The sequence below is a fragment of the Mesoplodon bidens genome (assembly GCF_964165515.1).
Source record: "Mesoplodon bidens genome assembly, chromosome: 3".
Taxonomy (NCBI): Eukaryota; Metazoa; Chordata; class Mammalia; order Artiodactyla; family Ziphiidae; genus Mesoplodon; species Mesoplodon bidens.
In genome coordinates this window covers 94,107,533-94,373,591 of record NC_138178.1, presented here as the reverse complement: position 1 = coordinate 94,373,591, position 266,059 = coordinate 94,107,533, and the positions used below count along the sequence as shown (strand labels likewise).

General features: G+C 44.3%; 4 protein-coding genes, 2 long non-coding RNA genes and 1 pseudogene across 9 annotated transcripts; 6 read left to right on the top strand and 1 right to left on the bottom strand.

Moving 5' to 3' along the window:
- The first annotated feature begins 4,498 nt into the window (after positions 1-4,498).
- On the top strand, positions 4,499-13,051 carry VPS18 (VPS18 core subunit of CORVET and HOPS complexes). Its single transcript, XM_081227106.1, has 5 exons — positions 4,499-4,924; positions 5,925-6,066; positions 8,246-8,337; positions 8,473-10,343; positions 11,158-13,051. Exons 1-5 carry the CDS (start codon positions 4,834-4,836, stop codon positions 11,881-11,883), a joined length of 2,922 nt encoding a protein of 973 aa, XP_081083232.1. The 5' UTR covers positions 4,499-4,833; the 3' UTR covers positions 11,884-13,051.
- A 22,539-nt stretch (positions 13,052-35,590) lies between these two features.
- Positions 35,591-44,823, top strand: DLL4 (delta like canonical Notch ligand 4). The gene is made up of 11 exons (XM_081227107.1): positions 35,591-35,958; positions 36,070-36,339; positions 36,836-36,893; positions 37,677-37,940; positions 38,355-38,415; positions 38,503-38,633; positions 40,148-40,317; positions 40,501-40,720; positions 41,875-42,577; positions 43,089-43,197; positions 43,734-44,823. Exons 1-11 carry the CDS (start codon positions 35,893-35,895, stop codon positions 43,737-43,739), a joined length of 2,058 nt encoding a protein of 685 aa, XP_081083233.1. The 5' UTR covers positions 35,591-35,892; the 3' UTR covers positions 43,740-44,823.
- A 13,495-nt stretch (positions 44,824-58,318) lies between these two features.
- On the top strand, positions 58,319-60,619 carry CHAC1 (ChaC glutathione specific gamma-glutamylcyclotransferase 1). The gene is made up of 3 exons (XM_081227110.1): positions 58,319-58,621; positions 59,026-59,061; positions 59,496-60,619. The coding sequence occupies exons 1-3, from the start codon at positions 58,400-58,402 to the stop codon at positions 59,895-59,897; spliced, it is 660 nt and encodes a 219-aa protein (XP_081083236.1). The 5' UTR covers positions 58,319-58,399; the 3' UTR covers positions 59,898-60,619.
- A 6,050-nt stretch (positions 60,620-66,669) lies between these two features.
- On the top strand, positions 66,670-69,891 carry LOC308615012. Its single transcript, XR_014015470.1, has 2 exons — positions 66,670-66,918; positions 69,432-69,891. It is a non-coding gene; the product is annotated as an uncharacterized lncRNA (long non-coding RNA).
- Positions 69,892-78,303: 8,412 nt separating this feature from the next.
- On the bottom strand, positions 78,304-209,948 carry INO80 (INO80 complex ATPase subunit). Of its 3 annotated transcripts, none has more exons than XM_081229914.1 (36): positions 209,864-209,948; positions 181,451-181,636; positions 181,024-181,193; positions 180,865-180,932; positions 178,827-179,009; positions 176,526-176,646; positions 175,225-175,439; positions 165,963-166,016; positions 164,134-164,337; positions 161,030-161,225; positions 160,076-160,143; positions 158,775-158,984; positions 158,209-158,289; positions 157,244-157,339; positions 150,747-150,806; positions 150,163-150,305; positions 148,913-148,997; positions 147,832-147,949; positions 146,826-146,911; positions 143,989-144,156; positions 143,626-143,759; positions 142,548-142,615; positions 141,713-141,806; positions 140,772-140,943; positions 126,910-127,053; positions 120,491-120,716; positions 116,240-116,367; positions 106,187-106,281; positions 100,058-100,130; positions 89,548-89,706; positions 88,805-88,907; positions 87,904-87,992; positions 85,627-85,782; positions 85,163-85,322; positions 83,855-84,070; positions 78,304-81,193 (listed from the first exon to the last, which is right to left on the bottom strand). In XM_081229914.1, the coding sequence occupies exons 2-36, from the start codon at positions 181,591-181,593 to the stop codon at positions 80,976-80,978; spliced, it is 4,704 nt and encodes a 1,567-aa protein (XP_081086040.1). In that variant the 5' UTR covers positions 181,594-181,636; positions 209,864-209,948; the 3' UTR covers positions 78,304-80,975. The 3 variants fall into 3 exon arrangements, with proteins under 3 accessions (XP_081086040.1, XP_081086041.1, XP_081086042.1); XM_081229915.1 differs by having other exon boundaries at positions 85,627-85,779; XM_081229916.1 differs by having other exon boundaries at positions 81,094-82,651.
- Positions 122,605-123,261, top strand: LOC308614494 (small ribosomal subunit protein uS12-like; annotated as a pseudogene). The gene has a single exon. The product of its transcript is annotated as a small ribosomal subunit protein uS12-like (transcript).
- Positions 209,949-210,523: 575 nt separating the features above from the next.
- LOC308614493 lies at positions 210,524-213,128 on the top strand. Its single transcript, XR_014015402.1, has 3 exons — positions 210,524-210,821; positions 211,791-211,854; positions 213,010-213,128. It is a non-coding gene; the product is annotated as an uncharacterized lncRNA (long non-coding RNA).
- Positions 213,129-266,059: the final 52,931 nt, after the last annotated feature.

Below are 266,059 nucleotides of genomic sequence, written 5' to 3'. Positions count from 1 at the left end.
ACTGGGCTTCCCTGGTGGCACAGTGGTTAAGAATCCACCTGCAGATGCAGGGGACACAGGTTCGAGCCCTGGTCCGGGAGGATCTCACATGCCGTGGAGCAACTAAGCCCGTGTGCCACAACTACTGAGGCTGCGCTCTAGAGCCCGTGCTCCACAACAAGAGAAGCCACTGCAATAAGAAGACCACGCACTGCAACAAAGTGTAGTCCCCTATTGCCACAACTAGAGGAAGCCCCCGCACAGCAATGAAGACCCAACGCAGCCAGAAATAAATTAAAAAAAAAAACTACTTTGCAGCAACCTGGATGGACCTAGAGATTATCATACTAAGTGAAGTAAATCAGAGAAAGACAAGTATCATATGATACCAGTTATATGTGGAATCTAAAAAAAATGATACAAATGAACTTACTTACAAAACAGAAACAGACTCACAGGCATAGAAAACAAATTTATGGTTACCAAAGGGGAAATGTAGGGGGGAGGGAAAAATTAGGAATTTGGGATTAACATATACACACTACTATGTATTAAATAGATAAACAACAAGGACCTACTATATAGCACAGGGAACTCTACTCAATACATGGGAAAAGAATCTGAGAAAAAAATATGTATAACTGAATCACTTTGCTGTACACCTGAAACTAACACAACATTGTAAATTGACTATACTTCAAAAAAAAAACAAAACAGATCTACTATCAGCCTAAGGCTTCCTAGTCAGAAACAGTCTCAGATACTCTGAAGTAGAATAAAGAATGTAGACTATTTTGGGGGAATTTCCTGGTGATCCAGTGATTAGGACTCCAGGGGCACGGGTTCAATCCCTGGTCAGGGAACTAAGATCCCACATGCCCCACGGCCAAAAAAAAAAAAAAAAAAAAAAAAAAGAATGTAGACTGTTTTGCAATGAAAAGAAAAAACAAACTAATTACTCTCTTAAGTCAATTAAATCATTTCTTTTGGTCCAAGTCTTCATTCAGTCAACAATTACTACTATAGTTAACTTGTATTGAGCATTTTCTAGCTTTTGGCAGGCACAGAGTGACTTGCATAGTATCCTATAATACAATGCTACAAGGTAGATTTTTCTCCTTTTACAGATTAGAAACTGAAGCATGAGAAAGCTCATTCATGCAGTTGTTTAATAAACAAGTAGTTAGTGAATGCCTCACAGGTGCTGGGTCTCTTGGAGTAAATACCTGCAGGGGCCTCAAGCGCAACCATCCAGACTGAGCTCAAGCATGTGACCTCTGCTCCACCCCCACCCCACCCCCAGCTCCTCCTCCTCCCAAAGTTGTTACTGCACCATCTGCCAGGTGTCTCAAGAGCAGTCCTACACTGGCCTCCTCTCTGGCCTCCCGTCCCCCAGTGTTTAACGTGACACTGAGCTCAGTGACCCTTCCTCAGAAACGTCTCCTCAGAGCTCATCCTCTCTGATGTGGACTCCACCTAAGCCTCCACCCATCTTTCCAGAACCCACATCAGATGGTTTCATCCCCAGTCAAAACCTTCTGATGGCCTCAATAGCTTTCACAATGTGGCTACAACCGGTCCCATTTCTCCCACTGCCCTACTCCCAATGCTCCAGCTCCCCCCACACCCACCTGCAACATCACACTATCTGCAGGTCTTTGCTCTTGGTTTTCTTGAGGCCTGCTTAATGCTTTCCCTTTTTTACCCTTGGAAATCATACACGCACTTCAAGTCTTAACTCAAATTCATCAGCTTTCATACACCAGTCTTCTCCCTCCCTGGCCCAGCAGTCAGCCCTTACCTGTCTCATGGCAACTACCACATGGGTTTTGAGGGGTCAGAGCTGGTGGATCTGTATCTCCAGTTGTGAGTTCCCTAAGGCATCTCTGTATTCTGGTGCTCAGGAATGTTTGAGTTATTCCCCTCAGTCAGCTTCTGTTATGTAAAAGCAAAATGCCCATGCTTCATAATTAGGTGCCAGTAAAGATCGATGCAAGGAAAGCCATAGCAGTTATGAGGGAGAAGTTGTGGTCCAGAGAGGCTTCATGGAGAAGGTGGACTTGAGAGTCCACTGTCAGATTAAAGCCACATTTAGAGTTTACTGAGCACATGCTCTATGCTGGATTGTGCTATCACAAGGAGCTTTCACCTAGATCACCTCATTTACTCTTCAACACAGACCTACTAGGTATGCTTATATCTATTTCCATAGATGAGGAGACCAAAGCTAAGAGCATCAAATGCACACAGTGTCACAGCTACTGAGTGACTGGGCAGGAATAAGAAAGCTGGTCTCTGACTCTTACTCCAAAGTCCAGCCTAACATTAAAGAATAAGTATGTGTGGGGAAACTGCTGTAATCAACTCAACAGAGAGTATGTACTGAATCCGTAGCAAGCAAGGCCCACTTAGGCCCCACCCCATACATCTCAGAGAGCAGTGGAACCAAGAGGGAGACTCTGGGGACAGTGAGGAGGTGGCTGGAAGGATTGTGTGTCCCTGAGACACCCCTCCTATGCTAACCACTCCATGCAGGGGGACACTCTCTCTGCACAGTCCAGACCTGAGGATCCAGTTGTATACCCCTTCCCTCAGCTTGTACTGGCATCATGGAGAGTGTGGTGGTGAACCCTTCGGCATCTGCTTGGATTTGAATATTGCCTCCTGGCTTCCCCACTTCCTGGCCACATGACCTTGGACAAATTGCTCCACCATGTTGAATTTCAGTTCCCGGTTTCATAATGTGGGGAAAAGAGCAGTGCCTATTTCACAGCATTAGTGTGAAGGTAAGATGAAATAACAATGAATATTAGGAACTTACTGTGGCGCTTGGCACATCGTGGGTAACTCAGCAAAGGTATTTCTGGTTATTTGACCTCTGTCTGGACCTATTTGTATTTCCCTAAATGCAGCCGGCAGGTGATCTGGGGTGTAGCCTTAAGCACGAGCAGCTCCCAAGCTGGGATCACTATTCCCAGGGTGGAAACCTTCTCCCTACCTCCCAGCTCGGGCACCCTCCCTCTTGGGACCTAGCCTGCCGCGCAGCGCCCCTGGCGGTACAGCCGCGTCGTGGCCGAAGGTTTCGGGCGGGAGAAGCCAACCCGGGAGCAGCGAGGAGTTATGTTGGACGGCGAACCAGGCCGGGGCCACTGCAGGCCCAGAGAGCCTTCGGTGAGGGCTGGTGAGGGTCCAGCCCTCTGCGCCTATCAGGAAAGTTCGGCAAGAGAAGCATAACCACACAATGTACGGTGCACACCTGGACGCTTTTGAGAATACAGGAGGCGCGCTTAGTCATTACTCTTGGGCTACCCGTTAAAGCCAGGACACCGGTGACCCTGGCCTAGAGCCTTCACTTTAGCAAGGTAGCAAGACCCATGGGCCCCAGAAGGGAACAGACTCCGTCTGGGTCGCCTAGGCCGGTGGAAGAGGGAAACCCAACAGCAGTTGCACCCAAACCCTCACTGTTCCGCCTCTCTGGATTCCCCACCCGCCTCCAACATCTCTTGTCTCTCGTTCCTGCCAGGCTTTTCAGGCATTTCTTACCCGCTCCTGCGTGCTCCCACAGCGCTGTGGCCATGTTCCTGGGTACATGTCACAAGCATGGCTTCCTGCTGGCCAAGCCACCAGCTCTGCCACTTTCTGGAACTGGTGGGCCCCTGGATGTGGGAGAAGAGAGGTCAGTGCCTTGTGAAGGTAGGATTAAGATGGCGATTAGATTGAAGAATGGGAGGTTCTCTTGGGGACCTAGGGCAACGGGCTATTTAAAATTTTTATTTATTTTATTTAAAAAAAATTTTGGCAGCACTGGGTCTTCATTGCTGTGCACGGGCTTTCTCTAGTTGCAGCAAGTGGGGGCTACTCTTCCTTGCAGTGCACAAGCTTCTTATTGTGTTGGCTTCCTTTGTTGCAGAGCACGGGCTCTAGAGCGCAGGCTCAGTAGTTGTGGCGCATGGGCTTAGTTGCTCCGTGGCATGTGGGATCTTGCCGGACCAGGGATCGAACCTGTGTCCCCTGCTTTGGCAGGCAGATTCTTAACCACTGCGCTACCAGGGAAGTCCCCAACAGGCTGTTTTAAAAGGTGGGAGCGGGAGCTGGACAGAGAGGCTGAGCAGTCTTCTGAGGGAGGGAAGTCTGGGCCTGAAAGGTGCTGGGGACCCGCTCCTTGTCTGGGGCTGGATTGTGCTGGGCGGGTGGGGGAAGGGGGTTTGAGAGAGCTGGGATTGCCTCCTGGTGTCAAAGCCTGGAACCGCAGTAGGGTCCAGAAGGGAGGGGCTTGTGTTCAGCGGGGCCCGCCCACTACCCAGCTTGTCTACAGCTAGGACGTGTGCAACGCTCCCCCACCCGACTCCCCTCGAGAGCGGGATAGGCCTTGCCCAGCCCCCCACACCACCACCACCCCGGCCCCGCCCTCCCGCCGCAGTCCTCACCGCACCTCCCAGGGGCCGGCCTCGCGAAGTTCCTGCTGGAGCAAACGTGGGCTTCTGAGAACCCGGAAGTTACGTTATAGGCGCGCGTCCCGGGGGCGGGAGTCAGCTGAGCTGCTCGGGCGAGGTTGGAGTCACCTGAGATCGGCTAGGGTGAGCCGGTGATCTCCTGGGGGCGGGAGTTGGGCGCAGTACTGCGCCAGATTCAAGGGGGAGAGCTCTCCGGTCTTCTCGCTCTATAAGGCGAGAGTGAGAAGATCCTCAGGATTTTAAAGAGAAGGAGTCGGCGGCGGCGGCGGATTGCCAGGATCTGTCAGATCCCTGTCGAGGCTGGGGGGTCGCAGCTTCCAATCCGGGGAGACGGGGATCCCTGGGGGGAGCCCTGTTGTAATCCCTGGGCCCAAGACGGAGGACCCACAGGCCGGGCACCATGGCGTCTATCCTGGATGAATACGAGGACTCCCTCTCCCGCTCGGCCGTCTTGCAGCCCGGCTGCCCCAGCGTCGGCATCCCCCACTCGGGTAAGGGAAGTGAGGGCGCCGCTGCACCTCTTAGCTCTCCTGGCATCTGCAAGAGAGGAGCGGAGGGGGTGGCTCCAGGAGCTCGGGTTCACCTCCTGGACGTGCAGTCTGGGTCTAGGCCCTTGATTCTCCTCAGGCTCTTATGGCCCCCAGCTGGTGGATGGTCGAAGACTGAAAGCAGCAAGAGCAGCCGCGTGATCTAGGCCCTGCCACTAGAGTCCTTCTAAGAGGGAACTGGGACTCAGATAAGGAAGTGTCTTGCTTAGAGGGCCGCAGTTGGGGAAACTGAGAATAGGCTCAGATGAGAATAGGCTCAGATGAGAATAGGCTTCATCTGATTCAGTGTTGTCCCCACCAGGCCCCTTCTGGAGGTGAGAGGAAGAGAGTGGGCAAAGAACTGGTGAAATGGGAGTGTCGTAGGGGCAGGAGGGATGGTCCTAGAGGGAACTTTGTCACTGAACAGGGGAAGATGAAGTACTTTAGGCTTTTGCTAGAGCTGTGTGCAGCTGGGCATTGAGGGGAAATTTTTGCAGCAGTTTGTTAACCAACTGATTGGAAGCATTCCCCAAGGATCCCTCCGCCCTCATTCTTCTGGAGACTCACTGAGAGTATTATTGCATGGGCAAGGAGGAGGGGAGAGAGCGGAACTAGACTACTTTAGTTGAGCTGGGATTGCTTGGCCAAAGATTGATAAGGGAGAACACCCAACCCTTCCCCGCCGACCCCATTACCACTGGGAGCAGGTATATCATGGTGTAACAGCATCCCAGGGGTTCAAAGAATCAACCCCTCACTGCTTTCAGAGATGTGGGAAGAGCCCAGAACCCCTAATGTAGCCTAGGACTAATGTAGAGGTGATTAGCAAACTGCTTGATATATTGGTATTCAAGTGTTGGCTAACCAAGGTCCCGGGGTAGCAATATGTTGGGAAGGTGGAGAGGAATATGTTGCCCTTCCTCCCTCTGTTCCATAGCTAACCTTTCCTTGGCTCCTCACCTAGGATATGTGAATGCCCAGCTAGAGAAGGAAGTGCCCATTTTCACGAGGCAGCGCATTGACTTTACCCCTTCTGAGCGTATCACCAGTCTTGTCGTCTCCTGCAATCAGCTCTGCATGAGCCTGGGCAAGGATACACTACTCCGGTAAGTGAGGACCCAAAAGGTTTAGGAGTAGGGAGTGGATTGGTGGTATTTTGGAACTACTGACTGACCGGGCCGTTTTTCCACTCAGGGCAGGTTAAACAGTGGATTGGGAATTTTCAGGAAATATCCTATCCCTTCCTAAAGAGAACCAGTGTAGCATAGTGGACCTGGACTCTGAGCTCAGCTCTCCCACTTAACAGGGATGGAATCTTGAGCAAGTCACCCAGTCTTTCTGAACACGTCCCTTCATCTGTTAAAGACAGTACCAACCCACAAGTTAGTCATGTAGATAAGCGGAACGGTCTAGAGTCCTGAAATAAATCCACTATAAATGGAAATAAAATATCTCAATAAAACTGGAAATAAATAGTATAAGTAAATGGAACTAATATATGACAAAGGTGTCAGCAAAATTGTTTATCCAGAATAACCATCTGGGATGAAACACAGCTAAATCTCTGTATCATAAAAATGAATTCTAAGTGGAATAATTATTTGAATATAAAAAATAGTGTGAATATTAAAAGAATATTTAATAAATTTCTATGTTCTTGGGCTGAAGAGAGACCTTCTTACTCAAGCTAGAAAATCCAGAATCCACAAGGGAAAAGGTAGATAGATTTGACCACGTAGTGATTGCTGTTATGACAAAATAAAAATAAAAAAGCATATGAAGCAGGTCAGGACAAAAGATGGTGGGAAAATAATGTTTATCCACATGTGACTGAAGATTTACATTCCTGTTCCTTAAAAAGCCCTTAGAAATTAATAAGAAAAAGACAGTCCAGGGAATTCCCTGTGGTCCAGTGGTTAGAACTCGATGCTTTCACTGCTGGGGCCCAGGTTCAGTCCCTGGTTGGGGAACTAAGATCCCACAAGCTGTGAGGTGCAGCCAGAAAAAAAAAAACAAAAACGAAAAAAGACAGTTCAGTAGAAAAGGGAGGGTAAACAAGATAAACAAGCAGTTCACAGAAGAGGAACTCCAAATTTTCCAGTAAACATCTGAAAATAATTTTCAACCTGTGGGAAATGCAAATCAAAATCACAGTAAGATACCATTTTTTTTTAACCTATCAGATTAGCAAAAAGTTTAAACAGTAATATATGATGCTGGTGAAGATACACAGAGATGGACTCTCATACATTGCTGGAAAGAGTATAAATTGCCACCATCTTTTGGAAAAATAATCTGGCAATGTCTGTTAAACACTGAAATATCTATAACTTTGACCTGGCAATCCCACTTTGGGGAATACATACCATAGAAAGAAAAGTACCAGTTTGCAAAGGTATAGATACAAGGATGTTGATTCCAGCAGTATTTGTGGTAGGAAAAACTGGACCCAAGCTGCATATCCATCAATAGGAAAATGATTAAGTTATAGTTCACCCATAAAAGGGAATATTATGCAGTTACTAAAACAATGAGTTAGCTGTATCTGTTGACCCAGTGGGATGTTCATGAAATATCATTAAGTGAGAAAAGCAAATTATAATTAATATGCATACACACACATGTATACAATATGAAAATATTTTTGTAAAAACTGATAAAATAAGCTTGTTTATATTATGAACATGGAGAAAGATGTTAACATCAGTTTTTTTCCATTGGGAATAATAGGAGTTTGGGAAGAAAATCATTAACTTTTTCTTCATACACTGTTGTATTGGTTCTTTAGTTAGAATGAGCATATAATTTGAAAAGACTTTAGTAAGGGAAATACCTTAAATAGGAAATAATCTTAAGGGAGCACCCCTCAAGGTTATTGTGAAGGTTAATTGAGGTCATACTAGCTCAAGCTCTTGGCATGGTGCTTGGTATATAGAAAGTGCTCAGTAACCATTAGCTACTACTTGTTGTTCCCTTTTTACCCCAGCATTCTGGGATACCCCTGCCTATCTTCCTAGATGCACTGGAGGTATGTTGAGCAGAAGGAAAAGACTTCTGCTTAGTGACTTCTCAGAATGAAGTGGGGGTGTTCTCAGAGCTGAGCGTTCTTAAGGAGGACCCCACGTGTGTTTCAGAGTTCCCTTGGGATTGTATTCAGAATTTTGTGTGTCTGTGTAGATTTCAGGGAAGAAAGGCTGTGCCTTTCATCAGATTATAAAGAGGTCTGTGATTCAACAGAGGGATCTGCCCTTCTCTGGAGTGAGGCTGTGACTCTTGTCCCAACAGCATCGACTTAGGCAAAGCAAATGAACCCAACCACATGGAGCTGGGGCGCAAGGATGATGCCAAAGTTCACAAGATGTTCCTGGACCCTACTGGTAAGTGGTGGTAGAGTTCTGAGATGGGCGGGTAGGGGGTGGGGGGTGTTGAGGGTAGGTCACTGCCTGGGTGGGTGGGATCTGAGGGTGGGAATGGCAACATCCTCTAGGGTGCCATGCTCTCCCCCACTCCAGGCTCTCACCTGCTGATCGCTCTGAGCAGCACTGAGGTCCTCTACGTGAACCGTAATGGACAGAAAGTTCGGCCCCTGGCACGCTGGAAGGGGCAGCTGGTGGAGAGTGTGGGCTGGAACAAGGCCCTGGGTACCGAGAGCAGCACAGGCCCCATCCTGGTCGGCACTGCCCAAGGCCAGATCTTTGAAGCAGAGCTCTCAGCCAGCGAGGGTGGGCTTTTCGGCCCTGCCCCGGATCTCTACTTCCGTCCGTTGTATGTGCTAAACGAAGAAGGGGGCCCAGCACCTGTGTGCTCCCTCGAGGCGGAGCGGGGCCCTGAAGGGCGTGGCTTTGTCATCGCCACTACTCGGCAGCGCCTCTTCCAGTTCATAGGCCGAGCAGCCGAGGGAGCTGAGGCCCAGGGCTTCTCGGGGCTCTTTGCTGCCTACACTGACCACCCACCCCCATTCCGGGAGTTCCCCAGCAGTCTGGGCTACAGTGAGTTGGCCTTCTACACCCCCAAGTTGCGCTCTGCGCCCCGGGCCTTCGCCTGGATGATGGGGGATGGTGTGTTGTATGGCTCGTTGGACTGCGGGCGTCCCGACTCCCTGCTGAGCGAGGAGCGGGTCTGGGAGTACCCAGAGGGGGTGGGTCCTGGGGCCAGCCCACCCCTGGCCATCGTCCTGACCCAGTTCCACTTCCTGCTGCTGCTGGCGGACCGGGTGGAGGCGGTGTGCACGCTGACGGGGCAGGTGGTGCTGCGGGACCACTTCCTGGAGAAGTTTGGGCCGCTGAAGCACATGGTGAAGGACTCCTCCACGGGCCACCTGTGGGCCCACACCGAGCGGGCCGTCTTCCGCTACCAGGTACAGCGGGAGGCCCGGGATGTCTGGCGCACCTACCTGGACATGAACCGCTTTGACCTGGCCAAAGAGTATTGTCGAGAGCGGCCTGACTGCCTGGACACGGTCCTGGCCCGGGAGGCCGACTTCTGCTTCCGCCAGCATCGTTACCTGGAGAGTGCCCGCTGCTACGCCCTGACTCAGAGCTACTTTGAGGAGATTGCCCTCAAGTTCTTGGAGGCCCACCAGGAAGAGGCGCTGGCCGAGTTCCTGCAGCGAAAACTGGCCAGTTTGAAGCCTGCCGAGCGCACCCAGGCCACGCTGCTTACTGCCTGGCTGACGGAGCTCTACCTGAGCCGACTCGGGGCCCTGCAGGGTGACCCTGAGGCCCTGAACCTCTACCGGGAAACCCGGGAGCGTTTCCGCGCCTTCCTAAGCAGCCCCCGCCACAAGGAGTGGCTCTTCGCCAGCCGGGCCTCCATCCACGAGCTGCTCGCCAGCCACGGGGACACAGAGCACATGGTATACTTCGCTGTGATCATGCAGGACTACGAGCGCGTGGTGGCATACCACTGCCAGCATGAGGCCTACGAGGAGGCCCTGGCCGTGCTGGCCCGCCACCGCGACCCCCAGCTCTTCTACAAGTTCTCACCCATCCTCATCCGTCACATCCCTCGCCAGCTGGTGGACGCCTGGATTGAGCTGGGCAGCCGGCTGGATGCCCGGCAGCTCATCCCTGCCCTGGTGAACTATAGCCAGGGTGGCGAGGCCCAGCAGGTGAGCCAGGCCATCCGCTACATGGAGTTCTGCGTGAACGTGCTGGGTGAGACTGAGCAGGCCATTCACAATTACCTGCTGTCGCTCTATGCCCGAGGCCAGCCAGCCTCGCTGCTGGCGTACCTCGAGCAGGCTGGGGCCAGCCCGCACCGGGTGCGTTATGACCTCAAGTACGCGCTGCGGCTCTGTGCTGAGCATGGCCACCACCATGCTTGCGTCCACGTCTACAAGGTCCTGGAGCTGTATGAGGAGGCTGTGGACCTGGCCCTGCAGGTGAGCCAATGAGCCTTGACCCTGTCCAGGAGAGGGGCCTGGAGAGCAGTAGCTTCAGGTGCTGAAGGGTCAGAGGGACACTGTGGCTAGGGGGTGCTGGCTTCTCTCCCAGAGAGGAACTGTAGTATAGAGGTTAAGAACACAGACTCAAGTCAGGGTTTGAATTCTGGTTCTGCCTCTTACTAAGCTGTGTGACCTCAGGCTGGTTTCTGAACCTCTCTTTGCCTCAGATTATTCAGACGCAAAATGGGGATGATGTTACAGTACTCCCCTCACAGGTAAGTCCTGCATACCTGCTATAGCCACAATTGCAGAAGGGGAAAGTGCTGAGTTGCATTGCTCAAATCATGAATTGTCACCTGTGTAGGATTGTGTGAAGTGCTATTTAAAATTCGAGGAAATTCCCTGGCGGTCCAGTGGTTAGGACTCTGCACTTTCACTACCAAGGGCGTGGGTTTGATCCCTGGTCGGGGAACTAAGATCCCGCAAGCCACGCAGCGAGGCCAAAAAAAAAATGGAATTCCTGGGTCTGAACCCAGGACTTAACTAAATCAAAATGTCTGTGGGTGGGGCCCAGAAATCTGTATTTTGGATATGCTCCCCAGGTGATTTGTAAATTCACTAAAATTGCAGGCCCACCATCATAAGTAACATTTGCGTAGCTCTGACAGAGGCAGGCCCATTACTGAGACAGGTTCCTTCCCAGCCCCGAGAAGCCCCGTCTCACTTGCTGCCAGGAGTGCTGGGCCTCTGTCTTTCCCACAGACCCTGTCCTGAGTGGGGCCTGACCCTAATGCTCTCAGCCTCCCCACAGGTGGACGTGGACCTGGCCAAGCAGTGTGCTGACCTGCCCGAGGAAGATGAGGAGCTGCGCAAGAAGCTGTGGCTGAAGATTGCTCGGCATGTGGTGCAGGAGGAGGAGGATGTGCAGACGGCCATGGCCTGCCTGGCCAGCTGCCCCCTGCTCAAGATCGAGGACGTGCTGCCTTTCTTCCCTGACTTCGTCACCATCGACCACTTCAAGGAGGCGATCTGCAGCTCGCTGAAGGCTTACAACCACCACATCCAAGAGCTGCAGCGGGAGATGGAAGAGGCCACGGCCAGCGCCCAGCGCATCCGGCGAGACCTGCAGGAGCTGCGGGGCCGCTATGGCACCGTGGAGCCCCAGGACAAATGTGCCACCTGCGACTTCCCCCTGCTCAACCGCCCTTTTTACCTCTTCCTCTGTGGCCACATGTTCCACGCTGACTGCCTGCTGCAGGCCGTGCGGCCCGGCCTGCCGGCCTACAAGCAGGCTCGGCTGGAGGAGCTACAGCGAAAGCTGGGCGCCGCTCCACCCCCTGCCAAGGGCTCTGCCCGGGCTAAGGAGGCCGAGGGGGGCACTGCCACCGGGGGGCCCAGCCGGGAACAGCTCAAGGCTGACCTGGATGAACTGGTGGCCGCTGAGTGCGTGTACTGTGGGGAGCTGATGATCCGCTCTATTGACCGGCCCTTCATCGACCCTCAGCGCTACGAGGAGGAGCATCTCAGTTGGTTGTAGGAATGTGTCAACCCCGATAGGTGGGCAGGCGGTTGGGGGCTGTCCCTTCTTGGGAAGGCCACAGCGTCATCTGTCCTTGGTCTCCTGGAGGCTGCTGGGCTGGGACTGTGGTGGGGGGAGCGGAATTATAGCTGTTGTCCTCGAGGGGTGAGCTATGAGTGCATTCTGCCAGCTGCCTGTGCTGTTCTTCAGGGCTGCCTTAGAGCTGCTGTTTTGCCAGGCCGTCAGCTTGCTTCCCAGCAGAGGGCCTTAGCCTGGAGAAGTCAGAATTCTGACCCCATTACCATCCCCCCTGCGTCTAACAGCTCTTTCTTCCTTTTCCCTCCTCACACACATCATGTTCTCTTTCTGGAGCACTACCTACCATTATTCCTCTTCACTCTGTGGCTCTTCTTCTTCAGAAGCCCTCTCTTCTGTTGGCTTCTAGGTCCCACAGGTGAAAAGACAACCCCTCCAAGTCCTGGGCATGGGGTGGGGGGAAAGGTGGTGCTGATGGTGGGCATGCTCTTGTGCACACTGTCTGGGACTCCAGTGTGAGGGGTACCCTGGGGCAGAGGGCCTCACGGAGGACAGTGGGAGATGGTGATGGCGTGGAGAGCATTAAACTGTCTGCACTGGTGACTGTGGAGTTGATGGCTTTGTGTTGATGCTGGGCAGAGTGGTGTGTCAGTGATCTCCAAGAGGGGCTAAGGTGTCACGGGGAAGCTGCCAGCGCTTGGCCCTTGCTCCTTTTCCTGGAGATGTGACAGGATGATTTTGCCATTTTCTGCTCACTTCTTTGCCTTCCACTGTATCCTTTCTGACTCCAGGCTTCGGTTGGGAATTAGGGCCCACCCTCCGAAGTCTAGGAGCACGGACTGTTCTTCCCTTTGGCCAGCAGGTGGTGTTGCTCCCCACAGAACCCTCCACACTCCGGCAGCAGGGGGCGCTGATTTCTCAAGTCACTTTCTCCACTGGTGCTTCCTTGGTCTATTCCCTCCCTAGTTGTTCCCAGGAGTTTTCTGGTAATCTCCACTGCCTAACCATAAATCTAAGCCCCTCATTCTTCCTCCCTCCACTGGCCCTTACGCATGCTGGATTTTGCTTGCCCCTCTCTTTGCCAGCCTGCATCCCTGCCTTCTCAACTTCTGCCCAGTTTTGATACTGCCCTACCACTGTCTGGCATTAAACCATGATTTTTTTTGGCCAAGCTGTGTGGTATGCGGGATCTTAGTTCCCTGACCAGGAATCAAACCTGTGCCCCCTGCATTGGAAGCGCATAGTCTTAATCACTGGACCACCAGGGAAGTCCCTTAACCATAATGTTGAGGTCCAACATGGAGGCGAGACGACCACTGCCCCCATCCATGGCATTTGGCAGATACGTTTTCTCCCCATCTATCTCCTTTGACCTGCCCATCCCCCCAGCTTACAGTTCTTTAGCTGTGGCTCGAGGCTAAGCCCTAGGGAGTCCTGAAGCAGGGCCTTCCCGTGACATCAGCTGAGCACCCTTTGCTCCATGGACTGGTGTTCACAGTCCACTGCCCAGGTTTATGGGTGTGGTCTATCAGCCGCCCAGACTGAAACAAAATAACAAGTGAGTGTTCCTGGAATCAGGCTGGGGTCAGGTCACCTGGCTAGTGACTGCAGGCCTTTCTCTTGCCCCTGCAGCCTAATCCTCTTCCAAGACTTTTATCTTCTGCAGCCCTGGGAGAATCTTGCCCTGTTTATTCTTCTCCAGGCACTAGAACAACGGGGTCTCTTCATGGCCCCTGCCAAGGGATAGGGCCAGAAGCTGCCCATCCTTTTTTTTTTTGCGGTACGCGGGCCTCTCACTGTTGTGGCCTCTCCCGTTGCGGAGCACAGACTCTGGACGCGCAGGCTCAGCGGCCATGGCTCACCGGCCCAGCCGCTCTGCGGCATGTGGGATCTTCCCGGACCGGGGCACAAACCCGTGTCCCCTGCATCCGCAGGTGGACTCTCAACCACTGCGCCACCAGGGAAGCCCTGTCCATCTTTGATGAGCCTCAGACTCCCCATCTTGCCCCAGAAGCCAGAGTGGAAGCAAATGGGGGTAGCGTCCCACTGGGTGAGTAGAGGGCATCCTAATCCTGTTCCGTTTCCCCCGTTCCAGGAAGATTTGGAGGGCTCCTGCTCCCCATGTGGCCTAAGGCTCCCCTCACACCTAGACATGCCCAGTAGAGGGCTCAGGGTCGTATTCCCCACTGTCAGTGAGTACTAGGTGTAAACCTTGGCCCACCACTGGCATGGTCATTTGCTTACTTAGAACAGCTTGGGGCTTCTGTCTTTGCACATAATGGGTGCCTAATACATGTTAGTTAAACAGACACTGCCCTATTGCTCCCTCCTCCCGGAGGACTTGGCTAAGACAGCTTGGGACACCCCTGCCCCTTCTGTCCTCTCTTAAGCCTGCCCATCTGGTCCTAGGCTGCTTCCTCTTTCCTGGAAAAAGGCCCCAGTCTTCTCTGGCACTGACAGAATGGGGTTCCGTTGAGTCAGGGCAACGGGAAGCCACAGCTCTTAGATCCCTGGAAACCAAGCAAGGCCTGGAGTGGAGGGGAGAGAGACGGCCCTCGGGGCCTTGGCCCTAAGCCTGGGGGAGGGCCAGGAGGGGGTGGGGTGGGGGAGCAGCTACGTGGGTAGGGGCCAAGATGAATGAGCTGCTCCTGGAGCGGTCACTGGAAATAGGAGGAGTGGCCACAGGCAGTGACGCTGGGATCAGGGCAGGAGGCCTGTAAACAAGGAAGCCACCTGGGGGAGATGCAGGGCGGCCACTGGTCCTGGAGAGCAGGTGCTTCCTGAGGCCCGCCCTTGAGAGGGCCCTGGGGGGCCCGCCTGACCGAGTCAGCGGTGGGCACTAGGGGGCGCTGTCTACTGGCTTCCTGAACTCACCGGCTCCTTTCCTCCGCTCCAGGGGGGAGTGGCCCCCGGAGGGTGTGCCCGCCCTACGTCTGAGGCCCGGGTGACCCGCTCGCCGCCCTTCTCCTGTCCCCAGGGCAGACTGGCCAAAGGCACCAACCCTGGCAGGGAGGGCGCGGGGCTCAGAGCCTGGCCAGCCCGGGTGTGAGCTCATTCCCCCAGGACCACCAACTCCCGCAGTTCCTGCGCAGCGCCCCCGTGCCCCGAGCTCGGGTCATAGGCCGGGCACCCCAACCCCACTGGTTGGGAGGGGGCCTCCAGGCTCCAGGCTGCCCTTGGCGCTGGCCCCCCTGGCGCCAGGGAAACAAAAGGTTAGGGGGCCGGGAGGGAGTTATCGGGCCCCGCCACTACCACCGGGGGAGGGAGAAGGGGAGGGGGCCACGAGGGGCGCACCTCCTCCCCATTGCCCCAGCTCTGCAGATTCTTCGAGACACTTTCACAGGCGGAAATTCCCAGAGGTCAGAGGAGGGAAACGGTTAATTCCTTTTATTCAATGGGTCCCCCCTACACGCCTCCCCCCAACTTCCTCCCTCCACTTCCCGCCCCCCCCTGTGTGAACAGGAAGTGGAGAGGAAAAGGCTCTGAGCAGAGCAGCTGGGAGCAGGAGGCAGGGAGTGGGCGGCAGGCTTGGTGCCAGCCCTGCCCCTCACGGTTACTTGCTGGAGGGCCAGACCCACTGTGGCCTGGGAAAGAACCTGCAGTCCCGCTGGCGGGTGGCAGCAGAGCCGGGAAACAGCCTTGTGTCGGAGCCCCCTTCCCTCAGCCTGCTTCCAGGTCAGAGGCTGCTGCACTGAGGGCGCAGAGCATCCTCTGCCCAAGACCCAGCTGCCCTTGCCACTGCAGCCCCACCCCCACTGAAGGCTGGGCATCCCGAGGCTGGCAGGCATCTCTTCAGGCAGCCGCCAGTCCTGGCAGTGGCTCCAGCCACTCAGCCCCTTGGCCCTGCCAGTTCTTTGAAGCTCATGCAGCGCTTCCTGTTTGGGGCAGGCGATGCCAGGGCCCCTCCCCCACCATTGTTCTGTAGAGACCATAGGTCCATCTGTTGCCCCATGGTGGGGCCCCTAGGGAGTGCCACAGGGGAGCAGCCCCACAAAGGACCCTGCTGGCAGCTTTGCTTACGTGGAGCGAGGCTGGGCCCTGCAGCAGGTTGAGGGTGAATGGTGGCCAGAGGCAGGCCCGGGATGGGCAGTAGGACAGAAGGAGGATGCTAGATGGTTCTAGTCCTTGGGCCACCTTCAGCTTTCTCCTCCACCTGGACCATGGAGATGACGATATTCAGGGAGCTATACATGCTGAAGCCACCAGGCGAGGGACACCATTCTTATGCCCAGCTTCCAAAAGGACAAAGTGAGGCAGAGGGACAACCTTGGGCTAGGGATGGGCCATAAAAGGGGCACAAAGTAGGGTTCTTTCAAGGGGATTAGCCCCTGCTCGCTGAATGCCCCTATTGGGTGCTTTCCTCTCCCTGAGCAGCTTTGCCTTTTCTCAGCTTTCACCTTGAAGTAGCCCTTGAGCTGAGCAGTAGGAGCCATGAGGTCACGGGAGGTTAGGGTGGCCCTAGGTTGGTGACCAGCAACCGATGTCCACTGAGAACAAGCCCGGGCAGGCCTGGCAGAAAAGGAGAAAGGGGCATTGGTTTGGCCCCTAGGAAGGTGGGTGCTACTTCTGGTTTCCAGGCTGCCGTGGCCAAAGGTCTATTTGTGTTTCCCAGGTGGGAGGCAGGTGCTGTGTATCTACAGCTCACCTCCTCTGCCAAGGCGTGGTCTCATGGCTCTGACCCTGACCTGCTTCCTCCCCCAGGGTTAGGACCCCAGACATGGTCTACTCCATTTCTCTCACCAGATCCTCTGGCTTCTCTCCCTAGCCCAGGACCTGAAACTGCCTAGATCACAGCTCCCGGAAGGTCAGAGCTGCAGAGACCTCAGATCAAGGCCATAGAGTGCTGTGGGACCTTTATTCAAATAAAAACATCCCTTATGGGGGCTTCCCTGGTGGCGCAGTGGTTGAGAATCTGCCTGTTAATGCAGGGGACATGGGTTCGAGCCCTGGTCTGGGAGGATCCCACATGCCGCGGAGCAACTAGGCCCGTGAGCCACAACTACTGAGCCTGCGCATCTGGAGCCTGTGCTCCGCAACAAGAGAGGCTGCGATAGTGAGAGGCCCGAGCACCGCGATGAAGAGTGTCCCCCACTTGCCACAACTAGAGAAAGCCCTCGCACAGAAACGAAGACCCAACACAGCAAAATAAATAAATAAATAAACTCCTACCCCCAACATCTAAAAAGAAAAAAAAAAATCCCTTATGGATGTCCGTTACCTGAAATTGACATGCTGAGCATCCCTGGTGGGAGCTGGGCTGGCAGAGGGCAGGGATCACCTTACTCACTGTCGTTTCCTCCTCCATCCCAATTTCTATGAGATGCCAGGATGCCCAGGAACCAAGTTTGAAAACCACTGAGCTGCTGATCCCACCTCCTGATTTTACAGATGCTGAAGAGAAATTTGTGGCTGACATGAGGCTCCATCCAGGATCCGGTCCCTTCTCCATGAGATTCAGCATCGGTCAGCAGTGATCCCACGTCCCCTGGGAGCCAGACGCAGTCCTAGACCCTTCACTGTGCTTGCTTTCCATCTCCAGTCAAGTGGGTTGAGCTGAGGGACAGGGAGGTGATCTGGAAAGAGCAGTCTCTGCTCTGTCATTTACCAGCTGTCAGTTTAATCACACCCTCAGAACCTCCATTTCTTCACCTGTAAAATGTGAATAAACACAGCAGACCTTGAGAGGCTCACATGAAGTTTAGGGAGAGCAGTGCAGCACATCTGTGGTTAGCCCGGGGCCTGGCACCCACACGTCCCCAATGGCTTGCTTCTCCTCCACTTTACTCTGTGCCTGTTCCTCTAGGGCTGGGACCCTGTGAGCCCTATCATGGTTCTCTCCTCACAAACCCCTCTGATCTCCTCGTGGGAAATCAGAGTGGAATTGGAAGAAAGAGGCTTACTTGAGAAGGTTTTTCTGGTTTCTCAAAAGATGGTCGTTCTGGGGAAGAGAGGTTCAGGATGAGTATGAGAGAGGAAGCACTCAGGCATATAGAATGTGGCCACTGAGGTGGGACAGGGGTGCTACCTTGGGGGACAGGGTCCTGGTTTCCTGGAGGAGAGAGGGCACTACTCCAGCTCCAGGGGACAGTTAGGAGAGGCTGAGGGGACTGGGCCAGGGGTGGTTCCTCTGCCAGCCTGCCCTTATGGTCCAGCCCAGAGCTTGCACAACAGCCTGGCTGGCTGGCACTCCCCTGAGAGCCTCAGGAAGTCCCCCTTGTCCCCCCCTTGACCTTTGACCCTTTGGGCCTGCTGCAGGCCAGAATTCCAGGCAGCTGTCCTCCCTTTTACCTTCTGTTCCTGGCCATTTCCCTTTAAGGCTGGAACTCAGAGACACCCCAGACCCCCACCTTACAGCTCATCTTTTCACATGCTCTCAGTACAGACCAGCTGGAGCCTCCCCTAGGGCAGCTCCCTCTGTGAGCCAGTGGGGACCCTTGGCCACAAGCCAGCAGGATCCTTGGAGTCTGAAGGGCCCAAGCCTTATAGGAGAGCCCCCCAACAAGTGCTCCTGAACTCCAGACGTCCACCCAGGTGCCGTGCCCAACTTTATCCCTGTCCCAAAGTCCAGGGGGTGAAGCCAGCAACAGCAGACAGAGCCCCTCCTCCTCTGCCGCCATCCTCTGAGCAAAGTTAGAAGAGCCCTTGATACTGTTCCACATTAAACCATGCTGCGCCTCACGGCACTCGGCTGCACAATCAAATAATTCCCTTTGGTTTTTCTAGTGGACTTTTTGCTTTTATGTTTTAGCGTTTCTCGGCCTTTTTTTTTTTAAGCAATCAGTCTAAATTTGTCATCGCACATCCCCCATTTCCGCCCCCAATGGCCTCCTTTTTATCCCCTGGAATCTGGAAACCATATGTGTGGGCAGAAAGCCCCCAGCATCCCCCGCAGCACCCTGGCTCGTCCTGACCTCCTCAGGGGCAGCCTGTTAGCTGCGGGAGAGTCTAGGATCCAGGCTGGGGCTGGGAAGGGAGTTTCTCTTTGGACCTTCCCAGCTCAAGCCATGGAGAAGCCGTGTGGTCTAGTGGTTAGGGCTGAAACACACGGGTTCTGTCCCCAGCAATCTCTTTGACTAACGCTAGAAGCCTGGGAAAGTCCCCTTGGTATCCAGGGGACTCAGTTTCCCCACGAGCTGAGAGGCTCAGACCTTCGCCTGCTAGCTCAGCTCCTCTCGGCCTTGGTAAAACAGTTTTTGATCCAAAAAGTTTGCTCTGTCACTTACAAGCTGTGTGACCTTGACAAATGGCTTAATCTTTCTGAACCTCAATTTCCTATCTATAAATTAGAGATGATTATTCTGCCTATCTCCCGGTTTTAGAGTTAAATAAGAAAACATACTCTCAAGGGCCTAGTGTCAGGCATGTTGTAAATAAAAAGCTCAATAAACAGTAGTTGTTATTGTTAACAATAAGTAGACATACATAATGAGATGGGAATGTGTTCTCAGCAGGCACTGCTCTGAGGCCCAATCTGCCTCTGCCTCTCCTGCTTAGGCTGCCTGTCTGGACCTTCCTCGGGCCTCCTCTGGCTCTAGAAGGGGCAGGGATGCGTTACCAGTAGCTGTGGATCAGGGCCGAGGCCCTGCTGCTCTTCCCTGTCTCCATGACAACCCCAGCCCCTCCCCTCCTTCCTTCCTCGGGAGCTTTCTGTTTACTGTAAACAGCTGCCCCAGCTCTGCCCTAGCTGATCCCGCCCAGGGCCAGCCAGACCCCCTCTGAACTGGGCACTGGTTTGATGTGTGAAGGTCTGGGCACAGCGTCTGGGCTCCACACAGCCTTGAACAGGCTCTGCTTTGCCACCTTGACTGGAGGGGAGGGAGGGAGGGGAAGAGCCTGTCGCCTCAGACTAGGGCAGCCAGAGCTTCAGAGACAAGGAACAGATAAAGCGTAATTGAGGAGGACCATGCTGAGAGAGCCTGGTAGAGAGACCTCTGGCTTGGCCTTGGACTGACCTGGGTTCAAATCCTCGCCTGGACTTGCTCACTGTGTGACTTCAGCCTGGTCATTTAACTTCTCTAAATTTCACTCAATTTATTGATTTGTAAAATGGAGATTGTAACACCTTCCTCAGAGGATTGGTTGCTATGTAGATTGGTGATAATGCATGTACATTATCATGGCATGTTGCTAGCCTGCACTGATGGTGGCTGGATTTATTATTTCACCTCTCAGATGCTCTCATGCTCAGGGACCTTGCGTGAGTCCACTGCCTCACACGCCTCAATCACACTAGCCTGCAAGCATGTGTATGTATACACACAGCAAATGCATACAAACCAGGTAATGAAATGAAACTCACAAGTGTCTGAGGCACAGGAGAATCTTCATGAAAGTGGAGGAAGAGTCTAGCTGTTTCCTAAGCCATTACTTGGGCCTAAGTGAGCCGACACTGGAGCTGGGACATCTGTGTGTACCACCATCACCAGGTCGCCACAACTGTCTAATTCTCTCTCAAACAGCCCCCAGGATCACACCCACCCTCCTTGCCCAGCTGACCACAGTGCAGGAAGACAGGGAATGCTGTTAGGGTATGGCTCCCCTTTCCTGGGGATCAAGCTTTCAGGGCAAGCTGTCTGGGACATGAGGCTCCTGGCTCCCAGCTCCCGAGGGGCTCACATTGGTTCCTTCGACTCTCCAGCACCTTTGGAAGTACCGGCCAGTTAGCGGAGCCTTAAAGGGTGAGATTCAGACCTGCCATTCCCCTTACCACCAGAACCAGGAAAGGCTAGGGTTAGGCAGGGGCATTCATTGATTTGAGTCATTCCCCACAGGCCCATGAGTAAGAGTGACTCTGGATTTCCAGGTTCTACTCCCCACCAAGATGCCTGTCGGGGTCTTCCAAGACTGGGTCCCTGTTGGTCCCAGGTGCAGTCCTGGGGTTCTGCCTTGGGCTTGGCTCCTTCCGGATCAGGGAGTAGTAGCTGGGGAGGCTTGTGGGCTTAGCTGACTCTGCTGCCCTCACACCCCTTTCGCTACAACTGGGCCTAACTCTGGAGTTTCTGTCCTCACCCGGGCATGGGCTGCATGAGAAAGGAGAGGAGCCCCCAGCACTAAGTCAGCCCCGTGGACAGGGCTGGAAATCCCCCACTTCTTACCTTGGCCGGTTGAGGAAACAGCCTCCCGGCAGAGGGCCGCCTCCCGCCAGGGACTTTTCTCCTGGGGGTGACACAGCATACAGGGCAGCTGCAGGGACCCCAGCCGCACTTCAGCCAGCCTGGGGTGAGGGGAGCAGCACACAGGACCACTCTCTCCCTTGTGGGAAACATGGCAGCCAAAGGTCCTAGAACCCAACTGGGACATAGGCAGGCCCGAGAGGGTAGGCAGGGAGAAGGGAGGCCGCAGGGGTAGTGATAGCCCAGAAAGTCCACGCTGCTGGTAACATCTGGGAGTCTGACCGGGCCCAAGTGGTTCTGCATCCAGAGCTCACCAGCCCCTCCTCCATAGCTCCCTTCCCTCGCCCAGCACCCAATCTGAAACAGGCTTCTGATAGGCTATAAAGCCCTCACTGATCTCCTGGGGTGGTGGTCTCCAAACTTTTTTGATTATGAATATTTATGTATAGATTAGACACTATAGTCAAAACACATAATAAATATTATTAAAGTTCAGTTTACTTTTTAGATAAACAATGAATCTAAATTGAAATTCTCCTATTTCCTCCAGCCCCCCAGACAGATGGCCTTGCTCACTCCTGCAGGCAGACCACTGAAGAGCCCACCACACTGAGAGGTGAAGGTAGGACAGTCCTTCTCAGAGCTTACCATCCACTTTGCAGGAGGGTACAGGGTTGGGGGGGGGACTTGTTTTCTTAATACATTTGCAAACCACAGACAATAGAGTAACCCACAGCCGAAGCCCTTCTATTTGCTGCTGTTGTGAACTTTAAAAGAAACTTGGGGACTTACCTGGTGGTCCAGTGGCTAAGACCCTGCGCTCCCAGTGCAGGGGGTCTGGGTTTGATCCCTGTTCAGGGAACTAGATCGATCCCACATGCCATAACTAAGAATTTGCATGCTGCAAGTAGAGATCCTGCCTGCCGCAACTGAAGATCCTGCACGGGGTGACGAAGACCCCATATGTTGCGACTAAGACCCGGTGCAGCTAAATAATAAATAAATAAATAAAAGAAGCAATTGACTGGCTTCAAAAAACTTACAAAAAAGAAAGAAAGAAAGAAAGAAAGAAAGAAAGAAAGAAAACAAACTTGGTCATCTTAGGTAAGACCCTATTGCTGCAGTCGTGGTTATGCTGCAGCTCCCCACCCCAGAGGCCCGTCCCTAGAACCACAGCACCTGATGTAGAAAGTGAGTGTTTATCAAGGAAGAATACAGAGACCCCGGATGTGTGTGTGTGTGTTGTGTGTGCATACACATGCATGCGCGCCTGGGATGTGCCATTCAGACGGAACCTGCCCCCTTGCTTGCGGGGTGGCCTGCCCTTTCTACCCCACTAGAGGGAAGGCAAGCCCAGGACCCTCTCCCTGCTCTTGGATATGTGGCCCAGCCCATGGATCAGCCCTCTTAGCAGGGAGCAGGGGCCCCTCAGGCAGAGGATAGGGGCCTGACTTTTCTGCCAAGGCCAGAGTTGTCACTGGCTCCAACTGGCCTGGCTGGCTCTGGGGCCAGCGCTTCCTCCTTCATTCAAAAGCCCAGCCCTGTAAGGGTGGCAGAGAGGGAGGGTGAAGGGAGGGCTCAACCTCCAACCCCCTCCCCCCTCACTGACAGCTGTAATCTGCTTGGGAAAATCTCTTTTTTTTCCGCACAGGAAAAAATATTAGTTGTCCCGATAACAAGGAAAACAAAATCCAGCGCAGGGCATCAGAGACTTCCTGAGGCGGGAAACAATGTCCAGGGAGCTCAGTGGAGAAGCCCGAGCTGGGAGGCTGAGGGGGAGCTGAGAGAGGACACTGGTCCAGGCCTATCCGGCCGGCGGGGGAGGGGGATGACAGATCGAGGAACTTGGAAAAAAGATTTCCCCCCCAAAACCTTGAAGTCTGGGCTGTTGAGCTATATCCGGGAAATGATTCAGGACCGGTGCACGTCCCTAAATGGGATCAGGCCCCATCAGCTCAGGTGCTCTGAGTCTACCTCTCTTCCCTCCCAGTCCCCAGCCTGTTCTCCTGGGTGCTGTCCCTCCCATCTGGGGGGCTGAGGATGAGGCAGGAGGGTCCCTTCCTGGGCGCCTGGAGAGGCCATGGGCACCCCATGGGTGCGCCTCTCCTAGTATTCTTGCCTTGTCTGCCCACAGCTGCTTCCCTGGGTAACTTTCCATTGCGGGTGGGGGGTTTCAAGAAGGGGAGGACCTGGGCTTTCCTGGTGGCGCAGTGGTTGAGAGTCTGCCTGCCGATGCAGGGGACACGGGTTCGTGCCCCGGTCCGGGAAGATCCCACATGCCGCGGAGCGGCTGGGCCCGTGAGCCATGGCCGCTGAGCCTGCGCGTCCGGAGCCTGTGCTCCGCAACGGGAGAGGCCACAACAGTGAGAGGCCCGCGTACCGCAAAAAAAAAAAAAAAAAAAAAGAAGGGGAGGACTTCTCTAAAGGCCCCATCCCCAGGCCTAGGGGACTCTGTTGCCCATTTCCCTCTCGGCCCAGGGCACCTGCACCATTTGGTCCAGTGGGTGTGGCCTCTGAGCACTATGGGCTCTGGGGAGGGGCATGCTCCCAGAGAGCAGTAGTTCTGACTCTGACTGCACACTGGGTCACTTAGAGGCTTTTGGAAAATACCAGTGCCTCCTAGGCCTCATCCCAGACCAATTATATCAGAATCTCTAGGGAGCTGCTCAGGTGATTCTTTTTTTTTTTTTTTTTTAATATTTATTTATTTATTTTGGCTGCGCCGGGTCTTAGTTGTGGCATGCGGGATCTTCGTCGTGGCATGTGGGATCTTTTTTTAGTTGCGGCATGTGAACCCTTAGTTGTGGCCTGTGGGATCTAGTTCCCTGACCAGAGATCGAACCCGGGCCCCCTGCATTGGGAGCGTGGAGTCTTACCCACTGGATCACCAGGGAAGTCCCTGCTCAAGTGATTCTTGTGTGCTTCATGGAGCGGGGGATTCTTGAACCTGTGACCCTTTGGTCACTTGCTGGCTGGTCCCCTTCACCTCTAGCATCAGCACTGGCCTCTCAGTTTCAGATTAGAGCCCCTCAGAATTTACCACCTAGCCAGTGGCGTCCAGAGGTGCCTGTAGAGTTCCTTGACCAGCTGGAGGCCAGCTGCCCAGCCCAAGAGCAGGTTCTGGGTTACCCCACCCCCTCCCTCTGCTCCTTCTTCTTCCCCCTGGGCAATGACGCTTGGGGCCTTTGTTCTCAGCCAATAAGAGTGTGACCAGAAACCTACCCACAGCTTAATTACAGCTCCATTCACTGGCCCTAGGCTGGCCACGGTCCACACTCAACCTGCCCAGCTCTCCCGCTCAGCATCCCCCACTCCCCACAGCCTGTAGCCCAGGCAAGCCCAGCGCAGCTCCTCCCCACATCCCAGGGTCATCTCCAGCTTTGTTCTCAGCAGGACCCGAGATTCCTTCCCCCACAATGCCCTTAGCCCTTGCTCTGTACAAAACTTAGGGTCCTCAGGGAGATCTAGGCTCTGAGCCTTTGTGGCTTTCCCCAAAGGCTGGGGGCGCCCCGCCAGAGTGCTGCTGCTGTGCCATGCCACATACTGAGCTTACATGGGCTTACTCTGAAGTCAGACTATTCCTGGTTCTTCTTTTTTTTAATTTTCTTGGTTCATTTTTGATTGTTCATAAGCATGTTCCAGTCTCCTACGTGCTGTGTCTACAGGGGGATACGTACACGCAGGAGCCACAGCCCCTCCCCTTAAAGGCCTTCTCAATACAGAGGGAAGGACTGTAATGAGCTATCACAAGGTAGCGCCATTTGAATTCCTTGAAGCCTTCTCAGGAATTCCCCACCAGCACAGTGCATGGAGTATTTTGGACACTCCAGAAATGTTTGTTGAATGAATATTTGTTTCTTAAGTGGAGCACAGTATGTCCCTCCCCTAGCAGTACACATAAAAGGAGATATCTCAGGGGTCAGGGATAAGACGGCATTCCAGTTGCATCAAATGGGGGAGAGTGGAGGGTAGAATGAGCTGGGGCCTGGGGCCTGGCTGAAGAGAACTCACTAGGGTCCTTTTTTGTTCCTGGCCAGGTTTTTACCAACTGAGGGGCTTGCAGGTCCCCAAGGTCTGTTCAGAGGGCCAGTGGCTTACCAGTCCCTCTGCCCAAGTTGTCTTGCCCACCTGGAGAATCACCAGAGATCCTGAGAGGCAGGACCACAGAGCAGGCTTCTTCCTTCTCCTAAGGGGGCCTTCTTGGCCTGGGATTCCCAGGGGTCTCCCCTTTCCCTCTGGAAGAGACCATCCCAGCTCCCAGCCTTCATCACAGCATTTTCCAAACAGGTGGAGGATGCTGTGGACACTTGTCCACCTGGCTACGGGAGAGGGGAAGCCCCATTGCTTGTCCCTGGGGCTTCATCCTCCCCAGGGGGAAACGGTTGGCCGAGAAGCCACTGCCTGCTCCCCAGAAGCTAAGGATCTGACCCCTGGCCTGGGCAGTGGGCAGCAGGCTTCAGGAGCTTGGGGTGAGGGGGCTTAGAAGGGAGGGGCTCCAGTCCCAGCTGCCTCGCTTTGGGTACTAACAGGCCACGCTGGGGGCAGCCGAGACTGGGGGGGAGCACCACCACCTGCTTTTCCTTGTTTTGTTTTCAGGGCACTAATTACTGTGCTGAGCTCCGAGCTGCCTAATGAGGCCGTTTGGATTTCCTGTTGTTCTGGCTTCCCAAGACCCTTAAAGGGCCAGCATCGTTCTAGGAGCGTGCCGGGTGGGACACCAAGCGCTCTGGTGAGGGTGAGCACAGAGGGGCTATCCCTAGGCTTGGCCTGAATGCCAAGGGCAGTGAGAGGGGCTGGTCCAGTACTTCCCGGCTGCCCTCACGCCCTCCAAGAGGACCTGCTCAGAAGTGCCCGCACCGGAAGCAGGAGCTTCAGAACTGTGTAGCCTGGCCAGAGCATGTGATTGGGGGGAGGGGGAGGCAAGGAGGCCAGGGCTGAGGAAGAAAGGCTGGTGATGTCACCAGTGCCCAGACTGTGAGAACCACTGCAGCACCAGGCAGGAGGGAAACGCCGTGACGTCCTGTTCCCCCCTCACCCTGGAAAATAAACACTTGTTGTCTGAGTGGCCAGCGCCACTTCCGAAGGGGCAGGCTGGCCGGGCTAGAGGCTCAGAAACGGGCCTGAGCCCAGCTTTGAGCAAAGGCCTTTGCCCAAGATGCATGCAGAAAGGCCTGTGGGTCAGGCTGCCCCGGAACTCAGCCCCTCTACAGCACACCACCCAAACGGGGCTTACCGGGTGCATTCACCCCCTCTGCACCTTAGGGCTCATCTTTGCACGTGAAGGAGCTGAGAACAGCTAGGGATGCCAGGGAACCCCCTTCCACACTTGCTGGGGGCTGCAGATGGACCGGCAGGGCGGGTGTGGGTGGGGGGCGTCTGCCTCCTGAGTCTCCCTTAGATGTGAGTCACAGCCTAGGCCCTAGGACCTGTCCTAGGTGCCCCTCAGGCTGCCCCGAACTGTGGGTCCCCTGGGGCCCAGGAGGCCTGGCCTGCAGCGCCCTCCCCCACAGACGGGGTGACAACATTGTTGTTCTTATACGGGGCCTTCCGCCTGGAGTTCCGGCTCCGCTAAATGGTGGGAATGAGGGTCCCAGGGACAAAGCCAGCCTGGTTCCCGCAGCCACCTCAGAATGGACGGAATCCCCATTGTGTGCGGGCGCCCTGTGCCCGCCCTCCCCTTGCCCGCGCCGGACATGCCAACAAACAGCTCATTGAGCCCGGGGGAGGGGCGCAGGAGACAACAATGTCCCCCAGCGGGCCAGGGCAGTGAGCTCAGCTGGGGGTGGGGGCTGCCATGGAGGCCGGAGGGCGATGATCTCAGCCTGGGGAGGGCCGGCCTGTGAGACAGGCTGACCCTGGCCTGGCCGCCCTGGTGAGGCTGAGAAGGGCTGACGGGGCCGGCCTCGCCCTTGCTGCCCCACCCCCTGGGCCGAGCTGGGAACTGACCGGCGCTTCTCACGCTTAAACTGCCCCCGCCGAGGGCACCCAACAGGCGCAGCAGGGGGGCCCACAGGACCCAGGAAGCCACCCCAGACCCGAGGGGCTTGTGGACCCTCCCTCTAGCGGTGCCAATTCAGAAGCCCCTCGGCAAGGCCCAAACAGAGCTCTCCCACACCACCAGCCCACACTGGCCACAGCAGGACTTTTAGGTCAAGAAGTGAATGCACTTTCTATACCCAGAACCACCTAAAGAGCAGGCAACAGCCTGAAGAGGGAGGGAGGGTCCTATCTCCGGAGGTATTCAAGCCCTTGGCTATAGAATATGGGGCTGGTCTAGGTGCCCTTGAGAGCTCACCTCACCCTGAGTTTCTAGGTGTAAGGCCCTAGCTCCTTCCCTTGAGACACCTCTGGATTCCCTTTGTGGGTTTCAGGCCCGAGATCGGATGAACCTAGGCCTGATCCAATCCTTTATCCTCTTCCAGCCAGGCTTCCAGCCAGGCTGCCAGGCAGGGCCTCAGGACTCTGAGGGAAAGAGTAGGAAAGTGGCTGGGGGGTGGGGCGGAGGGGGGAGGGGTGTGGAGAGAGGTATGGCCAAAGCAGCCCCCACTCTCAGTATAGGAGCCAGGGAAGCCCTGAGGCTGGTCATGTTTGCAGGGCTCTATCTAGAAAGCCAGGGGTGGAAGAAGAGAGTGGCTCCTGGCAAGGAAAATGTGGGGCCTGTCCCAACAGGTCCTCAGGGGTCTGGCATTCTCAGGGGCCCAGCCATCTCAAGGGCAGGACCCAGGCTTCGGTGTATACCTGGCCACCAGCCACAGATGCAGAAGGCTCCTAGTTGCCTCTGGCCTTTCCTCTGTACCTCCCTGCTCCAGACCACCCTGCACCCCACTGCCAGATGGTGGCTGAACACCCTCCTTGGCTCAAGAACCCACAGGTTCCCTAAAGCCCATCAATCAAGTCCGAATTCATCTGTCTGATGGATCTCCATACCCTACCTGTCTAACCTCACGTCCAACTCTGCACACGCAAAGTCTGCTCCAGCTATACCTACTTCATTTCCACTCTGATCCTTTTCCTCTCTCCATCCCGCCTGGCAGGAATGCCCTCTCTTCTCTTTTTCTAAGTTCTGCTCTTTCTTCCAGGTCCAGTGCCTTCCCCTCACTCCCCACAAAGCCTCCCCCATCCCTCTCTGAACCCCGGTTCTGCAAATCATCACATTCCTTTTCATGACCCTCGATTTTACCCCCATGTCCCATTAGGAGCTGAATCGGATGTTCCTTTTGGCCTCACTGACCTTAGCCCAGTGCTAGGCACATGGTCGACCTCATTCACAACTGGTTGACTAATGGACCAAACTCTGGGTACGCATGTGGCCACACACACAGGCCCTGACCCAGGAAAACTAACTATGGGGGTGCACAGAGCCATGCCCCAAATGGAATGCATCTTTTGACTGCATTCTCTTCTTCTGATGGCAGTTTGATAGACTCACCCCAGGTCTCCCCAGCTTCCTTCTTACCTGGAGAAGGGTTCTGGTAACGGGGGTAAGGGATCAAGCCTCTTAGGAGAGGAGGGGAAGCAAGAGACGGGGGAGTTGGCCACGGCCACAGGGCAACACAGGGATCTCAGTGGCAGAATGACTCCAGCAATGGGAATGTTCATGATGCCCGAATAGCACTCATGAGAGGGGGGTGAATGGGCATAAAACCGGGTTGAAGCCTGTCTGTTTCTAAACTTACAGAGACAGCTGAGGCTGTTGCTGAAGCCCCTGGTGTTGGAAACCCTGAGTATTCATTTTTGCTCTGGAAATTCTCTGTGAGCTCCCAGACCTTAAATTAAGCCTGTCCCTTTGCTGCAAAGTTAGCGTGGCTGGACAGCTCCGCAGGGCTTGTTCTGAGAGCAGCAACCAGAGGGCTGGGGGCAGGAGAGGCAAAGTGACATGGACTCACAGTGGCCTAACACTGCCCAAAAACCCCTCGGGGCTGAGAGGAGGCCCTGGTCCTGGTGCCTCTCAGGCCTCTCTGGATTTCTTCCTTGGGGATGGTCTAGACCTAAGGAGAATCCTCTGGGTTGGAGGTCTTGGCTAATCACAGGCAAGGCAAGTTACTCATTAGCAAGCATCAACATGCAATTCTCATCAACTCCAGGGGAGAGTTCAACTTGGATTAACAACTGAAATACATAGTGTAGACACTGTCACAGGAAGTTCTCCCATATGTCTAACCTAAATCCTTCCTGCCACAACTGAAGCCCATTTCCTCTCATTCTGACTGTGGTGGGAGAAGGAGACAGCCGGTCACCATTCTCTGCTTAAGACCCATCACCTACTTGACCATGGCAGTCAGATTCCTCCTCAGCCTTCCTCAGGGAACAGTAACCTGCCTGCTCAGGCAGCTATTCACAGAGCTGGCACGTGTCCCCGGTTTCTTTCTCTGTGCATGAGAGTATTGAAGCACAGCACTTCCTGGTTCTGCCCTGACCCTTCCTCCCAGGGAGGCTGCAGGGGACCATGGCCCATCTGAGTAATCCCCACTCCCAGGTTCTGGGGCTGCAGAGAGGGAGTAAGTGTGACCCCATCCACTATCTCTTACTTGCTTCAAGTCCTGGGTGGCAGCTGGGATCAGAGATCAGAGGTTGTGTGGAGAAATGAGGACAGGTCAGAGTTTCTTCCAGGAGATGAGCTGTTCAGCGGAGGAAGGTGAAGTGCACGCCAAGGACCCGGAGACACGGAGGGGTCAGGTGCAGTGCTGGGCCTGGATGCTAAAGGGAGGCCAGAGCCAGAAGAGGGGAGTGAAGGCTGAGCAGGCAGGTGGGGCTGGAGAGAGCTTCCCACCTGTCAGAGTTTACAGAGAAGAGAGGTTTCAGGGACAGGTGAGCTGTATGCTGGGGAGGGGACAAGAACAGAGGACAGTGGAGGCTAACACAGTCAGGGCAGAGGATGAGTGGATGAGAAGGAAGAAAATCCTTGGGGTAGAGAAACCAGTCCAAGATGGAGGACTGAGGGGGTGCCTGAACCTTTACTTTCAACTCAGGCTCCGCTCCCCCACCACACCCTGTCCTTCAGTATGGCTGGCAGAAGGTTCTCTTTTGGCCCCATCACTCTCAGCAATGCCTTTGCCCTGTGCCCTCTGTTCTCTAGCCCTGTAAGCCCTCTCAGAGTCCCCTCTGTCCTGAGAGACTGGGGCAGGAGGCAAGGGCAGGCTGGGCAAGGCCTGCAGCCTGAGGGTCTCCGCACAGAGGCCTCCCTGAGCCTTCTCTCCCTTCCCCTGGGCCTCCCTCCTCACTTGCTAGGGTGGGGACAGGAAGGAGCTAGGGAAGGGGAAGCCAGGGGCTCTGGGAAAGTTGCCGTGGAGGCTGCCCTAAACCCCGGACTCCTCTGTGGCTGGAAATACCCGCTGCGTGGCTCCTGGCCCTAGCTTTCCAGGTTTCCCCTGGGTTTGGCAAATGAAGCTGGGGAGGCTGCCGGGTCACCACCAATGAAGGCCCTTGCTTACAGCCAGCAGGTCTCTACCCTGCCCCTCCACTCTCGCCTTCTTTCCTTCTAACCAGCACACAGGAGGCCTACGGAGCACTTCCTTCCTACACAGTTAAAAGAGGCTTCTCAGGTCAGGGGCCCTCAGCTGCTTCTCTCTTGGACCCTTGGTCTCTTCAGGCCAAAGCTGTTCTCACTGAGAAGGAGAGGGCTCAGTCCACAGCAGCTGCCTCAGCCTCAGGCACCATCTGCCCCGGCCTTCTGAGAAGGTAAAGGAGACAGAGTATGGGGCTAGCCTAGGCCCTCAGGCTCCTGGAAGCCTGGCAGAGAGAAGGTGGGAAGCTCTCCTGATCTCATGAGAAGGCAGAGCAGACACTCTGACTCATGTTTAATGGTCTCACCCACTTGGACATCCTTTCCTTGGGACATTTGGGTCATCAGTCATGAACCATAAGCCAGTGGACAGCCCAGCCCAGTCTGTGTGCCCTCTTGGTGACGTGGGGAAGGCTGAGACCCCTGAGCTGCCAGGAGCCTCAATGACCGGGGCAGTTCAGAAGTTGACTTCTCCTCCTACATGCCTCTGCTCTGAAACATCACCGTGAAGGAGGAAGGGTGCCAGCTTGAGACCTACATTTGGCCCTGGCTGGAGGGTCATCTGGCCATGGACAATTGGTTCTTCCAAACCACCTCTTATCCAAACCCATTCTCAAAGCTCCAGTCTTCTCCTTCCAGTTGAGAACCGTGTCACAGCCTCTTCCCACAAAAGGCCCTTCACAGGGCCTTTAACAGTGGAGGTTTTCCAGTGTCCATCTCCTTTCCATGCCCCACCTAGCTTTCCTCTCTTTGTTTCCACCCTCTGCTCCTTTGCCTCATCCTTTATAACTGTTTGCCTTCAGCTCTCCTTTTTCCTTTCTTTCCTCCTGGAACTCATTTGCAAATGCATAATCAGTCACCCTCCCAGGTGGCTATCATTATTATCCCCATTGCACATATGAGAAAACTGAGGTGTAGAGCTATAGTTAAATTACAAGTCCAAGACCCCAGGGTTGGGAAGTGCCAAGAGCCAGGTTTATGTCATGCTTATTCACTCGACTCAAGCAGAGGGTGGGGAGAGGCTCCATTCCATCTCAACCCTCCTGGGCTGCCTCGCGGAGATTCTTCTGAACTCAGCGGCTATCAGCGCCCATGCCCCCCCCAGGTGCTACCCCTTCCTCCTTCTCACAGGGGCTCTCACATCTTATCATCAGCCACTGCATTCTGTTCCCCCTGTGAAGCCCCCAAATGAGTCTTCAAGGCCACCACCAAGTCATCATCTTCCTCTCTCCTCCACCCGCCTCAGGCCTGTCCTATGGGGAACCCACTCTGTCCCGCGGGAAAGACCCAGAGCAGGCAGTTCCTGGTAAGGACTCCAGAGAGAGGTGAACGCGGCCCGGCGGGGCGCCGCCTGCCGAGCGGGAATCCCGGCCCTAACCGCTGGCGCCCCTCGAGGGGAGGGGGGAGGGCGGAGGTGGTTCTGCGGCGGCATCTGTCCCAGGCGGGCGGGAAGCTGCTGCATTAAATTGTAAAATCGATTTATTGACCGGCAGGTGCGAGCAGCGGCAGATGGAGAGTAGCGCTGCTGGGGCGCATCTGCGGGGAGCGACGGCATCGATCCTGGCCCCCCTCCGAAACCCGTCGGTCCCTGGTCCTTTCACGTCGGCTCGCTCCCAACTGCAGGGCCAAGGTCCGCGAAGCTGCGGAGCCCGAGCGGCTAGAGTAGCTCGCTGCGCGCCGCCCCCCTCCCCCGCCCGCCCTCGCCTGGCCTCAGGGCCCGGGCTGCGCCCCCACGGCTGCCAGGCCCTGCCAGCCCCACTGCCCCAGTTGGCATGCGGCGGGCCGGGCTGACGCGTGGCAGCGCCCTGCGGCAGATGAGGCACGCGCCGGCCTCATTTCAATGTGAATGGATCGAATGGAGCAGCCATGTGGCAGCAACAGTTTGCAAATCTCCCCGCCTTCTGTGCAGCTCCCTGGCCGCCGCTCCCTGCACGTGGCCCCTTCCCCGCAGCGACCGCAGCGGCGCCCCTCAAGGCTTAAGCGCCCCGCCCTAGCCTGGCTAGCTCCCCCTCCCCTGGCCTGCCCGGCGGGCGCTGTAGCCCGGCCCCTATCGCGCTCCTACCTGGGTGCAGCTCGTCCCGCGGAGAACGCTGTCCCGGGGGTCGGGGTGCAAAATAGCACTGGAGGCCGGGAAGATGTGCCCTGGGGAGGGCGCGTAGGCTACCAAGTGGGGGAGGGGCCCCGAGGCTCTGCTCGGCCCGAGTCGCACCCTAATCACCAGGGGTCAGCTTGGGTGCAAGGCTGCGAGACAACCTTTGCGCCTCCGGGCCCCAGGTGCGGGTTCTGCCTGCTGGGGGGCTGTATGCAGCGGCCAAAAGGAGAGGACGGCCGAAGCCGAAGGCCCCTGGGGCGGAGGCTGTGGGCCTGCCTGAAGCCAGGCCTCGACCCTGTGGCTCCAGACGCTGGGCAGTGTTGCGGGTGCTCGTGGGGATGAGGATCTGTGGACCATCAGAGGACCCACAGTCAGTCCGGGGAAGCCCAGGTTGGTGGGACCTTGCAATCATGCCCCCTCTCCAGGGCGTGGCCGAGTGTCTGCGGAGGCGCAGGGTCGTCAGACGTCCACGTGGGTCCAACCCCACTGTGATTTGCGGCCTCTGATAGCCTCACAGTCTCATGTTCCTGGGGGCCTCCAGGACACGTGTTGGGTCTTTCCTTCCACAAGTCACGAGTGGGAGAAAAGTGGAGGAGCCCCAGTTGTGGAGCCTTCGCATTTCTATTCCCTGCCTGCAAAGCGACCCTCTCCTGCTCAGCAAATATGGGCAAAGCTGGACCCCAGCAGGTTGGAGCGCTAGTGGGTAGTCAGGGCCAAGGGCGGCGTCCTAGAATCCTAGGGGAGTAAATGAACTTCTGGGACAGCACCGCGTAGCAAATAAGGTGCTTCATGAATGCCTTTTGATGGTGAAGAGAATTTAACCCTTTCCCCCTACAGGTCAGAGGATTTCTATCTCTGGGATCCCTTTCACGAATTCTTGACTCTGAGGGTAATGATGATACTTGTGTTTGGTCCTTGACTGTTTGCAAAGTGCTTTTGGGCACATCAGTCCGGATGTGTGTGAGGGATAGAGAGTGTTCCAGATCTACCAATATTGAGCGAGATGTCTCCTGTGGGACTGGATGTCTCCCTTGAGGGTCAGGCAAGAGCCAGATCCAGAAAAGGAGCGAGTTTTTTATGAACTCGCAGGCCAGGATTTGGGGGTGGAAGCGGACAGAGCTAGGTAGGGCTGGATGCCAGCTCAGAGGAAAGCGAGGGGGCACTCTTTGGCACCCTAGGCAGGACTAAGGGATCCGTAGAGGATGGGCATTGAACCCACTGGTCAGGATCGCTGGGAGGCAAGTCCTGGGCTCCTCCTCCCTCGGGCCTGGGGACTCCGCCTGTCCATAACCTACATTAACTCTGGAGCGCAGCCTGGGCCCATCTGCCGGCCCCCGCCCCACCTCGGTTCCCCACGCCAACCCGTTCGCGCCAGATGGTGGCTGGGAGGGGTGGCCGTGCGTGGGGGACCCCGGAGCCCGTCTCCTCACCTCACCCCTCCCCCAACCCACGCTCCCAACCTCTTGTTTCTCTTGCTTCTCCCTCAATCCTTCACCACCACCAAGTTAAAAAAAAAAAAAAAATCAGACCATGCTCGGCCTAGGCAGCTGTTGGGCTCCGCGCCGTGCCCCCCGCCCCCCGCAAGACTCCCCCGGGCCCGCGCCGCGTCCCTGCTCCCCCCAGCGCCGATCTTATCGCCCGACGACAGCCATCGCTGTGCGGGCGGGCTGACAGCTGAAGCCACAAGGCCCCCGCCGCCCTCAGCGTCGCGGAGAGAGACTGCTCCTCTGCACCCCCGACACTGAGAGAAGCCGGCCCTCCCCGGTCTAAAGCCTCCGGGGATCACGCCGGTTCCGGGAAAGCAGCTGCACTGCCGCCGCTCGGAGAAGTGGGGCCACCCGGGGGAGCCGAGAAGGCGAGACGGGTGAAGCCGCCTGAAACCCATACGAGTCCGCGCGCTTCCAGTTCCACCCTACATTTTGTCCTATGAGGAGAGGACCCGGGTCTGCCCGGCCTCAGCCCCTGGCCTCTCTGGTGGCTCGAGCCAAATCTGCAGTCAGGAGAGTTCCTCCCTGTCCCAACGGAGCGACAGGACGCGGGCCGAGGCTTGAGGCTGTTGCGGGGTGGAGAAGGTGGGCTCTGGAGCTGAGGGTAAACCCAGGTGAGGAGAGGCGCTGAAGGCGGGGCCAGACCCTTATTACCATACAGCTGAGGACGCGCCCCCCTTCTTCTACCTCGGGGACCACGCCCTCCTACCCCCAGCACGGGTACCGCGCGTCTGGGGACTGGCACGCGCTGAGCCCAGGCGGGAGGCAGAAGGGAGGAGGCACGCGCTGGACACGCCCCCCATAACTGGGGAGGGAGATGCCCACCAGGTGGAGGGGCCGAGCCCCCGAGTCTTAGATGCTTGGCCCCTCGCCTAGCACGGAGTGGCCACAGAGAGGTTAATGCGTCCTCTGGCTTCCCTGCTGCGCGCGGCGGGGTCGGGGGGGGTGGACGCTCACAGGTTGGGGGCCGACGACGCCAGGGCTCCCGAAGTTCCGGGAAGGTGAAAGAGACCGGAGTCCTTTAGCACTGGTTTCGCTTTCTGAGCTTAAGCTCTTTTTACCTTCTCGAGGGCTTCAGGTAACTAACTCCGGCCGTGGTCACACCGCCGACGGGGACTCCCCCGTGTCTCCGCCCCCACGACCATCCGGGAACCACTCGCTCACCTCCCGCCCCATTCCCCCTGGCCCTCCCCCTGGCCTCCCACAGCCGGGGTCTCGGCCTGTATCCACGCGATTGCGGAGAACTGGTCACCTCGGCACGCGCTGAGCTGGGGGACCCAGGGGCTGAGAGCGGCACAGAGGGGCGGGGACCTGTGCCTGACTGGCTGGCTGGGAGGGGGGGAGGCGGGGGCGGAGGCCCCCTCCGGGCGGCGCTGGGGCTGTAACAGCAAGAGGCCCGAGGGGAGGGGAGAGTGACCACGAGTCTGAGTGACAGGCGGGTGAAGAGAAGAGCCAATATATATAAGGAAAGCTCCCGAGAGCAGGTTTCAGTAGCGGCGCTGAGCGCAGGCTGGGAACGCGAGGCCAAGAGCTGCAGCTCAAGCCGCCTCAGTGCAGTGTACCCGGACACTAGCCTGCTTACAGCCTCAGGATTAGTCCGAGGACACGTCCTCCGCGCGGCCGCCACCCAGCCGCCCTCACCTGGATTACCTACCGCGGCAGTTGGAGCGGAGCTAGCCAGAAGGAGAGGCGGGAGGAAAAACCCGAGCGGAGCCTGGCTTTTCAGGGACCCCTCCGGCGGTTGGACGCGCGGGAAAGGTTCACGACCGGCGGGTGGAGAGCGCGACGCCCCAGGGAATGGCAGCCGCAACCCGTAGCGCCTCTGGCTGGGCGCTACTGCTGCTGGTGGCACTTTGGCAGGAGGTAACTTCCCGCGCCCCCTCCGCCCCCTCCCACCGTGCCTTGGGCCTGAGCCCCTGGCGTCCACCGAGCTGACCGCTCTCCTTCTTCCTTCCCTCGGTCCCTGTGCAATAGCGTGCGGCCGGCTCGGGAGTCTTCCAGCTGCAGCTGCAGGAGTTTGCCAACGAGCGCGGCGTACTCGCCAGCGGGCGGCCGTGCGAACCCGGCTGCCGGACCTTCTTCCGTGTCTGCCTTAAGCACTTCCAGGCGGTCTTCTCTCCCGGGCCCTGTACCTTCGGCAGCGTCTCCACGCCTGTGCTGGGCACCAACTCCTTCGCCGTCGGCGACGACAGTAGCGGCGGGGGACGCAACCCTCTCCAACTGCCCTTCAATTTCACCTGGCCGGTGAGCACAGCCTGGGCGCCCTGGGAGGTCACGGAAGCCGAGAGAAGGGGTTTCCCTGGGACCAAAGCCTTCTCCCTAGATTGCCTCGCTCCCCTCCAAAAAAAGGGGGGGCACTCTCTTCTGATCCTTCTTTCCGACTCTTTCCTGGGACCTCACCCTCCTGTAGGCTCTCACCAGTCTCTCTCTTCCCAGTTCTACGCTCCATCTTCTCCCAGCGCTAGGGATACGATTTTCATCACCTACAACCCCGGCGCGTGCTCCATCTCAGAAAGACTCCCGTGTACATTCCCTCATCCCTCAACTCTCCTCCTACCCGGGGTTCTCTCGCCTTCCTAGCTCGCGCGCGACGCTGAGTGCAGACCCGTTACATAGACCCGGGCGCAGTAACTGTATCCTGCAATTAGATTAATTAAACCGGCTGCCGAAAGGCACCCCCACCATCCCCTGTTCATCTCGCTCTCTCTGTCTTTCCCCGCCCCCTCCTTTCCGTTCCCAGGGTACCTTCTCACTCATCATTGAAGCTTGGCACGCGCCAGGAGACGACCTGCGGCCAGGTGAGTAGCTCGCTCCGCGGCCACAGGGGGGCGACACGGCGCAGCGCCGAAAGAGTTAATCTGTAATAGGCGGGGGAAGTGCGGGGTGGGGGCGTGGGGGGCAGGACGCTTAGCTAGGCCGGGAGCTGCGCCCCGCGCTGGACGCTCGGATTCCGCCCGCTGCCTGGACTCTGAGCACAATTGCGTTTCCTGCGGGTTATTTTTGGCGTGGGAACGCGGGGAGCACGGCGGTGAGAAAGGCCGAAGCTGCCAGCGCCGCTGACGGGCCCCTTCCTGTATTTTACACCTTTCTCGAATTCCGCTCCTTTGGAAAGGGAATAATGGCTTTGGGATGTTGTTCTGACACAGAGGAAAAGGATATTTCAGCAGCACAACAATTCTCACTTTGCAAAGGAAAAAGAAAAGCATTACCCATCTCTGAGGGCAGAACCCCTGAATGGGCACCAGAGGACCCCTTGCTCCCAGGGTCCTCAAAGGCCTGGAGAGCTTTTCTTTTTCTTTTTTCTCCCCCCCCACCCCATTTTGACCTCTTTTCCTCTTTCCCCTGCCTATCTGCCTCCAGAACATTGGGATATCTTAACATCCTTCTATTGTCCCCTTTTTGAATGGTATCAGGCCCTCTACACATGCACACACAGAGCAGCTAAGCAGTGGGACACTTGGGTTCCTCTGGCCTGCGTTTGCTGGCAGGTGGGGTCATCTGGACAACTGGTTTGATCCAGCAGTTGCTGGCACCCTTGGGGACTGGCTGCCCTTCCTTGACCTGGCCCTCTGCCCCTTCAGAGGCCTTGCCACCAGACGCGCTCATCAGCAAGATCACCATCCAGGGCTCCCTAGCTGTGGGCCAGAACTGGTTACCGGATGAGCAGACCAGCCCTCTCACAAGGCTGCGCTACTCTTACCGGGTCATCTGCAGTGACAACTACTATGGGGACAGCTGCTCACGGCTATGCAAGAAGCGCAATGACCACTTCGGCCACTACGTGTGCCAGCCAGATGGCAGCCTGTCCTGCCTGCCCGGCTGGACTGGGGAGTACTGCGAACAGCGTAAGCAGCCAAGCTCCCACCTGCTTGGAGGGGGGTCCCCGGAACAAACACAGTGGCATCTATTCGGCAGCAGCCTGCCTCCCTTGGAGAGCAGGTCTGGGCTGTCCACTAACTGGGCCTCAGTAACAGCTGGGGATGCTTAGGATGGGCTTGGACTCTGCCCTCCCTCTTCTTAGTGCTCCTCCCCATGGTGCTAAAGCCCACAAAGACCCCATAATTGCATTCCATCCAGCCTGGATTCTCCTTCCCTGTGCCATCATTTCTCTTTAAGACATCAATGGCTCCTCTGGGAAGCCAGGAGTGGGAAGTGAGCCCAGGAGAGCTGGGGGGGCACCCCCAGGGCCAGGAGAGGGAGAGTGGGACTTCAGAGTCGTTGTCATCCCACCCTCACCCAGGGCCACTTTCTCCCCTCAGCTGTCTGTCTTTCGGGCTGTCATGAACAGAATGGCTACTGCAGCAAGCCAGCAGAGTGCATGTGAGTAGTGGACAGGAAGCGGTGACGGGGGGAGCCGTCCCCTGTCCAGGCCCTCACCTCACCCTCAGCTTCTCTTTTGTTCTACAGCTGCCGCCCAGGCTGGCAGGGCCGCCTGTGCAATGAATGCATACCCCACAACGGCTGTCGCCATGGCACCTGCAGCACCCCCTGGCAATGCACTTGTGATGAGGGGTGGGGAGGCCTATTCTGTGACCAAGGTGAGTCAGGGCAAAGAGAGGGGACGGAGAGCTGGGCAGGGCATGGGAACCAGAGTTGTCACCTGGACCCTTCCTACTCGATGACTGCTGAGTCGGCTTTCCCATTATCCTTCAAGGAGCTTGGGATTGTAAGGATCTTAACAACTGGCTTAGAACGAGATGGTGGGTCCTTCTTCCTTAGGTGCTGGGGAGGAAGGGTGGCTGGAGAAGCCAGGAGGGTGACAGGTTGGCAGCCTGAAGGTTGCACTCATAAATTCGAGCAAGTCCAGAGAGAGGGATGCCGGGCTCAGTTCCTCTTTCTACCTTGTAGTTACCTATTAACCCCCTAAGTGTTTGCTTACCTACCAGGGCTGTTTGAGCAGCTCTCCCCTAAACAGCTGTCTGGTGGGGTGTGCCCATTGGCTGCCCTGAGGCTGTGGGTGAGCTGGGCCTCTGGGCGGAGTGACATCTAACCGCCTTCTCGGTGGGGCAGAAACAGCCTCCCTTGTTTCCCCCAGTAGCACTTGCCAGGCAGCTGCCCAAGCCCACAGTCTTCCTGGTGTTCAGGGGGCTGGTCACTCTTCTGGCTGCACTGGGGTCTGCCAGCCCCAATGATGGGGGAGGGGGCCTTTTTTTCCTTCATCCTCAGAGCCAGCTGCAGCACGTGCCTCCCATTTTCAGGGTCAAATGGGGTGGCTGCTGCCATGGAGACACCAGCACAGGCCTGGGTAGGGTGGGCAGGACGCTTGCCAGGATAGAAAGGACTTGCCTGGGCCCTGACTTGCTGGCAACAAGGGGCTTGGAATTCAGCCCCTGTATTCTTCGTATGTGTGTGTGTGTGTCACTTTCTCCCCACTGCAATCCCCCCAAACACACACACACACACACACACACACACACCTGGTTCCTGCCCTCTCTCTTTCCTCTCACCACATTTGCTCCCAGGTGACACAGTCATATACTCATCTTATTCAAACAGAGCCCTTACAGTCCCTGTATTTGCTCTGTCTGGTTTTCCCTCCCTGTCCTTCCCAAATAAGAAAACAAATACTTATATTTCAAAATACCCTCGTAACGCATTTCCCTTTAAAAAACGCCTAGCAACCACTTATCCTGGCTCTCGCCTCCCCTCTACTCTTTCCACCTGTTAAAATTGTAGCCCCTTTCCAGGCTTACCTCAGCTGCCCCTCCTCCACGAAGCCTTTTCTGACTTCCTCCTCAACATGTGGTCTTGCTGTGCCTCCTCTTCTTTACCTTTATTCTCCCCTGGCTGCAGTGCTTGTGAGCTTACCTTTGGGCAGTTAACTGTGTCCAACTGTGTTTTTTCAACTTTGATTGATTGTACTCCTCAGATGTGGTTCTAGGTGCTTCAATATACCCGATTTCACTGGGGAAAGAGGAAGGGTATTTGGGCCCAGAAGACTTTGAGTTGAAGCCTCTGGGCCAAACATGGACAGTGAACTTGCACTTCAAGGAGCCTGGAGGTTGAGACCACTCTTTGGCTCTGCTCAGCCAGTCGGTTCCTGTCTCCGCAGATCTCAACTACTGCACCCATCATTCCCCGTGCAAGAATGGGGCGACGTGCTCCAACAGTGGGCAGCGGAGCTATACCTGCACCTGTCGCCCAGGCTACACTGGCGTGGACTGTGAGCTGGAGCTCAGCGAGTGTGACAGCAACCCCTGTCGCAATGGAGGCAGCTGTAAGGTGAGGCCTAGGCCAACGCAGGAAGGCAGAGTTCTGGCCAGGCGGTGCCCAGGCATCCCCACCCCAGGCGGCCAGTGGATGTGCACCCGTGGGCAGGCATTGTGGGCAGGTGGGGCCTAGCCCCCCGCCAGGAATCCCTGCCCCCAAGGGTCTGACTTTGGCCCCTTTCTGCTCTCTTTCCAGGACCAGGAGGACAGCTACCGCTGCCTGTGTCCCCCGGGCTACTATGGCCTGCACTGCGAACACAGCACCTTGAGTTGTGCTGACTCTCCCTGCTTCAATGGGGGCTCCTGTCGGGAGCGCAACCAGGGGACCAGCTATGCCTGTGAATGTCCCCCCAACTTCACTGGCTCCAACTGCGAGAAGAAAGTGGACAGGTGTACCAGCAATCCGTGTGCCAATGGTGCGTCCTGTTGCCTTGCTAACCTGGTGGACTGGCCCTGGGGCCAAGAGAACTTTCTGGTGAGGGAGGGTCAAGAGAGGAGAGAGGCCTTGTCTGTCACTCTGGGCAGGCTGAGACGGACCCCCATCTGCTCTGGATGGTGAAGAGCTTGCTTGATCACCTGGGTGGCTTTGGAAGAGGAGCAGGTTAGCAGTGGGTGCAGGCCTTTGGAGATGGAGCAGTATGCACCCTGCCTGGCTTCCATTCCTATTCCCATGTCCTGACCTGGCTGGGGTGGCCTCTGACCCTCCCCAGGAAGTCCTGGGCTAGAGAGAGGGACCTTGGAGGCCTCGTGTCCCTCCTTGAAAGAGGCTAGCATGGTGAGGGCCCTGCTCCTGGAGGCCTCACCTCGCCCCACGGCTACAGTGAGCCCGGCACAGCATAAGGCGTCTGGAATGTTCAGCATTTTGGGGGGCACCAAGCATGTTGGTTATCTTTGTCTCCTTGGTCTTCTGGTGACCCTCTGTGAGGCAGGCAGACAGCACCGTGCAGGAGAGAAGCCTTAGGAGTGGCAGAGGGATTGGAAGGGCTGAGATGGAATCTGCTCTCCGGCTAATCACTTAGTTAACTCCCTGGAGCCAGTTTCTTCATCACTGAATGGGAAAATATAGAACCCGTCCTCTGTCTTTCATGTTGTGAAGATTAAACAATAATAGATCTATCTGAGCATTTACTGTACACCAGGCTTGTGCTCCTGCCTTCATGTATCACCTTACCTAACCTTCAGAGATCTCCTATAGAGGAGACAGCATTCTACTCCAGTTTAACAAATGAGGAAATGAGGCTTAGAAATAAAGCAACGGGTGCCAAATCCCCAGCTAGAGAGAGACAGCTGAGATTCAAACCCAAGCATACCTGTTCGATTCTACTGTAAAGCTCTGTAAGGTGCTGGTAGTTCTTATACATGAGCCCACTGAGGCATAGAGGACCAGGCTCACCTTCAACTGCAGGTCTCCTGACTCTTTGTGCAGAGCTCTTTGTACTGGGATCTGTGAATGCTGGCCGAGTTCCTGGACGACCTCGGTTCCCGGGATGGGGCACCCTCTGCACCGGTGGTGGGGGCGTGGGGTGGGGTCCAAGGAGGTGGCTGACTTGTGGCCCACGTGTACCCACAGGGGGCCAGTGCCTGAACCGAGGTCCAAACCGCATGTGCCGCTGCCGTCCTGGATTCACAGGTGCCCACTGTGAAATCCACATCAGCGACTGTGCCCGCAGCCCTTGTGTCCACGGCGGCACTTGCCGCAACCTGGAGAACGGGTTCGCGTGCACCTGCCCTGCTGGCTTCTCTGGCCGGCGCTGCGAGGTGCGGATGCCCACCGACGCTTGTGCCTCGGGACCCTGCTTCAATGGGGCCACCTGCTACGCCAGCCTCCCCCCGGACAACTTCGTCTGCAACTGCCCCTACGGCTTTGTGGGCAGCCACTGCGAGTTCCCCATGAGCATGCCCCCCAGCTTCCCCTGGGTGGCCGTCTCCCTGGGCGTGGGACTGGTGGTGCTGCTGGTGCTACTGTGCATGGTGGCAGTGGCAGTGCGGCAGCTGCGGCTCAGGCGGCCCGACGATGGCAGCAGGGAGGCCATGAACAACCTGTCGGACTTCCAGAAGGACAACCTGATCCCCGCCGCCCAGCTCAAGAACACAAACCAGAAGAAGGAGCTGGAAGTGGACTGTGGCCTGGACAAGTCCAACTGTGGCAAACAACAGAACCACACATTGGACTATAATCTGGCCCCAGGACCCCTGGGGCGGGGGATCCTGCCCGGGAAGTATCCCCACAGTGACAAGAGCTTAGGGGAGAAGGCGCCACTGCGGATACACAGGTGAGCAGCACCCAGAGGCCCAGGGCTCACCAGGGACCCCCTCACGGTACTGCCTGGGCTCCCCCAGGACAGGTGGGAGGCTAGCACCAGGCCCTTGACTGCTGTTAAGCAAACAGGGGCTCTTGCTGCTGACAGGAGGATGCTCCGACAAGATTTCTGCCAGGCTCCCTTTGTCCCTCCTTCCCATTCACTCGTTCATTCATTCACAAATGTCAAGTGTCCACACTGTGTCACTTGTGACCCCCATCTTCCCACGGCATGGCTTGCCTCCAGTGGCAAACTGGCCTTTTCCAGGCCTTAGACCCTCTGGGAAGGTTGGGGTCCTGTGGCTCTCTTAAGGCCTGTAGCTAACTGTCTGCCAGGCTAGCACTGGGCATCCCCAGTCCCCGTGTCTTCTCCCAGAGTCACCTCTGCCAGTTCCCTTTGGCTCTCCAGGGTCCAGGTTAGCGCCCCACCTCCCTCCAGCCCTCTCTTCATCTCTCCCTCACCAGCCTGTCTTGTGTTCCCTCAGTGAAAAGCCAGAGTGTCGGATATCAGCGATATGCTCCCCCAGGGACTCCATGTACCAGTCTGTGTGTTTGATATCAGAAGAGAGGAACGAATGTGTCATTGCCACAGAGGTGAGTGCTAGGCTCTCCTTCCCTTCTAGCATGTTCCCTCCTGCCTTTAGGGGATGAGAAAGTGGTCCGGTTACTCTTGACCTTAGGGGCTGCTCCTGAAGGGTGGGTCGGAACCCCTCCTTGGCAGGCTGGGTTCAGTGGCTCTCGGATCCCTGCTGGCCTCGTTGCCACAGAGGGTGTGAAACAGGAGCCGTGGTGGTGAGCCAGCCCGGTCTCTTCCTGCTGTGTTAGTGCTGGGCTGGGCGGCCATGGCACCCAGCCAGCTCCCAGGCGCTGCTTCCCAGCTGCTGGTGGGTGAGGGTGGTTGCCTTGTGCCCCTCCTGCCCCTGCTCACTGGCTTCCTTCACTGGCCCACCTCATGAGCACAGTCTTCCAGGCATGTGTATGTGTTGGGGGCAGAAGACCGGGAGGGCTTTCCCACCTCCTCTTCACCCCACCTGCCTCACTGGCTTCTCTCAGGGAGGCCCAGGGCAGCCATGGAGGGAGTGCTTGTACCCCAGGGTAACCCACTTTTCTGCTCTCCACATGCTCCCCAGGTATAAGGCAGGAGCCTCCCCAGGACATCCCAGCTTTGCCCCAGCAGCTGGACCTTCCTTCTGCATTGTTTACATTGCATCCTGGATGGGACATTTTTAATATGCAACGTGCTGCTCTCAGGAGGAAGAGGGAATGGCATGAACTGGACAGACTGTGAACTTGCCAAGAGATGCAGTACCCTTCCACATCTTTGGGTGTCTGTCTGGCATCAGATTGGCAGCCACGCCAGCCAGGGGAACAGAGGAGAGGAGAGGTGCCACTTGGACCCGCCCTGCCAGCAGTGGCCTTCAGAGGGCTCCTTTGGGGCTCTGGCCTATTTTCCAGAGAGAGTGGCAGTGGCCCCGTGGGGCCTGGAGCTGCTGTGGCCTCCACTGGCATCTGTGTTTCCAAAAGTGCCTTGGCCCAGGCTCCATGGCGACAGCTGGGTCCAAATCAGAGAGGAGAGAGGAGGCCAGTAAGGGCAGGGCCGTCTGTGGGCCAGGAAACCATCTGGTGCAGCTCTTGGCAGGAGTGTCCCTGCAGGTGAGGTGAGCGCCCTGAGAGGAGCGGGAGAAGCATTTTCTGCCCGTGCCTCCAGCCGCTGCACGTGGGCCTCGCTCCTAACACCATCCCTGCCTCTCCCTGGCCCAGGCTCTCTGGGGAAGGATACTGGTAAGCCTTACCTGGCTTCCATAGCCTCTGGCCCTGGGTGCCTTGGGCTCCTGTGAGCAGACAGGTGGAGGGCCTGCCCCTCTTCCCAGCCAGAGGCAACAGGCCTAACTGGGGAGCTCAGGGCAGTGACGATGGAAATTCCAGTGAGGGAGAAATTGGGTGCTGTCTCCACCTAGGACCTTTCCTTCCTCAAGCCCATTCCTAAGGCCTCGAGCCTGGGCTCCGCCCACACCCACTACTGCCCCCAGACTACCCTTGAAGCCGATCTTCAGAAATCAATAATATGAGTTTTTATTTTGTTTGTTTTTTTTTTTTGTAGTTTATTTTGGAGTCTAGTATTTCGATAATTTAAGAATCAGAAGCACTGACCTTTCTACATTTTATAACATTATTTTGTATATAATGTGTATTTATAATATGGAACAGATGTGTACAGGAGTTTAGTACTTCTTGGGTCCTGTCTTTGTGATGGCAGAGTGGGAATCCTTCTGACTCCCCTTTTCATATTGCTGCCGGCTGCCCCCCACACCCCTGGCACCTGGGAGCACTTGGACTTGGCCTGCTGTGCTCTAGGCCCTTGTCCTCTTCTAGTTCTTGGGGAACCTGGCCTCACCCATTTAGTCCCCAGCCTGGGCCAGCCTCCTCTGTCTTATGTCTTGAGGTTGGCTGCAGCCCCCCTTCCCCCTCATGCTCCCACCATTCCTTGGCGGTTATGCCCCCTGACCTGAATCTATCCCCCTTTTCTCTCTTCAAGCCTGAAAAAGCTTACGGACACCCTAGTCAGCCTGGGGGATACAGGAATTTGGGGGAAGGAGACAAACCTGCCCGTTTTCCTCTTTTCAAAAGGATTCTCTTGTCAGAGAGCGGGGTCTCTGACCATGATGACATCTGGCCTCTTCCTCCTGCTATTGCAGGGTTTTAGATGGACTGGCACCCTGCTCATTTTTAAGCCCCGGCAGGGCACTGGTCTTTGTGCCAGGGGGATCTGCCTCGGGTCTGTCCTCCTTGCAGCTGGGCAAGAGAGCTGGCTCTGGGCGCCTGGTCTGCCCGGAGCTGCTAGAGTTGATTGAAGACTGTAGAGAGGGGAGGAGGAAGAAGAGGGAGGCTTCCCTGAGCCCGGGTTTCTCTGGCTGAGGCACTACTGAGAGAGTTTCCAGTCTCTACTTCATGGCTAGCTTCCTCTAAGGCGTAAGATGGTCCCTAGGGTGCCACAGTCTTCTCTCTACAGCCACAAAAATACCCCATGGAGAGCAAGTGATGAAAAAATGAGCCATCGACAAAAAGCTGAGCAGATGCTCCCAGCTCTCAGCCCATCCAGTAAAGCAAAATAGACCCAGCAGATGCCCCCAGTGGAGTCCAAGTATATGCAGCGCTACTTGCCTCCCTTTTCCTCTCTCCCTGACACATAGAGCATGCCCGCCCCTAATCTGGGTGCTTATGCCAGAGACAAGGGAGCAAGAGACCTAGGCTCATCCACACTCACCCAAGTGCACACGTTCCACGCCTCACCCATTGCTCCCTGTTCCCCTCACTGCACACACAGGGTATCAAACAGGAAAGCATTCAGGGAACCGTTCCCACAGCCTGAGCCGGCAGCAGGGGGAAGAACAACACGACCTCACTCTTCCTGCCCAAAATGAAACAGGAAAGCAGCTCCCGGGCCCTGGGGGGCGGGGGAAACTGGGCTGGGACACGAAGGCGAGATGACGAGGCTCCCATGTGGGGGACAGGTAGGACACCCGCGGGTCTGCACGTCCACACCACCAGGCTGTGCTGGGCTGCACAGGCTGCCAGCTCCTCAGAGAAGAGAGCCCTGGAGGGGAGCTGGCTGGCTAAACCCACTCACCGGCTCTGATACCGCGCCAGCTTTCTGGGAAAAGAGGGGATCCCTTCATGGACTTGGTCTGGGCAGCTCCAACCTGTAGCTTGTGCCAGGTTCCACCTCTAGTGACATGGCAAAAGCTGGGCCAGGCACTTGGGGTGTGAACAGGCCACAGTGGAAGCGCTTCTCTCTCCAGGATTTCCAGGTCACTCCCTGAGGGTCCAGCCCCTTCTCATAGGTAAGGTACCCAAGACTTTCCTGATGGAGTGTGCAGGTGTACAGGAGAGGTCCTAGGCTTGGCAGAAACAAGGCCAGATGATAGCTCTAGACTCACTGTGAAGTGCTCTCCCTGGCTTAGCAAATACCCATATTTAATCTGCACTGGTATTTCATAAGAGAATTCAGAGCATAGCAGTTCCTTAGCCTGGAAGCAGTGCCCTGTCTAAAGGACAAGTCTGACCCCACGGTGACCGCCAGCTCTGAGGACAGCTGCTTTTCCAGAGCCCACTGGCTGGTAACCACCTGGATATCACTGTGGGGCGTGAGGCAGGGAGAAGCTGTGAAGAATGCCTTTATGCTGCTGGCTCAGCTAGGGGTCCCTCTCCTGCCTCAGGGCCAGACTGGTCAGGGGATAGAAAAAGAAGGACAGTGGTTCCTACCTCCCCCCATCCCGGGCTAGATAAGGCCACTAGGTCACTAAACTCAGGTCGCGCGGACGCTCCACCTCTCACGGGGACCCACAGAGCTCTCCCCTCCCTGCCGCTTTCCCCGCCTCTCCCCGCGGGTCCGCAGTTTGGCGACCCAGCCCTCCACCCCACGTGGCCCGCCGCATTCCGGGAAGGGATGGAAGTGATTCACTCAGGGAACTGTGAGTGTCCCTTCCCGGGGAGGGGATGCGCCTGGGAGGTCCGAGGCGGCCGCGCCCTCCCTCGCGCCCAGGGCGCACAGCACGGCCGGATCCCGGCGGGCCTGGAACCCCCAGCGGCAGCGGAAGAGGCAAGTGAGACGCGCTGGCCCGGGTCAGCCCTCCACCTGCCGTCGCCCCGGGCGCCCCGGAGGTCCCGCGGCTCCCCGCGCCCCGCACCTCCACCCCGGGCTCTTTGTTACAGCCCGACTTCCTGTTTGCGGCCTCCCGACCCCGGCTCACTTCCCGGGCCGGGAAGCCACCGAAGGCCGCGAGTTTCTCGGAGACTCCGCGCCCGCTCGGCTCCGCCTCCTGCAACCCCGAATCCCACCCACGGCCTGGGATCCCGCGCCGGGCCGCTGCCGCGGGAAGCCGGCGTAGCTGGCGGGCCTGCGGGCGGGACCGCCCGGGCCCCATTGCCCAGCACCAGGGGGCGCTGCGCGGCCGCGGGGCTGCTCCCGGACCGGGACCGCCGTCACCCCGCAAGGCACGGGGTCAGCCCTTCTTGGCCCTGGGGGCCACCGGGACGATCCGGAGAGGGAGCAGCCGGACGCGAGTTCAGTGATAGTCTTTGTCGCGCAGAGCTCTCTCCGGCCCCCGGGCCCCTAAGCAGAGGGAGTAAACTGGAGAAAGCTCAGAGCGATGCTTTCCCTTAAATATGTTAGAGGGTGTCCAGAGAAGCGGCCCATTACCAAACTCTGAGCTGTCGGTGCAGCCAGCGCCCTCCCCACCCCGCGGTCCTCTGCGCCCTCCCATCCCAGCCCGCACCTTGAATGGAAGGGAACCGGGTTTGAGGTGGGAGGCTGAAGCTCCCTTTTAGCACCACCTCTCATTGCCAGGTGACCTGGGACAAGTCCATCCATTTCTTCCATTCCTTCCGCACTGATTGAACACCTTTTATATGTCAGGCATCGGCGATGAAACATGGTCTCTGCCCAAGGAAGCTGGCCGTCTAGTTAATTATCTTTAACCTCTCAGAGGATCATAATACTTCTTGCACGTTACTATGAGGTTGAAATGAGTTAGTGTATGAAAAACTATTTGTGAGCAACGAGTCCCCCCCCACACACACAGGTTGTTTAATCCTTAAATTTATGCCAGCAAACAACTTTCGGGAGCTTTCACAATCCAGCTCACAGAATGGGGGTGGGCTGGAGAGGAGCCTGGAGTCTGGCTGGATAGTCCCAGCAGTAGCCCTAGGACCAAGAAGGCAGCTGAGATGCCGGCTTGCCTCCACCATTTCTTCTCTTTGTGTCCCTGTCTTTAAGGAGCACCACTAGTCTAGGTCAACCTCCTCTGATGTGGGGATAGTGGAAGGGAGACCCAGGCTGTGGGAAGTGACAGAAGGACCCCAAGTCCTCAAGAGTCCCCATCCCCTTGGAGATCCGCCACAAGTGGCTTTTGGCCCTAGTGGGCTCAGCACGTTCCCTTCATCCCCAAAGACCCTCTCAGGCCATGATGCAGGGTCCAAAAAAAGCCAGCTGTGGCTACGGTCAGACACAGGGTAACTAGCATCTCAGGAGTCTGGATTTAGCAACAGGTCGGCTCTGGGCCCAAGGCTGTCCTGTGTCATGGCACCCCCTGCAGGGCAGAGCCAAAGCCCTGCCAGGCATGGCCAGCTGTCTATCTCCAGTGATCCCTCCTCCTGACTCAGGTTGGAGGCAAAGAAGGCCCTGGGGGTAGGCAGACAGGTGTGTGCCACTGCACCTGTCAGAGGATTGTTTTCCCTTTCCCACAGGGGCAGATGTCTGGGCCAGGCCCGTCCTACTATGCCTGGACTGTTCAGTTTCACCTCCACCAGTGACTCCCTTCACTCAGGGCGTCCTCTTCTAACTCTCTGATAAAAGAGATCCAAAAAGTTCTGGTATCTGCCCATTTGCAGTGGGCCCCTGGGGATGGTGTCCTAGCTGCTGTCATTTAAGGGGCTTTACCTCCTTGGCTCTCAGAGTCTGCCTCCACAGTCAGGCCCATTTTGTGCAGTCATACTTCTCCACATGGGCTGTTTTTCTAGGTTCTCTTATAAAGCCAGGTCCTACCACACTCCAGCATTTCTGTGGGGTCTGATGTTCGACTTTGACTCCATGGGTCTCCCCTCTGTGCAGCCCTGTCACTCCACTGAAGTGCTCCCCACTGCAGTTCTCAGCCCTGAGCCAGCCACTTCCTGCCCCCACAGACTACACCTTTCTTTCTCCCTGGAATTGGGAGAGGGGCCCCACCATCCCAATGCTCTGTTGGAACCCTGGTCCCTCGCCTTCCAGGACCAGGCCTGAGGTCAGCTGTGTCCTCTTCCCTCCTCGGCAACTAGAAATGGGCAAGGAGCCAGATTTTCCCACTATCCCATGCACCCCTCTGCCAGCACATGAGTGAACCCTTACAGTCCCTGCTTTTGTGGGCAGGGGACCAAGTAGTCTTCCCCACCTTGGCTCTGGATTCAATTGGTATAACCAGCAGAGCAGTTGTCTTCTCTTCTCTCCCTCTTCTGAGGTGGACTGTATCAAGGCATTCAGCTACTCCTTCCCATACTTTTGCCAGAGAACTGGTGAGACCTATGTCCCTTTTGCACATGGGCCAAGGACCTCAGTGGTTTGCCGGAGATATAGTCCCTCATAGATGGGGATTGTTTTATTTATTTGTTTATTTTAGCAGCCCCCCAAGCATACAAAGAAAATCCCTCTCTTTGCTCAAGCAACTATTCTATTAATAGTGTGCTTGGATTTCTTTACACTAACAATGAAATATCAGAAAGGGAAGGTTAAAAAAAATCCTCTTTAAAATTGTGTCAAAAAAATACCTAGGAATTGGACTTCCCTGGTGGTGCAGCGGTTAAGAATCCGCCTGCCAATGCAGGGGATACAGGTTCTGGGAAGATCCCACATGCCACGGAACAACTAAGCCCGTGTGCCACAACTACTGAAGCCCACGCACCTAGAGCCTATGTTCCGCAACAAGAGAAGCCATTGCAGTGAGAAGTCCACGCACCGCGACGAAGAGTAGCCCCCGCTCGCTGCAACTAGAGAAAGCCTGTGCACAACAACGAAGACCCAACACAGCCAAAAAATAATAATAATAATAATAATAAGGTACTTAAAAAAATACCTAGGAATCAACTTAACTAAGGAGGTGAAAGACCTATATGCTGAAAACTATAAAACACTGATAAAGGAAATTGAAGATGATTCAAAGAAATGGAAAGATATCCTGTGCTCTTGGATTGGAAGAATTAATATTGTTAAAATGGCCATACTACCCAAAGCAATCTACAGATTTAATGCAGTCCCTATCAAAATAACATTTTTCACAGAACTAGAACAAATAATACTGAAATTTATATGGAATCACAAAAGACCCAGAATTGCCAAAGCAATCCTGAGGAAAAAGAACAAAGCTGGAGGCATAACCCTCCCAGACTTCAAACAATATTACAAAGCTACGGTAATCAAAACAGCGTGGTATTGGCACAAAAACAAACATGTAGATCAGTGGAACAGAAAAGAAGGCCCAGAAATAAACCCACACACCTATGGTCAATTAATGTATGACAAAGGAGGCAAGAATATACACTGGAGAAAAGACAGTCTCTTCAGTGAGTGGTGTTGGGAAGGCTGGACAACTACATATAAATCAATGAAATTAGGGACTTCCCTGGTGGTCCAGTGGTTAAGTATCCATCTTCCAATGCAGGGGATGCAGGTTCAATCTCTGGTTGGGGAACTAAGATCCCACATGCCACGGAGCAACTAAGCCTGCATACTCTAGAGCCCATGCACCACAACTAGAGAGCCCACATGCCACAACTACTGAGCCCGTGTGCTCTGGAGCCTGCGTGCCATGACTAGAGAGAAGCCCATGTGCCGCAATGAAGATCCCACAATTAAGACCTGATGCAGCCAAATAAATAAATATTTTTTTTAAAAATCAATGAAATTAGAATACTCCTTCACATCATATACAAAAATAAACTCAAAATGGTTTAAAGACCTAAATATAAAACATGGCATCATAAAACTAGAAGAGAACATAGGCAAAACATTCTCAGACATAAATGATAGCAATATTTTCTTAGATCAAGTCTCCAAAGGCAAAAGAAATAAAAGCAAACATAAACAAATGGGACCTAATCAAACTTAAAAGCTTTTGCAGGGACTTCCCTGGTGGCGTAGTGGTTAAGAATCTGCCTGCCAGTGCAGGGGACACGGGTTCAATCCCTGGTCTGGGAAGATCCCACATGCCGCAGAGCAACTAAGCCCGTGCTCCACAACTACTGAGCCTGCACTCTAGAGCCCGTGAACCACAACTACTGAAGCCTGCATGCCACAACTACTGAAGCCCATGAGCCTAGAGCCCGTGCTCTGCAACAAGAGAAGCCACCACAATGAGAAGCCCATGCACTGCAAGGAAGAGTAGCCCCTGCTCACCGCAACTAGGGAAAGCCTGCGCACAGCACCGAAGACCCAACACAGCCAAAAAAAAAAAACAAAAAAAAAATTATAAAAAGCTTTTGCACAGCAAAGGAAACCATCAACAAAACAAAAAGACAACCTATGGAATGGGAAGAAATATTTGCAAACAGTGCAACGGACAAAGGGTTAATATCCAAAATATACAAACAGCTCATATAACACGATATCAAGAAACCAAACCACCCAAACAATAAATGGGCAGAAGACCTAAATAGACATTTTTCTAAAGAAGATATACAGATGGCCAACAAGCACATGAAAAGATGCTCAACATCACTAATTATTAGAGAAATGCAAATCAAAACCACAATGAGGTATCACCTCACACTGGTCAGAATGGCCATCATCAAAAAGTCTACAAATAAATGCTGGAGAGGGTGTGGAGCAAAGGAAACCCTCCTACACTGTGGGTGGCAATGTAAATTGGTGCAACCACTATGGAAAGCAGTATGGAAGTTCCTTAAAAAACTAAAAATAGAGCTACCATATGATCCAGCAATCCCACTCCTGGGCATATATCCGGAAAAAACGAAAACTGTAATTCAAAACGATACATGCACTCCAATGTTCATAGCAGCTCTATTTATAATAGCTAAGACATGGAAACAATCCAAGTGCTCATCAACAGACAACTGGTTTAAGAAGATGTGAGATATATACATATATATAATACAATGGCATAATAGCCATAAAGAGAATGAAATATTGCCATTTGCAGCAACATGGATGCACCTAGAGATTATCATACTAAGTAAGTCAGATAGAGAAAGACATATTATATGATATCACTTATATGTGGAATATAAAAAATAATATAAATGAATCTATATACAAAACAGAAACAGACTCACAGACATAGAAAATAAACTTATGGTTACCTAAGGGGAAAGAAGAGAAATTAGGAGTATGAGATTAAAAGATACAAACTACTATACATAAAATAGGTAACCAACAAGGATTTACTGTATAGCACAAGGAACTATATTCAGTATCTTGTAATAACCTATAATGGAAAATAATCTGATATATATATATACATAAATAAAACTGAATCACTGTTGTATGCCTGAAACTAATACAATATTGCAACTTAACTATACTTCAATTTAAAAAATAGTGTGCTTGGGGCATACTATCACCTATTCTGCCTTTTAAAAACTCTCATTTAACATCCTATTTGCTGGTACAATCTGTGAATTGTATGGTAAGAATGGAGGGTGAGAGAGCTGGAGGCTTCCACTACTGAATCAAAAATACTTACCCTGGGGGACTTCCCTGGTGGTCTAGTGGTTAAGAATCTGCCTGCCAATGCAGGGGATGTGAGTTTGATCCCTGGTCCGGGAACTCAGATCCCACATGCTGCCGGGCAACTGAGCCCACATGCAGCAACTACTGAGCACTCAAGCCACAACTAGAGAGAAGCCCACATGCCGCAACGAAAGACCCCGCGTGCTGAGACTAAGACCCAATGCAGCCAAAAATAAATAAATAAATATTAAAAAAAGAAATTGAATAAAATGTTTAATACTAAAAAAAAAAAATACCCTGGTCGCTTTCCTGACCCACTCAGTTCTTCTGAGCTGTGTCAGACTGAGAAGTCAGGCAAAGGAAAACACGCTCTTCTGTGCATCTCCTCCACTCTCAATCCCCTACCAGCACTACTTCATTTCTGACACCAGACCTGGGGGTTTTCCACACCGCAAGCAATTCTGCAACACCAGCTGGGTGTCCTACAATTTAACTCAAGCCTGGCACTATCTGCCTGGAGATAGGATCAGATCCCACAGATCAGTCCCACAAGACTGCCCCCACTTCAGATGCCGATTGCAAGTCCAGGTGTTACCTGTCCTTCCAACCGAATGGCTGTAGATCACAGGTTCCTATGACCCTCTCTTTGGGTTAGATTAATTTGCTAGAGTGGATCACAGAACTCAGGAACACAGTTTACTACTAGATTACCTGCTTATTAAAAATGATATAACAAAACCCAAATATGTACTTATTATAAATCACCATATCACCATAGACCATGGTAATACCCTGGATAGAAAGGAAAGTGAAAAATTTGGAGTAAAAATAATATGGAGCAACATGTATTGAGTGCTCACACATGCCAGGTGCTGGCTAAGGTTTTATTTCCTTCAATCCTCATCAGAACCTACAAAGTAGGTACTGTTATTCCCAATTTGACAGTTAAGAAAACTGAGGACCAGAGACAGGGTGCCTGGGGTCACCCAGATGGTATATGGTGGAACTAGGCTCAAATCTGGACAAGCTGGGCTTAGAGCCCATGTCTGAGGTTTTCATCCCTCTGGAATCAACAGCTTCATGAAGCAACTTCATCATTTAGCTTAATAAATTCGCATGATCGGTCTTCCCTGGTGGCGCAGTGGTTGAGAGTCCGCCTGCCGATGCAGGGGACGTGGGTTCGTGCCTCGGTCCGGGAGGATCCCACATGCCGCGGAGCGGCTGGGCCTGTGAGCCATGGCCGCTGAGCCTGCGCGTCTGGAGCCTGTGCTCCGCAACGGGAGAGGCCACAACAGTGAGAGGCCCGCGTACCGCAAAAAAAAAAAAAAAAAAATTCGCATGATCCCCTGGCTCCTAAAATGCACCCTTCCCTTGTTTCAGACAGTGGTTCCCACTAACACCAGGAGTTGATTACAGTGACTGGAATGAGGAGGAGGAACAGATCATAAGGAAATTAGAAGTGACCACCTGAAGGAACAATAGGAAAGATTAATTTGGGAAAGTTTCACTGAAGGAAGACGCCATGTGTACATCATGTGCAAATCATGTGCAACTCTGCAAGATGGAAATGATTCTCTCTCATCACCTCTTGTAAGCTGGTACCTCTGTGGGCATGACATCTGCAGCCCCTCCCTGAGGGGATTTTAGGAGGAAAGATGGGATGGTTGCTGCTGATGTTGGAGAGGAACTGGCTGAGGTGGGTGGTTTACTGTCTGGGAGTGTCCCACTGGGAGGGAAGGAGATAGATGTTGGCAAGGATAAGCAAGGAATGGGAACGGGTGAGAAGTTCCTGGGAAGGTGGCCAAGACCTCAGGGCCAACTTTTGTGCAGATTCCTATTTTGAGAGGGTCAAGGTTGAGCCCTTGTCTCGCAGGATTCCTCCTCCTCTGAACCCCAGGGTGCCCTGGCCTTTTTCAAGAGCTTTACTTCTTCTACCTATCTTTGCAGAGAACCTTCCATGAGCCAGGACTGTGTTGGTTCCCCTGGGCCTTCAAAGATGAAGTCTGCTCTCTGGGAGCTCTCAACTTTGTGGGAGGTAGGATGTCAAATGCTCATCAACAAGGAGGCTCTGGGGTTGGACTACCTGCCTTGGGCCCCAGGCTATACAACTTGCTGCTGTCACTGTGGCAGGTTACCTAAATTTCCTTTGTTCCAGTCTGCTCATCTGTGAAATGATATTTACCTCACAAAGCAGCGGAGAAGTTTATAATTAGAATGGATGTAAAAGCACTTAGCAAACTGCCTAGCTCATGGTAAGCACTCGATAATAAATGTTTCTGTTATAAGCATGAAGGGGAAGGGACAGAAGTGAGGTAAGGGGTCTGGGAGCACAGAGGAAGGAGTGCCTGACTCTGCCTGGAGCAAGAGCTGGTTACTGATGACCTCACCAAAGGAGTTATTTAAACCTGGGGCTTTGGTCTAGTTGGGAGGAAGTCAGAGAATGGGCATCTTGAAGATGTTGCCCAGGTGATTCTGATATGCTATCTGCCCCTGAGCCACCAAGAACCATTAACTACTCTTTAAAAGTAACTCTTTATTGTTGAAAATTACATTTCATAAGCCTTGAAAATAGAGAAAAGAATCACCATACCCCAATCCATCTATCATTAGTATATGATGCCCCATCTTTTTCCTCATGAATCTTGTTTTTGTTGTTCTAATCGTTTTTTTTTAATTAATTAATTATTTGTTTATGGCTGCATTGGGTCTTCGTTGCTGCACGAGGGCTTTTCTCTAGTTGTCGCGAGTAGGGGTTACTCTTCGTTGCGGTGTGCGTGCTTCTCATTGTGGTGGCTTCTCTCATCACAGAGCACAGGCTCTAGGCGCTTGGGCTTCAGTAGTTGCGACACGCAGGCTCAGCAGTTGTGGCTCGCGGGCTCCAGAACGCAGGCTCAGTAGTTGTGGTGCACGGGCTCAGCTACTCCACGGCATGTGGGATCTTCCCGGACCAGGGCTTGAACCCGTGTACCCTGTATTGGCAGGCGGATTCTTAACTACTGTGCTACCAGGGAAATCCCAATCGTTTTAATTATAATGCGTGTGATAGTTCCTGTTTTGCATTTTTGTCTTACTATGCAATCACAAGCATGTTCACTACATTGTTTTCCTAATGGATTTTTACTGTAACCTGTTTTTCCTAAATATAAGTGGTTTATATTCTCTTAAAAAATTCCCAGTCTAAATTGGTATAAAAAAGAAAGTGCAAATCTCAGTAGTCCTACTACTCAGAGATAATCACTGAGCATTTTTATGTGTTCTTCTAGATTTTTTTTTTGGAAATAAACACATATATACTTTTTAAGTTTAAAAAGTTATTTTAGGTTATTTTATAACCTGTTTTTCACATAATTATATATGCATCGTAGATAGGTTTCCAAGTCAATAAGTATAGTCATACATAATTGTTTCTAATGACTGCACAGATTTAATGTCTATATCAAATTTATGTAACTAATCATTTATTGCAGGATTTTCAAGTCGTGTATACATGTGTGTGTACTTCTCCACCACGTGGATAATTTACTTAAACATTTAGCTGTTTTTGGTTATTTAAGTAGCTTTTCTTCTTTTGTTTTAGCTATAATAACTAACAATGCATTGAAAAACCTTGAGGAATATGGCTTTTCCCATATTTTGAATAATTTCATGGAGTGGAAGTATTGGGTCAAAGGGCAGGGACATTTTATGATTCTTGATTTGTATCACCAAGCTGCTTTTTCAAAGGGTTGTTTGTGCCAATTCAGATACTTTCAGCAATGTGTTAGTACCAGTTTCTCACCTCCCACCCCACTCTCAAAGGTGGTAGATGGAGGGGGGATATTTTCCCTAAGCAGCAAAGGAGGTGGACTAAAGGAGACAGGATAGAGAGAGGAGAAGAGGGGAGAGTGAACATGGGGAATGGAGGGAAGGAGAAAGGAATAACCAGAAACAACCATTTGCCTGTAATTTTTTCCAGTGGGGAAAGTAATTCACGCTCCTTGTAAAAAACCCAAACTTTTCCATAAATATTTACATTTAATATGGAAAGTCCTCCTCTGGTGACAGGCTCTGCTAACAGTTTATGTATATTATTCCATATTATTTCTTTTACTAATATTATTGTATAACTTGTTTTTAAAGATCTAGCTTCATACTATACACAACATAGTGAAACATTCCTACTGGAGATTAAATCTTAGGCACCTTTGGAATGATTACTTTAAGTGTGCAGATAATTTTTAGTTTAAATATCTAATTAGAATCGAATGAGAAGCAATACTGCCCCTTTTCCCTGCCAGAGGGCTCTCCCTGTTCCTCATCAGCAGTCCCCTGACCTCAGCAGCAGTCCCTCGGAGCCAGTTCTTCGAGGTGCAGGCCTTCTGCTGCCTCTGTTTCCCTTTCCCCTGGCCGCTGCTTAGGGGGTCAACCCCAGGCGACCTGCGGACCTTCTGTGGGTTGGGAAGCCAGTAGCCAAGGGCGAAGGCCGGTAGCTGCTCACAGCCCTCTGGGGGGCCTTAATTGGGCCCTCCTTGCCCTCCACTCCCAGAACCTCGGTGCCTAAGATCAATCCAACCATTGTTGCAACACTCTCCTGATCGGACAGAACTAAACCCATCGCCTTGGGGCAGGACTGACCTGACTTTCCTGTCTTTATGGCTTCTCTCCGCACGTCGAGACACCACTGCCAAAGTGACAACGGCAGTTCCAAGCGCTCTGACCGGCTTTTCCCGGAGCCTATTTGGGTTCAGCAAGTCCCACACCTGGCCTGGGGCGTAGCCCTCACGTGACTCGCAAGCTCTGAACGCCCGGTCTGACTCAGTCTCTCAGCTTCCGCAGAACACCTCGTCAGCCCCGTGACTCAGTTTCTCCATTTGCTCACGCGCGCCAACAGCGTGATGCACCTGTGCGGAAGGCGGAGGTGCCTCGGACGCTTCTCCAGAGTATGTGCTCCCAGGCGAAACCCTAGAAACGGGCATTTACGCCGCCCAGAGCCCTCCTTCTGGACGTGTTCTGCACTGGACCTGGTAAAGAATCCGTGCTGCCTGGGGTGGCAGTGACTCGGCCAGGTGCACTGGCAGAACTGCTTGAGAGACACCCTCCTGGGGCCGGCCCGCCATGGTTCTTGAGGGCAAGCCGTAAAGGGGCTGATGGGGAGACGACCGGTGCCCTCGTCCGTGCCCACGGCCGGCCGCCTGACGCAATCTGGGGCGTCCTTGCTGCACGCCTGAGCTGGGGAAACCTCCCCAGCCGTTGCATCACTCCTGCCAGGTTTGCCACAGAGGTGGAGCCGAACCAATCAGCGGGCGCGCTGGGCCAGCGCAGGACGCGCAGTTACCCATTCAGGGGGCGGCGCGGTTAACCTGGCAGCACAATCCTAAGGTGATTGGCCAAAAGGGAATTTGCCCCGCCCCACTAACCGCGGCTGCTGGCCGCGGTGGGTGTGGCTTCCCGGCCGGAGGGTTTAAAGGGGACCTCGGACCGGGCAGCGCAGCTGGAGCAGCCAAGCGGTGCCAGGCTAGGTGGGTACGTCCGTGGTCCTTCCGTGCCCGCGCCGGAGACAAGCCCCGGAGGCCGCCCGGGCCCGACCCTGTGCCCGGCACCATGAAGCAGGAGTCTGCAGCTCAGAACACCCTGCCCGCCTCACCGCCCCCCTCGCAGCACCCCCAGGACGACTGCGACTCCCAAGCGTTGTGGATTTTCGGGTACGGCTCCCTGGTGTGGAGGCCCGACTTCGCCTACAGCGACAGCCGTGTGGGCTTCGTGCGCGGCTACAGCCGCCGCTTCTGGCAGGGAGACACCTTCCATCGGGGCAGCGACAAGATGGTGAGCATCTGCTCATGCCCGGGTGAATGACGGGGGTGGGGACAGGATAGTGGGCACCGCGCTGGTGCCCTGGAATGTCAGGGTCTATCTGGGCAGACGGTGACTCCGTCCCGATGGGGGAAATATGTAAACCTTGCTTACATATTTTGGCTTAAATTTGTGTGCCCAGTGGGTCACTGTGTGATGGCTATAGGCTGATCCTGTGGATCACCGTGTTGATGAATATTTCTGATTATCAGTCTGGGCCACTGCCATGTGTCTACTTTTGTTACATCTATGCATCATCCCCCTGGATGAGTGGGGCTGAGGCCTGGGACAGAAGGGTTACTAAGAGTTTTCTCTACCAATGATGGCAGAGCTCATTTCTAATTTGTTTTTTTTCAAAATCTCTCTTCCCTCCTCAGCCTGGTCGTGTGGTGACTCTCCTTGAAGATCGTGAGGTAAGTGCCAGAGTCAAGAAAGAGACCCAGCATGGAGGGGTGCAGACAGACAGAGCTTGTGGATCCTTGGCTGCAGGCTAGATTAGATGCCCCGCTGGCTGAGGGGAAGGGTGGGTCTAGCTAAGTGCTTCTCATAAGAATCACCTGAGGATCTTGTTAAAATAAAGATTTTAATAAGATTTAGAGTGGCCTGAAACTCATTCCTAACAAGCTTACAGGTGATGCCATTGTTTCTCAGACTATACTCTGAATAGGATTTCTGTTCTTTCTGGGGCTAGACCACCTTATCAACCCGTGTTTAGGGAGGATGAGGGCTTGATATATTGCTACTAGAGGGCTCATCAGCGCTCTGCCCACCTCCCTTACAAGCACAGTACTGGGGTGGGACCAGAAGCAGCTGTGTGACTGACCCCAGTGCCCATGTTTTCTCCTAGGGCTGCACTTGGGGTGTGGCGTACCAGGTGCAAGGTGAGCAGGTGAATGAGGCCCTGAAGTACCTGAATGTGCGGGAGGCAGTGCTTGGCAGCTATGATACCAAGGAGGTCACCTTCTACCCTCAAGATACCCCTGACCAACCACTCAAGGCATTGGCCTACGTGGCCACCCCGCAGAACCCTGGTTACCTGGGCCCTGCGCCTGAGGAGGCCATCGCTACGCAGATCCTGGCCTGCCGAGGCTTCTCTGGCCACAACCTTGAGTACTTGCTGCGCCTGGCAGACTTCATGCAGCTCTGTGGGCCCCAGGCACAGGACGAGCACCTAGCAGCCATCGTGGATGCTGTAGGCACCATGCTGCCCTGCTTCTGCCCCACTGAGCAGGCTTTGGCACTGGTCTGAGGGGCTGAGCCCCTACACGGACACAGGGGCCAGGTCCCCACTCCAGTGCACACAGACAGACTTGATATAGCTGGAGCCCACTGAGAAGACTTGGTGGGCCAACAGGGGCCTCTCTTAAGCCCCTGCCTGTCCGCCAGCCCCCAGATCTCCTACCTGACACTGACTTACTACTTGAAACTTTATTTATTGCACCATGTTGGTGTGGTGGGCAGGGTGGGGGGACTGCCCTAGATATAGGGGCCCTGCTGAGCGGTGCCCCACCCCAGGCGCCTGGTGCCTGACCAGATTCCCCCCAGTGCTGCTGCTATCCCCATACTACCCAGGCCTCCACCTCCCCAGGGAGCCTCCAAGAGCCTTGACCCACTGCCCCCAACTCCAGACCAACCATTCCCTAGCCCCAGAAACAACACCCGCCAAAGGTCCCAGCTTGCTGGTGAGGGTAGGAGGGAGTGAGGAGAGGAGGCCCTACAAGAACTGAGGCCCCTGCCGGCCCTGCTTATCCCCCAGGTCCCCAGGGCAGAGCTGGATGTGGAGGCCAGACACAGCTGCTGAGGCTGGGCCTAGGCCTCTTACCCATTTGGCTTTGTTTCCCTGTCCTTCTGTCTGTCTGTCTGGGCCACTCCTGTCTGTCTGTCGGTCTATTTCTGAGAAGCTCATCGGTATAGGCCCTGGCACCTTCCCAGTCTGTCCCATACTATAATCCATAAACTGATCTCATTATCGGTGCTGTGCTGGAATGTGGTTCTTTCTTCAGATGGGGGTTTGGGGTGAGTGAGGTGCTGAAGCCCTGGACGGCTTATAAGAGGGGAAAGGGCTCCCTCTTCAGCCCCATGCCTCTGTCCCAGAGAGGGGGCAGCTGAGCAGGCAGGACTACCAGGTTACATCGCTCCTGTGATCACGATTCACGTCTTAGTGCACACAAAGAATGCCCCCGCTGAGGCAGGCAAATTCAGCCTGGGCAGCTCTACTTGGCAGGCCTGTGAGGAGTCCTTGCCACCGACTTGGTACCCTGTGTCTCCTCCCAGCTGCCTTGAAGGGGCTGCCGGGCTTGCAGTTCAGACCAGGTCTTCCTCCAGTTGCAGGGTCAGCAGCTGCCTCTTCCTGACAGTGAGGCTAGACCTCTGGCTTCCTGCTAAAGGAGCCATGTGGGTTAAAGGAGCTTAAAGGGTAAGGTGATGACAACTTGTGAGACCATGCTGACAGTGCAGGCCTGGAGGACCTGGTGGCCCTTTGACTTCCGAGGTCCAGGTGCTCATTCTTGCCTCCTGTGCCTGTGGTGTGGGCTGTGCCTTCTCTGTTACCCTGACCCACCAGGACTCAAGCCCATGAAGGGATGAGTTGCCGGGCACCCTCTGGATTGCTGCTTGTTCACCATCTGCCTGCCCCTGGCTACTCTTCCCTCAACCTGGCCCTCCAGGTGCAAATGCCAGCCCCCAAAGTCTCAGTCTGGCCCTGGGCTCCTCAAATGGGAGTGGCCCCTCAGTGGATTCAGCCTTTACTCCTGGACCTGCAGAATGGGTGCAGGGCCCAGACAAGGCTTTTGAAGCAGTAGAGCCTGGCTCCAATCCAGCCCATCCCTCACTTGCCCAGTGACCTCTAGAAAAATATTCAGCCTCTGAGACTCAGTTTACACTGGGATGCTGTGTGCTATGTGTTGCTGCCCCTCTTGTTGTGGCTGGTGCCCTGGTTTGGTCTGGGTGTCCCCAGCAGGGTCAGCTCCGACCAAGCTGGGTTGCCCTTGTGCCTGGGGAGGATGCCCATGTGTTGGCAGCCTCATGTCTTGGCTATTGATGGGAAAAGTGTGGAGTCCAGCCAGGTTCTTCTGGGAGCTCGGTTAGGACAACACACCCAGAGGAGGCAGCGGGTGGCAGGGAGCCCTGGACAGCCACCTTCTATGCCAGGGTAGGGCCAGACAGCCAGTCTGGGTGCTCAGAGCAGAGCCATGCTCTATATGAATGGCGCTGGGGGTTCGGAAGTTTGCTTGCCAGCTGCACATGGGCTCGCATACTTCCAGCCATTCATTCAGCAGGTATTTACTAAGCTGCTGCTACATGCCAGGCACTGATCTAGGCACTGGGGATAGAGCAGAGAAGAAATCCTCCTCCTCAAGGAACTTTGAATTGTGACCATTCAGCATGAAAAGTGTCATGGTGGGAATAGGGCACTCAGCTTAGAAAGGGCTCTTAACCCTGAGGGGTTGAGGGAGGTCAGGGTAGGCTTTCCAGGGGAGGGAATGATGGGGCTGAGAGGGGGTCTCTAGTGATCAGAGGCACGGAACAACTTGTACCAGAGCGGGGGTGCAAGGTCAGACCAGCTGGGACAGAGTGGCATGGGGAAGGGGATATGGGGCGGGACAGGTGGCAGGACCTCATCCTGCTGGCTGCTCTGGTGAGCTGTGCTGTGGAGGAGGCATTCCTCCTGGGTCGCTGGGGGCCCCTGTGGATTCTGAGTGGGGAAGAGACTGCTTAAAAAGGAATACTGGGGGGCTTCCCTGGTGGCGCAGTGGTTGAGAGTCTGCCTGCCGATGCAGGGGATACGGGTTCGTGTCCCGGTCCGGGAAGATCCCACATGCCGCGGAGCGGCTGGGCCCGTGAGCCATGGCCGCTGAGCCTGTGTGTCTGGAGCCTGTGCTCCGCAACGGGAGAGGCCACAACAGTGAGAGGCCCGCGTACAGCAAAAAAAAAAAAAAAAAAAAAGAAAAAAAAAAGGAATACTGGGGCTTCCCTTGTGGCGCAGTGGTTGAGAGTCCGCCTGCCGATGCAGGGGACGCGGGTTCGTGCCGCGGAGCAACTAGGCCCGTGAGCCACAACTACTGAGCCTGCGCGTCTGGAGCCTGTGCTCCGCAACAAGAGAGGCCATGATAGTGAGAGGCTCGCGCACCGCGATGAAGAGTGGCCCCCGCTTGCCACAACTAGAGAAAACCCTCGCACAGAAACAGAGACCCAACGCAGCAAAAATAAATAAATAAATAAATAAACTCCTACCCCCAACATCTTCTTTAAAAAAAAAAAGAAGAAGAGTTGGGAACAAGCAGCTGGAGAGGCAGGAGGAGAAACAGGAGAGCGTGGTTTTCTGAGAGCCAGGGTCACGCTGCTGAGATGCTAAGGAAAACGAGGACACAGGAGTGTCCACTGGATGAAATGCCAGGCGGTCCTCAGTGGTCTCAGTGAGAGCAGTTTCAGGATCAGTGGTGGGAAACCACAAGGTAGGGCTGAGAAGCTAGTGGGAGGAAAGTAGCTCTCAAGAAAGTTGGCTGCTAAGAGGAGAGAGAAGCCAAGGGGTAACTGAAGGTGTGGGGAGGATGTAGGAGACACAGGACCCCAAGAGCTTTTGTTGATGTGTGATATAGCGATTGACAGCATTTAGTGTATTAGGAATTGAGAAGTTTAAAACATATTTATCAATTAAATTTAAAAAATAAATCCATTATATGTAAACCTATTTTAAAGGAAAAATGATTCTATTTTCCAGAACAAATTTAGTGAAAGGAGTGGCACTGTTTTATTTTATTTATTTATTTAGCGGTACGTGGGCCTCTCACTGTTGTGGCCTCTCCCATTGCGGAGCACAGGCTCCGGACGCGTGGGCTCAGCAGCCATGGCTCACGGGCCCAGCCGCTCCGCGGCATGTGGGATCCTCCCAGACCGGGGCACAAACCCGTGTCCCCTGCATCGGCAGGCGGACTCTCAACCACTGCGCCACCAGGGAAGCCCCTGTTTTATATTTTTAATGTCTGACTTTAATAGAAGCAATTGGATTCTCAGCTGTTCCTGCATTCCTTCTGTTGCAAATTCACATATAGTTCTGGAAAACTCCATTGTACACTTGGAGTCAGTTCTTGGAGGAAGTGTTAGACTTTATCTTGTAGGGAAGTTGAGTTCTGTGGTCATGTTTTAATTTTTTCATGTGTTTTTCCTCCCACAAAAGGGTCTTTGTTTGTTTTTGTTCTTTTTGTTTTGTCTGCCTGTCAAGCAGACAAGTGTTGTGTTCAGGTCTGGGCTTAAGGAGGCTTGTGCTGGTGGCAGGGGAAGGCTGCAAGATGGGCAGGTGCTGGGGAGGCATGAACTAAAAGCAGGAGCAGGGAACATGGGGACATCGCCTGGCAGCCAGTTGAAAACGGGGGACAGGCAGGAGGGAGGAGACTAGGGAACCCCAGGGTTTTGCCGAGAGGGGGCATAAGCAGTTCAGGGGCATGTGGGCAAACACAACTCCGGCCTCTGAGCACCTTTCTAGGGCTGACAGGCTCTTAGGGGTTCTCCAGGTTGCCCCCCACTGGGTTCCAGGAAGGACCACGTTCCTCTGAGGGCTGTCGTTCCCTGAAGACAGTGGTGGCAGAGAACCAAAGGGTGTGGGGAGATGGACCTCAAAAGGGGAAGACCCTGTCTTTCCCCAGGCCTGGCTCTGAGGAGGATCAGGGTGCTCCAGGGCCAGGTTGGGGGGGCCCTGTCACAAGGAGAGTGTCCCTGAGGGCCAGGGTCAAAGCAGGAGGGCCAGCCTCCTGCCCCACAGCTAGGGTGACCATATATCCCAGTGTGCCCAGGATGGGCCTAGTTTACTCCTGTTGTCCTGAGGTAATTATTACTTTCACTCTCAAAAGCCTTGAGGTTTGGAGTGTTTAAATGGCATAGTGTCTGTGGAAACTGGGACCGAGCAGGATTGTCTTTTTTTTTTTGGCTGCACCATGCGTCATGCAGGGTCTCAGTTCCCCGACCAGGGATCGAACCCCTGACCCCTGCGGTAGAAGCGTGGAGTCTTTACCACTGGACCGCCAGGGAAGAGGGCCAGGGAAGTCCCCAAGCAGGATTGCTTTATCTGGCGCCTGTCAGAAGAGGCTGACCAAAGCCCCGGACCACACCTGCCCTCTGCCCTCCTTGCCCTGTTCCTGGACCCTCAACCCCTGCCCAGGGGCCCGTGGAGGCCGCTCTCCTCTGCCCTTCCCGGGTGCCTTTGGAGAGTCCCGCCAGCCCTGCCCTTCCCGGTTCAGGCCGGTCCGGGGCATTTCCCTGGGCTGTGAGGGAGAGCGGACACACCCTGAAGGCTCCGCCACCGCGCCGCTCTCCTGTCACCGGCCCAACCCCTCCAAGGAGAGGGCACCGCACGCGTCCGCGCCCTTCCACTGCTGTGCCCGCCCCTCCCGCTTCATCCGGGGACCCTGCCCCGCAGGCGCCCCTCCGGCTCGGCGGCTCCCCGGTCCTTCTCGCCCCCCAGGAAGGTAGAGCCCGGAGTGAGCGCCCCCCTCACCAAACCTTAAACGTGGGCCCAGTCTCCTTCCTCAAACCTTCAGGCGTTCCGCTGTCTTACCGGACCTTGGGGCTCCCTGTCCCGTCCTACCTCCCCCGCCCTAATGCTCACCCTCTTTCCCTGGACGACAGTCATGCCCTCCAAAGTGATCCGCCTTCCCCAGTTTGGTGCCCTCGTGGATATTTATTTCCTACAAAATGTAAAATGCAACTCGGGCCCCGGCGCCTGCTCTCCCCTCCCGCCTCGGCCTCGCGCTCGCCCCGCCCCGCCCCTCCATCCCGCCGCCTGCCTGCTCTCCCCTCCCGCCTCGGCCTCGCGCTCGCCCCGCCACGCCCCTCCATCCCGCCGCCTGCCTGCTGTCTCCTCCCACCTCGGGCTATTCTGGTTCACCAAGGCTTTGCTCCTACTCTACTACTCTACTCCTGCTCTCTGCTAACCACTTTGCCCAACCCTCTCACGTCCCTCTGAACTCAGCGTCGGCCTTGTGCCTGCATAAGCTGCTGTGGACCTGGGCCGGGGCTGGCTGGTGCCCCACCTCGTGGCCAACCCCCCGCCCCCCCTCCTGTTTTGAGCCCAGCACATTGTATTGACGTGACCTGCTTACAGATTTGTCCCCACTAGGCTCAGCACGCCCCCCCTTCCCCAGGGCAGGAACTGAATGTCGCCCAGCTCGTAGCCCAGCTCTGGGGCCCCACAGGAACTCAGGGGACCTATGCGGAACCGGGTTTAATGAGACACCCCTTCTGAACGCAATGTCACGCTTCCCCTTGGACGGAAAGGACCCGTGGAAACCTGTCACCACCAAGGGAGAGTGCCAAGCCGCCTCCTCGGGCTAATATTCAAAGTGAATGTTTCTGTGCACAGCCCAGGAATGTGGGACTGGGAGCCACCAGGGTGAGGGCAGACCCAGCACGTGCCTGACTGGGGCAGTACTGACCCACCCTGGGCTGCCCCCTCTCAGCCCCTCCGTTGTTCTGAGAGAGGTCAGGCCCTAAACACACACCAGAGGAAGGGCCACCCTTTGGCAGGCATGTCAGGGGCAGGGTCGGTGCCCTTGCTAGTCTTTCCTGCTCTGGGCGCTAAGTTGGAGGGCTGTTTGCGCCTGTCTCATGGAGTGGTGCTCCCTGTCCCCACGGGAGGGGAGCTGGACCCTCCTGGGAACAACCTGAGGGTGCTGGTGACTGGGGGAAGAAGGGGACAGTAATGTACCCACCTGTGGCTTCCCCCCTGCTGCAGTCAAAGACTCCTGCCAGGCACATCCCCTCCTGGGGCTGTCATGTCCATGCCAGGTCAGGAGGGTGGCTCTGGCTGGGAGGATGCTGAGTCCATGGTGGTGAAAGCTGCTCACGTGGGGTACCCGAGTCATCCATCCACAGGAGTAGGTCTTCACCCGTGGAGGTTTCCATAGGAAGGGAGACCAAGTTCCTGCTCACAGGCTACTTGTATGGACCTGACAGAAGCCTGCAAAATGCCTGCAACGTGCAGGGTGACTTCTTGCTTTGTCTTGCACCCTCCATTCCCCCACCCTGAAAGCCTCTTCCCTGCCAGCTCTGGCCTGGCTAATTCATCACTCAGACGTCAGCGCTCAGTTGAGATGTCCCTCCTCCAGGAAGCCTTCCCTGAACCTTCTCTACCCGACCACCGAGGCCTGGCTTTGGGGCCCTGCTACAAATCTCTGACATCTCTGCTTTTTATCTTGCAGATCTGATGGCACTGTGTTCCTTCTTGGCCTCCCCAGTGGACTGTGGGCCCTTGAGGTGCTTCCCAGAGCCTTCACACAGTAGGTGCTCACGTTGTGTTTGTTGAACGAAAGCCCACACACTCAGCAAGAAGCAGGCACTGGCGAGGGGAGGATGGGGACTGCGGAGGGCATTCTGTGCTCTCTCCTCACACAAGGGACTATGCAGCAGAGGTGGGTGGGGCTGGGGGGGTGCAGGGGAGGGGAGGAGGCGGACCTACCATGACTACCCCCACCCCAAATCTGCCAGGGCTTCATACCCTGGTCAGGACATTGAACTGCTGTTCAGATGCAAAGAACGAGCACTGGGCTGGGATCCAGAGGTTCCAGTCCTGTTTTAAGCCTGTGTCTTAGACAAGGCACTTTTCTTCTCTCTCGGCCTCCGTCTCCTCAAATGTAAAATGAAAAGCTGCACCAGAAACCTGCTCCCATCCAGTTCCAGTGGCTCCTCTTTTTCAGGAGGGACATGAGCTTGGAGTCGGAGGGACTGAGCTCAAGAACCAGGGCTCCATGTACCCTGTGAGTCCTTGGCCAGGTTATTTAATATCTCCGAGCTGCAATTTCTTCATCTTTAAAGCAGGAATGATAATCATAACCATCTCTTAGATTCTTGGGATTAGATGTGCTATCAGGTGAAAGACCCTTATATACTTTTATTTATTTTAAATTATTTATTTAGTTAGTTAGTTTGGTTGTGCCAGGTCTTAGTTGCGGCATGTGGACTTCTTAGTTGTGCCATGTGGACTCTTAGTTGCGGCACGCATGCGGGATCTACTTCCCCAACCAGGGATCGAAGCCAGGCCCCCTGCATTGGCAGCGAGGAGTATTACCCACTGGACCACCAGGGAAGTCCCTATGTACTTTAAAGCACTAGGTGAATGTTGGTTATTGTTTAACACTATTATTTTTCACCAGCACCTAATTAGTTACTGGATTATCTTTAACCTCACTAGAGTGTAAGCTCCACGAGGGCCAGAGGTAGCACCTCCCTGTTCATTGCTGTGTCTTTGGTGCCCAGCACTGAGCCTGGCTTATCTCAGGCCCTCAAAAAATATTTGCTGGCCAAATAAATGGATAAATGAAGTTGGCTGAATGACTGTATGAATGAACTCTATTCACTTAGCAGAGCACTGAGGGCAAATCAAGTTGATGGGTAGAGGGAGAAAGGGAAAAGGGGGTGGAGGCAGAGGAGGAAGGGGGTGCTCCCTGGGCTGCCCCACTCTGCTGTGTTGGGGAGGGTAGGTGAAGAAAGGCAGGAGGGGAAATGACAGAAAAAATAAACGTGGGGCCATGAGAACAAGGCCACACAATTCTGCTGGGTGCCTTGCAGGTGGCCTCTCCAGATAAGCCTTCTCCCTGGTCAGTGCCCACCTCCACCTCTCACAGCTCCTGCTCTACCAGCAAGTGGGGAAAGGGAGGAGAAAGGAGGACTGACTGAAAGCCAGGCCATTGTGGTTTGTTTAGCAATAGCACAGTCCTCCTGGGTCATGATACAGCCAGCAGCATCTGACCCAGCTAAATATATCTCCTCTGCTGGCCTGGACCACACAGCCAGCTCCTGAAGGCCAGGGACCACCCGCTCTTCCCTCTGGCTTGGGCCCTGGGCCTCCTCCTGACCTTTGAGCTCTGTGTCCCCAGGGAGCCAATGGCTAATCAGGTCCCAAACCAAATGCAATTGCTGGCTGAACCCAGGAGGACAGTTTCATTTGGACAGACTCAGGGGACTTAGGGGGAGAACGTCCAAAATTTCCAGCAATAGGAAACCAAATGGCCCATCTCCCTTCCATGGTATATTTGAGTAATTATGAATGTTTAGGAAGAATATTTATTAATGTTCAGAAAACATTTTACTCTTTTTACAGTATTCCTTAACATCAGTGTGTAAGTGAAAAAAAAAAGCATACAAAGTTAGACACATAGTATGAATACAATCATGTATTTAAAAAGCATAGAAATATGTCTGGAAGGAATTACCAGAAACTGTCAACACACTTTGCCTCCCAGGAGGGGAACTGGGGGCCAGGGGAGGGGATGGAAGAGAGACTTTTTATTCTTATGCCCTTTTGTATGTTTTTGATTTTGAACTGTGCAAACTTATTACTTATTCATAAGTCAGTCAAATATTTAATAAAATGCAGATCTGAAAAAGAAAAGGCCTGGGCACAAAGAGGCTCTGGACATCCCCTCAGAGGTTAAGAGCACTGATTTGGGTGGTGGCCATGCAGGGTGCTCCCTTTTCTACCCAGAGGAAAAGCTGGCCCCAGGCCCAGACTGGAACACCAGGCTTGCAAACTGGAGCAGATATTGATGCTCAGAAAAGACATACCTGCCTTAAAATATCTCTCCATAGTGTCTGAAATTCCAGCCCATGCCTTTCCCTGAAGTACAGCTTCTCTAAAGTCCCCTTGAAATTATTAAGGTGTATTGGGGGGATGCTATCATTTTATCATGAGAACTGAATTGAAATCAGATGACATATTGTAAGAAAGCTTTCGTTGTGGGAAATATCTTACTTTCTTCTTGCTTTTGAGTGTTTTCTAAATTTCCCTTAAAAGCATACTTCTTGGACTTCCCTGGTGGCATGCTGGTTAATAATCCGCCTGCCAGTGCAGGGGACACGGGTTCGATCCCTAGTCCGGGAAGATCCCACATGCCACGGAGCAACTAAGCCCGTGAGCCACAGCTACTGAGCCTGCGCTCTAGAGCACGCAAGCCACAACTACTGAGCCCACGTTCTGCAACTACTGAAGCCCATGCGCCTAGAGCCCCTGCTCCGCAACAAGAGAAGCCACCGCAGTGAGAAGCCTGCGCACTGCAACGAAGAGTAGCCCCCTCTTGCCCCAACTAGATAAAGCCCGCGTGAAGCAAGAAGACCCAACTCAGCCAAAAAAAACCCCACACTTCTGTTCTTAAAGTGCTTGTTATAATTATATATCAAATAACACATGATCATAGTAGAAAGTTTGGAAAATACAGAATGGTATAAAGAATTAAAATTCATTCATAATTCCTCCATCCAGGAAAGTTTGCTTCCTTCTATTCCTCTTTCTTACTACTCTATTAAAAAACCTACATATATACATATGTAGGTAAAAAATAAACCTCATCAATTATTTTGTGTCCTACTTTTTCACCTAAGATTAAATTGTGAGCATTTTTTCCTGTCATCAGATATTCTTAAAGATATGATTTTTAATGGCCACCTAGTAGTTCAACATAGTGATGTACAAAATTTATTCAACCAATCCTATATTGTTTCCATTTGGGTTGTTTCCAATTTTTTGCTAGGTTCAGTTACGCTGCCATGAAACCTTTGTTTTAGTTGCATATAACAGAAAATCCAGTTCCAGTGGGCTCAAGCCAAGGACTTATTGGTGAAACTCAAAAGTTATGAGGGGGCTTCCCTGGCGGCGCAGTGCTTGAGAGTCCGCCTGCCGATGCAGGGGACGTGGGTTCATGCCCCGGTCCGGGAGGATCCGACATGCCACGGAGTGGCTGGGCCCGTGAGCCATGGCCGCTGAGCCTGCGCATCCGGAGCCTGTGCTCCGCAACGGGAGAGGCCCCAACAGGGAGAGGCCCGCGTACCGCAAAAAAAAAAAAAAAAAAAAAAAAGTTACGAGGAACAGAACTTCTGACAAGGCTCAGTCTGGGCTCCTGCTCCATTACCCAAGGTTCAAAGTTGAGAACCCTTGCCCTACAGCAAACTTGATTATTCCCTGAAAATAGATCCCTGAAACTAGAGTGGCTGGGTCAAAGGCATGGATGTTTCAAATTCCTGACACAGACTGTCAGATTGTCCTACACAAGGCCCTAACACTTTACATTCCCACCCTGGATCTGGGTGTGTGAGGCCTAAAGCTTTTACAATTTGGGAAAGCCCTCTTTAAGAAAAAGAATACAGGGCTTCCCTGGTGGCGCAGTGGTTGGGAGTCCGCCTGCCGATGCAGGGGATGTGGGTTCGTGCCCTGGTCCGGGAAGATCCCACATGCCGTGGAGCGGCTGGGCCTGTGGGCCATGGCCGCTGGGCTTGTGCGTCCGGAGCCTGTGCTCCACAGTGGGAGAGGCCGCAGCAGTGAGAGGCCGGCGTACTGCAAAAAATAATAATAAATAAATAAATAAAAAATAAAAAAAAAAAAAAAAAAAGAAAAAGAATACAAAATTAAGCACAAAAGTGAATATTTAGAATAGAAAAAGAAAAAGCTTACAAATACCTAAAAAATCATAAAATAACATTATTATTTATCAATAGATTGAAACATATGAAACTGCCATATTTGTAAATTAAAAAGCAATTTTATGTTGCTCAACCTAAAACTTTTCCTGTACATTTCTGGCTGCATCTTCTTTTTTTTTCTTAACAACTTCATTGAAATATAATTCATGTACCATACGATTCACCTTTTAAAGTGTACAATCAATGGCTTTTACTACATATTCACAGAGGTATGCAGCTATCACCACAATCAATTTTATAACATTTTTATTAATCTACAAAGAAACCTCACACCCTTTACTTCTTATTACCCAATCCCCCAACCCTATGCAACCACTAATTTACTTTCTGTCTCTATAGATTTGCCCATTCTGGACATTTCATAATCATATAATACCTGGTCTTTTGGTGTTTGGGTTCTTTCACTTAACATAATGTTTGCAAGCTTCATCCTATTTGTAGCACAGATCAGTACTTCATTCCTTTTTATTGCTGAATGATATTCCATTGTATGGATATACCACATTTTATCTGTCCATTCATCAGTTGATGGACATTTGCATTGTTTCCGCCTTTTGATTCTTGTGAATACTGCTATGAAGATTCATGTCCAAGTTTTTTTGTAGACATATGTTTTCATTTCTCTTGGGTACACCTGGAAGTGGAATTGCTGGGTCATATTGTTAGGGTTCTCCAGAGATACAAAACCAATAGAAGAGATAGATAGATAAATAGATAGATGATAGATAGATAGATAGATAGATAGGTAGATGATAGATAGAAATAGATTGGTTCATGTGACTATGGAGGCTGACAGGTCCCAAGGTCTGCAGACCTGCAGGATGAGTCTGCAAGCTGGAGAACCAGGAGAGCCAGTGGTGTAGTTTGGTCCAAAGGCTAGCAGGAAGAGCTGCTGTTTCAATTCCAGCTTGAAGACAGGAGAAAGCCAATGTTCCAGTTCGAAGGCAGTCAGGCAGGAGGACTTCTCTCTTACTAGAGGGAGCGTCAGCCATTTTATTCTATTCAGGTCTTCAATTGATTGGAGGAGGCCCACTAGCATTAGGGAGAGCAATCTGCTTTACTCAGTCTACTGACTTAAGTGTTAATCTGATGCAAAAAAACTCACAGAAACACCCAGAATAATGTTTGACCAAATGTCTGGATACTCTGTGGCCCACTTAAGTTGATACATAGAATTAACCATTACAGTAACAGTATATGTTTTTTCAGGGACTGCCAAACTGTTTTCCCAGGCACCTGCAGCATTTTACGTTACCACCAGCAATGAAGGATTGCAATTTCTCCATATCCTCGTTAACACTTACTATTACCGTTTTTTAAAATTATTTATTTATTTATTTAATTTTTGGTGCATTGGGTCTTCGCTGCTGCACGCAGGCTTTCTCTAGTTGCTGAGAACGGGGGCTACTCTTTGTTGCGGTGAGCAGGCTTCTCACTGTGGTGGCTTCTCTTGTTGCAGAGCACGGGCTCTAGGCACGTGGGCTTCAGTAGTTGCGGCACACGGGCTTCAGTAGTTGTGGCTCGCGGGCTGTAGAGTGCAGGCTCAGTAGTTGTGGCACACGGGCTTAGTTGCTCCACGGCATGTGGGATCTTCCCGGACCAGGGCTTGAACCCATGTCCCCTGCATTGGCAGGAGGATTCTTAACCACTGTGCCACCAGGGAAGCCCTATTACCATTTTTATTGTAGCCATCCTAGTGGGTGTGAAGGGCTTCAAGAAATAATATTGCAATTTCACTTTCTATAGAAAGAATATAAAGAAAATGTAGTATAGTCTTTTTAAAATAGCATATTTGATATAAATTTTTCATTACTGATAGTTTTAGAAAGTGCCCTATTGCCATCTCTGTAACTTCCTCAGAGATGCCTGTTCAGGCTAGGCCTTGCTCACTGATCTCAGGAGGCATGGTCTCCCATGGCAGCTGGTCTAGCCAGCCAGGTCCTCACTGGTCTGGTGATCCCACCATGCCAGTCTTTGGGGGTTTACTAGCGATGAAGCCTGGGCCATAGTGGGACAGTGTCTTGTTTAGATCATTCTCTTTGGGGTCAACAATGGGGTCTGGATGCTGGATGAGGTCCACCAAGGGCAAATTGTCACTGGAGGTAGAGGAACAGCCCCAGGACCACCTCTTCCAAGGCACAGAGGGGGTCCCCCAGACTGGAACAGTGTTCCATGCCATCTGTGCAAAGGAGGCCTACAAAGTGAGGAGTCCGGAAGCTTAAACTACAGTGTTTCATAGTAAATCAGCCTTTGATTCTACCAGGAGTTGGTGCTAACGCCTGTTTTTGTATATCTTCCCCAACTCTGGCAATTTTTTTTTGTTTTTTTTAAATTAATTAATTATTTGGCTGTGATGGGTCTTAGTTGCGGTATGCGGGATCTTTCGTTGTGGCGCATGGGCCTCTCTCTAGCTGTGGTGTGCAGGCTCCAGAGCACGCGGGCTCAGTAGTTGCAGCACGCGGGTTGCCCCATGGCATGTGGGATCTTAGTTGCCCCACCAGGGATCGAACCTGCATCCCCTGCATTGGAAGGTGGATTCTTAACAACTGGACCACCAGGGAAGTCCCTGGCAATTGTTATTTAAAAGCAAACCTCAGCCAATCTGATAGGAAAAGCTTGGAATCTCATTGTTTTAGCTCTCATTTCTTTGATTATTAATGAGGGTAAACATTTCCCCATTGATTATTACCCATTTGCGTTCGTGTGCATTTTCTATGCATGTACAGTGCCTAGCATACAGAAAGTGTTTATAAATAGACCTCAAATAAGTGGTTTTCCCCATTTTCCTTTGGGGCATTGTGTCCAAGACTAAGAGCTGTCCATTCAAAATCTGTTCTCTTCTTCCTTAATTGTATGGCAGCCTCCTTTGCAGTTGGATGGGTCTTTGCATCTAGAGCTCTCTCTGATACAATGTGAGCCAAAGTACTGTGAGCCATTTAAGGATCTAACTTTTTTTTTTTTTTTTTTTTGCGGTACGCGGGGCCTCTCACTGCTGTGGCCTCTCCCGTTGCGGAGCACAGGCTCCGGACGCACAGGCTCAGCAGCCATGGTTTACGGGCCCAGCCGCTCCATGGCATGTGGGATCTTCCCGGTCCGGGACACGAACCCGCATCCCCTGCATCGGCAGGCGGACTCTCAACCACTGCGCCACCAGGGAAGCCCTAAGGATCTAACTTTTAAGACAGCAGGGGCACCTCCTCTCCAGACTTTCCCCTTCCTATCAGATGTTTCTGCAAACCAGCACTAACCATGCAGATGAGAACAAAGCATGGAGATGGCAGAGAAACAGGATGAAAATAAACTGGGACCTTAAATGATTGTGTAGAACAAATTCAAATTCTTAAGGGAGACATATGTGGATTTACATCTGCTTTGAGCAGTTGCATTTTGGAGTCTCTCTTACAGAGTGTATGCTGCCCTAACCAATGTAAGCAGTGACATTATTTGATCAGAGGATTTATCGCCCAACCCATGGAGATCTGTAATTGGACAGTCCCTAGGGACGACCAGCCTGTCCCCATAAGGGTGAAGCACGGGGAAGTGGATGGAGATCAGGAGATCAGGTTCAGTGACACCGGCCTTTGAGATCACACAGTTCGTTTTCCTTGCTCTCACTGAACCCTGATGATGGACTACATCTGCTTACATTGCCTTCAGATTGCCTCCAGCTCTTCCTTGGCAGAACTGTTCCTAGGTATTTAAGTTAATCAACACTTTTTTTGGTTTTAAAAAAGAGAGAGTTAAATAAAATCCATAAGCTTTAGTGAACTGGTTCAAACCAGAACACGCCTATCTAGAACACTGGGCTTATCCAGAACTCAGGTACTGGAGCCCAGCAGAGGCCAGAGGCACGCAATGAAGCTCAATCACTGTATTCCTAGGAGACCCAGCAGTTCCTCCTCCGGAGTACTTTTCTCTGGTTCAGAAGTTCTGAATCAGGATAAATGATTTTCAAGCCCCCAAGAATTTGGAAAAGGTAAGTTAGAAGAGGGAGGTAAGTTAGATATCAGCACAAAAACACTAAGGGGACACAGGTCCTATTCAAAGCAGACTTGAGACGCATACCAGTGTAGCTGCCCGTGTGGTTTAGCATCGGGCACTCGGTAGTCACAGTGCAGGGGCCTGAGCACCAGATGCTCATGTGACCCAGGTTCTCAGGAAAGGTTAAGATATGTTCAGTAGGGTTTAAGCTGTGATATTCATAAAATCTCTTAAAAAAGAGTCCTAACCAAGATAAATTCCGGTGTTTCAAAGGGTTAAATATCAGCTCTCTGAAAGACTTAAGCTATTCAGAAAGATTCTGCATGATAGAGTTCATGCTGCCCTTTCCAAATCCACGGGACTGAGGACAAACTGAGACCACTGAAGCCGCGTGGCCCTTACAACCCACTGGATTCAACCCCTAACCCCTGACACACCCCACTGCCCTCCTCAGACATTCCCAGGCAAGTGACTTCAAGGGTGCAAGGCATGAAGCTGCCTGGGGTCTTCCAGGACACCTCACCTGGGAAATGTGAAGGGAGCCCCTTCCCTCTTCCCTGGTGGCAGGAACAGCTGCAGGTAGGCCTGATTCAGGGTGGGGCATGGGGTTGTGTGGTGGTAATGGAGGGCATGAGACGTTCTGAGTGTCCTGGGCGTTCTCCCAGAGAGCGGCTCTCAGGACCATCAGCTGGGCGGGGGGAGCTTAGAAAACTCCCCACTGTCTCCTGCAGCTGTGACCCTCTGTGCCCCTGCTTCCTTTTCCCTTCAGAGGCTGTGCAGCCCAATCCATAGTCCAGGTCAGACCCAGAGAGGTCACCCCAGCCCTTGGTCCAGGCATTCATTATTGGGCTTTGGGTCCCAGGACCTCAAAATCCCAAAGGGCAGGAGAGGAGAGAGGCATGGGCCCTGCAGGGGTGACCACTAGAGCCCGTTCCCTGGCGTTTAGGAAGAAACTCTTACCTCTCTAAGAGAGAGCCTCTCACTCAGGAATCCTTGTTTCTCTTAACCAAGGTGCCAGGAACTGTAGACCAGGGACTCTGAGAACTGTGAAAAAGATCTTGAGCTTTGTAACTCCCTATGTCCAGTTCTGCTTTTACGTGGTGTCTTTGTTTCGATGAGCAAGAAAACCCTTAATATAAAAAAAAAAGCAAGATGCTCATTTTTGGCAGCAGTTAGGAGAGGACCAGGAGTACATCCCCCAGCAGCTTGCCATAAACAGGGGTAACTGGAATGAGAGTGGATGGTGGCTGTTTTAAAAAGGAAGGGGAAGCCAGCTGAGTCTCAGGACCTGAAGCAAGGAAGAAATGGGAGCACAGGAAGAGTTCAGGGGCCTGGTGACAAGGGAGGTGCCCAGCTTCCTCAGGGACCCAGGAAGTGGGCCTCAGGCTTGTCCTCCCTCCTCTTTCCCTTTTCTTCTACCTCCCCCTACACCCAGCCCTGGGGACTGTCACCAGGGATTGGCATCTCCATAGTCCAGCCATGGCACTGTTTGCCCCAGACACTTCCAGGATGACAAAAGGGGTTGTTTCCATGAGGGCTGACATAGCTCAAGCTCCTGCCACCCCAGAGTCCTTAGAAGCCTCCATGCAGGGGCCTCCCTTCCAGGCAGATGCCTTTCTTAGCAGCACCATTTGCTACCATAGAGTAAGTAGCTGGGCACACACAGTTTTAAGACAGCCAGAGGCCCTGCTTTCTCTAGAACAGAGCCTGCCCTCCCTATGCCCTCCACATCCAAGTGGTTTGAAGGCACCATGAAGATGGCTGATTTGGGCAGCCAGCAGTGGCCATGGCTGCCTCCCAAACTGCACGGCTTCCCAAACTCTGGCAGTCTCAGAGAAGCATGGGAGACCTGCCAAACTTCACCATGCCCATGAAAAGGGCTTAGGAATTAGTTCAGAAGGCTGACTGGCCCTGAGGAGTCTGGTGGTCACAAGAAGGAGACACATGCAGCAGAGAAAATAGTGAGTCCGGGGATCATAGACCCTCCAGCAATTAAAGAGGCTACAACTTGGTGGAGGCTACACAGGACAGAGGGGCAGCAGCAGATCAGAGATCTTCTCTCATACCTAACGTGTTAACAGAGGTCTACCCAGGGGAAAAAGGCGATGGAGAAAATCATGAGTTGATAGGTTTAAAATGAGAAAAGTGAGAAAACATGTATGGGACCTAATTTTCCTGGAAATGTTAGTTTTTCATTTTCTTTCATCAGGTGGATTGAGTAACCTAAAAAATCAAGTTGTATTTCCTGCACAGGGCTTCCTGGCTGGAGTGGGGGCATACAAGCAGAGATCAGAGTTTATTCTGACTGACATGGCTGGAGAGTGCCCAAGGCCTTGTTATGCCGGGTGTGGTCCAAGGCGAAGCAGCCATCACCTGAGGTGTGTTAGAGATTCAGTTTCAGGTCTCACCCTAAACCTTCTGAAATTCAACCTGCATTTTAAGAAGATCCGAGGTGATTCATGTCTATACTAAAGTTTGATAAGCATTACTTAAAGGGATGATTCAGAAGTTTCAAAAAAAAATTTAACTTAAACTTAGTTTAACTCCACACAAAATCTTTAGCTGGCAGTAAAAGCAGAGCTGCTCTGTTTAATTTGGGTGGCCCATATCCCTTTTTGTTTATCACTCACAACAGCCCTTGAGGCACATCTGGGGATCTCTAAAACTCCACGTCCAGGGAGTCTCCAGAGACTCCTGAGTGCTTCAACAAAGCCCTAGGCATGGAAACTCTGACGGTAAGCCCAGTGCAGACTCCACATTTCCAGGGCTGCTCATGGGGCAGCCCACAATCTTAAATCTACTTACCTAGGGCCCCAGAGCTGGCTCATGTGGCAAGGGAAACCTGGTCGAAAAGACGGCCTCACTGTGATCCAGTGAGATCTGCACTGGAGGACTGGACCTCCAGGTTCCCTGAGGGATGCTCCTTTTAGCAGGCAGGAGCCCTCCCCAGTCTTTTTCTATGTTAAGGGACTGGCTCTTTGGGTTCATAGGTGAGAGCTGTCCATCTCCCACATGAGAGCCGCAGTCTTCAGAGAGTGCACAGACTAGCATGAGTCATAACTTGGGGACAGGACTCCAGGTGATAATGAGTTTGAAGGCTTCGCTTTTAAGATTCATCTGTGAACCCTCAGGTAAGGGAGGGACAGGTGAGGAGGAACATTAAGGCTGCGAGCACCCCTCAATATGAAATGTTAGCTGTGTTTCTTCAGGGACTGGATTGAAAATGGGTAAAGGGGGGGTATGGCACTATGTCTGGGGACACAGAAGACGGGAGAGCTCTGACCCAAGACTTACATGCCTTTCAGGATACTAGCCTATCCACATCTGGGTGAAGCTATGCGAGGATCTGAGTTGTCAGGTCCCTAGAGAGGCAACCACTGCTGACCTTGACAAGGTTCTAAAGTCTTGTCACTGGGTAATGAGAACTGGAGAGGATCCATCCTAGAGGGCTTGTGGACCAGGAGCCACAGTGGTGACGACAATAGGGCATGGCTAATTGGGAAACTGACACTGGCTTGCTGTGTGTGAGGCCTTGGTCAAGTTTACCAGCAAGAAAAACAAGACCCAGCATATATGACAGTGCTACTTAAGATCAACAAAATGAAGACAAGGCTCATCACCCTTGTGACGGGGGGAGCAGCAGCTTCTCAGGAGGCAGCCCACCCCAGTCAAGGGTGTGCAGGGTGAGCCAAGGCTTGGGAGGCCACACAGCCAGCACGTTCGGAACAGCATGAGCCCTGCTCAAAGGTGACGCAAGAGCATATATGAGTGTTTTATTTAACTCAATCAGAGAAACACTGCCAGTGCAGGCTGGGAACGCATTCTTTTTCCAACCGATCAGAGAGCTAAGTTTTCAAAGGCTGGATGTCTTTGGAATCCCTAGTAACATATTTCACTGTTTTCCTTCATGATTCTTACAAGTACAGCTAACTTTGGTAACACTGAGTTCGTTTCACAGTTCCTTAGTATTTCTGCTGGCTTACCTGATTGACAGTGGGTACTGGAACTGCAAACGGGGTAGGTTTCTGGGGTTTATATGCACACATTTGTACACACATCACAGTTTTAGAAATTGGGACAATAAAGTTTCTATTAATTGGGGATTTTATATATTATACACTGCCAGGATAATCTCTCACTTGTGGTTTTGGGGGAAAGAATCCGTCAGTGTTAAGACAACCACTATGTAACTGCCTAATGGTGGACCAGGTCAAGCTGCCTACGCCTAAGTCCTGGAGGCAAGGTCTGGAGTCATAAGGAGCCCACGCCCTGAGGACCTAGGCCCTGGCCCAACAGGCACTTGGTCAAGCCTCCTCTCTGACGGCTGGAGGCGAATTCCTATGCCCAATTAACGCCCACAGGGCACTCCTCGTCACACTGACCACGTGTCCTGACCACAAGAACGATGACGACGTTGGGGCTCTGCTTCCCCTTCATCCTGTCACACTCCCCCAAGAGCCCTACAATGCCCCCAAGGAGAGGCGGCTGCAAAGACCACAGACACCTCAATTTACATAAAATTATCTCACTCCATTTTATTTAAGATTTTTTTCTCCAGTTAGTAAAAGAAAGATGTGTCTCTCTTTATACATATGTACAAGTTCAGTTATAAAAATAGACAGCACATTCAAAGAGAAAAAAGGCTTGGCATTTTTCTGATTCCCTCTAAATAGCATCTGTACACAGGAGTCTGGGTTTGGGCAGGGGAATCTTAATGATTTAAATTAAATGATTCCCCTACCACTCCTACTCCCCAAAAAAAGTTTTAAAAATCAATCTATCTAAACTCAATTCCGCTATTTTCAGGTGTGCAAATTAGAGGCTGGCCCACCCAGAAGCACCTGCTCCACCAGGGACATCAGGCTGGGGGCAAGCAGAAACACCACCCATGCCAACACCACCCCTTTGCCTCTCTTAGAGGGAAGCAAGCTCAGGCTGGTGGGGCCGGGCTGGGAGGGTGGGTGCTGAGCCTGCCCTCTCTCCATCCTCTCCAGCTCACTCCGCCATCCCTTCCTTTCTCAGTGCAATACAGACAGTGCATACAGCCAAGCAGGGGGCTGAAGGGCAAGGGTGGGGAGACTGTGCATTCAGGAAGGGCAAGGGGAGCCTGCAAGAGGGGCAGTGAGGATGTCCTGCTGATTGAGGTGGCTCCTGGTCTGTTTACTGGCTTCTGGGAGTCCCGGAGTGGGAGCTGCTGCTACTGTTGCTGGTGGGACCTGAAGGTTCTCTGGTGCGAACCATGCAGGACAGGGGAGGAAATGCTGGGAAAACAACTGCCTCCAGGCATGCTTCCTCTAGCCTTCTGTCATCCTCACAGACCACTACCTTCTTCTGCATTTGCTGCTCTCCTCAACCGTGACACTCTGGCAAATGGGGTTTGGAAACTTGGGGAGTTGCCCACGACTGAGGACGTCACATAATGATTTCCTCCCTTCCTAGCCCCACAGGAAATCACAGCCCTAAGAGAAGTCTCCACTGTGGAAGGCTCTTCACAGCACTTGCAGAGCCTGTGCAAGGGACATGGCCAGAGCCGAAGAGTGGAATGGGGATGGAGACTGTGTGCCTGAGCATCTAAACAGGGTCTCTGTCAGGCCCTTCCCCAGTATGAGGTTCAAGACTTGCCTATAAATTCCTTTGAGATGCTGTGGGCCTGATCCCTGTCCTCGGGCCTTCTTCCTACAGGCAACCCCAGAGCATTCCTCTTGAGACACAGGTGATCAAAGTGCTCACGCCAACCACCTGCCTGTCTTCCCCTGCTGCAGCTGGTCATCGCTGCCCTCTGGCTTGGGATGAAAGATGCTGCACTGGGCAAGCCATCCAAGACCATCTGCAGGCCAGGACTCTAGCCCCCGGTTTGGTTGAAGGAAGCTGGAGGGCCAGGTGGTTACCGTCCTCCAGAGGGGTTGGTGCCTTTGCCCTGTTTCCGGACCAGGGAGTCTGGGGCTAGGCTGCTGGTCAAGTGGAGGCTCTTGGGAGTCCCAGGAACACTATTTCCTTTGCTCAAAGGGGAGCTCAAGGGAGAAGAGGCGCTTGAAGGTCCAAAGTCAGCAAGGCCAGCAGGCCGAACAAGGGATGTCTGCAGAGGACTGCTGGCGGAGATTCCTGTGGGGAGGGAAAGAGAGGCAAGACAAGCATAAGCACCAGTCCTGTCTGAGTGCCTCAGTGCCTGACTTCGATTGCTGGAGTCTGGTCTGGAGATGAGGTCGTCGGGAACCCCCTCCCTGCCACTCTTCTTAGCATATTTGCTTGCTCTTCCTGTCAACTGTTTTTTCAGTAAGAGAAAAATGATACCTACCCGGCTCTCTCCACATTACCGCATCAACAAGGAGTAAGATGTCACCTTGGCACTCAAGGGCAGAGCACACATTATATAACATGGGAAAGCCAAGGCTGCAGGATGAGCCGTAACTTACAGGCACTAATGTATTTTCTTGCACATTCCTTCTTCCTTTTTAGGACACCACTTGTGATTAGTTGCTTCCCTCTTTATTTATTTATTTATTTTTTATTTTTATTTTTTTTCAGTACGCGGGCCTCTCACTGTTGTGGCCTCTCCCGTTGCGGAGCACAGGCTCCAAACGCGCAGGCTCAGCGGCCATGGCTCACGGGCCCAGCCGCTCCGCGGCATGTGGGATCTTCCCAGACCGGGGCACGAACCCGTGTCCCCTGCATCGGCAGGCGGACTCTCAACCACTGCGCCACCAGGGAAGCCCTCCCTCTTTATTTTTTTAAAAAAATTATTTATTTTTAAATTTTTGGCTGCATTGGGTCTTCGTTGCTATGTGCCAGCTTTCTCTAGTTGCGGCGAACGGGGACTACTCTTTCTTGCGGTGCGTGGGCTTCTCACTGCGGTGGCTTCTCTTGTTGCGGAGCACGGGCTCTAGCCGCGAGGGCTTCAGTAGTTGTGGCACGTGGGCTAGGTAGTTGTGGCTCGCAGGCTCTAGAGCACAGGCTCGGTAGCTGTGGCTCACGGGCTTAGTTGCTCTGCGGCATGTGGGATCTTCCCGGACCACGGCTCGAACCCATGTCCCCTGCATTGGCAGGCGGATTCTTAACCACTGCGCCACCAGGGAAGTCCCAGCTGCTTCCTTCTTAATTTCAGAAGATGTCCTCTACTCCCCAGTCTGGCCAGAGGACACAAGGCTGCCCACTCTATCCTGTGTCTACACTCATGCAGTTCTCCTTGTGTTGGAGGCAGCTACCCCTGCTCTCCAAGCCCTGCCACTTTAAGGACCCGGTTCAAATCTCCCATCTCCAGCGATGGCTTCCTGGGCAACAACTCTTTTGAACATTCCTAAGAATCAATTCTAAGTGCTCAGCAGGCAGACTCGTGTCTCCTCTCATCCACAGTGGAGCTGTGGGTAATGTCCAGATCAGTCCTTTCCCTTGTTTTCCGTTCCCAGTCACCAAGCACTGTCAATTATCCTTGTGACACTCTACCCGCTGTTGCCTCTGGGAGAAAGCATGATGAGTGTCATGCTTTGCCCCATCCGTGGGTGAAATCCTGCCATGGCAGCCTTGACCACTGCCATGATTGTTATTTTCCAAGAGTGTGATGAGCTGGCAAGAGGTTAAGAAACACTGGGGTAAGTTATCATACTTTCTATTTGTTGAATGAACAGATAAATGAAGGCCGCTATCCTTGCAGGAGGAGAAAGGGGAGGTAGCCTAACACTTACTGAGAACTTTCTATCCAACGATGCCCGTACTTGCTGCAGCAACCCTAAATCCTAAGCCCGCGTTTCCAATGGGGAGAGAGGTCTGTGCATGGTGAGGGTGCCCTTCTCACTGCTCTCAGATGTCCTACATTCCACCCCTACCCTTATCCTCCACAGCTCATGGTCACAATAGCTAGCTATTTCTCTTCTCAAACTTCCCAGAGGCCCTGGTCACACACCGGGTAAGCTCCCGCCCAGCAGGTCTTTCCAACCCTGACTCCCGCAGCCTGACTGACCTGCTCGGTGACCCCCAACGTGCCTTGGTCACTGTTAACTCTCTGTCGCCAGTTTAAATCCTTCACCATCCTTCTCTTTCCTTCTGAATTAGCCTGGCAACTTTGTCATCAAATCCACGGTTCCTCCTTCTTCTGATCTACAACCAGAATTAAGGCCTTCCCTCTTCCTTCATTCAGTACACGCATACTGCCTTGTACTGCTGTTAAACAAATTCTATGCCCAGCTTCCCCTTCTCATTTTCATTATACACTCAGGTGCGGGGTCCATGTGTTATACTCCTATGCACACAGCAGGTGTTGTTTTTTTGGTTTTGTTTTGGTTTTTTTTGGCGCCACGCGGCTTGTGGGATCTTAGTTCCCCGACTAGGGACTGAACCTGGGCCCTCGGCAGTGAGAGCACAGAGTCCTAACCACTGGACCACCAGGGAATTCCCTACAGCAGGTGTTTAACCCTAAGGTGATGGAGCACAAGGCTGGGTAAAAGTTAACTATGCTAGCCTTGACTACTGAAATGTAATTATTAAAATGTGTGGGGGGGGAATCAGTTCTCAAAGCAGGAGAAATTCTGTTTAAAATTCAGCTTTCTCTGTTTTCACAGTTACTTCCACTTTGAAGGCAGTACTGTGCCAAGTCACAAGGGCAAGGAGAGAGTCAGGACCACTCAGTGCTGAGGCAGAATCCAACACGGGCTTGGGAAGGAGCTTTGGGCCTGGGGGTGTCCTACTTGTTCTACCTGGCAGAATGCTCAGTAGACCCTCCAGACTGTCCCCGACCAGAATGGAGCCCGTAGTCCCCTGGGGCCTCCGCACCTTTAGACACGTTGTACCCGTATGCAGCATAGGCAGCTGCAGAGGCCGCGGCAGCCCCTGCTTTGGCTCCTGCCATTGCAGCAGCACTGCCTGCGGTGGACTTCCGGCTCCGGCCCTTCCCTGCTCCTTTGGCTGTGCTTCCTGAACCTTTGGGGCGGCCTCGGCTTCGGGCTGAATGACCACGTCCTGCGGCTGGCATTTCCTGAATGGAAATTCCTATGGGAACAAATGGGCCAAGAGGGAAAAAAGTTTATTTCTTCATATGTTAACAGAATCTTCTCCTGGACAGGGAAAGTGGCTTTCAGGGTGTTTGTTTCAGGACTCCCAGGGAGGTCTACGCCTCACTTTAATGGCTGGGACACAGCGTCACACAGCGTTAGTAAGAACTGTAAATAGCTACAACAGCCTGACACCTCAAGCTGCTTTTCATTCTCTAAGAGTGGTGCCATTACTCCTGAATTTCTTCTTTCAACTAGATCATTACTAAATGAACTCCAGAGACGTGCACCTGTGATTCACCTGCACAATCCAATGTTTTCCTGCCTCGGAGAATCAACTTTTACTCCCAAGGTTTTTTGTCTGTTTGTTTGTTTGCTTTAATTAATTAATTAATTTATGTTTTATTTTTGGCTGTGTTGGGTCTTCGTTGCTGCGCGCAGGCTTTCTCTAGTTGCAGCGAGCGGGGACTACTCTTCGTTGTGGTGCGCGGGCTACTCAGTACGGTGGCTTCTCTCGTTGTGGAGCACAGGCTCTAGGCCATGCAGGCTTCAGTAGTTGCTGCACACCGGCTCAGTAGTTGTGGCTCGCGGGCTCCAGAACGCAGGCTCGGTAGTTGTGGCACATGGGCTTAGTTGCTCCGTGGCATACAGGATCTTCCCGGACCAGGGCTCGAACCCGTGTCCCTGCACTGGCAGGCGGATTCTTAACCACTGCGCCACCAGGGAAGTCCCTACTCCCAGGTTTTAAACTTAGAAGTCCTCAAGAAATAGCAGCAACACTGGGCCCCACAGTACAAAGTGAGGAAAGGCCTGGAAAAGCTAACTATAATTCAAAACTGGCAAAAATAAGGGTGAAATATGAAAGACAGGAATGGCTAGAGAACAAAGAAGTTTGAAATCTTTATGAAGCTCTTATTTTGCACTCCCTGAACCTTCTCACTCCCCCTGTCACTTGAATCGGCTAATGGAAGGTGAGGCTGCAAAGTCTTTGTGCTCTACTCCACTCCTCTTTAAAGGAAGCAGAAAACGGCATCAGCCTAGAAGGAATCAGGACCTCACCCAAGCTGTACAGGACAGTAGCATCACCTACCGTTCACAGTGTCTGACACGGAGCCCGTTATGGAAGCAGGAGAGTTGGTGGCTCGAGACTGAGGGGCTGAGGAGGCTGGGTCATCCACAATGACCAGCATGTCGCTGCTGCTCTCATCGGGAGGAATAGAGCCGGTGTGCAGCTCACTGCTGATGGAGATCTAGAGGCAAAAGGGTCATGATCACCCCCACTCCTAGCGCCCGCAGCCCATGGCCCTCGTGCCTACATCAGGATGTGCTTCTCAGGTCTCACCACCATTTGCCTCGCCTGCCTGGCTTCACTCCTGAGAGTTAGACCCCCTGCTTTGGCTCCAAAGAAGGCAGCCTGTCCTCACTTGCTTTTCTTCCCATGGATTCCATATGTAACCCCTTCTACAAGGCAGGAGAACTCCTGGAAAAGCAAAGGCTACCAGGTCAGGACACAGTCCCCACTGCTGTGATGAAGGCATCTAAAAGGAGCCTCACCTCACTGAAAGGGCTGGGCATGGCTGAGTCCACACTAATGAAGGAGTCATCCCCGTCTGCAGAGAGGTTGGAGTTATCAGCCGAAGGAACAAATGGGATCACTAGGTTCACACCCTCCTTTCTCCTTTTCCCATCCAATTCATCTTCCTTTTTCTTCTGGGAACACACAAATCAAGAAATATGGAAAAAGGATGAGGACAGGCACCAAGAGAAAAGTGGGGTTGGAGAAGAAAGTGATGACAGAAATTTGACTCTTTGTAAACTTCTAAGTTTCATTTTATTCAATTAGCATATTATTAAAGGAAGAAAAAATCCTAAGGAAGGAGGAAAGGGATGGCTTAGTAAGAGTTTATGCATATTCTGGCACAATAATACAGAGTTGAAAGGCCAGTCACACTGAACTGGAACTGTGCCAAACCTAATCCTCACAGGGCGGGGTGCATGGTCAGCTTCCAGCATGGCCAAGCTGCAGCACTTCTCAGGGGCTGAACTGATGCAGCCCCACAAGAGGGAGGGCCCATGCTCTTAGTATATTTTCCGCACATCTGTTTTCACTCTGCCTTCTTTTTAAATATGTATAAGGGGAATGAAGGTTCTTATTACACACAAGGAATACTGAGGTGGCTTTTCATTATTTCCTCAACTTATGCTTAAGGATTGAGCGACTAAGCTACACTAAACAGTTCTAGAGCCAAGTTCAGTAGGGCTTTGTCACAGATGAGAGATGTAGAAGCACAGAAAGTGCTTAGAAAATTCTGGGGATCACACCCATCCACGGCACCTAACGGCATTTGTATCTAGACCTATATTAGGGTTAATACGGTATGTCTTTGTGTAGTTTATATTATTCACTGGGTATTTATGTGAAACTTCTTATTCAGAGTAGGGATGGCACGTGATGCAAACTCAGTAAACCCTACAATGTCCTGTTGAAGAAAACCACCCTTTCTTCTTTGATATTGTTTCTGAATAGTAGTAAGCAATGGGTTAGAGATTTGAAAGTGGAGTCATAAAAGAGAACCTGAGAACATGGGTAGAAATAGCAGCCCAGACTAGGAAGAACGTGAGCCTTCATTCCTAAGATTTTTTTTCAACTCTGTAAATATAGTGAGTACCAAGGGCATCCTTCAGGCTAGAAATAGTTCTGCTTAGCAGAAGGTACAATTGAGGGTGTGGACTGAGCTGGTGTGGCTATCAGAAGATGAACATATAATATAGACAGGCTCCTAGGCTGCTGACCATCAGGGCCATACAGCCAAAGGGACACAAGGCCCTATACAAGCTTGCGTAAGAGGAAGAAGTGGACCTCCACTTAAAACACAACCAGCTTTAACATGTGACAACATGCTTCAGACAAACCAAACAGTCCAAGGAAATGATACATGGACAAATGTCTGACTTGAGGGCCCAGAGCTATGGCAATGTCTGAAGTTCAGCACAACCCAAAGGTAAGCCAAACCCACCAGAAGAAATTAGGAGTCACTTTCTGAAGGTAATAAAATGGTTTCAAACCAACAGCCTTTATTTATTTATTTATTTATTTATAGATTAATTAATTATTTGTTCAAACCAACAGTCTTTAGGCATGGTTAAGTCTGGGAACCTAGTCAGAACTAATGGGCTGACTCCTGAAACAAGAGTAAGCCCTGGAGACCTCATTTCTGATTTACATATCAGTAAAGATCAGGGGTAAGGATTACTGATATACTTTGGTAGAAATAGCAAGACAGGGAGAAATGTAGGGGAACTACATCTCACTTTGCAGCTAGCCTGGTGGGCTCAAGTAGGAAATGTCAGAAGGGAGATAAAAACAACTCAAATCCTTGGCATGACTTGGAGAAAAAGATGAACAGACTGGCCAACGATTTATTTTTCCAGTAGTAGATGACACTGAATGGTGCACTAGCAGAACTATGGCAGAAGGACTGGATCTAATGACCTCCTAGGTCCTTTCTAAGATTCTACGGAATCTAATAATGTAACATCCATCTTACATTTATTAGACTTAATGCTTTTTAACAGTCCCAACAAATGGTTTCCATAATTACATGTAACCACAGACACATGTAATTATGTCTGTGTGGGGAGTACAGTTCTACCAAGGCTGCATTTCTCCTGCTTGATTCTCTATCAGGACAGAACTGCTGTATAGCACACGTAGATGGAGCTGGACACCAACCAGTAACCAAGACGACAAGCCTGTACCCTGAAGCCTCTTCTGTAAGGACCACTCCGCACCCCCATCAGTCCCTGTCCACCACCCCAAACTTGACATACCTTCTCTGCGTATTTTTCCCGCTTGCGCTTGCGCTCTTTAACTCGGTTGGTTTCCTCCTGCTGCCGTTTCTCTTCTTGTCGGAGTCTCACTGTCAAGAAAATTTAAAAAACATCTGATGAAGTACCTGTGGCAATCCTAATCCTCATTCTCTGAAATTAAGGTGGCCATATTCTTTTATATTTATGATTGAAGGTATGACTTCTATCCATCTAAGGCAGATAACTGGTGGTTTTCTAACTTGGAGAACGAACAGAGTTCCTTGGATTCTTAACAGTTTGGGGGTTCAAACCACGATTCAGTGACATTGTCATGGGCCTTTCCTTGCCTTTTATTCTTTTTCCTTTTCTTTTTAGCCTTTTAATATCTCTGCATTGCACAGAGTCCTGAAAGGTTTTTAGAAGGTGGTGGCAAATGTGAGCCCCATAAGAAAGGCACTTCATCACATTTTCTGATGTGATGCTGTCGAAGTCCTCAGAGGTTTACAAGGTAAGTCTGAAACTGAAACCCATTGTTCTCAAAAGCCAGAAGTACTGGGAGAAGCGTTTGTATGTTACATACAGCAGTGTGCTTTTCCAACTTTTCCATAAAAACATTTCTCTGGATAGAACAGAGTAAATTCATTACCGCTGAGGAGTCAAGGGTTATAGCCTTCCTGGTACACATTTATTTGAAGTCATATTACTCTAACAATACACAGGAATTTTTCCTTCTGCTCCATAATACATCCTTCTTTGGGTTTTAATATAAAATATTAACCAAAAAAATGTTTCTCCCCAGACAGTCTTTGGCTTTGCCTCCCCCTGTCACAGTCAAGGGCGCCTTTCATTTCCAGAAGAGTGGGGCTAAAGAAACCTCTCTGTAAGGAGGAGAGAGCGTTAATAAGAGGTCTAGAGTACATACATTTTTTCTCCAATTCTTCATCGTCTAGAAGAAGGCTAACCACCTCTTTGGGTTTCAAGGTATCCGGTTTGAAGTTTCCACCAGAAATCACCATCCGCTGAATCTGAATATCAAAGCAGATCAAAAACCACCACCATCAGGCATCCATTCCCTTATGGCAAATATTCAGAAAGAAAGAAACATCTTTCTTAATCTGTTGTTCTGGTGAGGCCCCTGGATTTCCTACTTCTTTTTCATTCGTGTGACTGGCTCATCCAGGTCATTTGTCCAACAGAAAGGACAATGAGAAGTTCTTTGCTTGCAACTGTTAACTGATAGCTATAAGGTCCAATAATACTGAATCAAGAAGGAAAAGAACCCAAAATGATCATTTCTTTAGAAACCAGCAAATTTGTCACACAACTCAGAGGCCGGTCACACTGAGAGTACTAGGGTGAGAGCAAACGCCATTCCTTCTTCCCCTGAATGTGAAACCATGTCAAACAGGAAGGCCACGACTTGGGGTCCTCTTCACATGAACAACAGCTGAATGTAGGTTGGAGACACCATTCTGGTAGAAAAGGAGTAAGGAATGGCCAGGGCAGTAGACTGCTTTTGTACGGGACCTCATTTTATTTTCTATTCACGAGAAATTTTAGTGCTTTCATGACCAACGAAAGCCAAGAGAGTCTTAGTCTTAGTCCAGTCAATGTGGCTGGACTATTTTCTCTACCAGCACAATACTTCCTTTGCCTTCTGCTTACCTCACTCTTCTCCTTGGCTCGCTGCAGAATGCGTTCTTCAATGGTGCCCTTACAGATGAGTCGGTACACGGTAACCTGCTTTGTCTGCCCCAAGCGGTGGGCCCTGTCCATGGCCTGCTGATCCACAGTGGGGTTCCAATCGCTATCATAAAAAATCACCTGCATAGGCAAGACAAGAATACAGCAAAGATGAGGCACTCTCAGGGCAACACCAGGAATTCTGACAGCAACCCAGCCACTCATCTATTTCAATAGTCTGATGCCAGATTTTTTTCTACGATATAAAGATGAACAGGTATCTATCTACTCATAAAACCAAGCCATTCCCTCACCTGCCCTGGGCAAAAGAGACATACTCTGAGAGTTTTTCAGGGTTTTCATTTAAAAAGAGGGAGTGGCAACAATATTAATAGTTAACACTCAGGGCTTACTATTTGCCAGTCATTGTACTAGGTGCTTTATGTGTATTAACTCACTTAAATCCCACTACCACTATGATTTAGGTGCTATTTAAAAACCCCTTTTTATAGATGAGGAAACTGAGACACAGAGGAATAAGAGATTTTATCCAAGATCACACCGCCTAAATAAGCAGTGGACCTGGGATGTGAGGGATATGAAAGCCTTCTCTTTAACCCTAGGCCTACCTTGTAAGAGAGAGACATGGCTTTCCTGGCATTCTCAGGTTCCCATTAACAGGGTCATTTCCTGTCTCTTGAATTCCAGGCAAGAAATGTTTAAAGGGTTCTCTGGAAGATACTTCTAGTTTGCTAAACAGCAAACACAAACAACAACAAAATGTACTCCCCCCTCCCCTGCCCCACCAGTGATCCTAAAACCAACAGACTCCTGGGTCCTCAGCCCTGAGGCTACTATCAATACAGTAGACCTCCTAAAAGAAAGCCAGTTCAAAATGACCCTCATCTCTCATGCGTCCTCCTCTACATTCAACCAAGTCACCAAATCCAGCCAGTGCTTCTTCAGAAACAAACCTATCCTTTCTACAGTCCACTGTCCTCCTTGACCAGGCCCTCACCACCTACATCTGGCTCACTAGTTTCTAGACCAGCAGGCTTCTGAGATCTGTCTCTTTCTTCTTCAGTCTACTTTGGATACCACTGGAGACCACTCCATCTCTCTGTCGATTATGCTGTTACACACCAAGTCCAAACTCCCCTCAATAATCAGGTCCTGCTATACTAAGACAACTTCATTTTTATTCTTTCCTAATATAAAAGCACCCCTTCCCTTTTGTCAGATAGGTCTCTACGGTATCCCTCACTTATATTATGTTTGTTTGTACTACTTCTTGCTTAAGCTGATTTTCTGACTAACAATCAATCCTTCAACTCTTCTCTGTTGGTTAAGGTTCAGTTTAAGCTTCACCACTTTCAGGAAGACCTCCCTGATTTCTCTTGCCTGTGACAACGTCTCCTTTTCCTATTCCTCATGAATTCCTATTAGAAGTAACACCGGCTGAAACCTTTTGAGCACTTAAAACAGATGTGCATACATATCTCACTAAATTTTCAAAAAAACCTTATATATTTCCTTCATCTTATAAATTAGAAAGAGACTGGCCTGAGTTCACAATCCTAATAGTCTCCTTCCGCAACGTGCCACTATTAGCAAAATGCTGCATCACCTATCCTGGTCTAAGTTCCCACTCAACTGCTACCTTCTAAAGGTGTCCAATTGTTTCGTGCGTATTACATATTTTAAAAATCTTCCTGTCTAGTCTTATTTGAGGACAGACACCATCCACCAGTACAAAGTAGAATTCTACAAATATTAGTCAATTGATACTAGAATCTCTAAGGTGTGACCAAAACTAGACAGAGCCTTAAAATGTAGGCTGCAGAGTGATTCATTTCTCTTGACACTGTTCCTCTAGATGCTTTTTCCCTTGCTTAACATCATTCCTAAGTAATTTATTTTCTTATTTAAAAATGGAAGCAATTCTTCTGCCATTTTCTTCAGAATTCACTTCAGGTAAAGATGGATAAAAGGCATCAGCATTTTCAATGCTCTTGCCTCCACTAATAAGGACCCCCACTGGCTCTTTCTTCTGGCGCTCCTTTTGTCTTGCTTTCATATGAGGTATAATCCCTCAGTTTTTATAGTGTAGGTTAGAATCCTTGAGGAAAAAATTACAAACTGCCTGCCAAAGAAAGAAAATCATTATGAAAGCTTATTGTTAATCCACAGTGTCCACAGATCTAGGATTTGGAAGTACACAATGTTTGTCACTTGTAGAGGAGTTTAGCCACAGGATATTCTGGAGCTTCAACAGGATATGCAAAATTTTAGAAAATTCAGTTTAAACTTTCAGGGAGGACAAAGGAAGAGAAGACAGAGTTAATGAAAATGAGACCTCCGGACTTCCCTGGTGGCGCAGTGGATTCCGGGAAGATCCCACATGCCGTGGAGCAACTAAGCCCGTATGCCACACCTACTGAGCCTGCGCTCTAGAGCCCGCAAGCCACAACTACTGAGCCCACATGCCACAACTACTGAAGCCTGTGCACCTAGAGCCTGTGCTCTGCAACAAGAGAAGCCCCCTCTTGCCACAACTAGAGAAAGCCTTTGCGCAGCAACGAAGAACCAATGCAGCCAAAAATAAAATTAATCTTTAAAAAAAAAAGAAAAGAAAATGAGACCTCTAATTGGACTGGGGGGAGGGTCATTATTTGCCCAACATACCTAACATGACTTACATATGTGGAAAATGAGAGTTGATGTCACACCCCAAAGATAGTACCTTAGTAGTCCAAGCCTAAGGCAATGGTTCAGCATGAATTCATAATGGGGAATCCTATATTATGAATCATTTCATAGGTGTTTCCTCCATATTTAAATTTTTTTCCTGGAAGTCTCAGTGGCAACCAAACCTGATTCAGCTTGGGTTCTTTTGAGATCATAAACAATAAGATTAAAGCCTAAGAGACAGGCTTTCAATTTAACTTTAAAGTCCCCCCTTCCCCCAATTTAGTGGCTATGTATCATTCAAATGGATTAAAAGAGGTGAGGAACTGGGGAGAAAGAGAGAATAAAATAAGATTCTACTTAACCCTATCCAATAAGTTATTGATGTTTAAAAAAAAAAAAAGAAAGATTCTACTTAGAAAAAGACCCAGGGAAAAAGAATATGAAATATGTGTAAGCTAGTGGGTTAAGACAAGAACAGAGAGAACTAAAAACCAAGTTCGATGTATGGTTATTATATAACTTGACAATAATGAACACTGAATCAACCATGACATGAACTCAGGGAGAGGGAGTCAGGGGAGACCACGTCCATTAGAATAGGACAGAGATGACATCTTTGTTTATGGAGCTCAGTGAGACATTCTAGAGAAAATAACAAAGAACTACAACAGCTGACTTAACTAGGCAAGATTAAAGCTAGTCAGTCCACAATGTGTGGCCCAACAATGACTAAGGGGAAATATATTACTTGTCAGCACCTTTATGAAGTTGTAAACACCAAGCTGGGCGGGCATTGGGAGGGAAAGCAAGGGAAGAAGGTGAGAGCTGAGATGGGGTGGAGGCGCCTGGTTATACAGGTCAATGAGAGGGAGTTTCAGGGGATGAGGGAGTGAAATGGAAAACGGGAAAATTTAGAGGAACAACTGGAAAAAGCTGATGAACACTTGGAGGGTGGAACTCACTCTTTTTTCCCCCAAGAGAACGGGTGGAAGTTCAGTCCCTTGGGAGGGCTGAAAGCTGCCCCATGTTGTCTCACAGGACATAAGACTTCTCACACTGTTACTAAGGGACAAAAGCTCTTCAATCTCTCTACACATAAACATTTAAAACAGATCTGACACAAACAAAACCAACAGTGCAGTTTGTAACAATTTCTCACTAAACAATGTCAAATGCAAAGAGATCCCTACTCCAAGAAGAACACACAAAGAACAACACAGGCAGTGAGGGGCAGTTGCCACTAATTTCATGCTAAAATCATGTTTTTACTAATAGAGTGAGCCAGACAGAATCCCAATGTTTACAAATACACATTTATAAATGCACTCTCAATCATAAAACATTAAGTTTTTCCTGACATTTTAGGCAGACTAACCTCTTCCTTGTCCATAAATGGTTCTGGGGATCTTCCAAAGCTGAACAAATCTCAGGACAAAGGAAAAATGCCAGGCAAGCAATTAAGCTTATTGTTTCTCTAATAATACACACACAGCGAGGATAACTTAACTCCACACAAAGCTTTACTAGCAACTCATTTACATCTTTTATTTACTTATTTTTGGCTGTGTTGGGTCTTCGTTGCTGTGCGTGGGCTCTCTCTAGTTGCAGTGAGCGGGGGCTACTCTTTATTGTGGTGCACAGGCTTCTCATTGAGGCACCTTCTCTTGTTGTGGTGCGCGGGCTTCAGTAATTGTGCTGTGCGGGCTTCAGTAGTTGTGGCACACGGACTTAGTTGCTCCGCAGCATGTGGGATCTTCCCGGACCAGGGCTCGAACCCGTGTCTCTTGCATTGGCAGCCGGATTCTTAACTACTGCGCCACCAGGGAAGCCCACTCATTTCAATCCTGTGGTCTCATTTTTTCTGAGTATTCCAGAAGGTTCTAATTTATGAGTCCCTTAGCCCTCCCGTCAAAATTAAATGTAAATTATTTTGGAATTGGGGACTCAGAATATTCAGAGCCTCTCTCTATGCCCCAGGATATAAAGAGAATTCCTACTTCTACTCCTCTAGCTATGGGGTTAGGGGCCTACTTTGGTTCTTTCTGACTGGCAGGAGCAGCTTACCTGAATGAGGCAAACTGTGAAAACCAAAAGCATGATGCAGATTTGCCCCCCTCAAACCTGCTTATTTTTTGGCCATTCAAATGAATGACTAGGTGAACTATTCCTTAAGAAACCACAGGCCAAACCTGACATAGGCAGGCTGAGAAGAAGGGAAAGATATTTTAATCAAATGAACCAAATGCTAGGCCTCCCCAGGTGACCTCATCCAGCTTCATGGCCTTAAATGTTATATCTATGACCTGATGATTCCAAAATACATCTTGAGCCTCAAACTTTCTCCTAAATTCCATACTCTACCACCTGGGTGACAATGCCACTTAATGCCTGGTTAAGAGTCTTGAACTTAACAAACCCCAAACCAAACTCTTGATTTCCCCTCTCAAACCCGTTCCTCCCCACACCTCCCCCTTAACCAGTCGTTGGTATCTCCATCGTTCCAGTTGCTCAGGTTGAACACCTTGGAGTCCTCCTTGATCCACATGATCCACATCCAATCTAGTAGTAAACCCCATTGGCTGTGCCTTCAAAATACATGCAGATTCCAATTATTTCTCATCACCTCCACTACTTCAATCCTCGTCCAAGTCACCATCGTCTTGCGTCTAATTCCTAACTGAACTTCCTGCTTCTACTTCTCTCCCTATAGTCTTCTCCACCCCACCCCCGTGAAGCCAGAAGGACACATTTAAGCTCAAGCTAAAGTTCTTCCTCTGTTCAAGTTCTTCCAGTAGGCTCCCACCTCAAAATCCTAACCATGGCCTATTAAGCCCCACACAATCTGCTTCTGCCACTCATTTTATACCACTCTGCCCTCATTCATTCTGTTACACCTACAAAGGGCTTGCTTCATTGCTTGATTATGCCAAGGATGTTCTCACCTCAGGGCTTTGTTCTGTACTTATCTCCTTTCCCTGGAATGCTATTCTTTTCTGCCAAATGCATAACTGGCTTGCTTTTCTCACTTTCTTCAGATCTTGGTTCAAATGTCACCTTATCAGAGAGGCTTTACCAGCCCATTTAAAACAGCAACCCCTGACCCTGAATTGGGTTTTGAAAAACAATCAGAAAAGGCTTCCCTGGTGGCGCAGTGGTTTAGAGTCCGCCTGCAGATGCAGGGGACACGGGTTCGTGCCCTGGTCCGGGAAGATCCCACATGCCGCGGAGTGGCTGGGCCCATGAGCCATGGCCGCTGAGCCTGCGCATCCGGAGCCTGTGCTCCACAACGGGAGAGGCCACAACAGTGAGAGGCCCGCGTACCGCAAAAAACCCACAAAAAACAAAAAAAAACAATCAGAAGTTTACCAGGTGGAAGAAGACAAAGTGCCCAGGACAAAGATCTATGATGAGGGAGCTGTTAATGTAACATTATGATACAGTATGGTGGGTTCAGGAAACAAGTCAATTGTTATTACCAGAACATAAATTTTTTGTTTTTTTCCTTGAAAAAGGACGTCTTTGTTTCTGGACACTGCATGCTTTTCTTTAACAATTAAAGCACATGTGTAATGTATGTTTGAGGCCACAAAACAGGCTGTTGTAGTTAGCACAGAAATCATGTCAGAGCCAGAATGATTTCCCTGTACCCCAATATGGGAACACTTCTTTCATCCCATCCATCCGTCCATCCATCCATCCATCCATCCACTGGACCACTGGAAGTCACAGGCCACAGGCCCTTCAGAGAGCACCGGACACAGCTTTCACCCGTACCTGCCAAGCGCCAAAGGGCGCTCCAGATCCCTAGAGCCTAACAGACCCAACCCTTAGCAAACCTACTAGTCATTGTGAAGTCAGCCCCCCACCCCACCCCCAGCCCGTGCCCCGCGCTCACGCAGTTGGAGGGCTGGCTTCAACTCCGGTGAGCTGGTTTGGGACTGGAAAGGAGGGAGAGAACAGAGGGAGATGGTGGGAAGTAGGGAGGGTGCGCCAGCCTTCCCCTCCTCAGGTTACTGACGTTCCGGATCTCAAGAGTCTGTGTCGCCATCTTTGACCCACTGCCCCCACACTGATGGCTGGACCTGGTGGCAAGACGCCAAGTGGACCCAAACCGGATCTAGGTGGGAGGTGATGGACTTCATCATAAGGAGAAAGGGGGGTGGGCTGGAATCTGGTGCCTGGTGAGGCGGCGAGTGGCAATGAAGATCTCCGAGTCCCCCCTCAAAATGATGGTCGCATTGCCGGGAAATCCACTGACCCTGAGAGAGAGCAGTACCTCCCCTAGACATGGGCAGAGGCGGCCCATGCCCTGGCGCCACACTGGGCAGGTTCTCACTCTCCCAGTGCCTTGTAGGCAACTGTTGAAAACCCCTTCTTTTCACCATTCTTCCACGCTAGGCCCCCAACCTCTCCCTGCCTCTGGAACATAAATTTTGGAAGGAGTAATAGACTGGCAATTAGGCTGGAAAGGGAGATAAAGGCCACAAAATGAAGGGCCTTGTATGTGTAAAAGAGCTTATACTTTATCTTGTAGATGACAGAGACTCCCTAAAGAGTTTTAAGCCAGGGAGTAGCATGGTTAATAAAGAAGGGTATAAAAACTAACAGAGGAGGTATGGGGCTAGGGACTGAGACTGGAGTCCAAAAGATCAGCTAGCAGAAAGTGATGAATCTTGACTCCCATTAAGAGTAAGACTAACTGGGCCCACTGCTGCCAACTCCTAGGCAGCTGTCAGAGAGTCCCCTATAACCTGGGAGAGAACTTTCACTTTGCTGAATTGAATCTGTGTCTGGGTCAGTTCCTACGTGCTCCTCCCTCTATTTCAAATATGCATTGGCGGGACTTCCCTGGTGGCATAGTGGTTAAGAATCTGCCTGCCAATGCAGGGGACACGGGTTCGATCCTTGGTCCAGGAAGATCCCACATGCCGCAGAGCAACTAAGACCGTGTGTCACAACTACTGAGCCTGAGCTCTAGAACCCGCGAGCCACAATTACTGAGCCCGCGCACTGCAACTACTGAAGCCTGCACACCTAGAGCCCGTGCTCTGCAAGAAGAGAAGCCACCGCAATGAGAAGTCGGCGCACCACAATGAAGAGTAGCCCTTGCTTGCCGCAACCAGGGAAAGCCCACACACATCAACGAAGACCCAACGCAGCCAAAAAAACAAAACAAAACAAAAAATATGCATTGGCTTCACTCAGCTGGAGCAAAGCTTGGGATGTGGAAGGGGGTGCCGTGAGGACTTCCAGACTAGATAAATGTAATGACTGAGACCACCCACATGCTAAATAGTGTCTCAAGACCCCTCCAGGAACCAAGTAACTCATCCTCCAATCTGTGCCCAACTTTCCCCATCGGTCACCTCTTGGTATGAGGGAAGCACCCTGGTGTGGCAGGACTACCAGTCTTCACTCCTGGGTTCACGGCCTAGCTTGATCACCACCTGCCTGGCGTTCTCACACAGGTACCTGGGCCTCTCTAAGGATAACTGTGGTTGGGATGTTGAGACAAAGGCTTCCTGGGGTCGGGGGTGGAGAGGAGGGGAAGCAGGAGACACAGAGATAAACTCAGGCCCAGTTCCTGGGGCTGTGCAGAGACACAGGAGAGGCATATCAACCAACCCTGGAGGGGAACAAAGGTGCCAGAGAAGAAGCTACTGCCCCCTGGGAAGCCCCTAAGAGTTTCCACCCCTCTTCCAGCCATGCCTCCAGGACACAGCAGGGCTGAACCAGTGCAAGGCTCTGGAGTATTTCCTCCCCAATCGGCTCTCTTCCTCCTCTGAGGCTCCCAATCCCCAACTCTGGCCCTTCAATCCACATCATGTGTGCATTTGTTTTCACCCGCCCTGGGAATCCAGAGCCTTTCCTGGACTCCCATCCCCAGCTTTCCCATAGCAGCAGAGCTGAGCACAGAGCCAGGCAGACAAGGCCTAGGGGAAAGGAGGGGTATTTGGGGCCCAGTATAAATAATGAAGTCCTGGACCTGGCTCTCTCATTTGGGGCTACAAGGGTCACAGGATCCTTGAGGGCTATTAATGTGCAGGCACTGGGGTCACATGTTTCTAGGTAACATTTCACAACCATGAGAGAAGGAAGGATTATTATATTCTTTTTTTTTTTTTTTTGCGGTACGCGGGCCTCTCACTGTTGTGGCCTCTCCCGTTGTGGAGCACAGGCTCTGGACGCGCAGGCTCAGCATCCATGGCTCACGGGCCTAGTTGCTCCGCGGCATGTGGGATCCTCCCGGACCAGGGCTTGAACCCGTGTCCCCTGCATTGGCAGGCAGATTCTTAACCACTGTGCCACCACGGAGGTCCCTATATTCATTTTATTGAGGAGGAAACTATGGTTTAGAGCAGTCAAGCAACTGTTTCACTTTCACATAGTGAACAGCAGAGCTGGGATTCAAACCCAGGTCTCATTTCTCTAATTTGAAGAAACCCCAAAACTATGGAATCTGCCCTCTATCACCCACAAACTGACAACCAAAATAATTCATCAAAAAAAAAGAAAAAAAAAAAGAGTATGACTAACTGGGACAGTATGCTTGAAAACTAGAGCAGAAAACCAAGGAGCAAAAGAGAAACGTTGCTGATATGACACCAAGTGAGCTACCTCATCAGAGAACCCACAAGAACAACACTACCACCAATGACTGCCTTCTCTTAAGATGACTGAGGCTGATGATGTGCACATAAGATACAGAATCTACCCAGTTATGCCTCCAGCAGTCCCCAGGCCCTGGAACCCTGTCCCAGCACAGTTAATTGGCTAAAGTGGTTTAGATGCCGAGGAAGGTACAGCTGAGTCCTATAGTTGATATTCTACTTGGTGATGTTACAGAATCTGTTTTTCATTCTTGAAGGCAGGCAGTTCTACAGTGTAGCAGTTAACAAAGAGAAAGAATGAACACAGCCTAGAAGTGGAACCTGGGAAACATGGGATCTAGTTCCAGCTCTACTGTGTGAATTTATTCAAGCTTCTTCACCTTTGTACTTCATTCATTTCTCCATGACCCTCCAGAGTTTGCATCCTCCTTATATTTGTGGGGATTCTGATGCTCTGTATTTCACAGAGAGGTACCACAATGATCACATTAAATGACATTTGCAGAATCATGCCTTCTACAAAACAATTTCCCATTTATGTATTTTTATGTCTCAGGGTTACTGATATTGTTTTTAAATATATTTGTAACCTGGGAATAAATCTGAGATACAAAAGGAATGATCTTTTCTTCTCCCTTTCAGATGCTGAAGTAGTCCTCCAAGAAGATTGGGCATAAAAGGATAGATAATTTGATGGGATGTCTTTTTATTTTATTTTTTAAATCACCAATTTCATTGCTCTCCAACCATGTTTATAAGTTCGGGATACAAAAATATGAGTTTTTCCTATGGTGGAATAATGCATAAGAGAAATAAAACAACTTTTTGATTTTTTCAGTTATAGCTCCTAAAACAAACACATCTGGTTAGTTGACTGGGTTTTTTTTCCAGTTTGTTTATTCACTGACATATTCCAAGTGTTTAAAACACTATCAGACATATAGGGGGCATTTACTAAATATGTGTTGAATGAATGTGTAAGAAACTTAGAATAAGAGAATGGAGAGAAAAGCCCAAAAGGAAAGCTAAAATGTTTCAGTTCCAGGCAAAGTGCCACTATTGTCTTTTAACACAACAAGAGACAAAGAAATAAAAAGTCTGTGACACATAATAAAGGATAAGGCCAACCGAACAACATATTTATAGTAGAAAAACCGCATATCCAGTGTATTTTTGTGCTCGTTACTTACTGTATCTGCCGCAGTCAGATTGATACCCAGTCCTCCAGCTCGTGTACTTAGCAGGAACACAAAAATGTCATTCCTGCAGAAGAGGGAGGGATATTTTAAGAGGAAAAAATGAAAAAGAAAAATGGCATGTGGCAAAAGAGAGGGATCTCTGGACAAAGAACAGTGTCTAGGCCTAGAAAGAGTTTTGGTGGTTACCCAGACCTGATCCAGGTTTCTCTGACACACTGTACAAAGGTGCTCTGTTGCTAAAATCAAACCATGGCAGTCACCTTCCAATTTGCAGATAAACTTTTGCTGCCCACTAATATTGACTGATAGGCAATATAATTATAAACATTTGACAAATGTAACAGAAAAATATGCTATGGAAGTAGAGACCTCTCTTTCTGTAACAGTCATATTTTTAGCAAGTCAAACTATTCCCAGTTCATACAGAGGGGACAAATAAGTCAGTATTTCCTGGTGTTTCCCCAAAGAATCGTGACTTCCAACAATCTGGGAACTAATGATTTTAACTCCAAAGCACTAAAATTCATATGAAGAAAGTTAGTCCCAGAAAAATGACCTGAGGTTGGGATTAAGATTCAGGTTATGACTTTTAAGTATTACGTTGAAGTTAGGATCAATCCATGAAGACAGGCTGAAATTAAAGTACTTTTTGACAAATGCCAACATAACCCTTAACAGAAACAAGACAGTTTTCTCATTTTCCCTCTACATCCTACATCCTATTAAAGAAACCCAGAATTACAAATAAATCAGTAGGTGCCACTGTCATTCATTCAGGCAGCAAATATTCACTGAATATCTTCTAGGGACAAGGGCCATGCCAGATCACAAAGAGCAGTCTTCGACTGTAAGATTTATCTATGTATACACATACAACTAGGGGCTCGGTTTGAGCCCAGTTCCTGCAGATAACATAAATATATTTTAAGACTATCCTGCATTTTCATGTTCCTGCCACCTGAGGTTACTTTCCAGAACACTTCTAAGGGAAAGGGACTGCCTTATACTGGTAAACAAACTTTACAGCCTTCTAAATCAAGCTGCTCACCCCCTTTCTCCATGACTATAATGAGGAATAAAAGTAGAAATTCATTTATATCACTGTTATTCAAACTGCAGGTCACACCTATCATTGGTCATGAAATCAGTTTGGTGGGTCTGGACCACATAAATTAAAGAAAGAAATAGAACAGATTAGAAAATATTATAATACAACAAAGGTCATAAGGATAAGTATTGTTTTGTGATTTCAGATATGGTAGATATGTACTAAATCCCAATGTAAGATGAATTTTATTCTGTGGGTTCCAGTTAAAAAAAAATAAAGAAAAAAGAAACACACTGACATCAGGATGCTCTCATCCCTTGATGCTGTTCTTCCTTGGTCAAGTCACTTGGCTGCTAAAGGTCTGTTTCCTGTGCTATAAAATGAGGATGCTCTGAATATAGTTGAAGTGACTAAATGATGACATATCAATGGCAAACATGAATACCAGTGAAGGAACTATTCTGAAATAAGTATCCTGGTTAATCCCTAAGCTGGGTGGTCCTAGTAGAAATCTGTCCATTAATTTGCTTTCAATTAAACACAGCTTTCCTAGAGGCAGACATGGATAACAGATCATGTTTGGAGGCCTCTTGTAGGGCATAATTCCAAAAGTATTGTACTCTAATGAAAGTTCTGCTCATTTATGCTTGAATTTTATCATAAAGTTTAATATTTCAGAATTTTATTTATAAGATGTCATCTTTCACGGTTAAATCATAAAGGGCAAACTAAAAAGTTAAAAGGCATCTGCCAGTTTACAAACACATTTTCCCATAGATATGGGATGATATAAATGGAAGCTTGATACCTCACAGCCCATAGGAGAATATTTAACCACAATAAGGCTTCAAATAAAAATTGATGTAGCTTTCCAGGGCCATACTAATCTCTATAGAATAATCCTTCCCACTCTGGCCTTAGGAAGATTGCTCAGTCCCATACATCTATCTCTCTTTCCTGCTCTGTGGACACAGAGGCAGGGGTTAGAGGCTTCTCTCCGATATCTGTGTAAGAGCTGATGGAGTCACCCGATGCCTAGGACTTTTTGTTGGTGTGGGGATGGAGGAACAGGGATGGCACAGGGGAGGGAGACAGAAGGCAGCTGGGATCTGTAGTAAAAGAGTAGAGGCAAAAAGATGGGTCATTTCCATAGAGATAAGTCCCCAGATGTGGTAATCATTCACAAACAAGGACTATATACAGAAAAAAACACTAGAGAAAGGAATACAGATAAAAATAAATTAGTACCAAAACTTAGAAACATTAATGGTGGAAAATGTTTCTTTGAGGATATTAACTATTTATTGAGAAGATGCTTTTAATGATGAGGTAGATGGTAAGTAGCAACGTTTGGCTGCATTCAATGTAATTTCATCATACTGTAATGGAAAAATAAGGATTATGGGAACCCTGGGTGATTAAAAATCAAAGAAATTAGTGTCCATCCTGGATCACACTGTTGGATCATATGTAAACAAAAACACATCTAAACTGAACTGTTAAGAAGTTCCTTTCTACTTAATAAATCTAGTATTGATAATGTGAATTAATGTTTTGGGAGCTGACTAAAAGGAAGAAAACAGAATCCCAGAAGGCAACATGATGGTTTGGGTGCCCTCTAGGGGGCTATAAAGGAATCTCAACTCAGGGTCTCTATTGGAAGGGGCCATGAAGACGAGGTTTCAGGGGGATCTGTGAAGAAGCCTATGAAATCATGTAGCAAAGACATGCCTAAGTCTCACTCTTAGGCTACTATGCAACAAAATACTCAAATAGTGCTAGGTACGTAGCTGACTGCAGTGAAGACTTGCTGAATGACTGAAAAAGAGCCAGAATTAAAGATACTGGAGCTTTATACTCTCACCAAGAAGGAAAAATCCACACTACACTCATTTTTTCTCATGTTTTCCAAATGGTCACCCGAGTAATCAGATAATCAGGGGGATCCATTTGGCAAACGTCATGGGGTAGGAGGAAGGGAAGCAAAGGCCAAGGCAACCCAGAGCAAAGACCTTGTGAATGGCTTCTAGGATCACGCACTGGTCACGTGTTCTGAATGTTGCCCAGTCAGGACATCCTGGCCAAACAGTCTTTAGTCTCAGTCAGACTCTTTCCTGGAAGGATCCCTCATAAATAAATCTTGTATAAAGCGAATGTAAATGGCTTTTTATAGGAGTTCTTGTTTACTCTGGCTGACCTTTGAGCCACAGGGCTTTCCAGTTGAAACTACAATTTTTTCTTTTGATGTCTTTTCATTAATAATAATGAAAATATTTGGCAAGCCATGCTTTTTTGTTTTCAAAAACACCTGTCTTTTTCTCTCTATTGGGCTACTGTTGCCATTCAAATTTGTAAATTTAGATCCCATTTGGAGGGACCTGCCTGACAAGCTTCTAATCAGCATAGGCACAGTTCAGATTCTATACGTGAGAGGTAGGAGATTATTTCCTAGCCACAATCCTAACTCTACCATCTAGCTCATATGTAGGAAGGGAAGAAGATTTTAGTCTGTTTTTTCATTTTACCTAACATTAGATGCAGATGCAGATGTTAAAATGATTGTTACTCAGTATCTAAATAAAACTCATTACTCCCTAAGTAATTCTTAGTTGTAGAATTTGGATGCTCAAGTAAGGTTTTCCAGGAAAGCATAAAAACAAGATATTTACTAAGCAGATCTAGTATAAGTTAATGGTGAAAATACCCTTTTAAAGCTAAGCTTTTCAAGACTAATGTGTGCTACTGTGATTGCCCAAGTAATCACAAGTTAAATAAGAGATTTTAGAAGTAGTAAATTAGATACATCTACTGATTTTTTTCCACTAAAAGGTCACTGTAAAATGTAGTGAGCCCTGGATCTCACAGTCCAGTTTCCTGGGAATTGCTTCAGCTAGAAGAAAAATTGTAGCTCTACAACGCAGAAGCCCAAACTGTTAGAAGTCAACGTAATGCAGCTCTGATTGGAATCTAAGCCAGTAGAATTTTCTACAAAGCAATATGACAATATGCACAGTCTTAAACATTCATATTCCTTTACTCAATAATCTCTCTTGTTTGAATCTATATTAAGAAAATAATCTAAAATGATGACAAAGCTTTGTAACAAAGATACTCAACATTTTAACAACAGAAAGGTGGTATATCGAATGTAATGGAATACTGATCACTAAAAATAATGATTACAATGACTCTTTTTTAATGATATGTGAAGACCTTTATGATATACTGTTAAGTGGAAGAAATGAGGACATAGTCATCTCTACAATATGGGTATCAACATATAAATCTAACTACATACACACATCAAAGACAAGAGGAATAAACCAAAATGTTAACAGTGATGGGACTGTGGGCGACTTTTACTTTCTTCATCAAATATTTCTCAAATTTTCCTCAATAGGCATTTTATATAATATACAATGGCCCCAACTGTTACTGGAAAAAAAAATTAGCTTTGCTATAAATGAGATTCTCAAATGTACAATATCGAACATATTAGTGGAAAAAAACCACAAACAGTAACAGGCAAAATATCTATTACTTAATGGCTTTTCTTCTAACACACAATTCATGCTGCCTTCATACCAATGTGCCCAAATCACTGAAGTGCTGGCATTCCTGGAGAAAACATAGGCACCCTGGGGGAAACATACAGTCTACAGATCTTGTATGTAAGATTCTTGTCATTTGGAGCCCTGCAGGTTGGACTAGATAAGGACACAGTGAAATGTATTTCACTTGATTTCAAAATCAAGGAAAGATAAAAATCAGCTGGTAAACTTTTTTGGGTGTGGGGAGAGGTGCACACAGTATGGAGTGCTAGGAGGCACTACTATGATTATACATGTCTCACTCAAATAATCAAGTTAAGAATCGGTCAAAAGCTTCTGCTAGGTAAGAAGCTAAGTTAGGTCATCTACCAGCTGCTTCAGGTAACAAACTAAAATAGGTCCAAAGCAGCTCTTACCCTCCATTGTTGGTCAAACAGGCACCTGAATGCAGAAGTAGTTTCAACCTAGGAGTTATTGGTCTGAGTATATACTATAAACCAAAACATCAGGATGTATCTCCTTACCCATGCTGTGTTATAAAGGACCGTGCAATAGCAAAAATTCTCAATCAGAGGACATTCTATGTTGAACTATGGATTTGTTTCATGCTGAAGTAAAACATGCTTTAAAACTGAAATGAAAGAAACTAAAAATTGCAACCTAAATACAAATGGCTATGTGCTTAATTTTCTACCCAAGAATTCGAAAGTTAAATATTAACAGACAACACAATTAAAGGCCAAAAATTCAGAACTGTTCTGACTTACAGAACATTAAGATCTACTCTATTCCTTAGTTCTCCAGGTCTAAGGAAAATTAAGGGTGGAGTTCAGGAGACCTGTCACTAGCAGACCCTGGCTTTCTCCTTGGAGAGAGCAGTAAGCAGACTCTGCTTATTACAATGAGAACCTGTACTTGGGATAATTATGGTTCTGCAGGCCATCAGCATCCAGCATGCAGTATTTGAAATTTCATAGGCTCATTATCAGGTGGGAGAAGTACTATAACTGAGAGCTGCCAGATGAATAGATTGCACACTACTGCAATTTGTCATACTGCACTGTACTACTACAATATTAGAGGGAAAGCAGGAAAAAGGAGGTATTTTTCTTTAAACTTATACAAAATGAAATAGGTAAGCAAAAACAAAAAGAAAATCAACTGCAAGTCAATACCCAGAGATAGCCATTGTTAACATTTAGGAATATAGCCTTGTGGATTTTTTTCTATGTACATATTATTCACATAAGAAGGATCCTGGTTCATACTCAGAAATCATTTCTTTTATTGCCCAAAGAAACAGGCACTGATTTGGCACTAAAATTACCAACTATTCATTTCCTCTCTCTTTCACAGACACACAAATCTAAACCACTATAAGCAGATCTAGCTACCTCATAAAATAGCAGAAATAATATCATGATTGCTTAACAATCTGAGATGTGTTGGTATTTCTTTTAACTCATCATCTCAACTAGAGGAAAATCAAATGACCATTTTTGTAATTCCTATTAACATTACCTGGTCTGAAAATCAGCAACCATGTCCCGCCTCTCTGAGATCTTGGATGAGCCATCAAGCCTCATGTAGGTATGCTTCCTGTAAACCACATATTCCTGCCAATCAGAGTAAAAAGATATAATAAGTTTGATGCAAATTACTGCGTTCTAATTTCCACAAGCATCTACCCACCTCATCCATACTGGGGGCAAGTCATTCTACCCAGAATGAGGAGAAAGCAATCTCAGAAGTACAGGAATTTGATTCGTAAATGAGTTTATTGTCAGTGTGCGAAAACAGAGGGTACCCTGAAGATTAAAACGACTCTCAATTTCAACTTAGAAACTAATCTTATTCCTGCAGATTTCTGTAGTTTTTGTAAAGAAACAAGCTAAACAAAATGAAATCTGTAAACCAAAATGGCTTTTCAGTCACTAACCAGATGTCTCTCATGGCTATGGAACAGCCAGTTTTCTTTCAGCAACATCCACCCCAATGGGTTTCTCTCCAGCAAATTCTTGCTGACCAAGTCCTTGAATTTACAACCTAAGCTCCCTTCTCCCAGCACAGCATACATCACTGTTAAGGGAGGCCTAAGCATCAGAATGAACAGAAGACAAGGTAACTTTCCATGGCAGAGAATGTTCTTGGCATTATCTGTAAGAGGAATTAAAACTTTTAAGAACAGAGAAGAGATTTCAAGAGATGCAATAGAGGGGATGTATCTCCATTCTTGGAAGTTGCAATTCCTCTTACAGATATGTCCAAATGAGCAATGATTTCCTTTCTTTACCCCGATTATATGGATTATGTTTCAAAAAGTCCACTTGCAGAGGGACTGTTACCAAAACCTAATACAGGGACTTCCTTAGTGGCGCAGTGGTTAAGAATCCGCCTGTCAATGCAGGGGACACAGGTTCTAGCCCCAGTCCGGGAAGATCACACATGCCGCGGAACAACTAAGCCCGTGTGCCACAACTACTGAGCCCACATGCCTAGAGCCCGTGCTCCACGACAAGAGAAGCCACTGCAATGAGAAGCCCGTGCACTGCAATGAAGAATAGCCCCCGCTCGCCGCAACTAGAGAAAGCCCACGCACAGCAACAAAGACCCAAGGCAACCAAAAAATAAAAAGCTAATACAGCTGCCTATTTATAAGAAACACCATGAAGCAGTTTTTTCAGTTCAAAGAAACTTTTTTCCTATTGAAAAATACTAATCATTTCTACATTTGGGAGATGTTTCTATTAATTAATTTTCTGTGGTCGAATATTCTTCCTTTGTAGTATTCTCATTATGGACCTCTTATACCTGGCTGGGTACTTCAGCACAGAAGGTTGTTACAGTTTGGTATGACTGGTACAGTGTATGTGGCAGCACTCTTAGAGCAAGTTGATATATATATATATATATATAAAAAATATGTGTGTGTGTGTGTGTGTGTGTGTGTATATATTTTTTTTTCTTCCTTTTTTCACTATTTCCTTCTGTCTCCAGGTGGTTCTTTAAGGGCTTTGGTAATCACAGGGTGGGCAGAAAATATTCAGTCAAAGCAAGCTTCAAATTTAGTGGTAGAGCCCTATAATGGGAATGGGTTAATGGCAGAAGAGTAGGGGGTGTTTTGGATGAGGAATTCAGGAAAGAAGATGAAAAATGACAGCATGATGATGGTCTTTAGAGGCTCACTATACCTGGGCAGCTAATCCAATCAGGAGATGTTGCCATCCAGAACAACAAAATACCTAGATTATAGAGAGACAGTCCACAGATTTGAACTTTAACCAAAAGGTGGGCTTCCTGCATAGGCACTGCACTCTTTTGCCTTTTGAACCAGAACTTCCAACTTTAGTGACAGGACTGATGAATGAACCTTCTTGTAGATCTTGCTGTTCATATCATTTATATATCAAGGTCAGAACAACATTAGAGATATTAATCCTAGGCCATAATTAAACCAACACTGATCATAGACAACCTGTTACTGAGGCAACGGAAGTGAATCTTTCCCATTTGCTGCTTTAAGCCTTTGCTCTCTCACCCAGGGGAACAGGGGGATTTCAGAAGGCTTAGTTGAGTTTAGATCCTATTTCAGTAAATAGCTTCAAAACAACAAGTAAATGGACATGGAAACAGCCGTTAAAAGCAGAACAGAGGAATAGCTATATCCTGACAATACAGAAAAACATCTATAAGATAAAGACTGAGCTAAAAAGGCAATTCAGTATTTCTTTCATTCACAAATTCTGGCTACACCAAAGCTTTCCTAGACATCTCTCTAGAACTCTAGGCTATTTGGGAAAGATACTTAATTTAATCAAATGCTCATCCGGAAAGAAAAGCCTTATTTTTTCCAATTGTTAATTTCAAGAACTGTTCCATTCTTAGTTCAGTTCTCCTATGATCCTAAAAACACCTAATGATTTAACATAAAATTTAATTCTATCTTTTAAAATAAAAAGACAAATTCTAACAACAAATCATTTGATAGTAGTCATAGCACTTTTGAAAAGTTAGTTTAAAAATCTATTTTAAAAAATCTATCCCCACTTAACAATCTCTATATCAAAAGGTTTTCTAATAGTTTTCTAATATCCATCTTAAGAGTCTTGCTTAATATATTCTTTTCAAAGCCAGCAGCTGAGACTGGTTAATTAGTGACTATTTGCTGAGTTTTGCAGTTAAATGTCTTTTATTTTTATTTATTTTTTAAACAAACTTTATTTATTTATTTATTTATTTATTTATTTATTTATGACTGCGTTGGGTCTTCTTTGCTGCGCGCGGGGCTTCTCTAGTTGCGGCCAGCGGAGGCTACTCTGTTGTGGTGCGCGGGCAGGCCTCTCATTGCAATGGCTTCTCTTGCTGTGGAGCACAGGCTCTAGGCTCGCGGACTCTAGAGGGCAGGCTCAGTAGTTGTGCTGCATGTGCTTAATTGCTCCGCAGCATGTGGGATCTTCCCGGACCAGGGCTTGAACCCGTGTCCCCTGCATTGGCAGGCAGATTCTTAACCATTGCGCCACCACTGAAGTCCCTTAAATGTCTTTCAAGGATGGCACAGCATTCTCATTCATCCCCCAATAGTCTGTAATTCACTCCCATGCCTGAGGACCACTGCTGGATGACTACTGCTTGCTGGATGACTTTACTGTGTTTTGTAGGAACCGTGTCATGTTAGCACTCCTGTGCATTAAGAAGGGCTTATGGTACAGAAAGGCCAACCGTTACCCAGTTCTTCCTGACACTTGGCACTCTGTAGAAACCAAGGGCATTTCTAACCCAAGTCTACTTGGGTTATTTAGGAAAAGCTCAGAAAATGATCCATCAGTATGATTAAATTTCTTGGAACCTTGTAAACCAAGAATTCCTTTCCACTTAAAGCAGCGAAGAGAAAAGAGAAACCAAATGTAGACCTTCCCCTCCCAGAAGTCTCATAATTTAGTATCCTCCCTTAATTAAATAAATATGAACACCAGTATTCTCAAGTGGATCAATAACCACTAACCAAAGTAAGCTCTAATTCTGCTTGAACTAATAAAATAAAAATTATGGCTTTTAACATTTAGGAAGTCTTTAGACCTATACAGTTCTAGTAGATACTATTTTTAAAAATTATTGTAGAAGCCAAAGGGGTTATGGACAAGATGTATTCTTGGCATCTGAGTAGTGATTTTCAGCCGGGATTAAAATTCCTGGGTCCCACCCCAGGAATTCTGACTCTGTAGGTCTGGGTTAGGGCCTAGACCGGTTTATTTTTAAAAAGCTCCAAAGATGACTGCAATAGACACCCTATTTCTAGAGCTGAGAACAACCACTCCAGAGGGAAGGCAGGGCAGGGTCCCTTAGAATCATGCTTTCTCAGCATGGTTCTCAGATGAGCAACACATGAAGTTTGTTAGAAATGCAGAACTGAGGGGCACACCCCGTATCTAGTAAATCGAAATCTGCGTTTAACAGGTGTGACTTGTAAGTACATTTACACTGTTATAGAACATACCCTTATGCTATTTCTAAAGCACTGGAACACTTTTTCCAAGAAAACTCTTATATGGAATCCCTCTAATATAAAATAGATTTTTTAAAAAATTACTATTCTAGCTAACAAAGAAGGGTAGGGAGTCCAGGCCCCACCTGTTTAATGTCTACACCTAGGTCTCCTGTCCTGTACCCAACCCCATCAGTTGAAAAACCACTGTCTTAGAATACAAATTGAGAAGACAGGTCAGTTCTGGAACACATCCCTAAGTCCTACTTTTTAAGCAGTAGCATGTGAACAGAGCTATTAGCATAACTCAAAATAGTTTCAGCAAGTGCCTCTCAATCCTTTAAAGTATACTAAATAAAAGCAAACATTCACACACCCAGGGGCGTAATACAAAGGGTCTAGGTTCACCTTGTAGTAGTGATAGTGATGATGACTAGCATTTACTGAACATTTACTAAGTGACAATCACTATTCTGTGTATTTTACCTGGTTTTGCTTATCTAATCCTCACTATAGCCTTTCAGGTAGGTGTTATTATTGTCACTCCCATATCTTACAGATGTTAAGCAAGGTCTCTAAAGTGACACAGGCAGTAGGCATGGAGCTAGGATGGGAACTCAAGTAGACTAGATCCAGAGCCTTTAGCTTAACCCCTCCACCTACTGCTTCCCAGATAGAACAGAAGCTCACTACTACTAGCGGAAAAAAAGGGGAAGGAGAAGCCCCACAAGGTTCTTAATATATTATGACTATAACCCCCATCCATCATGATCATAAAGAAAGGGTAACTGGGCACTTGAAAAAGTAAAGGCTAATGTTTATGTATCCCTAACGCAAACCTTCCATTCTGAGACTTCTTCTCTATTTCAAAGTTGTCTCTGATGTTCATTTTAACCCAATTTCACTGTCACAAAAAAATCTGAGGGGAAGACTCAGTATGATCCACAAACCTGCAGACCTAGTGTAACTTTAATTTTCCTGGACATGCCCCTTTCTATCTTTGGTGTTTATCACCGGCAAAAAGTGAGGCTCCCCTCAATGTCTATTACAACTTCTCTTTTGTCCAACCAAATTGCACCAAGTGAAATATGATAGTTATCCTTCTCTTATCTAATATAGAGCCCTCTGGAGCAATCACAAAGCATTCATGGGCCCACCATAATCTGCCTTCACCCTACTTGTTATTCCCCTTTCTTCTATACCATATGCTCCAGTTACACTAAACTACTCCCCACTACCCAATGTCTTGTACCTTCCCACGTCTGTGCCTTTCTACATCTGGCTTCCTTAGTCTGGAAATGCCCTTTTTCCTCATGGTTGAAATTCTATTTAAGTTCAGTTCATATGTCACCATATGTGAAGCCTTCCCAAAGTGACCCAGTTGGAAATAAATGTATCATCCCTCTTGCTATCTTCGTCTCTCTTTATGCTTTATTTTTGGCATTAGTGTCAGGGTACACTTGACAGTTATTTGTGTGAGACATATATATACATACATACATAAATCCTTCACTAGATTCATCTCTTAAAGTCAAAGACCACATTTAACTGGTATTTACCTCTGCCTAGCACAGTGCCTCGCTCATAGTTGGCATGAAAAAGAAATGAACTAAACAGAATAAATATAGTGTGGTTGTAAGCAAACATATTTCTTTCTATTACTTCTAAGACCTAATGAAAATGCTAGTTAACAGTAACCCCAATTTGCTTTTCATTCCACGGAGCAGTTTTAAAATACTCAGTTTCCCTGTATGTTCAGAATCACAGCTCCCAAAGGTTACTTGGAGTTCTAAGAAAAGCCAGCCCATAAATGATAGAATGTCTGTTTGGGATGAATCCTTCCCCAGTGAGGTACTTGCTGACTAGGCAAGTTACACAACCCACTGTCTCATATATCATCATTAGCTATGGATTATCTGTATTTAATTCTGTGTTGCATTATTTTCATATATTGGTGTAGTGCAAGATTTGTCTGGGTTTCGGTACTTAACAATCACACATACAGCACCAGTTGGCTGACCCTTTCCAAGTATTTTTGTATTGCATAGAAAATACTGAGGCTTATTTTCTTGAACTACAGACTCAGTTGCTTGATGCAATAGGAATGAATCTCAAAAGAGATGACTCAGAGATAATGTAAGTCATCTGTAGTGAGTTAAAAGCTCTCTGCAACTACTAACCTATGGGGAGGGACGGGAAGTATCCCAAACTATAAGGTAAAATGGTGGTGGTGGGAAAAGTTTTGTCTGACATCCAGCTGGATGCCACCATCCCAAAGGCATAGGGGCTATGTCTGTGTCCATAGTACTCCCATCAGGCAAGACCCTGTATGTGACTCAGGAAATAAAAAATAAACTGATAACATAACTTAGTGACCTGTGATATCCTCCCTTATTTACGTCCTTGACTTCTACCCATGGCACACTAAAAATTCCTGGCCCTAGAAATTAAGTAGTCTCCTTTTTAAATCCCCTATCTGGAAATACTATTTGGATACCATGGGACAAGATGAAATATTTCTGAATATAGAATTCTATTTGGAAGAAGATCTGATATATTCGCTTGAAATTTAAATTAAAGTCAGATTTTTGCCCAAGAGAAGGAGGCTATCAATCACTTTAGAAAATACTGAGCAAATACAAAGTGCTTAGAACTAGTATTTTTCACAAAATGGAATCCTGGTCATACAAAAGTGTGTGAATTTTTACTATCTTTTAGTTCTTCTGAGTCCCAGAAACAGACAAACACATAGCCAAGGCTAAGGCACAGAACAAAAAAAACCCCAAAAAGGCTGTTAGATAAAAGAGATGCTGACATGCTCCACAGCTACACAGCAGAGCTTCAACAGCCCCATGTGAGCTCAAATTCCTGCTCTAGTGGAAGTTTTTCTTCCATCTTTGATATACAGGGTACAAGATGTCAAGGGAAAAAGAGAATCCTGAAAATTTTTTTTAATCTAAAAAAACAAACAAGCAAACAAAAACCACAACACTCTGAGAATGAAGAAGCAAGGCCAAGGGTCAAGGTATTTTTTTTAATTAATACTAGGTCATGTTTTAAAGTGGAACATGGCTCTAATGAATGTTTACAATGAAAGCTTCCATCATGAAAGTGACTGAAAAACCCATAATACTCTTAGAAAAGATAATGAAAAGTAGACCTAATCCTGCACTTTCCTAAAATCCACAATACATTTACATTTCTATAAATGATTAGACAAATATTAAACATTGTGGGCACTGTAATTCTTTGCCCACAAAATATATTTGGAGGGGCTTCCCTGGTGGCACAGTGGTTGGGAGTCCGCCTGCCAATGCAGGGGACACGGGTTTGTGCCCCGGTCTGGGAGGATCCCACATGCCGCGGAGTGGCTGGCCCCGTGAGCCATGGCCGTTGAGCCTGCGCATCCGGAGCCTGTGGTCAGCAACAGGAGAGGCCACGGCAGCAAGAGGCCCGTGTACCATGAAAAAAAAAAAAAAATATATATATATATATATATATATATTTGGAGGACTAAACTCTTGGAATATAAAATGTGGTTCGTTTGAGTAAATAATATTAAAACAAATAAATAGACTGAAAAAGAAGAAACTTTAAAATTTAATGTTGAAGGAAAAAGAATAGTATAGTAGTAAGGAAACTAGACAACAGTTTCATTTTAATTATTCAGTACAAACAGTTGCAACATTTTCTGGCTTCAACATCCTAGAAGCATGTTACACACATGGCTAAGGAATGTTAGCAGTTGTGAAATTCAGGCTTTGAATTTGCTTTTCCCTAATTTAGAATTCCCCATAGAGCAATGCAACTACATTTAGAGAAGGATTCTCAAGCTGCCTTCATTGCTAAGCCTACCCACAAAGTCCACATCCCCTCGAAAAATCCTGCTGGATTATAGACAGACAGGAAGTGACCCTGGTGGGTAGTGTTCACAACACTCATCCTGAACAAAACTCATTATCATACTTTGAATTACTTATCTTAGTGATTCTTATGAGTACCTAGAAGTGTGCAATATACAGAATAAGGGACTAAAATGCAGGACTGTGTCACTTCACCTACCCACACTCGCCTTTCATCTACCAGAGCTAGCTTATTTTTTGGTGGCTCACCCCCTTTTCCTTGGAACTTCCCTTATAATGTGAATCAGCTTTTAAGACTCTATAATATACTGATATATAGCCTTGGGAAAAAAAAGATTATTAACTCCCTTACAAAATCCTTAGCATATTATATTACCTTTTCTATAATTCTTATCAGTGAAAGATTACTATTTCATCTATACTTTCCTGACTCTTCAGGAAAAGGCAAGTGCACTTTATCTAAAAAGAGTCCCACTGAAAGAAAGTTACTCATATTGTTTTGGCTGTTGACATCATTTAGTTTGAACAGATTTTTTTTTTTTTTTTTTTTGGCTGCATTGTGTCTTCGTTGCTGCACAGGCTTTCTCTAGTTGCGGTGAGTGGGGGCCACTCTTCGTTGTGGTGCGTGGGCTTCTCATTGAGGTGGCTTCTCGTTGTGGAGCACGGACTCTAGGTGCACAGGCTTCAGTTGTTGCAGTGCATGGGCTCAGTAGTTGTGGCTCACGGGCTTTAGAGCACAGGCTCAGTATTTGTGGTGCACGGGCTTAGCTGCTCTGCAGTACGTGGGATCTTCCTGGACCAGGGCTCGAACCCAAGCCCCCTGCATTGGCAGGCAGATTCTTAACCACTCTGCTACCAGGGAAGTCCCTGAACAGAATATTAAGGATGCAGGCAGTCCTTTTATTTTGGATTATTGCTGTTAGGAACTTTAACATAGTCAAGATTTACATCAAACACAACGGCTTAATCACCTCTTACGGGTGACTCACAGTCACTTATAAGCATTTTTTCCATCATTTAGAAATAGATGACCTATTCACAATACAAAAAGGCAGAAACTTCTGCCTGTTGACAGCATTCCAGAGGCTAAACACTTTTTATTAAACATGAAACAGTGATTAAATTGACCTCAAATATTATTTGTTATGTCTCTTGCTAAAAGAAGTTGCCTGATTATTTAAGAGCCTGCCACCGAATTTAGATAAACTCACTGCAAAATTCAGCGAGCCAGCCTTGGCTTCTGAAGAACCTAAAATTCTCCCCTATTGCTACCCTTCATTCCTTCTGTACTGATAGAATCTCTACTCCCTTATTCCTAGATAGGGATAATCATGGTCCAATTTCCACTTATTTATTACCAACTAGTCCCTGGAATAGCAGGGTTAAAATTTAAAGGCTTAAATATGTAAAACACACAAAAAACCATGAGAATATTTATACACTACTGACATCCAGATGCTTTAGCCTCTCAACAGATGGCTTTCCAACTTTCTTGCATGAAAAACTTACTCTAGTGGTCTGTGATTATTTGTCCTCACTTTCACTCCTCTGTTTGTATGTCCATGACTTTCTCTCCCTCAAATAATAAGCCACTACTTCAACAACAAGAAAGCAGAGAGAATATCAACTCAGAAGTAATAAAAGAAACAAAATCTGCCCTGCACAGTAAGACAGAGCTGTATCTTTCACCATAACCCAATGGTTGTCAACTTTGGTTATATATTAGAATCACCTTGGGAGCTTTTTATCCTAATGCCTAGGCCTCATTCCATACTTCTTATATAAGTATCTCTGAGGATGGGACATCAGTATTTTTTAAAGCTCCCCCAAAAGACTGCAAAATGTAGTCAGGTTGAGAATCACTACACTAACTCAGGATGAATAGTTGCTCTCTAATAGAGAACTAATCCCAAATCTTGTTTTCCATACAGAATTTCAGAGGACTTTTTAAGAAATTCCTAGGATCTGATCTGCTTTAAAATTCGGGAATTTCTTCACTAGTAAAGGAAGGAAGGAGGGGGATTCTATTTCACTGATACAAGGAAGGAGGAAGAAGTCCTTTGCACACTTTCATATCCGCCAGGAGTTGCTTCTCCTCCCAATATAGATGGTCAAATCACGAAGACAAGTTTTGGGTTCCCATTAAGCAGGACTGACATTAGTCATACATCTATGATTCCTGCAATTTAAATGTCAAAGCGTCCTAGTCCCCAAGGTTCTTTCTCCTACCTCCAGCAGGTCTATCATCCTGGTCATCTGGGAGTAGATAAGGACCCTATGTCCTTGAGACTTGAGCCGAGTCAACAGGACATCAAGGGCATACAGCTTTCCACTGTCAGTGATGAGGCTCTCCTTGCCTAGGGAGAAGAAAAGGGGGGAAGCGGGAAATTATATTTAATTGAAGCAGCAAAATCACTCACTGCAAGGCTGTATGCAGCCAAAATTACTGCAACCAGGACGCTTGTCATCATGAGAGCAGGAGAGTACTCTAGAGAAGAATGCAAAGCACTGTTAAATCATATCCAGTAGTGCTCTGGGAAGAAACATCCTGAAGTAGGGAGGTGTAGGTCCCCTCCCAACTGACAGTTCCCAATCAAAAATCTGCTGCTAAGGAATCTGAAAGTTTCACTGCTCCACATTTTTATTGAAGAGACAGCAGGTATTATGTGGACATCTAAGAGTAATATCCATGCCAAACTTGCTGTAAGTGACCTGAGAAATCTGTTTTTCCTTTGTTCATCTTATCTCTAGGTATCTGTTTCTACTAGTCCTGTGGCTACATGGTTTACCTCCCAAAGGCATGAGAATGTAGAGAAACAAGGGCTGCTCTTGCCTGCCCCTAAAGACACTTGAACACCAAGAAATGCACTAAAAAACAAAAACAAAAACAAAACAAAACAAAAACCCTCTCTCTTGGATGATTTCAAATAGGTTGGCTGGTAAATGTCATTATCCTAAGCTGTAATTTAATAAAGACACTAGGGCTTACTCAGCTTTTCAGAAAGACTGACTTTGGGTTTCTGTGAAATGGAAGCTGCTTTCACTCACTCATTTGTGCTTCCTCCTTCCTCTTCCCATTAAAAAAAAAAAAAAAGGCATTTCAGCCAAAGATCTTTAGAGAACACTTAACTCACAAATTTTCATCTTATCCATTCAGTATCATTCAACTCCCATCACATTTCAGGAAGTAGAGTTTCCTGTTTGCAGACTGGTCCATAAACATACCCTAAACAATTGCTGCTACTAGGAGGGGAAGAGATGAAACTTAAGGGGCTGGGAGATGTAAGAGTATGTTTGCAAGTGGCTGTGGGACGCAAAAAGAGAGACAGAAAGGCTAGAGAGTTCACATACACAGCTAACTACTAAAAGTAAAAAAAGAAAACTGTTAAGAAAAACATACTGTCTACCTTTAGTTTCGGGTTTAAACCTGTGGTTTTTCCTCTGAACTACAGAAGCTGACTGTTGAGAGCAATCCAAGTTTTCAACGGTCATTCCTCTGTTCTCGCCACTATCTGCCAAGTGCACAATTAATTGTATAAACCGAATGAGAACAGATGTGCTGACAGCACCACAACAAATCATCGGCCACTCTGCTTCTGCTACAAAGCTACAGGTCCTGGGTGTTTACTCCCCTGCACTGCAGCCTGCCTTCTCCCACCTTCGGAACATTGCCAGGCCACATTTCTTCCTCCACCACCCCCGCCCTGACACTGTGGCACACACCTTTGTTCAGCCTCTTTGTTTGGTCCTGTTTAGATTATTGAAATGCTCTCCTTGTTGGTCTCCTTACCAACGCAATCAAATGACTGCAGCTGGGACAGAACTGATTGCTAAGCCCTCTTGCTGGCACGGGACAAGGAGGCCTATATAAATTCCCAGTCTGATCAGGCAGCAATGCTTTCGTAACAACTTCAAGGGTTTCTTCTTGCCAATTACCCTTCTCCTTTAATTGGGTTCCCTGGGGTCCCTCAATTTTGACAGCTCCTAAACATCCCCCAAAGAGGTACCAATCAGCTTCAGACGGTAAGTTTCTTTTTTTCTCATTAAAAGCACAGGAAAGTGAAAAAAAGAAACCCATATATTTTTCAGTCACTGAGTGAGAGTGGGCAAGCTAAGCACATCAGATTTCTGCAGCCTGCTTATCTCCTCTTTCCATTCGTATATAGTCCCTCAACACAAATATTTAAGCATATACAAATCTGTCTTGTGTCTGAATATTCGGAAGCTTCAATTCATCTCAAAATCATGATTTAATGGTTTTCACACCTTCCTGCTTCCCACAGCTACTTTACTTTGCAAGCAGAACAAACTGATGCTAGGATTAGAAAAACTCAGAGATGAAGATGTACACTTAGAAGAGAACTCTGATGCACCTAAAAGAAGCAAGAAGTCGCACCTGTTGTTAGCTTGTTATTGTTTAGGTGGGGGAGGTGGAAGTGGATGGACTGAATTTCTTTGGACTTGCCTGAAGGAAAAGGTCCAAGAAGAAAGTGACATCAGCAACAGCCTTAAAACACTTAAGCAGAAAAAAAAAAACAGTTTTCTTTCACTGCACACTGTTGCCTTCTGGGCCTGGCATCCATTACCCAATTTTCAGGAGCTACCAAAGTTGCACTGGACAAGAGCACCACCTGTTGCTAAGCGGGGCATAGAGCCAAGAAGAGCACAATTCCCTAGAAATTAGGCTGACTCTGCCAAGTCAAACCTGTGCCCAGCCTTTTCTTTCAAACAGAAGCTCAAAAAATGTTGAAATGAAAAGACCTACGCTACTTTCTTGCAATCCTTCCTACAATCCTACAGTACAATCTTACAGTATTTTCACTTAGATACAAGCTCTTACTGACCACAGTATAAGATCCTGGTCACCGACAAAATGAATGTATCCAATGGCAGTAAAATTAGGGTAACAGATAAAATAATATCTCCTTTTTCCAAAGAGAGGAGACTTCTGAAGGGATTGTACACACTTCTCTTGGTGAAACACAGAGAGACATTCAAGGTGTGAAATCCAGAAGATTTTGGTCAGTCTCTCAAGGAATACAATAAAACCAACCCTTCCCAGGGAAACAGAAAATGTAAAAGTATAGAGGAAAAAGAGATAAAATACAGGTTCCAGTGACCCCTCCACCCCCCACTGCCCTGCCCAGCCAGTCTACCGAGCACAATGGGGTCAGTGAGGAGCTGGTTGGTTCTCACAGTAAACAGCCAGTGAGGCTGGTGCTTTTTATCGATGCAAAAAGAACTCAGACACTTCCTGCTATTTAAACAAGGTCCATTTTTCTTTCAAAGAACAGGAAAAGCCACAAGAGATTCCCACAGCGCCAGCAATAAGCCTTCTCCTTCTGTACTGGGAACTTAGGAGTCAAAATGAAAAAGGGAGAAAGAAGAAATAAGTTGTTATCTTGCTTCTTTTAACACCTGTGCTCATCTTCTGCCGGGGACTCTGTGGTTTCCAAACCTGCTGGCTTCTATTCCTCTATTCCTACTACTATTCAGGCCTGCTTTACACCTGGGCTTTCCCCTTATTTTCTAACAATATACCTTCACCCACTGCTTTCCTCTGTTTTAAATCAGATATGAGGCCATATACATATTGCTCTTGTACACAAAATGGTATCTTCCAGTTCAAAGCACCCCCAAAGCAACCAACAGGTTGACCCAAAGTCCCTCGACACTTGACAAAGTTAACATTAAATGGAAAAGCCAGGCCTTAAAGCCTAGAACCCAGTTATCTCTTAGAAATAGCAGAGCCTCTCTTTTGAACCCTTAACTCTAGTTTACTTCCTTTATGCGCCAGTAAGATGAATACAATCAAAGCATCAGAGAATTTGGACAACTGAAACGAACATGGTAGCTTTAAGCTACCACTCCAGTGTGCCTGCAGGTGTAAGCAAGGAACACAAGCCTATGAACCCTGTGTTCGGTTTCCTTAAAAGTAGTCTCACTAAAGCAAAAATGAAAACCTAGTTTCCTTTCAACCCTCGACCTTGACTCTAGTAGGTCTGGGAATCCGCTAGCATTTTGGCACAAAACACTGTTTTTCTTCTGGTTATCATTCAGATCTCTAGTGCTTCGTGCAGGACACTGTTTATGCTACTTAAACTAGGCTTTCTGTGAGTGACGACATTCTCATTCATTCCACTGGCAATGGCACAAGACGACTGTACTCACTCGACCTGAAGCCTTTCCTACCAAGTTTATTTCCCTACACCCCCGCCCCCACCCCTAAGAGTGGTATTCCTCTCTCAGCTGTAAGCTTGTCACAGGAGAGCATTTAGGCAGAAATCTAAAAAAAATTTCTATTTCCACTCAAGTCACAAATTACTTAAGCGTTCTTACCTACAATCACAAAGGGTAAAAGAGGAAATAGAAACCTCAAGAACTTTGAATTCTGAATATCTGAAACCACCACATGGAGTATCTTCCTGGTTCTTCCCTTGCCAAAGCTGGGAACATATGCCAAGAGAAAGGAGGACTCACCTGGAATCCTGATGAAAGACCAGCCATTCTGAGGCCTAATGCTCCACAGTCCTCCAGCTGGTTCTGGAAAGAACTGGGACCGTCGATTTAGCCAGTCTGCCGCCAGTTCAGGGGCCCCATTCAACAAACACTGCTTGGCTGCCAGACTCCCTCCTTCCTTCAGCACTCGCCGCTCATATTCTGCACTTCGGTCATTGCAGTAAGAATCCAATGGCACTGCGGTGACCTGCAGTGAAAGATTCACATGAGATGGCTCTTTCACATTTTCCACACCCACTAAGCCTTTTGGGAACTTTGACTCTGAAATCAGACTAATGTGGATAATTCTTAGACTAGCGGTTTTAACTTCCCTGCTCTGACAAACTAACCTGTCCTTTATAACTGACTTAGTGAGCTTCCCCAGGTAAAAAGCCAACCTCCATAAAATGAATTTTCAACAAACTAAAGATCCAAAGAGTGCTGGAGTTCACAGATAAACTGGGATACCAGGTCAGGAATAATTCCATCACAAATATATATATATATAAAATCACTTTGTCATCTCCCTTCATTGCCAGACAGTGCTTTTGGCAAAGTTCTATTAGCCATACACAGGATGGTGAGGCCATAAAGGGAGCTGGAGATAGTCATCATTAAAGAACTAAAGAGTATCCTCCTGGTGCATCTGAAGCTATCTTTAAGGCTTCTGTGGAAAAGCTCCCAAGTTTGTCAACATTTCTTTTTCCTCTTCCCTGACCAGGTTACTGACTGACAAACGTAATGGAAGATAAGAGAATCTTTCTTTCAGGCCATAAGCTGCGGGGGAGCGTTATGGGGTAGGGATTAGAGAAAGCAATTGCCAGAGAGTAGTGAATTCATTTCCTGGCTAGGGCAGAGGCTTTGCACAAATTCTTATCTCACATTCAAATGCTGCCCCCCAAAGGAACAGAAGGCTCCTGCCAATTTAGAAACACAGGTTTTATCCTTCTTTAATGACCTGGGTCCATACCCACTATAATAAGTAGCTATGCATTCAGATGTCTGTGAAATCATCTGTTAAGGAGTCTGAGGTTACCTTTTGTTAAAATTTGGAGGTTGTGATTACCTGTAAGCCCAGGTTGATAAAAATGCTAAGGTCCCATTATTAGCAGCGAATTGCTCAGAAGAACCATGGAGCTAGACCAAGAGATAGGAAGAATGTAGATATAAGAAGCAAGGGCAGAGGTATGGGAAAGATCAGAACATAACGTACTGGCTGTACGTAGTTAGGTAGTTCTATTCTTTCTATTATTTATTGGAAGTTAGACATTTAGGAAAATCTACCTTGCTACTAACTTTTCTATTTTCATGCCCACCAATATTCAGGGCAGTGGTTGTCAAGTTTTGGTGGGCATAAGAACCTTCTTAGGAGCCTATCTAATGTGCAGATTTTGATCCAGGCCTAAGGTAGGAGTCACTAGTTCTAGGTTTTTAACATGCACCCCAGCATCTCAGGCCAAGCCTTGAGAAATACTGCCTTGGGGTACATAAACAATCAGCTAGCTGACTGTGGGGCTGCAGGTACCTCTGCTGGAAACTAGAGAACACCAAAACTGGAGAAAGAGCATCATTTACCAATAACCAAAGACTATACTACTCTGGCTTACAGATGAAGCTAAATTCATTTTGCTAGGGAGCAGTGCCATCTATGGTCCAGATGCAAAACTACAGTGGGTCACAGCAAGCTGGGTCCCCTGGCGCTCCAAAACCCAGAAAAGCTCACGCATTAAATCAGCTTACTTAGTACTAGGAATAGGTTTTGGTAGTCTCATACCACATTTACCCACTCCAAAAGGAGTTTGTTCTCTTGCTTCCAAGTTATTCATCTTTCCCACCGAAAGTTGAGCACAGGCAAATAAAGACCGAAATACAAAGTAGGTGATTAAAAATTGGGTCACGACTTCCCTGGTGGTGCAGTGGTTAAGAATCGCCCTCCAATGCAGGGGACTTGGGTTCGATCCCTGGTCAGGGAACTAGATCCCACATGCATGCTACAACTAAGGAGCACACATGCCCCAAGTAAGACCTGGTGCAACCAGGAAAAATTACATAAATAAAAATAAAAATAAATAAGTTTTGTCTTTCACTCAGGCCTGTGGCGCTGGCAAGATGGGCAAGTGTCGCAGTGTTTGCACTGCCAGGAAGCCCCATAGCCACCGACGAGACCAGAAGTGGCATGATAAACAGTACAAGAAAGCCCATTTGGGCACAGCCCTGAAGGCCAACCCTTTTGGAGGTGCTTCTCATGCCAAGGGAATTGTGCTTGAAAAAGCAGGGGTTGAAGCCAAACAGCCAAATTCTGCCATCAGGAAGTGTGTCAGGGTTCAGCTCATCAAGAATGGCAAAAAAATCAGAGCCTTTGTACCCAATGATGGTTGTTTGAATTTTATTCATCGTTTAGGAAAATAATGAAGTTCTGGTTGCTGGATTTGGTCGCAAAGGTCATGCTCTTGGTGACATTCCTGGAGTCTGCTCTTAAGGTCGTCAAAGTAGCCAATGTCTCCCTTTTGGCCTTATACAAAGGCAAGAAGGAAAGACCAAGATCGTAAGTTTTGATGATGAAAGCAGGATAGCAATAAATTTCCATATGGCAAAAAAAAAAAAAAAATTGGGTCTCTCCCACCATGGCTTGTCCTGGCAGTAGCCCAGCAGATACTAAACCAGAGCAGACATCTGCCACCTAGGATATGAGTTTCAGAACCTGACAATCAATAGTGGCTATAGTTCCACAAAAATGGTTTGAGAAGCAGCGGTCTGAACCACAGAAGCATGACCAGTTCTATAATAGCTCAAACAGCAAGCACACTCTTAGATGAGTAAGCATACTTAATCTTTTCTAATTAGAGACTCATATGGACCAATTTTACACTCAAAGATAACTGCTTTTTTTAATCTTATTGTAGTATAGATTGATTATTGATTATTGAGTATTGATCTATTATTGTTGTGTTAATTTCTGCTGCATAGCAAAGTAACTCAGTTATACGTATATATATTCTTTTTCATTACGGTTTATCACAGGATATTGAATATAGTTCCCTATGCTATACAGTAGGACCTTGTTGTTTATCCATCCTATATATAAAATAGTTTGCATCTGCCAATCCCAAACTCTCAGTCCTTCCCTCCCTCCCCCCCGACCTCTTACTTTGATTTTTCTTTTTTTTGAAGAAAAGCAGAATATATACTGGAGTTATATACAAAAACTTTGGGCCCATATTCTCGAGATGAAAAATCAAAAGCTAGCAAATCATGAAGGAATAGGGGGAGAACAGTGACACAGGAAAGAGTGTCATTTCTAGACACTCTGATAGTTTAAAAACAAGACAACTTTTTCCAGTTATAAACTTTCACCTATTTTCCAATTTCATTTTGCTGATAGCCTTCCAAGTCCAGGATTAAAAACTAGGAGGTTTGCAAGGCACAGCTCTTAGTGAAATATTTTTTAATGTTTTGATAAGCTTATTTGGCAGGAGCCCTGGATCAAGATATATACAGAATCATACAGTGTCATGTTGTAAGTACGCAAGCAGTGAACTCATGAGGTCCAAAAGGAGGCAAACAGGTCCATTTCTACTTAAATTGTGCTTTCTAAGTCAGCTCTATCCTAAACAGCCTCCACCCATTCTGCTAACCCCAAGTGGCCTTCCTGATTGCTCAGAAGGAGGGGGAGATGAAGCATGACATACCCATTCTTGCCTCCCCACAAATGGAAATGCATACTCCCTTTAGTCCCACATGAGCAAACCCCTGTTTCTTGCTTCATTAACTTCCTAAACTATAGTATCTTCAGGGGCTGCCTCCTCAAGCATCAGCGCGTCCTTCCTGAGGACATGTATATTCCTGCTCTAGCTCTAGGAAGCGTGACCGCTCCAAGCGCTTCAGTTTCTTCGTGTGATGAATTCCCAGGGTCTTAGTTTATTAACCCTGCAGAATGGTTTCTTAAGCTAATGATAATTCCTTCCTAGTGACACAGTTCTTCCTGAATTGACCCTAAAGTTTTCACAGCATATGCCATGGAAATTAATTTGTCTTAACTCAATGCCAGGGTTGAGGCGTCAAAGGAAATCAGTTTCTCTCCACCGCAGATGGGTTAGAAATCAATATAAGATCATTAAAATACCTCATAAAATGTTGCCTTATTCACACCCCTGGCCTGATCTACAGATCTTGTGTGTGTATAAAACATTCAGACATGTTTAAAACTCTTCTTCCTGTCCTCCTAACTATGGGGTGATTACTCCCATTTCAGATTTAGCACATGCTACGTGAAGAAACTACAAATGTGGGAAGAGGGGCTGAACAGGAAAGGGTGCTGGGGAGGAGCCCCTCAGCCAGATGAGAAAAGCTTCCTCCTGTTTCCTGCCTGCCACCACACCTTTAGGCTAACAGTGTTCTTCAAGTTACTACTGTTTTTTAGGGAAACATCAGTACCAGGCATGATAGTTTAGACGTCAGGCTCCTCAGAAACAATACTTTAGTAGTACACTGGGGGTCTGTATATGTAAGTATGTCAGAAGAGTGGGGTTATTCTTCAGAGTGGTTGGCTATAGAGCTTTGAGTAGTATAAATGAAGAATTATTATGTCCATAAATGCAGTTACAGTCCAGGGCAGTTCACTTTCCCGTTGCGGAGCACAGGCTCCGGACACGCAGGCCCAGCGGCCATGGCTCACGGGCCCAGCCACTCGGTGGCATGTGGGATCTTTCCGGACCGGGGCACGAACCCGTGTCCCCTGCATCGGCAGGCGGACTCTCAACCACTGCGCCACCAGGGAAGCCCGGGAAGTTCACTTTTTACTGGCTCTATAAAACACGGGGAATATGAGAAGTAAAAAATGTCTTGACATCCCGCTCTCAGAAATCTAGGCTTCCTCTTATAGGCCTCTCCACGTACGTAACAGATTAGGAGAGTAAAAAGGAAACCACCATACAAATATGAAGCTTGAAGGCAGCCTTCTATGCAAGCCCTTGGCTTTAGATGTTTTCTGGAAAAAGTGCTTTTCCCTGATAAACTTAAGCTTCAAAGACCAAGAATGCTTTGGAAGAACTGGGTACCTACAAAACCCAAATACTTTCTGGAGAATCAATATAAATCAAAGCAAGTGGATAGTGGTGAGCGAATCAGGTTTGTGTAGCCAGAACAAGCAGAGAAATCGAGGCAGGCGGGAAACATGGGACTCTACTGTCATCTCATTTCCATTCATCATCTTCCTTTGGACCCTCTGCCAGATTCTGACCTTTGATAACTGAATAAAGTTAAGGACGTAAGCTGATATAAATAATGGCAGAGAAATATCACCACAAGGAAGAATTAAGAGTCTCCGCCTTCTTTGAATGGAACTGTGAAAACAGTAGACTTGCCAGGATGAGTGAAGAAAACAAGAGAGAAACACAGAAGGGTAAGAAAAGTCAGCCTCTTCAGAGTCTCCTGGCTAACTGAAAGTTGCCCTTAGAGCAAATGGAAACAAGCTGGAAAGACAAACTCGTTTTTGCTCTAATTGCAGTCTGGCCACATCTCTACTCTGCCTCTCCCCCTTCATGTACTGCTTCATGGTTGTAAGAGAGTTTCTGTCTGGCTCTGATCAGAGAGGCATGAAAGAGTGGAAGATGTAAGCGAAGTAAACAGCCACAGCGTGCCAAGGGGAGCCTTTGCAGCGACACTGTTGGCAATCACAAGAGTGCCCTGTTTTGATAAACAGGGTATCAGGAAGGATCTAACAGCTGTCCAAACTTGAAACCACAGTAGAAACTACTCCCAATCTGCGAACAAGACTACTACCACTGACTGGTGGATATGGCCCAATAGTCACTTTTCAGAGGGAACATACTTGTGAACCACAGTCCAGGCAGGGCTGCTGAAGAAAGCGAGAGAATACCATCTAAGAAGTTTCTTGATGCTGGAGTGTTATGTTTCCCTTTGTTATTTGGAGACTGTACTGAGGCGGTAAGGCCAGATCAAATCTCCCTCCCAATCGGGCCCCCTCCTCTAAAACACCCTCAAAAACCTCAACACAGGTGACAAATGGCTCCCTCTTCTATTCAAATATTCCACTGTTCCTGTCCCTGCTATTGGGTGATAACCTACCTAGTAACAGATGGCTTGCTCCCATGGTAGTTTAGAGCCCCAGGCTAAATGAGAGGAACTACACGGAAGCAACATCAGGGAAAGAAGTCACTTCTATTACCATACAACTATTCTCAAACCAACACAATTCAAAGTGAGGAGTGCTGTCTTGGGAAAGCCAGGACCACAGATGCCCTTTCTAAATACCGAGCATTTATATGTTTCTCAAGGTCCAAATAGCTTAAAACAGTTCTGGTTAAGAAATGGATCCCTTGAAAACTGGTTTATTTCTTCAAACACCATCTATTTTATCTCTTCCCTCCTGTGGCACTTACTCGTGGACTGGCCACACACAAAAAAGATGGCAGCTCAGTGAGCAGGCAGCAACGAAGCGAGGAGGTAGCTGATCTCCGCTGATGGATGATGACCTGGTCTGAGTAGCCACTCACTGCTTTACAGTGGCTGCTGAAAACCAGAGACTACAAAACAAAAATGCAAATTAGTGCTATTGACAATTATTTAATGTAAGCAAAACAGAAAAAATATCACATAGAGTCAAGGTTCATTCTAATTTCAAACTGTGCTTTTATTAATGTACCTTAGGTAAATGTCATCTCTAATTCTGCCTTTTCTGGAAGAGATTCTGTTTATTATAAATAGTTACAGCAAAATTTTCATTAGACAAAACAACATTTTGTGTATGCCAGGGGAAGTTTGGTTCATTTGTTAAACTGTGAATACAAACCCATTTGTCTTGAGTTAAAAAAGATGACCAATAATATTTCCTCCTAAATTTTTCTTTTAGGCAGATCTGTCTAGTATTTCACGTGTGTACAACAGTGCAGTATAGTTCTAGCAAGGTTAGAAGTTCTATTTATTTGGAGACATCAATAAAAGTGGTCAGGAACAGGAAACAATATCTTTTTAGTTCCTCTAACCTAACTACCATTTAAAAAATTAAAAACTTACATTACTGTATCAATTCATTTTAACAGACTTAAAGCTCATGTTAAAGCTTCAGTTTGCAGCCATTCATATGAAAGATTTTTAAGTATGGAATGTTCACATACAAAGAATTTGTCAGTGGGATTACAGTGTTGTATCAATATATTGCAGGTGCAATTCTTTATTCAGTTCAATATTAGACATTTTATCTTTGGATCTTCATTCTCAATTATTTCATTTATTTGTCTTACTGGTTTCTCAAGACAGGTTGGTAACCTAAATAATCATATGAATGAAGATAATACAAAAAACTGCAAGATGAACAGTAACCAGGACCCTCTGCAGGAGAATAACAGTTACAATTCCAATACCGAAAGTGTCCAGTACCAAATCTCTTCAAAGCTTCTTTGTTTAGTATATATTTCCTCCTGAAGTACATGGGTTCTTCAGGATCACAGTTTGAAAGAAGCCATTTCAAGTTGCCTAGTAGGACAGGTGTATCATAATCTGCTTTCATGAAGCAATCAGCACCTTCTAAATAATGGGCATGAAAGAAGTGAAAGGCTTTTAAATGTTTCCCGCAGAGTTGGGACGTCTTCAGTGATTTCTAATCACACTGCATGGAAGTCTTTACAACACTTTAGTACAATGCTGGACTCATGTAGCTTTGATATGTTTGACATTTTCCTCTAGATGTTTAGGTCCCATCATTAACCAGAAAAGAACATTAATCTTCTGATATCGTTTTTCAACAGTATCTGTGTTCTCATCTTTATGTTGGGTAGCATCTGCACTGAGATTTATCCACCTCTCTACATGTTTATCTCCATTATCATCTGAATGCCTAGTGTGAGGATCATTATGAAGATCAATAGACCAGGTGTCACCCTGTTCTTCCAATACTGAATACTGATGAGCTAGGATCATTACTAAAAAAATCCTATTGCTGATACATAGATGAAAGTAAAAAAAAAAAAAAAAGTAGCCAATTTTCTTGTTTTCTAAAAGTTCACTTCTGATTGTTAGTAATATAGCTCTTCTTGCTCCTCCTGAGGGTGAAGAGATGACACAAGCCTAGCAACCGCTGCTCGTTATCTGTCGTAGTTCAGGGCTGCTAGCTGGGGGGTCCACTGCCACCCAGGTGGCTGAGATAGCAGCAGTGGCTGGCCTAGAGACTTCTGAATTCTTTACTAACTTCTAAAGAGCAGTATCCGTTATCACTTTATCTTTGTAAAAGGAGCTTCTTATACTCCTATTTCTTATACTCCTAAAGAGCAGTATCTAAACAATGTCTCAGGGAGGGATCTCTTAAAGTCAACCTCATTTTCAGTATTCTTAAATGGCAAAATCCAACAGATAAGAGATGAAAGAATGACCATTTCCTTCAATTATTTTCTCTCCAACATTGTAGTTATTAATAAGGGATACAACAATCACGATAGGGAGTCTTTTTAACACAATATTTTGCTTGTGATACCTTTCTGGAAAAAGTCTAATGATAATTTTATTTCCGGGGTGGTCATTCCTAAATTAGAACATGTTCACTTGTCTTATATCAGCTAGGTTAAGACAGGCTTCTCATTGGCAGTCACTAAATCAAGGTGATTTGTAGCTGATTCCAGATTTAAAAAATGATTCACTAGCTCAACATACACAAGCCTTAGCTGTAGAGAAACCCTGACTACCCCCAGTACACTTCACTCAATCTATACTTTTCTAGATCATTTTCTCTTAACACTGGTTCCATCAAATCTTCCTTAGCACAGGTGGTCCTTGGTACCATACTATCCACATTCCCTTCACATAATGACATGAACTGCTAGGTACTGCTAGATACAGAAAATTTTAATGCTTAATAGAGAAGAACACAAAGGACACCTTAGGCACCACTGTGTAGGACGCAGGGGGCCGGGGGGAGGGTGCAGAAAAGAAGATTCATTACTTCTTTAGTCTACTTTGGCCTAAAACAAATTAGAAAAAAAGAAACAATGTCACACAATGAGAGATGTGACTTGGTAATAATGTGGTCACAGTTTTTGCTCTTCTGTTGTCCCTTCCTCATGTTCTTGAGTATCTTACTACCCTGTAGGCACTGGCAACTGTGTATGTCTTGCTGCCAGTACTACAATATACACACAGCAGCGAAGGAAGGCTTTTGTAGAGTCTTTTGGCACCATGCAAAAGTCTCAAGTGAAAAACAACAGGGCAGTATGATAGGCCCCTCAGCTGTACACTACCTGCCACAGTGGAGCACAGAGAACACACAGATGTTTTCCCCTCAGATACATACTTGTCCACTTAACAAGGGGCCGTTCTTTGCTTTCCAAGCCTTATTTAAAATTAAAAAGAATACTTATGCTAACGTTAGGTCTTCATTACTTAGAAATTAATTTTCTGTTTTTGCTCTTAAAGAACACATCAAACTCAGATATAGAGAAAAGGTCTCACCTAAAATGAAAGGGTGTAAGGTTTATAGATCAATTGCTAAGATTGCATGGATTCTATTTTCACAGATATTCTAAGTAACCAAACAAAAAGGGGGAAATAAAATACAGAAAAACTCTGAAAACCACGGATTCCCAGAGCTCTCCACAAGGGGTACTGGCAGCTCTCATGATCCCAGGAAATGATGATACAGATACTGCAGTTGCAAATTAACCTCCAGTGGAAGAGTTTTTGGAAACTTCCTGTTTGGGAGATTCTTCATCAATAGCCATTCTAAGCTCTCTAAGCATTTAATAGAGTATAGTGTTTAAAACTTAAAACACATACCACTCTTTTCAAAATAACTCTTTATGTTTAGATTCTTTTGTATATATATTTTTAAATCTTTTTTTTTTTTTTTTCTTTTTGACTGTGCTGTGTCTTAGTTACAGCCTGCAGGATCTTTTTAGTTGAGGCATGCAGGATCTAGTTCCCTGACCAGGGATCGAACCTGGGCCCCCTGCACTGGGAGCACAGAGTCCTAACCACTGGACCACCAGGGAAGTCCTGTATATTTTAAATTGCAAAATCTGAAATGCCCTCAATTTCTATGAGTTAGTTGGCTCACTAGAGTTGTAGAGTATATAAAGCTTTCAACACATATAATGCCTAAGCAGACCATAACCATGACAACAGTTTCACTAAGACTGGGACAGGAAATGAAATTAATGCTGGTACTGTTTCTGCCAATTATCATTTTTAACATAGTATTTAACTGGATACAGTATAAAATCTGTTCTGCCTCCCCAAAAGATGGCTAAATGGTGTATTTCCTACAGATTCTGGTTTTTGTCTTTATTCTTCTAAGCAAAATAAGATTAAAAAGAAAAAAAATTCATATGTGTGAGACTTGCACTCTAACCCTTGTAAACTGTACAAGAAAGGAGCTCTGGTCAGAGCCTACAGTGGGGAGGGAGGTGTGTGAGAATGAATTCATAAAATTTTTTAACTAAATGCTATTCCTTCTTGAACTCATCACCAGTAAAGCAGGGTAGAGAACAATGAGGTTAAGAGGACAACACAGAATCATGCTGGCTTCTGTTCTACAAGCATCACAAGAAAAGGAAATATCAGAAAAGCATTCACGTCAAGTAAGAGAGTTTAAAAGGCCCTAAACTTCGTTCAAAGTACCCTAAGTGTCATCTGATCCGTGTCCTTAGCCTAGTTCCTAGTTCCCTGATGTTTTTGTACCATCCCAAAGCCAACATTATGAGAATGGTACTTCCTTGAACTCTGTAACACAGAATTCAAATTTAATATTCACTGCAGAGTAAGAAGAGTTTTATAGGCACGCTCAGTGGCGGGAAGAGCTTCTCACTGTTCAGATTCATTCACGTCCATGGGTGGCAAGGAAGATGAGAGGATTGGGTTAGACTGCTGAATATAACTCAGGTAGTATGTGATTTAAGATAGCTTACCAAGAACAAGATGACAACATGTAGGTAAGTCAACATTCATTAACTATCTCCTCAGAGGAATAAGAACAAAGCCTTCACCTTGATCTGATGATAGGAAGCTGTATTTAGGAGACAGGCTGCTGGAACAATACCTACTACTTTTCATAAAACAAATGAAGGCGCAGAAGAGAACAGGATGAAGGGTTTTCTGCAATAAGAGGATAAAGGTGAATATGGAAAAATTAATTCAAAGTTAATCTGGTAGCTCCAAAGGAATTTTACTCAAAATTATTTTTGAATAGTAAAAGAGACCTGGCACTCGCTTCCAATTTTAGCACTTCCCCTTGTCTCTTCTCTCAGGTTTGTCTGCTTAAGAATAATCCCCAACTTTACTTTTAAGACTGATCTTGAACATGGAAGCCGGATTCATGTTCTCCCATCAAAACACTGAAATATAAATTTGTGTTTACTTTGCGTATTAAACAAGGCTACTCTACTTCACAGTATCACAAAAGAAAGCAAAACAAGGATTTGGAGAAACAGCATCTCTTCAGCATTATGTTTACAAATAATCAAAGTTACACAATCAGAACTAAGTTGGCAAATCAAATGAAAATGCAAGATACAGAAAAAAACAGAGCTTGCAATGAAAAAAAATTTGCTCACAAGGAGTTAGGGCTTATGAGCAATGAATTCCGGTTGAAGATGAATGACACATATTATACTGCATTTGCAGTAGCTAATAAAACTGTGAACAGACAGGTAACATGGAGAACAAGGAGAGGTGATACCAGCATCCCTTCCAATTTAAGAACTTTCATAGTGTCACAGTCAGAACCCATCTGTCGCCTAAGCCAAAATCTCAGAACAGGGAATACCCAAACAAACGTGGTAATGAAGTAACTAATACAAAAGGCATTGAGGCTCCTCCTTGCTCTCTCTCTTGAATCACCCACTCTGGGGGAAGCCAGCTGCCATGCCATAAGGACACTGAAGCAGCCCCATGGAAAAGTCCACACATCGAGGAACAGAGTCCTCCAGCCAACAGCCAGCACCAACTTAACCAGGCATATAAGTGAGCTAACCTGGAAGCAGAAACTATGGCTCCAGTCAATCTTTCAGGTAACTGCAACCCTAGCTGATACCCTGCCTGCAACTTCATAAGATTTTCTGAGTCGGAATCACCTACCTAAGCTGCTCCCAAGTTCTTAACCAACATAAACTATGAGATATTAAAAATGTTCATTGTTTTAAGCTGCTAGATTTGTGGGTAATTTGTTATATAGGTATAGATAACTACTACAGGGGCTAATATCCACAACTGACGCCCTTTTTGAAGATGTCTAAAAATTAGCTTCTTTCTGCTGGTATATTTCTCACTCCCAAGAAATGCCTCTAGTTCTCAGCTCAAATGCAGGGCAAAAATAACTAATGTGCAATAAACTCAATGCATGATCAAACAAATTAGCAATGCCACCCATATTTCCCAACCTCCAAGGAAAAGTTAGAACTCTTCACAAAATTCTATTTTAAATACAGAGGAAGACTATACTTCTAATTTTAGGGTGGAGGACATTCCCTCAGATAACAAAACACAAAGTTCCAAAGGGAAAAACAACACTAATACAATGCACCAAGACTTACTAAGTCATTCAGTAAACATTTATTTAACCTTGTAAGTGCAAGGTGCTTAAAATAACCCGACCACAAAGACAAGAGGGACTATGTCCAAACATCTAAATTCTGTTCTCACACTTGGGGGGAAAAAAGAAATGAAGAAAGAAAAGAAAGAAAAAAAATGACAGAATTGTGGGTTTTTATGGCCCTGCCATGCAGCACGTGGGATCTTAGTTCCCTGACCAGGGACTGAACCTGTGCCCCCTGCACTGGAAGCATGGAGCTTTAACCACTGGACCACCAGGAAGTCCAAAATGACAGAACTGTTTAACAGCACTTTTTTTTTTTTTTCATGTTAAGCTTGGTTTCAGTCTTTCTGGACATTGTAAAATATTCTTTGTATTAGAGAAGTATCTTTCTATTAATTATAGAGCTCCTACCTGTATTCACTGGTTTTCTACCATACAAAAAGGGTAGTTAACCACTTTTGCATCCCCTATCAATCATCTTTCTTGCATGTTTGACTTCCCTCTTAGCTGCCTTTTCTTCCTCTTTTGTCTTCAAGTCTGAGTCTCCTCTCTCTTACAAACTCAGCTTTTAGTTAAAACCAACTGTCCCTCCTGAAATGTCTTCCTATTCTTTTTAACTGTCACATCTCATTACCTATTTCCTAACCAGAATCTTTCTCCCTGTAAATCCCTGAACCTGGGCCTTCTCTGTTATATCTGCACTCATAACATCAAAGAGCTCCTAATCTCATTCCTAAGTGTTCACTTTAAACTTGATATAGAATTCAGCACTCCCTCTGAATTCTCTCTTGAACTCTGGGTTTTGGAAGTTATTCCTTCACTGCCAGTGCTCATCCATATCCAAATCAATCAGAGTCCATTCACCCTTTCTTCACCATCTTTTGGTTACAACTATTTCTGTTGGGTCCTTTGTACCTGATACTTGGAACTTTAGTTTAATACCCTCCTTAACATGGATTCCCACATCCAATCTTTCCTGTTATCACACTCTTGAGATTAGTCATCAAGTACCAATGGCAGAGATTCCCACTGATGTGCTGTAATGACTTGAATGATTTAACAGCCTCCCTAAAACCAACTACCCGATTATTCCTTCCCCTGGCTTGACAGTAGCCACCAAAACTTTATTCCCCCAGGATTACAACTGTAGCATCTATTGAAGAAGGTGAGCCAAAAAAGGGCTGAAACTCCTGGTTTAGTATCTAAACCCCAATAAATTGGCATTCAAAGATTCTTTGGGAGAAAAGGTGACTTACCTTTCTGGCCTTTTTTCTCACTACTGCTCTGTATTTTGGCTCAAATCTTCAACTTGGAAAATCCTTCCTTCTACCCAGGTCCCTACCACTCAAGATCCAACTTAAACAATACCATTTCTATAAAAGAGTTTTTTATCCATTTTAACCTAAAGTGATCTCCTATCCTGAACTTTACCACTAATCATCTAACATTATTTTGGCAGTTAATTATGTTTTCTTTCATCTCCGATCTTGAATCATTTCTATTTTTAAAGTCCTTTTAACCTTGTGCATGTCTTTTTACTATATACATGAATGAGTTTTCAAACCAGAAAATAAGAGACCATGACTGTTAACACACCTTGCCCACAACAGGCACTGATGCGTGACAGGTTTGTAAACAACATTAATTACATGTGCTTTTTCTCTGTGGGAGTAGACTGACACTGGGAGGAGGCTATTATGAAAGAACATTAGAAAAACCCCAACCCTTAAGCCAAGATCACATTCAACCACTGGAGATTCATTCAGTCAATAAGCTCTTCTGATATACATACAAATTAATGGACCCATTCACTCAATCCCATTGGCCCTTGGGATCAAACAAGTGAAAACAGCAGGAGAGAAAGAGTGAAGAGTGTTTGGAACAAAAAGAGTACTTTCTCCAGTAAATAGTGTGTCCTCCCCTCTATTAACATTCCTTATTCAATTAGCCTTCTTTTAACTGCCGGGATCAGTGGTCTCCAGAGAAATTACATGCAAGCTTCACAATGTAAATAATATTAATATGCTATTATTTATGTATCATTTTAAAAGAAATAATGCATAGGTATTGGCAAAATGGATAAAGAATGTTTTAATAATGGGGGACATAATCAAAAAACATGGGGCTACTGGCATTGCTGAAAAGAGTTTAAACTAAGATAGATAAGCTGATTCAAAATTTACATGAAAATGCAAAAGGCCAGGAATAGTGAAGGCAATATTGAAGAAAAACAAAGCTAGAGGACCGGTGCTATCAGTTATCAAGCCTTATTATGAAGCTATAGTTATTAAGATAAAGTGGTACTGGTCAAGGGTAGACAAATGGACTAATGGAATAGAACAGGGTCTAGAAACAGACCCACACATATACAGCCACCTGTTTGACAAAAGTGATGCTGCAGGGCAACAAGGATGGTCTTTTCAACAAATGAAGTTGGGTCAAATGGATATGGATATCTGTAAGTAAAAAAATTGACAACCCATAACACAGACTGAAAACCCAGTTTCTTGTAGATCCAAATGGTAAATCAAAATAACCTTTGGAGAAAAACAGAATTATCTTTATGACCTTGGTAAAGGCAAGGATTTCTTCAACAGAACACAAAAAATACTAATGATTCAAGAGAAGACAATATTTAGAGTGATAAAGTAAGCTACAGAGTAGAAGACCTCTGCAATACATAAAGAACTACAGAACACCACGAAAAATACAGACAGACTAACAGAAAAATAAGCAAGGGTCTCAAATAAGCATTTCATAAAGGAGGTTATCCAAATGGCCAATGAGCATTAGAAAAGGTACTCAATATCATTATTCATAAGGGAAATATAATTTAAAGCCACAGTGAGATACTACCACATAGCAGGACTAAAATGAACAGACAAAATAATGTCACATTCTGGCAAGGACATGGAGCAACTAGAACCTCTTATACACTGTTAATGGGAATGAAAATGGGCACAACTGCTTTAGAAAACTGTCTGGCATAACCTATTATAGATGACCACATGTATACCCTATGACCCAGCAATTTGACTACTAGATATATATACCCCACAAAATACATATGAATTTTCATTAAAAGGTGTGTACAGTAATGTTCACAGCAGCACTATTTGTAATAATAAAAACTATAAGCCACCCAAATATTTGCCTATAGTAACTCTTACGGGGAGGACACTGAGGAGGAACAATGAATGGAAGTGGGCACAAAGGGGCCTCTGAGGTAGAGTTCTGACAGTGTTTTGTGAAGTTATCAAGCTGTATGTACACTTATGATTTGTGCACTTTCCTATATGTATGTTAGTATCTCTAGAAGAATAGCCAAGGCAATAAGAAAAAGGCTTATATTTTTTAAAATATATTATACCTATTATTTCTCTCTGTCTCTCTAATCTCCTTGGCCTGTTGTTTACTAAAGGAAAGCAAATGGTCATATTTTCAGAATCAACTTAGCTGCTTCTTAGACTCATGAATTCAAATGGTTATTAATTAATTTCATTAGAAAAAAATTTTAACTCTCTAATAATTGATTAGGGTACTGGTTATCATTTCCAAGTTTTCTTCCTACCTCCTCAAGCTTTAATGGACCCACATTTATATGTCAGTCCTTTTCTAATCTTTCAAGACTTTTCTTTGTCTTCCTGAGGTTCTAATTCACCATATGAATGATAGCAAATACCTCTCAAGTCATATTTTCAGGACATTTGCTAAAACTAGTAAGCAGAATTTTAAGTTTGTTTTCTGTGAAAATAAAAAATTTTCTCTCCAATTCCACAGTAGTAGGGTCCCTGTATAAGCAAAGGAATCTTCCAGAGGATCTGTAAATTGTATTAATAATGCCAGAAGTATTTTTGTAGATTTCAATGACAACAAAGAAGTCAGGTCAGGAAAAGGCACAAAGCACATACATGATGAATTTATCCCACACAAAGCAACAAACAAAAAGAATCCAAGACCTTGTATCTAAATCCAACTGACAAATCCAAACATCAGCAAGACAGATAATTATTATATTTAAGTCTCACCACTGCTGTCCATACTTGAAGAGTTACCTTTGAAAAAAGACTCATTTTTGTTAATCATATTTTTGTGAAAAACTGTAAACTGGCAGGATTACAGCAGACTATGAAATCTGGAAGTGTGTTTCTGATGTGTGTATGTATGCTAAAATATCATGCATCTTAAGTTTTAGCTTTTACTTTATACTCTTAACAAAGGAATTTTGGAAATCTGTTGTAAAGGATTAGGTGTTCAAAATTTCCTTCTCTATCCTTCTTTGCAAAACAGACAATGTAATATTCTCTAAAATACTTCTTGAATAAGAAAAACTCAGTTCGGGACTTCCCTGATAGCGCAGTGGTTAAGAATAAGCCTACCAGGGCTTCCCTGGTGGTTCAGTGGTTGAGAGTTCGCCTGCCAATGCAGGGGGCATGGGTTCGTGCCCCGGTCCGGGAAGATCCCACATGCCGCGGAGCGGCTGGGCCCGTGAGCCATGGCCGCTAAGCCTGTGCGTCCGGAGCCTGTGCTCCGCAATGGGAGAGGCCACAACAGTGAGAGGCCCGCGTACCGCAAAAAAAAAAAAAAAAAAAAAAAAAAAGAATAAGCCTACCAGTGCAGGGGACACGGGTTTGAGCCCTGGTCCAGGAAGATCCCACATGCTGCGGAGCAGCTAAGCCCGTGTGCCACAACTACTGAGCCTGTGTTCTAGAGCTCGCGAGCCACAACTACTGAGCCTGCATGCCACAACTACTGAAGCCCACAAGCCTGGAGCCCGGGCTCCGCAACAAGAGAATCCACCGCAATGAGAAACCCGCACACCGCAATGAAGAGTAGCCCCCGCTCACTGCAACTAGAGAAAGACCATGCGCAGCAAGGAAGACCCAACGCAGCCATAAACGGAAGGGAGGGAGGGAGGAAGAGAGAAAGAAAGACTCAGTTTGGAGAAATTAGTGTGAGAAACAGTACAATAGTGGTAATAGGCATATTCTAACAAAGCCATTCTTGGGGGACAGTTCGCAAAATAAACTACTTTGCTCAAGTTTGAATTGGGTTTTTTCAAAATTACTTCACTTTATTTATATTATCTCTGAATAGGAGGGATATAACAGGTATATGCCAAAATATACTAAGACAGAGATGGACCTTGATCACTAACTACATGTCAGGGTAACTCTGCAATGAAATGTGCATATTGCTCTCTGAGTGACTTCTGGTGGTCTCTTTCATATTCAGAAAGTGAGACCTTCCTTAAGTCCCAAAATGTCAGTTTCTTTCCATTCTTACTATTAAAAAGAATGATCCAGAATCTTTCTATATGGTGACTTTCTTTACCTAGTCCCCTTGCTATTCTAATATCATGCAGTCACTGAATGCTGTATTTTTCAAACTGTGAGTAGTAGGGTCATGAAATCATTTTTTAGTAGGTTCCAACTAACATTAAGAAAAACAAAAGGAAAAAACTGTGCACTGAAGGAGGGTAAATACTGTTTTGTGAATATTTTGTCTTAAAAATTTATGGATGTGTAATATTTATATATGTATGTAATATCTGATATATCTACATAACTACAGGTGGTGTAAAATATTCTTGTGAGTCATGGTCAGACTTCAAAAGCCACAGATATAATGGGCTTTATTATATTTTTATTGTTAAACATGGAGCTTCAACAAAATGATTCTTCATTCAGAACCCAGTCTAACCTTTAAGGCATATCATGTAAAGATTATTCTGCTTAGTTGAAAGCAAATATTTCTTAGAACAGATATATCAACCAACTCTGGCAAGATACATTGGTATTTCAACACATGTATTTTGGAGATAAGGATGGTGAGACCAAAAGCAGAACAGCATCTCTACAAAATACATGATTAGCTTTCAGCTACCTGTGGCTCAGTAACTCGGTGTACATTCTAAGCCACTACAAGAGCAAAGGTCTATCTATAACACAAAATAAAAGTAAAGAAGAGGACATGGAAGTGAAACTAACTTTGGAAAAACCAGTTTCACATAAAGCATATTGCCCATATCTAAATTTCTCAGGAAATTAATTGATATAAGGACCTCACTGAACAGGTGCTCTGAACACACTACTGTATTTTCATAAAGGAGAAGACTACAAATAAGTGATGCTTATCTTTCAGTGTTAAGTAAGATGCAGTTATCTACATAATAGAGCATAAAAAACCCCTGGTAGAATGGTGCGCTCTGTACCAAAAATAAAACTAGTAAAAAAATTTTCACTGTAGTAATATAGAGTACCAAATGTAAGGAAATTGGTCTACAGAGGTTAAGCAACTCTTCATTAGACATATCAGTATTCACTAGTAGGAAGTCACCTTGCCACAACTGACTATATTATTCCAAACAGGCTGGAACCCAATTCTATTCTCCTTCTGCATTAACGATCTTATCTTCAGAGTCCAAAAAAGTATATGGAGCAATGCGTGAGAAACCAACTGGGAAAACAGAAGAAAAGGAAATCATACAGGTTCTTCAGTATAGAGGGGGCAAATAACCAGATGCAGCCAAAGAACATCCTACATTCGATAGCTATATGACTGATGACACATTAAATTTTCTAGAGGATACAAAGAAAAAGTTCAACCTTCTAAACTTTTAATCTAGTTGAAGAACTATAACATATAAACATCAAGTCTCTTATTAAAACTCTCCAGTGTTACACCCATTTCATTCAGAATAAAACCCAAATCCTTAGCATTAACCTATGAGGCCTCACATGATCTGAATCTGCACCTATCACCTATCACTTATTTCCTATCCCTTTTCCCCTTACCTACTATACAATGGCAAACAGTTATATGAAAAAGTGCTCAACATCATTACTTTCCATGGAAATGCAACTGAAAATCACAAATTCAACAAAAATGGGCTGACAATACCAAGGGTAGGCAAGATTTACAAGAATAAATCTCTCACATTGCTGGTGGGAGTTTAACTTTGAAAAACCATTTTGGAAAAATGTTTGGCAGTGGGAACTAAATCTAAACATACGTATACGTGATGATACAGCAATCCCATTTAGTTGCATGCCGCAACTAAGATCTGATGCAGCCAAATAAATAAATAAAATAAAAAACAGTAGATTAATCAATTGTGATTAGAAACAGACAATGGAACACTTCATAGCATTAAAGAAGAATGCTACAGTGCAACATGGATGAATCTTACAGACAAAATAATTGAGGGAAAGGAGCCAGACACAAAAGAGTACACATTGGATCATTCCATTTACATTAAGTTCAAAAACAGGGTAAAATAATCTGGGATGATAGCAGTAGAATAGTGATTACCTTTATTTTTATTTGTTGGTTTGTTCTGAACTAGAGGTTTCAAATGGGAAGAAGTATGAGGGAGACTTCTGGGTGCTGGAAATATTCTATACCTTAATCTAGGCAGTTGTTACACAAGTGTATACACATGTATAAATTCAAAGAGTTGTACACTTAAGATCTGTGTACTTCACAGTAAAGTTATATACAAAACATATATTAAAAAAATATATATATATACACACACACATACACACACACATAAAATGTCTATTAAGTGATATGTAATAAGCTATAAAACACTACACTGCTCCCACTCCTCTGGGAACTTTTTGGCTCCCTCAGGTCTTCATTTACTTTATTACTTTTATTGATTCAAAGAAAAGGGAAGGGAGTACTACACAGATAACTGATGCTGAAATAATTGCTTACCTTTAACAAAGGGCAGCTGGAAAGGTTGGGAAAGGAGAGTGGAAAATTAACCCCAAGAAGGAAATCCTTGTTTCTCAGATATTTCTGCTGGCTCTCCCCTTCTGGCTCTCCCCAGGAGCGCAGCTGATGGAGCCTGTAGGAGGCTTTCAGAGACAGGAAAAGAGCTAACCATCTGAAACAAACCACAGCAGACATGCTTATTCAGTGCTCCATGGAGGGCTGAGGGTAGTTCATAGCAGCGAGGAACCTTGTCTCTTATTAACATGTCTCTTCTGTAAATCTTGAACATTTTAGACACAGCTCTTTCCTACTTTCAGATAAAGCCATTTCATACTTTTGTTCTATAAATTCTATCTTTGGCATGAATTGGTTTGCTACTATGAAAACGAAAATCCTCTGTAAAGCTCTTCTCAGTATTAAGGAATATTCAACTCTATCATAAAAACTGTCATAAAAACATCCTCATACTAAGGAGACAGCCTCTCCTAATGAGGTTACTATTTTTTACACAAATACAAAGTAATAAATTAAGTAAAAGCCATTATTCCAAAGAATAAGAAAAGAGAACTAAGTTTCCCTGAATACGTAAGGCAGGCTATGCTGCAATCACTACTAACTAAAGGAATCATCAGTCATCATTTGCCCTGTAGAAACAAATAAAGTAGTCTACCTAGAAATTATGAAGAATTGAAGACCTTCTGGTAGCATTTGGGAGAAGAGCCTAAATAGTTTTTATTTAAGGTATATCACGAAGCATCATGCAATTATTAAAGGATCAAAAGTATGATTTCCTTATAAAAATTTTAATTCTTAACAATACAAAAAAGAATGAGAGGCTCTGTAAGATGATATAATAGTAAATATTTAATTTCACAGTATTCGACCTTCGCCTCTGTTTATTCCCAACTGCTCTCTCATCAAACAATGAGCAAACTTCTCACCTGGCCAAAAGTCCCTGAAGCATGAGGTTTGCCATTTCAGCTGGAGATACATCAATAAAGCGAAGGAAAGAGAAACAGCTTTCTTCATTAACACCTGGAATATCAAAGGACAAAGTTAAACCCAACAGAAAACCAAGAGGCAATACTCAACTAAAGCCTGCTGAACTGCTGAATTTTGACTTAAGAATCAAAAACTATTCTAAAGGTTCCAATACAGCCACTTTGATATAAGACAGTGTGTCATATTTTTGTACTACAATCATAAGTAGAAGAGGCAGACCTATGAGATATGGCATATATGGGCCAGAGTGGAGTTGGCTCATCAGTTACCTCTGGGGTTTTGGATTCTTGGCTAACTGCCTTCCTCTTTTTATCGTGCCAGGAAAAAGAAAAAAGAAAAGGAAAACACAGAGGTGAAAAATTCTGAACCTCTGCCTTAATACTTTGGACAATGCTCAAATTTGAGCAGCTTCCTTTCCTTAAACTTAGGAGGAGGTATCTAAGAGTCCCACACTAGCAAGAGTCCTGCATTGTCTCTATCACACCTCTATTCAAAGGGTATAAGAAATTCTTAAGAGGCAGGTATAAAATAAAGATGGAAGGTCAATCAAAATGGAAAACAATTAATCAAAAAAAAATTTTTATTGCTTCCTGTTATAGCCAAAAAGCCTAGCATCTATAGATGAAGACAACTAATTTACTTAAATCTTATCAAGACTTTATAAATAAAGGCCTAGCATTCAGGCAAAGCCACTATTAGTTCCAACTCAGCAAAACAAAGAGCATCCTGATAAATCCTTGGCATTCTTTCCTCCTCAAAGATCAAAACACCTACCTTTTCTGTGAAACAGAGACTGCTGGATATAGTCTGGTGCAAATGGAGAAAGAAGAACCCTTAACCACCTGTAAAGTAAGTAAATAAAATAAATCCAAACCCAAATATAAATATCAGGAACTTAACTAAACTGGAGGTTCCAAACTAAAAGAATCATTTAAGGTTTGAAACTTTCTACTTCTGAGAAGTTTGTTGCCAGACAAAATCATTACATATATGTCAGAAAGTACTAAGTACTTAATAAAGGTAGTAGATTATAATACAAGTTCAAAGTGGTCTCATTTTATTTCAAAGAAGCACAATTCTAGCACTGAAAGTTGCTATATACTATATTAAACAAAAAGCACTACAACTCTGGTCTGTTTCCCCCTGCCCATCTAGTTAAGTATTAGCCTGGAGCTATCACAGACAAAGAATTCTTAAAATTAAACCCAAGAAATGTGTCTCACTTTCAGTAACATCAGGCTAGATGTTGTTGATGATTATTTTGAAAGTACTGTTTATATTGTTTCTCTACAGAAGCAGCGTTCTAAATCTATGGTTCTCAAGTGCAGGTGTGCACAAGAATCCTTTGGGAGCTTGTTAAAAAATCCAGAAGCTGGGGCCACCCTCACTCGGAAGTGCAGAATGTACATACATAGCCATTTTCTGAATGGAAGTGGTTTCTAGCATATAACCATTAACAATCACTTCACTTTTACCAAATCTGTGACTGCTGACTCTGGGAAGAAGATAAATTTGATTAATTTGAAATCCAATCAGTTCTTCCACAAGTGATATTCCAAGTGTATAAACCATCACAAAGCAATTTCAGTACTGAGACAGAGACATTTGCTGATCTCTCTTGGTACAAGTACATATTTGCACACAGGTGCACATTCCTCACTCAGAAAGGCAACTGGAAGCGCCAGTTAAACTCCTGAGAGTGCACAGATCCCTCAACAAATAGTTGTCCACCCATTGCTTAAATACCTCATTGTTGTGGAACTCACTCTCAATTAAATTTATCTACTAAGCCACAAAACCCCAAATTATACAAAAACACTCTTAGAGCAAACAGATATTAATATTTGCTCACCTGTCTCGTGAATGGTTGAAGACCCTGATCTGTCCATGACGGTAGATAAACTTTGAAATCTGGTATGGCTTTAGGGCAATATGAAATGGAGACCAAGTTTCTTGTCGTTCAAATAACTCTGGGTGATTACACACCTAACAGGAAAGGAAATGATAAGACAATATTGTCATGTGCAGACATCACTCTATTCCTCCATAGAGGAATCCCAAAACCTGTATGTTTACCTTTATGAATGTATACTTTCCCATTTTCATCCTTTTTTAACTGCCTTTGTTTATTTGGCATCAAGGCAAGATAGAGCCTTTTTTCTTTAAGTGGGTTAATAATAGAGACAACTCCAAGGCAGCTGACCTAAGCTCTTACCTTCCTAAACTGCATGACCAGATTCATGAGGCTGCTGGTGGTTGTCTGTGCTTGCTGGGTAGAGCCCATAGAAGACTGCAATAAATCCTCAATGGAAATTTTGTTCTTTAGTGCCTGATATAGCAGCTTCTGTCGGCTGGTCAGTTGGCAATACATTAGAATCTCAATCTAAAAATCAATAAGGACATTTATATTTTGAAAACAGTTTGTAAGATAACTCAGTATCAGCGTAAAGTTGGAAACTCATGCAAGGCAGATTATGATCGAAAAAAACAATATACATATCTCTAGAAACTCAGTATCTCTATAAACCTGTGATATGGCTAATTATCCAGAAAAATGTGCCTTCTTTGACCCTCTTCCCTTGTCACTCACTCTACATGCTGTCCCTGGGCGACCTCTTCCATTTCTAATAACACCAACTACCGTCCATCACAGTGACTTGCAAAAATATATTTCCCAACATCCCCAGCCCAATATTTCCAACTACCTACCATAATAGTATCACTCAGAGTCTGCAGCAATTGCATTTGTGACATATCAGAAAAAAATTCTCTTTCACAATTTACTTAATTCATTAACAGCATTATCACTCAGTTGCCCAAACAGAAACTTCAGTCAGCTCTGATTTTTTCTCTCTCATACCCCATGTTCTATCATTTCCTAAGTCCCTCAACTCAACCTGGAAATCTACCTCTAACCACCTTTTCTGACCATTCCCATTGCTTTAATACAGAATCTCATCATATCTAATCTATACTGCTATTACCGTGGGAGCTTCCTGCCTCTAGTCTCTCCTGGTTCCAAGAAACTTTCCATACAAATCTTATAAGGTACTCAACTGCTGAAAAACCTTCAATGTAAGTTACTGCCTATAGTAAAATATTAAAAATTCTCCTGTAGGCAGAGGCCTCCCATAATCTAACTCACCATATTATCCCAATCTCATCAAGTCCTCCTATATATATTAGCTACAACAGTCTGAATAATGTTTGCCAAACATGCTACCTATTTGAATATTGCTCTACCTTTGTTCACTCTTGTTGCTTAGCACCCCCTTCCTACCGTATTTTCCTAGTAAATGCCAACTCATCATTCCAGATCTAGCTCACATGTCATCTCTGCTTTGATGCCTTCTCTAACCTTCCCTAATAGAACTACTCCCTTATCTATGTTCCCATTATATTTCACATGGATAATCACTGCATATCTTATGATACAATACTAGCTATTTATGTATTCATCCCCCTTGGAAATCTGAACAGAACCTGGAAGCTGCATCTCTACGGACCAGCTGCTGGCAGAGAGTAAGAGTTCAATAATACTACTGAACTATACTATTGAACTATACTACAAATACTATTGAACTATACTATAAATACTATTATTTATTATATTATAAATAATATACTATTTAATTAAGATTAGAAACATTACTGATGTTTAAGAAATTTATACTCTGCACAGTGGTTAAGAACCATGTCTTCTGATCACCTCCCTAATGACCACTAAATAACAGACATTATGATATTGCTATTGTTTTTAAGCCGTTTCTGATATAAAAGCCTTAAGGATCCATTTTTTATTAAGTATTTTCTTTCTATCAGGTACACATCTGTGTGAACTGCTATTCAGTTAAAATCAGCCAGTTTCACAAAGCAGCCAGAAAGATTTTTTTAAAAGGAATAAAACAAAGGTACACTTCTATTCCTCTCTTTGAAGGTGTACATCTCCACCACAATCTTGTAAGAGAGTTACTAATTTCAAAATGATCCAGCCTTCTGGCAGTGACAGGGAGAATCACCTGATATTATCAAGAACCTGGAAAGATGCCTTTTATATAGACAGCAGAACTGTGAGGAACAGGTGCGATCTATGGGAGATGGGAAAATACCCCAAAGGACTGGGAATTGGGTGAAAAAAGAAGGAAGGAGAATATGGGGAGGATTCACAAGAGATAACAGAAAACTACAGAAGTCTGGTAAGATCCAAAAAAAGATTATTTATAAACCAAAATTACTGACTTTTTATGAGAAAAAATATTACAACCCAAAGCACATTAAACTTCTAAATCTATCTCTCAGTCTGCAGAAATACAGGAGACAGAGGAACATGTTAGACAACACCACAATGATGCAGCCAGCAAAATCCAGTATGTGGAAAAACTCTACAGGACAAACAACTCGGTTTCTTCAACAAAGAATTGCAAGGGGAGAAAAAGTAGGGTGGGACTAAAAGATGCTTAAGAGACATAGCACCCAAATACTATGTTCCGTGGACCTTGCTTGGATTCTGGTTTCAAAAACTGAATACTTTTTCAAAGAGAGAGAAAGAAAAAAGCATACACAAAGACAACTGGGAATATCTGAGCACTGACTGGATATGTGATACTACAATGAAATAACTGCCTTTTTTAGTAGAGGTGATAATGATATGTGAATATATATTTTAAAAAACACCAAATCTTTTAGAGACACCTATGAAAATATTTATAAATGAAACAAAAGACATCTGGGATCTGCTTCAGAATAATGTAGAGGGGTGAAAAATGGTCATGATTGATCATTTAAACTATATGGAGTTCATTATGCTATTTTTTCTACTTGTAATGTTTCAAACTCTCCGTAATAAAAAGTATAAAACAAAAAGAAGAACTATTACTTGCCTTCATTATTTGACTCATTTTAAGTCTTCTTTGACCCTCTCAAGTTTAAAGGTCTCCTATCAATCAAACTAATTACCCTTCAAGTAAACATTTACCAAGGAATTTCTTTTCACCCTGGAACCCTAGGTTGGTGCCTATTAAGGCATAAACTCACAAGGTCTCCTTTCCTTACCTTGTCAGACAATTCATTTTCCACATCTTTCTTGATTCTCCTCAGCATAAATGGCTTCAAGATCATGTGTAAGCGAGAGAGTTGATCTGAAATGCCAGGAGTCCCACCGACAAATAATTCATTATATCAATTTAACACAAACAAAAGAAATATCATCACCACCCTTCACTAAACCATTCTAACACCTTTTGGCTTAATGATTTTCTAAAAGAAGACTGCAACAATTGCAAGGAGGAAGCCAAGGGATCTGAACTTTCCACAGCACCTTCCTGGAGTCAATTGTGCAAATGCATTTTGCTCTCACTTACTCAAACCAGTAAGGATGGCTTTATTTTTATTAGGATTCACCTTTAGAGTGTTTTAGGAACATTCTATCAATAATAGGGTTCTCAGACAGGTCTAATGCAAGCTATCTGGGACTCCCAGTGTTCCCCAAAAATCATTTTTTCAAAGTGTATCAGCAAATTCACAACATGTAGTATAAGAAATTACTTAAGAACTTTTCTAATAGTTAGTAGGTGGCACTTCATGTTATGTAATAAATACCTCATAACTCTCTTAAAATATTAGTCAAGAGGTAAAAAAACTGATAAACAAGGTTAAAAATGTTTACAGAAGAAACAAATCCTAATATATAGCGAAAATAACAAAAATTATCCTTCTAATATTTTCTGGTTTTATCACAGGCAAAAAGTCTTACCTCATTCCACAAAGAATATAAAATTTTTCAGGATCTACGTGGAAAATGAGGATTTCATAATCCAAAATGTGAATTTTGCCTGATCTGCCTTGATTAGTCAACACTAAAGGAACATCACCTGAGTTAGTCCTTTTTGGACTCTTTTAAATATGCACAAAGCACATAATATTTTAAAAGAGAAAAAACTTTTCTCTCAGATCCTTCTATGCATACCAGAAGAAAATTCTTTACATACAAGAAAATACAGAATTATGTAGTTGCCTACACTAATAGGCAGAAAGAATGAAAGTTCATAAAAGTACTCACTCTCATCTATGGCAGATTTGTTTTCAGCATGGCTCTCAATGTCCTTGGAAAACCATTCATTAAATTCCTCATGTGAATCAAATAATGTTGGCATAATGAAATGCAGCAGAGCCCAGAGCTGGAAACAAACAAAAAGCAAAATAACTATAGAGCAACAAAACGACAGTATGTGAAGACAGGATGAGAGTTTGGAGAAAGAGTGAAGTTGCAGGTCTCTGTATCTGTGTCTAGGAGCATGTGTATGTGTGAGTAAGTGAGAGAGAATGAATGTGTAAGCACACTGCCTCATCAACCAACTCTAATTCTATAAGGTACTATAGCAAAAAACTATTTTTCAATTAATTTCCCACTGAAAGTCTGAAAGTGCAAGTCCTGCTCAGCTTGTGCAGTGAGATAGTTTTGAAGATCTTATATAAAGATCCATTCCACAACTGAACACAGTCTGAGGCAGCATAACTTGCTAATAATAACTCTAGATCAGGGGTCAGCAAATTACGCCTTGTGGTGCCAAGTCTGGTCTGCCATCTATTTTTATAAATCAAGCTTTATTGGAACATAGTCACACCTATTCATTTATATATCATCTATAGCTGCTTGCACATTACAATAGAAGGCTGAGTAGCTGTGCAGTGACTATACGGCCTATAAAGTCTAAATATTTATTATCTGGCTCTTTACAGAAAGTTTTCTGACCCCTATTCTAGAAGATAAAATTATCTTCCCCAAAGAAAGAATTTTAGCTCCTCTCAGTGTCAAAGAATATTACCTTTTTATTCTAGTATAAAAATATCTCTGCATTAGATGAGTAGCATTCTTAATGTGATCACGATTTATTATATAAGTAACCAAGAAATAAAGAAATTTATTTCCCTTTTGCCAGAGAATAAGAAAACAGTAATGATGTCCCCCCCCAAAAAAAACCACTTAGGGCAAGCCATGGTCAAATTCTTCCTTTTATGTGGGGATTGTAATTTATACAAAGCCGTAACACTCCAGGTAGGCATGGGTAAAGAATTTTATTCTGTGTTGGAGCCACTCTGTTTAATGCAGACATAAAACTGAGGTCTTTACTAGTGCCTACCTCTGCCATGGTGTTCTGAATGGGGGTCCCAGTTAGCAAAAGCCGATTCCGACACTGAAACTGCAAGAGTATCTTCCAACGAACACTGTCCAGTAAGATGAATTACAAATTCCAAGTTAGCAGTAAATAATCACCCTATTGAGACCCCTTATTTCTAAAAATGCTTTTCAAAAAAATAACAAACACTCAAAATCAAGTATCAATACTCTACCATGAACACAATTGAAAAATATTACTCAACAAAGCTGATGACAGGAAATTTCAAAGGAACTGACTCTATACTGAAAACGTGGTATTAGGGTATATATATAAAAAAGCCCTCGAATAGCAGAGTAGGATCCTTTCTGGCTTGATAAAAGTCCTCTACTACCTTTGGTCAGTTTTGTTCATACAGACCATATAATTATAAAGTATTATCTACAGTAGTAGGTTTTTAAATTATTACTCTGTGCGCTTCCAGTGTGAGTTTGGAGGGAGCAATGGAGAGAGAAAGGGTGTGAGAAGAAAACGCAAAGTGAGTCTACTGCTCCTGGCCACAAGCATGCCCTACTTCAAAAGAGTAAAATATGAAATAATGCTCTTTAGAGGCTGGAAAGTTTCATGGAAAATACCATCCTGCCAGTTAACATGGACTTCTAAGAAAGCCCTATGGGCTCACCAAGAGTTAATAAAAATCCATCAAACCCAAGGTCTAATACCACTGAGTAACACTTTACAGCCAAGCACTCATCTACTATTCAGTTTGGGAACTTAAAGGTATTAGAACATTTTAAACATGTAACTTCCAATAAAAGGATTCTTGGGCGTCTAATAACCATTCAGGGACTAGGATAACCTTCATAAAACAGTAGAAGCTACAATCCACATAATGTAACATTCTACTTCCTACTAAGACCTCCTGTCTAAAATAATCCCTAAGCAAAGAGCAGACACCCCTTCCTCCACAGAAAGTTTCCTTGAAGAACAAAAATCAGTTAAAATGCCATAATTATTGAATAGGGAGAAAAAAGCTGAGGAAAATCTTTATACTCTAAACATTAATATGCATATTCCATGAAAATGCAAAAGAGAATTTATGCCTTCTGGTCAGATATATAGCTTATGAAGAGATCATAAGACCATATATAAGCCATATACCATGTTTTCAAATCTCTCTGATCTTCATTCACATGTGTGTGTACATGAGACACACATATCTATATATCTATACATCCTCAGTCCACAGACTTTATTTCTACTACTCATGTTACCTGGAACTACTCTTGAGCGCCTGAGCCTCATCCAATACCATGTACTGCCACTTGACTCGCTGGAAATACTTTACATCCTGCACCACCAGCTGGTAACTGGTGATAACCACATGGAAGGGGGCATCCTGAGTGTAGAGGGTCTTCTGTAAACATAAGAGGGCAAGGGTGAAAAGAGATACCTAACAAGTCATAATAAGACAATGAGGAATGGAATTTATTTTCTAAGGCCAAGAAGTTTAAGATAGCTCTAAAGATATACTTCTCCAATGTAGGAGCTGTGCAGTGAATTAAAAGCATAACTGTTTTGAAGGTAGTTACCTTAACCACAAACCTTGTTAAAAACTAGTCTTCAGCTTATTAAAGAAAAAAGCTCTTACTTAATCCTGGACTTCAAGTCCAGCTGATTGTCTATAACAGGAAAAGCATTGTAAAAGAAAAAAAGTACACTTGCCTAGTGTCCAGAAACATATAAGAAGATTTTATGAAAGTGAAATTACTCAAATCAACTGGAGAAATAATGACTGCACATACGTGTGAACATGTATATGTGTGTGTGCATGCGTGTACAGTAAGCTGAAAGTTACCTGACTCCAGAACCTCCTGATAACTTTTCTATCATGAGGATTTCCCCAATATGGTAGCACCTGGAAAAAGGACCAATATACAGATTATTTCCTAGTGATAATCTTAAAAGTATCATCACAAATACATTATTCAGAATGATTTTTTAAAAACCTAATAGAATGAATATAAGAGTTCCTCTTCTGTCACTGCCGCACTAGGTGCTGGACTAGCACTCCTTCTACTGACCAAGTTAAAACACAGATACAAAACATTTGTTTGAAGGCATCAGAGAGCTACTGAGCCAGTGGAGAATTATACAGCCCAGATCTAGAAAAGAGAGGAAAGCCTGGCATCTGGAACACATTCCCCCAGTGGGTGCTGATCCTCCCCAAAAGTTTGAGTTGAGAGGCTAAGAAACTGAAAAGTTGTTTTTGTTTGTATTTTTTTTAAAAGGAGACATAGGACCCACAAAACAAAAACTGTAGTTCAAGGAGGAGGGATTCTGATAACCACCCACCTCCCTGGCCTTAAGTTGGGAATCAAAAGATAGATACACAGGGTTCCCTGGTGGCGCAGTGGTTGAGAGTCCGCCTGCCAATGCAGGGGACGCAGGTTCATGCTCCAGTCCGGGAAGATCCCACATGCCGCAGAGCGGCTGGGCCCGTGAGCCATGGCCACTGAGACTGCACGTCTGGAGCCTGTGCTCTGCAACGGGAGAGGCCACAACAGTGAGAGGCCTGTGTGCCGCCAAAAAAAAAAAAAAAAAAAAAAAAAGATAGATACACACCGGTAGTAAAGGTAAACTATACATACACTTGCTTTATCAGGTACTGAACCCTGGTTTCAAATCATCTCAATTCCTGACTAGATTAAGGGGGCTTTGGATTATTATTGCCCCAGAAAAAAAATTACTATAGGCAAAAAAATCCACAACAAAACCCCAAACACACATTAATCCTCTCTCAGGAAGAAGAAAACAGTATCCAGAGCCCACAATTATCTCTACAATTTTTCCTATACAATGTCTGGCATTAAAACAAAAACAAAACAAACAAAAAAATCAAATATGGAAAGACTAGACCACATAACTGAAAACCAACATGAAATATAGATAAAAGAAATAAACCCACAGGAGATCTAGATAACGAAAATTTTAGAAACAGACTTTTTGAAAAATGCTAGTTTGGGGCTTCCCTGGTGGCGCAGTGGTTAAGAATCTGCCTGCCAGTGCAGGGGACACGGGTTCGAGCCCTGATCCGGGAAGATCCCACATGCCGCGGAGCAACTAAACCCGTGCGCCACAACTACTGAGCCTGCGCTCTAGAGCCCGTGAGCCACAACTGCTGAGCCTGCGTGCCTAGAGCCCGTGCTCCACAGCAAAAGAAGCCACCCAATGAGAAGCTCATGCACCGCAATGAAGAGTAGCCCCTGTTGCCACAACTAGAGAGAGCCTGCATGCAGCAACGAAGACCCAACGCTGCCAAAAAAAAAAAAAGCAAGTTTCTTCATTGAATTAAAAGATTGAGAATTTCAGTGGTATACTAGAAGCTATCAAAGAATCAAAGGGAATTTTTAGAACTGAAAAAATATAATTAAAATTAAGAATTCAATGACGAGGGCTTCCCTGGTGGTGCAGTGGCTAAGAATCCACCTGCCAATGCAGGGGACACGGGTTCAAGCCCTGGTCCGGGAGGATCTCACATGTTGCAGAGCAACTAAGCTCATGCACCACAACTGCCGAGCCTGTGCTCTAGAGCCCGCATGTCACAACTACTGAGGCCCATGTGCCTAGAGCCCGTGCTCGGCAACAGGAGAATCCACTGCAATGAGAAGCCCATGCACCGCAACAAAGAACAGCCCCTGTTCGCCACAACTAGAGAGAGCCTGCGTGCAGCAATGAAGACCCAACACAGCCAAAAATAAATATATAAATAAAACATTTATTTAAAAAAAAAAAAAAGTAGCCAGAGGGGGGCGAAAAAAGACACATAACATACAGGAAAACAACCATAAGAAGCAGAACTGGAAAACAAAGAACATCTTTAAAGTACAAAATTTTTTTAAGAAATTAAAAAAAAAAAAAAAAGAATTCAGTGACAAGTTTAACAGCAGATAGTACCAGTTGAAGAGCTGATTAGTGAACTAGAAGAGAGGTCAGAAGGAAATATCCAGACTAAAGCATGGAAAAACAAAAGAATGCAAAATTCAGCACTTTTCTGTGATGTTTCTAGGTGTGACTTTCATTCTTTTTATTGTTATGGGGCTCAAAGTGCTTCTAGAATCCGTAGCTTGATGTCCTTTGTTCTTTTGAAAAATGTCAGCCAAATGGAAGCACAAACATGCAAGGAGGAATGAAGACCAATGAGCAATGGGTATGTGAGTAATATGAATAAATCTAAGTAAGTTTTAAATGTATAAATAATGTCTTCTGGGGTTTAAAATATAAAATACATACAAAAACAACAGCATGTAAGTCTAGAGAAGGGGGATGTAGTTACAGTACTATACTAAGGTCTTTGTACTGTCTGGAATAACAGAATGAATATATAATTAGCAAGTTTTTTTTATGTTTTTTTTTTTTTTTTTTTCCGGTACGCGGTCCTCTCACTGTTGTGGCCTCTCCCGTTGCAGAGCAGAGGCTCCGGACGTGCAGGCTCAGCGGCCATGGCTCACGGGCCCAGCCGCTTCGCGGCACGTGGGATCTTCCCGGACTAGGGCACGAACCCGCGTCCCCTGCATCGGCAGGCGGACTCTCAACCACTGCGCCACCAGGGAAGCCCTATAATTAGCAAGTTTAAAAGAGGAAGAAAAAAAAAGGAATGATAAAATCTAATCAATCCAAAAGGATTCAAAAGGAAAAAAAAGTAAAGCTGAACAGGTTAAAGAAGTAGAAAGCAGGGACTTCCCTGGTGGCACAGTGGTTAAGACTCTGCACTCCCAATGCAGGGGGCCCGGGTCCGATCTCTGGTTGGGGAAACAGATCCCACATGCATGCCGCAACTAAGGAGCTGGTGAGCCGCAACTAAAGACCCGGCACTATCAAATAAATAAATAAATATTTTAAAAGTAAAAACTAAAAAGCACAAACACAATAACAACCCTATTTAAAAAAAAGAAGTAGAAAGCAAAGAGCAAGGCAGCAGATTTAAACACAATATATCAATAATTACATTAAAAGTAAGCACAGATATTCCAAATAAAAGGCACGAAATACACCTTAAATGTAAGGATATAGAATGGTTAAAAGTAAAAAGATGAAAAAGATACCATGCAAATACTAACCAAAAGAAAGCTATTTAATATCAGAGAAAATAGACTTTAAGGCAAAAGTCTTAAAGGAGGAATTTAATAATAATAAAAGGTTCATTCACCAGGAAGATAAAATTATAAATTTGTATACATCTCACAGCCTCAAAGCAAAAACAGAAGAAAACAGAATGGATAAATCCATAATTGTTGTAAATATTAACACACCTCTTTCAGTCAGTAATAGGAGAGGCAGACAAAAAAAATCAGTAAAGATACAAAAGAGCTGAACAAGTTAACAAACTTGACCTAATCAACATATATATAACACTGTACTCAACAAGTGCAGAATAACTATTATTTTCAAACACACACAGGACATTTATAAAAACTGACCATATGCTGGGCCATGAAAGCAAAGCAACAAATTTCAAAGGATTAAAATAATAAAAAGCATGTTTTCTTATCAGTGGATTTAAGCTATAAATAACAAAAAGATAACTAGAAAATCATCCTTTGTGTAGAGAGTAAAAACAACACTTTTAAATAACCCATGAATCAAATAAGAACTTACAGTAGAAGCTGACAGTATTTTGCATTGTAAGATAATGAAAATGTGACACATCAAACCTTTGGATGGCTATAGTCATGCTTAGAAAGCAATACCCTTAAATATACATTAGAAAAAGCTGAAAATCAACAATCTAAGCTCCATCTCAAGATGACAGAAAAAGAAAACAGTTTACAAAAAAAGTAGACAAGAATAATAAAAGAGCAGAAATAAATGAAATAGAAAACATACAGAATAGCCAATTTCAGGAATGAAAAGTGGTACATTAACTAGAGAAAAAATGTAAATCTTATTTCATGAGGAAAAGGAGGAGGTCAGAGGCACTAATCATACTAGAACCATAAAATGAGTGTTACTCAGACACCTGCCAAATAAAATAAACTTTCTGATGTTATCATCATAGATCTAAGTATCTTTTGAATGTAACCAGACTATAAATCTGAGCAGTCTACTTCTAACTATGTTCTACAGGGAAGCAAACACATTTCTGACAATTTAAAGGAGTAATGGTAATAGAAACAATGAATCAGTAGAGCAGAGGTCATTAAACTTTTTCTATAAATGGCCAGATAGTAAGAATTTTAGTTTTGTAGGCCACACAGTCTCTGCCACAACTACTCAACTGTGCTGTTGTACTGTGAATGCAGCCATAAATAATAAATAATCAAAGGTGTGGCCGTATTCCAATACACATGTATTTAAATTTCATATATCATTTGCTACGAAATATTCTTTTTTAATCGACAATTTTAAAAAGTAAAAACTATTCTTAGCTCATAAGCTGCACAAAAGAACACGTGGTGGATTCCTCAAAAAGTTAAATATAAAGTGACTTAGCAATTCCACTCCTAGGTATATACCCAGAAGAACTGAAAACAGGACAGGTGTTCAAACAAAAACCTGTACATGAATGTTTATAGCAGCACTATTAACAATAGCCAAAAGGAACAACCAAAATACCCATCAACAGCTGAATGGATAAACAAAATACAGTATACCCAGATAATGAAATATTATTCACTATAATATTATATGTTATAATATTATGACTGAAATATTATTCAGTCATAAAAGGAATGAAGTGCTGATACATGTTACACAACATGATGAACCTTGAAAAACCTACTAAGTGAAAAGCAGCAGTCAGACATAAAAGGCCACATTCCAGGTATACAAAATATTCAGAATAACCAAACCACAGAGACACAAAGCAGATTTGTGGTAGCCAGGGGCAAGAGGGAAAGGGAAATAGGGAGTGACTGCTTAATGGGAAGGAGATTTCTGTTTGGTACGATGATAAAATTCTGCAATAAGATAGCAGTGATTATTGTACCACACTGTAAATGTACTTACTACTACTGAATTGTACACTTTGAATTGGCCCACAGGCCATATTTTACTGACCCCTAGACTAGAGCTTCAAAAGGAAACTCCACATGCAAATGAAAACTCAGTTTCGGGCATGGGTATAAAGTCAAAGGAGAGGTACCAACGATGTAAGTAGTACTACATTGCCATCTATCGGCCAGTGAAGGAAATATTGAAAACTTTAGTGGTTTGGAAGAAAATTTTAAGACTTAATTTCTCAAGCTCCTAATTGTTTGACATGTACTAAACGACAATAACAACAACAAGAAAGCAGAAAAAAGATGAGGGGCTCCTTATTCAATGTGAAAAAACCCTAGAGAAAATATTCAATAAATTGCCTTAGAACGATCTCACCTCCTTAGAAAGTTAAGAATGAGTCAGCCAAGCTAAAAGCCATATACCTAATGTGCCTTGTAAACCGTTCCTAAGTCTATTAATTCAGCCGCAAAGGTGGGGCCACAGACACAAAGGTGCCCCAAAGTGGAATATCCCAGACACGTCCTTATTCCTTATAAAGTATAAGCCAGAGAAACACCTCCCGTGACCTCTTAAATTGCATGGAACCCATGATTATTATGGAGACCCAAGATCAGAGATCATGTCAATATCTCTTGATACATATCTCCAAAAAATCCTCCCTACCATGCAACTTCATTATCATTATATTCCTTTAGGGACAAAACAAATAGTTAACTCATTTCCTTCTTTTTACTTGCAAATAATATAAAAAATCCTATCCATTCTTTCTTACATCCCAACAACTCTGCATAATTAAACCCCTATTTAAATCTTGTCCATACTTGATGCAGCATATTTCCCTGCTGATCACATCCTACCTAAATCTCAATTCTTTTCCTCTGAATTAGTTAAATGCAACTTTCACATTATCTACCTTAGACGTTATAATCTGGACCAAGACTGAAGAGCTGGCTTTGGAGTGTCAAGAAAATAGATAATCTATGAATAAATTTGGGGGAGAGGAGTGTGGACAACAATGCCATAAATTATAGTATATGTACCTTGATTTATCAAAACCTATATTAAGCCAGCAAGGTAGACATTTTCTATTATGGCAGTACAACTAGGAGCTACAATTCATGTGGTCAATGCAGCAAATCACTCAAACTGGACTTTGGCTTTCTCATAAAACATAAGGATGTAATATGCTCTCTTATTGCTCCCATCAGTAACTTTGATAGGAAATGTATGCAAGGTTATTTTGAAAAAAATGCAATAAATTAAAAGCTATTATGAGCAATTAAGTAAGTAAGGCAGCAAAAAAGGAGTCAGAAAGTTTCTTTTAAAAAGCAAGAGAATTTTGTTGATTTTTACCTTAAATTTAGGAACAAATCTAGTAAACTCCTGGTGCCAATTGTTAAGTGTAGAAGCAGGTGAAATTATTAAGAAAGGTCCCCAAATGTTCTCTCTCTGAAACAGAAAAACTGGGTCAGCCAACTGCAGGAAAACTGAAGAAATTTAATTCAAAATTATAATTAACGACAAGAGGAGTTTAAGAATAGGAGATGCATTACTACAAGAGAAATGGTTCGTATCCCCCATACCTGCACACTCAATGATAATATCCTATGTTAAGAAAAATAATATTCTATGTTAATAACACAGGCAAGGAAGCTGCTCACACACACCTTGAGAAAAAAATACCAAGCAATTACTCCCCACCCATCCTTACAGGTCCTAGTTTATATCATTCACAAAGCACTTATGACATACTGACTTGTATGTGTTGCTTTTCCTTAGACTAGATGATCACAACTATTTTACTATTATTTAATTGGTATAGAGTTTTCTGCATTTTTCAAAATGCTTTCACGCATTTCTTCTCATTTAATTCTCACAAATTTCCTGTAAGGTAGATAGTATCCCCACTTTGCAGAAGTGGAAACTAAACCTCACAGAGTTAAAGTGAAGTCAGGTCAAAAGAGGCTAAGTGAATTGTCCAAGTTTACACTGCTAGTAAGCACAGAGCTGAGATGTGAAACCAGGTCTTCTGACCTAACTAACTACAGTGTTTTTGCCACTACAATGGTGGTTCTCTACAGAAGTGGGAGATGGAGAATGAAAACACACATGCTTAGAAACTGTCCTAGTCTTCTTGAAAACCAGAATGTTTCACCACACTGTATCACCCTGTAAAGGCCTTGAAGGCAAGGAGCAAGTCCTACTGTCTTGGTATGCTACAGAGTCTAGCGTACTGCTTGATAATGGCTGATTCTCAATAGAAAATGACCCTAGGATGGAGAGATAGGAAGAAGAAAAGACTGCATGCATCTACCCACCTCAGCCAGATGGGCAAGGAGGGCAATGCTCTGTACTGTCTTACCAAGTCCCATTTCATCAGCAAGAATGCCATTAATACCCTGGAAAAAAAATACACATAGTCAACACCTCTCACATTGCATTACACAGGGTTCAACTTACTGCCAAAAAGAACTACCCAAAATGTCAGACTTGTTCAAATGAAAGTGACTAGAGATACCAGCTTCAGCACTATTACTACTGTAATGATTCCTTTTGCCAATTCCACAGCTACAACTCTGAATCATGAGACAAACACGCCAAAGCCAGTTTTTCAGCTAATCTAATCCAGGTACAAATGCAATCAGGTTTATTACTAAGACTACTTAAGACAAACTTTATACATGATGCAAATAATCCCCAATAAAATCTCCAGGTTAGAAATATAGAGACATCTTTCTGATTCTTGTCAAACGATAAAGCTTTTTAAAAAGGATGAAATCTAAAACATTATCTTGTGCTCATTTCACAATACACTGAACCAATGACTTTAGGAAAACAGATAACAAACAAAACAGAGTGGGTATGATATAGTTGTAAAATTCACCTGTTCATAGAGATTTGCCAACCAATTCATGCCTTTCAGCTGATAACCTTTTAATTTGCCATTAAAAATTGTAGGCTGTGGAATATCCTCACCAGCCCGGATAGATGGGTTTGCCAGGCTATAACTCTCCCCAAACCCAGTGCCAGACTTGTTTGCTGCCCGTAGGGCAGCTGCTCGACTTTCTTTTGCATCTTCATCGAATGACCTTGTCTGGAAAATAAAAATATTTTAGAGGAAATATATAAGAGGAAAATAATTAAATTCAAATAAAATTCAAAATGCCAATATAGGTAACTTGTGCTAGTTGGAACAAACTTTCTGATAATATAATGTAATATATTACATGTAAGCCTAATACACTTGACTCTTGAACAACATGGGTTTGAACTGTCTGGGTCAACTGATACATGAAGTTTTTTCACTAAGTATGTGCAAGAGTACTACTTGATCCTGTGGTTGGTTGGATATGTGGATGTGGATCCCTAGGTATGGAGGGCTGACTGTAAAGTTATACAAAGATTTTTGACTGCAGGGTGGGTCGGCACCCCTAACTCCCAGAGTTACTCAAGGGTCAAGCGTAAAGTATATTACTAATATTTTAAAATTATTTTAACAATTATATTGAGAATACACTTTTGATAGACAGGCACTAAGCCATATTACACAATTACTTGCTTCATCAGTGAATTTATTAAAGATTTGATATAAAACCTGTTTGATTGGTTGGGGTTGGTGAGGAATAGGTTGAGTTTGTCTCTATCCTTGGCTTGGACCCTGTCAAAGTTACACAGGGGCTCCTACGCAGTATATTAAACTGTATTTTCCTTACTTAATTTGATCTAACTGCAGTTTCTTTCTGATTTCATTAAATGTCACTATGTCATGAACAAGCAAGTTATTACTAAAGTGAAAGAAGGTGCTAACTTAGCAGTTTTAACACATGATACCACTTTCTTAACAAGCAACAGTGTGGACTTTTTCACTAAACCACCATGATGCACTTCATTCTGTATTACCCATGATTACCAGGGAGGACAGAAAAAAAAAAATAGACAAACTGTCTTAGCGTCAATCAACACATTCTTAAAGCTCAGACAAGTGAATGCTCGTTTCCCACCTTTCCTCAGGTATTCCTCTATTACTCTAAAGTAAATAGAGACACACCCCCCCCCCAATGCAGTCACATACACACGTACACATCCATTAATGTTTTTAACTGAAAATATGATTAAGATTAAAGGAAGACCACCTAAGTAAAAAGTTGTATTTCCAGGGCCCAACATTTCATTTTTAAGACTCACCCGAGCCTGATGAATATGGTAAGCATTTTCAGCATTCTTCAGGGCCTGGGCTTTGAAATGGTTACTGTCTGAAAAGGGAAACATGTAGATTATAACACCTCATTAACTGATCTCCTTTAAGGATGCAATTTATACTAGCATATGTGGATCCCTGATGCCCACATTCTATTTATCCCTAAGTTCACACAGGGTGAGGGAGAAGAAAGGCTCAAATTACTTGACAGAGGTAAGGACCTGGAAGTGGCAATGAAGGCAGAGGGCTGCCATGGTCTCTAGGAGCCAAAGCCAGCTCACAAAAGTCACCAGGAGACTGAGCCCCAGTCTCCCAATCCTGCGTTTCTTGCACGAAGCAATGACGAAGCCAGGAAAAGCAAGACAATGAGGATTCAAAATTGTAATATATTTATACCAGGTGAAACTAGAAGAAACAGAGACTGTAAATCCCAACATAATCTGAAGCACTCTCATTTTCTCTTATTCTTACTCAACATGATCTTGACCACTATTCTCTATGAACTTCCTCTCAAACTTTACCCCAATTCCTCCTTCTCTGTGTGGTCACAAAAATACCAAAACAGTCTCTTCTCATGCTTTACTCACATCACCAAGAATCCTGTTATGTGAGAGGTGATTTTCTCTAATTAGATATGTTCACTGAATTCTTCTGATACAATACTTTTTATTTCTGCTAACAAATCAACACACAAAATATTTCCAAATTTGCAAGATCATATAACCACACCCTTTCCTTTTCAAATTCTTTCATAAAAGTTTTTTATATGCTTATTTTATACAAACATTCACACTTTCCCTACTCCAATAAAATAAATTCCCCTTTTGATCAATATTACCTATCGATCAAGACAAAACTTGCAAGAATTAATGATGAGTATAACCTGAGATATGAAAAAATTTTGGGTATCTCCTTCCTCCCACTCCTGATTCAGGACTCACCATAATCCTCCTGTGTGATGTTAACTACAACCCCTCCACCAATGTCAATTTGTCTCTGTGTAGAACTATCTTCCAGTTTCCTTAAGATTTCTTCCTGGATCCCATCGTGACCCATGTCTCGTTTGCGACTCATGAAATGGGCATACAACTCTGTCTGGGTGATGAGGAAGTTCAGTTTTCGCTGCTGCCTCTTGGCCTAAAGGCGAAAAAAGATGAAAGTGAAAAGAGTCAAATCACCAATCACATACAAGGGTAGTCAACAGAACTCACTAAACCTATACATAGTTTGCAAACAATTCCTCTACAAATTCTTTACCTTTAGAAAGGTAAAAATTGCTAATGAACAAATTTTATTATAACTAAGTCAGTGGTACTAAAAGCAAGGAATAATCTTCATTTATAGCCTAATAATAACCTATGTTTTACTCTCCTTTACAAAATAAAATATTTTTCCATTAGGCTTCCGTCTAAAATGCTTATTTCTTTACTGTATTACTTTTCTTTAATGGCACTGAGATACCAACTAAATTCAAACAACATGCTTTACTTAATAACTTGGGTGATAAATACATATGTACAGCTTTATTTTTAAAAACATAAATGTGTTCAAAACTCTTCTTTAACACCAAAAGGCAAAATAAGTGACGAAGAGCTATAAATTATTCTGAAAGTCATTGCAGGAGGTATCTGAGAATAAGAAGTCCATGAAAGGGGCTTCCCTGGTGGCGCAGTGGTTGAGAGTCCGCCTGCCAATGCAGGGGACACGGGTTTGTGCCCCAGTCAGAGAAGATCCCACATGCTGCGGAGCGGCTGGGCCCGTGAGCCATGGCCGCTGAGCCTGCGCATCCAGAGCCTGTGCTCCGCAACGGGAGAGGCCACAACAGTGAGAGGCCCGCGTACCACAAAAAAAAAAAAAAAAAAAAGAAGTCCATGAAAAAAAGAAAATGCTCCCCAAAACAGCCTCCTGTTCATCTGTTGATAATGATGCTATAAAACATGAATATAGACCAAATACAAAATCACAAACACATATACCTTTTTTTTAAATATGAGAAAGCTAAATTCAAAGTGCCTCTGAAATAATCTAGTAAGAAAAATAATCATTATGTCAGTAAAAATCATTCTTCAAGATAAACAATAAAATGAGTAAACAAATGATTCAAAAGACTGAATTATATGAAATACAGCATATACAATAAATACCAAATAAAAGAATCATTATTCTGCATAACTATTTTATAATAAAATTCATATGAAGTATACTTGATTTATCCTTGATCCACCTCCACAAAAGAAAAACAACAATAAAATAAGGAACATGGCCAGGAAGGACATAAGTCCCAAAGTATGCTACACAAAACTAGACTTTCTCCTTAAGGTTTTATAACACTTTAGCCAAATTCAGATTAGAAAAAAAAATCTGATAGTTTGAGAGAAAACTGATTTATTTTCATAAAGGATACAGATGTTCATGTTCTAAAGCTAAAGTACTGTCAAGAAAACCTTTCTAGGAACTTCCCTGGTGGTCCAGTGGTTGAGACTCTGTGCTTCCACTGCAGGGGGCACGGGTTCATTCCCTGGTGGGGGAACTAAGATCCCGCAGGAGGCCGGTATGGCCAAAAATTAAAAGAAAACCTTTCTAAATTAAACCATAAAAAGTAACATTTCCTTTAACCTTAAGGAAGTCAACTACTATGTGTCTAAATGAAGAAGGCAAATTAAGGGAACAAGGATACATCAAAAATGTCTTAATTCAAAAATTCAGAGAAAAAGACACGTAAGTCAAAATAATCACAGACGAAAGTCTCATCAGTTAGCTATCAACATAATTGAGAGAATGTCTCACAAATCTAGATCATAAGCCAAGTCAGTTTCAAAACTTCAAGATCTGTGACTAACTCAAATGCCTCTAAACTCAGTGAGCAAATATTTCCATTAGCATCAAAAGTTTACTAACTCAATAATACGTTTATCTTCCATGCAAAGAAACAAGTCACCCAGGGACTTAAGAGAACTGGGCAAAATCCATATTCCCCCTCAAAGGCATGCAACAGGAGGGAAGACCAAGAACTCCAAAGAGTCTCCACGGCTCTGCTTTGACAGGAGTACTACCTATACCCGAAAGAAAACATTCAATCCTGATTCCCTTCCTTCTCCAGACCTCAACTGTCCTTCCACTCATCCCAATGGGTTTACCAAGGGCAACATAATAACTCTGTCCTCTTAATCTCTCCTCTTGCTTCCCTGAATAATACTCTCAGCTGATATCTCTTAGCAAGAGAACTGACTGCAAGTTAAAACAGAAAAGTAGGCAGCAGCGGGTGGGGATGGGGGAGGTGTCTCAGAAAACTGAGCTAGTTGTCCATTGTCCCTATCTGGCCCTAAATTTGGCAACCAGCCCTCATCTTCCAACAAATCGAAATTACAGCCAGCATCTGGAACCAAGCCCAGATAAGCTCTAAGCTGTTTTCTTTTTCTTTCATTCCTTTTCTTTTTTTGTGGGGGGCGGGGAGGCTGGGGAAGGGTGTCCTCCAGAAATATTCAAAAGAATAAGGCTACAAAGAATAGAGGAAATGGGGATTTCCCTGGTGGCACAGTGGTTACGAATCCACCTGCCAATGCAGAGGACACACGTTCAAGCCCTGGTCTGGGAAGATCCCACATGCCGTGGAGCAACAAAGCCCGTGCGCCACAACTACTGAAGCTCGCATGCCTAGAGCCCGTGCTCTGCAACAAGAGAAGCCACCATAATGAGAAGCCCACACACCGCAACGAAGAGTGGCCCCCGCTTGCCACAACTAGAGAAAGCCCACGTTCAGCAACAAAGACCCAACACAGCCAAAAATAAATAAAATTAAAAAAAAAAAAAAAAGAAGAAGAGAGGAAATGAGCATAAAAGAGAGGTGAAGGCCAGGGAGAGGGCCTTACTAAAAGAATAAAAACAGAACTGGTTTACGGGACTAAAATCACTATACTCAAAGTTATGTCTTAAAATATGTTTTCAACCATTTCATTGGTTAGATTTATAACTTATGAAATGCTAACCAATCTCTTAATATGGCTGCAGCAATTATGGTTTTCAAAATTTCATGCTATTGCCCTACCTCCCGCATTTCTTCATCCAACTTCCGCTGCTCCAAGGCTTCCTTCTCTGCACGTTTGCGGTGTTCTTTCTCCACCTTCTCATACTTCTTCCAGTATAGAAGCATTTCCTTGGTGAGGCGGCGAGCACGAGGTAAGGTCTCCTTACAGTTTTTCTGGGCCTGCAAGGCAGCTCGACGCACCTCCTTCATGCATTGGTGGGCGAGCTGCAAGTGACAACAATGTTATCACAATGGAGGAGGACCAACACCGGGGCCAGTTCTCCCTGGACTCTAAACCACAGCATCTCTCAACCTGTTCAGGGCATATAGTCCTCCTATGGCCACATCTTTTTCTCCCTAATCTGATTAATGTCTCTATACAGTCCCGTGAGCCAGTCCCAGACCACAAAGTAATATCAGGGATGAGAAACCTATAGACACGTTGCCTTAGAAGATGAAAAAAAAGTATAATAACCTAAGATGTTCTGGGAAGTTCTGAAATATTATCATACACATTAATAATAAAAGCTTTCGGGAATTCCCTGGCCGTCTAGTGGTTAGGGCTCTGCACACTCACTGCTAAGGGCACGGGGGGTTCAATCCTTGGCTGGGGAACTAAAATCCCACAAGCCGTGTGGCATGGCCAAAAAATTTTTTTTAATAATAATAATAATAACTGTCAGTGTTTATTAGATGCTAGGCACCATTCTAAGTTTAACATATATTAAACTAATTCATTCTCCACAAAAACCCTATGAAGTTGATATTTTATACATAGATGAGGAAATGAGGATGAGTAACTAGCCCAGGGAAACACAACTAGTAAGGAAGGTTACCTCATCTAATTCTCACAATACCCAAAGAAAGTTGCATTAATTCCCTCTAAGGGAAAGTATTAATACCATCATTTCTTAGATGAAGAGACTGAGCACAGGATGACTGCATGATTTGCCCAAGGAATTAACAGTAGGCTATGGTCTTACCCCCCAAAATTTGAAAACCAGAAATGCAAGGAACAGCAATTTTATTTTTTAAATAGATTGAAAAAGAAACGAAATTGAGTTATTTGTAGTGAGGTGGATGGACCTAGAGTCTGTCATACAGAGTGAAGTAAGTCAGAAAGAGAGAAACAAATACCGTATGCTAACACATATATATGGAATCTAAAAAAAAAAAAGGTTCTAACGAACCTAGGGGCAGGACAGGAATAAAGACGCAGACGTCACCACCTAGAGGGGTGGGATAGTGAGGGTGCGAGGGAGGGAGATGCAAGAGGGAAGAGATATGGGGACACATGTATATGTATACCTGATTCACTTTGTTATAAAGCAGAAACTGACACACCACTGTAAAGCAATTATACTCTAATAAAGATGTTTTTTAAAAAAAGAAAAAGACACAGACGTAGAGAATGGACTTGAGGACACGGGGTGGGGGAAAGGTAAGCTAGGACGAAGTGAGAGAGTAGCATTGACATATATACACTACCAAATGTAAAACAGATAGCTAGTGGGAAGCAGCTTTATCGCACAGGGAGATCAGCTAGGTGCTTTGTGACCACCTAGCGGGTGGGCTAAGGAGGGTGGGTGAGACACAAGAGGGAGGGGATATGGGGACATATGTATACATAGAGCTGATTCACTTTGTTATACTGCAGAAGCTAACACAACATTGTAAAGCAATTATACTCCAATAAATATGTTAAAAAAATAGATTGAGAACATTCAGAAACTCTCTTAAGTACTATTAGATTAAGTATCAACAGGTCACAAGAGACAAGAGCAGCAACCACAGATCTAAATAATAAGAACACATTCCAGCAAAACATAAAATGGGAAATATAATCATACCTTGCGGCTATTGGTGAGAAACAGGTTACGAGCTGAAGCTTTCTGCTTGTTGGCCTAAAATAGTTAAAAACAATACTTCATTTAGGATTCTTTTTTGAAATACGATTGTGTAGACTGGCACCGTACTTTACTGATCTCCTCAAAGATTAAAAAATAAAATGCCAAACCAAGCGTAGTCAAAATACATTACTTCTTTCAATTAAAATAAAATACATGACTTCTAAGAGTCACTCAAATGTACCAACCCAGAACCACACATAAAGCTCCTAAAGCCTCATTAAAAAAAATAAACTGGTGTTGTATCTGCCTTAAATTGAGTCTTCTGTATCCTTCTGGAAAGAATTTAAGCTATATTTAAGGCTTGAAGTGAAGTAGGAAAATGTAACAACATACCCTAATCCTAGCACCACCCTGATTAAAACACTGCTTTCTAGGGCCAGTATTCAAAGAAGCTGCGACAGCAGGGCAGTGACACAAAACTCATTAGGAGAAAAGGTAAACCAGCTTCTTAGTTTGTGATTCTAGCCCTACCTCCAGCCAAGGCAAACCCACTGCCACTGTTACTTAATTTTTACTACCACCTGACCTCATCTTCTTCAACAAAAATTCCAAGGCAGACCTAACACAAGATGACTCAGCAGCCCACAACCAAGTCTCAAGCTGCTTACTATGTCTACCACTTCAGTTAAAAAAAAACTAGCTTCAATAAAGAAACCTGCTTTTAACCATGATGGTCCATTTATTTGATGTGGGAAAGAAGAGGCAGAGCTGAGTGGCTCTCTTGACTATTAAAGAGATCTCCCCCAAGACTGTAAAGAAACGGTGGGTGTGAAGTTATACAAAGGGCCTGAAAGCCATTTCTATAATAATCCCACCTCAGACTGTCTGATTAAGGGAATTTTTAGGGCTTTTAACAAAAACTTTCTCTAATTCTAAAGCAACTATTGCCACTTTAAAGATAAAAATCTCAAATATTCCCACTGAATTCCTTATCATCAGAGGGCATCATCTGAAGCCTCTTCACTAAGTATGAAACAAGTTTTTCTGTAACTTTTCCCATCACGAATGTTCATACAAAGTCAACAGGCACATGAAAAGGTGCTCAACATCACTAATTATCACAGAAATTCAGTCAAAACAAAAATGAGATATCACCTCACACCTGTCAGAATGGCTACCATCAAGAGGACCACAAATAAATGTTGGAGAGGATATGGAAAAAGGGAACCCTAGCATACTGTTGGTGGGAATGTAAATTGGTACAGCCACTATGGAAAACAGTATGGAGGGCCCTCAAAAAACTAAAAACAGAACTACCATATTGTCCAGCAATTCCACCCCTGGGTATACATCCAAAGAAAATGAAAACACTAAGTCAAAAAGATACACGCACCCCAATGCTCATAGTAGCACTATTTACAATAGCCAAGATATGGAAGCAACCTAAGTGTCCAACAACAGATGAATGAATAAAGAAGATGTGATACACACACACACACACACACACACACACACACACACACACACACACACACACGGAATATTACTCAGCCATAAAAAAGAATGAAATTCTGCCATTTGCAACAACATGGATGCATCTAGAGGGTATTATGCTTAGTGAAATAAGTCAGAGAAAGACAAATACTGTATGTTATCACTTACATGTAGAATCTAAGAAATAAAACAAACAAATGAATATAACAAACCAGAAACAGTCTCATAGATATAGAGAACAAACGAGTGGTTACTAGTGGGAAGAGGGAGGGAAGAGAGGGAACAAGATAGAGGTATGGGATTAACAGGTACAAACTACTATGTATAAAAAATAAATAAGCAACAAGGATATATTGTATAGCACAGAGAACTCAGCCAATATTTTATAATAACTTTAAATGGAGTATAATGTATAAAAATTTTGAATCACTACGCTGTACACCTGAAACTAATATTATAAATCAACTATATCTCAATTTAAAAAAAAAAGAATGCTCAAACATGTACTTCTCTCCAGAAATATTTACTAATTGCTTTGGAGGGAGGGGAAGTAATTGCACAGTACAGAGGCATCATCATACTAAGGGATCAAAGCTAATATCACAATATAGGGACAGATGTATCAAGTGCCTCCTGATGAGATATGTCAAGAACATATCACTCTCTAGTAATATTGCCAAAAATGCATAATTCAAATCTAATCCCAAGGAAACATCACATAAACCCAAATTCAAAAATATTCTACAAAATGATATACTCTTCAAAATAACAATGTCAGGAAAGATGAAGGCTAAGGAATTGTTTCAGAATAAAGGAGATTAATGAGACATGACAATTAAATGCAACATGTAGTCCTAGATTGATTCAGGGGTGGGGAAAGTGCTATAAAGGACATTATTGAAACAAGTGATGAAATATGAAAACCTATGAGTCAGATAATAATTTTTAATACTGCACTGTGGTTATGCGCTAGATGATTTCCTTTTTCTTCAGAAACACACAATTATTAGGAGTAAATTTAGCACAAAATCTCAAACTAACCCTTAAAGTGAGTGAGGAAAAAGTATGCATTTATATGTCAAAAGCAAATGAGGCAAACAGGTGCTAAATACGAGTAAAAGATACATGGCAGTTCCTTGCATTATTCTTGCCATATTTTTTCTTTTTTTAATTTTTAATTAATTTATTTATTTATCTATTTTTTGGCTGTGTTGGGTCTTTGTTGCTGTGCGCGGGCTTTCTCTAGTTGGATCATATGGTAGTTCTATTTTTAGTTTTCTGAGGGACCTCCATACCAATTTACATTCCCACCAACAGTGTGCTAGGGTTCCTTCTTTTCCCCACATCCTCTCGAACATTTGTTATTTGTGGTCCTTTTGATTGACAGCCATTCTAACAGGTGTGAGGTGATATCTCACTTTTGTTTTGATTTGCCTTTCTCTGATGATTAGCAATGTTGAGTATCTTTTCATGTACCTGTTAACCATCTACATGACTTCTTTGGAAAAGTGTCTATTCAAGTCTTCTGGCCATTTTCTGATTAGGTTGCTTTTTTGATACTGAGTTGTATGAGCTGTTTATATATTTTGGATATTAATCCTTTGCCAGTCATACTGTTTGCAAATATCCTCTCTCACTCTATACATTATCTTTTTGTTCTGTCAATGGTTTTCCTTGCTGGGCAAAACCTTTTACATTTAACTAGGTCCCATTTATTTACTTTTGCTTTTATTTCTTCTTTTGCCTCAAGAGACAGATCCAAAGAAATACTTCTATAACTTATGTCAAAGGTTGTTCTGCTTATGTTTTCTTCCAGGAGTTTCATGGTTTCAGATCTTATCAGATCTTCTCAGGTCTTTAATCCAGTTTGAGTTTATTTTTGTATACGGTGTGAGGAAACTGAACTAACTTTAGAGTTATGGAAAACATGCAAAAAACAGTAGAGTTCCCTTACTACTCCCCACCCACGCTTTCCCTAATTTTAGCAACTTATATAACCATAGTGCAATTATTAAGAAAGGAAATTAACTGCCCTCTAGAGCCCATGAGCCACAACTACTGAAGCCCGTGAGCCACATCTACTGAAGCCCGCACGCCATAACTACTGAAGCCCATGTGCCTAGAGCCCATGCTCTGCACAAGAGAATCTACCGCAATGAGAAGCCCACGCACTTCAACAAAGAGTAGCCCCCGCTCACCACAACTAAAGAAAAACCATGCAGCAACGAAGAGTCAATGCAGCCAATTAAAAATTAATTAATTAATTAATTAATTAAAGTTCCCTTTAAAAAATAATAAATAAAAAGTGATGCTTCTTGACACGAATTTAAAAAAAAAGCAAGGAAATTAACACCAGTAAAGTATTAACCAAATTATATATAGTTCTTATTTGAATGTCAACAACTTTTCCACTAATATCCTTTCACTGTTCCAGTATCCTACACAGGATCTCACAATGTGTTCATTTAGTTTTTCTTCTCCTTAATCTCTTCCTGTATGTAACATTTCCTCAATCCTTCTCTTTCATGTCCTTGACACTTCTGAAAAGCACCAATCAGTTATTCTGTAAAGTGTCCCAAAATGTGTGGTTTTCTGCTGTTTCCTCATGATGGGAATGATATCATTTACTATGGCAAGAATACCAGAGAAATGATGTTTTGATGATGTGCTCCTCTCAGTGCATCACATCAAGGAGTTCGTGATATCAAAATTTATATTACTAGTGATGTTTACTTTGATCATTTGGTTAAGGTGCACTCTGCCAGTTTTGAAGCTATGCAACTTCTGTTTCTCCTCTAACTTTTGCCCTCTAATTTTAGCATTCATAAATGGATGTAGTCTGTAACAATTATTACTGTGGTGTTTGCATAAGGATAATTTTATTTCCTTCTTTCCTTCTACACTTACTAACTGGAATTCCTACTGAAAGGAAGAGTTGTTCCTTCTACACTTTGTCTATTCAAGTATTTACTTATAACAGTATGGACTGACAGATATTTCTTTTATTCTATGGGTCAAAATCCAATATTATTCTTATTTATTTTGTTGCTCAAATTATTCTAACTTTGGCCATGAGGCGCTCCTTCAGGTTGGCTCCTGTGTTCTTTTGACAAGCCCCACCTCCCCCTGATCTTTCTTCAGAACTTCTTTACTTTCTGGCACTACTTAAAAATGTTTTTCATTTTGTCTTTGGCTGTGCTGCATGGCTTGTGGGATCTTAGTTCCCTGACCAGGGATTGAACCCAGGCCCTGGCAGTGAAAGCACCAAGTCCTAACCACTGGACCGTCAGAAAATTCCCTAAGGTTCATTTTGTATATTCCCTGCTGAGTTCTGGAATAAGGTACTTCTTCAAGGAGCCTTGGTTCCTCTTATTAGAGAATAAAAGTTGTTTAGAAATCAAGACCCAGGGACTTCCCTGGTGGCGCAGTGGTTAAAAATCTGCCTGCCAATGCAAGTGACATGGGTTCGATCCCTGGTCTGGGAAGATCCCACATGCCACAGAGCAACTAAACCCGTATGCCACAACTACTGAAGCCTGCGCACCTAGAGCCCGTGCTCCGCGACAAGAGAAGCCACTGCAATGAGAAGCCCGCGCACCGCAATGAAGAGTAGCCCCCACTCTCCGCAACTAGAGAAAGCCCGCTCGCAGCAACGAAGATGCAACACAACAAAAAATAAATAAATAAGTAAGTAAGAAATCAAGACCTGGTTGCTAGGTATCTTCGTTGTTACTGGGGTGTCACTGCTTCTAGGCCCTCTCAGCAAACAGAACCAGAAAAAATATACATATGCATGCTAATCCATGCATACACACCCAAGTACATTTCAGTTATCTATCTGTATGTGTGTAGATATATATGAAACCATGAATTTATACTGATACCTCTGATCCCAGTCAAACTTCATGGGCTTCATTTTAGCTTTCCCCTTCTCCTTACTTATAACTTCTTTCTCCAGCAATGAGAAACTGGCTCATCTACAATATATTTACTTATTTGTTTAATCCTAGTATACACATAAAGTAGTTTCAAAATTGCTAACCTATTCATTCCCCTATGAGAAACACTTTTACTATGTCAATCATGGCATTTACGCATAGTTCCATCAGTCTTTAGCCTTACATATCCAATTAAAATAATGTTCTCCTCAGTTACTTAGATGAGTTCTTTCTTCCCCACTCCCTGCAACCTGATCATGTCACTCATTTCTAATACAGTTAAGTTCATTTGTTCCTACTTTTATTCCATTTCGACCACACATCCCCCCAACCTCCCTCTCCACCCACATCCTGGTTGGTTTAATATTGGAGGTATATCAGAAATCTGTGAAACATTACTATGGTTCTAAAAGTCAGCCTTATACAAAATATACTCAAAGACTCCTTCCTCCTCATCCTTGCTACCCTGTTCCCATTCCTTCCCTCCTTTCTACCCTTTTCCCACTTGCCCTCTATAAGGAACCAATCACTTTACTTTATTTTTTATTTTTTGCAGACCGAACAGACATTTATTCTGCACCCGCTCCCCCCTGCCCCCACAAACTTTGTGTGGCTCTTCACCGACCTCCTTGCTGCTAAGGAATCACTTTCTTTCTTTTTTTTTTAATTTTATTTAATCAGTTATACATATACATATGTTCCCATATCCCCTCCCTTTTGCGTCTCCCTCCCGCCCTCCCTATCCCACCCCTCCAGGCGGTCGGAACCAATCACTTTAATTTCTGGTTCATCCTTCTTAAATTTCTTTTGAACGAATGAGCAGATATTTGTGTACTTTCTTGTATTCCCTTTATTCTTACATGAAGGGTATACTTACTTTTTTGTGTTCTGCCTCTTTCACTTAACTGTGTATCCTCAAAATTACTTCATATCAGTTCAGGGAGGTCTTCCTCATTCTTTATTTTTAACAGTAGTATAATAATCCACTGGATAGACCTACCATCATTTAATTCAAGCCCCATATATGAACATTTAGATTGTTTCTGTTATTTTGCAATTACACATAATGCTACAATGAATAACTTTGTTTACATGTATTTTTGTATGGTTGCTTTAGCTTTAAGGTAGATTCCTAGAACTGGTAGTGCTGATTTTAAAGGTAAGTGCATCTGTAGATTGCTAGGTGTTGCCAACTTTCCCCACAACACAGTCCTAATTTGTATTCCTATCAGTAATTTATGAGAGCACCTGTTTCCCCACAGGCTCCTTAACAGAATGTGTTGTCATATTTAAAAATTTTTGCCAGTGTGATAGGTGACAAATGGTGTCTAAGTGTTATTTTAATTTGTATTACCCCAATTATGAGAGACTTTGAACCTTTTAAAAATGTTTGAGAGCCATTTTTATATCTTTCTTTGCTAACTGTCTATTCTTGACATTTTCCCATTTGTCTACTGAATCTGTGGTCATTTGTCCCTCCATTTTTTAAAAATATTTATTTATTTTGGCTGCACTGGGTCTTAGCTGCGGCATGCAGGATCTTCGTTGTGGCATGTTTAGTTGTGGCATGTGGGGTCTTTAGTTGCGGCATGTGGGCTTCTTAGTTGTGGCATATCTAGTTCCCCGACCAGGGATCGAACCCAAGTCCCCTGCACTGGGAGCACAGAGTCTTACCCACTGGACCACCAGGGAAGTCCCTGTCCCTCAATTTTTAATAGTTCTTTCCATATTATTAGAGGTAACAGCCCTTTGACTGTAGTATTCAGTGTAAATAATGGGGACTTCCCTGGTGGCACAGTGGTTAAGAATATGCCTGCCAATGCAGGGGACATGAGTTCAAGCCCTGCTATGGGAAGATCCCACATGCAGCAGAGCAACTAAGCCTGTGTGCCACAACTACTGAAGCCCGCACGCCTAGAGCCTGTGCTCCGCAAAACGAGAAGCCCACATGCCGCAACAAAGAGTAGCCCCCGCTCGCCGCAACTAGAGAAAGCCCGCATGCAGCAGCAAAGACCCAACACAGCCAAAAATAAATTTTAAAAATTAAAAATTAAAAAAAATAAAAAAATAGTATCTCCCAGTTTGTCAGTTGTCTTTTTTTTTTTTTTTTTTTTTTTTTTTGCGGTACGCGGGCCTCTCACTGTTGTGGCCTTTCCTGTTGCGGAGCACAGGCTCCGGACGCGCAGGCTCAGCGGCCATGGTTCACAGGCCCAGCCGCTCTGCAGCACGTGGGATCTTCCCAGACCGGGGCACGAACCTGTGTCCCCTCCATCAGCAGGCAGACTCTCAACCACTGCCCCACCAGGGAAGCCCCTGTCAGTTGTCTTTTGTCATACAAAAATTTATTTTTATGTGGCCAAATTTAGAAGTATTTTCTTTTATTACCTCTGGATGTTGAATCATAGTTAGAAACTCTTTTCCTACACAAACGTTAGATAGAAATGCAGTCGTTTTATTCTAATATTTGTATGATTTTTTTTTACACTGAGATGCCAAATCCATTTAGAATATATGTGTGAGATACAGACCTAATTTTACCTCTTACAAAATGGCTATCTAGTTGTCCCAACACCATTTATTAAAGGTACTACTGGTCTATCTGCCCATTCATGTGTCAGTTGTAGAGATTTTATAGTATGTTTTAATGTTTGGGAAGGCTTTTTTTACTGTTTCCCTAGCAATTCTCGCATATTGACTTTTTCCACATTGAGTTTAGAATCACCTTCTCTAAATTCATAAAATATCCTGTTCATATGTCTATTAAGATTGCACTCAATTTATAATGAAGCAATAAACTGGGTAAAATGCAAACCACTGGTGAATCTAAGTAAAGAGTATAAGGGGACATGGTGGTCCAGTGGTTAAGAACTGGTCTTGCAAAGCAGGGGACACTGGTACGATCCCTGGTCGGGGAACTAAGATACCACATGCCTTGGGGCAACTAAGCCCACACGCCATGACTAGAGAGCCCGCGTGCAGCAACTACAGAGCCCAAGCACTCTGGAGCCCACACGCCACAACTAGAGAGAAGCCTGCGCACCACAACAAAGATCCCGCATGTTGCAACTAAGACCCAACACAGCCATAAATAAATAAATAAACAAATAAATAAATAGGGTATACGGACATTATTCCTGCAACTTTTAAGTTTGAAATTAGTATATCAAAACATTCAAGCAGGGCTTCCCTGGTGGCGCGTGGTTGAGAGTCCGCCTGCCAATGCAGGGGACACGGGTTCATGCCCCGGTCCAGGAAGATCCCACATGCCGCGGAGCAGCTAGGCTCGTGAGCCATGGCCGCTGAGCCTGCGCGTCTGGAGCCTGTGCTCCGCAACGGGAGAGGCCACAACAGTGAGAGGCCCACATACCGCAAAACAAAAAAACAAAACAAAAAAAAAACATTCAAGCAAATTAAAAGAGCAAAATGAATGCTTATACATGTTTTTCCTAAATCATTCACATTTTCTTCTAATAGCTGTGATTATTCAGTAACATCCAAATGTTTATAAAGTCTAAGAAACACATGTCCATCATTTTAATTTCCTGCATTATGACCTATCAATTTGCTGTCAAATCTCTTTCTTTATATAAGAAAACTGCATTCCTCAAAGAGGTTTCCCTCCATTTTTTTGGCCAAGGAGCATAACACAACAATCTCATGTATTTTGATCAAATTCTAGAAAATCAGTTAACTGAAGAGAGTACTATTCAGGATTTTCCAATTCCAAACGATTAGTTTTCTTTCTGAAGCGTGTGAAGGTATCTAGCTCTCACAGCTTCTCTTTGGAGGGCAGACACGAGAAAACATTCTATCTGGAGGCACTCACTTACCTTTGGTAGTTCCTTTTTCACAATGCTGAGCCATACTTTCCTGCGACGGGCATTGAGCTGCTCAATGGATAAGTGCTTCTTCTTGGTGCCAGGAGGAGGTGCATCATGAGAGAACTTGGCAAAGACTTTGGTCTGGTGGTGGTGGCGACGAGGGGATTCTTCAGAGGAAAGTTCTTCATCTCTTCGCCTTTTTTTCTTCACTTTTTTCAACTTAGCTGCAAAGGAAACAGACTCTCAGAAGGTTGCATTTCTTCCCTTCCACAGGAGAAAGTCACAAAACAACCTCATCACTTCAAGAAAAATCAAGGTTCTTTTCTCATTCCACTGAGACTGGCAATGTTTTTCTTTTTATCTATTCAGGTCCATGAATATTCCAAGAAGAAGCTAACACTACCTCAAAAAAGAACACTGGATACTCCCTCTGTTTACATGAAAGAAATAGAAGAGAACCTAAGAACTGTATTTCTTTTGAACCCAACAATAGGAAAGGAGGCTTATGAAGTATCATGAGCTCAAGTCATGATCAGAGGAAGGAAACTTTTCTACTTGGTAGCAATGTAAGGTGACTAAAGAAAAATAACAGAGAAAGAAAAAAAATGCATTAACTGATATGACACTAAGACCTGTGAAAAAAAAACTGCACATGAAACAAAAATCTAGTTTGAGAGGGAGGGTAGAAGGATGAGAAAATACTGAGATAAACAAGGAGGACGTGGAAGAAATAAGGGAAGAAGGCTGAAAAGAGTGTTTCTGTACAGAGTTCATGCCTTTAGGGGAATAAAATCTGCCTAGTATAGATAGTCTAAAACTTTCCTTTCCTATTTCCTTCCTGATTTCCAGCTGCTTGGAACTCAGAGAGGAAAAGACATTTCCTGGCAAACGTGCAAACAAGCACTACAGAAGATCATCAGGAGGTGTCTATTTTAAATCACTACATACAGCAACAATTATAACTTATTCCAAATACTTCAGGTGACTCTTCATACTTCCCTGTGTATAACTAACTTCTTTCTGCCCCAGAACATTTTCAATATTTAGAGAGTATGTAGAAGAAAAAAAGGAATAACCTAATTGGCTTAAATCTCTGGCAAAGAATCTATAGTTCGCATGTCTTCATAATTCTAGAAAATATCATAAACCAAATACAAAACAAATTTAATACTATTTACAACTAGTAATCGGATAAGGGAGACTAGGGTTTTTCAGATAAAGCAAATTTCTACTACATGGATTATGTTCAAAGCCCAAACGTACCTGGAACTAAGAATGAGTAAAGGTAGAAGGCAGGTCAATATGCTCACCTTTAAGTTTCTTTTCTTCCTTGAATTTCTTTTTTTTGGGTCCAAGAAGGTGCCGTTGCTGCTCATAGAAAGGGTCATATGTGGAGAGCAGTCCTGCACTGTAGTATTGGTACTGCTGCAACTGAAGCAGGCAAAGACAGTGATGTTTAGAAGGGCCTGTCTTTCCTACAGAACAGCCTTCAAATTATCTTTACTAAAGAAAGCTGATCCAGAGAAAAACCATAGTTCCTACATACAGTATTCTTCCCACCAAGAGACCAATAAACGTTTAATACATCGAAGTGAATTATTTCCTTAACTTCAGAACAAAATGGGTTCATTGGCCATGCACATGGAAAGTTGTTGAAAATAACTTAAAAAAACAAATAAGCAAAAAAACACCCTTCATGATTCTGATTCTCCACCAGAATATTTACTTTGTCCTGACACATATTTGTCATTGCAGAAAGGTCTCCTCTTCAATTCATCAACAAGAAATAAACCATACTTCTACTACCAATAGGTCCCCAGATTTACTAAGGTTTCTAATGCCTGCTTTCCCAGCTCTTAGTCTTATATTTAGTTTGAATAGTCCCCAGCCATCACAATTCTTCAATCTTTGAAGTCTTCTTTCTTCATTTCCCACTAAGAGTCTGACAATATTATAGTGTATTATAGTGTCTTTGTTACCAGAATTCTAACATATGAATAATCTATTTTTTTCTGTCCAGAAAGCACTTAATCTTTTCAAACATTTCATTCAAATTGACCTCCAAAGCTCAAATTTTGTCTGACCTATTACTAACGGGTAAATACGAAGATAAATAAAATTAGGTAGTTCACTGTAGAATCTCTTTCCTGAATTATAGGCAAATGAGTTGTTCAAAGAGTGAAACTAGGATAGAAGAGTGACATGGAGAACTATTACAAGGTCCTCTGTTAAAGCATTCGCACAGCTGTAAACTTAAAATCTGTGGACTTTCCCACATGTGCCTTTTACTTCAATTTTAAAAAGACCAATTATTTTGAGCACCAACTGCCTTAGCACTGTACTTTAAAAAGGAACTCCTTGTCTAAGTCAAAAGTCATACATCTTCATACATCTTACTATTTCTTACTTCTACAGGTTTATAACTTTTAGCATATTATTCAAAGCTTTCTGAACTGACTTTGGACCTTAACTAATTGCTGGAAAGTTTTAGGTCTTCAAATATTCTATTGCTCATTATGTACAAAGTGCTACACTCCTGACAAAAATCAGAAGGCGTTTGTAACAGCATTCAAATAGTTGCTACATAAAACTATCATCAATCTAATGTTAGTATGTGAAGAAAGGGAGTTTTTCCAAGATAGGAACACTTCCAAAGAACAACTGCATTAAAAAGCAACCACAAGAATTTTAAATGGTGCAGCTGCTTTGGAAAACAGCCTGACAGTTCCCCCAAAGGGTAAGCATAGTGTTATCATATGACCCAGCAATTCTTTTCCTTGGTATATACCCAAGAGAAATAAAAATACCTGTCCACACCGAAAATCTGCAAACAAATCTTCAGGGCAGCATTATTCATAAGAGCCAAAAAGTGAAACAAGTCACTATTCGTAGCTACAATCCATAAAACCCAAAAAGTAGAAGCAATCCAATTAGTTCATCAAATGATGCATGGATAAATAAAATGCACTATGTCCATACAATGGAATATTATTTGGTAATAAAAAGGAATGAGGTACTAATACATGCTACAACATGAATGAACCCTGAAAACCTTATGCTAAGTGAGAGAAGCTGGACACATGTTGTTCCATTTGTATGAAGTGTCTAGGATAGGCACATTTATAGAAACAAATGGTGGACTGATGGCTGTCTGGGGCTGAGGGGAATGAAGAGAATGAGGGGGAGAGTTCCCTGCTGGCCTAGTGGTTAGGATTCCAGACGTTCACTGCTGTGGCCCAGGTTCAATCCCTGGTAGGGGAACTGAGATCCTGCAAGCCACATGGCAAAAAATTTAAAAATGTAAAAAATTTAAAAAAAAAAAAAAAAAAAGAGAGAATGAGGGGCAAGAGCTAAGAGAATTCTTTTTGGGGTGAGAAAATGTTCTGAAATTATAAAGTGATGATAGTTACAAACTCTATGAATATACTAAGACCAACTGAACTGTGCACATTCAAAGGCTGAATTTTTTTGGTATGTGAAGTATATTTCAATTATCAGAACAACCACAACCACCATCTAAATATAAAGTTAAAATGATGTATTTTCAATTAATATAAACCAGAGGGTAAATACCCAGCATGAAAATCTGAGATTTCTCCTGAAACCCTTACCTCCTTGTCTTTACTATACTTATTCTGGTGAAGTTTCTTATATTTGTGCAGTCGCAACATATTATGAAGTTCTTCTCTGCTGAGATTGAGTTCTTCTTCTTCTTCTTCTTCTTCTTCTTCTTCATCATCATTGTCTTCACTCTGAGAATCTGCCTCACTGGATTCATCACTTAGCAGAATGCTCTGAAAAAGGGAGGAAATGGAAATGGAACCTCTGATATGAAGCAATTCCTTTTATAATCCAAGGGTTTTTTCCAGATCCCAAAACAATGACAAAAACAGCTGGAGGATAGTCATTCTAGTTTCCCTTATACTATTCTTTACCAATTCATCTAAAACACAAAAAGATACCAATTAAACCTAGTAGTCATGAATGAAAGAGCGCCAAAACATGAGAAATGCTATCAACAGCAACAAGGCTAAATTTCACTTAGTACATACACTACACATAAGGTAATTTAAATCAATGTTAAATACCAAGGCAAAAAACTAAACAAAACCTAAAAAACTACTATAGGGCATAAAGGTATAATATAGAAAGCAAGCAGTGATGCCTAATAAAGGGGAAACAACCCCAAAATCCATTAACAGATGAATGGATAAACAAAATGTGGTATTTTCCAGATAGCGAAGAATTATTCAGCCATTAAAATGAAGGAAGTAGTACTGACATGTGCCACAACATGAACGAACCCTGAAAACATTATGCTAAGTAAAAGAAGCCAGACATAAAAGGCCACATTTTATGTTTTCATTTATATGAAATGTCCAGGATAGGCAAATCCACAGAGACAGAAAACAGGTTAGTGGTTCCCAAGGCCTGGGGAAAGTAGAGAAAGCGTGACTGTTAATGAACAGAGTTTCTTCCTGGAGTGTTGAAAATGTTCTGGAATTAGATAGTGGTAATGGCTGTATTAACTTTATGAAAGTACTAAAAATTATTAAATTATACACTTTAAAAGGGTAGATTTTATGGCATGTGAATTACATCTCAATTTTTAAAAATGTGATGGCCAAGCATAAGGTTACTGCATTCCCAACAGTTTAAAACCTCATTGATGTGAAGCTTATCAGGCCTTTTCCACATGAGCCTTTTCAGGCCTTTTCCACATGAGCCTTTTAAAGGGGCTGGTGATAAAAATAAAAGACTACTACCTTTAAATTACTTTGAGCTCTTCATAAGAAAAGTATAAAATAGAGAAATAATTAGTTTCAATAAAAGAAATGCTAACCTTAATTCAGTCTAGCTAATGACAGTAATCTTGTAAGAGTATAAACGAGATTGTCACTGCCTTGCTTACAAACACTCCAATTGCTTAGCACTGTGACAAGAGTGAAAATACAAATTCCGTAACATAGTGTACAAGGCCCAACGTGATCAGCTAAATAACCTCAGTTTCTACTACCCTCTCATTTACTGTGCTCCAGCTATACCAACCTCCTTTCTTCCCCAAACATACCAAGTTGCTTCCTTTCTCAGGACTTCTGCCATTGTTCCTTCTGACTGAAATGCTCTTATCTTAAACCTTCACATAGTTCCTTCTGATCATTCAGCAATCAGTTGAAATGTTACCTCTTTAAAGAAACTGTATTTATTTCTTATTTACAGGCTTACTCACTGCCTCCCTACATTAGAATGTGAGCTCCTCAGGGTAGGAACCCTATCTATCTACAACAGTATCTCCCAAGGCAGTATGTGCCAATCAACATCTGTTGAATGAATGAACTACTCAGTGACTAATAAAACAAACAGATTAATAATCCCGATTACAAGCCAGTGAGAGCAAGGATCTCATCTGATATATTTCTGTACTCCCTTGCTCAGTATAGGGCTTCATTCCCAAAAATGTTTGCTAAAATGAACTTCGTTGAGTCCTCTAGATTTTTCTCTATAATCTCTTGAAAAACCACACCCAGAATAAAAGACTCAGGTCTAGGAAAATCTCTGCCAGTGTGCCATAATTAGTCAGTAACTTATCCTTCTACTTGTAATTTTAGTAGGTTATTTGAATTATAAACATTCTGCCTTATCTCTTACCTTTAGCCACTTTCTGCTTTTCTTCAACTTAGAGAAGTTATATAAATTCCCTTTGTCAGATTTTGTTTCTGTGTAAAGAAACATAGAGAATAAAAAAATGAAAGGACACTTGCCCCAAAAGAACTGATAGTCCAAAGAGGGCTCTCACACCACACTGACCTGACTGTAGAACTCCATTCAATGAGTATGTGTTTAACATTCCAGAACTACTTGCTCCAGAAGTCTCACCAAGCAATGAATTTGGAGGTTCTTCCTTAACTTGTATCAAGGGATCCCCAGGTTGGGGTAATAAAGGATTATTGTCATCCAGTCCATCTTCACTTTCATCACTATAAATTGAAGAATGGTGAATCCACAATAACAGCTGACCCAGCAAAGTACTATAATTTATGGTTAGTAGACTGAACACTTTACAGAAGAAATTGATCCTCTGATTAAGCTGACTGTATTTTATTCGAAAGAAAGAAGGAAAAAAAAAAATCAAACATCCCCAAACCCATAAGATACTTGAAACCATAAAATCTACAGGAATGATGGGAATCAGAAATGTGGTGAAACGTTATATTGGGAAGATGGGATACCATACCTAGAAATATTCCTGTTGAAGATGGCTGATGTTTGTCGCAGGAAATGGTCCAACCGGAGGGCCCTCTCCAGGTACTGAAGATAGAGGGGCTTTGCCAGCTCAGTGAAGCCGCCATCGTCCCCGGCACCCAACTCCGAGGCCATAGAACAAATCTGTTTTCATGCACAAGGGTTTCCGACTGCACGGCTGCAGAATGGAGATAAGTAGTGAGAGATGAAATGCTGTTCATTCTCCCTTTATTTTGCCTGCTTGCTATCAATGTGAACAGAAATCAGACCTTCTAGACACAAGAAGAGAATACAGCAGTCTACAGAAAGACCATGATAAAGCTCTTGTTAGGCACTGCCTCCTAATGCAAATGCAGAAGTTAAAAGGATGAGAAAAACACCAAACTATAGAAATACTGTCACCTGTCACAATGAAAATTCTTGATACTTTTTTGAAGCAGTGCCTTAAAATTTATACTCAATTCTCTTTCATCTTACAGTTAATAATTACTCACAACTATCCAAATCTGTACCACAAGTTCACTGTTGTACACCTCATAGAGGAGCACATGTTCTCAGCATCACCCTTCAAAACAGCTGCTCCCTTTTTCACTTTGTATTTACATTCATACATATGTGTGAGGTAGTCCACTTACAAGGGAATAGATATACTGGCAGAGTATTTTACAATCCCTTATAAACAAGTCATAAAGTATAAAAATTTAGAGATGATTTAGAAAACCGGAACAAAGAGAATAAAACTGAGGGTGAGAAACCTGAGCATTCTCTTTGCTACCTTATGTTGTTAAGGACAATGTTAGACTAAGAACGTCTTCAACTAGAGAATCAATCAGTGTAACAACCTTCCCCCCAACTGTCTTTCATGTAACATCTTCTACCTTATAACTGGTTATCTTTAAAGAGTTAAGGGGCTGAGCCAAGATTAAATAATGGGACAACACAGAGCAATTAGCCCACCATCTGACATACAGTGAGTACTCAGTAAATAGTAATTACCTGTAAAAGTTCATAATCTAATAAATTAAGGTATAATCTTTAAAGGAAACCAGAATATCTTTATCTTAGGTTGTCTTCTTTTTATTACAAATTTTTTAAATTTCCTAATACAATCTTTCTCCTTAACAGAATGTTAAAAATTCTCTCCCAATTGAGCCACAGATTCAACATAATCTCTATTAAAATCCTAGTAGGCTTTTCTTTTTTTTTCCCCCAGAAATTGACAAGCTGATTATTAAATTTATATGGACACACAAAGGAATTAGAATAGTCAATATAATTTTGAAAAAGTACAGGGCTTACTCACTTATACTTTCTGATTTTAAATATATCATAAAGCTACAGTCACCAGGACAGTGTGGTACTGGCATAAGGATAACCACACAGACCAATGAAATAGACCTGAAAAATCCAGAAATAAACCCTTACATTTATGGTCAATTAATTTTCAATGAAGGTGCCGAGGCAATTTCAATGGGGGAAAGGACAGTCTTCAACAAACTGTGCTGGACAACTGAATATATAACACATATAAAAGTTGAATTTAGGGGCTTCCCTGGTGGCACAGTGGTTAAGAATCCTCCTGCCAACACAGGAGACACGGGTTCAATATCTGGTCTGGGAAGATCCCACATGCTGTGGAACAACTAGGCCCGTGAGCCACAACTACTGAGCCTGCACGTCTGGAGCCTGTGCTCCGCAACAAGAGAGGCCGCGATAGTGAGAGGCCTGCACACTGCGATGAAGAGCGGCCCCCACTTGCCGCAACTAGAGAAAGCCCTCGCACAGAAATGAAGACCCAACACAGCCAAAAATAAATAAATTAATTAATTTTTTAAAAATCTGCACAGCGACCAATGAAATAGGTCCTTTTCTCACTTAAAAAAAAAAAAGTTGAATTTAAACCATTACCTCATACCATGCACAAAAATTAACTCAAAATGGATCACAGACCCAGGTGTAAAACCCCAAAATATAAAACTTCTACAAGAAAAAAAAAAATCCTCATGACTTTAGATGTGTATTTATAAAGAACTCTTACAACTCAGTAAGAAGATAACTCAATTAAAAAATGGGCAAAAGACTGTGAACAGACATTTTACCAAAGAAGATATACAAGTGGCTTAACAGGCACATGGAGATGCTCAACATCAAAAATTGCAAATTAAGGGCCTCCCTGGTGGCGCAGTGGTTGACAGTCCGCCTGCCGATGCAGGGGACACAGGTTCGTGCCCCGGTCTGGGAAGATCCCACATGCCGCGGAGCGGCTGGGCCCGTGAGCCATGGCTGCTGGGCCTGCGCGTCCGGAGCCTGTGCTCCACAATGGGAGAGACCACAACAGTGAGGGGCCCGCGTACCGAAGAAGAAAAAAAAAAAATTGCAAATTAAAATTACAGAGGGATACCGCTTTATACCCACTAGAACAGCTACAGTAAAAAGACAAAAACAATTGTTAGGGAAGATGTGGAACTGAAACCCTCATACCTTGCTGGTGAAAATGTAAAATATTATAGCCACTATAGACAAATTTGGCAGTTGCTTGAAAATTTGAATATAGTTACCATATGACCTAGCACTTCCTCTCCCAGTTATCTATTCAAGAGAAATAAAAACACATGTCCACCACTCAAAGCCTTTTATGTGAATGTTCACAGCAGTATTATTCATAATAGTCAAAAAGTGAAATAATCTAAATGTCCATCAAATGGTGAATGAATAAATAAAATATGGCATGTCTGGGCAATGGAATACTATTCAGCAATAAAAAGGAATAAACAATTGATACATGCAATAACATGAACGAACCTCAAAATTTTATGTTAAGTAAAAGAATCCAGACACAAAAGACCACATACTGTAGAATTCCATTTATATGAAATATCCAGAAAAGGAAATCTATAGAGCAAAAAGTAGATCAGTGGTTCATTGGGGGTACAAAGGGGGAGTGACTACCAATGGATACTAGAGATCTTTTTTAGGGGAGGTAGAAATGTAAATCCACATTGTGGTGATGTTTGCACAATTTTGTAATTTTGCTAAAAATCACTGAATTGTATATTTAAATGAGGTGAATTTCATGGTATATAAAATATCAATCTTGGGAACAGTTAAAGAAAAAAGGTTAAAAAATACTTTAGGGCTTTCCTGGTGGTGCAGTGGTTCAGAATCCGCCTGCCAATGCAGGGGATATGGGTTCGAGCCCTGGTCCGGGAAGAACCCACATGCAGCTCCATGCGCCACAACTACTGAGCCTGCACGCACTCTAGAGCCCGTGAGCCACAGCTACTGAAGCCCGTGCACCTAGAGCCCATGCTCCGCAACAAGAGAGGCCACTGCAATGAGAAGCCCACACAATGCAAGGAAGAGTAGCCCCTGCTCGCCTCAACTAAAAAGAAAGCCTGCGCGCAGCCATTAAGACCCAACACAGCCAAAACTAAATAAATTAATTAATTTAAAAAATACTTTAAATACTTTTTATAAAAGTCTTTATAAAAGACTTTTTAATAAAAGTCTTTTATAAATGACTTCAATAAATTCTACTTTTCAAAATGAGACCTAACAGGTACCCATTCCAGAAGATTTCAAAGAAACTTGGTTTTAAAAATAAAGCAAAACTATCTTAGAGAATACATATAATTCATCTTGATATACATACATACAAATTAAAGCATATAAAATTGCTGCTTGGAAGACCTAAATAGACATTTCTCCAAAGAAGGCATACAGATGGCCAACAGGAACACGAAAAGATGCTCAACAATGCTAATTATCAGAGAAATGCAAATCAAAACTACAATGAGGTATCACCTCATACCCATCAGAATGGCCATCATCAAAAAGTCTACAAATAATAAATGCTGGAGAGGGTGTGGAGAAAAGGGAACCCTCCTACACTGTTGGATGGGGTTCCTTAAAAAACTAAAAATAAAGTTACCATATGATTCAGCAATCCCACTCTTGGGCATATATCCAGAAAAGACAAAAACTCCATCATCAAAAAGTCTACAAATAATAAATGCTGGAGAGGGTGTGGAGAAAAGGGAACCCTCCTACACTGTTGGATGGAGGTTCCTTAAAAAGCTAAAAATAAAGTTACCATATGATCCAGCAATCCCACTCTTGGGCATATATCCAGAAAAGACAAAAACTCTAATTCGAAAAGATACATGCACCCCAATGTTCACAGTAGCACTATTTATAATAACCAAGACATGGAAGCAACAGATGAATGGATAAAGAAGATGTAGTATACATGAACAATGAAATATTATTCAGCCAGAAAAAGTGAAATATTGCTATTTGCAGCAACATGGATGGACCTAGAGATTATCATACTAGTGAAGTCAAATAAAGAAAGACAAATATTATATGCCATCATTTACACATGGAATCTAAAAAATAATACAAATGAACTTATTTACAAAACAGAAACAGACTCACAGACATAGAAAACAAACTTATGGTTACCAAAGGGGAAAGGGGGAAGGGGGATAAGTTTGGAGTATGGGATTAACAGATACACACCACTATATTAAAATAGATAAACAACAAGGATTTATTGTGTGTGTGTGTGTGTGTAACTGAACCACTATGCTGTACACCTGAAACTAACACAATATTGTAAATCATCTATAGTTGAATGAAAAAAAAGAAAAAAAATTGTTGCTTGGCACCCTCCTAAGATTTTATTACGAAATAACTGATATCATGCTCGGGCTTCCCTGGTGGCGCCGTGGTCAGGAATCCGCCTGCCAATGCAGGGGACACAGGTTCGAGCCCTGGTGCGGGAAGATCCTACATGCCGTGGAGCAATTAAGCCCATGTGCCACTACTGAGCCTGTGCTCTAGAGCCCGCGAGCCGCAACTACTGATCCTGCGTGCCACAACTACTGAAGGCTGCGCACCTAGAGCCCGTGCTCTGCAACAAGAGAAGCCACCGCAATGAGAAGCTCGCGCACTGCAACGAAGAGTAGCCCCCGCTTGCCGCAACTAGAGGAAGCCCACGTGCCAACAACAAAGACCCAGTGCAGCCAAAAATAAAAATAATAAATTTATTTTAAAAAATTGATATTATGCTCTACCTACTTAATTTAGCTGATAATAAAAATGGTCCTAATTAAGGCAGTATGAAGGTATGACTACAAAGAAATACTGGGTGATTCAAAAGGAACTACTTTTTTTTTTTTTTTTTGTGGTACACGGGCTTCTCACTGTTGTGGCCTCTCGCGTTGCGGAGCACAGGCTCTGGACATGCAGGCTCAGCGGCCATGGCTCACGGGCCCAGCCGCTCCACGGCACGTGGGATCTTCCCAGACTGGGGCACGAACCAGTGTCCCCTGCATCAGCAGGCGGACTCTCAACCACTGCGCCACCAGGGGAGCCCAAAAGGAACTACTTTTTAAAATAATTCCTTAGTATCTGGGCTGCATAATAACATGAAGTCAAAACCAATTTGTCCAGGAAAGATCAGAGTTACTTGTATGGTCTTACAATGCTCAATGTGCCCCCTGTGACACCAAGTACACATCAATCCTATAGTCTGATTCTCCCAGAATCACCTCTGTAGCATATCACCATTGATAGTTGAAATAGCAGCCATGAAATAGCACTTTCTTATTTCCACAAGGCTAAAGGAGGAGGTGCATGAAGTTCATGACATATCTCCACAAGAAGTCTTATGATGATATCTGGAGAGTCAAGGAATATTTTTAAAGTGTTTGATTAGATTTTTACTGTTGTAAAATATACATAACATAAAATTTACCACTTCAATCATCTGTAAGTAGAAAATTCAGTGGCATTAAGTATATTCATGTGTACTCACACACCCAGACTACTGCTGCCTAATTTGGCTTCCCACCTCCAGGTGCTTCTCCCTCTGATCCATCTTTGCAGCTACTTCCAGATCAGTATTCCCAAAACATCACTCTGATTATGTTGTTATCCCACAATAGCTTTCCAAAATCCAATGAAGTCTAAATTCCTCAACCAGAGATTCAAAGACCTTTATCATCTGGCTTCAAGCTACTTTTCCAATTTTACTATTTCCCTATACTCGACACAAATTAAGAATACCCTGAAAATGTCTCTTAACTTCCTCTCAGATCCATCCCAATATTCACGTGAAGAGCTCTTTAAAACTCCTCCAACCACAGGGTCTTACTGCCATTTCAAAGGATTAATACGTGATGTTAGAGCAATTCACCATTGATTGGCCTGGTCCATACCCTGAACTCTGGCTCTTTAATCCTGATTATCCTACAGCTGGACTATGATCACCCTTTAGGTCCCCTGACTAAGCTTGATATCCATGGTAAAGTGTCTGCCTTCAAATCATACTCACATGTATCAGACTTACCTACCTGTATCCATATATGGTCCTGGACTGAACTGCTTTGCACTCTCTAATTACTGCTATGCCTTTATGGATGCTGTCTTGCCCTTATCCTATGAATAATGTCTCTGTAAGAAAAGTCTCACCAAGCTGAAATGAAATCCTTCAAAGTCAAAATGAGTGAAATACACTGTTCCAGTAAACACTTTTAGATTATTCTTAGCTAAGACTATTCTCTTCTTTGAACATCTGTATGGTTATTTATGGAAAGCATGGCACTTATATGATCTTACACTCTATTAACTGTATGCATGCACACCTTAGCTCCCTTACTAAACAAACTTACTAAACTATTTGGGCAAAGAGTCCCTATCTCATGAATCTATTTGGTTCTGATATTTACAAATGACCATATTAATTTGCTTTTCAAAGCACAGTCTTAAATGTCAAGGCTACAAAACTCTAGTTCTAATGTTACTTTCTGTATAAAGACAATCTGTAGTCAATGACCACAGGTCTCTACTCATATCCTGGACACCTGATTTGGGGACAAAAGTTTAAATAAGACAAATCAAAAGATAACAAAAGTCGGGTAACTTAAGCAGAATGTGTTCAATCATTCATTATCCATCCTTGTTGAACAAGAATAGGAGAATGCATGAACTGAGTATGTTTCAGGGAATCCTCCTTAATATCTGTCTCTCAGGCAAGCCTAAATAAGTATGGGGAGGTGAGAGATCAAGGTGTTACTTCTAGACAAGAACCTGAAGGACACCTGCATCAACTGCCAATTCTTAGCTGAGGACAGAATTTCCATCTTTCTCCAAATGAAAAGCCTAACAAAGATATCTACTTGGAGGGAAAGCCATCCTATCTCTGAATAGAGATGAGCTAAGAGGCACCGTTCAAACAGTAGCCTAGTCTAAGAAACTGTTTTTAGTTTGGATTTTAATGATTTTTTAATCTTTTTTTCCTAACAGCAATGGTTAAGAACATGATATATCATGACCACCTAATAAAACACTCAGTCACAATTATGACCATTAAGTATTTGTCCTAAGACCTACACATTTAGACTTTCCATACTTAACGCTATTTTCACTTCTGATTTCTCTTTATAAATGCTACCCCAAATTGGTTTCATACCAATCATTTAGAGAAGCATTTCCCAAATTTTGCTTCTCTGAGTATGACGTCAAGATATTAACAAATGACCATGAATATTAAAAATATTAATGCATTGAAGTCAGACTTAAGATTCTTTAGTCTTCAATATGCTAATGTGCTCTTAGTCTCTCTCCAAGAGGAATTCCCAACTTATTTGACCATTCTGCGGCAAAATACTCATTGAAATATCTCAGAGAAGACCAGATTGAGACTCACTGAATTAGTCAGATATCTAAAGAGAGTTTAATCATAACTGCCTTTAAGAAGTAATTCCTGGCTTCCCTGGTGGCGCAGTGGTTAAGAATCTCCCTGCCAATGCAGGGGACACAGGTTCGATCCCTGGTCCAGGAAGATCCCACATGCCGCGGAGCAACTAAACCCGTGCGCCACAACTACTGAGCCTGCGTTCTAGAGCCCGCGAGCCACAACTACTGAGTCCATGTGCCACAACTACTGAGCCTGCACTCTAGAGCCCGTGCTCCACAACAGGAGAAGCCACCGCAATAAGAAGCCCACGCACCGCAAGGAAGAGTAGCCCCAGCTCTCCGCAACTAGAGAAAGCCGGCGAACAGCAACGAAGACCCAGTGCAGCCAAAAATAAAATAAATTAAATAAATTTTTAAAAAAAGAAGTAACTCCTAAATTTATCAATACTAGCACAGAAAAGCCCGAGTAAAGGTACAGCTCTTATGGGAACAACTATAGCTTTAAAGCATTTAAAGGACTAAAGACAGTCTGTAGCAGGTTATAGGCTGTAGCTCACAAAAAAGGCCAAGTATTAAGGTAACAAAATAACTGGCTTTCCCACCTGCACTCCCCCATAACTCAGGCAATCTGTGACCCAAACCTACTACAACTGAATGTGATTTGCTGAATCAGAGCTACAGGCTACACTGATAATTTGCAGAGCTATGGCACAAATAGCAGGATCAGGCCAAATAAGTAAACTCCATAATATTTTAAAAGAGAGAAATAAGACCAAAAAAAGAATGGAGATGTTATTTTCACATGAATATTAAAGCAACATTTCACTCATTCAGCTATTCAATTGCTGAACTCTAAGTGTAGTGTAGAAAAAGATATTTCCTTCAGAGAATTTAGTCTAATAGGGAATTTAAGGCTCAAATAACCACAATAAAAAGCACACATGGGAAGTCACTTAAGAGACATACAGATAAAGTGCCATGGGAATTCAGAAAAAAAGTATTACTCATGAGTGTCAGACTATATTTAATGTTAAGTGAGGAATGTGCATTATTTACACACACCTACAACTCTGAATGAGGAAACAGCAGGTTAGGATATGGATCCTTCTGTATGATCAAATGAACAGAAAACGAGAAGTGTGATGAATACAATCATCTAAAATTTAATGCTTCCAACTCCCCACAAAGAAAAGCCCATGCCTAATGGCTCTACCAGTGAATTTTACTGAACATTTAAAGTAGAATTAATACCAATCCTTCACAAACTCTTCCAAATAATAGAAAAAAAAATTCTATGACACCAGCATTACCTTGATTTCAAAACCAGGCAGAGACATCAAGAGAAAACTACAGTCAGCCCTCCATATCCACAGATGCAGAGCCCACAGATATGGAGAGCTGACTCTACCATTTTATATAAAGGACTTGAGCTTCCACAAATTTTGGTATCTGCAGGGGGTCCTGGAAACAATTCCCCATGGATACCGAGGTATGACTATACAGACTAATATCCCTTTTAATATAGACACAAAAATCCTCAACAAAATACAGGTGACCCTTGAACAACATGGGGTTTGGGGCACTGACCCTCCTTGCAGTTGAAAATCCACATATAACTTTACAGTCAGCCCTCCATATGTGCAGTTCCATAACTAAGGTTCCATATCTACAGTTCTGCATTCATGGATTCAATCAACCATAGATGGTGTAGGAAGCAGTTATTGAAAAACAATCCACATATAAGTAGACCCATGCTACAAACCACATTGTTCAAGGGTCAACTGTATTATATGCTGAAAGCAGCAGCATATAAAAGGAATAATACACCATTACTAAGGTAGAATTTATCCTAGGAATGCAAGGTTGGTGTAATATCTGCAAATCAGTCAATGTGCTATACTGCATTAAAGCATAAAACCCACTTGATCATCTCAACAGAAACAGAAAAATGATTTGACAAAATCCAACACCATTCCAAAATAAAAACACTCAACAAACTAGGAACAGAAGGGAACTCCCTCGGGACTTCCCTGGTGGTCTAGTGGTTAAGACTCCGCCCTTCCACTGCAGGGGGCACAGGTCTGATCCCTGGTTGGGGAAATAAGACGCCACATGCCACACGGTGTGGCCAAAAAAAAAAAATTAAAAAAAAAAAAAAGGAAGAGAACTCCCTCAACCTGATAAAGGACATTTATGAAAAACTCATGGCTAACATCAGACCTAATAGTGAAAGACAGAATGCTATCCCCCTTAAGATCAGAAACAAGACATGGTTGTCTGCTTTCACAACCTCTATTCAAAACTGACTGAAGATTCTAGCCAGGGCAATTAGGAAAAGGAAGGGAGGGAGGGAGTGCAGGCACCCAGCTTGGAAAGAAAGAAGTAAAATTATCTCTATTTATAGATGACATGATCTTGTACACAGAAAGATAATCTTAAGGAATGCACTAAAAAAAATGATTATAACTAATAAATAAGCTCAGTAATCTTGTAGGATACAATATCAATATACAAAAATCAATTATATTTCTATATACTAGTAATGAACAATCTGAAAATGAAATTAAGAAAATAATTCCATTTACAATATCATCAAAAAGAACAAAATACTTAACAAAAGAACTACAAGACATTGTTGAAAGAAATTAAAGAACTAAATAAATGAAGACATCCCATGGGTCATGGATCAAATGATTTAACATTTTTAACATGTCAAAAATATACAGATCAAATGTAATTCTTATCAAAATCCAAGCTGCCTTTTTTGCAGAAATAGACAAGCTGATTCTAAAATTCAGGGAGAGACTTCCCTGGTGGCGCAGTGGTTGGGAATCCGCCTGCCAGTGCAGGGGACACAGGTTCAAGCCCTGGTCTGGGAAGACACCACATGCTGTGGAGCAGCTAAGCCTGTGCGCCACAACTGCTGAGCTTGCGCTCTGGAGCCCACAAGGCACAACTATGAGCCTGAGAGCCACAACTACTGAAGCCCGTGCACCTGGAGCCCGTGCTCCACAACAGGAGAAGCCACCACAATGAGAAGCCTGTGCACCGCAGCGAGGAGTGGCCCCTGCTCGCTGTAACTAAAGGAGGCCCACACGCAGCAACAAGGACCCAATGCAGCCAAAAATAAATAAATAAATTTTTATAAAATTCAGGGAATTGCCTGGTGGTCCAGTGGTTAAGCCTCAGCAATTCCACTGTTGTGACCTGGTTTCTATCCCTGGTCAGGGAGCTAAGATCCTGCAAGCCATGGCATGGCCAAAAGAATAAATAAAAATAAAATAACATTCATATGTAAATGCAAGGGACCTAGGACAGCCAAAACAATCTTGAAAATGACAAAGTTGGAGGATTCATACTTCTGATTTCAAAACTTACTACATGGGGCTTCCCTGGTGGCGCAGTGGTTAAGAATCTACCTGCCAATGCAGGGGACACGGGTTCGAGACCTGGTCCAGTAAGATCCCACATGCCGTGGAGCAGCTAAGCCCAGGCACCACAACTACTGAGCTTGCGCTCTAGAGCCTGCATGCCACAACAACTGAAGCCCACGCGCCTAGAGCTCGTGCTCCGCAACAAGAGAAGCCACCGCAATGAGAAGCCCGCACGCCGCAACAAAGAACAGCCCCCGCTCACCGCAACTAGAGAAAGCCTGCGCGCAGCAACGAAGACCCAATGCAGCCAAAAATAAATAAAGATAAATAAATTTTTTTTAAAAGAGAGAAAAAAACAGGTGGAGACACAACTCACTTAAAAAAAAACTTACTACACAGCTGTAGTAGGTATTAAGATGTGTGGTGCTGATGTAAGGCTAGAAATATAAATCAGTGGAACAATTGAGAGTCCAGAAATAAACCCTTACATTTATAGTCAACTGATGTCCCACAAGGGTGTCAAGATAATCCAATGGGGAAAGAACAGCCTTTTCAACAAATGGTGCCATGACAACTGTACAGTAACGTGCAAAAGAAGGAAGTTGGAACTCTTCCTTACACTACACACAAAAATTAACTCAAAAGAGATCACAGACCTAAATTTAAGAGCAAAATCTATAAAACTCTTAGAAGAAAACATAGGGTAAATCTTCATGACCTTGGATGAGGTAATGGCTTCTTAGATATATACCAATAGCAAAATCAACAAACGGAAAAACAGATAAACTGGACTTAGTATCTTTAGTGCTGTAAATGATACTATCAAGAAATTGAAAACTCACAAATAGGAGGAAATATTTGCAAATCATATATCTGATAAGGGACTGATACCCAAAATATATTTCTAAAAGCTCTTAAAACACAGTAACAAAAAGACAAGTAACCCAATTTAAAAATGGGCAAAGGGGACTTCCCTAGTGGTCCAGTGGTTAAGACTCTGAACTTCTACCGCAGGGGACGTGAGTTCAATCCCTGGTCAGGAAACTAAGATCCCACGTGCCACATGGCACAGCCAAGAAATTAATTAATTAAGAATGCCAAAGGATGTGAATAGATATTTCTCCCAAGGGGCCATTTCAATGGCTAATAAGCACATGAAAAGATGATTTAACATCATTAGCCATCAGGGAAATACAAATCAAAACCACAATAAAGGGCTTCCCTGGTGGCACAGTGGTTAGGAGTCCGCGTGCCAATGCAGGGGACACGGGTTCGAGCCCTGGTCTGGGACGATCCCACATGCCACGGAGCTACTAAGCCCGTGTGCCACAACTACTGAGCCTGCGCTCTAGAGCCTGCAAGCCACAACTACTGAGCCCATGTGCCACAACTACTGAAGCCTGCGTGCCTAGAGCCCATGCTCCGCCACAAGAGAAGCCACGACAATGAGAAGCCTGCACACCACAATGAAGAAAGACTAGCCCCCGCTCACCGCAACTACAGAAAGCCCACGCACAGCAACAAAGACCCAACACAGCCATAAATAAATAAATAAATAAATAAATTTATATTTAAAAAACCACAATAAAACCCACTAGAATGGTTATAATAGAAAAGATAGATAGTAACAAGGGTTGACAAGGATGTAGAGAAACTGGAACACTCATACATTGCTAGTGGGAATGTAAAATGGTGCAGCCATGTGGGAAAAGTCTGACAGTTTCTCAAAAGGTTAAACATATGTTAACCTTTGACCGAGCAAATCCACTTCTAGGTATACCCAAGAGAAATGAAAACATAGGTCCACAAAAAAACTTAGACATGAATCTTCATAGTAATATTCACAATAGCCAAAAGGTGGAAACAACACAAATGTCCACGAACTGATGAATGGATTAATAACATGTGGTATATCCATACAATGGAGTATTATTTGTCAATAGAAAGAGATGGAATACTAACAGATGCTATAACGTAGATGAACCTTGAAAATATTATGCTAAATAAAGCCAGTAAACAAAGGCCTCATACTGTATGGTTACATTTATGAGCTATCCAGAAAGGCAGCTCTATAGAAACAAAAAAATGATCAGTGGTTGTGTGGGACAGAGGGTTGGGACAGGGGTTAAGTGGGGAACGGGGTGTGACTGCTAATAAGCAGGAGTTTCTTTGGGGGCTGATGAAAATGTTCTAAACTGACACTGAGATTAACTGTTCCAACTCTGTGAACATATTAAAACCAATGAATATACTAAAACCATATATATTTTAAATGGTGAATTTTATCAACTGGGAATTATATCTCAATAAACATGTTAAACTGTGTCATTTCTGCACAGAAAAAAAAATACAGTTAAAAAGTAAATGATAGGGCTTCCCTGGTGGCGCAGTGGTTGAGAATCCGCCTGCCGATGCAGGGGACACGGATTCGTGCCCCGGTCTGGGAAGATCCCACATGCCGCTCCGGCTGGGCCCATGAGCCATGGCCGCTGAGCCTGCGCATCCGGAGCCTGTGCTCCGCAACGGGAGAGGCCATAACAGTGAGAAGCCCGCGTACCGCAAAAAAAAAAAAAAAAAGTAAATGATAGGGCTTCCCTGGTGGCGCAGTGGTTGAGAGTCCACCTGCCAATGCAGGGGACATGGGTTTGTGTCCGGGTCCGGGAAGATCCCACATGCCGCGGAGCGGCTAGGCCCGTGAGCCATGGCCGCTGAGCCTGTGCGTCCGGAGCCTGTGCTCCCCAACGGGAGAGGCCACAACAGTGAGAGGCCCGCGCACCGCAAAAAAAAAAAAAAAAAAGATAAATGATAAATTGTGAAAAATATTTGCAACACTTTACAAATTTAAATCTCATATAGAGGGTTCTTACAACATTCTAACAGTAGCATAATACCTCCAACACATAGAACCCACCCGATAATTTTCTGTTTAAAAAGACTTACTATTATTATCCCACTTACAGATAAGGAACCAAAGGCTTACACATGTTAAGTAACTTGCTCAAGGTCATACCACTTAATACAGAATGTGGATTTGAATCCAGACAATCTGACTCCTGAGTCCTCACCTGTAACCGCTATAAGACTAGAAATTTATTATATAAAGGGAATCATACTGCATGTATACTTTTGTGTCTGGATTCTTTTTCTTTTAGTATGCTTTTGAGATTCATCCATGTTACTACATATAGTTCACTCCTTTTTGTTGCTGAATCAGATTCCATTACAAGAATGAATATAACCACAATTTGTTTATCTATTCTCCTGTTGATGGATATTTGGGTTTTCGTTTCTCTTTGGGTAAATTCCTAGCAATGGAACTGCTAGGTCATAGGTAGGTACATGTTTACCGTTATAAGAAACCACCAAGCAATTTTCCAAAGTGGTTCTCCTATTTTACACTCCCACCAACGAGCAAGAATTCTACTTGCTTCCCATCTTTGTCAACACTTGGTATTATAATATCTCACTGTGGTTTTCATTTGTACATCCCTGATGACTGATGAAGTTGAGCATCGTTTCACACGCTTAATGGCCATCTGTATAAATTCCCTTGTGAAATGTCTGTTAAAGTTTTTTGACCACATTTGAGAAAATTTTAGTCCTCTTATTACTGAGTTATAGAAGTCCTTGATGTATCATAGATGTAATTCTTTTGTCAGATATATGTATTACTATTACATCCTTAATGTACATTCTCCCCTAATTCACCTATAGATTTCTCAATCAACTCCCAGAAGGGTTTTTGAAGAAACTAACAAGCTCCGTCTAAAATTTATATGGGGACTTCGCTGGTGGCACAGTGGTTGGGACTCCATGCTCCCAATTCAGGGGGCCCGGGTTCAATCCCTGGTCAGGGAACTAGATCACACATGCATGCCGCAACTAAGAGGTCTCATGCCACAACTATGGAGCCCGTGAGCCACAACTAAGGAGCCTGCCTGCTGCAACTAAGACCTGGTGCAACCAAATAAATAAATATTTTTAAAAAGTAAAATAAAATAGGGCTTCCCTGGTGGCGCAGTGATTAAGAATCCACCTGCCAGTGCAGGGGAAATGGGTTCGAGCCCTGGTCCGGGAAGATCCCACATGCCGCGGAGCAACTAAGCCTGTGTACCACAACTACTGAGCCTGCACTCTAGAGCCCGCAAGCCACAACTACTGAGCCCGAGCCCGTGCTCCGCAATAAGAGAAGCCACCGCACTGAGAAGCCCGTGCACCGCAACAAAGAGTAGCCCCCACTCACCCCAACTAGAGAAAGCCTGTGCACAGCAACGAAGACCCAATGCAGCCAAAAATAAAATAAAATAAAATAAAATAAAATTTTTAAGGAAATACAAAGGATCTAGAGTAGTCCAAACTTGATGACCAAAGTTGAAGTTTACACTGATTTCAAGACTAACTAAAAGTTTCAGTAATCAAGATGGTACCGCATTGGCGTAAGGATAGGCAAATCAATGGTACAGAATAGAGTCCAGAAAGAGACCCACACTTACACAGTCACACTGTTCTTGACAAAGGCACTACAACAATTCAACAGAGAAAGGAAAGTTTTTCTGACAAATGGTGCTGGAACACTGGACATCTATATGGAGGAGGGGGAAGGGGAGAGATTGAACCTCAAACCCCTACACCTCATACCATACACAAAAGTGAAGTGAGAGATGAGTCAGACTTAAATAAAAAGTTAAAATGATAAAGCTTCTAAAAGAAAACGTAAGAACATATCTTTGTGACCCTGATGTAGGTAAAAATTAGATAGGACACAGGAAGCTCTAACCATAAAAGAAAATATTGATAAACTGACTTCATCAAAATTAAAAACTTCTACACTAAAAAAATTGTTAATCATTCTTTGCTTGGTTTCAATCTTTATCAGTTTGCAAGGGTATTAAAAAAATCAGTCTGTAGAGAGAGGGCATTATGGCAAATTATATGTAATCAGGGGTAGTGGTCCTCTCTGCCATATCCATGCCAAATAAAGGTGCAAATTCCCTTTAACACAAACATTGTAACCTTACCAGGATTCTCATGAAGTCTGATGGGTTCCAAGGCCACCCAGAATTACTCCAGCAGATCCTGATTACATTTTCCCTTTTGCAGCTTAGATTAGGATTTGATTTCTAGCCATGGCACTTAAAAGTATTTTTTGTATTTCTCCAGTACCAGGATACTAAAAGCTACTACATACTAAAAAGTTAAGTAGATACTAAAAGCTCCCATAACATATGCTGTGCTTAACCAGCATCTCTTGCTGTTAAAATTAGCAAGAGTATCTTCCCTAACTCTCCAGTATTTTACAGGCAGCAACAATTTACTGTATACTTAAATGGACATACTAAATAATCCCCATTTCTCTTAGTTTTCTTAGTTGGATCTATTACCGTTGTGATTGTTCTTTACCCTAGGTCTTTCTGCATTACCTTATTATCTGTTGTTTACTAAGTAAGGAATCATATGCAATACCAGAAGTAGTTGGAAGTTTTAGTACCAGAATACTTCCCTTTGGTTCACAATGTAGATCTTCGTATTAATGCACAAAGTACATCAAAAACTGCTTTAGTTCCCTTTTTTAAAAATCACAAGTAATTAGGGTTTCCCTGGTGGCACAGTAAAGAATCCACCTGCCAATGCAGGGGACATGGGTTCGATCCCTGGTCTGGGAAGATCCCACATGCCGCGGAGCAACAAAGCCCATGCACCACAACTACCGAGCCTGCGCTCTAGAGCCTGCGTGCCACAACTACTGAGCCCGCATGCCACAACTACTGAGCCCGCGTGCCTAGAGCCCATGCTCCACAACGAGAAGCCACTGCAATGAGAAGCCCCTGCTCGCCACACTAGAGAAAGCCGCGCAGAGCAACGAAGACCCAACGCAGCCAAAAATAAATAAATAAAATTTTAAAATCAAAAGTAATTAAAATGGATTAAAGTAGCAAAATATAAAAAATACAGGGGGAAAAATAATTCAAATTCCAAAAGAAAATATATAATTCTGTACGGTATAAATATTGACAAGAAACTTAATAAAATTCTCATTTAAACCATTTTCTTCTAACCAAAAAAACTTGTATCATTCCATTTAGCTGAAATAAAGGTTACCAGTGACTTCTTTCTACTGCTATTAAATATTATATACAGATAGTTTATATTTTATAAACTATTAAAATATCTTTTAGCAATTCTACAAAAAATAATCGGGGAAATAGTTTTTCATGAATGTTTTGAGAAAGAGTAAGAGTAACTAGGATCTATTATTTCCTGCCCACCATAATTATACAACTTTAACAAAAAATAAGCTCAATGGCTCAGCCAAAAACCAGTTCTGCATTCACTGAAATGTTTCACATAATCTTAACCATAAAAAAAGCTTTCAAAGCCAGTCAGTCTCAGCTGAAAGTAAAAAGTCTCGTTATGGTATGATGAGAGGAGAGGACAAGGGATTTAACACTGAATAAGAGCACACTAGTGTGAGTTTTCTGTCCTAGGTGCTTTAATAATACTAGATCGGGGGCTCCCCTGGTGGCGCAGTGGTTGAGACTCCGCCTGCCGATGCAGGGGACATGGGTTCGTGTCCCGGTCCGGGAAGATCACACATGCCGCGGAGCGGCTGGGCTCATGAGCCATGGCCGCTGAGCCTGTGCATCCGGAGCCTGTGTTCTGCAACGGGAGAAGCCACAACAGTAAGAGGCCCGTGTATCGCAAAATAATAATAAAAATAATAATAACAGATCGTTTAATCCTCACAGTAATTTAAACCGTATTCTCATTTTAGTTAGGTTAATTAACTTGCCCAAGCTAGAATTAGAACTTGGATGTATTATCAGTGACTCAAAAGCCCCAATTCTTCACCACCCAATTCCTTACCACGCTCTGCTATGATAAAACAAAAAGACTAGGGTGACCCTACCTCCTAGTTGGTTTGCCCACAACAGTTCAAGTTTATGCCTGTTGTCTGAAACATAATTACTAATAGTCTCTCTCTTCTCACTTCCAAAAGTATCCACGTTTTGTTTGAACACATTACTGTTAGAACAATAAATTTTTGGTCACCCTACATGTGGCAAGAGGTAAATAAATCATTAAGCACTCTTTATATATTCTAGCTGAACCTAAACTTTCCATTCAAACTATCCATATTCACTAAGAAGCTAAAGAAGCTATGTACAAGAACTGAACTAAACAGCAGGAGGGGAAACCTTGCCTTCAAAGAGCATAGGCTGATAGAGCCCTCAACTTTGAGGCCAGAAACCACCTCCTCAACCAAAGGAATAGTTCCTTACTGTAAGAGCGTGGGAACAATTTAATAAGCCCAGAGTTCCCCAAAGCACAAAGTTTTTCTTTTTTTAAAATTTATTTATTTTATTTATTTATTTTTGGCCATGTTGGGTCTTCATTGCTGTGCGCGGAGTTTCTCTAGCTGTGGCGAGTGGGGGCTACTCTTCATTGAGGTGCACGGGCTTCTCACTGCGGTGGCTTCTCTTGTTGCGGAGCAAGGGCTCTAAGCACACAGGCTTCAGTAGTTGTGGCACGCGGGCTCTAGAGCGCAGGCTCAGTAGTTGTGGCACACGGGCTTAGTTGCTCCGCGGCATGTGAGATCTTCCTGGACCAGGGCTCGAACCCGTGTCCCCTGCATTGGCAGGCGGATTCTTAACCACTGTGCCACCAAGGAAGCCCAAGCACAAAGTTTTCAGAGACAAAAATTACACCTGCATTTTTTTTTTGTTTTTTTTTTTTGGCCACACTGCACGGCTTGCAGGATCTGAGTTCTCCAACCAGGGATTGAACTCGAGCCAGGGCAGTGAAACAGAGTCCTAACCACTGGGCTGCCAGGGAAGTCCCTACAGCTGCATTTTAAATGGAATGAAGAACTCCTGGCTAAAAAAGGATGGCCCTTTCAGTAAGTTCTAAAATGGCAAAGAGAAGATATTTTGGCTTACCTCATAGGTACATTGTGAGAAAGAAAAAAGTGCTTATCCACATTTTCCCTTCCCTACTTTTCTTTCCTCACTGAAATCAGAATAGATACCAAATGAAATATGTTTCCAAGGATAACAACAACAAAAAATCAATTACAATGCATTGGCTTTCTTCTAGGTAAGAAAAATTTCAACTTCCTAGAAGAGTATCTTCACCAAGATGGAGAACAAATTACTTTTTATCAGAATAATAAAAGAAATAGCTTACTAGCACAACTGCCTCCAGGGAGTTCTGTAGTATACACCACAGACACAGCATCAAGTTTAACCTCCATTAATTAAGCATCTAGGGTGTAAATATTATTAAATCAAAAAAATATAAAAGAGGGCTTCCTGGTGGCGCAGTGGTTGAGAGTCCGCCTGCCGATGCAGGGGACGCGGGTTCGTGCCCCGGTCCGGGAAGATCCCACATGCCCAGAGCGTCTGGGCCCATGAGCCATGGCCGCTGAGCCTGCGCGTACGGAGCCTGTGCTCCGCAACGGGAGAGGCCACAACAGTGAGAGGCCCGTGTACCGCAAAAAAATAAAAAATAAAAGGGAGGAAATGTTTCCTGAGGTAGCCAGTGGACCTTTCACATGATAACTTTTTTTTTAAACTTGTTTTAAGTTAGGCTATGTTAGAGGTCCCTAGTATATTTCATAACTCTTCTGGTGAATAGCACCCAATCTGAATTAATAACAATTTATCAAATTAAAAATTTGAAAACACTGCTAAAGATCCCTCTTACTGAAGAATCAGTGACTTCAACAACTTGTACAGCTAAACCCATGAAAACACTTACCTTTTTCAGGGAATGAGATAGCTGAGAAAAATATGCTCCTCTAAAAGAGAAACTAAAGGACTGAATCCACAGCCCCAAAATGTTGAGCAAATCAGTTCATTCCTCAGTGAAGTTAACATTAGCTTATTTGATAGATATTTGTGAAAATACAGATTCACACAAAGAGCTGCACTCATTTAGTTATCAGTTCCATATAGTTAACTGTCCAGTATTACAAAAGTGATGGTGAGAGTTTATTATTGAGAATAAAAACTAAGAGACATTCATAAATAGCCAATATTACAAAATTCACTTTTCTATTTAGTTTTCCTATACTAAAAGTCAGTTTTCATTTTTGGAGTGAAGACACTAACTAGTGTGGGTGGTAACAGAGAAGTTGTCTAAAACCGTGTTCTCCATAGGAAGTCTGAGAAATCAAAGTTCAGGTAATTCATCCTGGGGACGAAGCATCTGTAAATAAGCATGAGTTGAATTGTACACTAAACAGATCTTGCTTTTCAATTGTCAGATATTTTGGTCACTTAGACATGTGATGATTTTATTAACACCAAATATAATTACTCTTATTATCTTCACTATATAATATACACAGTTAATTTGAACAAGGCAGGTATGTTTACATCAAACTAGGCGTTCAATAAACACTTTTTCCACTATTCAAGAAGCCTGGGGGTGGGGGGACTTCATCACAAAGTATTTCAACTGGGAATCCAAATTTTTGATTTTGTTGTATCAAATGCAACTGTAATAAGGAGACTATGCACACACTTTCTATTGCGAGCCACATGCCAGAATATTTTATTTGCATATACACTTCATATATACGTTCACATATTTTATCCTTTTATGACATAGATACTACTATAACCCCTATTTTACAGACAAAAAAAGTTAAGCTTAAGGTCCCCCCAAAGGTCACACAGCCAAAAGTGACAGAGCCAGGATCGGAATCCAAGAAGTCTGACTCCAAAGTCCCACATACTTAACTACTCCAATATTTAATCTGAAGGACCTCCCACAAGCCAGAGGCTCCCAGGGCATTAAAAGCCATGCTAATGAAGTATATTCCAAGCAGTATATTCACTTATTCAATCATTTATTTAGACCAACACAGATTCACAAATATCGATTTTATTTTATAGGTTATAATTCAGTGATGCTTTGTTCACTTTGCTGCTCAAATCGTTCCAGTTTGGGTCACTGGGAGCTCTTTCAGTTGACCCCTGTGCTCCTCTGACATATCCTCATCAATGTGGAGTTGTGGTGGTGGTGGTAGTAGCTGGAGCACTTCCTTACCTTCTGGCACAACAGATGCTCCGGGCTCATCTTGTATATTTCCTGTCCCAAACCTACAATTAGCTATTTCTCCAAGGAGCTCCAGTTCCTTTTATTGGATAATGGTATTAGAAAACAAGATTTGGGTACTAGGTATGCTCCTGGATTTCTTTTAACCTTCTCAGCTGACGGAGCACAGAAATACACTTGTGTGTATATAAACCCATGTATGTACATGTCTATAAATGTTTCAATACGCAACCATCTGTGTCTGTATTAAGCTAACCATGGTTTCATACTGATGTCTCCAACTCTAATCCATCACCACAAGGAACACTGTAGCCTCCTCCCCTTGCTTATCTGTAAATTCTCACTCTAACAGTGCGAAGCCTGTCTCCAGCCATCCATTTACTTAACTGTTCAATTACGGTATATATGTATTTCAGTATCAGAATTAAGTGGCAATCCCACAGAACACAATTTTATGAATTAGACTGCACTGTTCACGTGTAGTTCCTTGTCTTAGATTCCACTCATTTCCAAGGTTACTCAGTTCAGGACTCCCTTCCTCCCCATTTTAGTAAGGTTGTTTCATACATTTGTAATATCATTAGATTCTCTTGTCACAATCTGCATTCCTTCCTGGAATCCTTCAACCTCCTAAATGATTTTCCCTTAATTTGGACATATTAAAGTTTACTCTTTGGGCTTCCCTGGTGGCGCAGTGGTTGAGAGTCCGCCTACTGCTGCAGTGGACACAGGTTCGTGCCCCGGTCTGGGAAGATCCTACATGCCGCGGAGCGGCTGGGCCCGTGAGCCATGGCTGCTGGACCTGCGCATCCGGAGCCTGTGCTCCGCAGCGGGAGAGGCCACAACAGTGAGAGACCCACGTACCGCAAAAAAAAAAAAAAGTTTACTCTTTGTACTATAAAGCCCTATGAGTTTGGCAAATGCATAATGTCATCCATCCACCACTACTATATCCAATAGAATAGTTTTATCAAGCAGCATTTTAATTTAATTAAATGGTATTACAATTCTCTATGGAAGCAGCATTGTTGGGTAGAAAGAGAAGCTGAAGAGCTATAAGTTTAATGCTATTGACAAGCCACAAACAGACTTTAGGACTAACAGTTATACTTTCAGAGTCCCAAGAGCCTCACTGTAAAATGAGGGGGATTCAACTAGATGGTAATAATTTATAGCATTTATTAAACACTTACTTTGTGTCAGGGATGGTGCTAAGCACTTCACATGGATTATCTCATTTATTCCAACAACTCTATATATAAAGTAAACACTATTATGTATTATCCCTATTTAAAAGATAGAATTAAAGGCTTTATAATATTAACTAGCACAAGATCACCTAGTCAGGGAGTTGCAGAGCCAAGACTGTAGAGCAAGAGTTGGCAGAGTGGGCTTCCCTGGTGGCCCAGTGGTTGAGAGTCCGCCTGCCGACGCAGGGGACACGTGTTCGTGCCCCGGTCCAGGAGGATCCCACGTGCCACAGAGCAGCTAGGCCCATGAGCCATGGCCGCTGAGCCTGCGCGTCCAGAGCCTGTGCTCCGCAAGGGGAGAGGCCACAACAGTGAGAGGCCCGTGTACCGCAAAAAAAAAAAAAAAAGAGTTGGCAAGAGTATGGCCTGCATGTCAAATCCAGCCTGCTGCCCATTTTTATAAATCCTGACAGCTAAGAAATAATTGGAAAAAAACCATATTTCAGGACATATGAAAATTATTTGAAATTAAAATTTCAGTGCCCATAGAGTTTTATTGGAACACAGCCCGACTCATTCATTTACATATTGACTATGGCTGCTTTTGCAGTACAGTGGCAGAGTGAGTAGCTGCAACAGAGAAGGCATGACCAGCAAAGCCTAAGATTTATTATTTGACCCTTTATAGAAAACCTTTCGCAAGCCCTGCTGCAGTCTGGTTTACTAGTATATTCTAAGAATGATTCTAAAAAAGGCAAACTATTACTAACATTAGAATGACAACCTGGACAGAAATATTTAAACCCTGAACTAAAAAGTTTAATGTTGTAAAACATTACCTCTTTGAGTTATAATCTTAAATAGAAAAACATTTCTATCTATTACATAAACACAAAGGTTAATGCATTGTAATGAGTTTCTTTATTGATGTATTTTTACCTGAGTTATCTAAAAAAGATTTATTTTCTACTCATAATAAAAAGGTTCTGATTTCAATACTTTACAAACTAAAACTCTAGATCAAACTGTCAAAACAAAATAGTACTTATAATTATACCTAACACTTGTTGAGAGCACTATGTGCCAGGCACCATTCTAAGCATTTTCAGGCCTCTATGAAGTAGGTATTACTATTATCTTAAATTAACAGATGAATAAACTGAGGCTTAAACAGCTCTCCAGAGGCCACACAATTAATAAGAGGAAGAGCTGAAATTCAAACCCAGGTCATCTGGCTCTAGAATCTAGAAGGGGTCTGGCTACACTAGAAGATCACTGGATTACAATGCTTCTGTTAACAAGGCAGATTAGGACCTTTAAACAAATGAAAAGAATATCTCAATATATTTTAAAACAAAACAAAACTAAGTACTAGTGTAATTTATATCAGCACTTCAAGAGAAACACTTAGGTTTATACTTCTCTATGGCACGTAGAGTTTGCATAATTCTCTTTCTCTTTGTAGAGCAACTCTACTCTCCATACATATATACATACAACTGGTTTAACTCATTTGTACACCCCTCACAGAGTCTACCACAGTCCCTTGAGTGTGGCAGATGCTCAACAAATCACTGCTGGGAGATCAAAGAGCATTCACTATGTGTTCAATAAATATTTATTGAGTGAATGAATGAAGAGAATAAGGAATTTCATAAACCATTAGGTTCAAGTATCATTAAATGGTTTGTTGGCCTGAAATGAACTAGGGCTGGAAAAAAGTCTCTGGCTTTGCAACCTGTACATTGGGTCTGGTCTGTTCTTGAGCTCTAACCACTTTCTGTGCTATTAAGTTTCATAAACAAACCACTCATTACACACCTGTCAAACAATATTCATCTTTCAAGCTAGTTCTAATTTTCATATTATTCTTCACGTTTTTCCTAATTTAATACAATTTAATCATAGTCCATCTCAGTCTTCATCACTCCACTGCGGAGTCAAATTTCTTTATCTTTGTATGAAAGCATTACCGTCGCCTTCACCATTTATACTGGAAATCTCCCCCCTGCTTAATTTGTTCTTCCTTAAGGTGCAATAATTTAATAGTCTGAGAGTGGATGTATTGTGGTTTCCCACCAAGATAATACAGTCCATTTCTAAATTTTATTTTTCATACCTCTCTCAGGAGTGACTAACATTTTGATGGACTTTCTGGTAATATTCAGGCAACAATCTCAGCAATAAACTGACCACTTGGCCTAGTATGCTTTTTACCACATTGATGTTCACTAGCCATTTTTCTGTTCATGCACAAGGAATGAAAGATTTACCCACAGTTTATCCTCTACCCAGCTAACTTCTTGCCCAGAAAAGGTAGCTGTCACATGCAAAACCAGAGGCAGTTTACTTGTTCATATTTACAAGAAATATGAATAATTTTAGTATCATTACAAAAACGTGAACACTATACATGAATACCCTGAGAAAACCCTATATGACATACATGTTGTTCTTTCATACTGTAAGTTTTCCCTCTTCCAAATCAAAACTAAATGTATGTCAAAGTTTTTGATATGTTCTTCAAAGATGAAAATAAACTAACATTCCTCAATATGCCGTCTTATAGTTGATGTCATTTAATCTCAGAAGTGAAAATTATTGTATCCGTTTTACAGATAAGGAGAACTGAAACTCAAAAAAGTTCACTGAGGGCCTCCCTGGTGGCGCAGTGGTTAAGAATCCACCTGCCAATGCAGGGGACACGGGTTCAATCCCTGGTCCGGGAAGATCCCACATGCCGCGGAGCAACTAAGCCCGTGCACCACAACTACTGAGCCTGCGCTCTAGAGCCCACGTGCTGCAACTACTGAAGCCCCACGTGCCTAGAGCCCATGCTCTGCAACAAAAGAAGCCCCTGCTCACCACAACTAGAGAAAGCCGGCGTGCAGCAACGAAGACCCAATGCAGCCAAAAATAAATAAATAAAATAAATAAATTTGTTTAAAAAAAAAGTTCATTGACTTACCCAGTGCTAAGCGGGACTCTAACTCAAGTCTTTTTAAGTCCAAAACCAATCTCTTTCTATTATACTACCAAGTTTCTCTTCAGCTAAATTATCACTTGCTCTTCCCCTAAGAAGTCCTGTTCATGTGAACGTGAATTTGAGCCAATAATCCTACTACTTCTTATGGAAACCCCAGGTTTGCTGCATATGAAATGACTTAGCTATGTGTCCGGGACTCTCCAGGGCAAAGGCTCTTTAAACTGGGGTCCAAGAATTTGGATGGAAAAAAACTTACATCCTTATTTTCACTAACCTATAATTGAAACTAACATTTCCTTCAATTCTGAATGTAGGTAGCATACCACAGCAGTATTAGCAGGACTATCACTAGTTGTTATTTAGTAATAAAAAGCAAATTTCTTACATCATACATTTTTTTAATGTGAACTATATTTCACACAGTTAAAAAGTCATATTCTTTTTATGAAAAGGGGTTCACAGGTTTCTTTAGACTACAAAGGAGTTTAGGGCACATAAATAATGTAAGAATGCTGCTCCAGAGACCATCGCACAATCTGTCAATCCTTGGTAATGAAGCTTTACAAAGGCATGTCACACAGTTTACTCATTGTCCTCTAGTTTGTTAAAAATATGGGGAATTCCCTCGTGCTCCAGTGGTTAGGACTCTGCGCTTTCACTGCCAAGGGTGCATGTTCAATCCCTGGTTAGGGAACTAAAATCCCACAAGCTGCATGGCACAGCAAAAAGGATAGCATTTAGTCCCAGTGATTTTTTCGTGTCTAATTTGTCAATTACATTTGCTATTACTGATCTCCTACTTCTAACCTAACACACATGGAAATCTCTCTTATGTAGTTATTAAACCCAGGCATTAAACTTCTTCTTTGTAACCAACTTTTCAACCCTAAGCAAACCTACTGTATTATGATTAGCAAGTGAATCCAGTGCTTGTACAAATGAATTTCTGACTTAATGTACAGCTATGGTCCAAATGTGTCCCCCCACCTCCCCAACTCACGTATTGAAATCCTAACCTCCAAGGTGATGGTATTAGGTAGAACAGAGGCCCTCATGATTAGGATCAGTGACCATATAAGGTGTTTAGTAAGTATTAACAAATAAGCTCTTATCTTCTGCAAGCTACAGCCTATCATATCAAAATCCTTATGTTTATGATGCAACTTTAAAACTTGTCATCAACTTCACTTATTTTCCTACACAAAGGTTCCTATTAACCTTATCCCATTCTGTCCACTCTAAAATTCACTGCATCCCAGCATTTGTATTTTGTGTGAACTTTTATGTTGACATGTTAAATCTCCAAGCCAGTTTTAACATTGTGGGCAGAAAAGACGTCTATTAGTACTTCCCTAGTCCTATGTTTACACAAGTTAACAGTAGTCAAAGGTGGTTATGATACCTTCCCTTGGTAGTACTATGACAAACTTTCACTAAGTGAAGCTGTAACACCATAGTTTATGGTCTGTTGCTGAGACTTAATCACATTTCCACCTTGATGTACTCGAAACTTTTTTATTAGTCATAAACTTTCTAATATTTGTGCTCTTTACAGTTAGTTATTTCCTATTAAAAAACACAGACCTTTGAAAATTGATTCTGATTCTTCTGAAACAAAATGTAGAGGAAAAGAACATAGTAAACTAAAATAATGGAATTTAATCCTTAAAAATACAAATTCATTTTAGAATCTGGTAAGTATGCGACGTTTACCATATATAATAATCTCAACTTAATGTTTTATAGGAAGAGCTTGAGAACTCCAAGCATAAAACACAACCAGAGTTGGAATACTATTTGGCAATAAAAAGGAACGAAGTGCTGATACATGCTACAACATGGATGAGCCTTGAACACATGGTTAAGTGAAAGAAGACAGCCACAAAGGGACACATATTGTATGATTCTGTTTATACGAAAGATCCAGAATAGGCAAATCTACAAAGACAGAAAAGAGACTAGTGGTTGCTAGGGGCTGGGGGAAGGGAAGTGGGGAGTAACTGCTAAGGGGGCTTTCTTTTTGGAGTGATGAGTTACATAGCAGTGACAGCTGTACAACTCTATCAGTATACTAAAAATCATGTAACTGTACACTTTAAAAGGCTGAGCTTTTTGGTATGTGAATTATACCTCAATAAAGGTGTTACTTTAAAGATAAATAACAAAAAGCCGCCACTTGTAAACCACAGTGAAAATTCCCTTGGGAAAGGAAATTATGAAAATCATCGACTGGAAAAGTAAGCTGTTTATCTGTGATGTTAGCAAAGTCAACCTCCTTCCTATTTTTTCTCCCATTCTACCAACAAGTACACGAACATAAAACTAGATAGTGTTTGAATCAAAGAATTCGGCACAGTTGGCTGTTAAACTAAAATAGTGAGTGCCTTCTTAGAATCTCCCACTCCTAAACTGTAGGGGGCTTCCACTTACGGAAGTAGTTGTTTTCAACAGCAAGCTCAAGAAGGAACGTCAAACTGGATGACATTTGCCTAGACGCCCTACAAAAACCAAAAAGACTAGAAGGGGTGACACCTACACACTCCTAAGTCTGTGCACGTGTTAGGGTGCCCCCACCCAACACCAACAAGCAGCATGCACCATTCACCCAGATCCCAACTTGCTCACCATAAACTGACACACTATCAAGCCCTTTAGCTCATTTGTTTAAAAGGACAGATACAGCAACCCTCACCAGGTTCCCACTCGAGCCCAACCAGCCCCCGCCCTGCCCCTCCCCACCCCAAACCCACACACGTGTTAGCCCGACACCGCCCCACCGGGTCCCACGTGCACCTGGTCTAACACATTCCCCACGTGTGGGCGCCCCACGGGCTTCCTCAGCTGTCTGAGGTCACCGCGTGACCCTGGGTCTCCAGAGGTAGGAGAGGGGAAGGACGAGGCCCAGGTCCCTGAGGTCCCAAGCCTTCGGGGAGTGTCCACACCCATCCTCCCTACTAACCCCAACAAATCCAAGGGCCGGGGGCGACGGCCCCTTTAAGACGCGGCCCAGTCGTCGACCACAGAGAGGGGCGCAACGGGGCCTACACAACCCCCCCCTCCGTTTGCCCGCCCACGTCTAGTCGCCTCACCTCGGGCCGCCGGGCCCCGCCGCCGCGGCGGCGGCGGAGGGGGGGCGGGGTGCGGGCGGGGTCCGGAGGGGGGGGTCGCCCCGCCGACGATGGAGCTGCGGTTCGCTCTCTGAGGCCGTGGGACGGTGACTGCGTTGGGCGTGGACGCTCCTAGCTCGCTCCCTCGGCGGCTCCTGGGACCCCAAGATGGCGGCGGCGCTGAGGCGACTGCGGGCGCTGGGCCGGCGGCGGCGGCGGCCACTTTCACTCACTGAGAGGAGCGGAGCAGGGACACGGGGAGCCATGGCGGGGGGGAGGAGAGGCGCCATAGCCAGGCCAGAACAATCGAGCCGCTACTCAGCGGGCTTACCCCTGCCCCGCCCACGCTCACTGCTCGTCGCCAGCCCGTGGCCGTCCGCAGTGCCGCTGCGGTCGGCCTCGTGCAGCTCGCACCCCGCCGCTACAGCCTGACGGCCCGCGCGGACCGGGGTTCGGGGGGAGATCCTGATCCATGCCATCTGAGTGCAGATTGGTCGGGGCTGGTACTGCCGAAGATTGCCGAAAGGCGGCGGGGAGGAGGAGGAGGATGTCATCGCTAGAGTGAGCAAGCAGATCTCGCGGGAGCAAATGTCGCGAGACCTCTCCAGGTCTGCAACCGCCAAAGAAAGGTTACTGTTCCCGGAAGTAACGTCAGTCGAAACGGCCCGGGATCCTGGGAATATTCGTTCCCGCAGGCAGGAGTTTGGCGGGGTGCTTGTGATTAGTTTGTTAGGGGCTACCAAACACTGCTGAGTTCACTTGAGGGAAAGTATAGGCTCGGGTGTGATATTTTATCCTGTTTTTGGCCCCTTTGGGTGGGGTTGTATACTGTGGGGAAGTGCCTGCTCTGTAGAACCTCTCATAACAGTAGTTTGGGGCTCCAATTTAGGCTCAGCGACCAAGACTGCGATGCTGTGGCATATTTGGGCAAGGCGCCAAGGTGAAGGCTTTAGGATTCAAGCACTTGGGAACGCACAGACCTGTCATCAGAAATGCCTCCCTATTCTAACACCCAATGAGGCTCTGAAAAGGGAATAATTTGACTTGTCTGTGCCAACTCCATAGTTTGCGCCCCCTACTACCCACATTTACTAAAGTTAATGCAATTCAATTACCAGCATCTGTGATGAGAAGTACCTAGTGTAGAGCCTAACTGCAGATAAGGATTAGAAGAACTTACTGAAAGTTAACTATTCTATTTCTGTTCCTTCATGTCTCATGTTTTAATTCATTTCAGCCTGGCCCTTAGCATGTAAGCAGAACAGCATTTGCTTAAGGTCACTAAGTAGTCTTCTTGTGCCAAATTTGCTGGACTTTGAAAAGTTAATTTTGCTTAAAGGCAAAAGTATAATATACACCCTTTGTGAAAGAAAGAAGGGGCCATAAAACACAAATTACCTGCTCATTTGTCAGGGGAGGGATAAACCAGAAGTTAAGGTGAATGATGTCCTATATGAGAAGGGTGGCAAGAAGGGGAGGTTTGGAACAAGGTAGCAGGATTGACAAAGGAGCGTCAGATATTTTTATATAGGACTGTCTCTTAGAACCATATGTTTCACATACCCAAAAACAGACACCTAAAACCAGCTACGATAATATTTGAGTAACAACCAGCTGATTGGAGCATAAATCAAAAGGAAAAGAATAAAGGGGGAAAAGTCAGTGAGCTGTGGAGGGACCAAGTTGTAGGGTCCTTTAAAGTTCAGACGTATAGGTTGTCTGTTGTATTTGTTTTCTATTGCTGTGCTAACAAATTACCACAAATATAGTGGCTTAACACAAACTAACTATCTTACAATTCTGTAAGTCAGAAGACTGACTCGGGTCTCAAACTGGGCTAAAATCAAGGTGTTGGCAGGGCTGCCTTACTTTCTGGGGACTCAAGGGAAGAATTTGTTACCTTTTCCAGCTTCCAGAGGCTACTTGGATTCCTTGGCTTCTGGCTCCCTTCTTCCATCTCAAAGCCGGCAATGGTAGGTTGGGTCCTTCTCATGTCATATCTGACCAACTCTTACCCTTTTAAGGATCCTTGTGACTACAACAGGCCCCCCCAGATAATCTAGGATAAGCTCCCTATTTTAAAATCAACTGATAAGCAACTTTTAGCTCACCTGCAACCTTAATCCCCCTTTGTCTGTAACCTAATATATTCACAGATTTTGTGGACATCCTTGGGGGAAGGCTATTATTCTGCTTGCCCCCCCCAGTTCTGTTCTAGAACTTTTTTTTTTTTTTTTTTTTTTTGCTGTACGCGGGCCTCTCACTGTTGTGGCCTCTCCCGTTGCGGAGCACAGGCTCCGGACGTGCAGGCTCAGCGGCCATGGCTCACGGGCCTAGCCGCTCCGCGGCACGTGGGATCTTGCTGGACCGGGGCACGAACCCGTGCCCCCTGCGTCGGCAGGCGGACTCTCAACCACTGCGCCGCCAGGGAAGCCCTGTTCTAGAACTTTTGATGTACAACTCTCATCCTTCATCTATGACTTTCACATTAAAGTCCAGTTTTTTCTAATCTCTAATACAGTCTTTCATTCTTTTTTTCTTTTTTTTTTTTTGGCCTTGCTGCGCGGCTTGTGGGATCCTAATTCCCCAACCAGGGATCAAACCCGGGCCTTCTGCAATGGAAGCTCGGAGTCCTAACCACTGGAGTGCCAGGGAATTCCCTGATCTTGCATTATTGATTGAAAGTCTCTGTACATTCTTTGCCTCAGAGATTTAGTACCTCACATAAAATTTAATCCACAATTTCTTTGTAATTTGGATTTAAATTGAGATTTAATATTTTCCAGAAATATCTTGATTTTATTTTACAGTTCATTGTAACATTTTCTGTCTTCTATCCAAATAAAGGAATCTCTTTGGCTTTCTTTAAAGACTGTTCATAATATTAAGAAAAATCATTCAATATGTAGTATTTAATTTTATTAGGGTAATGTTTAAAATACATTAGAAAATAAAGAAAACAGATCATTTAATGATAATTTTGAGGAAACTGTGCAGTCAATTTAGGATATGTATTTTGTTTCCAATAATAAAGCAATAAACAAAAACAAAACCCACTATGTGTCAGGGTAGAGGACAGACCCCAAACTGAATATAAACACTAAGGAACGAACTTAACTGTTTTACAGATGAGTAACACAGCGACTCTACAGGGGGTGGGGAGGAAAAGAACCTAAGTACTGAGGGAAACAGTATCTTTACTGGATACCTAAGAATAAACCAACTGAACTGTACATAAATTCTGTGATCCACATCGTAAGTATTTCTCTCCAGTATGCATGTTAGAATTAAGCAAGTATATTGTAGATCATGAGCTGTGTTTCTCACTGTAAGGAAGAGGGGAAAGCTAAAATGAAGCCTGTGGTGTTGGATTGGATTCTGAGGTATCTGTATAAACTCATAGTTTTTAATATATGTAAAATAGGTACAGAAATATAGATTGGTGTGTATGTGTGAATTAATAAACATATTTCCTAGTTCTGTCTGCTGAGAGTATTTAGAAGCAATGAGGATACCTAGCACCCAGATCTTGATTTCTAAACATCATTTTCCAATAAAAAGAACAAGGAGAACCTTGGAGAAATAACTGATTCCTAGGCTAAGGCAGGGAAACTACCAGATGAGCATATATGAGAATATATTGTGGTGCCAGGAAATAATGCTTAAAAAAGGGTGTCACAAGAACACAGCAGCCGACCTGAAAGAGCTCCTAATGGCCAAAGCAACAAAATAAATAATGACAATATTGCATTATGACCCATGGACCCATAGGTATTTATTTTTAATATTCATGCATCCATACTGATACAAACAAATAATTGGTTATTTAAATGGATGGGAGAGAAGGGACAACTCTTTCTTAGAGTAGAATTCCAATTAATAAATGGAGAAGGAAAGAGAGATAACAAAAATCACCACTAGGCAAACATTGCAGTAATAACTTGCGGACACGATCCACAGATGGATGCAAAATTAGTAGGTGAAAATTTGAGGAGAAACAGGATTTACATAGATTCAAAGTGTTTCACCCAAGATACATTTTAGCACAAAGGGGAAGATAGTAACTTAATAATGGTGAGGGACTTCCCTGGTGGCACAGTGGTTAAGAATCCACCTGCCAACGAAGGGGAAATGGGTTTGATCCCTGGTCTGGGAAGATCCCACATGCCACGAAGCAGTTAAGCCCATGCGCCACAACTACCGAGCCTGTACTCTAGAGCCCACGAGCCACAACTGCTGAGGCTGTGTGCCCCAACTACTGAAGCCCGCACACCTAGAGCCTGTGCTTCTCAACAAGAGAAGCCAGCACAATGAGAAGCCCACACACCGCAACAAAGAGTAGACCCCGCTCACTGCAACTAGGGAAAGCTTGCGCACAGCAACGAAGACCCAGAGCAGCAAAAAAAGTAATTAATTAATTAATTTTAAAAAATAATGATGAAACTCAGCAAACCACCTTAACCAAGTGATCAAGATAAACATCATCAGTAACATCATGAACCCCTTGATATTTTGCATTGAGAAGGACACAGTATCATTTCTGTGGTATTCTTGCTGAAAATGTATAATCTCATTCCAATCATGAAAAAAGCATTAGACAATCTGAAATTGGGGGACTTTCCAAAAGAGAATTGATCAATACTCTTCAAAACTGTCAAGATGATGAAAGACAAGGAAAGACCTGAAGACAGCTGCAGACTGCTAGAGAGTGGGAAGAAATAACAAGTAAATCTAATGTGGAGTCCTGGAAAGGATCCTGTAAAGAAAAAGGGACATTGGTGGGAAAACTGGTGACATTTGTATAAGGTCTCTAATTTAGTTTGTAATATTGTACTAATGTTAATTCCCTTGTTTCGATAACGATACTTTATGTAAGATGTTAACGTTGGGGAAGCTGGGTGAAAAATAATACAGGAAATCTTTTTTGCACCTTCTCTGTAAGCCTAACATTAGTTCAAAATAAAAAGTTAAGGGCTTCCCTGGTGGCGCAGTGGTTGAGAGTCCGCCTGCCGATGCAGGGGACGCGGGTTCGTGCCCCGGTCCGGGAAGATCCCACATGCCGCGGAGCGGCTGGGCCCGTGAGCCATGGCCGCTGAGCCTGTGCCTCCGGAGCCTGTGCTCCGCAGCGGGAGAGGCCACAGCAGTGAGAGGCCCGCGTACCGCAAAAACAAAAACAAACAAAAAAAAAAGTTAAAATTTTTTTTAATTCCACTTAACTTTTCAACTGTATTCATCTTTTTTTTTTTTTTTTTTTTGCGGTACGCGGGCCTCTCACTGCTGTGGTCTCTCCCCTTGCGGAGCACAGGCTCCGGACGCGCAGGCTCAGTGGCCATGGCTCACAGGCCCAGCCGCTCTGCGGCATGTGGGATCTTCCCAGACCGGGGCATGAACCCGTGTCGCCTGCATCGGCAGGCGGACTCTCAACCACTGCGCTACCAGGGAAGCCCTCATCTCCATTCTTGAAATACCGTCTTCCCTTAACTTTGGAATCACAATGTTCTCCTGGTTTTCTTCTTCACTTTGGACAGTTTTTTATAACCACAGCAACTAGTCCACTGGTTCATGGATTCTGGTCTTGACAAAATTAGGGATATGCAGGAACTTACATGAGAGTACAAAACTATCTTAAGACACACTCTTCTCAAATTCCTTAGCTAACTTGAAATCACAGGAGACATAGGGGGACTTCACTTGAGAGGAGCCAGAAGTATCAACGTTACCTTTTCTCAGATGTAGCGGAGATGGCCACTATATGAGCAGTAATAACCATGAAACTCCCCCCACCAACCATCAGCTCCATCTGGAAAAGGGAGAGTTCCCACCATCCTGACTGCTCTCTGGAATTCCAGGGAAAACAGGGAGGTGAAGAGCAAGTGCATTCTGCCTGGTATCTGCAGCATACACACTTTAAACATTAAAGCAAGGGCCAGAAACTGGTGGTCTTTGGCCATAACCGGCCTCCAGGTGTGTGTTTGGTTTTGTTTGAGTTTCTTTTTGAAAACTAAGAATATCTAACAACACTGGTCCAATAGCTGAATGGAAGTGAACTGTAGCTTCTCCCTTTAAGCATGGTATATGCTTTCCTGTTCACCAGAGTCCCTATTACTACTGGTGACACTACTTAAACCCAATCCACTGACACTGTTTCCACAACTGCCCAACTTCTGCAGATATTTGAGCTTGCAGTTCCTACAATAAAAGATTTTTATTTGTTTGAATTTGTCACTCTTGCTGAGATGGTTTTTGTTCTAATTAGCATGGGTGAGTAAATGCTGTTTTGAAAGCACATAAACATAATAATAGCTAACATTTTGTCAGCACCTATAGGCAGTGCTCTAGGAGCAATACACATTTAGCCTTCATGAAAGCCCTTTATTTCCATTTTGTGAAAAGGGAACTGAGGCTTAACTTGATTAGGTAATAATTAAGTAACTTGTTCAAGCTCACACAGATAGTAAGTGATAAAGCAGGGACTCAAACCCAGGTCTTCAGAGGCCAAGTTCTGTATTCTTACACTATACCAAACATCTGCTCTTATCACTTTAATTTGCTTTACTGACTTGGTTGTCTCCCTGTAATCTTTGATGCTATCACTCGTTTATTTTAAAATTATGAAATATATACCAGCACAAAGAAAAATACAGGGAAAATTATAACAAACATTTGTGTACCCACCACCAGATTTGTCAAATCTTAATATTTTGTCATATTTGTTTTTATTAATAAAACATTACAAATATAGCTGATGCCATAAGTAGCCCTTTTTATTCCCTTTCTCCTCTCTCACCACTCCCAGAGATAACCACTATCCTGAATTTGTTATTAACAATACCCATCCATGTTTTATATATATATATATCTTCATAAAAATTATATATATCTGGGCTTCCCTGGTGGTGCAGTGGTTGAGAGTCCGCCTGCCGATGCAGGGCACACAGGTTCGTGCCCCGGTCTGGGAAGATCCCACATGCCGTGGAGCGGCTGGGCCCGTGAGCCATGGCTGCTAAGCCTGAGCGTCCGGAGCCTGTGCTCCGCAAGGGGAGAGGCCATAACAGTGAGAGGCCCGCGTACCGCAAAAAAAAAAAAAAAAAAAAAAAAAAAATTATATATATCTTCACTTGCTCTTTTCAGTCAACATTATGTTTTTGAGGTTTATCCATGTTAATATGTATGGCTTTAATTTATTTTATATTTTTATTTTTTTTTAATTTGGGGGGACTTCAGATTCACAAAAACAGATTTATCATAATCTTTGGTTCATGATGCATCAGAAGTCTGTCATTGGCTTCTTTCTATTTAGTTTACTTTTTTTTTTAATTTTTAAAAAAATTTATTATTTTGGCTGCATTAGGTTTTCGTTGCTGTGCACGGGCTTTCTCTAGTTGCTGTGAGCGGGGGCTACTCTTCGTTGCAGTGCATGGGCTTCTCACTGTGGTGGCTTCTCTTGTTGCAAAGCACAGGCTCTAGGCACACGGGCTCAGTAGTTGTGGCTCGCGGGCTCTAGCGCGCAGGCTCAGTAGTTGTGGCGCACGGGCTTAGTTGGTCCGTGGCATGTGGGATCTTCCTGGACCAGGGCCCGAATGTGTGTCTCTTGCATTGGCAGGCAGATTCGTAACCACTGCGCCACCAGGGAAGTCTGGGTATCCTGTTATACGTAGTCTTTTGGGACTTACCTTTTCCACTTAATGTTGATAAAACTGTTACATGTCACTGGAGCTGGTAGTTTTTAAAACAGCTTTATTGGGATTTCATTCACATACCCAAAACTGCACCCACTGAAATGTGTATAATCCAGTGTTTTTTAGTATCTTCACAGAGTTGTGCAACCATCATCATAATCTAATTTTAGAACATTTTCCTTTCCCGGAGAAGAAATGCCCATCCCCATGAGCTTCACTCCCCATCCCCAAGCCCCACCTCCACCCATGTAACCACTTAACCTTTCTGTCTCTATAGATTATTTAATTAATTTTTACTGTTGTATAATATTACCTTGTTTATATCATAGTTTATTTACCCACTCTCCCACTGATGGGCATTTGGGTTGTTTTCCTGCTTTTCACTGTTATGAATAGCGTCGGTCTGAACAGTCTTGTATCTGTCCTGTCTTGCGCATGCATGTCCAAGATGTTTTCTTTGGCATATACATAATAGTAGACTTACAGGATCATGAATATGCAAGTGCTCCAGTAAAGAAAATAATTAAAACTATTTGGAAACTATATTCCCAAGTAGTTGTGCAATTATACACTCTCACCAGCAATAAGAAAGAGAGATTGTGGATTACTATCTCTCCAAAATTTTATAAGGTTAAACAACTCCTCAAACGTTTATTGACCATTTGTGTTGCTCTTCTGTGAAATCCCTGTTCATGTCTTTTGCCTCTGTTTCTATTGGGTGTGTGTGTGCGCGCGCGCTTTTCTTATTGATTTGAAAGAGTTCTTAATTTATTCTTGATACAAATCCTTTGCTATTTCTGCCTATTGTGAATATCTTTCTCCAGTTTTCTACTTATCTTTTTGCTTTCTTCAATGTCCCTTAAAGAAAAGTTCTCAATTCTAATAGCCAAATTTATCAATATTCTCTTCTAAATCAAATGTTTTTAATGTTTTGCTTAAGATACCTTTCCCTATTCCACAGTCTAAAAGAAATCCACCAGTATATTCTACTAAGAGTTTTTTTTTAACACTTAGATCTTTAATCCTGGAATTTTTTAATATGTTGAAAAGTAAATATCCAATTCATCTTTTTCCATAAAGAGATCCATTTTTTCCAAATCCATTTATTGAAATGTTGGTCCCTCCTTTCCCACTGCTCTGACATGCTGTCTCTGTTTTTACTAAAGTTCTACATTATGATGGTCTGTTTCTGGACTTATTCTATTCCATTGGTCAACTTGTCTGTCCCTGTGCCAATGTCACATTGTCTTAATTAGTACAGTTTCAAAATAAGTTCTGATACTTGGTAGGCAAGTCACTCTCCCTTCGTCTTCAGAAATGTTCAGCTATTTTTTGGTCCTTTATTCTTCCATTTAAATGTAATATCATTTTATCAATTTTAATGAAAAATGTGGTTGGCAGTTTTATTGTATCTCATTGAATCCATAGATCAATTCAGAGAGCGTTGACATTTCATGATATTAAATCTTCCTATCTGTGAACATGGTAACTCTACATTTTTTAGTTTTGTTTAGATCCCCTTTACTACCTCTTAATAACATTTTATAGTTTTTCCTGTAGGAGCCTCAGACCACTTTCATTAGATTTATTCTTAATTACTTGACATTCTCAAATATTATTTAAACTTATATAGTAATAAACAAACTGTAAGAGTTGTCTTCTCTTTTATATTGCACATCTTTCTTGTGCACCTACGGGAGCCTTTCTAGGGTATACACCTACTACTGAAATTGTTGAGTCATAGGGTATATGCGTCTTCAACTAAAAGTGCTCTGTAAATAATAACAGCCAAAAAAACTCCACACAAATGTAAGTTGGTAGTGAACACTTAAGAAATATTTGATGAAGGAACCATCCCAATTGAAATACTGAAATGAATTTTACCACATGGTAATCATGGTACAGCCAAAGTTATACTGGAAGAGAGGCATATTCAGAGTGGAGGATGGAATGTCCTGACAGTTTTAGAATGAGTGTCATCAGGAAACTCCTTCCTCTGAAAAGGAAAACAAAGCATCTGTGGGAGAATCTTTGAGAAATATAAAGAATTAATTAGAGAAGCTCATTACTAAAGGTATTTATTTTCTTTCTAGAAAAGCAATCTGGCCAAGTTGAGGGAAATAGCAAATAACTACTAATCCTAAACAGTATCTTCCACATTAAGTTTCTCAGCATTTAACATCTACAGATAAGACAGGCAGAGCTAAACTGATTGCAAGGAGAGATTTTTTAAAAACTTCACATATATCTGGTATTAATGTTATATATTTGCATTTATATTCATCATCTCATATGATACTATAAAGGTGATAGTATGAACATCTCCGCTTTATAGATGACAGAAAAGAACCTCAAGGAGATTAAGTCTAAAATCACAAAACCAGTCCATTAGTAAATCCAGGACTTGACTCAAGGTATGTGAAAGAAATTCAGAGCATTCTGGTGAAAAGCTCTGAGGCACAATGCAAAGATTTTTAACTCCTTAGGGCATGCCAGAATTTTAAGACAGTAGGTAAAACAAAGTACCAAAAAAATTCAATATATTTAATGGTAATGACAACAGACCCCTTTTAAGTTGGTGCTAGAGTCAGAAGGCTGGCAAGAAGGAGGATGTAAAAAGGATAAATAAATTTAGCCATGAGTGTATAAAACATGACTGACAGAAAGTTTTACAAATAGTTTTACATATTTATCTTCTTTTCTCCTTTGTGGTTATTCCATAATAGGAAAGATATAACAGGGAGAGTTAGATTGTTATGAGGATGTGTTCAAATATCTATAGAAGGATAATTTTTAATATTGCCTTAGAGGTAGGTGCAGCGGATAGTTCTGATGCTGATAATATCTTCCATGTAGTTTGAGCTTTCATATATCTTATCTGAAGTGGTAGCCTCAGTTTCTACCTTGAAGTCGGAAGAGTATGAAAACTACCATGTGGGTAAGTGGGACACAAGAAATAAAGGACAATAACAGTGTGAAATGGCGGGGCCACTCTGGAAACATTCTGGCAGTTCTTCAAAATGTTAAGTACATTGCTACCATTTGATCCAGCGCTCCACTCCTAGGTATAGACACAAGAGAAATGAAAACATATGTCCACACAAAAACTTGTACACAAATGTTCATAGCAACATTATTCATAATAGCCAAAGGTATACCTAAGTGTCCATCAACCAATGAATGGGTAAACAAATGTGGGATATCCATACAAGGGAATATTATTCATCAATAGAAAGGAATGAAGTACTGGCACATGCTGCAACATGAATGAACCTTGAGAGCATTACGCTAACTGAAAGAAGTCAGTCACAAAAGACCACATATTACATGATTCTATGCATGTGAAATGTCCAGAATAGGCAAAGCTATAGAGATAGAAAGTAGATCAGTGATAGCGTAGGGCAGGGACGGGTGTAGGAAGAGGTGGTAATAGCTAAAGTGTACGGAGTTTCTTTTTTTAGGTGATGAAAATATTCTAAAATTGATTGTGGGGATTTCCCTGGCGGTCTAGTGGTTAAGACTACACGCTTCCACTGCAAGGGGCACGGGTTCGATCCTTAGTTGGGGAACTAAGTTCTTGAATGTGGCGCTGAGCGGCCATAAATAAATAAATAAATAAGTAAAATTGATTGTGGTGATAGTTGCATGTAACTGTGAATATACTAAAACTGCTGAATTGTACACTTTAAATTGATGTATTGTGTGGTATGTGAATGTATCTCAATAAAGCTGTAAAATAGAAAAGAAAAGGAACAGCATGAAGAACTTAGAGACCAGATCTCCCCAGCAGCATCCTCCAGGGCCCCCTTCTTTTTCCTAGACAATGCTTAAAACAAAACAAAATGAAAACAAAAACAAAAACAAAAACTAGAGGTGTTCTTAAATTTATCTGTTAGTGGATGTGTCCACATTTTAGCTGTTCAGAATAATCCCAGCATGGTTATCACTGAACTCAAATAGAAAGTGATAATAGGACAGCCCAGAGACCAGGCTGGTTCTAGCCCAAATCTAAAGGTCCTGTGAGGCTGAGAGAGTATTCCTCAGTTGGTCCCTAGCAACTTTGAGTACCTGTACATGTCCCAGGCCTATCCTTATCTGAATTCATACCCCATAAATCTGGATCATATCTGGACAGATGTCAGGGACAGGATGAATAACTACTCATCATCTCTTCTCTTTGCCATTGCAGGCAATGTATGCCTGGGGAATGTTGTGTGTCAGATCTAACAAAGGGGAGAAACCAGTTTGACTTCATGCCAGTGCTAGAAGTGACATGACAAAGAAGGCTGGAACTGAACCATGTATGCACAATGGACTCTGAAGGAGAAGACAGGTTCCCCTCAAGTTTTAAAGCAAGAGACAAACTCAGTCAAGGGTTCTAGGTTGTTTCTACCACCAGCCTATTTTCTTTCCCCATGTCAGGAGCATACTGGGCAGGGTCTAGAAGAGCTTCCATGTGCTTGTCTCCCATTGATATGTGCTCAAGCCAAGTCCCAGGGAGAGTAAACCCCTTGCTCCAAGAGGACGAAATCCAGCTAGCTCTTAACAGGTCCACTCATTCTATGAAAAGCATAATAAACAACAAGGTCCTACTGTATAGCACAGAGAACTGAATCACTTTGCTGTACAGCAGTAATTAACTATACTTCAATGCTGTACAGCATTGTAAATCAAGTATACTTCAATTAAAAAAAAAAAGTGAAAAGCATGAAACATTCAGGCAGTTTTCCAGCATCCTCTCCACCACAGTCAACTCTTAGAAGTCCTCTCTGGTTTTCAGGCTCTTCCTTCACCAGAGAGATGGCAGTGCTAGGCCTCGCCACTCAAGGAGACACTTCGTTCCATTTCAGTCAACAACACACTTTCCACAGTACCCTTTGCCCTACCAAACTCCATTTCTGGGATTGTAAAAACATATTGGAGCAGAGTTCCCAGAGGACGGGGACATTAACCAGAAGGAAGCATCGTGTGTCCCATCTTTTTCCTTAGGAACTGTGGTTCTGTCGTTCTCTGTTTTCTTTCCTCTGGACTCAACTTGTAAATTTGAGGGAAAGTTAGTGAAAAGGAGTCAGTCAATGAGAACCAGGTCTGGAGTGAGAGGCACAGGGAGACACTGAGTTCATGCTGGTAATGGGCTATCCAGCAGACTGAAAGGTCAGCGCAGCCTTGGTTTAGACCTTTACTCTCATTTTTCAAGACTTCTGACACAGGCAGAACAAAGCTATACCATTAAAACATAGTTAAAGTATATATTAATGCATTCAGGGAGAAACCCAGAAGCTGACTGGAAACTCCTGGGTATCTATAGTTATGCTAGGGTACTTTTCCTATATATGTACAGGATCTTCTGGTCCCCAGCTGGCTGAACTGGAACAATGGATTCTTTTTTTTTTAAATATTTATTTATTTAGGCTGCGCTGGGTATTAGTTGCTGCATGCGGGATCTTTTAGTTGTGGCCTTCGAACTCTTAGCTGCAGCATGCATGTGGGATCTATTTCCCTGACCAGGGATCAAACCTGGGCCCTCTGCATTGGGAGTGCAGAGTGTTAGCCACTGGACCACCAGGGAAGTCACTGGAACAATGGATTCTGATAGACATCCACTACCAGCACATGGGCTTGTAGAGGGGGAAGGAGATTTTCAAAAAGATGGGGTGTTCCTCTGGGTAGCCAAAGCAGCAAAACTGTGTCAAATGGAAAAATAAAATCATAAAAGTACTAGAAGAAACATAGATTATATTTTAACCTTGGAGTGAAAGATCCCTTTTGAGCCTGCCATAGAGTCCAGAAGTCATAAAGGAAAAGACTGATTGTAAATCAACTAAACTTCAATTTAAAAAATAAATAATAATAACATAAAATAAATAAAATTATTCCAGAATTAAAAGTTCACTAAAAATAAACAGATAAATATGAATTTTTAAAAAATAAAATAAAGGAAAAGGCTGATAAATATAACAGAGTTAATGTAACAACCTAAAAATCACCATAAGTCACATAAAAAAGCCAATTTCTTTAATATACAGAGAGCACTTATACACCAAAATTTAAAAATTAACAGCCCAATAGGAAAAGAGGTGAAAAAGAGAAAATCAATTTGGTTGTTCAATAGGTATTTACTGAATGATTAGTGTATTCAAGGCATGGTTCTAGGCACTGGAGATGTGGCTTTGAGAAAAACAACATAGAAAAATAAATACCAAAGTTTAGTAAACATATTAAAATATTCTCAACTTCACTTAGAATAAATACAATTTTTTAACAAATTGAAATAGTGTTTTTCACTTACCAAATTGGCAAAGATTAAGCTTAGTACAGGCAGTGTCCAAGGGACATACACACCACTATACACTAATGAAGAAGTCTAAACTGGCAGCATCCTTTTAGAGAGTTCCTACCTCTCACTTTAACACATCTGATTTGTTTGAGTCTTTTTTTTTTAACAAGGATCTACTTAACCTTTATAATTTAAAAGGATTATATTAAAAATGAAATCATAAAATATACCTATCCTTTTGTAAGGGCCTTTGAAGCTTTCTGATTTCTATGTGTGTTGAAGTTAGAAGACATTTTATTTATAGAGGCACACTCTTCTGGGCTTAAGTAATCTACACTAACTCTAGCTCTGTATTTTTATTATTCAGTTTTTCATTCAGCAGACATCTACTAAGCTAACTGCTTTATGCCAAGCAATGTGTTAATCACTGGCTATTTAGTCTGATGAGGGAGCCATCAGATTAATCACAACATAACAAGTGCAACAAAAGAAGTATGTACAAAGTACTTAGGAAGCAGACAGGAGGCATCAATAACTGTCAACAGACTTTAGAGAAAACTTTCCAGAGGAGAGATATTTAAGCCAGTTCATGAGAGGAGTCTTTCTTCTCATGGGTTTGCCACCCAATAACAAATGGGAAACGAAAAGAATACATTAACATCAAAGTCAGAAGAAAGGTAGATTCAGATAGGGCCACCATACTTGAATTACAATGTGGTGAAATCAAGAAGGGAACCACTGAGCGTTGGAGGAGGCTGCTGAGATGGAAGACACCTGAGTCCTGAAACTGAAGGCTGAACGTAAACATGATATCATCATAAATATCTCCCTTATGAAATTTGAGGGACCACAGGCTCCTCACAGAAAACATGATTACAGGAACATTTTGGATGGACACTGTTGTTCTGATTATTGCTGTTGATAATGGTGAATATTAAGTATTTCAAGGAATGGGCAAACTGGTGAGCTTGGAATATTGGTCTGTATTTTTCTTTTCTTGAAATGTCCTTTTCAGATTTTTATATCAGGGTAATGTTGCCCTCACAAAATGATTTAGAAGTGTCTTCTTTGTCCTATGGAAGAGTCTGTGTGATTATTTTCTTAAGGCCTTATTTGTTAGAGATATACACTGAAATATTTACAGGGGAAATTATATGATGTCTAGAATTTGTTTTAAAATACTTCAGAAAAAAAAGAATAGATGAAACAAGAATGATAGAATGTTGATGTAATGTCTGGGGGTTTATTATACTATTTTCTGCACTTTTAAGTATGTTAGAAATTTTCCCTAAGAAAAAGGTTTTTTTAACTTTTAATTTTATATTGGAATATAGCCAATTAACAATGTTGTGGTAGTTTCAGGTACACAGCAAAGGGACTCAGCCATACATTATATGTGCCCATTCTCCCCCAGACTCCCCTCCCATCCAGGCTGCCACGTAACACTGAACAGAGTTTCCTGTGCTATACAGTAGGTCCTTGTTGGGTATGCACTTTATTTATTTATTTTTATTTTTTTTATTTTTTAATTTCAAACATAATTTATTGTGTTTTTATTTTTATTTTTTAACATCTTTATTGGAGTATAATTGCTTTACAATGGTGTGTTAGTTTCTGCTTTATAACAAAGTGAATTAGTTATACATACGTCCCCATATCTCTTCCCTCTTGCATCTCCCTCCCTTCCACCCTCCCTATCCCACCCCTCTAGGTGGTCACAAAGCACTGAGCTGATCTCCCTGTGCTATGCGGCTACTTCCCACTAGCTAGCTATTTTATGTTTGGTAGTGTATATATGTCCATGCCACTCTCTCACTTCGTCCCAGTTTACCCTTCCCCCTCCTCGTATCCTCAAGTCCATTCTCTAGTAGGTCTGCACCTTTATTCCCATCTTGCCCCTAGGTTTTTCATGACCTTTTTTTTTTTTTTTTAGATTCCATATATATGTGTTAGCATACGATATTTGTTTTTCTCTTTCTGACTTAGTTCACTCTGTATGACAGACTCTAGGTCCATCCACCTCACTACAAATAACTCAAGTTCGTTTCTTTTTCTGGCTGAGTAATATTCCATTGTATATGTGTGCCACATCTTCTTTATCCATTCATCTGTTGATGGCCGCTTAGGTTGCTTCCATGTCCTGGCTATTGTAAATAGAGCCGCAATGAACATTTTGGTACATGACTCTTTTTGAATTATGGTTTTCTCAGGGTATATGCCCAGTAGTGGGATTGCTGGGTCATATAGTAGTTCTATTTTTAGTTTTTTAAGGAACCTCCATACTGTTCTCCACAGTGGCTCTATCAATTTACATTCCCACCAACAGTGCAATAGGGTTCCCTTTTCTCCACACCCTCTCCAGCATTTGTTGTTTGTAGATATTTTGATCATGGCCATTCTGACCGGTGTGAGATGATATCTCATTGTAGTTTTGATTTGCATTTCTCTAATGATTAATGATGTTGAGCATTCTTTCATGTGTTTGTTGGCAATCTGTATATCTTCTTTGGAGAAATATCTATTTAGGTCTTCTGCCCATTTTTGGATTGGGTTGTTCATTTTTTGATATTGAGCTGCATGAGCTGCTTGTAAATTTTGGAGATTAATCCTCTGTCAGTTGCTTCATTTACAAATATTTTCTCCCATTCTGAGGGTTGTCTTTTCATCTTGTTTATGGTTTCCTTTGCTCTGCAAAAGCTTTTAAGTTTCATTAGGTCCCATTTGTTTATTTTTGTAGAAAAGGATTTTTAAAATGGAAAAAAATACTGTCTAGTATGTTTCAGCACACTCTACTTGTGTGTGACTGCTCTTGGAAACTCAGTCTTCACTCAACCTACAATGATGGGACCAATCCACCCTTCCCCTGGAGGATAAGACATAGGGATTGTCAACGTGACTAGTTGGCTGTAGAGGCAACGCAAGGCTTCAAACAGTGTTGTTTCCGTGGAGAGCCCTTATGGGTGACTTTCTATGCCTTGATCCAGGGCATGTTAGAGTTTGACTAGGGCAACTTGTCCCCACTTCAACCAGAAATGCTACTGGATCTGGGTTTTAGCCAGTTTTCTTACTATGCGTAGGTAATGGCTTCAACAATTTCCTATTTTATCTTCTGGCCGTGGGGTGGCTCAGTGGGATCAATTTTGTTAATACCATCAGTCAGTTGTTTCATACCTGGTATTATTACCGATGCTTTCAAGTCGGGCCCCAAAAAGTGTCCTCCTGCCCCGTGTCATTTGGGACAATTGAAAAAGACAGAGTTTGGTTCATAAGCAAAGGAGAGCTTTATTCTCTGATCAGAGAATGAAGAGGTGCAAGCTTCTGCTCTAGAGCACAGGCTCTCCCCGCAGGCCGTGGGCGGGGCTGCTTTATAGGGTTCTGGCCAGCAGGGAAGCTGCGGAGCTCTCTCCTGTTGGTCGCTGCTGTGCCTCCAGACTTGTAAGGTGCAGCGTCTCTGCACACAGCCCGCTGCCGCTGCCACCATCTTGAATTGCCGTGTCATGCAGGCAAGGGCTTCTGCTCACAGCCCGCCCATCGAAGCCATCTGGCACCAGGAACTCTGGTCTGAAATGCCAGGTGCAATGCCTTTGCATGCGGCAGCCTATGAACAAGTGAAACTAGAGTAATGACAAATGGGGAAAAAAGGTTAGACTTTATTTTATTACCCAGACTCTATTTTTATTTCCTGAGCATTGTTAATGGTCTTTGCCAGTGACAAATCCCTCCTCTGATTTTTGTCCTGCTCCTCATTCTTGAGGGGTGCTAAGGGGAGAAGTTCCGACTTCTGTAGCTTCTTTCTGCTGATCTGGGGAGTCGTCATAACCCTGGGTAGAGGAGCAGAACTTCTCCCCAGCTACCTTTACATATGTTTGTCACCAAGCCTTTGCCCTGACTGTGCATATCCCTGAGTGACCACCATTTGTCTAACCTTGGGTTTGCTTGTTTTGTTTTGGCCGTGCCACGCGGCTTTCGGGATCTTAGTTCTCCGACCAGGGATTGAACCTGGGCCCCAGCAGTGAAAACACTGAGTCCTAACCACTGGACTGCCAGGGAATTCCCTGTCTAACCTTTTGTAGACAAGGGACACCAGACAATTTAAGATACATGGCCCAATTAAAATAAATAAATAAATAAATAAATAAATAATTTAAAGATACATGGCTCAAGTATTAGCAAGAGCAAATTTTTCCTAAAAATGCAGGTATCTAGGTCTTTTGCCTGTAGGCAAGTGTGCCCTGATGTTGAGGCACACTACTGTGACCTGCATATCCCTGGTAACACTTCTGTTGTTTTTCAGAAGAGAAGCTTCAGGTCAGAGAGAAGTTCACATGAGTAGCCAAAGGGGTCCATTGCCCCAGGTTGTCTCTCCAGAGTTTGGGGCTCGGGGTCCTCTTTACTTGAGGGTGATGTAACCACAGTGTGATCCCCTGCAACTTCAGGAAAGAATGGGTGGTTAGCATTGTTGCAGGAGAGGAAAATGTCATGTCCTGGGACCCACAAGAGTCCTTAAGACAGACAACCAAGTGAGGGTCCTTGGCATCACACAGGAAAGAATTCAAGAGTGAGCCAAAGAAAAGTGAAAGCAAGTTTACTTAGATACACACTCCATAGGCTGAATGCAGTCGGTCTCAGAAAGTAAGAGTGGCCCCAGGGCATGTGGTTGTTGGTTTTTATGGGCTGAGTAATTTCATATGCTAATGAGTGGGAGGAATATTCTTGCTATTTCATGGAAGGGTGGGGATTTCCGAGAAATTGGGCCACTGCCCACTTTTTGGCCTTTTTTTTTTTTTTTTTTTTTTTTTTTTTGCGGTACGCGGGCCTCTCACTGTTGTGGCCTCTCCTGTTGCGGAGCACAGGCTCCAGACACACAGGCTCAGCGGCCATGGCTCACAGGCCCAGCCGCTGCGCGGCATGTGGGATCTTCCCGGACCGGGGCACGAACCCGTGTCCCCTGCATTGGCAGGCGGACTCTCAACCACTGCGCCACCAGGGAAGCCCTTTTTGGCCTTTTATAGTCTGCCTTGGACTTTCAAGGCATAAAAGGGGGTATGATTTTTTAGTATTACAACGAAGGCATAATGAGCTAAAGGTCAATGACCGGACTATTCTCGAAGTCACCTTGGTTCCAGCCAGTTTTTATTGCATCCTAATAGCTGCACCCCTTCATTTACCTAGCTGTTGTGTCCTGCCCCTTTTCCTCCTGTCTCAGAATCACCAAATGGGGTCCATTCCACTCAGGAGCTGATCTTGCAGGCTTCCAGTTTTCCAGGTTTTTAGATACACCTAGTCTCCTGGTGGGCAGGAACAGTACCTGGTTACCATATTCCAAGAGAGCTTTCATGGTTTCTCCTACCTGGAGGGCATACTTGAGTTGTTCCATTTCAAGGGAGTTAAGGTGTCCTTTCAGGCTTGGCGAAGGGGTCTACTACACATGAGTTCAAATGCACTTCCATATAGTGATTGGATTGTTTAGAGAAATGCAACCCTGAGTAAGAGGTCCCAGTTTTTGAGCTAATACCCCAAGGGCCATTCCCCTTCTCTCCTGAATGTAAGGGTCAAAGGGTTTAGTTAAATCTAGGAGGGCCAGGGCAGGGACTTGAAGTAACTGCTTTTTCAATTCCTGAAAGTCCCCTTTACATTCTGAATTCCATTCAAAAGGATCATCCTTTCCTTTCAACTCTTCATACAGAGGCCTCACTATTAGACCATATTTAGGGATCCAGATGTGGCAAAACCCAGCCATCCTCAGGAAACCCCTAAGCTGTCTTCCAGTTTTAGGATGGGTGAGGCTGCAAAGGGCTTCTTTTCTTTTCTAGGGTAGGCTTCTCTGACCTGTGAGAATGAAGCCTAGTTAGGACACCCTAGTTTGTGATATTTGAGCTAAATCTGGGACAGCAGTGTGTGTCTGGGTTTTAGATGGACTATCACGGGACTGGCTCCTACAGCTAGTCCCACCCATCCCTGTGCCTAGACCTCAGGATTTACTCCAAGGAGGTCACTTGCTCTGTCTAGGGAGATTTTTCCTCAGCCATTACCATTATCACCTTGTGCCCCTGTCTAGGGGAACGCCCATCTCGTTTGTCTCCCATTAGGTGGATAGTTAGCCCCCAACATATGTAGGACATCTCTTCCTAGCAGGGTTATAGGGCATTCAGGGACATACAGGAAGGAATGAGTGAGAATGTGTTCATCCACTTTTCATTCGAATGGTTCTATGAATGCTCATTCTTGGGCCTTCCCTGATACCCCCATAATTTTACAAATCTTGTGACTGAGTTTGCCTGATCTGGTGTTCAGAATCAAGTAAGTGGCACAAGTGTTGATGGGCTTTCTCCCTATGTCCAATGTCAGCAGGGGTTCCTTAGGGGTCAGTTGGAGTGCCAGCTTAGGAGTCCCCTGGCCCCATCATTCTTCACCTATTTGGATCATCTGCCTTCGAAGGTAATAGCTGGTACCTGCCATTTCCGTCGCTTTCCGGGGCGGGGCAAGGGTATTCTCCCTTCCAGTGTCCCTCTTGTTTACATATGGCACACCGATTGGGTCTGCTTTCCTTGCCTTGCTATCCCTCCGTGTGGGCCAGCAGTCACTCACTAGAGTTGAGAGTTTCTGAGGGCAGTTAGTCCAGACCAGTTGACGTTGGAGGGCAACAGCCAGCAAGTGGACTTTCCTCCAGACCTTTTTATCCTCTGATTTTTCCTCCTCTGTATCTTGGTTATTAAACACCTGGTAGGCAACCCCGACCAGGCGAGAGGCAGGGCTATCTGGTTCTATTTCCAGTTTCTGAAGCTTATGCCTCATGTCCAGGTCACTTTGAGAAATTGAATAGGACCTCAGGATTGCATTCCCTTCCAGTGACTCAGGGTCAGTGGTGGTATAGATTTGGAGGCATTGCCCGAGGCACTCTAGGAATGCTGAAAGGTCTTCTGTTGGCTCCTGATGATTTCCTTTATCTTATTCCAATTGACAGGTTTTTTTCCTGCTGCCTGGTGCTAGTTTCTCTGAAGTAGTCAGGGGAGCCCTGTGAGCCCTTTGTAAGACCAGGAACCTCAATATCTGGAAGACCTGTGAGCTGCTGGCCAGAACAAGAAACACCCACTTCCCCCCCCACTCAACTTGTGAGGTGAACCTTGGGTGATTATCGACTGAGGTTCCATGAGCTCTCCTCCTGGTATCAGCACAGAATACTGGCTGCCCCAGTGGTCTGGTGAGTACCCCATGGGAATCCCTCGTGCTTTTAGCTCTCACCTGGTAGGAAGTCTGAAACACCTCCTTTTTGGCTGAAAGGAGGAAAGGGAAGACCCCTGACTCAGAGAGCTGTGCCACTCCCTAACAGACCAAGTTGGTTAGGAACTAATGTGCCTAAGCTGCTCTGGACCAGAGGCAGTCCAGTCTTACCTCCTGTGGGATATTCTGACTGAGGAGGGACTGTCTTAAGCACAGGCTGTTACAAATTCAAGGCAGACCCCCAGCTATATCAGAGTCTGCACTATTTGGATGGCTCCTATTTTGGTCTTTTGAGCAATCCATTAACAGTTTGGGGCTGGTTCCAAATCTCCCGAACAGAAATCTTATTTGGGTCGAATCTGGTGGTATTTGTGTGACTAAATTCCAAGCCAGGGTCCAACAACCTTCCAGGATTCCCTTTGAGGCAGGTCCCTGATGGAGAAGGAGGGCTCATCCAGGTATACGTCCCCTTTATGAAGGCCTCTGCACATGGCACACAATGAGCAAGTGAAACTAGACTAAGCACAAAGGAAAAAAAAGTTAGTTTTATTTTATTACCCAGATTCTATTTTTATTTCCTGGAAATTGTTAATGGGCTTTGCCGGTGACAGTATGTAAGCCAGAAGAACAAGCTGGAACATTGGAGGTATACCTCAAAACACACACACAGCCCTTTGGAAAGGTCCGGATTATAGGTTCAAGGCATTTAAAGTTTTCTCTGTCTACTCGTAAGCTGACTACTAAGCTAACTGAGAGGAAATATCAAACGGACACTTAGGTTGTTTCCATATCTTGGCTATTATGAATAATGCCACTGAACATGGGAATGCAGACATCTCTTCAAGATCCCATTTTCATTTCCCTTGGGAATATATCCAGAAGTGGGATTACTGATAATATAGTTCTATTTTTAATTTTTTGAAGCCCCTCCCTAGTGCCAGTACCAATTTCTGATCCCACCAGCAGTGCACAAATATTCCCTTTCCTCCACACCCTTACCAGCACTTGTTAGCTCTTGTCTTTTTTATAATAATCATTCTAACGTGTAAGATGATATCTCACTGTGGGTTTTTTTTTTACTTTTTAAATTTTATTATTTATTTTTATTTTGGGCTGCGTTGGGTCTTCGTTGCTGTGCACGGGCTTTCTCTGGTTGCAGTGAGCGGGGGCTACTCTTCATTGCGGCGCACGGGCTTCTCACTGCAGTGGCTTCTCTTGTTGCAGAGCACGGGCTCTAGGTGCGCGGGCTTCAGTAGTTGTGGCATGCGGGGTCAGCAGTTGTGGCACGTGAGCTCTAGAGCGCAGGCTCAGTAGTTGTGGCGCACAGGCTTAGGTGCTCTGCGGCATGTGGGATCTTCCCGGGCCAGGGCTCAAACCCATGTCCCCTGTGTTGACAGGTGGATTCTTAACTACTGCGCCACCAGGGAAGCCTCTCGCTGTGGTTTTGATTTGTATTTTCCTGCTAATTAGTGATGCTGAGCGCCTTTTCATGTACCTATTGATAATTTGTATGTCTTCTTTGGAAAAATGTCTATTCAGCTCCTCTGCCCATTTTTAATATCAGATTGTTTGTTTGTTTGTTTGTTTTGATCTGTTGCAAGGCAAGGGTCAAGGTTTATTTTTTAGCATATGGATTTCCAATTGTTTCCACAATATTCTGGATCCTTTGTTTTTTCATATTAAATTTTAGAGTCAGCTTACCAATTCTATCTCAAAAGGCTCCTGGGATTTTGATAGGGTTTATGTTGAATCAATAGATAAATTTGGGAAGAATTAACAGCTTAACAATACTGACTCTTCCAATACATAAAGTATGTCTCTCCATTTATTTAAGTCTTCTTTAATTTCTGTCATCAATGTAGTTTCAAAATACCAATCTTGTATATATTTTCTTAGTTTTATCCCTAAGTATTCTGTGATTTTTTGCTATTGTAAATGGTATTTTTAACATTTTAATTTCCAGTTGCTTATTGCTATTATATAGAAATATGATTGATTTTTATACATAAATCTTGTGTCCTACAACATTATAATATTCACCTATAGTTCTAGTAGCTTTTTGGTAGATTCTTTGGGATTTTCTACATAGACAATCATGTTGTCTTTGAATAAAGATACGTCGCAGAGAGACAGAAGGTAACTAAAGGGGGGATCCCACTGGTCAAATATGGGACAATTTGAGCATCAAAATAAGTAATAATAGTGAAGATTATTATTTACAATATAAGAATAAATAAGCTGATATAAATGGATATATAGATAAATGAGGGAATGAGTGAATGAATGGTGGAGAAGGGAAAGCTCTTCTTTAGTTAAATGTAAATTAATAAGTGAGGAAGGAATGATAGAATTGGAAAATCATCATTTGAAACCTATCATTACACACTACTATATATAAAATAGATAACCAACAAGGACCTACTGTATAGCACAGGGAACTATACTCAATATCTATAATAACCTATAATGGAAGAGAATGTAAAAAAGAATATATGTGTATGTTTATATTTATATATATGTATAACTGAATCACTTTACTGTATACCTGAAACTAACACATTTTAAATCACTATTTTTCAATAAACATATTTTTTTTTTTTTTGCGGTACGCGGGCCTCTCACTGTCGTGGCCTCTCCCATTGCGGAGCACAGGCTCCGAACGCGCAGGCTCAGCGGCCATGGCTCACGGGCCCAGCCACTCCGCGGCATGTGGGATCTTCCCGGATCGGGGCACGAACCCGTGTTCCCTGCATCGGCAGGCAGACTCTCAACCACTGCGCCACCAGGCAAGCCCTCAATAAACATTTTTAAAAACCCATCATAATAATTGATTCAGGCAAGTGTCATCAATGTATGTTTTTCAGACTGGCTGGTGAAAGTTTGAAGAATAAGAAGATATTTACACAGTCTCAAAATATCTCCCTACAAAATACTTAATAACTATAAAAAGTAAAAAAGTAATGTCATAGTGGAGAAGCCTGGCAAACATCACCTTAACCAGCCGATCAAAGCTAACAAAGTTAGTATCACTGGTAACGATGTTAATTGACAGCCTGTGCCTTCTGCTGTGATGCACTTCTGTGGAACTGTGGCTAAATTAGTGTAACCCAAATCTAATCACGAGAGAATATCAGAGAAACTCAGATAGAGAAACATTAACTCACAAAATAACTGGATTCCCAGAAAGGTGGAATAGATAAATTTCCCTATTCCTTGTACTAATTACAACTAAACCCCCTAAACACTATATATAAAACAAACATAAGATTCTAAAACGTGGAGAGAACCTCAGGACCCAAGGAATGACATGTTGGCAAGTTCCCTGGATTTTCTTTTTGTCTCACGGATAAGACTTGGATCTGAAGAAGCTGGCAATGGTGAAACAAATGGGTGCAGATAAGAAAGCCCCAACAAAAGCCTGCTTCGTAGCTAAAGGACCAGGAAAGGGGCCACCTAGCAAGACTGAAAATTTTTAAGCAGTAACCATTTAACTCCAGCCAAATACCACAGAAGAAAACTGTGGCCTGGCCTATATTCTTGCCAACAAAGGCTGCGGGGAGTCTAGACTTCCACCCTTGCAGCCTGTAACAAGGTGCCTCAACAACCCTGTAGGGTGACATCAGAGAAAGCCAAGTAGGAGCCAGGACTTTCATCCCCATCTGGGAATAACAAGGATCACTACCCCAAGGCATCAGTGGAGACCGTGAGAAGATCTGGAACTCCAGTCCCCCAATCAGCAGTAATGATGAGCCCCTTCATTTAATATCAATGGAAACCAAGTGAGGAACCTGGATTTCTGCCTCCACCTGGCGGTAACAAGATGGCACCCCCTACGTTCCCTTGCTGGAGTGGTGTCAGAGAAGGCCAACTAAAATAGATTTAGGGCTTCCCTGGTGGCGCAGTGGTTTAGAATCTGCCTGCCAGTGCAGGGAACACGGGTTTGAGCCCTGGTCCGGGAAGATCCCACATGCTGCAGAGCAACTAAGCTTGTGAGCCACAACGACTGAAGCCTGCGTGCCTAGAGCCTGTGTTCCGCAACAAGAGAAGCCACCTCAATGAGAAGCCCGTGCACCACAACGAAGAGTCTGTTCGCCGCAGCTAGAGAAAAGCCTGCGCGCAGCAACGAAGACCCAACACAGCCAAAAATAAATAAATAAATAAATAAATAAATTTTAAAAATACATTTAGCAAGACCCAGAATCATATTTAAAGACATAATATGAAAATGTCCAGGTTTCAGTGGAGAATCACCAAGAACCAAGAAGATCTCAAACTGAATGAAAAAAGACAATCAATAGAAGCCAACACTAAGGTGACAGAGTTGACACATTACCTTTCAGAAAAAAATAATTCGAATGAGAGTGGATTTCTTATCAGAAACTGTGGAGGCCAGAAGAAAGTGGTACAATATTTTTCCAGTGATGAAAGATTGACAACTCCGGAATCCTATACCCAGTGAAAATGCCCTTCAGGAATGAAGTGGAAATCAAGACATTGTCAGATGAAGAAAAACTTCATCTGCAAAAAGAGAATTTGTAGTCACCAGACCTATCCTAAAAGAATGAGTAAAGGAGTTCTCTAAACAAAGGAAATTATAAAAGAAGGAAACATGGAAACTCAGAAAGAAAAAGAAAAAAACTATGATAATTTAAAACATAGGTAAATAAAATAGGCTTTCTTTCTACTCTTGATTTTGACTCCGTTTTTGTTGTATGTTTGTCATACATACTCCTCTTGATTATGTTTCACAGTTGAAGCAAAAATTATATCACTGCTATGGGCTGAATGTTTGTGTCTCCCCAAAATTCTTAAGTTGAGGGACTTCCCTGGTGGTCCAGTGGTTAAGACTCTGAGCTCCCAGTGCAGGGGGCCCAGGTTCAATCCCTGGTCAGGGAACTAGATCCCGCATGCCTCAACTAAAGATCCTGAGTGCTCCAACGAAGATCCCACATGCCACAACTAAGACCTGGAGCAGCCAAGTAAATAAATAAATAAATAAATAAATAAAACTATCAAAACTCTTATGTTGAAAACCTAATGCCCAAGTTGATGGTATTAGGAGGTAGAGTCTTTAGGCTCTAGCAGAAGAAGGTGATTAGGTCATGAGGGGGAGCTCTTGTGAATAAAAGAGCTTTACAAAAACCTTTATAGGGACTTCTCTGGTGGTCCAGTGGGTAAGACTCCACACTCCCAATGCAGGGGGCCTGGGTCTGATCCCTGGTCGGGGAACTAGATCCCGCATGCTGCAACTAAGAAGTCTGCATGCTGCAACTTAAAAGATCCCACATGCCACAACTGAGACAACCTAAATAAATAAATAAATACTTTAAAAAAAAAAAGCTTTATAAAAGAGACTTCACAGAGCTCCCTAGCCCCTTCCACCACGGGAAGACACAGTGAGAAACCAGTGTCTGCAACCCAGAAGAGGGTCTTCACCAGAACCCAGCCATGCTGGCACCCTGATCTTGGACTTTCAGCCTCCAGAACTGTGAGAAATAAATTTCTGTTGTTTATAAGCCACCCAGTCTATGGTATTTTTTTACAGGAGCACAAATGGGCTAAGACAATCACTGTCTGATGTTCTAAATATATGTAGAGGAAATATATAAGACAACAGAGTGCTGGAAGTTCAAGAAATGCAATAAGGCAAGTAATGAAAATAAAAGGCATTCCAATTGGAAAGGAATACATAAAACTGTCCCACTGGAGATGACATGATTGTCTACATAGAAAAACCAAAGAATCCCTCCCCCCAAAAAAATCTAAGAAGCAATATGTGAGGTCATCAAGGTTTCAGGATACAAGAAAACCATAAAAAAATCAACTGCATTTTTATATACTAGCAATAAACATATGGACACTGAAATTAAAATACAATACCATTTAAACCACTCAAAAAAAAAAAAGAAAGAAATACTTGGGTGTAAATCTAGCATTGTATCCTATGAAACACAAAAGATTTTAATTTTGGTAAAGTCCAATTATTATATTTTTTTTCTTTTGTTGCTTGTGCTTTTGGTGTGATATCTAGGCAAGCATTACCTAATCCAAGATCACAAACACCAACTGAATTGCAAAAAGCAAATCAATGGAAGAAAGAGTCTTTTCAACAAATGGTGTTGGTGTAACTAGACATCCATAGGTAGAAAAATGAGCCTTGACCTAAGTTTCACGTCACATAAAGAATTAACATAAAGTATATCATGGACTCAAATGTAAATTGGTTTTTTAAAAAATATTTATTATTTATTTATTTTGGCTTTGCTGGGTCTTAATTGCGGCATGCGTGCAGGATCTAGTTCCCCAACCAGGGATTGAACCTGGGCCCCCTGCATTGGGAGTGCAGAGTCCTACCCACTGGACCACCAGGGAAGTCCCTCAAATGTAAATTGTAAAACTATACAACTTTTAGGAAAAAATATTGCTGACAATCTTTGGGATATAAAATAAAGCAAAGAGTTTTTAGACTTTAAACCAAAATTGTTACCCATAAAATAAACTGTTAAATTTTACTTCATCAAAATGAAAAACTTTGGGCTTCCCTGGTGGCGCAGTGGTTGAGAGTCCGCCTGCCGATTCAGGGGACGCGGGTTCGTGCCCCAGTCTGGGAGGATCCCACATGCCGCGGACCGGCTGGGCCCATGAGCCATGGCCGCTGAGCCTGTGCGTCTGGAGCCTGTGCTCCGCAACAGGAGAGGCCGCAACAGTGAGAGGCCCGCGTACCGCAAAAAAAAAAAAAAAGAAAAACTTTTACTCTATGAAAGACCCTGTTAAGAGGATGAAAAGACAAGCTACAGACTGTAAGAAAATACTTACAAACCATATATCCAACAAATACAAGTATCTAGACCATAAAAAAAATTCTCAAAACCCACCAATAACCTTTTGTCTTGTTGCATCCATGAAAACAATATGTGTCGGCAGCAGTTCTACTGGAGTTACATATGAAAATTCAGTCAAGATTCTCACTGTTGCTGCTGGGCTCCCTAAACCTGCGTGGTTTGATCTGGAAATATCATGTGTCCCACCAGTGTCTACGTCAGTACACAAAGGATATGGACTTCATCAAACTGGAATAAACAATCTTCCTTGAATGGATCATTCTAAACATCTACCAGTCAAAAGAAAAAATGCTAGCTCTTCCTACAACAACAAACTCCACAGTAAAAAGCAAACAATCCACAGACAAAAGACATGAAGAGACATTTCAACCAAGAAGTCACACAGATGGCAAATGAACACATAAAACAATGTCCAACATCACTAGCCATTAAGGAAGTGCAAACTAAAATCACAATGAAGTACTACCTCACTCCACTCACACTGCTAAAATAAAAACTACAGACAGTACGTACCAAGTGTTACTGACAGTTTGGATTACTCATACATTGCAGCTGGGAAAGCAAAATGGTATAGCCACTTTCAACAACAATCTGGCAGTTTCTTCAAAAACTAAATATGTGGGACTTCCCTGGTGGTCCAGTGGTTAAGACTCCGCACTTCCGATGCAAGGAGTGCGGGTTCGATCCCTGGTCACGGAACTAAGATCCCACATGCCATGCGGTCAAAAAAAACCCAAAAAACTAAATATGTAATTGCCATACGACCCAGCAGTTGCACTCCTGGGCATTTATCCCAGAGAAGTAAAGACTTAGTGTTCACATAAAAACCTGAACACAAATGTTTATAGCAGCTTTATTCATAACATTAAAAAAATTGGAAACCACCCAGATGTCTGTCAACAGGTGAATGGTTGAACAAACTGTGGTAGATCCAAACCATGGAACACTACTCAGCAAGAGGGAACTACTGATGCATACAACAACCTGGATGAATCTCCAGAGAACTATGCTGTGTGAAAAAGACCAATCCAAAAGGCTGCATACTATGTACAGTAGTTCTATTTATATAACCTCATTGAAATGATGAAATTATAGAAACGGAGAACAGATTACTGCTTATCAGGCTAGGGGTGGGAGAGAAATGGGGGTGGCTATAAAACAGCAACATGAGGGATCTTTCTGGTGATGGAAATGTTCTGTATCTTGACTGTATCAGTGTCAATATCTGGGTTTTGATATTGTGCTATAGTTTTGCAAGATGTTACCATTGGGCCAGATGGGTAAAGGATATATGGGATCTCTTTGTATTATGCCTTACAACTGATGCAACTCTACAATTATCTCAAAATAAAAGCCTAATTTAAAAAATAACTTGCCTATATTCTTCAAGAACTGTCAGTGCCATGAAATATGAAGAAAGACTCAGGAATTGTTCCAGAATGAAGACTAAAAAGACATGATAACAAACGTTACACACATTTTTAGATTTTCTTTTGCTATTAGAGATATTACCGAGACAACTGGCAAAATTTGAACGAAGTCTTTAGCTTATAAAATAGTACTATACTACTATCATCTCCTGGTTTTGTTAAATGCACTCTGGTTATATGAGAGGATTTCTTGTTTGTTTTCAGGTAATATACACTGAAGTATTCAGGAGTAAAGGGATGTCATGTCTGCAACTTGACATGATTCAGAAAAAAAGAGAACGAAAGAGAAGGATAAAGCAAGTATAGGTAAATGTTAACATTTGGAAAATCTGGATGAGGGATATCTAGAATTCTTTGTACTATTCTTGCAACTTTTCTATAATCTGAAATTATGTCAAAATAAAAAAACATTCAAACCAAAAAATATGAGCTGTTATATAAACGTAGAATGAAATGCTGTTCTTCACAAAAAGGAACAAATTACATAGGACAACGGGTATAAATCTCAAAAACATTACACTGAATGAAAGAAGCCTTACACAAAAGAGCACATGTTGGGGCTTCCCTGGTGGCGCAGTGGTTAAGAATCCGCCTGCCAGTTCAGGGAACACGGTTCGAGCCCTGGTCCAGGAAGATCCCACGTGCCATGGAGCAACTAAGCCCGCGTGCCACAACTTCCGAGACTGCGCTCTAGAGCCCATGAGCCACAACTACTGAGCCTGCATGCCACAACTACTGAAGCCCACACGCCTAGAGCCTGTACTCAGCAACAAGAGAAGCCACCAGAGTGAGAAGCCCGTGCACCACAACAAAGAGTAGCCCCTGCTCACCGCAACTAGAGAAAGCCTGTGTGCAGCAATGAAGACCCAACGTGGCCAAAAAAATAAATAAATAAAATAAATTCATTAAAAAAAAAAAGAGCACATGTTGTATGATATGTTTCCATGAAGTTCTAGGATAGGCAAAACTAATCTCTGATGGAAGAAACAGAATAGAGGTTGCTTCTGGAAGGTGGAGGCAATGTTTCTGAGAAGGTGTATGAAGGAACTTTCTGGACTAATGCTATGGATCTTCTGAATCTTTTTTTTTTTTTTTTTTTTTTTTGCGGTACACTGGCCTCTCACTGTTGTGGCCTCTCCCGTTGCGGAGCACAGGCTCCGGACGCGCAGGCTCAGCGGCCATGGCTCACGGGCCCAGCCACTCCGCGGCATGTGGGATCTTCCCGGACCGGGGCATGAACCCGTGTCCCCTGCATCGGCAGGCGGACTCTCAACCACTGCGCCACCAGGGAAGCCCTCTTCTGAATCTTGATAGAGGATTTTGGTTGCATAGTTGTGAATATTTGCTGTAACTCATCAAATGGTACATTTATGATTGTACATTTCATGGTATGTAAATTTTACCTAAAAATAAATAAATAACCGAATGCTGAACACTGCTTAATATTATGTATGTTCAAGTGTTTGGGGTGAAGTGTTCTGTTGTCTTTAACTTACTCTGAAAACCATCAAAATATAAAGTGGCAGGCTTCCCTGGTGGCGCAGTGGTTAAGAATCTGCCTGCCAATGCCGGGGACACAGGTTTGAGCCCTGGTCCGGGAAGATCCCACATGCCGCGAAGCAACTAAGCCTGTGTGCCACAACTACTGAGCCTGTGCTCTAGAGCCTGTGAGCCACAAAAACTGAGCCCGCATGCCACAACTACTGAAGCCCACACACCTAGAGCCCGTGCTCCGCAACAAGAGAAGCCACCACAGTGAGAAGCCGGCACTCCACAACGAAGAGTAGCCCCTGCTGGCTGCAACTGGAGAAAGCCCATGTGCAGCAATGAAGACCCAATGAAGCCAAAAATAAATAAATAAATAAATAATCAATTTATTTTTTAAAAAAGAGAAGAATTCGCCTGCCAATGTAGGGGACACGGGTTTGAGCCCTGGTCCAGGAAGATCTCACATGCCATGGAGCAACAAAGTCCATGCGCCACAATTACTGAGCCTGCACTCTAGAGCCACGAGCCACAACTACTGAGCCCATGTGCCACAACTACTGAAGCCCATGTGCCTACAGCCCGTGCTCCGCAACAAAGACACAACGCAGCCAAAAATAAATAAATTAAATTAAAAAAATATATATATATATATATATATATAAGGTGGCAGTTGTAGAATCTAGGTGGTGGATGTAGTATTCATTGTAAAATAACTTTTGTGTATGTTTGATATTTTTATAGTAAGATACTATTACAGGAGAAGGGGGAGCGAGAGAATGGTCATTTCCCGTCTCAGGTGAGTTCCTGGGATGGGCCACCAAGTGAGGGTGTGCTTGACTTCACATAGGAAAGAATTCAAGAGCAAGCCAGAGTAAAGTGAAAGCAAGTTTATTTAGAGAGATACACATTCCATAGACAGAATGTGGTCCCTCTCAGAAGGTGAGAGCGGGCCCTGGGGTATGGGGTTGTTAGTTTTTATGAGCTGGGCAATTTCATACAGTAACGAGTGGGAGGATTATTTTAACTATTTTGGGGAAGGGGCAGGGATTTCCAGCAATTGGGCCACCACCCACTTTTTGGCCTTTTATGGTCAGCCTTGGAACTGTCATGGCACCTGTGGGTGAGTCATTTAGCATGCTAATATATTACAATGAATGTATAATGAGTCTCAAGGTCTACTGGAAGTCAAATCTTCTGCCATCTTGGGCCTAGTTGGTTCTAACCAGTTTTTGTCATATTCTCAGCAGCTGTGTCATTCTTTTAACTGTTGTGTCCTGCCCCCTTCCTTCCTGTCTCTATACCAGGAAAAAAAAGCCACTAGAATAAAACAGTATATATTCAGAAATTGTTACCAAACAGACGTTTGTGTCACACAGTGAGGCCAAACAAACTGTCCACACTGAGTTTGGAGCAGAGAAAAGTTTATTGCAGGGCCAAGCAAGGAGAATGGTTGGCTCAGGCCCAAAAAACCTAAACGCCTCCAGTGGTTTTCAGGGAGGAGTTTTTATAGGCAAAATTTGAGGGGAGGGCTGCAGGGTGTGTGTGACTTTCTTCTGATTGGTTAGTGGTGAGGTAACAAGGTGGTGTTCCAGGAGTCTTGTGCTCAGCCTGAAGTTACCATCCTCCACCTGGGTGGGGGCCTTAGTTGCTGCAGAACTCAAAGATATTGTTAGGTATATTCGTTTGGGAGGAACCACGACCTTGCCCCATCGTGTACTATTGTTTCTTGACTGCTCCTCCTTTGTTTCTGCATCCCTTCACTTCCATGATTAGCAATTGTTTGAATCTGCCCTTTGGAACTCAGGGAAGTCTAGGGGGGCTGAAGCCCATTTCCAACAAGAAATGGGGAACACAGGATTTATACACAGGAGGGCCCCATGGGGTCCTGCTCAGTTTCAGCTTTTTGAAAAATTCTAGGATTCAATTGCATACAAATAATGAAAATAATTTAACTCTGTCACTAGGCCACAATTTTGAAGAATTGCTACATAATTTTAATCATAAGAAGGGCTCCAGATGTGACCTTGTTAACTCAGACCAGTAAGTTTCATTTTTCAAATTTAGCATTGATTTCTCAAGCTCTTTTCAAATTTTCACTCCTCCGTGAAACTCTTTTTGATTCCCCCATCTCTCTTGTTAACTCCAGTCAAATTGGATCTATACCTCTCTTATGTAAAAGTCCCATTCTTAAATGAACTGCTTCCTGCTTGTTCCAGCCTGTCCTGGACATTTGTAGGCACTGAGAGCCTGCTACTTGCAGACTTTGCCCCACCAGCCCCAAACTAATGAGGAACTTGCCTGGCACAATTTCTGTTCCTTTTCCTCCAATGGGGATGTGTCTTCTGCCTTCGGCCTTGTGTGAACAGTCTTGGATGTCTGCAGGAACACTGAATTGAGTCTTCCTGTTTACCCCTCCAATGTGCAGTCTAGACAAAGACTTCTGGCCTAGGTCCCTGGTTCTCACTCCAGTTTCCTGCCAGGGTTGCAGCCTGCCCCTGGAGCGTATTTCTCAGCCGGAGCTCTGACCCCTTACACAGTTTCAAACTATCATTTCTTGCAGTATTGCTTACACTGACTCATATAATTCTCTCTTTTCTACTTGTTGGCCAGTATCTGCACTGATAAGAAATCCTGCAACCATGTCCTGACCCCTCACTTTGGGATCTTCAGAGACCAACCCCAAAATTATGTTCTTTGGACTCAATGATGGCATCCCCTGCTTGATCCTGATCTCCCCCATTCTTAGATCCTTACTAGAAGGTCCCAGCATGTGAATCTGAGAGCTGTGTTATTACAACAATTATTTCCACACATCTTATTTTTCCAACTATAAGAGCCTTTAACGTAAAAGCTAAGTCTAATTTTTCACAATACTTAGCACATTTTTTGCATAGAGTAAATAAATCACAGACTGGCCAAAATATATAACAAATTAGAGGGTTCCGAGAATATTTTCATCAATTGCTTGGGAAAATAATTCTCACCCCCAGTCAAACTGGACACCTAGGTATGTCCAAATACATTCTGTGCTTGCTGGGCTTGCACCTACTTTTTGTGTGTGTGTGCCGCTCTGTGCAGCATGTGGAATCCTAGCTCCCCAACCAGGGATCAAACCCGCGGCCCCTGCAGTGGAAGCACAGAGTCTTAACCACTGGACTGCCAGGGAAGTCCTACACCTTATTTTTTCTTAATTTTTATTTATTTATTTTATTTTTGGTTGCGTTGGGTCTCCGTTGCTGCGAGCTAGCTTTCTCTAGTTGTGTCAAGAGGGGGCTACTCTACATTGCAATGCATGGGCTTCTCATTGCGGTGGCTTCTCTTGTTGTGGAGCACGGGCTCTACAGTGCAGGCTCAGTAGTTGTAGCACATGGGCTTAGTTGCTCCGTGGTATGTAGGATCTTCCCGGACCAGGGATCAAACCCGTGTCCCCTGCACTGGCAGGTGGATTCTTAACCACTGCGCCACCAGGGGAGTCCCTACACCTACTTTTTAACTACATGTATTCTCAGGATTCACCCTACACTCACTGAGGAGCAATCTCTGAGGGTAAAGTCACAGTGTTTGTTGTATGGGTAGGGGCTCCACACACAGTTTTACAGAGCAAATTATTACAGGGGCTCAGATGCTAGCACTAAATCACTTACTCCAGAGCCCCCTCACTTTAGGGTACCACCTGGGGAGATTTTCAAAGGCAAATTCCTTAAGCCCAGTTCTGAAAACTGGAAGGGCTTGACAGGAGGCCCAGAAATCTGTATTATAAATCAGCACACAGTGGTTGTGATGCTGGCAGTGCTGGGACAGACTGTGAAAAACACAGACTTGAGAAATTATCTTTTCACCCCTAGAAATTCCTGTCATTCCCTCTTGGCTGGCGTCATCACAAGGAATGCTTTCCCTTGTGTCATTTGGTCCATCTGAGAGTCTCACCTCTAAAATCTGGTACACATTCCCTTAACTCCCCAGTGTGACCACCTGCCAAATCCCCTCTCTGATATAGCATCAAATCCTGTTCCACTGTACCAGCCTGCCATCTCCTACAACCTGTTCATCATTCATTCATTCATTCGCTCCCCCTTTATTCATCAAACATATCAAATATTGACCATGTACCAGACAACTGGCCTACAAAGTTGAGCAAGATCTGGTTCTTGCTTAAAGATTGCAGCTTGAGGAAGACAGACCCCAAAACCAATCAGTATGACTCAATGCAGTGAGTGCAAAGATAGTGATAAGCATGGGGAGCTAAGTGACACTCCTAACTCAATTTGGGGTGGTGATGGGGGAGGACATCAGAGTTCTCCTGAAGGACAGAATACCTGAGTAGGAGTTGTCAGTTCTCCCTCTTCCTCAGGGAAATCGCTTTAGAAAACCGACTATATCACTCTCACTCAAGAACTACCTCAGTTCTATCAACCCAGATAAAGAGACTTAACAGCCTGAAAAACATTAGCAAATCAGCCATCATAAACATCCTCAGTGTAGAAGAGAACAGCTGCAATTCCAATCCCGAGGTCTCTCTGGAACATACTCTACAATGACTTAAGAATTCCTTCTCGGAATGTAATGAACTGGGGAACTAAGAATACATACTTGACATTATACACTTCCTTCCAGGTTTTAACACTACCTGCAAGAGACATGAATTTTTTTTTCAGTACACACTGCTCTTTTTCAAATTCAAAAAGTATTACTATGTGTTCATTACTGAAAATTGGATAAAGAGCTTAAAAAAAATCAGCCATAATCCCGCAATGCAGAGATGACCACTGATAGTGTTTGGGTGCATTTTCTTCCCATCTTGTTTTACTACAGATTTTCAAAAACAAATTTAATTTGTAATGCTGATTATTGCTTTCTAAAACATGTAGTATGAGCATTTTTCCACATTATTAAAAATTCTTCATAAGCATTTTAACAGATGCATCATGTAGATTTACCATAATTAATTTAACTCTTCGTATAATGCCTAAGCTATTTCTAAATTTTTTCATAATTAAAAATAATGCTGTGGTTAACACATGTGTCTACATTTCAGTTTTTAAAAAAAATTTATTTATTTTAATTAATTTATTTTTGACTGTGGTGGGTCTTCATTGCTGCACGCGGGCTTTCTCTAGTTGCGGCCAGCGGGGGCTACTCTTCGTTGCGGTGCGCGGGCTTCTCATTGGCGTAGCTTCTCTTATTGTGGAGCACGGGCTCTAGGTGTGCTGGCTTCAGTAGTTGTGGCACGTGGGCTCAGTAGTTGTGGCTCACAGGCTCTAGAGCGCAGGCTCAGTAGTTGTGGTGCAAGGGCTTAGTTGCTCTGAGGCATGTGGGATTTTCCTGGACCAGGGCTCGAACCCATGTCCCTTGCATTGGCAGGTGGATTCTTACCCACTATGCCACCAGGGAGGGAAGCCCTACATTTCAGTTTAAATTCTTAGATTTGATTTTTTTAAAGTAGAATTACAGAACCAAAGGGCTCAAACATCTTTATACCTCTTATATTATTGTTGAGTTCTCAAATGTTTTCACTGAGGCTGTTTCTTCTTACTCTCTTTTGCGACCCCTTTTTAAAAATTTTAGATATAATGTATATATAAAATTCACCCTTTTACAATGTATAATTCAGTGGGTTTTAGTATAGTCACAAGGTTGTGCAATCATCACCACTATTTAAATCCTGAACATTTTCATCACCCCCAAAAGAAACCCTGTGTCCATAAGCAGTCATTTCTGATTCTTCTTCCCCACGAGCCCCTGGCAAACACTAATCCACTTTTTGTCTCTATGGATCTACCTATTCATTGATTCAACAAACACTCACAGAGTACCTCTTATAGGCCACATAATCTTCTAGATACAAAAGATGTGTAGGACTTCTATGGGAAGAAGTATTAATCTTTTTAGAGAGGTGTTAAAGAAAACCTGAATAGAGAGGTATGCCAAATTCATGGTTTAGAATTTATTATTTAGTAACAATGTCAATTCTCCCTAAAGCAATTTGTAGATTCAATGCAATCCCAATCATCACTCTTAAAAGTTTTGTGGCACTTACAATCTTAACATTTTTATGGATATACAAAAGGCCAAAAAGAGCAAAGATTCTTTTGAAGAAGAACAAGAATGAGTGGTTTTGGAATACCAAGATCTATTATAAAGCTATAGTAATTAAGACAGTGTGTTATTGACATAAGATAGACAAATCCCCGATAAACAGAAGAGAGAACTCAGCAACAGACATTGACATTGGATGCACATAGTATATCAACGCTGGATATCAGATAGTGGGAATAATGCACCTTACCAATAAATGGTGCCAAATAATCAGGAATCTGTATTAAAAAACCCAGTAAAATTGGATCCATACCTCATATTATATTTAAAAGTCAATCCCAGGGGCTTCCCTGGTGGCACAGTGATTAAGAATCTGCCTGCCAATGCAGGGGACATGGGTTCAAGCCCTGGTCCGGGAAGATCCCACATGCCGTGGAGCAACTAAGCTCATGTGCCACAACTACTGAGCCTGCACTCTAAAGCCTGCAAGCCACAACTACTGAGCCTGCATGCTACAACTACTGAAGCCCACGCACCTAGAGCCCGTGCTCCACAACAAGAGAAGCCACCACAGTGAGAGGCCAGAGCACCACAAGGAAGAGTAGCCCCCCACTCACTGCAACTAGAGAAAGCCCATGCGCAGCAATGAAGACCCAAAGCAGCCAAAAATAAATAAATAAAATAAATTAAAAAATTTTAATTATGAAAAAACAATAAAATTAAATTAAAAGTCAATCTGGGTGTATTATAGACCTAAATGCGAGTGGCAAAACCAAAAGGATATAACAATGGAAATATCTTCAGAAACTTGGAGTAAAAACGTTCTTAAGACAAAAAAGCACTAACTGAAAGAAAACAATGATATACTGGACATCATCAAAGTTAAAAACTTCTATTCATCGAAGGATACCTTGATAAGCGAAAAAGGAAACAACAGAGTAGGAGAAAAATGGGCAAAAGATCTGAACAGGCACAAAAAAATTCCTAGTCAATTAGTATGTATAGCAGCGTTCAATCTCATTAGTATTTAGGGAAATGCAAATTAAAACCACAATGAGCTATAACCATTTACTTACCAGATTATGTTACCTAAAATTCAAAAACTTTTACCTAGAGTCAGTAAGGATGTGGCACATTTGGAACTCTTGTACACTGTCGGTAGGTATGTAAAACCATTTTGGAAAACAGTAGGCATGCCTAGTAAAGTTGAAAACACACATAACTAGCAATTCCACTCCTGGAGAAATTCATGCACATTTGCACCAGGCTACATATACAAGGAAACTCATAGTAACACTGTTTGTGACAACCAAATATGGGAACATTGATAGTGGTGATGAATTGTACCACATTTCCTTTTCAAAGAACTATATATCTTTCCCCACCATGTGACTTGTCATGCGTCCTGGGGGAGGCGTATACATACCACCTAATTAGCTTTTGATTTGGCCATAACATATGCTTTGGCCAACAGAGTGTGGGCAGAGTAGACATAATATATATTATATCCATGAGTTTCTGTCAGAGCTATTGCTTCTACCTCTTCCACAAAAAGTCATGTCCCAGAGTTTGCTCCTTTACTCTGTGTCCTGGAATGAGAAAACACATGGAAAAGAACCAAAGCTGATACAGTTTACAAGTATCAAGAGCAAGAAACAAATGTTTGTTACTGTAAGCCAGTGAGATTAAAGGGTTGTTTACTGCAGCAAAACTAATACACAAAAATGGGATAGATAAATTGTGGTATATACCAAAAATGGGATACCATATAGCAATGAAAATGAGACATACACACACAATATATATAACAACAAAATAATTTTGAATAAAAAGAAGCCAGATACATGGGAGTTCCCTGGTGGTCTAGTGGTTAGGACTCAGTGCTTTCAGTGCAGTGGCTGGAGTTCAGTCCCTGAGATCCCACAAGCCACGTGGCACGGACAAAGAAAGCCATATACAAAAGAATATATCCAGTATGATTCCATGTATATAAAGTTCAAAAACAGGCAAAGCTACTCGTCTGCTGGAGAATTCATAGGTAGATGGTGACACTGTAAAGAAAAGCAAGGATATGATTGCCATAAATATTGTCAGAATAATGGTTATCTCTCGGGGTGGGGAAGTAGAAGGGAGTTGTGACGGAAAATGATACAAGGTAAGGTTCTATGTTACTGGCAATGCTTTAGTTCTCGAACTGGGTGTTCATTTTAGAGTTTTCTTTAAACAATGCATTTTCATTATATACATGTCTGTGAATATTTCACAACAACAAAAAAAAGTTTTAAAAAATTCCCTGTCATTGCTCATTTGTTCCTCTAAGCCTTCTTTGAAAGTTTCCAGTTACCACTCTCACCTGGAAATCACTATAAATTAATCTCGTAATTGAGATTTCACAAGATGCTAGCTCAAAATGCTTTACTGATAGTCCAATCTAGAATATCTAATACTTCTCTTCTTCTCTTGTTCCTGGAATTTAAAATCCAAAAACCCCCCAGAAAACCACTCACGCCAATCTGGCAAGGTCCACTATTTATTATTTATCATTGCTGTTGATTAGTCAGAATTCCTTCATCCTTTAGAGGCTTACACATTTTTTCTTTTTAAATATTTATTCCACTATTTTATTTAAGGTTGAGATCAGAGTTGCATGATGATTTCCAGGAACATTTTTTGAAATTCATGTATTTATTCCTCATTCTTCCTTAATTCCTATTACTTATTCAGTGCCTGCAATACAGATGGAGATGAATGAAAATAAAATGATATATTGTTGAGATTTTAGAAAAATTACAGTAAAGAGAATATTTAACCCATGCCATATAATGAGGAGCACTATTAATGGACAATGCTTTGATTTCCTTTTTTTTTTTTTTTTTTTTTTGCGGTATGCGGGCCTCTCACTGTTGTGGCCTCTCCCGTTGTGGAGCACAGGCTCCGGACGCGCAGGCTCAGCGGCCATGGCTCACGGGCCCAGCCGCTCCGCGGCATGCGGGATCCTCCCGGACCGGGGCACGACCCATGTCCCCTGCATCAGCAGGTGGACTCTCAACCACTGTGCCACCAGGGAAGCCCTCCATGTTGTTTTTTAAACATTTGCAATGAGTCATACGACAGTACTGCTCTTTGCAGTTCATAGTGACTGGGTCTTTTCTCCCCCTTACTGAAGGGAGATTTTCCATGTACATTCAGCTTTTCGGTCATCTGCCTGACTTTAATTTTCTAATTCCTCCCTGGTTATCAAATTTTGTCTAGTTTTATTTATTAGATATTACTCCAAAGACCACTTCCTTTCCTACAGTTACAATTCATTAATATACCATTTTCCAAAACATCCTTGCAAGTTTTCCTCATCTAATTCCAACTGCATCTCTGAAAACAGGTTTGTCTTATACCTCCAGGCATTACATGGGTGGCAGGACACAGATAAGACCACACAAATCCATGCAATGTAATTTTCTGTCTCTGGGAGAAATCACAGATGATTGCGGTAAGCACTACAGGTACCCTCTTAGGACATAAAAACTATGTGGTACACCCCTATATCAGTCAGGATCTAACAAGGAAAGCAGAAAGCAAAAATATACAGATATAATATGATTATCAAGAACTATGGAGACAGGACTTCCCTGGTGGTCTAGTGGGTAGGACTCCGCGCTCCCAATGCAGGGGGCCCGGGTTCAATCCCTGGTTGGGGAACTAGATCCTGCCTGCTGTAACTGAGAAGTCCGCATGCCGCAACTAAAAAAAAGAGCCTGCACACTGCAACAAAGGATCCTGCATGCCACAACGAAGATCCTGCATGCTGCAACTAATACCCGGTGCAGGCTAATAAATAAATAAATATTTTTTTAAAAAATTGTGGAGAGGATGGGGACAATATATGCAGAAAAAAATTCTTTTCAGTAATCATAACTTGGTGGTGATGATTACTAGTGATTACTAGTATCACTATTATAACACTTCAGCATGTATAAAGTAGATAAAGCAAAGGAATAGTTATAGGATATTCTAACATCCTCTGTATCCTTCAGAACCAGAATTCTTTATGTGGAAGAGATACAGATATAATATTATTGTCAGGATTGTGCTTACTTTTAGAGAGAAGCTAGGGACTGTGATGGAGTTGGGGTGTGTGAAGGATCTTTTGAGATGGTAGGCAAAGTCCTACTGCATGACCTGGGTGGTTTCTCAAAGAGTGTTCACCTTATTTTAGTAAGCTATAAAAATATATATCTCCTAAAAGTAATTACACATCCAAAGTATTAGCTAAAGAAATATTTAAAATAATTTGTGGTTAATGATGCAGTCACTTTGAAAAACAGTTTGGCACTTCCTCAAAAAGTCAAACATATAGTTACCATATGACCCCGCAATTCCACACTTAGGTAATAAAGATATGTCCACACAAAATGTTCATAACAGTTATACACAAATGTTCATAGCAGCTTTACTCATAGTAGCCAAAAAGTGGAAACAACCCAAATGTCCATCAACTGATGAACAGACAAATAAAATATGGGATATCTATATAATACAATGTGATACAGCAACAAAAAGGAATGAGGTACTGATACATGCTACAACATGTATGACCCTTGAAAATTTATGCTAAGTGAAAGAAGGCAGCCACAAAATAACACGTGGTGTATGATACCATTTAAATGAAATACTCAGACTGTTGGTTGTTTAGGTCTGGGAGAGGTATGAGGGAGGTGAGGGGTAACAACTAATGGGCATGGTGTTCCTTTCAGGAGAGACAAGATGTTCTAAAATTAGATTGTGGTGGTTGTTTCACAACCCTGAGAATATACTAAATAAAACCTGAATTGTATATTGATTTATTTGGCCGCACAGCATGAGGGATCCTATAGTTCCCCAAGGATCGAACCTGTGGCCCCTGGATTCTTAACCACTGGACCGCCAGGGAAGTCTCTGAATTGTATACTTTTAAATGGGTGAATTGTATGGTATGTCAATTATATCTTAGTAAAGCTATTAAAAATAGTTTGTGGTTGATATGTTCACAATGTGTTCATCAAACCACAGTGAATTATCTTCTGGTTTACATGAATGTTCTTCCTATTTGTCTGCTCCTTCTTGGTATCTGTGTGTATCTCTTTCTCCATACCCTCCTTTTGGAATGTGATTCTCATTCCTTTTCTCTTATACTCCATACTCAAAACCTTGAAAATATGGTACATGTCCATGACTTCAAAGACCATTTACATAGTGATACATTCCAAATCTCTCTAGCGCAGATCTTTTTCTTGCTCTATATCCACATATATCCAACTGCCTATTAGATACATCCATTTCAAAATTCCAAATGTATCCTTAATGGGAAACATGTAAAATTCAACTTCCTATGGAATCACTGTTCCTCTAACTGACCTCTCAGTGCAATCTGTCTATAAATGGCACCAACTTTCAAACAGATGTTCAAAACAGAAACCTGGGAATCAACCAAGACTCTTCCTCTTCTTTATCACCCATATTCAGTTGGTCTTTTGATTCATTCTACTTACTAAATATCTTTCAAAAATGTAGGGCCTCCCTGGTGGCGCAGTGGTTGAGAGTCCGCCTGCCGATGCAGGGGATACGGGTTCGTGCCCCGGTCTGGGAGGATCCCATATGCCGCGGAGCGGCTGGGCCCGTGAGCCATGGCCGCTGGGCCTGCGCGTCCGGAGCCTGTGCTCCGCAACGGGAGAGGCCACAACGGTGAGAGGCCCGCATACCGCAAAAAGAAAAAAAAAAAAAAAAAAAAAAAAAAAAAAATGTATTTCTCTTCAGATTACCAACTTCCATATCGCTGTCAAATGCAAGCATTCAACATCTCCCCCAAATCAATGCAAGAGTTTTTGTATAAGTCTCCCTCATACTATTCTTGCCCCCTTTCAGTCCATCCTCCAATTTAAACCAGGATTATCTAAAATCTACATTTCTGATCATCTTAGTTTCTTATTCATAATTCTTCAATGGTCTCCTTTAGTCTACAGGGTAAAACATAAACTCAACAACACATATCCTCAGTGCACTTACATTCCTTTGGGAATTACCTTTTCCCCACTGTGGACAGTGTTGCCTGCCTCAGTAGGATAATAAATCAAGGTGCCCTGGATGGGTGGGTTTATGATATAAAGTCAATTATGCCCTCTCAGAATTTTGAATCCTGAGTCAAATTATGCAGGGATGGAAAAAAAAAATGTACTGGCACTCAGTCACTCTGACAGAAAATTGAATAGTTCCTGCTGCCTAGAGTTCTGCAGCTGCCCTTGATCCTATTTCCAAGCCTAGTTCTCCAGCTTTCCCATCAATCCTGTGAGCCACTCATCTTTCCAATAAATCCTTTTTGTTTACATTAGCCAAGTCATTTTTTTTGCTTATGACCAAAAAACCGTAACAGAAACATGGACCCTATTTCCCAGCCTTATCTCTCATAATACACCCTACATGTTTTCCTCTCTTGTAATAGTGAACTCCTTGTAGGTTTCTTAGCCAAAATGCACCCTTTCCCTACCTGTTTCAAAGCCCTTTGACACACAACACAGTTGCAAGGGCAAGTGCTATCTCCTCTCCAAGGCTACTCTGCCTCCTTCATCCCAACCCCCACCAGCAATTCACTGGTACACCTTAAACATAACTAGTATTAAGCAAACTATGGATGGCATCCCAACAAGTTACACAATAATGAAGAGAATTTCTTTCTCTTTTCTCCCTCATTCCTGGAACTTGCCATTTTGGCTCTTCTTAAGGAATGTTTTCTTTAGAACGTGTTTCCATTACAAAGCTTTTATTTAAAACATTCAGGGTTTAGCCATCAGGTGCCTTTCAAGTTATAAACAGTAATGCTCTTTGGGGAATTTGAGAACTCCAGAATGTGGAAATATCTCATATAAATCAGAGAGGCTACTGTTGCAATGTGGAGAGATCAGCAGCATTGGGCTTAAGTTACTGGCTCTTCTGGTTTACATTACAATTAAATGCTTTTCATCAACTGCTCCATATCTACCAGTTTACACTCTAGTTCATTGAGGAAAGAGAGGGGAAAATAAAATATTAAAAGTGGATGCCGGGCTTCCCTGGTGGTGCAATGGTTAGGGGTCCGCCTGCCAATGCAGGGGATGCGGGTTCGTGCCCCGGTCCAGGAAGATCCCACATGCCGCAGAGCGGGTGGGCCCGTGAGCCATGGCCGCTGAGCCTGTGCGTCCGGAGTCTGTGCTCCGCAACGGGAGAGGCCACAACAGTGAGAGGCCCGCGTACTGCAAAAAAAAAAAAAAAAAAAAAGTGGATGCCTCTGGGGAAAAGTACTAAGGTCGGGAAAGGATGGGGCAGGGATATTTATTTTCAGTATAAGCCTTTCTCTATCATTTATTTTATAACCATGTGCATATGTTACTGTTTCTTTTTAAATTTGTTTAAATTTTATCTGACTATATTAGCAACACATATTTGCTTATTTTGTCCATTGATATCGTTACCAAATTGTTGCAGGAAGGTGGACCCCTTCCAGGGCCTAAGAGTGGGCTCTCGTCTAACACTCGGAAATGAATTGTCTGAGGAGACACAGGTGCTGACAAAGCAAGAGACTTTATTGGGAAGGGGCACCCGGGTGGAGAGCAGGAGGGTAAGGGAACCCAAGAGAACTTCTATGACACATAGTCACAGTCTCAGGATTTATGGTGATGGAGTTAGTTTCCGGGTTGTCTCTGGCCGATCATTCTGACTCAGGGTCCTTTCTGGCTCTGCACACATCCTCAACCAAGATGGATTCTAGCGAGAAGGATTCTGGGAGGCTGGTAGGACATATGGACTGGTGTCTCCTCTCTCCTTTTGACCTTTCCCGAATTCTTCGAGTTGGTGGTAGCTTGTTAGTTACATCTTCCTTACCAGGACCTCCTGTTGTAAGATAACTCATGTGAGTGGTAATTATTGGGCCTGGCCAAGGCGGGCAGTTTCGGTCAGTGGTTCCCCTAACAAAATTAGTCAACTGGACCTGCACTGGGGTCCTAGCTTGGGCAGAGACCCCCTGTCTCAGCCAGGTGGGTTTTTTTTCTGATTGGAGTCATGCAGCCAATAATGCAACTGATGCTGAGGATGGAACAGCACAAGCTTTATTCAGTGGCCAAAGAATGGAGAAGCAAAGAACCTAGTTTGCAAAGCAGCTTCTCAACTCAATTTCTGTGGAGACATCAAATATACAGGAAGGTCAAGTTAAAAAGGAGGGAATTGGAAAGAGTGGGAGGAATATTCATGAGTTATCCCAGAACAGGGGTGTGGTTTGGACCTGGAACTGATGCAACTCTCCTTTTCAGTCCTTGTATGGGCTTCTCTGGTTGTGGTCATGGCAGTTGTCAACTGTCATGGCTTTGGTGGATGTGTCATTTAGCATGCTAATGTATTACAGTGAGTGTATAATAAGGCTCAAGGTCTACTGGAAGTCAAATCTTCCACCATCTTGGGCCTAGGTGGTTCTAACCAGTTCTTGTTTTTTCTCTTTGCAGCTTCCTCCGAAAACTTTAGTAAGAGTAATTAGTTTCTATTCAAGGGAGGGGCAGGGTTATGATTCTGGGGCTACAGCCTTGGTAACAATATCGTTTAACAAAATGTTGCAACTCTAATGATCATTTCCCCCATACCCAGTAGACCAGTGGCTTCCAAATGTTTTTAAAATAAACTTTATTGAGGCATAGTCTATGTACAATAAAGTGCACGTACATTTCAATGAGTTTTGACAAATGTATACATTGGTGTAACCACCACCACAATCAAGATATACAACATTCATATCACCTGAAAAAAATTCCCTTGTGCCCTGTTGCAGTCAATCCCCAACACCTTTCCCTAGCCCCCAGCAACCACTCATCTGCTTACCTGTCACCATAGACTAGTTTTGTTTTTACTAGTTTCATATAATAGAATCATGCAGCATGTAATCTTTTGTACCTGGCATCTTTTGCTCAGCAAAAGTTTTTCAGATTTGTCCATGTTATGTGCATGATAGTTTGTCCCTTTTTATTGCTTAGTACTAGTCCGCTGTATGGATATACTGCTTTTGGTTTATCTATTCACATGTTGCTGGAAATTAGGATCCCAGTTTAGGGCTATTAAGAATAAAGTCGGGACTTCCCTGGTGGCGCAGTGGTTAAGAATCCACCTGCCAACGCAGGGGACACGGGTTCCATCCCTGGTCTGGAAAGATCCCACATGCCGCGGAGCAACTAGGCCCATGCACCACAACTACTGAGCCTGTGTGCCAAAACTACTGAAGCCTGCACACCTAGAGCCCGTGCTCTGCAACAAGAGAAGCCACCGCAATGAGAAGCCCGAGCAACACAATGAAGAGTAGCCTCTGCTTGCCGCAACTAGAGAAAGCCCATGTGCAGCAACGAAGATACAACACAGCCAAAAATAAATAAATTAATTAATTAATAAAAAAAAAAAGAATAAAGTCATCGTAAGCATTTGTGTCCAAGTCTTTGTGTAGATATGTGCTTTCATTACTCTTGGAATAAATCCCTAGGAGTGGATTGTGGGGGTGAAACTGGCAAACTGTTTTCTATAGTGGTTGTACATTTTATTTTACTTTAAAGGGTGGTTTTTAGTTTCTTTTTTAATTAATTAACTTATTTACTTTGGGCTGTGTTGGGTTTTTGTTGCTGCGTGCGGGCTTTCTCTAGTTGCGGTGAGCCGGGGCTACTCTTCGTTGCGGTGCACGGACTTATTGCGATGGCTTCTCTTGTTGCGGAGCATGGGCTCTAGGAGTGCGGGCTTCGGTAGTTGTGGTTCGCGGGCTCTAGAGCGCAGACTCAGTAGTTGTGGTGCGTGGACTTACTTGCTCCGCGGCATATGGGATCTTCCCGGACCAGGGATCGAACCTGTGTCCCCTGCATTGGCAGGCAGATTCTTAAACACTGTGCCACCAGGTAAGTCCCAGTGGTTGTACATTTTATAGTTCTGGTTGCTCCACATTTTGCAACACTTGGTATTTTCAGTCTTTTTTTTAACTTAGAAAAAAATCAATTTTATTGATGCATAAATACTGAGGAGTTGAATTTCTGGATCATATGTGAATATTACACTTTTAAGAAACAGCCAGAACTTTTCCCAAACTGGTTGTGCCATTTCACATTTTCACTAATTATGTATGAGTTCTGATTGCTCCACATCCTTACCTATATTTGGTGGTATTGGTCTTTTTAATTTTAGCCACTGCAGTGATTGTGTGGTGTTAACTCATTGTGGTTTTAATTCACATGATAAAAAATACTGAACATTATTTCATGTGTTTACTGGCCATTCTTATATCTTCTTTCATGATGTTTCTATTGAAATTTTTTGCCCATTTTTAAATTGTATTGTCTTACCGAGTTATAAGATTTCTTTATATGTATTGGATACAAATCCTTTGTCAGAATATATGTATGTCAAATATTTCCTCCCAGTCTGTGGCTTGCTTTTTCATTTTCTTTGAAGTGTCTTTCAAGGAGCAGAACTTTAAAATTTTGATGATATCCAGTTAATAGGTTTTCTCTTTATGGTTTGTGCTTTTTGCATCCTAGGAAGGAAACTTTTGTCTATCTCAGTGTCATGAAGATTTTCTCATATGTTTTCTTTGAAATTTTTTATAGTTTTAGCTTTTACATTTAGGTATATGATTCGTTTTGAGTACATTTTTTATATGTCGTAAAGTAAGGACTGGCTTCTTTTTTTCTTTTTTCCATATGGATACCTAGCTGTTCTGCAACCATTTGTTTAAAAGACAGTTTTTTCTTCCATTGAATTTACCTTGACACCTTTGTCAAAAATTAAAAATATTGGCCAATTAATATTGGACTTAATATGTGTGGCTCTATTTCTGGGCTCAATATTCTGTTCCATTAATCTCATGACTACCTTATACTAATACCATACTGCTTTGATTACTGTTGCTTTTAAGTCTTTAAATCAGGTAGTAAAAATTCTCCAACTTTATTCTTCCTTTTCTAAATTGTTCTAGCTAATCTAAGTCCTTTGCATTTCCATATAAATTTTGGAATCACCTTGTCAATTTCTACGTAAAAGCCTGCTTGGATTTTTTAAAAATATTTATTTATTTTATTTATATATTTCCTTATTTTTTTGGCTGTGTTGTGTCTTAGTTGCGGCACACAGGGTCTTCGTTCAGGCATGCAGGATCTTTCGTTATGGTGCACAGTCTCTTCGTTGCGGTGCTCGGGCTTCTCTCTAGTTGTGGTGTGCAGGTTTTCTCTTCTCTAGTTGTGGCGTATGGGCTCCAGAGTACGTGGACTCTGTAGATTGCAGCATGCAGGCTCTCTCGTTGAGGCGAGCAAGCTCAATAGTTGCGGCGCGCAGGCTTAGTTGCCCCGCATCATGTGGAATCTTAGTTCCCCGACCAAGAATCGAACCTGTGTCCCCTGCCTTGGAAGGTGGATTCTTTACCACTGGACCACCAAGGAAGTCCCGCCTGCTTGGATTTTGACTGTGATTGTAATTAATCTATACATCAATTTGGGGATAATTTACATCTTAACAATACTGAGCTTTCCATGGTATAATTCCCATTTATTTACATCTTCTTTAGTTTCTTTCAGAAATATTTTGTAGTTTTCAATACACGAGTCTTGCACATATTTTATTGAGCATATCCTTAAGGATATCATGTTTTTGGACATTATTGTAAATGATATTTTTAAAAATTTCAGTTACTGATTGACCATTGCTAGTATTTTTTGTATACTCACATTTTTTTTATATTGGCAGTATACCTTTAACATTGCTAAATTCACTTATGGGTTCTAGTAGCTTTTTGTAGATTCCTTAGGATTTTATATGCACATTATCACGTCATGTAAAAATACAATTTTACTTTTAAAACTTCTAATCTATATGCTTTTTCTTTATTTTTTCTGGCTTTATTCCACTAGTTAGTACCTATAGTACAATTTCGAATTGAAGTAGTGAGAGCAATTATCTTTTCTTGTTCTCTGTTATATGGGGGAAACATTCAGACTTTCACCATTGTAAGTGTGATGTTAGTAACAGTTTTTTCCCCCAATTTAAAAAAATGTGGGGGCGTCCCTGGTGGCGCAGTGGTTGAGAGTCCGCCTGCTGATGCAGGGGACACGGGTTCGTGCCCCGGTCCGGGAAGATCCCACGTGCCGTGGAGCGGCTAGGCCCGTGAGCCATGGCCGCTGAGTCTGCGCGTCCGGAGCCTGTGCTCCGCAACGGGAGAGGCCACAGCAGTGAGAGGCCCGTGTACAGAAAAAAAAAAAAAAATTGTGGTAAAACACATATAAAATTTACCATCTCATTCATTTTTAAATGTGCTGTTCACTGGTATTTTTAAAAATAAATTTATTTATTTACATTTTATTTTTGGCTGTATTGGGTCTTACAGCGAGCGGGGGCTACTCTTCATTACAGTGCATGGGCTTCTCATTGCAGTGGCTTCTCTTGTTGCAGATCACAGGCTCTAGGCACGCAGGCTTCAGTAGTTGTGGCACACGGGCTCTTAGAGCGCAGGCTCAGTAGTTGTGGCGCACGGGCTTAGTTGGTCCGCGGCATGTGGGATCTTCCCAGAGCAAGTCTGGAACCCATGACCCCTGCCTTGGCAGGCAGATTCTTAACCACTGCGCCACCAGGGAAGTCCTGTTCATTGGTATGAAGTACCTTCATATTGTATTGCAACCATCAATCTCCAGAATTCTTTCAACTTGCAAAATTGAAACTCTACAAACAATAACTCTCCATTTCTTCTTTCTCCCAGCCTGAGCAACCACCATTCTACTTTCTGTCTCTATAATTTTGATTACTCTAGATACCTCATATTTATTTTTTGTGACTGGCTATTTCATTAACCATAAGGTACTCAAGTTTCATCCATGTCATAGCATATTGCAGAATTTCCTTCCTTTTTTAAGGCTGAATAATATTCCATTGTATGTGTATACCACATTTTGCTTATCCATTCATCTGTTGATGGACACTTGGGTTGCTTCCACCTATTGGCAATTGTTAATAATACTGTTATGAACATGGGAAACAAATATCTCTTCAAGACTCGGTTTTCAGTTCGTTTGGGTATATATCCAGAAGTGGAACTGCTGGATAATATGGTAATTGTTTTCAATTTTTTGAGGAATCCCATGCTGTTTTCCATAGTAGGTGCACCATTTTACATTCCCACCAACAGTGTACAAGTGTTTCAATTTGTCCACAGCCTTTCAAACATTTATTTTCTGTTTTTTGATAGTAGCCATCCTAATGGGTGTGAGGTGGTATCTCACTGTAGTTTTGATTTGCATTTCTCTAATGATAGTGATGTTGAGCATCTTTTCATTTGCTGACTGGCCATTTGTATATCTTCTTTGGAGAAATGTCTATTCAAGTCTGTTGCCTGTTTTTGAATCAGGTTGTTTGTTTTTTTGTTGCTGAATTTTAGGAGTTCTCTATATATTCTGGCTTTGAATCCCTCATCAAATACATGATTTGCAAACATATTCTCCCATTCTGTGGGTTGTCTTTTTATGCTTTTTTTTCTTTCTTTTTTTATTTTTTGGCTGAGCAGCGTGAGATCTTAGTTCCCCAACCATGACTCTCGAACATGTTTGCCCTGCAGTCCTGTAGTGGAAGTGCGGAGTCCTAACCACTGGACTACCAGGGAATTCCCTTTACTCTTTTAATATTGTCTTTTCGTGCACAAATTTTTACAATTTTCACAAAATCCAGTTTGTCTATTTTTTCTCTTTTTGCCTGTGACTTTGGTGTCAGTAGTAGGTTTTTTAAAAAAGAACTTTATTAAGTAGAGTAAGTCCCCTGCTAATCCTAGTTTGCTGACAGTTTTTTTTGTTTTTGTTTTTTTTTACCATGAATGGATGTACAATTTTGTCAAAAAATGTTTTTCAGTAGCTACTGAGATAATCACATGGTCTTTCTCCTTTATTCTGTTAATTCGATGTATTACATTTTCATGTTAAACCACACTTGCATTCCTGGGATAAACTCCATTGGTCATGATGTATTATTCTTTTTATATACTTCTGGATTCTATTGCCAACATTTTGTTAACATTGCAACTTTAGTGTCTATGTTCATAAGAAATATTTGTCTGTAGTTTTCTTTTCTTGCAATGTTGTTGTCTGCTTTTGGTATATGGTAATGCTGGCCTCATAAAATGAGTTGGGTAGTGACCCTTCCTTTTTTTTTTCCTGGAAGGATTAGTATTATTGCTTCCTTAGATAGAAATTCACCAGAAAAGCTATCTGGGAACAAAGTTTGTTTTAGGGAAGGTTTTAAATTATGAATTCAATGCATTTAGTTGATTTTGGGCTATTCAGGTTTTCTATTTCTTCTTGAATCAGTTTTGGTATTTTGGTTTTTCAATGAATTTCTCCACTACAACTAAGTTTTTCAATTTGTGGGCATAGAATTGTTCACAGTAGTCCCTTGTTATCCTTTTTTAAAAAATATTATTATTTATTTTTGGCTGCATTGGGTCTTCATTGCTGAGCGTGGGCATTCTCTAGTTGCGGTGGGCGGGGACTACTCTTCATTGCGGTGCGCAGGCTTCTCATTGTCGTGGCTTCTCTTGTTGTGGAGCACAGGCTCTAGGTGCACCGGGTTCAGTAGTTGTGGCACGAGGGCTCAGGAGCTGTGGCTCGCAGGTTGTAGAGCACAGGCTCAGTAGTTGTGGCGCACAGGCTTAGCTGCTCCATGGCATGTGGGATCTTCCCGGACCAGGGCTCGAACCTGTGTCCCTTGCATTGGCAGGTGGATTCTTATCCACTGCGCCACCAGAGAAGTCCCTATCCTTTTAATATATATATATAGGATCTGTAATAATAATCTTTCATTTCTGATATTGGTAATTTGTACCTTTTTTTAAAAAAAATCTTGGTCAGTATGGGTAAAAGTTTAACAATTTTACTGATCTTACAGGTTTTGGTTTTATTGATTTTCTCTCTCCACTTTTAGTTTTATTGATTTCTATTCTTATCATTATTTGTTTCATCCTACTTAGCCCAAGTTTAATTTATTCTTCCTTTTCTAGCTTAAGATGGAAGCTGAGATCACTCATTTTAGATCTTTCTTGTTTTATTGTGTAAGTATTTAAAGATATAAGTTTCCTTCTATGCTTATCTTGAGCTGCTTTTTACTGCAACCAATAGTAAGAGTACACATACTCTAGCATACAACAGAGAAAAAAAGTTTCACAAAATGATACTTTCCTTTACTATGTATAACACACTCTGATATTCTCTATTCTATTCCATTGTTTAAGAAATGCTGTTCATGACTGACTAAATTGAAGCATAGTTTTGACATTCTTTATTTGTAATATATATATTAAGATTGGGTTGCTGATTATACCCTGATTACAATTTGACAGCTTTTCCTGTTTAAGGAGGTCTATTAAATTATAGAGTTACAGGCTCAACTCCTGTTGAGTATGTGGAATAGAATGTATTAAATTTTGTCTTAGGGTAAACTAGCAATTTAGCTAAGATTCTTTCTCGTTTCGTGTAACAATAAATATCATTTTCTATGACATCCCTGATGAGAGTTCCAAGACATTTCAAAGACGTCTTTCATCATGAGTATATAGACTTTGGTTTTATTTTAGGGTTTATGTGATTAAAATATTTTACCCATAATAATGTCCTTATTTAGAGATCAGGCACATTTATCAGAATTCAAATATTCCCAGTATGTATGTTTTCATTAATCTTCATGGTATCTAATGCAGGTAAGTTACAAAATATGACAAGAAACCTTTCAGGTTTATGGATAAAGAAGTTAGAATTTTGAAAGTCAAAAGCGTGCAATGCCTCTCAAGAAAAAAATCTAATGCTCTCAATGATGCATCATTACTACAAAAATTGGAGTGGCAATATAATTGGTTAACACTTTTGAAAAGTAACTTAGCAAGAGCTGTAAAATACAAAACCAAGAAAACCTCTTTGACCTACTTCTGGAATTTCATTCTGGCAAAATGATTCAAAACATGGAAAAAGCAGGAAATAAGGAATGGAAACACCCTGAATATACCAAAACAGAGCTAAGTAAACCATGGTGTATCCGCTTAGAAATATTATGTAGTCATAAAAATCCTGGGAATTCCCTGGCGGTCCAGTGGTTGGGACTCTGCGCTTTCACTGCCGAGGGCTCGGGTTTGATCCCTGGTTAGGGAACTAAGATCCCACAAGCCGTGCAGCACAGCAAAAAAAAAAAAAAAAAAAAATCTTGGTACTTCCCTAGTGGCACAGTGGTTAAGAACCACCTGCCAATGCAGGGGACATGGGTTCAATCCCTGGTCCGGGAAGATCCCACATGCCACGGAGCAACTAACGCCATGTGCCACAACTACTGAGCCTGTGCTCTAGAGCCCACGAGCCACAGCTACTGAGCCTGCACGCCACAACTACCAAAGCCCACATGCCTAGAGCTCCGCAACAAGAGAAGCCACCTCCTGCGCACCGCAAGGAAGAGTAGCCCCCACTCGCTGCAACTAGAGAAAGCCCACGTGCACCAATGAAGACACAATGCAGCCAAAAATAAATTTTAAAAAATATATATTTTAAATCTTTACAAAGGGTGTATAACAGCATAGGAAAACATTCATAAAGTAGAGTGTATATATATAACTATGTAGAGGGTAAAACCTATGCATAAACACTGACATTAACAAAAATATTACCTGATTTTTCTGTTGGGTTAGAGAAGTGAGTAAATTTTTTCTTATTTTCCTCTATTTTCCGAATTCTATTTAATAGCATATTATTATTATTATTATTTTTTTTTTTTTGTGGTACGCGGGCCTCTCACTGCTGTGGCCTCTCCCGTTGCGGAGCACAGGCTCCGGACGCGCAGGCTCAGCGGCCATGGCTCACGGGCCCAGCCGCTCCGCGGCATGTGGGATCCTCCAGGACCAGGGCACGAACCCGTGTCCCCTACATCGGCAGGCGGACTCTCAACCACTGCGCCACCAGGGAAGCCCAGCATATTAATTTTAAAATGAAACATTTGTTTAAAATGTTGGTTGTTAGGATTATAAAATGGAGAAATACTTGACATAAAAAACACAATAAATGTATTTACGGTATGGTTATGATTGTGTGTGTGTAGAGAGAGAGAGAATGAGAGAGGAAAAATTGAAAGAAAAGTGCCAAAATGCTAGGAAGGGTTGTATAATGTGGGATGATAGTTGAGTATTTTTTTCTCATTATTTTCTAAATTTTTCTGTAAGGTATTTATTGATGTTACCTTTATAGTAAATGCCTTTTTGATAAGTACACCTGGCTAATCACCCTCAGCTCCCCAAGTATGCACCAAGTCTTATCTTGGCTTGCTGCTGTGACTTGCCTTGTGTCAAAACAACGACAGGCCTATAGTGATTAAAATTCTTTTTTTTTTTTGGCTGCGTTGGGTCTTCGTTGCTACGTGTGAGCTTTCTCTAGTTGTGGCAAGCCGGGGCTACTCTTAATTGGGGTGCACAGGCTTCTCATTGTGGTGGCTTCTCTTGTTTCAGAGCATAGGCTCTACGTGCATGGGCTTCAGTAGTTGTGGCAAGTGGGCTCCATAGTTGTGGCACGTGGGCTCTAGTGTGCGCAGGCTTCAGTAGTTGCAGTGCACAGGCTTAGTTGCTCCACGGCACATGGGATCTTCCCGGACCAGGGATCGAACCCATGTCCCCTGCATTGGCAGGTGGATTCTTAACCACTGCGCCACCAGGGAAGTCCCAGTGTATTAAAATTCTGTTGTGTCATGTTAGGCTTTATCAAGCTCACAGCCAGATTGGAGGCAAAGCTGCTGCAATGGTTTTTCATACTATAATTGAAAGAACACTGAATGGACCAAGAAGTAAGAAACACTGGTTCTATTCTCAGTGCAGCACTTTTCTTCAGGGAAGTCTGTTTCCTAATTCGCAAATTAAAGGGATCAGATTGCTTGTGAGAATCTCTAACTGCAGATCATGTACAGAAAGGTCAGACCTGAGTAGGACAGATGCAGGAATTCAGTGTAGACTGAAGCAAGACTCCAAGAGTTTGGGAAAGCAGGCAGTATGGTTTATAAACTCTCAACTAGAAAAATATAGAGTAAGAACTCAACAATTGGTTGGGTCAAGAACCAAAGATTTTCCAAAATTCTGAGCAAAATTTAGATAAGAAATCTAAGTAATGGCACAGAGCGCTAGCAACAGGGCTTGGATAACCCAGGGATTTTTTTTCACTCTATCCAGGAAAGGACAAAAGTTCATGGTTGGATCTGAGCACATGGAATTTAGGTAGGCACTCCAGGCTAGAATGAGAATATGGAGAAAAATGCAGTTCCAGTTATGTGACTGTTTCACTAAGAAAATACCGTGATGAAACCCGGAAGGCTCATTTAGTTCTGAGAGTCAAAGTACTTCTCAAATAGCAGTGTCCAATAGAACTTTCTGGAATGATGGAAATGTTCTATATCTGTGATGTTCAATATGGTAGCCACTGGGTACATGAAACTATTGAGTATTGGACATATAGCAAGTGCAACTGAGGAACTGAATTCTTAATTTTATTTCATCTTAATCAATTTAATTTTAAATTTCAATAGCCACATATAGCTACCATATTGAGCAGCACAGCAAAGGTCCAACAGAATCCTGTTGTTCTTTATTAGTCACAAAATACATAATGAAAGAAGAATCCTTTTTTTAAATATGAAGAAAATCACATTTTTCTTTGTAGCCTGTATATTTACATGTATGTATGTATAAAAATTGTGTGTGGTATGGTTCCATAAGAAGCTAAATCAATTCTATGAATTTCACAGAAATTCATGCCCTTCCCAGAGTAAACCTAGATTAACCACTTTCTGGGCTCAACCTGAAAACACATTCACCCAGGATGAACCAGAAACCACCTTGGCCTCCAATGACCTTCTAAACTATGGACAAAGTGAGGGACAGCAACTGCAGGGCTGAGCTGACTGTTCTTAGTCTTGCCTTCATCTTAAGCTTAGACCAGATCTGGGCTCTGGGATTTGGAAGACACAGCTGTTCTTTAAGTGGTACTCATGATAGAATCTATGAGCACAGACAAGGATGTTCCTAATTATAGACTGTCTCTGTCTCCCCTAAGTAGTAGAGGCCTGTATAACAGTCAAATTACAGATTTCTAGGGAATCCCTGGCAGTCCAATGGTTAGGGCTCGGTGCTTTCACTGATG

Excerpts from the sequence above, each read along its gene's own strand:
- VPS18 (XM_081227106.1), top strand. The coding sequence starts at position 4,834 with ATGGCGTCTATCCTGGATGAATACGAGGACTCCCTCTCCCGCTCGGCC. Across the intron at positions 8,338-8,472 it reads GATGTTCCTGGACCCTACTG|GCTCTCACCTGCTGATCGCT; the intron begins GTAAGTGGTGGT and ends CCCCCACTCCAG. Across the intron at positions 10,344-11,157 it reads CTGTGGACCTGGCCCTGCAG|GTGGACGTGGACCTGGCCAA; the intron begins GTGAGCCAATGA and ends GCCTCCCCACAG.
- DLL4 (XM_081227107.1), top strand. The coding sequence starts at position 35,893 with ATGGCAGCCGCAACCCGTAGCGCCTCTGGCTGGGCGCTACTGCTGCTG. Across the intron at positions 38,634-40,147 it reads AGGCCTATTCTGTGACCAAG|ATCTCAACTACTGCACCCAT; the intron begins GTGAGTCAGGGC and ends CTGTCTCCGCAG. Across the intron at positions 42,578-43,088 it reads GCGCCACTGCGGATACACAG|TGAAAAGCCAGAGTGTCGGA; the intron begins GTGAGCAGCACC and ends GTGTTCCCTCAG.
- CHAC1 (XM_081227110.1), top strand. The coding sequence starts at position 58,400 with ATGAAGCAGGAGTCTGCAGCTCAGAACACCCTGCCCGCCTCACCGCCC. Across the intron at positions 58,622-59,025 it reads ATCGGGGCAGCGACAAGATG|CCTGGTCGTGTGGTGACTCT; the intron begins GTGAGCATCTGC and ends TTCCCTCCTCAG. Across the intron at positions 59,062-59,495 it reads CTCTCCTTGAAGATCGTGAG|GGCTGCACTTGGGGTGTGGC; the intron begins GTAAGTGCCAGA and ends GTTTTCTCCTAG.
- INO80 (XM_081229914.1), bottom strand. The coding sequence starts at position 181,593 with ATGGCCTCGGAGTTGGGTGCCGGGGACGATGGCGGCTTCACTGAGCTG. Across the intron at positions 116,368-120,490 it reads GTCTTTCATCAGGATTCCAG|GCAAGGAGAGCCTCATCACT; the intron begins GTGAGTCCTCCT and ends TCTTCTCCCTAG. Across the intron at positions 89,707-100,057 it reads ATCTGACTGCGGCAGATACA|GTGATTTTTTATGATAGCGA; the intron begins GTAAGTAACGAG and ends TTGCCTATGCAG.